At 25.2% G+C, this 283,337-nt stretch overlaps 1 protein-coding gene across 1 annotated transcript; it reads left to right on the top strand.

Moving 5' to 3' along the window:
• Positions 1-110,428: 110,428 nt before the first annotated feature.
• LOC129614143 (lachesin) lies at positions 110,429-261,712 on the top strand. Its single transcript, XM_055528559.1, has 8 exons — positions 110,429-110,528; positions 155,000-155,200; positions 174,667-174,807; positions 192,163-192,294; positions 201,494-201,591; positions 243,070-243,299; positions 248,786-249,112; positions 261,625-261,712. Exons 1-8 carry the CDS (start codon positions 110,429-110,431, stop codon positions 261,695-261,697), a joined length of 1,302 nt encoding a protein of 433 aa, XP_055384534.1. The 3' UTR covers positions 261,698-261,712.
• The last annotated feature ends 21,625 nt before the right edge of the window (positions 261,713-283,337 follow it).

Below are 283,337 nucleotides of genomic sequence, written 5' to 3'. Positions count from 1 at the left end.
CTTTCTCTAATGCTTGAAAGAGCGTTAATTTAAAGTCTTAATTTTGAAAATTACACAAAAATTCTTTCATAAATGCATAAAACATTGTCTTTTATATTCCCTAAATGTAAAACTTTCCTAAATTTTATAGACTTTATTAAACTTTTATTCTATATATACTATGTTGAACGAATTTTATAGTAGATTCATAAAATCTATACACACTCAACAAGTTTTTTTGGAAATACATTTTGATCTTCTCTGCCTTTTGTATATATACAATATAAAAACTTTTTTTTTTTTTAAATTATTTCCAAAAAATTCACTGAGTTTATAATTTAATCACGAATGTGTACATAGAAAAACATAGTAAATATTATGAAAAACAAGTACATAATATGTGTATATTATTTGTGTGTATAATATATAGGTATTACATACACATATTATAAAGTTTGCTGGTATATTTAATATTTTTTTTTTTAAATTCAGTACATGTTCAACTAACTTTCAAAGTTTACTACCATATCCGCTGGACAACAATTTTTATTTTTGGGGGGAACAAAATTATTCAATGAAGTTCATTTTAAAGAATTTCTTAAATTCAACATCAGTAGTTAATATTAAGATTTTAAAGAGTAAATAATATTTCAACAGCATGGCGGTCATATATAGGATCAAAGGATAATATTTTAGTAAAAAGTATTTTAAGTATGAGGAGGCATGGGAAAACAAAAAAGATTAAATTTTTAATTATTTCAAATTATTATTTAATTATTTTAGATTTTATGTTTATTTAATAATATTTCTGATTTTATTATCCAAAATTATTATAAAATTAAATAAAAATCTAATTTTAGAAAATATAGAATGATTCAATTAAAATTACTTTTTAAAATTTTAGGGTGTTCAAAATTAGTAGCAATTTATAAGTTCATCGATTTTCTAATAGTTGTTAATAGTTGTTTAGTTTTGTTTAAGTTCGAGTTCCCAAATGATGAAATGTATGAAAGGCAGAATGATTTTGCCAACAATAATATTCATGAAAAAAAAACAAATTGAGACAACATGGGCAACTCTTCATTTATGATCAATTCACTTGATGTCGCGAATTTCATGTTTCATTTTTCAACTTATAAAGCTGACATAGTCATTTCCGACATGTTTAATAGAATCATTGTTAATATTAATATTAGATCTTGTTCTCATAATATTTTTATTGTCTCTTTTCATAGAAATAAATATGGGAAATTTAAGCCTGTAAATGGAATGCTAAGTCTGTGTAGCTCAATTTTACACAAACAAAGGATACAATGAAAATTCTTAGATTTGCTTATAGGTTGTTAATTATTGTTATATTGTAGTTTTTTTTCCCACGGAGTCCTTCTCACGTCGACTCATTGGATCTTTTGTGATTCCCATCCCCCCTGCATTAGCTCTATACCTAGGCTCCTGACAAACCGCAGTATGGCAGCCACATCAAGCTGCGCGATCCTCCGCGGGATCACAAAGTTACCCCCGAAGCATCTCAAACGCAGGCGAGCAACCGTCTCGCATTCACACAGTAAGTGCTCCATTGTTTCGTCTTCCACCAGGCATAAACGGCAAACCTCATACGCCACCCTGCCCATTCTTTTCAGGTGGACTCTCCGTACATTGATTGTAAAATGTTTGAACTAAAAATTTTAACAAAATAAAATTCAATGCATTTAATAAAGGAAAATATTATTCTTCAATTTTTTAATTTACCTCCATTTTAATTTTATTACCGGAATTTTAATTTTATTTAACCGGAATATTTACAATTCCAATATGGAAAAAATAATAAAGTACAAAAAATATCCTTTCCATTCTTTTGTTCTATTGTTATTTTTTTTAAATATCCTTAAATAATTTGGTTTTATGCTAAAACACATCTGTTTTTTTTTGTATTTATAAATTTTTTCTTAAATGTCAATAAATTTATTTACGTGACGATAAAACTTATTTAAGAATAAGAAGATGGGAGAACCAAAGTATTTTACCAAAAAAAATTACTTTAATAGAAAATACCTAAATAAGTACTAAATTTACAGGATTGTTTTCCAGGATATCTAAAATAAAAACAGAGGGAAAAGCCTGTTTTTTGCTTTGTTTTCTTTTTTATATGTTGACATTCTGAGTGTATCTGAGTGTATAGGTAAATATCGATACTGTTATGAAAATCGTTACGATATGGCTAACTTTTATTGAACTTTTTTTTTCTCTGTAATATAATCGTCAAGATTTCCGGAATCCCTTATCAAAAAATGGACTCCAAAAAAAAAATAATAATAAAAATAAAATAAACACAAAATATAAATAAATAATCCTTAAAATGTCAATCTGTTATACAATTTTAATTTTTGTTTTTTGTGTTTTTTTTATATATACATACATACATATATGTATACATGTACATAGGCATGCGGATAATTCTGTGTTCAATCGCAAATACAAATGTATACACAATGAGATTTTTTTTTAACAGCAAGGTGGTATTTTTTTGCCATGTCAGTCAAACGACAAAATATTGATTTTCCAATTTTTGGTTTCTATGGCCAAATGATCTGAATTGAAATTAATTTGATTAAAAACAGAAAAAAAAATTTTTATTTATTTTTTTTTTTGTGAACCTACCTTTTTGTAAATGAATGCGTGATGTTTCACGTTACTCTGAATTTTTTTTTTATAAAGATGTTCTCTTGCTTTAATAAAATTGAAATTTAAATAAATTTTTAAGAGTTTTTTTATGTAGATATGTACATATGTGATAAAAGAATAGCATTTGTGATTCAGAGCAGATCTTATAATATTTTTTACCATTAAAAACTTTTGTGTAAAAAAACTGTAATGCTTATATTTCAAAATTTTAAAATAAAAGTGATATAGTGAGTATTTTAGTAATATAGTAATTTATTGCTTAATTTGGTCTCAAGGTATTTAAGACGAATTTCTGTAATAATTAAAGTAATCAGTTGTAAGCAAATAAATCAATAATTCATTTAGCTTCTGTCACATTATGTGACTTATTTTATTTAAAATTTTTTCTTTTAATGGTATTGTGATTAAAATAGTTTCAATTTAGTAACAGACATTTTCCATCATCATTCACCTTTATTTCATATAACCTGTGGATTTCAAATTAAAAGTTCAATTTACCTCAATACAAAGGAAAATTGATTTTCAACTATTTCAAAATACATGAATCGTAAAACTGTAAGAAATAAATTATTTTTAAAGAAAGAAGAAACCACAAAATTTAAGTGCATTTAATCGAAAAATTAATTAGCGATTTTTAAAATTTTATTTTGTATTATACCCGTAAGAAAATTAATTAGAAATGGGTGTTACAAATTTACCGTCCCATTTTTAACTTCAAACTAAGACCTATTAATTTAAACCATATTTAGGTCCTGTTAAATTAACACTTTTAAAATTTGGCATAAATTAATAGAAGAACCCGGTCGCAAATTAATAGAACAACATCTCCCATTCAAATCTTAAAATAATTTTTTCACATATCAGAAACTATAAAGCGTTATACTATTCAAATAAAATTTGGTAGTAGTTGAATAAATTCTTACAGGTTGCTACCATACAAATTCAGAAATACATAAGTTGTACACTAAACCCATTCAAATTTTAATATACATACATGCAAAGCTAGTATATCGCCGAGTTAAATCATAGAGGACCGCTATTAAAAAATATTAGTTTAGCAGCGAATTTTTTTATCGACTGTCACATAGTTTCTATACTTGAAACATTCAAATGGTATAACAGATTTGACACAGACATTCTATTTTCTTCTGGCTTTTTCAATTTTTCAAAAAAAAAACCCAAATCCTATTTTAAAAAATACTTCAAATTATTGATTTTATTTTACTTCATTCCTTTTTTTTAAAAATAAATTTCAATTTGAAATTGATTTTCCATTTAAATTCTTGACAATAATTTATTAAAAATAGAATTTTTATGTAAAAATATAACACCAACACATACACGCCTAATATTAAAAAAATATACCTAAACAAATATCATGTGGAAAAACGGAAATAATGTAGACAACTTCTTATATTTGGAGGAACACTAGGAAGACACATTTTACTACTAAATTCTTGTATTGCGAAAGCAAACTTTATCAACATCGCCTACTTCAATTATACTTTTCTTAAGGTCTATTGGCACATTTCTATCTTGGTACATTATATTAAAAGATAGACTATTTTTATACTTTTTTTAATGTTTTATTTTATTTTTAGCACACAAGTGGTAATCATTTCAAATATTTTTAAGAAATTTTCACATTTTAGGTTTATTTTAGGTGTAAAAATACTATACAAACACAGCAATATTGTGTGTGAGTCTTATATTTTATGTAACTCTGATACGACATTCAAATATTCAATGAAAATATGTAACTGTAATCGGATAACCTTATTACTTCCTTATAATAATAATAATAAAAGAAAGTAGATTTTTCGTCTTGTTATGTATAAATCGGTTACATGCAAATACCTACACATATGACCATGTATATAAGCGAATTAAACAATAATATTGTTCTTACACATTTCTTGAACATATTATTTGAATACACATAGATATAGAGCAATATATAACTATGTATATTACTATATAATATATTAATACGAAATTGGTACATACATACACATTCATGTTTGATTAAAGTTGTAAAATTGAATCTGTAATGATTAAACATCAGCTATAGGTTATAAAGTTAATTTTGTTATTTTAGTATTTTATTCTTATTATCATTATTTTTTTTTCACATTTAATTCTAGGTTATATTCAGCCCCAAGGTATATTTTCATTTGATCTAATGATTTTTATCTATGGTTGGTTCTTCAATGAAAAAATTACTCCTTCTCTTTTATTTCTCCTATCACTTTTACTTTTCTTATGGTTTTCTTCTATACATATGTATGTATATATATATATACGATATTAGTTAAGTATTATTCATGGAATTGGGGAAATTAAAGAATTTTTTTTTTCGTTTTTGCTTTCCTTTTCAAATAAACTCCTTTCCTGTACGTTTTCTGTTATTTTGTTTTTACTTTTTCTTTAATGAGTAAATATTATTGAAATGTAACGGGATTGTGGGTATGAACGTACGTACATAAAATATATTTATGGTTGATTTAAGATTTGAGATTTTGATAATACGGTCATGACAAGACGATATGCTACATAACATATTTTTTGTTTTTATTTTTCTAAATTCTTTTATTTTCTAAATAATTTTTAAGCCAATTTTTTCCAAAAGCATATGCGCACATCTTAAATTTAAACTTATTTGTTATAGAAAACTTTAAATCTTTAAACTCATCCCAGCATTATCATATATAAATAATTTCATATAATTAAAGATGTACGGACCATACGAATAATGATTACAAAAATTTTCAGTTTAGTCATGTAGAATGAATATTATTTTAATAAAATAATAATGATTCGATGAATCGATTCTAATATTATATAATAATTATAAAAATAAATAATCGAATAATGTTGGAAGAGAAAAATTAATATATAAAGAATATACGATAAAACATACATTATTACATAATTTAATCTAATTTTCACAATTTTGGCCGTATTCTAAAAAAGAGTATTCTAAAAAACACACTACTTCTATAAAGAAACTCAGCTCGGTTTGAATCAATTTATTATTAATATAAGCACTAATTTTTAGTAAATTTTCGTAAATTATTCACATTTGAATAATAGTTATTGTTATCCAATCAATTGAACATGACTCAATGTGTTTTATGTTAAAAATAGGTACTGGGATTTTCCTAATAAAGTTTTAGTTCATTTCAATTAACATCAAAATATCTTTGATTTCCCTCCTGCGGCAAACAATTTCAAACATTTGGCAACTTATTTCTTGAAAATGGTATAAACAATGTCTTCCTATTGAAAAGTGTAAATTATTAATTTTAGTAGACCTCTTAACATACCTTAGATTTTTACTTCATGAAGGTATGCAATAAATGGCCACATTACAAACCGGTAGTAGTTTCGTGTAATTAATATCCTTCCTGTCTCATACCATGTGTTATCTTTAAAAAAATCAATCAATTATTTTATTGAAGGGTTATTTATCATAATTTTTCATTTTATTTGTTTGTTTTCGTATATTGTACAAATTGTTTTACATTCTGATATTTCGTTGGAGATGAAAACTAAAAATTATTTCAAGGTATTTTTTAAAATCAATTTAAAAGAAATTTTTCAATATTAAATTAGGATTATCTTGGTATAATAGTCTTAAAATTTTGCTTCAAAATATTTATTATCAAAACAAGAGCCAAAACGAAAAAACAAAATACTTGTGTACTTATACATATATAGATTAAAAACAATTGGTTCGAATTCTAAAACAACAAATTCAGATAGAAGAAATAAAATTGTAAATTTTAAAGGATATTACAATCAAATAAAATATAAATTTATTGAAAAAATTATATACAATACATAACTATTATAAAATGTATAACAAATTTGTACATAAGTAAATAGAAAATACAAACAATTCAAAAGACCATTGATATCAAAAAAATCTTCGTCATACTGTTGAATTTCAATTCGCATCAGACCAAAAATTGTATGAGAAAAAAAAAACAACACGAAATAGAAGGAAGACGGGAATCATTTTACCAAATAAAGCAAAAATAAAAACAACAAATAAGAAAGGGCAAGAAAAATCTAAGTTGAATCTTAGAAGTAAATTTTATGAGAAAAATTTCCGATTTCAATGATAATGATATTTACTGCGCTAGCTCTAGTCTAGCTAGCCTCTGCGATACTATTTTTTATTATTCTGATCATGATTTTGTGGTTTTCCTATTTTTTTTATTATATTTTCTTTGTTTACAACATTTTTCATTTACTTTTAATTTTTTTGTTTTTTTTTTGTGTGATACTATAGCATCCTTGTTATTCCAACTACACATGTACATATACTATGTATAAGTAAAGATAAATTTTCATATTTCCAAAGTAAACCATATTGTATGTGACTAATATAATATTATCATTATATATTATTGTAAATATAAGAAGTGCACATATACATATACATATATGTTTAAGGCAAATATATCGAAAATAAAATATTAGAATCATCTTGCCCTCTAGCAAAATATGTTTTGCTACAAGATAAAAAAAAACATAAGATTGCTGCATTACATGGTTGAATTCTTGTTCTTATAATGTTTTTACATACATGTGCATAAATACATAAGTATATATTATTATATACATGTTATATAGGTATATTATAATAGTATAGTTTCTTATTTACTGGAAATTGATTATACAACGTGAATATAAGGATATTCACGTGAAGAACCAAAAAGGATATAATATTGTGACTATAAATAAAAAAAAAAACAAGTGAACTCTTGTTCTTCATGTTTATTATTATTTTTATACAATTCATTTTTTTTTTTGTAGGTATTTGTTGTGCCAAGACAGATTATTGAAGAGATTAAAGAAAAATTCGTGTTATCCGAAATAGAAATGAAAATATGCTCCTCTTTATTGAAAAAATATTTCATTTTTTTTTGGCTCAATTTTTATTGTACTTACAATTTGAGCTTATATTTTGTTTTTTTGCTTTGGTTGGTGTAAAAATCAATAATTTTTTTAAGAAAATGGAAAATTATCGTTCAATTATTTTTATTTTTTAATTTTAATTATTATTATTATTTTCAATTCAATTTCTATCATATTGCCGCCTAAATTAACTTAGTGTTCAACAAATTAAATCATTTTTAAAATTTTTTAGCAATCATAGTTTTTGCCTAGGTAACTTTAATAAGATAAGTGATACTGTGTCTAATACAAGCTCGCATGATTAAAATTGTGAAACAAAAGCTCATAAAAGCTTTCAAGCATTTTGCTCATAAAAAATGTAGAAGCATTGTTTCTGGATCAAAATTTGTTTTAGAATATCTTAGAGATGTATTTAAGACGTATTTTATGTATCGATTACATACAAAATATATTATATTAATGCAATATTAAAATTTTGAGACGTATGAATATTCAAAGTATCTATACACAGTTTTATATTTAAATGAAAACTAGAAATGGAAATATAAAATTTTCTCTATTTTGGTTCAAAATTCCTCAAACAATGAAAGCCTTCTTGTTTACATTGTATTCAAACAAGTGTTAAAGAAAGAAATCTGTTGTGACCAGCAAATAATCGACCGAAATCTGTATTATCTAGTTTGGCTTTCGCCAAATGTACAATTCGTGTTACAGAAGATTATTGAAATGCCTTTTAAATCATTATTCCCAATTAGTAATGAGTTCCTGAGACGGAGACAAATATATATTAAGACGCAATAATTTTATTTATAACTTCTTCATACCTTAAAGCCAATTAATATTGTTATAAGCTATAATTAAAAAACGAGTTTTATCTATACAAATAAGATTATTGGCAAAATATGTAAAGTTTATTTTCTAAAGCATTCCCATATCATAAAACTACAAACAGGATCCTCAACCTCAAATTGTCCTTTTTAAATTCAATATATAAATCTTTTTTTTATAAATTAAACTTTTATTTATTGTTGTCGTAATTTATGTTACATATAAGTAATTAAGTACACATGTATCACATTTTTGTCATTAAATTTTGCGTAAATTACAAAATATACTTAAATCATAAAAATTACTACTTATAATATGACATTATTTATAAAAGTATTTACTTTAAAGTTAAAAATAATTCCATGGAATTTGTGAATAATTAAAACACATACGCACACATAAGTGTCACATATCAGAAACATTAAACAGAGTTTATCAGAATTTACCAAATCCACCCACACATACATAAACGTATGGATATGACGTAAAAAAATTAAATGAATATAAAAGCCACTACTGTTTATACAAGTGTGTGACTATGTAAATACATTTATTTATTATACTATTAAGAATTTCAAAAAAAAAAAACAAAATAAAATTAATTTTTAATTAAAGTAATTTTAAATAAAATACGCCATATTTTTTTTGTTTTTATTCACCATATTATTATTTTTGGCATTTTATTTTGAATTATTATTGCTCATAAAATTCAATTCAAATAAAAAATATTCTTTCAATTTCATTTAATTTATATAAATAAATAAATATGGTAAAAACATACACGCAAGACGTGTTTGTTATTGTATAAGTGTGTGTTTTTATATTATTCATTCAAACTCAATAATATTATGTAAAAAGTATACATACTTTATATTTATAGAAAAAATTAAAAATAATTTTCCTCTTCTTTTTACTTTTCACACAAAATATTTCGTTTCATTGCTCCTATCGTAAAAACAGAAAAGCATTAATTTTAAGGATTTTTACTTTATTATGTAACATACATCACATATTATACAAATAATATGTAAATACCTATATTTATCATTATAATAATATTATATCTATGTATGTGCATTTATGTTAGTATTTTTAAATTATTATGTAAAATCTTATCGTCTACAATCTAGGTACAAAATATTATATGTGAAAACAAAATAAATTACATATGTGTGCATGGTAATGTATTTATATATGTATAGTATGTAGATGTGCGTCTTCACATATTAATAATCTAAATTTTAATCATAATATATACATACTTACTTATGTCTATGCACACACATTTATAATCAAATTTTTATTAAAAAGTAATATTAAAAATTTATAAAGAGCAACATTTAGCTACTTTTCCAGTAATTTAGATTGTGTAAAATTAATAAAATTTTAAAATTGTATTGCAATGTCATGAAATTCGACAATGATTGCAGGTGTCAAGAGCTTATTATTGTTATTATTGAAAATACCTCAGAGTTAATTACAGTAAGCTGAATTTAAAGTAAGCACATCTGTCTGTTAAACCTCACACCGTTCTACGGTTAATCAACCCCAAAAACGCTCTTCTTGCAGTCATCTGGATAAGTCTTATTGTCTTTTTCATACGCATAACATTATGTCCCCAAAATATCTTACTACCATATTCATTCCACATATCCCGGTTTTCCAATGTTATTTTCACAATTTTTAATGATGTTGTACCGTCCTACTTCTAAGTTGCATTATGGAACATTCTAAAGTTTCAAGCCCTTCAATTTTCACAATCTTGTTTAGGTGAGCACGAAAACGTTTTTATGATCCGAGAAAATTTACAATTATTGCTTGGTGTAATTGTCAATATCTCAATGCCTTCAATACATTTTAAATAATAAGTTACGTGTGTTTCAAAATATCTTGCAGACGTTTGCAAACTAATTAGAGATTTGAGCAATCAGTTGCTTACTTTTTTGGATCGTAGTGTTAAAATCGACGAAACAATAAAAATAATTTTTGAATATAGAATTCTAATAATTTATTTAAATCTATTTCTGAAATAACAGCCCTGTTTGTTCAAATGTAATGCTTTTCCTTTCATTTTTCTTACATATTCCGTGTATCAATAATTTTAACAAGTCAAAATTTACATACACGAATAAAAAAATAAACACACACAAAATTTATAAGACACGACTAAATGAAAAACAAGTGTATATATATATATTTGTTTTTTGATTTTGTTCTTTTTTTTTCATTTTTATTTATTATATTTCATTTTTATTCCATATAATTCATATAGCACAAATATGTAAGAATATTATTGTGAAAAACAAAAATAAATTTTCTTAAAATATTTTCCGACATTTTTGTTGTCTTCTTTCTCATTCCATAATTTTATTTTGAAACACAGGATGTAAATTCACCCACAATATTTTAATGATCGGCTTCAAAGAAATTTGAGATGAAAGAAGAGAAAATTTTAAATGTATATAAGTATGTATTTTGAAAATTTATGGATTAAGACATACAACGGAACCTATAATAAAAACCGAAATATCAAAAGTTAAAAGCAAAATAAACAGTTTCCATATTTATAAATAAAAATATGCACATTCATATATACTTACAATAATGATACAGAAGTATACATATGTATGTATGCATAAGTATTTGTAAATTAAACAAATACAATAAAAATAAAAACTCATAAAATCCGAAAAACTTTCGAAATAATAATAAAATAAAATATTTATATTTATTTATAAAAGAAAATGAGAGGAGGAGGAGGAGGAGGTGGAAAAACTTTAACCTAAAACGGAACAAAACACAAAAACAAAAACAAGAAAAAAAAGATAAAGAAAAAGGAAAACAACGTAAATCGGTTTATCATTTTTGACGTTAATTATGTGTTAATTGTCTTGTCCCATCGCATTTATTTTTATTTACGAGTTTTATTTTCACTTCTATACTATTATTATTCGCTTTTCCTCCTTCTCTGTTTCTATCGTCTTTACCAAAATCTATATATAGTGAAAAATGCTTGAATAATATGTTCAGTGGAAATGTAGTGGAATGTTTTTAAAAATAATTTATTATAAATTTTTATGTATGTACATAGTCAACCAATTTTCAATATTGATATTTTAATGGTGTAATTATTAAAGCGTTACGCCTTCTTTACAAGCGAACTAATAAAAGTTAAAATAATATTTATCAATAAAAAATTAAAGAACAAAAATGTGAATGGAACTTATACGAAAAATTTTCAAATTTTTAATAAAACTTAAATTGTTTACTTTATGTCCTTGCACGTTTTCCTTAAGAAAATGGAACAAAATTCTGATTGTAAGCTTGCGCCGCGTATAGCTTTAGTTAGAAAGTTGAAAATTTAGATTAGCAAATAAATCCTTGGGAGAAACGTACCTATTTCTCTAGAAGAAAATTATCACTTTTCCTGACTCAGTGCAAGCCCTGTTAATTCTTAAAAATGTCATTTTGTGTATTAAATATTTTTGAAATTCGCCGAATGTAGAAAGGTGACACCCTGTTGTTTTTTATCGCGAAAATAAATAGAACATAATCTCACTTAACTGAAATAACCGTTATACTTATCCCGGTTTTAGGTATTTATTAAGTTTTAACATAATTTTTTTAACGATGAATATTTTTCAAAAAAAATATTGTATGTTTTAATTCAACTAATAAGCTACCTTATTTGACCTTTCTTTCAATTTTTCTTCTCCTCCTACATGTATGCAATACGAGGATATGTAATGGCATTAAGAGAACGTTGAATAAATAGCCACAGTTCATTGATGGAGAACCACTGTTTTCAAGCGTTTTCAAAAAACTGAAACTGTTTAGGAGAAATGCGCTACTTTAATAAGTCATTGATTGAAAAAAGTTTTCCTGGTAATGATGTTATAAGTATATAATGAGCACGACAGCAAGAACAATATGTTTATCGCTCAAATCCCCAATTGGTTTTAAAATGTTTATTATAAAATAATAAAAATTAAGTGAATAACAACTTTAAATTAATTTTATTAAAAAATTATAAAAATAAAGAACACAATTTTTTTACAAAAAAATCTAAATGCAAACATTTTGCAAATATTATTCTTCCGAAAATCATTTCTCATTAAAATAGAATCTTATATGTTTGATTTCTAAAATCCAAATTTAGTAAAATACTAAAATCAGTGTACAATCAGAAATATAAGTATAATTGATTAAAATAGGCAAAAACAGTTTCAAAATTGATACATTGACTTTAATATTACATATACTAAAATTAAGACAAATAATTTAAAAATTATAGTTGCACCGCCAAATATTACCAAAAATAATCCATTTTTATGTTATAGGAACATCAAAATTATAAATGTAACAAGACTAACACTTTCAATATTTTAGCTACATTAAATATAAAATGATGAGGCAGAATTGATACCATGACGTGTAGAATGTTTTAATTTACCTCTACCTAATATTTAAAGAGAAAAAATGAATTATTATATTTTATTATAGTGGCAACAATTCAAAATTTAACAACATATTTTCTCACTTTTCCCTCAAAATTTTAGGTATACTTAGAAACGAAAAGTGTGTCATTGTATTTTCCGTCTATATTTTTTTTTTTATTTTAAAATTATTTTTAGAACTCACACTTTACTTTTTATATTTAAAAATTTTTGTAAACAAAAATTTCTTTTAGGCTTAAAAAATTTTTAAAGCTCTATATATAGAATAAGTTATTATTTTACATAGAAAATGCTAATTATCCATCAATTCACTTGTAAATTCGAAAATGGCTAGATTAAAATTTCCCTTTTTTAAGAAAATTATAAAAAAATTATTCCATTTATTCGCATTAATCCTATTCACCGTATTCGAATTCTTAAATATCACATAAATGTCAATTTAAAATTTAAAGTAGAAAAAAGTGTTTACACTTACATGCATAATAAAAAATTTATTATCCATAATAAACATAAAAATCTAAAGAAATTGATACTTTTAGCAATAATCAATTAACTTTTTTATTAAAAATACATTTTAAAATCAATTTATTAAAAGAAAATAACAGTTATTTCATACCGTTTTCTTTCTCATTCTCCGTTTAATTGTATTTTTTTTTTTCGAAGTAACATTAACATTTCACATAATCGTGTAACAAAAACCCTATACCAAACACCATTTTGTTATAAAAGTGAATAAAAAAATGTTACACACATTATTATTTTTTTCATTCTTCCGAGAACCGAGTAAATAAAACGCAACTTTATGTAGTACAAATATGTATATGTAGACATATTTTTATATAAAAACTTGAATCTGTTATATTATGTATTATATTGTGTGTAAGTGTTATATTAAAATACATAAATTATACATTCACATATGAATTTACAGATTCATTATTATAAATTTATGATATATTATCGCATCATTTTTCAAAAGATTTGACATTTAACTTAACACATTCTTTTACGAATGACATATAAACGTTCTCATGTCATTTAGGATTGTATTACGACGCCAATGAATTTTATTTTATAATTTTTTTTTATTATTTTCTCTTATTTTTTTTTTAAATAATTGAATGATATAAACAATGTACAATAACAAAATAAAAGAAAGAAGGAAAAAAAAAATTGAGGAATAAAAATAAAAATATTAAGAGGGCAATGAGATAAAAATTTTGGAGAGGCAAGCAAGCGGAATACGTTGATGTGGATTTAAAAGGGCATAATTTTTTGAGAACGTAAGTTTTTTTTTTATTTTTTTATTTTTTTCTTAACAAGAAAAGCAATACATAAATTTTAATAAAAGAATCAAGTACCACAATTGACGTTATATTTTTTTTCCCCCCCAAAAAAAAAAACCAAAAAAACAAATACGGTTGAAGATTGAATTTTTCATTTCGAATAAAAATAACAACAACGACAACACTATCAATTGAGTACGACGTTGCAACAAAAACAAACAAAAAACGAGACGAAAAAAAAAAAAGATTTCAAGCTCTTTTGTTTTCAAAAGACTTTTTTAAACGTTTTGAAACTCGAGTTGAGTAACAAACAAAAGAGAGAAAACAGAAAAAGGGGTAAAAATGTTTTTACATATTTTTAATAGCCCACATTTCTTCTCCTACTATTATACTTCCCATATTATTTTAAATACATTCATATACACACACACCAATTTATAATTTGAACGAATACAATTTCTCTTCATGCATACTTACCGTTATTTCGTATTTTTTTCGTATTTTTTCTTTTCTTGTTGTTCTTTTCGTTTTAATAAAATGTCGTTACGTTGATAAAGTACTTTTCATTTTTCTCAATTTTCATGTTTTCTTTCTCACATCCAAATATAATTATATATATAAAAGTAGTACAATGTTCATATTTTGTTAATTTTTTCTCTGCCTTTTTGTTTTTCTCTTTGGTTTCTACTTTTTTTTTGTTTTTCTGAAAATTTGTAACACCATCTGTTGTAATGCGTTAGCATCGTAAACTTAATATAGTGAAAATTTTTATTATTTTTTTTTTCTTTTTATAAAATTTTCTGAATTTTTACTTCTATACTATGTGGAAAAATAAAACAGATCAAAAAAAATTTTTTGTCATTTTTTGATTTTTATTACTTTTTCTTTTTTTTTGTTTTCTCTTTTTTTACGGTGCCGTTCATTTATACTTTTCGATAAAAGTTTCCTTTCAGTTCAGTGTTTAATGCTTGTTTAGTAAAGTCAATTTTAGGAAAATGTTGCAACTCTGAATTTTCGATTAGAATGTGATGAAAAATTAAGTGAAAATTCGGATTAAAAAACTAAACATCTGATTTACTCAACGAAATTTCTAAAACTTGTCTAATTTATGCCCCTTTTGTTGTTAAAGTTAGTCTAATGTCATGGTGTGCAATTTTAAAAATTATCACAATTAGGTGTTTAAAAAATTTTTAATTAATGGTAAATGTGTGTTCGAATGTATCTCACAAAAAATTGTTTAATTACGCTTCACAAACATAAAAAAGAGCGTTTCCACCAAAAATTCGACATCCGAAATTTAGTGCTGTAAACTCACTTACTGTATACAACGCGGTCGGTCAAAATAAGAAATTGATTTTTAAAGTACTTTGTTACGAAAAACAAAAAGTTATAAACTAATTCACAAGCTTCATCAAATTTAGTAACACATACGAATTTCAAAATTTTATTTTTTTTTTACGATACAAATAACGTAATGTAAATTATATTGTTACCACAGAAACACTTACAAATAGTTTGAAATTTTATTGACTTTTTAGAAAAAATTATGAAAAATTTAACAAATTTATTGTTTGTTCAATTATTGAAACTTAACATTTATAAATCAGTGTGTATCAAGAAATAATCCTATAGGGTTGAGAAAATACATGATATTTATTTTTTTTTTAACATTTCATCACCATTACTTTATTTTTCGTTTATGTCACATAGGTATGTATGAGTGTATGCAGTGTATATTACAACCTAATACACATACACAAATACAGTCAGTATGTTTATAATAATGTAGTATGGCAACTGTTGCTCCTTTATATAGTGAGTGTACCGCGATATATTTCATAAAAATATTTTATAGAAAAAAATAATAAATGAGGAAGAAATATTTCAAATTTGTTTTTGTTTTTGGTTTCCTTTTGTTTTTGTTTTTTTTTTTTTATATTCCAAATTCATTCATTTGTTCATTCATTTAGAAAAGCCCACAATAAAAATTTAATGAAATACATCAATATCAATGAGCTACTCTTAATTTTATGGTATAGTTAATGATTGTAAATGGATTTCTAGAAATTAATTGGCCATCAAAATATTAAAAGAGTGGAAAATTTTCGATATTAAATTAAATCTCAATTACTTAGAAAATCGTACTTTTAAAATAAAACTTAAAATTCAACCAAAATTTTATTAATAAAAGCTTGAAACAAAAGCAAAAACAATTCTAATTAGAAAAGTTCTTCACTTGACACTATTCGAAATTTTACTCTACTTCTTTGGAATTAATTACTGAAAATAAAGCCACAGTCGAAATAAATATTTTTAATCTAATTATATTAAAAAATATGTAAATGGTTTATTAATTTAAAAATTATTAATATTTGTCTTGGAAACAAATTTTTGAGATTTAATACACAAGACGTAAATATTTATGTTTATTTGTGGAAATTTATTTTCTATAAAGTTTACATAAATATGGTTCCAGCACATAATCTAGGTAAATCTAGCACGTGTAACAACAGCCCATATTTATATTGTTAACATGGCTTAAATTTGTACTTGAGAGTGCAGTTAACATTTTAAGAACGCAAAATAATTTTTTAATATTGAAAGTAAAGCTATTCGTTTAATTTAATACTAAGTTAACAATAATAATTTTCGACTAAGGAAATTTTTTGAATAAAATAATATAGTCCTGAAAAAAGATGATACAATAATGTTAAAGTGAAACATTTAATTTAAACTGTATGAAAAGAATTTCATTAGTAATATCAACAGTTTATAAATATCGTCCTAGCTTATTTACACATATTTATTTGAACTATATTTATTATTGAAAATTTCCGATTAATTTACGAACAAATTTAATGCGAAAAATGTGTGGCTGTAGCAGAACCGATTTGGAATATATCGTATCTCGGTAATTGGAGATTGGCTACGCGTCAATTTTATCTATTTGACTCTTTTTCACAATCGACTTTTTCAATTGACAAAATTTTCGGATATTACGTATATATGTAGAATTTTAACTTAAAAATATTTATATGTATTGTGGGAAATATAGGTCTCGGAGGAGTAAATTAGACGTTAAATTTTATCAATAGCACTTCTTGAAATTTAATATTTTTAAGTTTTGTTTTGTTCAGTCTTCTATATATAAAAATTTAATGCACATTTTGTTTAAAAATCTGTTAGAGTTAGAAAAACGCTTGTGGATAATTTTTTTATTTTGTTTAATTCATGTAGTGTACTGTCTGCGAGTAAGATTACAAGAGAACACAAAAAGTAAAAATTTATAATTAATAATCTTAAGTATATCGAATATTTGCAAATAATTATATTGAAAATATCATTTCAGGCCGGGTTGAACTTTTCAACAAAATCCAATACGAAATTTAAAGAATAAATTTTTAAATACAAAAAAATTTTAAACTTTAAACTTTAATATTTTGTTTTTATTTTGATCTAATTTTTTTTACCAAAAATTCTTGAATTTATAAATTAATTTATAATTCTGTTATAAAAATTATACTCGAAAAGAAATTGCATCACACCAACAAAATTACTTGAAAAATAAGAAATAAGATAAAAATCTTGAAGGTGAATTAAACATATGGCATAAATTTTATTCACAAATTTGTTCCAATTATTACGGAAAAAACGTAAATATAAAAAAAAAATTAGTTTTTTTGTCACAAGGACTCGACATATTGTGGAAAAAATACTTGAAACAAAAAATATATTTTATTTATTTAATTCACTAACTATTTATACCATCATGAGGGTACCCAAAAAAAAAAAAAATTTTTTTTATATACACTTGTATATAGATTAGGTCAGCCCACCCTCAAAAATATTGGGATGTTTAAAAAAATTTTCTATTTAAAAAACATCTTAATATTTTCTCATTTTGTCATATTTATCCCTGAACTTATTCATTTGCTCGTTCTTTTTATTCTTTTTTTTTATTAAAAGGAATAAAAAGGACATTAAAACGATCCGAGAAAATTACAAAAATATCATGTACAGATAGATATCAAGTAGTGTAAACGTAATATTTATTTATATAATTCATTTAGCTTTTTGACCTTTTAAATTATATAAAAACAAGTAAAAACGTTTCAGTCGGTATAAACCGATTGAATTATACCCTGCACCTTTCGTTGTTGTATAGCAATTACTCAAACCTGTGAAATCATTCTATAGAAACTTCACGGACATGTCTGACCTATACATCCGACTGCTAAGTTTCATGAATCTGACTTTATTTTTCCAAATATTTAAAATAAGCTTTTAGAGTTGTATGGCAAGTACCCGAACCTGTCAAGCAATTCCATCAAAACTTCAGAAATATGTCTGACCTATAATTGGACACACAACTGCCAAAGCTCATGAATCTGACTTTATTATTTTTCCAAATATTTAAAATAAGCTTTTGGAGTTGTATGGCAAGTACCCGAACCTGTCAAGCAATTCCATCAAAACTTCAGAAATATGTCTGACCTATAATTGGACACACGGCTGCCAAAGCTCATGAATCTGACTTTATTATTTTTCCAAATATTTAAAATAAGCTTTTAGACTTGTATGGGAGCTACTCGAACCTGTCAAGCAATGCCACTAAAACCTCAGAAATATATCTGGCCTATAACTCGACACACAACTGTCAAGTTTCATGTATCTGACTATATTATTTTTCCAAATATTTAAAATTAGCTTCTGGAGTTGTATGGCAGGTACCCGAACCTGTCAAGCAATTCCTCTAAAACTTCAGAAATATATTTGACCTATAATTGGACACATGACTGCCAAGTTTCATGAATCTGACTTTATTATTTTTCCGAATATAAAAAGTTTGCTGTTGGAGTTGTATGGCAGCTACCCGAACCGGTGCAGCTATCCCATTATAATTTTTAGAGCATATGTAGAATATAATTGGACACATGTATACAGAATTTTATATTTATAGTTTTATTAGTTTTTGAAATATTTAAAATAAACTCTTTGAGTTGTATGGCAGCTACCCGAACCCGTTGTCCGAATTAGTCCAATAACAATAGGGCTCGTCCTTGGCACAAAAGAAAAAACTTGTGAAAGTTTGGTGTCGATTGCATTATTCGTTTTTGAGTTATCGTGCGATCGGACGGACGGACGGACGGACGGACGGACGGACGGACAGACGGACATGTCTAAATCGACGCAGAATTTTACGCTGAGCAAGAATATATATATATGTCCATACCGCAGATCACTCCTTCAAGTAGTTACAAACTCCATACCAAAGTTAATATACCCTTCACGAAGTGCAGGGTATAAATAGGAAGAACAAAAAAATAACATTGTTACATGTTTTAATACACAACCTTTATGTACAAGAACAAAAGGTAAACAATCTTTTTTTTTCGTATATAATTTTACATTACAGGTATATGTGATCCTTTTTTATGGATTTATGCACATTTTACAAAATAATAATTTTGTCCTCGATTATTGTCATTTCATTTTAATTTTGTGTTTTCATTTTATTTTATTGTGTTTTTTTTTGCTTTTTGTGGTAAATTTTATATTTTTTAATGGAAAACAAGAAAAACTTGTAAAAATTTTTGGCCTATTTTCTAGTTAATAATTCTCCTGATCATATCAGAAGCAATCTTTTTATTTTTACTATATTATTTTTGTCTTGAAAATATTTTTTTTCTCGGATGAATTATCAGACGTCTAGAAGCTTTAGTAAAAAATTTTTATCCTATTTTCGTAAATCTTGACAAAAAACGAAAATATTTTCTAATGAAATTATTACAAAGTTGTGCTTTTTTTTGCAGGAAAATTGTAAGTACATTTACAATAGACTTGAATTTTGGAAATGTTCTAATTACATTTATCATTTATGTCATGCTACATGGCATATTGAAAACCTTTTTTTTATTTTTAGATTGCTTTTGAGATTTGGTTCTAACTTAAGCAAAAATTTTGCTTGTCAAATTTCTTGCAACGTGTTATACAAATATAATTATTATGAAACCGTCCTGTCATATTTTGAAAAAATATTATAAGAAATAAAATGTAGGTGCTTATCTGTTCTATTTACGTCTATTATATTTACAATGGCTAGAAATAAAATTAAAGAAAACTGATCCTATGTTAAATACGGAAAAGTCAAATTTTTTAAAAAATTTTCTTCAGAGCTTAAAAATCAATATTATTTAAAAAAGTTTTTAAAATTGAAAAGAACAATTTTCCTTTAAGAATCACATAATAAAACTAGGAGCTTCTTGGGAGTAATAATTCGAATATTATAACATTCATACGTTCAAATGAACGGCAATTAAATGACCGATAACATTTTAAAATACATAATTAATATTAATATACACGCATAAATATTATTGTACATAATACTGAATGAATTTATGACCATATTTAAAGTCCAAAAAGAAAAAATTTACAAAATATAGAATTAAAAAAAAATATCTTATATATAAGAGTAATCTTAGTATTATGATCCCATAATAATGTTTCCATTTTTAATATAGATTGAATAATATAAAAAGATGCAAAGCTATTAGAAGGCACAAAATCCTCATCCTTACTATAGTTGATAAAAAAACACGAATAAAGAAAACACGAAATTTACAAATTAAGAAAGTAAAAAAAAAATACGTATATAATTTTTATCTCCCACATATGCACAAAATAAAGGTACAAATGGACCTATACTCAAAATATTTTAGATAGAAACAAATGATGTGTGTGTGTATATGTACGCTTTCCATATTCAAAAGTAATAGAAAACAAATTCTCCCATCTTTCGAATAAAGATCAATTTGATACTGAAATTTTGCCTTTCTTTGCAAAAAAAAAAAATCGTATAGGACAAAATTTGAAAAATAAGAGCGACGAGGGGGCAAAAAATATCAAAAGGTAAACAGAAAACAAGGAAGGAAATAAAACGCATATATCGTTTTTATTCCGCCTCGTCTCTATGTGCTATACAAAACTGTTATCTTTCATCTACCTTTTTATTATGAATATAATCGTCCCATTTACCAACTACTGCTATATGATATAAAAACAACAACAAATTATCTGGCAGTCTTGTTCTTCTTCTTCTTCTAAATCTAAAACTTTTTGCTGTCCTAATTTTTTGTGTACATATTTTTTTTTTTTCATTTTTTTTACTTTTTGCCTTATCATCCTTAAAATTTTTTTTTTTTGCCTCGTATATGTTCTCGAACAAGTCTCAACAAATTCAAATTTATATGAGTCGAACTAAAGCTCAAAATACATTTTATATACGAGTACGTATGTATATTGTATTAATATTATGTTCGAGAATATAAAACAAATAAAGTAACTGTTCAAGGATCAGAGAGGCAAATAAAGTTGTTGAAAAAGATATCATTCCGTATACACACAAATATACTTACTGAATACATACACATTATATTTATTATTTTAGGCAATTTAGATTGCTATTGCGAACCTGAAAAGTAAAAGATAAAAATAAAATTTCTACACATAAAATATACACCAAGTAACTATAGTACAGTATGTCTATACAGCAGTAATATAGAGGAAACCAAAAGAAAAAATATTGAAGGGGCGAAAAAATTTAAACAAAAAAGAAAAAAAGTGAAAAGGATCCAAAAACAAAATATTCACAATAATAAATTAAAATATATGAAAAGGACTGTAGTTTGGGTTTCCAAAAAAAAAAAATGGAAGCGGATATGCAGAAAAATTCAACAAAATATAAAAGATAAAATAAAAGAAGGAATCAAACCGAAAAAACAATAAAGTTGGGTCAAACCAATGGTTTGTATTGTAGCACTTTTCCCTTCAACAAGTGAAAATACTGCTTTTAAAAACAATCTATGTATATCCACCACATTATTAAAATTATTTTTATTCATAAACGAAACTATTTCTAGGATTGCATATATTTAGGATGAACGACTTATGCTGTATTTGAAATAAAGCAAAAATAAATATAAAGTGGGGTTAACATAATGGTCGATTTTAAGGGTTAATTGTGTGAGTTAAGAAAAATAATTATATTTTTTAATGTCATGGAATTCACCGTTAGCTTTTTGCGTTTATAGAAATTTGAAAAAGCTTGCGGTTTCGGAAATATAAGGTGTCAAAAATTCAAATTTTACGAATTTCAAGAGGCGATAACTTGAGAGGGGGTGGAGATGGAAAAAAATTTTCTTCTAACCAAATGAACTATTTGTTAATGTCTAAAAGCCCCTAAAATTTCAAGCTTCTGCAGGCTGGGGTATAGGAGAAAAACGACATCAAAAATTTGGAAAAAAAGGACTTTAGATAACGGAAAATTTGAACGGCCATTTTGTTTTTCTAAAGTTTAGCTATAGTATACCGCGGTAGGGAAAGCAAGTCGCTGCCTTTCTGCGTTTGCAAAATTTCAAAAATGCTTATGGTTTCATTGCAACAAATAGTTAAAATGGGCCATTTTTGTGGCTTTGGGGGGGTATAACTTCTAGAGGGGGGGATATAGGTAAAAATTTTGTTCTACGAAAATAAGTTTCTATTAAAGATCTATGCACGTATTAAATTTCAGCTTTCTATCTTTAAGAATGTAGAAGTTTTGTAAACAAAAAAAGTGTCCACGGACGGACGGACGGACGGACGGACGGACAGAGTGAAACTAATAAGCACTTTTTTTCAAAAAATTTTTGGAAAAGTGCTAAAAACGAAACAAGGAGACACTAAAACTAAATAAAATCCAATTGTGGAAAATTATGAGGTTTTTGTTTTTTTTTTTTTTTTGACTCAGAGAGAATTAAGATCCTCTTTAGGTTAAAGAATATGTGTAGGAGGATACAAAAATTTTTGAAACAATATTGATATTTAATTTTTTCTTTAAACACTCTAATTAATTGTAGATTTCATACACAAACACAAAGATGGTGTGCAATTAATAAAGAGCCAATTTTAAAAATTGATTGAGTAAGAGGTGGGTACACTCGTGTTTTACCCACTGGTGCAAAGTTTCTATTGCAACAGTGGATAAAACACTAGTGAATTATACTTATAAAAAGAGTACTTTTTAAAAAGTAAAAACAAAAGTAAAAGTAAGTGATTCATACATTTGGGCTCAGGAAATTGATTTTGCACTACTTAATATGTAGTTGCTATAACGAATCAATAATGAATGACTTTTGACCATACCATTAAAAATTTAAAACAAGTTTCAAATTTTTAAAAATTAAAAAATTTGAGTCATAATTAAAAATTTAATTTTTACAATAATTATTGCGATGTCAAACTAATATTGAAAATTTATTGAATTGTAAAGGAAAAACTTAAAATAACAGTTCTCTTAAAAAATTGTTAATTGTTTCACTTAAATTTTAAATTAAAATATCTTTTTATTATGTATTTGAATAAAAAATTGCACTACATGAATAGTGTAAAATGAAAAATTGAGGCAGAAAGATTAATGTGAATTTAATTAAAACAAGAACAAATAGAGTTGGTCGTGTCAACTCTATGAAAACCTGTAACATGTATAATTTTTTGAATATTTTGAATAGGTTTGGAAAATATCTCATTCTCAACTTCAACAAATAATCTTACAAGTCTATATAACTGTTTAGATTTTAGCAATTTGTGATAGCTTAAAAACAATATCTCTTAGCTGTTACATTTTGCGAATAGTAAATTCGGAATAGTTTGTAAAATTAAAATTCCAATGTGAGGAAACAATAAAGATGTCATGTGAATTACTTGCCCAATATACAAATAAAGAATTAAAGAAAAAAATTGAAATCAAAATATAATAAAGTTGGGTCAAACCAATGGTTTGTATTGTAGCACTTTTCCCTTCAACAAGTGAAATTTCTGCTTTTAAATACAGTCTATGTATACCTATCACACTATAAAAATTATTTTCATTCATATACAAAACTATTACTAGGATTGCATATATTTAGGATGACGCATATATGCAGTCTTTGAAATAAAGCAAAAATTAACATAAAAAGGGGTTAACATAATGCTCGATTTTAAGGGTTAATTGTGTGAGTTAAGAAAAATAATTATATTTTTTAGTGTCACGAAATTTACCGTTAGCTTTTTGCGTTTATAAAAATTTGGAAAAGCTTGCGGTTTCGGAAATATAGGGTGTCAAAAATTCAAATTTTACGATTTTCAAGAGGTGATAACTTGAGAGGGGGTGGAGATGGAAAAAAAATTTCTTCTAACGAAATGAACTATTTGTTAATGTCTAAAAGCCCCTAAAATTTCAAAGTTCTAGAATATAGGATCTAGAAGAAAAACGACATCAAAAATTTGGCAAAAAAGGACTTTAGATAACGGTAAATTTCAACGGCCATTTTGTTTTTCTAAAGTTTAACTATAGTATACCGCGCTAGGGGAAGCAAGCCGCTGCCTTTCTGCGTTTGCAAAATTTCAAAAATACTTATGGTTTCATTGCAACAAATATTTAAAAAAGGCCATTTTTAGGGTTTTGGGGGGGTATAACTTCTAGAGGGGGGGAGATAGGTAAAAATTTTGTTCTACGGAAATAAGTTTCTAGTAAAGATCTATGTATATATAAAATTTCAGCTTTCTATCTTCAAGGGTGTAGAAGTTTTGTAAACAGACACACGGACGGACGGACGGACGGACGGACGGACGGACGGACGGACAGAGTGAAACTAATAAGCACTTTTTTCAAAAATTTTTTTGGAAAAGTGCTAAAAAACTAAAATTGTGATATCAAAACAATTGAATTCCAAAACTGAAAATATTGTACAACTTTTATGGCACTTAACAATCACAAAAAGAAAATTTTGTATAATATAGGTGAAGACGTAGGCTATGAAATATTGAATTTGTTTTAATATTGATGTTAGTAATTTATGTTGTGTAAAAATAGAAGATAGGCATAACCAGACTTAAATGTAACAAAAGATAAGAGCAGTATAAATTTTTTAGTATTCTAAATTGGTTTTGTTTTTGAAATTTTGAATTGATTTCTCTTGGACAATAAGAAGAATTTCGATTAGCATACATCTGCCAATTGTAAATGACTAGGGCAGGGATGATGTGTATAATTGTACATATGCGTCTTTATTAACAAATTCTAGCAAAGTAAATTTTCTTTTCTATTTTACGCTTTCTATCCAAAATTCATACATAATTTTTCAATTTTATTTTACAATTTCAATGTTATCCTTTGTACTTGTTACAACGCTATTGTAGCAATTTCAATTGATATTCATTGAATTCGTACATAGATAATCAGACTTAGAATCGTATTTGTGTCTTTCTTTTACATTCAGTTTTTTGTACAAATACAAATTTAAACCAGTAGTTACTTATACACACGGATATCGTCTTAAATATGTGGGCATACTATATGTCGGATAGCATATACAATTTTTTTCTCCTTTTTATTTTTATTAAATCGAAAATATATTGCAGTGGGTCATCGTTGTCAATAAAAACAAAAGAAATATGTACCATTTATGTCAACAGATGTCCTTTAAATGGAGCCACTAATCGCATATCCTTTTTTATTTCTATATACTATATTATAATATAGGATGTAAGTTTCACATAATAATATTGTATTATATATTATGTAAGGACAAAATATGTAAAAGGATATTTGAAACATATCCTTTAAAAGAGAAATAATAAAAAAAAAGAGAGAACAACAATTTTTATATATCGAATATTTTATGCTTTTTCATGTATTCCTTTGTACATAACGTATATACTTAGGCACTGTATACACTATATATTATATGAGTAGGGTCATTTAGGTCCTCATTAATTTTGATTTTAATACAAAATATCTTTAAATAAGTAGGTATATATTACATTATGTTTAATATTTTTGTTTTCTTTTAGTTTGTTACATAACATACGTGATTTTATAAAATATATAAACATACAAATATATTGTGTACATTGTTTTTTTTTGTGTATGTGTAATAGCCGTATATTAAATTGAGAATTGTTAATACGTTATATAAGAGACAATAAAATAAATTTAAATATAGCAAATGTCCTTTTTTATCTCGTGAATACTATATAATAGATATAATAGTATGTACCTTAGTACATAAATACAAATAAAAAACAAAAGAAAATTAAGTATTAAAAGGCCACTATTTTGTAAAATGTTCGCATAATATTATTTTTGTTGTAAATGACGGTATGTATGGGATGGTACCGGTTTTACCAGTTAATATTTATACAAATGTAGATAAGATGAATAAAATTTTTAATTACTTGTATACTGTAAGGTTTATTTTATTATATGTTTATTAAATGTATATTAAATGAAACAGGTCTCCAGACATATTTTAAATGATATTAAAAAGTGTTCTTTGTTTTTGAATTGAAATTTTTTTATGTCCACCTTATATTAAGAAATTTTTATTAAAAGTAGATTAAAAAGTTAATTTATATTTAACATTCTTAATTAAAAAGGTCAATATATGGATTTCAACTCGTATGTATATGGATTTCAACTTATTTGGCTTGCGTATTCTTGCATACTTACTTGCATAATAAGTCAACTATACTCACGATCCAAGATAATTTTCATTTACTTCAATCATCAGTTACCAATAATGACGAAGCTTATAGGTGATGTTTAATCACAAAATTGTATTCAGTGAGGAAAAACAACCTTCTAATGTATCGTTTACCCTATTATTCATTAACAGCCACATCAATACATGTAAGATCATACACTCTACATTGCATCTAGAAAAATGCTCAATTCTAAGTATGGGCGCATAGTACGCTATCACTGAAGATAAAATAATTAATGAAGCAACTTTGGTTCGAAAAAAATTTGTTTTCAACTGAATGTTGCTATGGAAATTTAATGTAAGTTGATTTTGAGAAATGAAGCAATCAAGGCAGTTGTTTTTGCTTTCGTTCATATTTCGTGCTATTTTTGATACAGGGCGAGTAATTCGTGAAAACTTGTCCAAGTTTGAAAGTAAAGGGAGGCTTTTCTTAGGAAAAGATATGGTGGTAATATGCTCAAAATCATTTTGATTTCAAAACAAAATTTTTAAAATTTCAACTTTTAAACGAAAAAGAACTAAAAAGTCGGCTTATGGAAATCTATACTCAAACTTTTTGAAATTGTAATGAAGTGAGTGATTTATCATTATGATTATGATTTTCAGAAACGGAAAAGAACTAGATATTGATTTCCGTATTATGAATCACGTTATTAACAGACACTTGAATAAACACAAACATATTGACAGAAAAATTAGAAATCAAACTGAGGAAATGAAAATTTGAAATTTTTTTATAATTTTCTCTGAATCGGTCACAAAAAAATGCCAGACAGATATAATGAAAATCTATTAAAGCAGCGGAACTTCTATATCTGCATTATTCCGAATTCTCATCTATAAAATTAAATTCATCTCGATATTCAAAGCATTCACTTTCAAATATTTAAAATAAAAGAAGTTCAACTGAAAAGTAAAAATTGTTATTGCTTGTTTCTTTCATTTTTTTTTTTTGTTCTTAATCATTTGGGTTCAGGTGTTTAATGTAGACCTGACCTAAATAATAATTTTTTTTTCTCAAATTGGTTTTATTCATTTAGATTTTTTTGTCCTTTTTATATTTTAATTCTCAAATAATATTTTTTTTAAAGAAAAAACCGACATTTTCCAAATTATAAGAATTAAAATTAAATTTTAATTTATTGAATATTTTGAGTTTTTGTTGCAAAATCTAATAATATTTTCTTTGCTTAAAGTATAAATTTCTTTTGTTACTTTGTTTGGCTTATGCTTCTAATTAATCCTTAGACCATACAACTTTGTGTTTTTGTTTCTCTGTTTTACCATCAGGGTTTTCTTTGTCTACAAAATTAATAATTCATTTGGGTTCTTAAATAAATTTAATTTTTGGTATCATTTGTTTGAAATGATTTTAAAATATTACGTAATAATATGTACATACTTATATTTTATATTATAATTAATGTACATAGAGTAAAGTAAATATTCTACTCGTATAATTTTTAAATAAATATAGATTTTTTTTTTGGTTTTCCTATCTTATACAATATAAATTTTAATAATTATAAAATAATCTCCATTTTATCATATAGAGAAAAAAAAACGAAAGGTAAATTTATTATATAAAAATTAAATGAAAAATTTCACTTAAAAATTATTTATTTTTTTACACCATACTTTTATAAAATTTAAAATGAATGATCAGCAGGAGGTTACTATAGAATTTTGGAATGAGAAAATAAAAAATGTTTTTGTCTAGACTAAATAAAAAAAATATTTATAAAATACGAAGCCATAATTCTGTTTTTGTTTAAATTCGAATATATAAAAATAAATATTGAAGCAGTTATTTTCATTTTCGTGGAATCCCCCAATATTATAGGTAAAATGAAAGTATAAAAAGTGCTAAAAAGAATGTTTTGTAATAATTTCTATAGAATTTTTTAACATTAAATCTATATTGTAGATATTAAGAAGTATATAAACGTAATTCAAATAAATAGACACATAAAAATTTTTATTGGAAAATATAAAGTGGAATTGAATTATGAAAAGGATTTTTTTTCAAGTATACAAACATGTATTAGTATATAAATAGGTATTTAAACCATATAATGCACTCATTATCGGGATCATTTACTTATTATAAGTTTTATTATTAAGATAAGAACCATCGGATATTAAAATTAATCATAATGGCTATATAAGACAGAATTTTATCATTTTTGATTTTTTAGGATTTCAGTTCGAATCGTTGTTATGATCGAGCTCTTTCAACATATGAAATGTTTTGTAGTTCACACAACTTTCCAAGAATGTTAAGCTGAGTTTCTTCAACGCCTGCATCAAGTCAATGATGTTGTACGGCAGTGAAACCTGACTCACGAACAAAAAAGATATTAACAGAATGCAATTCTTCACAAATAAGTGCCTGGCCAAATAAGAAACGAAAAATATAGATTGGTAGGTCATATACTTAGGAAGCCAGAGCAGACCATAGAATTAAATCCCCAGGATAGGTCTAAAATACGAAATATCGGTAGGCTAAAAATGCATTCAAATTATGGTAGCAAAAGAAATAACAGCTACAGGCAAGACTTGAGCACATATAAAGTCTATCGCCCAAAATAGAGAGAAATGGAGAGCTTTAATCGAGGCCTTATGCTCCTTAACAGGATTTTGAAATTAAAAAAAAACTTACTTAACAACTTACTATATTTCTAGACACAAAATGAATAATTTTCCATCAGTATTTTATAAATTAATTAAATAAATCAATTATTTGAAATATTTGTTAATCATCATTTTTCCTTAATTAAAAAATAATTATTATTTTTCTTTTAAATTCGGATCAAGTTTACATTTTTGAAAAGTTTTGAATTATTTCTAAAAAAATTTTAAATATCGAGTGTAAAATAAGGATTAATTTAATTTATGGAATTTTTTTATTTATTCGATTTCATTTAAAAATTTATTTACTATTAGATTCAGGCTTTTTTTATATACATAGAAACTAAATTCAATTTGAATGGAATCGAATTAATATTTTTAACACAAATAATTCAATTAAAATGAAAAATTTTATTAAAATTAGGAAACATTATTAATTTGTTAAAAATTAATTGTACATACCTATAAAATTAATTTTATTATATCTTAACAGCAATTTCAAGAAAAATCTTTGTAAATACTTGATCTTCAACTTGCTATACTGATTTTAAAGGTAAAAAATAATCTAGTATAAAGATTCGATAAAAATTGTGTTACTTAAAAATAAAATTTGGAAATACATGTTTTATGATTTAATTTTAACCGCATTTTATGCTTGTTCCTATAAAAATATTAATTTATTTTCAATTAATTGAAGATTAAATTTATTTTTCGAAATTAGTATGAGAATTGAACAAATTTAATGATGAAATATTTTTGAAGAAATTTGTATCAAATCAATATTTTATAAAATAGCAGATTTCCATATGACCAAATTTTTTTTACATTGTTCTTTCATTATAATAATAATTGCATAAATTTGGGATGACAGCGAAATTAAAGAAGCCAATTAATTTAAAAAAATTGGCGAAATTAAAAGAAGCCAATTAAAAGCCGATTAATCGAGAAGAAATCGAAGACACGGTAGAAAAAATTTTTTCTTATAACGAAATGAATTATTAATGTCTGCAAAATTTTTAGGCTCCTGCACCTCAACATCTATGTAAAAAATTGTTACAAAATTATGCCAAAACTTTATTCAACGTAACTATTAGATTTTGTCTAACGGATCTAACCATAATTCTGTCTAATTAAAATTTGCAATTTTACGAAAAATTTTGAATTTAAGAAAATTTAGCATAATAAATTTAGCAAAATTTGAGAAAACACAGTTAGCTGCCAAGCAGTTGCATTTTTTTTAAGAAGATATATACAACTCTTTTCCTAGAACTACACGTTTCCAAGCAAAATCTATTTATGCATAAAATTTCAGTTTATAAGTTTTTTATTTTAAATAATGTGCAAGTTTTGTAAACTAAAACACTGACGGGCGGCTACTCTTTAAATAAGCTATTTTTTTCCAATTTTGTTGAAAATATGCGAAAATGGAATACATTGAATTTATATAATATATGTATACATATGATTTATTATATGCACATATATATATATATGTATTATAATATGGTAAATAATACTATTGTTGATAAAAAATGTTTACCAAATTTGGGTTAATTTTCTCTTTCTTCTAATTTCAAAAATTAAAATTTTTTGCAGATATAAGAAAATTTTATACAAATTCAAGCTTTATATTTTAATTAAATTTGAGAATGAAAGACATATAAATTATAATTTATATAAATATATTATAAATATATTTAGTGTATGTATTAAATAATATTTGAATAATAATAATAGATTAATATATGGAAAGCTTTTAAAACAAATTAAAGAAAATTTGATAAAATTTTCATTAATCTTCAATGTTTTGGGATTATAGTTCAAGTAAATATTATATACATGGACATACTATGAATACACTTACTTACACATATAATTATATACTTTTATGTATATTTTATTCATTATAAATTTTCTTAAAAATCGATATATGTATTTGTACATAATATGCATATAAACATAGGTGCTTTATATTATTTAAATAAATCATAAAACAGAGCTATTTAGCTCTTAAATTTTCGGATGAAATGATTTTTTTCAAATTCAAAAACATTCTGTGTAACAGAAGCATAAGTTTGCATATTCGTCTGAAATTTATTAAGTACTATATTTGGCCTGTTTTGATGGCATATGAATAAAATTGAAGCTTTTGAAATGTGGATATATAGAAGATTATTGCGAACATCGTGGACAGACCAAGTATCAAATCAGAAAGTTTTGAGACGGATGCGTGCAGAAAGGCAATTTCTTCAAAACCTCAAATGCAGAAAGACGTCTTATTTCGGCCATGTAATGCGAGTTCCACAGTATGAGCACCTTCAGCTCATCATGCAAGGTAAAATTGAAGGCATTAATATCGAAAACTGGACTATTTCACACCGCTAATCCATATAAGGATTACTTGACAATTGACATGTGATCGCTTACATCCTGCCAAGCATAATGGCAGAAGAGAGAGAGAAAGTTTCTTTCTGTACATAAAAGAATTTCTGTACATAAGAATTAAATTGATGGCATTTTCAAAAGAAATAGTTGAATAAAATACAGTTAAAGAAATAGCAGTGAAAATTTGTGTCCGTGTGTCACTTTATTCCTAAACTCAGATAACTTGTTTACTAAATTTTTAAATATACTCGTAGTAGAAATTGCTATTATTCAAGGTTTGGTTTGCTAATTTAAGCCGAGAAATAATATATTTTCTTTCGAAATATAAAAACTCACTGACATTATTTGTGACTGCTACAATAAAATGAGTACTGTAATATGGCCCATAGTTTTAAAATAACATTCTCAATTACAAATTTATTATATGAATTAAATTATAATAAAATGAATTTTTGAATAGTAAACTTTAATTAAATTTTTACATAATTCTTTTACGAATAATCACAAATTAATTAAATGTATTTTTAAAGAAATATTTGACCACAAAAAGAAATCAATTAGTTTTCTACTTAATTTTTAATTATAATTCATCCAAAATTATTCTTTAAATAAAAATTAGCCTAATGCATTAATATAGAAATTAATTTGACACTTGATATGTTAATCGAAATGCATGTAAGTCTATTTTAATAAATATTTCAATTGAAACTCATTTCTGTAATTTCTATATCAATAGATAATTGAGTTTAAATCATTGTCAGAATAAATTGAGAAATCAATATAAATGAAGTGTTAAGGAAAATTGAATTGATTTTTCTAAATAAATTAATTTGTTTATGATTTCCTGAAAATTTACAAGCATTCTTAATACATATATCAATATAATATTGCAATTGACTTTATAAAAGTAATAAATTCATTCAAATATAATTTAATTAAAATATTGTTGTTAATCTCTTTTAGAAATTGGTAGAATTTAAATTTAGAATTTTGTTAATATAGAAATGATTAAAGCCAGCAAAGTGTTTTTGAAAATTTAGTAGGAAAAATTTATAATATGGCAAACCTATGAAAGCCATATAGAAAATGCTTATTTACCGCATTTTTTTTTTAAATTAATCTTTCTAAAATAAATAAATAAATAGCTCTATTTATTTATTTAGTTTCAATTCAAGCAAAATAGCTCGTACAGAGTGCGTTAAAAATAAAATGGTATTAATAAATTAATATGGTTATTTCAATTTTCTAAACACACAGTGCAAAAAATAATTCAAATTAATTTGTTTAATTAAATTCAGGTCAGACCAACAAGCTAAAATTATAACTACTTTTTAACGCAAAAAGTAGTTATGTAAGCTAAAGCAATCACAATTTTTAATTTCTGCAGGCACTTTTTTATAAATTTTATAGGCGATCATGTACCCTGTATCATAAGTATTAACATTTCTTGTCATACTTAGCTGTGTGAATATTTTTACAAAAATTTTATTTGATATTCGTGTTTCCATTGTTAGTTACCATTAAATGTACCTGAAACACAAGTAAATGTATGGGGAGTTTTTGGTTTGGTTTTCACAATGAATTAATTTCGTTGCCGGTCTGTTTTCGTAAAAATACAAATTTTTAATGGCCTTGTTTTTCTTTGAAGTAAATTGAAGTTTTGTATACCTTAAAAAAATGTAGTTCCCTAAATCAATATATTATTATTATGTGTAACTGCTGGATTATAATTTTATGAATGAAACATGCCTTAGCATAAACTCTTCTTTAAGTTTTGTAGAACATTTTTTCGTATTAATTTAAATATACTAATTATTTTTCTAGCCTTCTTCTCTTGTTCTAGTCTAATATTTGCATTTTACATATCAAATTTTTATCGATTATTCTCGGTAAACTTCTCTTTAAACTCAATGGAAAATTATTGTATTTTATATTTAGATTCTAAATAGTCATTTGGCTTTCCTTTAAATGAAATAAACTTTGTTTTATTGGCGTTAATATTTAATTTGTGTTGTTTAATTTAAGCATTGCCATATCGCAATTAATTACGTCTTCCAATCGTTCTACTATCACAGACTTCTCTTCATAAACTATTGCTAAATCGTCTGCATACATATAATATTATATACCTTTTTTAAATTCAGTAGGCTACTTATGTACATCGAAAAAAGAGCCAGGTCTAATGAAATTTCTTAAATTCTGAAACTTTGTGAAACATTTTCAATGAGAGACTAAAAGTACGAGTAACATAATCTAGATTTCTTTTAAATTTTTCTAAATTGTTAATCTTCATTTTATTCCAAATTTTTTTTTTATTTTTAAAATCATTTTTTCAAATTCTTTCTCTTAGTATCTTAGGTCTTATCTTATATTGCACTAAGTATACAATTACAATTAATTCAAATCAAAATCATAAAGTTATTCATAAAAATATTTAATCATCTTGTTTTACCCCTGCAATCACAATAATTTGACTTCTTCAGCTTGAACGTTTCAAATATTATTAATAGTGCACTTATTTAGATTTTTTTTCCAATATATAGATAGACAATTTTCGTTGAAACTCATACAATAATTATTCAACTGTACATTAACTAAATAGAGTACGGTTCATTCTCTTAATTTCATGAATTCAAATCACAAATCATATTATTTTTGCCCTTTCCAAAATATTGAAAAAATTTTTATAAGAAAATTTTTAAATAAAAAATAGAAAACAATTCAAGGTTTTTTTTACCCTTGATAACATTTTCAATCGTTAATTATTTTTCTATTTAAGCTATCAAATCTTAATTATAATTTCTAATGAAATTGTAAAATAAAACAAAAAAAAAAATAAATTTAAATAAAGATTTACCTTCATCTTCTATAATGAATCTTTACCGCGTTATTCCCGAACTTTTACGGTATTCAAATAAAAAAAAAATGATTTTATTTTTTTTATTTTATTTTAATTAAATCAATATACCAACCTACAATTTACAAGAATTACAAAATAAAATTTTGAAATTTTTTTATTATATTACACACATGCACATACAACATATACGTTATATATGAATAGAATAATATGTAAATAGAAATATATCCTTAAATCAGTATAATAGCAATTTATTTAAAATTCCAAAAGAAAAAAGTAAATAAAAGTATATATTTATGTAAATAGAAGGAGAAATTCCAAAACCAATTTAATAATTCTATTGTATTATAATGGGTACTCATATAATATACAATATCTATCATACACACTCAAATATGTACATATATTATAAATAATATAAATGTACTTACAAATATCTTATATTCATAAATTGATGAATTAAAAATAAAAGCATAGTATGAGAGATTCATATTTTAATTTTTTAAATATACAGTGCACATACAAGCATACATTTCTCTTCAAAGTTCATTAGATGATTTTCATATTCATATACAAGTACATTTCAATTTACATTTATCAGACTTCCGGAAATAATGTACTAAATGAAATAACGTCACAAATATATTTGTAATTCGAATAGGTTTGTATTACCTAATTTTTAACATATTTGGAGGAAGAAGTTTTGGATTGCAGATTTTCTTATTTTTTTATTGTTAAAACTATGAAAGATACATTATTAATATACATATTTAAAAAATTCCCTACTCCAAATACTCGAAAATTATTTCCTCCGAGGTGGGAATCAAAGATAAATACTCTCTTTTCTTTTAATTTCTATATTCCATATAATCTAATTTATGTCCTTTCTATATTCTTAAGTGAAAATAGAGTACTTACAATGTTAACATTATAAAATATTATGGGCTTGTTCATATTACAATCAGATAATTTTTTCCAATAATTTTTTTTTAAACTCGAAAATTAACTCTTTATTCGTTACATTTTGAAAATGCTAACTTTGTGCTTTTAGAAATTACCAATTAAATGTTGTTTTTCTTAAAGCGATTTGAATTTACTAACACTTATGTAGTCTAACTTAGGGAGAACGAACCATATACCAAATTTTAAATCAACTCCAATATTATCATTTTTTCATAGCATCACTTATATTTTTTTCAAAACCACTAATTTCAAATCACTTTGTGCTATCTTATTTTGTTAGTCCCACTTATTTGTACAGTCCCTTTAATAGAAAGTCCTAAAAAAAATCCTATTTTCGTGTATCTACTATTACAAATTTTTTTTTCTTGAGAAGATATAAGAGCAATAAAGTATTGTTAAAAATTTTTCTTAATATTAGCGGAAACTTGAGAAATAATTAATTTTATTGATTTTTTTTAGAAACTTTCTAAAATAGTTACAAATATACATAGTATAACATCATTTTTAATCTTAAGAAGAAAAAAAAAATTGTTATTTTTTCTTTACGTTTGGAAAATATCAGAAAGTCAATAACCCGATATATTTTTAAGAGACCTTAGGGTATATTAATCTCTGTCACCTACTCTTTCTGTATATATTCACATCTTATGTACATATACATTCGCAGCCTCATTAAAATAACAAATATCAGTATATATTCATTTCCTTATTAACAGCACTTTCATAAATATAAAAAAATCTGATGTGGTCAGCACATAACCGACCGCATTGTATATTGACTAGTTAAGTGAAAGTGTTACAGAATATATAAAAATGTCTGTTAAATACTTCTTTCCAATTTTTAGGACATTAGTAAGCTTATAGTTAACATACTTAGAAAAATGTAAATTTGGCTCTTAGTAGTGTTTCGCTTTGTGCTACCTGAATTCCCTGAAATGCTCGCCAGTTAGTTTCGGTAACAACCAGAACTCAAGTATCAAAATTCAAGAAATTCCATCAATTTGTACTGTGGATATGGTGAAAAATGTAAAATCGGCCCGCAAATCAGTTCTCGAGCCCTGATCTTTCCAAAAAATTTACATGTTCATTGTTTTAATACGGGGAATTCATATATTAAATTTCAATGAAATCGGTTGATTATTTCTCTTTATATACACAAAAATGTATATTTGGCCCGTAGTAAACGCCCAGTTGCTGATGCCTGATTTCTTCCAAAAGTTAGGAATTTTTGCGTATGATCGAGCAAAGCTTATATATGAAATTTCAAGTAAATCGGTTGAATACTTTCTTCAAAATGGTGAAAAATGTAAAATCGGCCCGCAAATCCGTTTTCGAGCCCTGATCTTTCCAAAAAAGTTATATGTTCATTGTTTTAATACGAGGAATTTATATATTAAATTTCAATGAAATCGGTTGATTATTTCTCTTTATATACACAAAAATGTATATTTGGCCCGTAGTAAACGTCTAGTTGCCGATGCCTGATTTCTTCCAAAACATACACATTTTTGCGGACGGTCGAGCTGAGCTTATATATAAAATTTCAAGTAAATCTGTTGAATATTTTCTTCAAAATGTTCAAAAATGTAAAACAGGCCCGCTAAAAAGTGCAGTTCCCGAGGCCTGATATATACCAAAAGTTGATCGATCCGTGCCATGGTGGAAACAAACTTACATATAAAATTTCATCAAAATCGGTTCAGCCGAACTTGAGATACACGCATGCACACACAGACCGACAGACGGACAGACCGACAGACCGACAGACCGACAGACCGACAGACCGACAGGTTGCTAAAAATAGTTTATTTACACTTCCCTACTATGGAGAAGTAAGTTTCCACCGAAAACTCGATATGCAAAATTTGTTGCCATCACATAACCTACCTATTGTTTACACAATACGGTCGGTAAATATATGTATATACATTTGTATGCATGTACGAATGAATATTTTAGTTTATTAAATCTCCCCTTGTAGCCTCCTTGAAAAGGGACTGATATATCTGTTATAATATAAACGTACATATACAAAATACGAAGGTATACAACTGTATGTATATTCGCCTTATGTAGAAGAAGAAAAATAATGCATAAGAAAAATAAAACCAAACCAATTTTCTCATTTTCCATCACATTCAATATTAGAAAAAATTTGTATATGATACACCAAAAAGAAAAGAAACAAATAAGGAAGAGCAAAAAGCCTGTTCAAAATATATTAAAGTTCCTTTTAACTTTTCAATCGTATGAAACCCAAATCCATTTCATTTACCTTACAAAATATTGGCATACGTACATCTATACACATTCATTCGTACATACATATACAAGCGAAAATATTTCGCGCTATAATGAATTAACGAATAAATTACAAAAACAAATAAAAAATAAATTCTTAACAGGAAAATAAAAAAAAAAACAAAGAAAATTATAAAAATAAAACTCGACATTTTTCCAGCAATTATTTTCTTCATCCTTTTCTTTAGCGATTCAATTTACCCCCTCGCTTTCCATTATTCATTATATGAACAAGTACATACAACCAAACCTTTCGTTTTATGCCAATGTTGCAGAGTGTTTTACCATTATTCTTCAACTGTAACAAAATAATAATAAAAAAAAAAACGTTATTAAACAAATCTATATACAAATGACTTTCGTTATTAATACCAAGAAAATTTATACAATTTCATATACATGCATGTATAACATTCGTATAGTTTGAAATATTGTACATACACAATGAACTATAAAGTTATAAAACAATAATTTAAAAAATCAACTACGAATAAGCAATATGTACACATGTATACAAGGTGGTTCAGAAAGGTAAAACACGATATATACCATTGGTTAGAGGGCCAAAATAGGAAAACTTTTGTTCCGTACTAGGTGCCAAATCTCAAATGTTTCCGAGTTACAGGAATTTTACCTAATTTTGACGAAATTTCTGTTTGTCCTTGTTTTTTTGCTCCGTTGTCTATGTTCTATTCTGAACAAGATAGGACTTCAAACAAAAGGACTAGTAAAGGCTTGAAATCAACATGTTACTTGGTTTTGTATTTCTACTCATTTTAGAGCCTCCAATCAATGATATATGTTGTTGTATATCTTTCTGAACCACCCTGTATAATATGTACCTACCAAAAAGTACAAATATTAAGCGGAAAATAAGATTATACAAAATTGAAATCTAAATTTAAAGGTCTGTTTTTTTTTTGTATTTGTTTCATTCTTTTAACCCCTTTAAAGCTCATAAAATTTTCTCGTTCTATACCCTTTCTTTCCCTTTCTCAAAAATCACCTCCGCCATAGCATATTATCGTAATCATTTGCTGTAACTCTTAAAAAAAAAAATATTGATGATGTTGATGTCAGGTGGGCTGTTACAATTACAATATTAACATAACGGAATTCTCTTGAGTAAAAAGAGTAAACAAATAAAGAGAAAACAAGAAATAAAACAACAAAAATATTGTAGGTATTTTGATAAGAAAATTTTTAAAACATGAAACGCGTTAAAGAATGAGTAAATTAGTGACGGATAAAAATAAAAAAAAGAGAAAAAATAAAGTAAGCAAAGTGTTGGGTGCAAAAGAGAAAGAAGAATATTATTTTTGTGGAATAAACTCATAAAAGATTTTGTAAAATATTTCTAATATTTGTTCACGGTTTTAAACAAAATTAAATTCAATGCAAGTGAAAATTAATTTTAAAGAAAAATAATGATTTTTTTGATTTTATTTTATGGTTTTTTTTTTTAATATATATTTTATATACTCATATAATCTTTGTTCCTTGGAATTTTAATATTAGATTTTCTTCCTTACGAATCAGACGAACTGTTATTATAGTACCATATAGACGAAGCAATTAAAAAAACGTAAGTAACAAAAATTAATGTTAGTTTACGCTCTAAATGAAATTAATTAAAATTATGTCATATTTGACATCTATATGATTAGTCTTTATAATTCATTTACAAAAATTACATTTAGAAATTTTTGTATAGCTTAAAAAGTCACTCAAATTAAATTTAGATTTAAAAAAAAAATGTGATCAGCTTATTCGGGAATTTTAGTATGGCGGAATCATTTGTTGTTTAATAATGGGAGTTTCGTAAAATATGTACTACAAAATTTAATTTCGATTAAATAAAATATTCGATTTTCATCAACGGCTCAGTAACTTTAATGTAATTAGTATTAAGATTTGAAATAAAACCGGATCTCTTCCAACGCTATATGCTTATATTCAATATAAGCAATATTTCTATTAAAATTCTAAAACCATACTCTTGTTTATAAACTCAAATTCCTTTTTTACAATTCATATACATACCATATACACATATTTAAAATAAACCGGAGAAAATTAACAAAAATTTAAAATATTTTAAATATTTTCTTATATTTTTCTAATTCATTATAAAAATATTTTAGTATAAACTCTGAGGTTGACAGATACACTTCAGTTTATAATATACCGTCGTCGTCGCCACCACCACCAGCACCACCATCATCAATAATAACCCCTTTCTCTCACGCCTTTAATTAATTTCACCAAACCAAAAATTTTTAATCAAAGTGAATTTAAATAAATACGAGTACCTTTGCTTTTCCCATTCTTACTATGAGTATATAAAAAAATTAAGTTTATTAACATTAAATAACATAAAAAAAAAACTCTTACAAGAAAATAAAATTAAAAAAAAAAAACAAAATATGGAAAAGAAATATATGAAAGGATATTGGCAAACTCTTAGGTACCAATGTGTGTAATAAATTTGAACAGCGAAATTGAACAGAGTTGAATGTACATATACATGTAAATATTTTAATTTTACTATATACATATCATATATGTAAATATATACAAATATATATATATATATTTCTCAGAAAATTGCCATTTCCATTGAATATAAAAAATTCAAGAAAAAATATTGAATTTTTCCACTTGATACTCGAGTGGGAATACAATATGGGAAGTAAAGGAGTACAAACATCAATTATACAAAATAAAAAAAAAAAATTTTTGCGACATACCTATTATGTATATGTATGTGTGTATGTTGATAGACATTATTATTGTATAGCAATTGAAGGTAGGCTTTTAATGATTTTGCGTTATCTGCGGAAATTATCTATATAGTGTTTGTATATTTACATATAATGTTTATGTTCATATCCTTATGTGATTATTATACGTTTCTCTGCAAAAAAAAAATAATGCTTCATAAATTGAGGCAAAAATCATAAATATTGGTGAGAAATTGTAATACGAAATAAATTGAAGATTAAAATTTCTTAGCAACCAACAAAATCAAAAAAGAAAAAAAAAAGAAACAAGAAAAAGCCTTTTTTGCTCATGTACTTGTGCATAGAATAATATTATAGGAGGTTATGTATAGGAGCTTTTGTAAATATAGATTTCTTATGTTACAGGATTTCATAATTAGATGAAAAAATAAAATCGCAGAAAAAAAAAAATAAAGAATGAAAAATAAAAACCAAAACCATAAAAATAATTTTCTTTTATTGCCGTTTCTAGTACCCATTAGTTTCCTTTTTTTTTTCTCCTTAATTTGTATACGGAAAATGAATGCTTTATTATTGGAAATTGAAATAAATTTCAATTAGAATTATGAAAATTGCTTTGATATAGATTTTCTTCTCAGGAAATTAATTACAATTAAGAAAGAGCAAAGAAAAAAAACAAGTGGGGTTGGATAAAGATAACTGATTCAGTTCCGGGTTTACTCATTGAAATAATAGGAAGTGATAAAATTTTTAGGTCCATTATATTCTAAAGGAATAATTGATGTCGTGAAAATATCGGGGATCAACATTTAAAATATGACTTGTACAAATCTTAAGTTTTGCCTTTAAGTTTAACATTTAACTTTATCCTGAATATTTGCTGCTGGAAATTCATTTGAATGCCACCGCATGCCAGGGTTATAATCTAATAAAAACAAAATTATGAAAAATTAATCGATTAGAACAAAATTTTCAGCTAAAATGATTGTTAAAAAAAAACCCTTTCTATTCAAAGGATAATAGTTCCTTTAAAAGTATTGACCATTTTAATTTTCTTATTACATTATTTGAGAATGCATAAATCGAAAGTGTAATATTGTAGTTGCAGGCAATTACTTATATTCTGACGAGTCATAAATTTTACATTATATCACAATTAACTATTCTTTGTTTTAAAAAAAATCCTTCTATAGCAGTTAGGCGCCCTGTAAAGCGAATTTGGCTGAAAGCTTCATATGAGATGCCTTAATTTGATTTACGAATTTGCATTCATCTATGCTTCGTACTAAATTTTTTGATATTACATTTTCCACCATTGAAATTTTTATTTGCATAATTTAAAGAGCAGATAAAGAAGAAAATTTTAAGCTGAAAATTCCAGCTATAAATTTATACATTACTTTAGATGATGCAACACTAATATTTGCAATTGATTTTTGTTTCAAGCCAATTTTCACTTCTTTCAATTTATTTTTCTTCTACGTTTACAATAATTTCAGAAAATCTTCAATAATTAAAATTAAAATAATATTAAATTTAGTTAAAATAATTATTTCCTCCAATATAAACTTATTGAAAGGTAGTATAGTCCACCAGTTGTGATTATATTCTGCAATCTTCCAAGCTTGTATGGAATTAAAAGTAAAAATTTAAAATATTATTCGAAAAATTCATTTAGTCTTCAAATTTTTAAAAAAATATGAATATTTCTGTATGAATTACGAGTATCAAATTATGAAAAAAAATAAAATAGTTCACAAAAAGTTTACAAGTTATGATCTTATCACTTAGGTACATTAACTTGTAAGAGAAGCAACACATCAAATAAAATAGTGAGTCAGACAAAGTTTATTTTTATTGCGTAAAATTTACGACATTTACATACACATTCTTTGAGATTGCCCGGTCTCGGGCAGGGTTTCCCAAGCGTTCGGCAACTGTTTTGTAATTCCTTTGGGGATATATATAGTGTTATACTTGGAACAGAGATGTTATAGGCAGGAACGTGAAACGACTACAATAAGTCGCGAATGGCTGCGGTGAGCCGGAGGATATCTCCTCTTATCCTACTGACTTCACTTGGAATCTACCAATCTACGTGCATTTGAAAGCTCTTTTATTAAAATTACATTTCTACGCACTTATTTTTTTTTTGGAAATATTTTTAATTTAAAAAACTATTTTCAAAATTAATTTTGCTTTTCAAAAACTTACCTATAAAAAAAGAGAAAACAGAAAAATAGAAAAAAAAGTTAAAACATCTGTTGCAAAAACTTTTACCAGAATCTTCTGTTTTCCTCGAGTTTTTTTTTAATCTAAAATAATCTTCTTTTCTTCCCACACTTTTGCATAAAAGCGACAAAAGGAAAATATTAAAATTAACATAAGAATAAAAAAAATTAAATATAAAAATTCTTTTTTTTTTAATAAAGTCGTGGTTCCTATTAAAACATGCAAGAATATTTTGCTTAAAACGAAAGCTTCATGCTAATATAAGTTTTCCTTAAAAAGAGAAATGTTTCTCTTAGTTTCCTTGAGAAATTTACCTGTTGGGTATTGTTAAATTGTATTTATCTTAAGATTTCTTTTAGAAATTTTATTCCTTATTTTAGCAGCGTCCAAAAGGTTCCTTTTATTTTGTAACTTATTTTCCTTAATTATTTTTCTTATTTGTGAAAGTGTTTTAACTTAATCTATTATATCCTGATGAAAAATTTCATATTCTGTACAAACACAAATGTATGTTGCATATCGTTAAATGGACCTATACCTAAATAATAAAGAGATACTGTTTTCAGTCACTTCCGGACTTATTGCACTAACATTTTTAGTTGGAAATAGATTCCTAATAGATGTCTTTACTAATTTCTATTAATTTTCTAACGAGTTCTTGGAAAATTTCAGAAAAAAATTGCTGGTATTTGAATTTGATTTTAAAATACATTTCCTTATTTTCGTTGTTATGGTAGTGATCTAGCGGCTGAAGCTTAATAATTATTAATATTATTTTTAAAGCTATGATAATCTAAGTGGTTTGATAAAATTTTCAATGTTACAATCTATTAGAATAAAAATCTTAAATTTTATGATTTAATTTCCTTAATTTTTCACGTAAAATTAATAAATTTCCTCAAAGTTTATGTGTACGTACGTGTTTTACTACAGTTATATTTTCTCTGGGCCCTTGAAAATATTTTTTACATAGGTTTCCTTTTATGCTTTGACGTAATTTTTCTTATATTTATACCATTATTTAATGTACATAAACATACTTTAATGTACTCCGTTAGTTCCATTCAGTTCCATGTTTCTCTATTCCTGTACAATATCACACACTCTCTCTTTTGTTTAAATTACACACCTCTTATTTTTTTTTTTTAATTTTATTTTTGCTCTTAAATTAGGTTTTTAATTGAGCAGAAAATTAATGTGTGTGTGTGATTTTTTCTCTATAAGAGGGGGAATTTTTTTTGTTCTTTAAGGACCTGTTTTCCTGTTTTTTGTTATTGTAATGACTTTCACACTTAAAGATCATTTTAAATTAGAAAAGGTGTAAATATTTTTTAAATTTTATAACGTTGCTGTAATTAGCACTAAATTTTTATGAAACACAAACAATCATGTAACGTGTAATGTAAGGAAATAAATCTTTTATAATAATTATAATAAAATATTCAACTACAATTTAAATAACATTTCAAAAATATTAATAATAATTAATTTTTACTTTTCTTTTCAGGTAAGTTGAAATATCCTTCCGTTGCTTTTTTCACCAAGAAATCAAATAAAACCGAGAAAAACTGGTAATTTGTAAGTTTTGCAAAAATTTTGTTTTTGATGATTTTTTCTTATTTTATTTTATTTATTACTAAATCAATCAATCAGTTTTAATCTGCTTAGAGGAATCACTTTACTAACTGCTATTTTGCCCCCAAATAGAAATTAATTTAAATTTGATGAACAGATGAGCAAAATAATGTATCTACAGTTTTATGCCATTTTCACCAATAAAATTTTCGTCCGTCATAAGTTTTTGGAGATTTAGTTTAACACTTTTGCCATTATTTTAATTTTTTATATTGCCCGTACTTAAAAATTATCATCTCGAACATAGGCTTGTCCTTTTTACTCTATTTTTTAATTTATCCGTTGAATTGTTAATTTCTTGTTTTCGAGAAATATTCAAGAGTTTACTAAAAAATTACGACATTATTATTGTATTTGAATATTTTGTATACCGCTTGAATACATTTCACATTTTCTTAATCTACATTATGTAAATATTACCTTTAAAATCACATTTAACAACAAATGTACAAAAGCTGAAACCATCACAGTATCTGAAGTAGAAATGTCTAGCAAGTTAATGCAGCAATCAACAAACATTAACATGAAATTTATTGACTCGCTAATGTTCACTAAATAATTAATCCGCACTTGCTATCAATTCACTAATTTTCCTGTTAACATTGTTTTCTGTTGTAAAATATAAAAAATAACACTTTTTTATTAATTTGTTTCTCTATTTGAAAATAGAAAAAAAATTAAATTCAATTTTAAAAAATTTATTTTACTAGTTTAAAAAAAATCACACAAAAATATTATATTTTGCTTTTGTTTTTCCAATTATCCTGTTGAATTTTAATGATCAGTCAGAAGACGAAAAGAAAAATCATTATTTTCCTCTCGATTTCATTTCTTAGAACACTTAAAAATAATTTTTCAGGATACTTTTCATTTTCTTTTTCTTCTTTCAAAATCATTGGGCTGTTTATTCTCTTTTTGCCAATAATAAAATATTTATTGTATAAAATGCAATTTTTGCTATTTTAAGTATTTACAGCGAAATAAAATTACAAAAATAGTCTAGAAATTCAATTGAAAAAGTTGTTTTTTTTTCTTCATAATTTATTTTTTATGATTTTTTCCAAATAAACAATAACAAAAAACAAGGATTATTTATTTATAAATTTATTTTCTCCATTTTTTTAAATTAATTTCATACTATTTTTCCCATCAGGATCCTAAAACAGAAAGAAAATTGGAGGAAAAAAAATTTTTTTTGCTTTCTTGCTGAAATTTCATCAGACTCAAAATAAAAAATTGTTACAAAATCGCCTTAACCATTTTCCTTTTTCATAATTTACTATCTCTTTCTTTCTTTCGTTTTGTTTTATTTTTCATTTTCACTGATTCAATTGTTGTTAAGAAATTTATTCGTTTCCGCTTTTTATATTGCAATTCTTCATCGTTTTGTAATTTTTTTCATTTTATTCTACTGTTAGAGAATTGTTAATTTTTTGTTGTTGTACCCGTACAGGAACTATTCAAAGAGTATTATTAATACTCTGGTCTTGTGATTCTAAAAATACATCAAAATTATCCAAAATTTGGATTCGAACTGTGAAAAGATTAATTTAGCTTCATAATCTGTAAAACCAATCTCCAAATTTACACAAGCCGAAATAATAAATTTGTCGAAATCATAAGAGTTTATTTACTCGCTCTAGTATATAACTTCCAATAACGCTATTTTTTATTGATATTGAAAAAAACTGCTATTAAAAAGCTCTCATCAATATAATATATAATTAAGTTTTTGAAATTAGTGAATTTTCATTCTACTTTCATTCATCCAATCAGTTCATTATGCTACTACAGATAATTTCCCTTTCGAAGTAAAGTGTGATGAGTGGTTTCTTTACATACTGCCAGATAAATTTTAATGTAAGCATTTTAAAATTCAGTGTATTCTCCATATAAATTCTTGACATTTGACATAAATTTTTTCTAAAAATATTTAAAAGTAAAAAGTTTTTCAAAGCATTTTTAATATTTCAAGCAATTTTAGCAGCTTGGCATCTTAATGGCAAAGACGAATCAAAAAATTTCAACCGTTTTTGAAATTGTACCGAAAATGCATAGCTTGGACATTACAACCACCTCATATTGCAATTTCTTTGCATTTGCAAATTTTTTATTCTATTTCAGTGTTCTTACAATTTCTTCTAGTTTTGGAATTCTTTCAATCTCCTGAACCATTAAAATGAATAATAAAAAGAAATTTATTTCGTATTCGACTGCAATATTTTTCCACTTTATATTTGATTTGTAATAAATTTCTTTTTTCATTCTAAATTTTCAAAAGCGGACATTTTTTTTTATAGTATTCTTTTTTGAAATCCCAACCTAAAATATAAGAGTCAGAAACCGAAATTTTCACAATAATTATTGTAAATTTAACTGTATAGCTATAGGTATACAAATATAAAAGCGTATGTATATACCTAGTAAATATTTTGTATAAGTTTTCCACCATTCTGTAAAAAAAGGAAGATTAAATAAACAAAAAAAAAATGAAAAATTTAAGAAATTCAGAGTAGAATGTCGCTCTCTAATATGAAAAATTACGTTGTTATTTTTTCTGAAATGTACCGAAAAACAAAAATATTATCTTTCATATGAAATAATTTTTCTGTTGAGAAGACATTCAGAATAAATGAAAAACTAACAAACAAAAATATATTTACGAGTATAACTATTCTTAATTTTAAATGAAAAAATTTCAACATAATAACCAAAATTGTTTTAAATTAGCTACATTATTTTTAAAAATTTTAATTACTTTTTTAACTAAAAACTAGAATTTGTTATATACGTAAACCCTATGACTCTAAGAGAATTTGTTTTTAATAATCTAATTGTTCAAAAAATTACAAGACAAAAATTATCTGAAATGGAAAATAGTTCGAAAATTGAAAGAATTGACTAACTCTTTTTCCTAGAATGAAAAGTAGTCATATTTTATGACTTACAATATTTGGACTACAATTTTCTCAAAATTTTTATTTATATATATGCAATATTTCTGAACTTCAGAGAGCAGTTCCGAAAATTTCATCTTAATTGGTATAAAAATAACTTCAATGTTACAATATTATATACATACATATCTACCTATATATCTAAATAAATAATATATTTGAAGCAAATTTTGCAAAAATTTTATTAATAAAATGAAAAACCAAAAAAAAAAAATAATTTGCAATACTAAAAACTAACAAGAATAGAATAAAAAAATAAAAAACAATAAACAATACCTAGACAATTTAAAGGATAAGCATGAAAAAAAAATACGAAAAACGCTTGTGAAAAAAATGAACATAAATCCATTTTTACATGTCAGAAATATTTTTCTCAAAGTCTTCAATTCTATTTAGTTTTTATTGTTGATTCAGCAAAACATGATGTTCATCAGTGAAAATAAAACGAAATCTAAAATGAAAATAAATGTAAGAATATGGAATTATATTTAATTTTTTTTTTTCTCGTTTTTCGTCTTTAAATCATATAATGTAATACAAATTGAATCGGGAAAAAAAAAACAATGTTACAGGATAAAACAAAAATGAATAAAATGTAATATGAAATATGAAAGAGATTAAATTGGGATCTTTAAGGAACAAACTATAGGGTACAAGCCATTCATTTAAGAATTTTCATCATTATTTTGTACAGTAAATTCGTTCGTGTCAAGGTAAAATTTTAAACATTATAAGAAATAGGTGTAAGATTAATGCTTATATTATATCAATAATAACAAAACTAAAGAATATTCATTGAAGTCCTACGGCTAATATCATTCTATACATATATTATTTTATATTACCGATAAAATATTTTTGATGAGCAACAAAAATATTGTACTATTATAATAGTATCCTAGTACAGTCAGAATGTAATTCTAACATAATATAATCCTTGTTGCCTCTTAGAAAGTAGTATGATACTCATATAATTGAAACTCCAGCTAGAGGGAGTCTTGTGCATTAAAAAGTGATTAAAATATTTAGATTTGAGCTAGTTGTAATGTAATTTTCTTATTTAATATTTTTTAATATTATCGGCAATTTTATTAAACGATTTGTTATTTCAAAAATGAAAATTTTTGAAACAAAGAAAATTTTTTTAATTTAAATGACGTTGCGCTTAATTAATAAAATAGAGCTGCAATAATATGAAAATTTTTTACTATATGATATTAAGTTTTACCAACCACAAACTTGTACAGCATACGTTATTTTGATGAACGTAATGAAATTCGCCTAAAATTCTGCAATTTTTTAAATTCATTATTAAATAATTTAATAATCAATTCAAAACGTTTTCTGAATGAATACATAGAGAAATGTAGTCATTTTCAATTGATTTTTTTGTTAAAAAAAAAATGAGAAAAAAAAATTGAAAAGGACAATTTTAGTCCCGTTCCCTTCTTCTTAAACTAAAATACATAACGGAAAGAGTTAAGCTTAAAGAAAAGAACATACGATTTTTATTAGTATATTTCATTTTTATTTTCTTTTGTTTAAATTCGAAATGTCAGAAGTATTTTTGTTCCTCTTAGGATTTGAGTAAATAACAAAAAACAAGAAATGTAAGAAAATAGAAAATTATAGAAAGACATGGGTTTCATAAAGGTATAAAAGAAAGGTGTACAACTTTATTTTTTATTTTTCTACTTATACATTTCCTTAATAGATAAGTAAGGGAATAAAACAGTAAAAATAAGAGTAAAATACATAGTGAATAACACAATGAACATAATAATAACAACATGTAACATAAAATTACACAAAGCTACGGAAAAAATGTGGAAATTCCTTAAAGAAGCAAAAGAAAAAAAAAGACGTAAAGTTCAAAATTCAATTTATATAAAATGATGAAGTGATGGAAATAAAAAATTAGAGAAAAAAAAAAAATAAAATTTCTTTCACTTTTTCAGAATAATTTCTTTTCCTTTTTTTTTGTTTTTTGCACCGAATATTTTGAATTTTTAAGTTTTTCGTCGAAATTTTCCTTAATGCGCACTTTGTATCCAAATTTTCACATAAAATATGCTCTAAACAAAGTAGTTGAATTATTTTTTCTAGGAATACTCACGAAATTCTAAAAATAAATTAAAAAATTCATGAAATTTTTAAAATTTTAAATTATTTTTTAATTTACAGTGCATTTTTGTGTACAATTTAAAGGCGAAACAAAGTAATTATCATTGATATTGTAACTAAATGTCTTTTATTAGGATACAATGAATTTTTTATCAATTATAAAATTATTCAACGGTTCACAAATATTTCTAACAGGCAAAGCATTTGGTAAAACTTAAGTTAAAATTTTTACTAAAAAAAATTTAATAAAATTTTGTTAACTTAACAAAACTTTGTTATTACACTTAACAAAACTTTGCTATTAATTTTCCCAAATTTATAACAAATTGAAAGATATCATTGAATTTTAAATATATTCGCCCAATTTTTATAGCAATCAATAAACCACTTATCCATTCCGTGTATAAAATTATAAATTTCCTCATTCCAAATCTGTTGATAATTTAATTAAAATTTGATCTAAATAAATACCAGCTTTAAAATATTCATCAAATCCGAAAAAGATCAGAGCATTTCATAAAATGTTTAAAGACTTTAAAAACAATAATCAAGAACAAATTTTCCCATAATACAAAGAAAAAATGAAAACTCACCTTGCACAAACCCTTTTAAATTTTAAAGTTTTCTCCTATTTTTTTTATACATACATCCCACTTCTACATTTGTGTATGAATTTTTAAGTCCTTTCACTTCTTTAACTCTTTATATTACCTTTTTTTTCATAAAATTACAAAAGTACTACTTACGTACATAGTTACGATTTTTTTTTTTAAACTTAATTTTTTTGCATACATTATGCAAAAGTCCTTAAATATACGGTATACATAACTATAATAATTATTACAAAGAAACCGAAAAAAATATAAAAAAAAAAATTAAGCATTAAAGTAGAAAAACAAAGAGCAAAAAAATATCTCTATAAATATTTTTATATTGCAGTAGAAGAAAACCTCATTTCATAATTAAACATTTCATATTTCATAAATTTTAATCTATTCTAACATTACAAATATTATTATCGAGGACTTGAACCGCACCATTACCATTACTATACCACCATCATTGCTCATTACGAGTAGTATTACTACCGTTTACCACCACAATACCACAAGTCATTCATTCATTTTTCATATCATAAAAAGAGTAAAAGAGAAACTTGAATACAAGAACTTCATTTTTTAAGAACATTTGGAAAAAAAATTAAATACTTTAAAAAAGTGGCGGACTAAGTCAAATAAATGCCTCGATGGCTTGTATTAAATTAATAGAAAACTTGTCACAACGAATACATTTCGTTACCCTTGTATATTTGAGTGTCGTATTGTATACACAAAATTCTCATTATTGGCAATTTTAAGTTTAAGGCTTAAAATGCAATTCATTTACTATTTCAATTTTACTGTTATCAATTAAAATATCGACATAATAATTACTGTTGAATAGCATAGATTTACTTTTATTGTTATTTATTTATGCTTATTCGTTTTGAACCGCTAATAAAGATTATAGGAGTCACTAATTATAATATTTAGACATTCCTCAATAGTATCACATCACGCAGACAGCAAAGCATTATTATCTGCAAATTATACCAATTTCTGCCGATGAACAATATTTTCCATATCATTAACATACATTAAGAACAAGAAAATGCCAAGAACACTACCTTGTGGTACTTCAACAGAAACATTTAAGGAATCAGATATTGAGTTATTTACTTTTGCTTTTTCAATTTTGTTGCTTAAATGGCATTTAAATTCTACTTCATGCATTCAAGTTTTTCTAATAGAATTTTTCTATTAACTGATTTTAAATGCCCTTTGCAAATCTAAAAATATAGCTAATGTTACTTAATTATCATACATTTCCATTTTCCAACTTGCAATTATGAAATTTAACAATGATTCACAACTATGGCTTGCTCTGAATCCAGATTGATTTACATATGTCTCGCCAAATTTGTCGAAATATTCGACCAGTTGCGTATTTACAATTTTTTCAATTAATTTTACCTCTGCGGGAATAGTATTAATTGAGCAGAATTTCAGTTTTTTGTATTTTTCATTTTTTCTACTGGAATCACTTCTGTCGTTTTCCAGATCTCTGGAAATATACCGGTTTCATTTAATCTACTTACGATTAAAAGTAGATTTTCTTGAATTAAATCAAAAGAACCCAGAGGATCTCAAAATTTTTATTATTTGTTCAAATTTACATTCATTTTTAATTTGATAAAACTACTAAATTAAAAGTAGTTAAGGATCTCTGAATAAAATGCGGCCCCTTTTGGTCCTTCCTTCATTTAAATCCGCCACTGTGTATCATAATGTACACATGCATTTACAGAATAAAATTATATATTTCAATATTTAAGCACTATTATAACATTAACTGTTACATTGCAATATGATATTAAAACGAATCATTACTTCTATTTATCATAAATTATTTTTCAAAAGAAAAATGAAAAACACACAAACATATTATACGTATGCATGCATGAAAGGAGTTTTCGCGGTACATAATATAAGAGAAAAAAAAAAGAAAACAAATTATTAATTTAGCATGCAGTTATTGCATAAAAAAGGGCAATATCATTTGAATATTGCAATCGAAATAAATTTATTCTAACATACTATGTTTTTAAGTGTATAGTATAGACGGTTAATCATTTTAATTTTTTCTTTAAAGTATTGTGAATTTTAATGAAATCTTTATTATACTTATATAACATGTACAGATATGCACTCATATTATTATAGAGAAATTGAAAAAATAAAAAAATTATTATCGTTTTGCGGTCAAATTAATGATTCATTTATTCACATTATAAATTTAAATATCATAAATGTATAATATTCTGATATGAAAGAAGGTTAATCTATGCTGTTCTAGATTGCTAATAAGAGTATCTGCATAAGATCGAAAAGTAAACAATTAAAATAAATTTTAATCATTCATTTAAGATTCATTTAATAATTATGATGGAACCAATAATCCATTTTAATGTTATAATAGGCAAACTTATGTCTTAAGATTAATTTGTTCAAATTATTTGAGAAATATTTGAGTAAGCTTTACTTATTCTTCCAGTTTTATTTTAATAAAGTCAAATATGTAAACCTATTGAATTTTATATTTTACTCAAATCCTGGAAATGTGCTCGCACATAATCGTTATTCTTTATAAGCATTTAAGCTTTAGCACACCTTATTAATCACTACAATGAAATCACTTCAATCACCTTGAATTCTAATCCAAATTTTTATAAAATAAATCTGCTTTTAATAAATGTAAGGATAAATTAATGTTAAATAATTAAAAAATTTCCAATTATACAAATCAAAGAACACTAATTTAAAATATAGATTTCTCACATAATTTCAAAATTTATTAAAAATTTTAATTTTTATACTGCTTTGGAAATTCAAACTTCTTTTCCTGTTAGATTATAAACATGCTAAAATATTTGAACACATAAGGTACAATCATAAATTTATATATGAATATAGCTATACCAATACACATTTATGATTGTAAGTAGTAACCTTTAAAATTATTAATGAAATATAGGAAAAATTTTCTTTACCAAAAAATGTAAAAAAATATAAAAGTTAATTTTATGATTTATTTCCTTTACAATTCATGATGAATCGTTTAAATTAAAAGAAAAAAATTAATAGTTATAGTAATAATAAAAATTATGTAAAAGTTGTGTATGTGTACAAACACAAAAGTGAACGAAATATTAAAGTTTTAGGTTTCCTTTCATTCTTTATACAGGTGTAGAGCTTCTACCATTCAATTCATTGCTCGCAAATCCTTTCTCTTTCCTTAAATTTTCTTTTATGCTTTACCATTTTGTTTTTATTATTTTCTTTTTCCTTTCCAATATCAAATGATATATGAAATTTTCTTTTATTTTTTTAAATTTTACGCTCTACCACTAATAAATTCTGATCACATAAGTGTGTGTGTTTGTGTATTATATTGCAGCTTTATTATAGTGCATATTATGAACACTCTATTAAATGTACAGGTATGTATATGGGGTGCATTTAAGTATTATAGAAAAACGAATTCAATGAGTTTTGAATTTTTTTCTTTTTTTTTATGTTTTCTACTCAGAAAAAAAGAAAAGAAAATGCAGTAAACATGGAAAAGATTATATTATTTTTCCATTTTCATTTCGCTTTGTTTTTCCTTTTTTTAAAATGATAAGCTAAAAATGAAAATATAATTTTAGATTAAAAAGTGGAAAATTGTTGAATCCCTTTAGCGGTAAAAAGATTAAAATATTCTTTTGAATTCAAAAAAAAAAAAAAAATCATTTTTTTTTCTCTTATATTCGTTCATTTTGTTTATGCTCATTTTCCGTTATTATTATATTGTTCTTTGATCCTTTATAATTTTGTTCTACCCCTACTATTTTTCTAATCTAAAGTATCTGCAAACATAATATAAATTATACATTTACATTATATACTTAAAATTTTATGGTATTATTTGCAAGTTAGATTAGTAATTTTTATATTTTAAGAGAGTGGGAGAGTAAACTACATATTTATTAGTAAATAACATAACAGTATATTGTTCAAATTATATTAGAAAGTGGTAGTTGTACACAAAAAAAAAGAAACAAACAATAAGGAGTAAAAAAAAAAACAGAAAAAAAATTGGAGTAAAAATAAATGAAATTCTATGGGTTCTTATCACGCGATCTATAAATAAAATAAGAAGAAGAGAAACCAAAAAACAGAAAAAAAAATCTAATAATTTTATTCTACTTTTAAAAATAAATAAATATTAAAAAATGAAAAATAAATAATAAAATACAAGAAGAAAATATGTAAAATATGAAACGTAAAAAAAAAGGGAGAAAAATGGGGCATAAAAAGTCAGATTTGTAATATTTACTAGCATTTCTTTTTTACATATATAAATGAAGTATGTCTGCGTGTGAAGATGAAAATAAAAATTAAAAATTACCAACATATAAAATTTAATCACTTCAAATGAAGTTCATAAAATTATAATTTTTGAAGTCTTATAAGAAAAAATATAAAAATTAAATTTTATTAAAAAAACGAAAACGAATGTTAATGTGAAAAATTCTGACGAATTACACCACTTGCGCATGAAGAATATTTTAGTTTTTTTTTTTGTTAGTAAAAGTTTCTTCAACCTAAGACAAATAAAAATAATTAAATTCTGCAGAAGTTATTATATATTTTTAGAGTTTGTATCCGAACTATCTACATTTTAATATTAGGAAATTAAGAGTAGGTGAGTAGTATGTCAACATTATTTTGCTGTGTTCTACGATAATCAAAGAAAATTTGCAATTTAAAAATAAATAGTTTCTATTTCATCAATATTAATGAATTATTTTAAGTTTATTTTAACTGAAATCAGGCCTGTAGTTAGAGTTGAACAATTATAATTAACAATTTCAATGTTTTTTTTTAACTAAAGGTACGTAAAATCAAATTTATTTAGTAAATTGAAAATATTTTGAATTTAAAAACTTTAGAATTATAACTAAATCAAATTTTGTCGAATCATACATTAATAATATTTTAAATATAAATATATTATATAAGTAGTTTACACCTTAATCTTTCTCTAAATCGATTTGGAAAACTTTATCTTATTATCACAGATCTTATAAGAGCATTTGTGTGTTTATAAGAAATATTAAAAATGATTAAATGCTTTTCAAGCGATATTTTTTTTTCATTTTTTATGGAAATCCTCGTAGCATAAAAATTATGCATTATGCGTACGGTTAGAAGAATAAAAAAAATATTAAGAATGACTGTTGGTATGTCCTTTTGAAATTTGGAATGATTTTTTTTTAAATTTAAATGAATCTGCAAGAACTCGAAGAAAAATCTTAAATTTTTTTTAAGAATTCGAAGAAAAATCTTAAATTTTTTCTGAAAATCCGCTTTACGTATATTTTTTTTCAAATACCTAGCTATTAAAAGGCAAAACAAATATTAAATTCAAATTAAATTCAATTGCATAGCTATGTTTTTTTGAAAATAAAATTTTGCTTCACTTTTTCCTTCACTTTTTTTTTTGAAAAATTCTTCCTGAACTGTTTACTATATCTGAAATATGAGAGGGTGGAGATGGGAAAAAATTTTCTTCTTACGAAATAAACTATTTATGAATGTCTAGGAGCTGCTAAAATTTTAGACTCCTGTAACGCACAGTGTAGAAGGAAATCGGTTTTAAAAATTTGAGAAAAACGGGGTTTAGATAACGGTAAATTTTAACGACCATTTTGTTTTTTTAAAGTTCAGAAACAGTAGGCCGCAATAGAAGAAGCCAGCTACCAATTTTCTGCCTTTAAGTGGTTAAAATATACTATTTTAGGCCTTAAGGGGGGTATAACTTTTAGAGAAGGAGAGATAGGTGAAAATTTTGTTCTACGGAAATCAGTTTTTAGTAAAGATCTATGTGCATATAAAATTTAATCTTCCTTCCTAACTTCAAGGATGTAGAAGTTTTGTAAACAGAGACACGGACAAGCGGACGGACGGACAGAGTGATCAAACTAATTAGCACTTTTTTTCAAAATTTTTTTGGAAAAGTGCTAAAAAGAATTTTTTTGTCTTTGATGTTCTAAAATTGTTTTCGACATTTTATCTTTACATTTTAAAAGACAACCACAATGCAAAAATGTTTTTTATAAAAATAGTCTGGAACTTATGAAGTAAGTGAACTACAAAAAAAAAATGGTGGAACTACTTATATTAGAAATATTTTGGAAATATTAATGGTAATCTCTTGATAACATTCCCAGGTTTCAGGAATTCCATAGGGACAATTTTCTTCCATAGTAAAATTAAATCAGGTACCATTACTATTTTTTATATTATTTTTAAATTAGACCTCTTCCTTTGCATAGCCACTATTTCTATATTTTCCTTTGTTTTGTGCCCACTACACTTAAAATTTAATACATAATGTACACATCTATAACTGAACAACAAGAATTATTTAAATTGCACTAAAACAAATACAAATAAAAAATTCTGTTAGATGTTGTTTATTTAATTCGATGTACGTATATGTGCCTTCAATGTCACAATTAAAGTGATTGAGTTTTTTTATTTAATTTTGTGCAGACGTGTGGATGTTATTTAAATTTTATTTTCAGACATACAATATATTATATGTGTCCTTGTCATCTGCACGGTACTTTTAGACTGAACTATGTACCTGCATTAAATTTTTAACAGATAACCACCAGGGATATCTACATTTTTATATTTTTATTCTACTTTTATATAGAATAAAATAAATAAAATTATCCTTGTTTTTACCACTACAAAAGTGTTAGAATATAAATAATATGAAAATAGATTTTACTATTAAAATTAACAAAAACAAAAAATACAAATAAAAAGTTATTTTAATTTTTATTTATTTTCTCCACACAAAAGAGCAAAATGGTGAGGTATAAACTTGAACAGTTTGTCCTTGCATACATTCATATTGTTTGCATTTTGACTACTCAAAATAATTTTATTTCTGACTCATAAATAAACTTTCATTTTTAGATTTTTTTTATAAGCCAACAATTTTCAATCAAAAATTAAAAAACGTGAAAAGAAATCAAAACTAGCAGACTAGATTACAATGTACTGATTTCCCTAAAGAAATTTATTCAGAATTCTATTTCTGTTTATAATCTAAAACCAATGAGTCAGACTAGTGATGAGTAGTGAAAAGTCCATGAATTCAACTCCAATTCATTATAGAAATATATTTAACAATTTTAAAGAATGAGCAATCGTATACAGTAGTTCTGTGCTCAAAGTCGGTCGTTCTAACAGAAAATTTATAACTTTAGGGGAAATGACTCAAAACCAGGTTCATACTTTATTTTTACAAGAAAAATTGAATTTCAATTTAGAATTATAAAAAATGACTTTTAGTGAGATTTAACGGCTTTAGAAGTGGAAATGGTATTAAAAAATTTTAGACCCTTATCAAATTGTCATTTATCGAGGTGATTTTATGCGAGGGTTTTACTGTTTTGTTGAAGATAAAAATAATATTTAAAGCTATGCAACTTTTGCTTCTGTTCCAAATTATAAGTTGCTTTTTAACATATAAAATGCCTGTAAATATTAAATTTTCATATTTAACTTGGTTGATTTTGATTTTAAAATTTAAAGTACAATTACAATATGTCTGCTTTGTTTACATTGGGTAAATAAAAGAAAAAGGTTGTTGAAGAGCCATGAAAAAATATTTTTCCGATTTACTTTTCGTGTTTTTGCAATTTTAACAATTTTATTTGCCAAAATTATTATACTGAAATTAAATATTAAAACCATAATATAACGAAAAACCTTACAATTTTACTTAACTTGATTATTTGAAAAAATTTTTCTCTTTATCCACATAATATTTAATTTTTCCAATATAAAATTTTAAAATAATCAAAATAAAGTGCTTCATTCTTGCGAACGAAATCGAGTGTGAAACAAATGGGTTTATTTGTATTACAGTCTTCTACAGACATACAGTCAAACTTTTCTGTCTCTTCTCTGCTCTCCATAAGTGAACATTTATCATTTAATTTTCGTTTTTCTAACTCGCATCCTTTTATATCTCGAACTTTTTTCTGACATTTAGAGAATATTCATTCGCACTTCTCAGTTTTGACTCAGTAAATCTCCAAATGCAATTTTTTGAGAACACACTTCACATTTTCTTTGTATTATAGTGAAAATGGTCTAAAATATTAGATTTTGCTATTTTGAGGATAAACCATTTACTATTAATGCCTGTCAATAATTAATTATTCAAAATGTTTGCGACAATAATATCGCTAGGCCTAATGGATCTGCCTCTGAAAATAGTCCCGAAATATTTTGAAAAAACATTTTTTTCAAGATATTTCTTAATTAATTTAATAGCTGTTAATAATATAATTTAAATCTGAAAATTTAACAAAATAATATCCTTAATAAATGAGTGGCGATATAATCAAATTGTTATTGTTCTCTTGTTAAAGCACATATTCTCCTTAAACGTTAATATTTTTTTTCCCTTTTTCAGTCTGGGGTAGGGCATGATATCATAGATAGTTATGCTCCAGTTTCATTACAGCATAGGGTTTTAACTAGGTAGGTGTCTAGCCAGGCTTAACACGTTAATAGAGTAACCTAAAGCAATAACATTTTCATTTTTCTAACTTATAATTTTCAATTACATAATTCTTATAACTATATAGAATTTAATTTGAAAAGAAACCATAATATCAATTATCTTACAAAATATAATTAAAAGAACATTAGACACTGGTTGTTAAAAGAAATCTTGCAAGTTAAAAAAAACAAAAACAATAATTACATTTAAAATGTATACTTAGACTCGTACATAATATCAGAACAGTGCCATCATTCAATTAAAACCAGTAATTTTCTCACGAATTAAATGGAAAAAATGGACTTGTTAATAATTAATTGTTTTCTCCAAGTTGCTTATTTGTCTCTTCAAGTCATTGGACTTTACTTTGATTTTCAGTATGTTTGTATTCATAAAAACCAGAAAATATATTGTATATAATATTGTACATTACTTACATTTTATATAATAAATTTTATATATGTATTTATTTTTAACCTCATGAATCATGAATGAATGATGAATGGATTGAAGAAAATTTTTCCAATTTAATTTTCCCTCTTTTAAATCAAATTATAAATACATGTGTATGTATGCAGGTGTACACAATATCCTGATATTAGTGAATGAAATAAATGTTATTTTGGAGTTATTAATTCACCTGCATTTTATAAATCGATCAAATTGCATGATAAAATTAACTGCAGGTTGCACGAATAAGAAAAAAAAAGAATGACAAATAGATAAAAACAAATGTAATCCGTTTTATCCGTCATTTTGTCTTTAGCAATAACAAACAATTAATTTTTTTTATTATTTATTGTTAAAATTCTTAAAACACTCACCCAAAAATAATAATTTTGTATATGCTTTTAAATTCGATATTTTACAGTTGATCTATAGAAAATTTTCCGAAAGTATTTATTATGGTAACAAATAAAAAAATTTTATTTTTGAAAATTATGGTGAAAATTGAAGGCCAATTGAACTGAGAAAATTTAAAATTAAAGTTATAAGCTTTCTATAAGAAATTATTGAGGTTTGATGTTTTTTTCAGATTTAAATACAGAGTAACTTATTTAAAATATGTTTTTGTATTGCAATAATATTTTGCATACTTTTAGGGAATACAATTTTTATAAAAATAATATTAAAATTCTGTGTTAAACCGACATTTTAAATATATAAGAATTGGTATAAATGGCAAAAGTTCTTTTTCATTTGAATTTGGAACTAATCAAAATCTATTAAGAATGCGAACTTATAAAAAATTGTTGAACAAGGGTACACAAGCTTTATAATTACAGGCTTTAGTAATTCTTAGAATTTCGAAAACATTATTTGGAAATGTATTTGCGGTTGCAAAAATTCAGTTAGTAATTACTTCCAAGCAAAATTATCGGAAAATATATTGAAACCAGTCTCGCGGATAAACTCAATTTTTTAATAAAAAAATATATTTATTCATAAAATTTCATTCATATTAAATTTAGATATTTGATTATGTTTCGATAGTTCTAGACATATCTAATTTTTTTAAAATAAATAAAAGAAATAGAAAACTTAATCAAGGATTTCCATAAAAATACAAAACAAAAATTAAATTGGCCAAGAAAAATCCAATTATTTTTTTGACACTTCTAATTTTTTCCTAAAAAAAAATTTACGTGAATGTTCCGAAAAAATTTAAAATCTTTACTTTGTTTTCATTCTCATTTGAAAAAAAAAAATTGAATTTATTGCAAAAACCTTTGAGACAATGAAAATTTCAAAAACAATTGAATTTCAGGTAAGCAGACGTAAAAAATACGACAATCAAAAATTTTGACAGAAAAATCATTGATTTGTTTCATCAAAGTGCGGTCGAGTTTTTCCAAACCTTTTATTAATGAAATTTAAAATTTGAAGAATAGACGACAGAATATGAAAACGAAAATATTCTTGAAAATATTGAATTAGAAGAGAAATTTCAAAGCATGGGCCATACAAGGTAAATTTTTCAATCTAACAAAAAGAAATCAATGTCGCAATGATAAAAATTGTCACAACACTCATGAAATGAAAAATTATTTGTCTCCAATATCTATAAGTCATCATATGATTTCAAATTTCTGAATAAGAATACCATTTAGAAAAAAAGTGTATATAAAGTGGGTATTCTTTCATAATATCATCAAATTTGAGAATTTAGTTTACAAATTCATTTCTGGTCTGTTAAGTAGCGGATAGAGGGTCATGTATAATTTTCTAAAAATATTTTATCTCATACGTATAGATATCTTCAATTTCAGTACCATCTAAACTCTTTTTTTCTAGAATAAGCATACTAAATTTTTTAAAAAAATCTGACTTTATCTGATGTTCACACAAAAATATTTAAAAAGGAATGCAAACTGAATAAATTTTTAACCAACTTTCATTTGGCACACCCCCATATTATATTCATATTTCCTTGAAAAAATCATAAATGTATTGTTTAAGTTTATCAAACAAATTAACAGGTTTACGAGAGAAATCATTAAGAAAAACGTAACCATACAAAAAATAAATAACTAAATTTTGAAATTACCAAAGAACTAATGATATTTGCGTATACAAAATATTGCAAGTCGGTATATTAAATAAAACGTGATCCTCTTTTATATAAAATATTAATAAACACCTTCAGTTACTCATCCAAACTATAGTATTTACCTTAAATACTTATCATAATATAAATTGCCCATATTTGAAAAGAAGTTTGAATAATTTTGAATTTATAAGTCCTTGAATTTACAGAACCTGATTTCAATTTATGCTCTTGAACCCTGCCCTGCTATCTGATTTGGAAAAATTTGAAATTGACGGGCTTATTAAACTAAATTTATACTTAAAAGCAATCTTAATAGTTCCTGTTTAAAAAATCTTAAACCTTCGTGTCAGTTCTAAATGGGTTAAGAGATACCAAAATAATATAGGAAAAATCTTAATACGCAAAAGAAAAATCCAATTCAAAATTATAAGACTTTATAAAACGCTAAGCAAAACCACGCAAATGGAAAGTCAAATTCATAACACGACTTACAAATTATTTTAATATCATGCAACTAAAAAAAAAAACTTTATTTGTCTGTTTAATTCTGTTTTTCATCAAAGAAAAATAAAAGTTTTCCACTTGGTGCACCCTTAAAATTTAGTCAGAAATTCATGTCTACACAAAAGTCTAACATAAAATAATCATAAGAGGTGGAATTCTCTCTATGGTTATAGCCATTTTATTAAATGAATAAGGAGTAAAATAACAACAATTTTAAAATTTATATATCGACAATATTTCACATAAACTTCTGATGATATGATAGATGTATGATTGACATTTGTACAATGCACGTGTATAATTCCAATCTGCTACGCATGGTGTTCGAATATTTCGATAGTGTACATACAACAAATCCTTTTTTAACAATCACATATCATATATCACGTTTATTTAGGTATGTACCATATTTAACCAGCGTGTCAGGCCCAAATGGGTTAAGGCCTGTATAATAATACCAACATTAATAAAAATTCAAATTTTTCAAATTAGCAAACTGTTTAATGAATGGAATGCTTAAATATGTTGAGAAATATCACAATTTTTCATCAATAATGTTGTGTATAAAGGCAGTAAAGCAACTACTTAAATAATAAATCGGAAACACTCAGTTCTTCCATAATTTTTTTCAAATGATATTGTCGAAAACTCTTTCCTTTTTAGATTTTTTTTTGTGCTTTTCTTATATTTTTTCTCTTTTCGTATAAAAGTGAGACAAGAAACAAAAAAAAATAAAGAAAAAGAAAACCAGAAAGGAAAAAGAAATCAGCCCACATACCGTGAATAAAATTTTCAAGGATTGTTTATTTAGTATGAAGAGGAGAGCTAAAGGAATGCTAAAAAGAGAAGAGAAATAATGATGGTAGGAGTAAAAGATCAAAACAAATGATGAAATTGAGATTATCTCTATTAGGTTTGGCTTTATTCCTCATGATTTCAAATATGTTTTTTTTTTATTTGATTTTTTTCCTTAATAACCGTATAAATAAACATAAAAGCAACATGCTTTCATTTTTCGCACGAAATTTATTTAAAAAAATTTTCAAAAAATTAAAGGTGTTTTTTTCGTACAATTTTACATGCACTTAGCGAATTAAGGTAAAAAGAAAATTAATTTCATGTGTGTTTCAACAGCTTTTATCATTATTATTTTCTAGAATTTTATATTATGCTTATTTAATTTCTAAGAGATTAAATGTAGTGCAGACTTTGAAGGGAAGGAATATTTTATTTTAGTCTAGAGTTAAAGCATCGTAGAAATTTTAAAATTCGTTAAAGCGTAAAAGTATAGAATATTTTTTAACTACAAGGTGCGCATAAATAAGTAGATAATGCACCATGTTTTTTTCGAAATGAAAAAAAAAATTTGAAAAAATGTTATCCGGAACTATTTAAAAAATTGCAGAAATGTATTAAGTTTGTGTAGTTTCTGTATTGGATTATGGAATTTCATACTATTAATAGTCAAAATTATTGATTGCAGATCTCGAGTGTCTTAAATTTTGTAATGCTACTCGTATCTAATAATACAGAATATTAAGATTGTATATTAAAAATAGGACCCCTTAAATTAACCATATTATTTTGACATATAATGTGTGTAGCTCAAATTATGTTAACCAATATTTCTAGGAAAGAGCTTTACTACTACTTTAATCCAAATAAAATAATAATATTAAGGTAGTTACGAGAATTCTGCTTCTTCATTCTTTATTATGATTGACTTCCTTACTATGCCCAGAAATTGTGAAAAATCTGACTTTTTCTGATAAGAAAAGATTTGTTTTTGATTTTATAAATAGTAAAGCAATTAATCTCGAAATCAAATCTTAGCACAAAGCTTCCAAATAGTCTTTTAATAATTCTGACTTTTAATTAACTTTTCTGTATCGTATTTGTGTGAAATTTATTTATAAGTGAAAGAGAAGAGCAAGACTTTCTAGAATCATTCAAATTTCCACACGTAATAAATCCATTTTTCTTTTTATTTTATTTAACAATTTTATGTTGTACTTTTTAAGACTTAAAGGTTTTCAACACAATTTAGAATAAAAAATTATGTTTGAAATGTAAATTAAAATTGTTTGGAAGGTGTAAAAGTGAGATTATTATAAAAAATTTTCGTTTTGTTTCTTTCAGTGAAATGAAATTTTTTTTCTTCTTTATCTTTCATATCAACTATGTTTTTTTTATGTCTAGACGATAAGGTGTGGAATTTTTCGGTTATTTTTCCTTTTTTTCTTATTTCAATTTTTAAATAATGTCACGTCAAATATAATCGTAAATTAAGTATAGACCCATTTTCAAATCTCCATTTTAAAAAAAAGCAAAAAAATATGAAAATCAGGAGCAAAGTAAAACTAATCTTTAAAATATCACACGGTAACTAAAATGTTAGGATATTTTACAACCAAAGGACAAATAAAACCAAAGAAAAAATGGAAACTAAGAGTTTACCTTTAATCCTCTATATAAGAATGTGTATTTAAGAATCTTTATGTCATGCACACGTTCACAATACAAGTATATAAACTGTGATTAAATTTTTTATTCAAAATTATATGTGTATTTCTAAGGAACCTAGTAAATTGGAGCAAACTGATTTTCAGTAATTTAATTTCAAAGGATAAAGAATAAATTTTTTTTAAGAGAAATTTAAATTCGTCTTATATTTTCATCCATAACTTAAAAATTGAGTTCCGGTTAAATTAATTAATGTTTCTCAAGAATATAGTATAAAATATGTCATGGTTTAATCAGACAGTATTGTGTATAATCTGGCTACTAATCAAAGATTATAATACTCCCAAACCTAATTGTTTATTGACTTACAATTAATATGATTCCAATAGCGGAAACGTTTTATGTCTTATTAAATTAAATATTTTAAACAAATTTCTGAAAATGGAAAATTTTTCGATCAATTTATTCAATTAACATCTGCAACTATATGCCAGCATTAGCTTTTAAAACTTTACTTTTAAATAATTAACTATTTTTGTTTTAAGGCATTAATGAGGCATAAAGGCACGTTATGAGCATCATTTTAAAATATTATTAAACATAATATCCTTGTTATATACACACTAAGATAAGCTAAACTCAATATTTCCACATATAAGAGAAAATTACTAATATTAAGTGAGAAATCACTTGACTCTAAAAAATCAACGTCCTAAATATCCTAAAAACCAAGTTACAAGGTGAATTTACAAAAGAAATAGTAGACACACTTATGTACATATAGAGCACCGCAAATTTTGAAGCTGCTTATACATACATAGTCATACATACTTGCCGTATAAAGATTATAAAAAAAAAAGATTTTATTATTATTACATAAGTTTATGAATTCTAGGTTCTATTACAAGTGAAAACTTAAGAAAGAGATCTATGACTCGGAATTGATTTTCTTAAAAAAAAATCCTTGAAAATTAACTTTTATCGTATGATTTTTGTTTTTGTGTTTTATGCTTTTGTGTAAAAGAATTTACTACATTATTTTCTAAAACTCTTAAAATCAGTTCAAGAAAGAACTCCGATATAGCTTTTATAGTGTGTGCCTACATATTTTTTTTTTCTTAAATCTTAAAAATATTACCTTAACAACAATAATCAATTGAATTACCGTCATCAAAAGTTTTTCGTCTTTTTTTTTTGTATACTTTCAATAAATTTTAATAAAAGAATAGCTTTAAGGAAGAGAAATGATTGTTAAAAGAAATTTTGACTCCATTAAATAATAAAAAAATATAAAATAAAAGAAAAAAAGAAAATCTTTTGAATTTATTTTTTAAAACATCTTGACATGAAGAGAGAGCCACCTAAAGCCAAAACATCAACCACATTTGTTTTTGTTATTTTTCTTTTTCCATACTTTTGTATTTTTGTATTTTTATTTGCAACACCTACTGTTCATCTTAATAAAAATTGTTAAAAAAAAAACACATATATTTTATTTATCTACAAATACATTAAAATTATTTTTCTTTTCTTAAGAAAGTAAAAATTTGTGGTGCCTTCTTGATTGTCTACTTTAAAATTCAAAGTGATCAAAGAAAATTCGAAGGTAATATCAAAGAACCTGCGGCTGACATTGACTCAATTGCGGCACTATTAGTTATTGTGTGCTATAAAGATTATGATAGTTAAGCTGAAACTGAGCGAGAAAACTGAGCGATGTTCATCTTATCCTAGAAAACACTGCGCAGAGCTCGTCTTTCTAATACAAAGTGTAAAAAAAAGTTACGTCAATCTTTTACTTTAAGAGCTAGAGCGTGCTATTTTCAAAAATTCGTTCTTATGTGGAATCAACACTTTCACCGTTAATATTGGTTCTTAGATTGGCATTTTGTTGCGTGAAGAAATACCGTAATGGATGCTAAAAACCCAAAATAGTGTTATACAACCATTTTTATTTATACCAAACCGATCTATTTTAAAGCCCATATTACTATTTCTTATTCTCTTTCAAAGTCTAATTCTGTGATTATTCTGAATATTTGGCTTAGCTATTTGTCAATAAAGCAAAAATTCTACAATACGAATGGAAAAAAAGGAAATATATTTTTTCTTACTGTGCTTACCTTAATATAGTGTTATACCAACACTTAAAAAAAAGACAAAGAAAAAAAGTAGAAAAAGATAAATTGGAATTTGAAAAGGTCCTTGCTCAATGTCAATCAAAATAAAAAAAACTTTCTTACGGATTGGGATTATTTCAAAAATTTTGTAATCATTAAATATATTTCGAAAATATCCTTAATTCTTAACCTAGGTTAATATAAGAAATCTGCCTTCCTTATTTTATATAAATCTAAATAACACTCATTGTATACGTACGTTGAATGAAAACAAAATTAAAATAAATAAAAAAAAAAATAAATTTTTCTCGCCTCAATTTCCTATTCTGTATTCATTCTTCATTTTTAAATAAATTTTTCTTAAACGACATAATGTGCTGTGCACCACAAAAGGGAAGTTGTTTTTTCTTTTCGTCAATTTTTCAATATTTGATTTCATCCTTAAGATATTTTAAATTAATATTTAAAAGATTTATAATATTAGAGTCTCTGATTTACATGTACATGTGTATGTACTTATGAAACAAAAACGTTAATAAAGCAACACGGTGTTTAAAGTATTGCAAGGAAAATAATTGGTACGTAAGAGAAACTGCCAATAAAACTACAGCTGTGATTTTGAAGCAACTCAAACCAGAACAGTAACTAAAATTAATAAATTTGGAAAAAGAATTGGTCGATTTGGCATTTTGAACACAAACGACTAACTGATATGGGTTATCACAGCCTGCATATTGTATTACTCATATTATATAAGTATAATAAAAATCTACTTCAGTTAGCCTGACATTTCGAATTAGTCTGACGAGTAAATTTATTTTAAATTCCAAGATTACGTATTTAATAATTTTGCTGATGTATTTAATAATAATCTTGTGAATTGCTTGATTTTCCTCAAAACTTTATATTAAAATTGCCGCAAATATCAGAGTCAAATATAAAATATCAAAGAATTAACTTTTTTTTAAAAAAACGGCCGAAAAAGCACTATTAGTATTGTGCAAACAAACAGACCCTTATTTTGGTAAAAAAAAATTCTTTACGTATTTCTAGTACTGATAACAATATTTCTGTTGGAATCTTTATATGTGAATTTTTTTTGCAATGGCAATATCTCCCACATTATGTGCCAGCCTATTGCTTCTATAACAAAAGCAAGTTGTAATATTTTATCTACTATTTCCATACACTTTTATTTACTTTTTCATTCCTCATTACAATTTTCTTCTTCCTTCAACGTAGTCTAAAATAAAGTTATATAACCTTGTTTCTATCCTTAAAACAGCATTAAAAATATAATGTTGAATAATTAGAAGTTTACTTTTCATATGAATTGTTTATTGCTAAATTAAATGGAAAATTATTTTTGGGCGTTACTAAAAATTTTCTAATTTTCCTAGAATTTATTTATACTTAAATACAATATTAAAAATTCATTAACCAGCAAATAATTTTCTACTTATGATTTAAAAATTAAAAAAAAAAATTTTAGAAAATTTTCACCTAAATTATGCATGTATAAAATAATTATTATAAAAATTTCATATATACTAAAAAACAGTGACAAAAACAAATTTCCATAAAATTAAATCCTATGAGAGCATTAGGAAAAATAAATTTTCAAATGAAAATTATTTTTAAATTCCTTTTTTCAAATTTAATATTGATTAATAATAATTGTACCATAATTATTATGCGTTTATATAGGTATATGTACATATGCATTAATTATAATTTATTTTTATAAAAAATAAAAACAATAAAAATAGGAAATTTCGACTTTATAAATTTTTAATATTTTCAAATCATTTTAAAATATTCATTCAATTGATGGGTTTTTAGTATTTAAATAAAGTTGGATCAAAGTAGTGGTTTGTAATGTGGCACTTTTCCCTTCAGCAAATGAAATCTAGCTATATATGTATACTACATTACAAAATTACTTTCATTAGGAATTATTTAAAAAATTGCATACATTTTGGATGTACACAATCTTTGCAAGAAAGCATAGAAAAATTTAAAAAGACGTTAACATAATACTCGAATTTAAGGGTTAATTGCGTGTATTGGGAAAAATAATTACATTATTTAATTGCATAGCATTTACCGTTAGTCTTCTGCATTTATAGAAATTTGGAAAAGCTTGCAGTTTAGGAAATATAAGAAGAGAGGCAATAACTTGAAGGCCGGTGGAATTGGAAAAAAAAAATTCTTTTTGCGAAATGAACTATTTATGAATATCTAAGAGCTACTAAAATTTCAGACTCCTACAGCCTGAGATCTAGAAGAAAAGCGGAAATTTTAACGTTTAATTTGTTTTTTTTTTTAAAGTCAAGCATTGTATACCGGCAAAAGACAGTCACTACTTTTCTGCGTTTACTTATTGAAAAATTTGAAAAATGCTTATGGTTTCGCTGCAATAAATAGTGAAAGAATGACACTGATACGGTTTCGGGGGGATATAACTTTTATAGGGAAAATTTTTTTCTATGGAAATAAGTTTTTGGTAAATATCAATCTACATTTAAAATTTCAGCTTTTCATCTTCAAGGGCGTGAATGTACAAAACTGTCCACGGACGGTCGGACGGACAGAGGGAAACTAGTAAGCACTTTTTTTTTTTCAAAAATTTTTGGGAAAAGAGTTAGAAATTAATTAATTTTTCAAATATTGAATTCAGTTTTTAATTTTTTTAAATATTTTTCAATCAAATCACTAAAAAAATCGATAATAATAATTTCAATACCCATTACGCGAGCGTTATGAAAAATATTATAAAACAAGAGTAAATTTTAATAAAACTAAAATAATTTTAATATAAAATTATTATATAAAATAATATTTAATCAACATTTAAAAAATATTTTAATTGAGTTTAACTGCTTACTGTTTATGTTGCGTTCCAACTCAATTGAATTTGCCTACTTGATTCTCATACTTTGTATAAAAGTGTGTACATTTTTTCTAATAGATCAAAATCATAGCAATAGCGAAAACTTTTATTTCAATTTAACAAACAAACTTGAAATTTTATATAACAGAATTGAACCGTACAACAAAAATCTCTCTGCAAAATTAAACGAATTATCTACCAAGATCTCAAGTAGAAAATTGGATTTTTAATTCAATGCAAGTAGTTAATCGATGTCAATCAGAGAAACTTTATTAAAATTGAGTCAAGGAATTCTTAAACACAATAATTATGAAATTTTTTTTTAAACAACATACAATATTTTCAATTAACAGCAACATTCTAAAATTTATGAAAGTTTTAGTCTAGTTTCGTTGTCAAAATTGAAAAATACTTTTAGTCACAATGTGAACTCATTTATTTTTATCTAATTTTAATTGCAAAGAAAATAATAAGAAAGTAAAAATCGGAATCGGAATAATTTTTCAAAATAAAAATCACATAATTATTATTATATGGCCCTAAAAGGATTTTTACATTCAATTAAATGGATATAGGCCATTTAAAAATTAAAATTTTTGGTCAATCTGGCAAAAATAAACGAATTTTAAAATAACAAAAAAAAAAAATCGCAAAAAAATTGTAAATTAAGTTTGAAATTTTATTATTAAATTTCATCTAAAAAGTAAGTCAGTATAATAAATACAATGGAATAATAATAAAGGAGAAAGCACAAAGTAAAAAATAATATAGAAATAGCAACTGACACTGGGATATTACAATTATTATCTTTGCATATGCGAGTACATATATACATAAATTTTTTATAACATTATTCCCTAATATAGAGCAACTATTTATTTTCTGTGGAAAAATATTATATACTGCTTGCACATACATTGCATATTATATAACATTCTGCAATTTTTCCTTCCAACTTTAAATTACCTCGTTTTATTATTCATTTAATTGATCCAGATATTGAGGCCGGCAATTTCATTTTAAAAAAAAAATAAAAACGCAAAAATGAAAAAAAAAACGAAAACTTTCATTTCATGTCAAACTAATTTGGAACATTTTTTTCGTTTTTAAAATTTCTGTTTCTTCTTCATTTTTATCACTATTATACTCTATCCTTTATCCACTTTATATATACGGGACTACAATGTTATAGCAAAACAGAAAAAAAAAACAATTCTTTTTAATTATTTAAAAGAAGTATGGACTCCAATTTTTCAATTTCATTCCGAATGAAAAAAAAAAAAATTTAATTTAAAAATGTAATTATCGTCTTTTTCCAATTCTGACGATACAAAATCGTCATATCTAACTTTAAGCTTCCTACGTACATGTATACTATATATAGTGTTTTCTCTATTTTTGGATTTTTGTCAAGGATTTTAGAAATTTAGCCTAATATTTGTGTATTTTATAAATGTACATAACCTCAAATAATTTAGTTGAAATTTTTTCTTTTTTCAACAATTTTGCCTAAGATTTTGTGTTTTCCTCCTTGCCTTTAACATTTTAAAATACAAAAAGAATAAAAGAAAATTTTTTTTATTTTTAGCCAAAAAATAATTTTATTTCGGAAAATATAAAAGAAAATTTTCTATATGCTTAAATTCTATATTATTTTTGTATGCAACCGTTTATAAAATACAAGATGAACCAAAAAGGTTGAGAATCCAAAGGTTATGTTTTAAGAAAAATCAGTTTTTTTAATCAAACTCAGAAATCTTGAAAAATTTGAATCTCCTTATAAATAAGTATTCAAAAATATTTGGCGATTATGAAATGTAAATTTAATAAAATTTTCATTTTAATTATGTATTTTGTAACAAGTAGGTGTTTAAGAGCTTACTTGAAGCTTCTTGTTAAAAAGTGCTGTCGATATTTTCAGTGATATAGCAGAATCTATGTCCTAATACATAATTTCTAAATTTAAACATGATTGCGCTACAAGATTTCTTTTAATTTCTAACATGGGTTAGAAATTACTAAAGAAAAAATAATAAAAGCAGATCACAATATATAAACCATAAAATACAAATTAATTTAAAAAATCAAACACCCTGTATCGTATAAACAAAATAATTGGGAATGCAATATTATAGGAGACTTTAATATCAGAAAACAATATACAAAGCAATAAAAATATACAAAGCTACACAAAAACTTGTTAACATAAAGGAATAAAAATTGTTCGCTTGTTCACGTCAACTTAACAATTTTAATCCTATATAAAAAAAAAAACAACATTGCTTTGCTGCACAATGAAAGCTTAAAATTTCTCTAAACATTGAATCCACTATAGTTACATAAACTTTTAACAAGAAAACAACATACAAAGAAAAAAGAGAAAAAAACTAAAAATCTCGTCCATCTCTTTTGGGAAATCTCTTTTGATATTCTTGTGATACACTATTCGATAGCAATTGTAAGAGTGGAAAACAAACTCCCATACCATTTTTCTCTTCAGACTTTCTGTTACATATATGAGAATTTCTGTCATACACTCATAGAAAATTCACTGTTTTTTTTTTTTTAAATATTATGGTTTGGCTCCAGAATTAAAGAATACAATTTTATTTCAGATAAAAAATTACAAAATTTAAATAAATTCCAGGCGGATCTAGTGAGTGTGTGGGTAGGAATTTTTCTTATCATTATTAAAGTGTACACGACCACTATAGTTTTGTAGTTTACATTATTTTCTAATACAAACCTATAAGGAGAGCAAACCCGAAAAAAAAAATATTAAATATATTATTCAACATATTAAAATTGTGATAAAACTAAAAGGAAAGAGGAAACTAATAGTAAAATGTGGGATAATTTAAAAGATTTTTTTGGTCGTCAACTCTAATTTTATTTTTTATTTTTGAATTCTTTGTTTATTTAAGCAAATTATAAAGTGCACAAATATAATGTGCATATTATACATACACACATATTCCAAAACATGTACGTCTAATATATACTATACAGTATACATATTTATTGTATACCATAATATACAAAGATAACTGTGTGTCAAGATATAAAGAATATGGGAACCTACTTGTGTTTTTTTTTTATTTTTGTGCAAGGAAAACGTTGTATTTGCATAAAATATTTTCTAAATAACCTGAAATTTACTTTAAACTTGATTCATGTGAATATTCAGAGCGCGAGAAATTTATTCATCGAATTGGAATATTGCAAAAAAAAAAAATTGCAATATGTATACATAAGTGTTATAATATAAATAGTTTTAAAATCCTATGTATAAAGAAAAGTAAGTATAACAGTAGGTATACTTGACATATAAACTGATTATATAATATACCATGTAAGTATATTATATAAAATTAAAGCAGAAACAAAATACTATTATATAAAAGAAATTTACTTTGTAGTTATCCACGTAGGATCTATATTATTAAAAAATCTATATTATTAATTTAGTACTAAAAATTAAGAGAATGGTTTACTCTATTCAGCTCAGATTATTTATTGTTCGAAAGTATAACAAGGGCTACCATTCTGGAAATTTTTGCAGCTGAAAAAGAAGGGGTGAGATGAAATGAAGAGAAAATAGCTTCCCATAAAAATTGTTGCCCTTCAGATACTATCGTTTCTATATTTAAGCTCAAAATTTTGTTTAATTAAAAAATTATTTTATGCAAAGAAAAAGGTGAGGAAACCAATTTATTATTCCATGGCAGAAAATCATATATGGTTATAAAAACAAAATGAAAGTATCAAGAAAAAAACCAGCACGCAGCGCAGAATAAAGTGCCTTCCTAATATCCAATTTCTTAAAATATTTAAGAAATTTGATATTCAGAAAATTATCAATTTATTTTATGAAAATCTTATCAAAAGAAGTAAAATATCACGCTTGCTGTGAGCCAACCCATATGCGCTCGCGAATTGTATGTTATCAATCTGTTTTATATTGTAAGTATTTTAAGTATTATAGGTACATAGCAAAAGATTTGTTTAATATTTTTGTATCTGCTGCATCGGATATATTTTAGTTATTTACTACTACTGTATATAAGTTTTCAAGCTTCATGAGAAAAAAAGAGTAAATAATATAGAACACAAAAAATTGAAAGGAAAGTAGGCTACTATTAAAATTTTCATGCATTTAAGCAAAGAGAATACAAAAAGAAAAAACGAGAAAATTAGATACGAAGGTACACATAGAATTTTCTTTAATATATAAAGCAAGCTATAAAACGATTTTATTTCATTGGTCCCCAATGTATTTAACAAAATTTTTCTTATTTAAAAAAAGAAAACAAAGAACTACATTCATATTATATTTTTATTAACTTTTTATTTTTACAGAATTAAATAAAATTTTTCTTTTTTTACATACATATGCACATATTTACAATTATTAAAATTACACGAATGATTGCGTAAATACAAAAGGTACAAAACTAAAGAAATATGTTTTAAATATTTTAATAAAAGTTTAATTTTAAATAAACAATATTATGTATATGTACTAAAATACTAGTATATACTAGAATAAACTCATAGTATTTAATTTGATTAATAGGTAAAAGTGAATGCTTTCCTTTGTGAATATTATGAGTTTTTCAGTTTTTGTTTTTCATTCATATACCAACATCATTTTATGCTTCAGTTGATTTAAAATTTATGGAGATGTTGGGTAAGTTCGAGTAAAAATATTCTTCCTAAATACATTTTAGTAGAGCAGAAAAAATCCCAAAAGTATCTTGTATTTCAATAATGTGGGACAAGAGTTTTCTTAATTTAATAAATATAAATAAGGAAATTAAGAAAAAAAAACACAAAAATGCCATTAACTTAGGAAAATCGTGAAATAGTACAAGGTCTTCTGAAAACTTTCGTGGCCGAAAACCTGGTGATGATTAATTTTTTCAAGATATTAAAAATTAACCCGGTCATTTGCTTAAATGACTTAATGCGTAAATTTTAATTATGAATTGTTAATTATTTCAACCCAAAATTATTCTTATTTATCTGTATAATATTAATCTATGCCACTAATAATCTACGTCACTAACAATCTACATGTGATCTGGCTGCATCAAAATATAAAAGAATATTCTGACAGAGTAGCAAAAACAAATTTCGTGATACGCATGAAAAAAGAACAACACACTTACAAACTCATTCAAAAATAAAAAGTAATTTTGAATTTGATTCAGTAATCGTTTGACATTCTTCTGTGGCATCAGTTCCAAATGCAAAAAATCTGCAAAAAAGTAATGCAAAAACATATTTCGCCTAGTTATTTAAATCCTTATATTTAACTTCTTATGTGTATGCAGTTACGCTCCCTTTGTTAACTTTTTCCAAAGTAATTTCAAATAACAAAAAAAAACTAAAAGAAGACAACAACCAAACACGTTTTACATGACTAAAATAAAACAACAGAAACGAAAAGTAACTCATGTATAGTTTAAAATTGCTTAAACACACACATACGCAGACTAAATGCAATTATTTTAGTAAATTTAAAACTAAAAGCCATCAGAGAAAACGAAAAAGCGTTAAAAAAAAATTTAAATTGCAATGAAGTTAATATTAAAAAAAAAGGATAATAAAGACTGGATAAAATTAAGTCTTTTAATTTATCAGTCGATGCAAAGTAATTGTGTTCATATACAGTGAAATTTCAAAAATGGAAACTTCTTCCAAATATACTGCAAATTATAGTGAAAAATTCAATTTTCTAGTATACTTTTATGTAGATACACAATTAATATTATACTAGTCCACTATATAGCATAAACTTGCAATATTATATAATCTCTAAGGGGGCAGAAAAGTTGGACAATTTTATGAAAATAATCGGCCCTTGGGGGGTTCAAATTCAATTTCAACCCCGAAAATCCCAATTGAAAATTTTTGGATTCAACAAAGAAATGTATCATCTTAAATGGTTATAGCTTCCACAATTATTATTCGATTAAAAAAAAAAAATAAAATGCAACGGAAAGCTGAAAAGTAGTTGTTTATTAAGTGCTACTTTGGACGTATCATTTGAGGCGCTATTTAAAACGTTATTGAGGAAATAAAAAAACAACGAAATAAAACATGTCAAATTTTTCACAAGGTGGCAAATTACAAAAAAATTTACCCTATTCAATTTGTTTCCCATAATTTAACAGATTTCGAGTTAGTCTTCAATTTATCGCTTAATAATTTCCGAGATAATTCGGTTGTAAACTGGATGGCATTGAGGAAAAATCATTAGTCAACTCTAGGTACAAATTATAAAAGCTAAATAAACTAAATCAAAAAAAAGTGTAACCTAAAATAACAATTTTTGCTGGACATCGTCATGCATAATTTCAATACAAACATTATTATTATTATATAGAAATTTTTGGACTATTGAAATTTATTTTTAACTTCACCAAAAATTTACTTTTAATAACAGTTAATCCAAAAAGTAAACCTATGTAAAAAATAAATAGAACTTTAATCAATAGAAATGTATAACATTTTGTATGATGACCTCAATATTCTTAGAAAATTTCTATATCTAAATGCTATAATTCAAACAAAATATAATAAAAAAGTAAAAATTTCATTAATGTGTAAATAAATTTAAATTATGGTTATTATTGCGGTTTCATCATCTTCATCTAACACAATTCTAGAATATAAATTAATTAAAAATAGAACAATTATGAAAATATTACCTAAAGTAAATGAACTAGTTTTACTTGTAAGTTGTAGGCATATTATCCTTATTATAATAGTTAAAAAAATTATATCTATTTTTATATTACAATTAAAATATTACAGGACAATATGGCACGTCAAACAAATTTGCGATAAAGCAATTTGGATATTTAATGTCACACTGAAAGAACTTATTAATATTAACTTAGCATAACGATAGTAAAAGAGTTCAAATTTTTATGATGACATAAAATTTATGATTATTATATTCACAATTAAAAATTTTGGACAGTGTTATTGTGCAGTAATTACAGTAATTTATGATTATTACCTCAAATTTTTCACTTGGAACCGAATATTTCTTATAAATGCTTATATACTTCCCATTAAAAAATTTAATTCACTTTTAAACATTGGACTTAATTGCAGAACAGTTTGATTTCAGTAAAATAATCAAACCTATATACTTATAAGAAATATGATTTACTTCTCAAATTCCCGTACATGTCCTATTTATAACTCCATTCAAAGTGCAATCATCCATTTTATTTGTAACTCAATTATTGTTAAGTTAATAAAGAACACTCTAAATTAAAATATAATAAAAAAAAAATATAACATTTTATTAGGACAAATTATGTAGCATTCCTGTAAGCAATAATTGTTCTCATTTTGTGGAAAAATAAGAAAAACAAAAACGAAAAAATAAAACTTTTCAAATCAAATTAATGCTTAAATTAAGAAAACTTCTTGCTAATCCAAGTATTTTTAAGATATCCTTAAAATACAGTTTAAAACAAACACAAAAGTATTTCCATTTTCTTTTTATTCTTTTTGCTAAAGTATGCAGAATTTTCTTATTCGTACTTGTTTATTTTTATAAGTTTTCTTCTCTTTAGTATTGTTTTAAGTTTTTCAAAAGGAGAAAAATTCAATTAAATGTTGGAGAAGAAAAAAAATTAGAAAGTTTAAAAAAAAAACTTCTACAAATTTTGGAGAAAAATTTACAAATTTCATTTTTTTTATATTTACCGATTGCATTGTATAAAAAAAGAGGGGTAATGCAATGGCACCAAATTTCGCCTGCCCTATTTTCAGCCTAAATGCATTTTTGCGCATAAATTTAATATTTGAGTTCTGCGATTACAACTGAGACTAACTGAGGGAATTCGAATGACATAAATTAACCATTTACTGAGAAATTGAAATAAGTGTTTAAAGAACTTTTTCATAATCTTATATAGAACAAATGCACCACCCCAGAATATTTTGTGTTCGGTACAATCCGACCACATCAGATTTCATTTTTATGTTTTAAATTTTTTTAATACTGGCATAATACTAAATTTTCGACTATTGAAATAATCTTATTTCAATTTTTTACTATAGAATTTAGAAAATTGTCGGACAGTGTTCATTTTTTAAATATTTGATAAATTTTGTGAGAATAGTTAGTATAGGAAAAAACTAAATCGAAAGCTTAATAAGTTTGTTCAACTAAATTATATTAGAACTCTTAATATAGGCGTGAAATATTTTTTGAAATAACTTCTAAAAAAAAACTCTAAATATTATAATTGCGAACTGTTGTAGTCCATAGCGATGTTGAATAGAAGTAAAGCTCTTTGTAGATAGTGATGAAAAGTCATTAAGGCTTCAATGGATTTTTGCATTCTAAAATTTTTTTTTGTTTTTCGTACTTAATACCTGAAATTAATAATGTATAGTGAACTATACTCAGAGTTCAATTTTAACGTCATAACCTCTACATAAATCTTACAGAATTACGATAATTTTTGAAAAGAAACGTTATTCCAATTATTGTTCCTGGATCAAATATTTAACACAAAAATTACTAAGTATAATGTTAATTCCTCTATGGCCCCTTATACATAATGGCAAAAAATTTGAAATATAAAATCATTTCATATATAAAAGTTCAGTTCAGATTTAAGAGAAGAACTATGACAGACTAATCGAATTTTATTTTATTCTCTTTTAACTTATTCTTGTACTCAATTTTCTAATATTCTGTTATTTCCATTTCCACATAAGAATTTTAGATTTTTTTTTAAGTTTTCAGTACAACAACAACAAAAAAAAGAGATAAATTGAGAAGTTTAAAGTTTAAAATGAGATAATGATAATTTAATGGGAGCAGATAACATTTAAAAAGGTTTTAGCTTAAATTGCAATGTTCACAACCTTAAAGCTCTTTATTCAGAAAACGAAAAAAAAAAATGCAAGAAAAACGAAATGATTCATTCTCTTTTTGTTGTTGGTGTCTTAAATTTAATTTCTATAGAAATACGATGACACAAGAATAGTAAAAGAAGAAAAAATTCACTTTGTCATCATTGCATTTTTATGCAATTTTCATATTGTAGCAGATGCTGTAAAATAAAATGCAACACATGATGATGACAATTATAAAATTTGAATTTTTTTCTTTTATTTTCTTTAAGTTGACAACTCCTAATTTTTTTTTCTTCAAATTCTTTCTATATTAAATTAAATAAGTAAAATATTTAAACTTTTGAAAAAGAAATTCATATTTACATTTCAATATAAAAAAATTTTTATAAAAAAATTTAAAGAAGAGTTCAGGGTTGTTTTCTTAAAATAACAATTTAATTGAGATTTTCTTTTTCTTATTTATTTTCTTTTTAATTAGAAAATTAGAAAAAAGTTTATAAGGAAAAATGTTACAAAAGATTTCCAAAATTTCATGTTTTTCTTAGCAATTTATTATTCTTCTTTTTAATTAATCTTGTAATCAGATTTATAAACTTAAACTTTGCCCCAAAAAAACATTTAAAATCTAAAATAAAAATTTTTTGAAAAAAATTGCAAGAAAATTAGTTTTAAGTTCCAATTAAACATAATTGCATAATTTTGTTAGAATAGAACAAGAAGAGACAAAAACTATTGCATAATTATTAAGTTGGTTAAAGAATTAGAAAAATTAGGTTTAACACACATGATTTAATTTTAAAAAATTTTCTTCTCTTGAAAATTGAGTGTTTTAGTGAAGAATTTAGTGAAGTTTTTGGTTGCCTAATTTTAATTTTTAAGATTTCAAATATGAAAATGAGTACATATTCTGAATATTATCGGTATTGAAATGCAATTGATGATTTACAGCCTTAATATTTTTATTGGGTTTGTTGTTGCACGATGATGTCTAAACAATCTAATCAAGAAATTGCAATTTATCTTTCGATTTTCGTACAAACTTTTGGTGTTTCTTCTATTTTAAACCAATTATTCAGAGAAAAATTAGTATTCTGAGTGAAAAAGTCAGAGCAGCTAGATTACGGTAATTGGCGTAATCAGCGCAAATAAAGAGAAATTTACGATTAACGGGATCTTAATCGAGAATGTCACAAAATTCCACTATAATTATACATCTGATTATATCATTATAATAAAAATGCTAATGATATCATTATTACAGATTACTAGTAATTATTATCATTGCTACAGATGGTGAGTCTTAAGTGGACATTACTGACAGAATTAAATTATGTAGAATAGTGTTTGGAATTTTTGGTGCTATTGAACAAATAACCATTAAATACACAAAAATAAAAAAAAATGGCATTGGTTGTGACATACTCTGCCGAAGATCACCAAGTAATTGCTTGGCAGGTACTCGAGCAATATAACAAAGAACAGTGGACAAAGAAATTACATCTAATGGCAAAACGTAGTCACTAATAAAAGTATATTGGCGAATAGCAGAGTTTGATGGACATGCAATCTTCATTTCGTATACTTCCAAAGAAATGCATAAAATTCTTGTATAAGTTTTGTATGTATAAACATGACTTTTGCAAGAACTTTAATTTAAATTTAAACAAAAATTAAATTTTTAGTGTACCTAGACTTATTGATTGTACTATATTATGTAGATATATGAAAAATTCATAATCATGAGTCTCGAAGTAAATAAAATTTTCTGTGTAGCTTAAAAAATATTTACTCATAATAATATCAACAATATCTTTTCATATTTTTAATACAAACATATAAGAATGTACAAATACATATGATACGTATTGTATATAACATTATGACCACCATATAAAACAAACACACGTAACTATACATAATAATTATATTAAGGTTCTTTTTCACTTTAATTCACTTAATTAAAGTGTAACATGCAAAGTCTATTTAAATTACTCATAATTTTTCTCCTTTATTTATTTTTATCTTTAATATTAACCTTAACCCCTTTTTTATGTAAACTTTAATATGGTATATATATATACCGTCCTATATACACTTAACACTACATATGTTATATAATATCGCAGCCCACCTTATATACAGTTTAATTTTTATTAACCATTAAGAAGAAAATTAAATATTTTTATAAATTTCATTTTTATATTTTCTGATTTAATATATTTATTTTTTTTGAAATTTTTATAACACTTTCAAATATAATAATTTTGTATTTTCAAATACGTCTACACATACATAGGTAATAAAATTTATAAAAAATTCTTTAAATAGAAAAATATTATACAAGAAAAATATATAAAATTGTAAGTTACGATAAGTACTAAAATTACACAAGAAAAAGACCAGCAATTTTTATGTTCTTAAGTCCTTACTTGAACAAAGGCAAACCAAAAAGTATTTAATAATAAACCACATAGGTTTCGTGTCCTTATAAAAGAGAATATTTCAGGAATATGAAAAAAAAAAAAACAATTTTCTAATCTAAATTCTTTTGGTATTTTTATTTTTTTTTTATTTTATTAAAGTTATAAAATATTAATGAAACTATACACCAAGTTTTTTTTTTTATTCAGTCACAATTTTCTACTTTTCCTTTTACGAAAATAAGGAGGAAAATATTCAAAAGTCATTAATTAGATTTCCTGTTTTTCTTTTAATTTAGCTGTGCGCTTTTTATTTACCAAAAATCTAAATCCAATGTCATAAAGAATAACCAAACATTCTTTAACTTCCGTGAATATAAAATATTTGAAATAGAAAAACGAAATATGTTTTCTGATATACACCATTGAAAAATCTGAGTTTATATGAAAATATACATGCAAATGTGTGTGTGTGTGTGTACATAAAAATAAAATTTTTTGATTTTTATTACTGGGTTACACTTGATTTTTCGAATTTCTTAATAACGATATTTTTAATGATTTTAGCACCATTTGGGATTGAATAATAAAAAAATTCCATAAGCACTGCAGTTGAACTTTAAAATTTCTTTTTCGTTCTAAGTTTAAGAAATTAGATCCTCTATTGGTGCCTTTTTAGATAAATTCATAGGATTTTTTGTAATTTCAATCTCTAATTGCAAAATATCTTATAATTTCAGTGTTGCATATGGTTAATGTGGCTGATGACAACGCAAGACAAAATCACTTCTGAAGTCTCTTACATTACACCAAAATTTCCACCAATATTCTCAATAGACGACAGTCGAATACAGTCTTACACCCCATCTCGATTTGTTAATCGGAATTGAAATTATGTTCAAACTTTAAGTACGTATTCCGCCGAATGAATTTTGGCGAACCACGAAATAAGTCTAAGAAGTGGGACTTGTTAAAATCTCTTGTTATTTTTGCTTATAACTGAATTTATGATTCTTTTTTCTCGAAATTTTTTTCTTACTTATTTTTATGTTTCAAAATGAAAAAAAGAACGAACGAAATCACTATATCGCAATTAGAATATTAGCTGACAAAATCATATAAATTTCAAAAATGAAAAAAACAAAAATCTAGAGAAAAACCAAAACAAAAACGAAAAGAATTTTCTTTAATTTTTACCGTGTGCTTTTTTTTATTTTTAGTGATAAAAGTGTTCACATAAATATGTCGTCGTGCTTGGGTACGTTTTATACAATTCTATGCGGCCTCCTTGCTTATTTAACTTTATTATTTTCATATTCATTTTAAGATATCATAGTTTTGTTAGAAAAATTTATTTTTGAATTTCCATTTCATTTTACTTTAATTACAAATTACAACGCAAAATTCAGGCTTTAAAGAATTTTACCAAACGCCATTTCATGTGATATAAGCGAAAAAATTAACCACATTCGTGTTATATAGCAACAAAATGTACCAAACGGTCTTCTCTATAATACCTATATCGTAAAAAAGTAGAATAATTCTAAGAATTTAAAAAATTCTGAATTCATAAATACAATAATTACACCTTAGACTTATGTATATACATAGTTATACTAAAATAATATAAATAATTTAATTTATATCTAAAATCCAGATTGTCAAATAGTTAATTTTACAATTAGGTAACGACGCCATCCAAAAATATGAACTAAACAACAATATTACATATACAAAAGTAACAAAATGAAAAATATTTCCATACATGTACGTGTAGAGAAAAGTAAAAATATTCATTAAATTGGAACGCTTTGCACGTAACCAAATAATTTCTGTAAAATTATTTTGGGTTTATTTTGTCATGAAAAAATATTTTATTATGTTTCTTTATTAAAATAAAACTGTTAAATTAAATGAACATACCGTTATATTTACACTTAATTATGCAATATATGTAAACTAACTTATTCTGCTTATATTATTTTAATAAAATATGTTTATTGACTTTACACAAATAAAATATTTTATTATTAAAATTAGTTAAATAAAATTCAAAAAACAATTTTAAGGAAACAAAATTAACCTTTCGTTACACTTAACTCGAAACTCGAAGACTAAAATATGAACAAAGGTGAAATATGTGTTCACATTTATATAAGTTGTTAAGGATTTTATTATACAGATCGTAATTATTTAATTTAAATTTTCCAATTTCAATTAAGTGCTTTCGAATTATAAACAATAAGGTTTTTAATAAATTCGCGACTGTAGAAAGAAAATTGTCGACGCAATTCTAGTAAAATGAAAGCTTATGTCTAAGACGTTTTGTAGGAGGACAAAAATTAACCAAGAAATTGGTTCAGTTATTTGTTTGGTTGACGTGACCGATGCGGCAGGTCCACTACACCCCAATTATTCACCATACCGTCATTGAGCATACGACTACATTTGCTCTATCTAAGCCACCCGATTCTCTTAAGGAATCTATCTATATCCACGATGCTAATCTTTGATATCTCGTCCAGCACCGTCGTCTCACAGAATTTGATATAACCGTCAATCGGAAAAATATAAATTAATTATGCTTAAACTTACACAAATATACAAAAAGGACAATAACAAATAGACAAAAGGGACCACAAACTTCACGAAAACGTGTAGGAATTTATTGTTAATGTTCACTGTTCGAATTACTGACCAGATATCAATATTTTTATAGAATCTAACTAGCGTACGGCGTGACGTTGCTAAACAATTTAAATGAAAGTACAAATAAAAAATTGCAGGAGTACATTACATTTGAGAACACTCAACACGATCTAGTTAACAATGTTTGTAGAATTATATTGATGTTTATTCTAACATTAGTTTACATATTGTATGAGAATAACTTTCCTTTGTAATTTTATCAAATCATTGACATTATGACGATTCTGATGTATGTATGTTAAATGTCAGATTATTTTTCGGGATTTCTAAATTATTTTATTGGATAATCAAGATTTATAAATTTACTTTGCCGAATTTAATCATTGCAACTATGCAAACGCCATTTTTAATAGATTTACGTATAACGGAATATTAATTTTTGTCCATTAATATAAGGTGACGAAACAAATTATATGCATGGTAAAGATTTATAGGACGGTGTTTATTGTGCATTTACAAAATCCTTTTTATATAGGAAATTTAAAATTTTTTATATTTTCTATTCAAAATTAGAGAATTTAATTAAAATATTACATAAAATTAAATTTCATTTCAATTTCATAGATTGCACTAAATTTCTCGAACCATATTAAATTAAATATAAATTTAAATTTTTATCCCTAAAATTCAATAATTAAATTTAAAGTTGATCAATCAAAATTTACAGTAGCCATGTTGCGTTATAAAGTCTTCATCCCCAACTAGTTTTTTTTTTGTTTTGTTAGTTCCAACCGTAAAGTTTGTCATAAATTCATTAAGAGCTCAATTAAGAACTAAAAATTTCTAAATAAAATGGCATATAAAAACGAAAACACAAAAAAAACAAACCAACTAACCATCTAAACTAACCAATTTAATTTTGTAACTTTACCATGTTTTGATAAGGAAAGCAAATAACCCAATTTAAGAACTTAATTTATATTTTATGAAAATAAATTTTGCGTATTAAACGGAAATAAAAAACAAAATACAAAGAAAGAAAAAACAAAAATTCAGTAGACTCTTATAAAACCTTGATATACCTGTACTGTGTATGTGTATATACATATATATACAATATACATACACATAAAAAATTTAAGAAATTCTGGTTATACAAATGTAATCAATTTACTTATGTGTGTATATTCATACTCACCCTTTGTCTATATAAATTATGTATAGCTTTGTGTAATATTAAAAGAGTATTTCACCTAACAAAAAGCTCAATTCAAATAAAATCAAAAGGTCTACACTTTATAGTGTACACGTAGGTTTTTGGAATTATATTTGTAAAGGCATTTCTGAATGTTAAGTAAAATAATTCTATGTGTCTCAAATTACGCAAGGATATGCAAAAGGAATATGAAATAGAAAGGAAATATGAAATTTCAATAAAAAGAAAAAGAAGAAAAGAGAAACGATGAGAACGAAGAGTATGAAATCAAAAACAAAAAGAATTTTTTTTTAAGACGTGTTTTTATTTCTGGAATATTTTAAATGTCATTTTATGAAAATTATGGAAGTCATGTTTATAAAATTTAGTTGTCCGTGGTTAATTTGTGTTTCACTAATTTTGGTTTTCCTTGATTTTATTTTTTATTTTTAAAACCTACAATGGGAAAAAATGAAATATGTAGCTAAATGTGGAACATAATTTTAAGTGTATTAAAAGTTCTTATTATTTTGAATTCTTAATTCATTTTTAAGTGATTAAGATAAAGGCTCAATATTTAACCAATAAAAGCAAATAGATAACACGACATAAAATGGTGTCTTGTGTAAAATCTGCTATATGCTGGTCTTTAATTATTAGTGTATGCATTTCGGAATAATATTTACGCAGTTTAATTTTAAAATATTACCTATTCTATTCAGGAAATTCAAAATATTGCAAATTTTAATTTATATTTCATAGCGCTATGTAAATAATTGTACACAATTCAGAAAACTTTTACGAAAAAATTATTAAAAAAAATAAGCAAAGTGAAGAAAAATTTTAAATTTCGAGAAAAAACATGAATTTCATTATTTGTCAAATTCGATTTATGAAAAAAATTCAAAATTTTAAAATTTTTATTTTAAAATTCAAAATTTGGTTTTATAGTCTGAGTGGAAAAATATTGAAAATTTTCAAAAATTGGAAAAGCAAAAAAGTGTGCTTAGTTTTTATTTTTTCAAAATGAGCAATTCACATAACAACTCAACAAAATTTTGACGCACTCAATTAACGTCATTGTCAAATATTCATTCAATTATAAACAATGAAATTAGAAAGTTACAAGCTGCCACGGCAATTTAAATGATATTCAGTCGGAATCCTAAAATTCTGATCAAAAATTATTGACTATATAAACAAAATTTAAACAACTTTACTCAATTAGCTTTTGCAACTTAACATTCTTATATGAACGAAGAAAATTTAATTGAAAAAACTTTAAATATAGGTAATTATGTATGTAGGAAAAATAATAATTTTTTTTTATGTTCCAACTTTCGACTTTACTTGGTAATTACCCAGCATTTACACGTACAAGTTACTTGCAAGAAAGTTGCAATACATACAAAAATTTTACTAACACATTGAAATATTTCTACTTGCTTGTTTACTTGCAGTTCAACTTGCAAGAAAATTTTGCTGCCAGTAATTTGAGCAAGTAATTTGACATATTGAGAAATTCACAAAAAAAAATTTGTTGTTTTGATTTTTTTTTTTTTTTTAATTTAAAATTTTTGAATTTTGTTTTGAAAAAATTAAAGTTAGCAAACTTATGGTTTCTAAAATTTATAAACAATTATATATATTGCTAGTTGTTTTCTTCTCAAAGACATTTTCAAAAATTAACTTGCTAAACGCCTACGTCATAATAGCAAGTAATTTGACATTTCGAAAAACTAATTGACAATTAATATTATACAAACTTGCTTGCAAGTAACTTGTATGTGTAAATGCTGGGTTAAAGACAATAAAAATGGTATTTTTCATAAATAAGAAATTTCGAATTATTGTTAGTCTATCTTCCTTACATCGTGTAGTTTATGTTAAAGAGACGATTGGTTCTAAAATTATCTAGATTTACAATGAATAAGTACAACATCTTATACCAAAATTTTACTAATAAAATTTTGCTGAAGACACTGTAAAATTTATGAAAAACAAAGTACTCCACTATTAAATTTAAAAACTGCACAGAATAAAAAAACACATTTCTCTTTTAATTGCACACATTTTTTTTTTACCAAATATTCAATGTATAATTGATTTATTTATTCCTCTTAAAGTAAAAACAATTGCCCCAAAAAATCAAACTACAACACTTTAGCCGAACACACAAAACACATACAATAAAATTCAATTTTATTGTGTTTTCATTTCGTAGCCTGGCTTTTTTATTAAAAAAAACAAATAGAGCAAAAAATAAATTTGTTTTTATTAAAAACATAAAATGAAAATTGAAATATCATGTATTGTGTACAATAAGAAAACCAAAATAAAAAAAGAAAAAATTGCAAAATCATTATGGTCTCTGGAAAAACAAAATAAAAAAATGGTAACAACATCAAAATTATATGGAAAATATTCGAAAAATTAAAAGTCAGCACAAACTTTTGGGAATCAATAAAATTCAACCTTTAAAACAAAAAAAAAAAGAAAATTTCAAATTAATTTTTGTATAAAACAAATAGCAGCAAGCTAGTTGTGTAAAAACAAAGTTATAAGTAAAAACTAAAAATGAAAACTAACCTCATGCTAGGATGAAAATTATTTCAATTTCCGTAGGCAATAGTTTTTTTTTTCTTTTCTGAATATTTTAACAACTTGTTGTAACTGAAATTAATGATATTTTTCATCATCTGCAGTGTAAACGTACAACAAAAGTTTAAGATATTATACACAATAAGAGCTAGTATAGGAAGTGAGAAGACTGGAGAAGAACAAGAAGAGAAGGATTTCATTTTAATTTTAGATTTGCAAATTAAGAATGATTGTGTCAAAAGTATTGTTATCCAAAATTTTAAGAGTAAAATCTTGTTGATTTTTTTTCACTGAAAATTCTTTATAAATCAGAGAATTCAGAATTGAAAAATATTTCTAATAATAATATTATTGGTTAGATTTTTTTTTTAGTTTTTTGGATTTCGATAGAAAATATTTATATTGAATTTTTAAGTTGTACCTTAATAGTTTTTACCGATGGTTCGGGTGTTGTGGCGACAACCCTTTAACCAAAAGATTTTGCGTTCAAACCCTGGCCAGGTCATTATAAAAATTGTATACTTAGTATCATACAGGGTGATTTAATCCACCTATAAGTTAGGAGTCATCTACAATGTAGTGGAGGGTCGAAATTTAGTAAAATTCTTGTTGTTAAATCGGATTGTAGTGTTAAATCGGAACTGTTTACAGCTTTTATAATCGATAAAAATCAAAAATAATTGTAATTTTTTTGAGATTCTAGGACATTGAAAAACTTGACATAGGAATGATTTTTTTTTGCTATATCTCCTGTAACATAAAAGATTTTTTACCGATAAATGACTTAAACTAAATTTTAGGTAGATGAACGAAATTCTATAAAAAGGATTTTGAAAAGTATGAAAAAAATTCATGAGAAATTGTCGGCTCAAAAAAATAGAAAAAATAAAAGATGCGGAAATTTGGAATTTTTCTAAAGTTCGAATACTTGTATTTCCAAAAAAAACATATAAAATTAAATAATCCACTAATTTTTATTTTAAACCCTCTAATAGCCCTTTCAAAAATTGTTTGTTTGAAGTTTTTACCTACTTCGAAACAGAAGTTATAATCAAAAAAACTTCACACAGATACAGGGACTTTTCAAAGTCTCGCATAATTTTCTTAAAATCCCTGTAGCTTAACAAAAATTTTACTGAATTTCGACTCTTACCAGATGGGTAATGCCTCCTAACTTTTTACTGAATCAAACTGTATACTGGCTAAGACACTTAAAAGCGGAAGGCTCTTATACTCTCAAGTAGAGTATGGAAAAAAATTTTCATAACAAATAAGAAATTTTAAAAATTTTTCAAATTCCTAGGGAAAGTTTCGTGAGTAAAACGATACATAATAAATGTGATATTCAAAATTGAAAAGCGATAAATACCATATTTTATTATACAATTAAATTTTAACATGCAATTTAAATTTAAAAAATTAACTCTAAAAATAAAAATTTTAAAATACTTTTGTTTCATTTACCACGTTAACCTATACCATTGGATATAATTGAAGATGCATAGTAAATTTTTACATGCTTAAAATAATTTAACTTGCTTTTCACTAATAATATATTTTTTATAACAAGCTCTACTTGTTTCCGATTAATATTAATCATGTTTTATTTACAAAAAATCTAAATTATTGCTATAATTAAAGTACAACAGTATATACGAGTACCTTATTGACTGCTTACGAATAATTTGATTATTGTTTTAATGAAAATACATGAGGTTTCCCCATTCTTTTACTTAAACCATTTTGTATAATCTTTACTTTAGACTTTGACAAAGAAAATTCTTTTAATATTTGAGTATTTTTGAATTTACAGCATTAAATTTTTCTTACATATACCAGCGAAATGGTGTTTTTTACTTTAATGTTCTTAGAAAATAATTTAAATTTTATGCAATAAAAACATAAAATTTATTTTATTCTTTATTTTTGCATGCAATAAATTAAACTAGATCTAGTGGAACAAATTGCTTTTCACATTTTATTATACAAACATGCTACACTTACATAGGTTTTATATAAATAATTTCATCGTCATTAAAAAAGAATACCTTTCTTCTGGAAGAGAGAGAAAAAAAAAAAACAAATCCAAACATTTAAAATTTATTTACTCAAACCATTTGAATTTTTTCTCTTTATCATTCAGAATTGGATTGTGTGCGTTTGTTTTATTTTTCAATTTGCACTCTTCATTATCCTTAATGCAAAAACGTATTTGTACTCCTATTACCCCATTATTTTAATACCAATATTAAATTTAACTGATTTCCTTTATTTCATAAATTTTAATTTTACCTCCACTTTTTTTTTTTTTTGTTGTTCTTTATGTGAACGCTCTTTTATCTATGTGTATGTACATACTTATATGAATTAAATTCATCAAGAGTACAAGGAAATATGAAATAAAAGAAAAAAACTAAAACTCTCTAATTCATCTGGTAGCTTGTCGTCTCCTTAAAAAAATATTCTTTTAAACCAATAAATAGCAGGAAAATATTATGGGGTTCATTTAATGTCGAACATTTTTGAAAAATATATTCTTAACGTTTTTCATTTTAATGCTTTTGAGACGAAAGAAAAATAATATAACTATGGAAAAACAAAAAAAAAATTTAAGATAAAAATTCACTTTTCGATTTGATTTCGAATTCAAATTGAACCCAATGGAATGGAAGAAATTGAACCCGATAAAATGTTTTTTTTCTTTTTTCCTATTTTATTTTTCTTTTTTGCTTAACGTAATATATTTACGTATAATTTTAGTAGCAAAAAAAAAAATCTTTTTCACCTTGGGCTAAAGATGAATATGCAAAAAAGGTGAAAGAAACAAAAAAAACTGAAAGAGAAAAGCCATGAATTTTCGTTCTTTTGCTAAATTCATTTATTTCAACAACAATTTTCTTTTTGTTCAATATTGTTGTTCGTTTGCCCCCATTTTTTCAATAACCCCGAAATTTTCAATAACGAAATTAAAGAATTTGTGACGTAATAAATTTTTTTCATCTCATGTACTAAAACATTTTCAATTCAAACATTATTTTAATAAATCAGAGTTTGGCAATACCACATTTCAGTGTACACAAAAGTCTTACAATACAAAAGCATTGTAGAAAATTATTTTTATAAAATAAATTTAAAATATGGCTCAGGTGGAAAATTACATAATAAATAGCGAATTTTTTAATTGAAAACTGTCATTTGAAAATGAAAGTGATTGACGTGATTGACATGATCGTCATATTGATGACATTCTGAGAGAGTGCCGTAAGCAAAAGAAATATGCCATTGTATGAGCACATTCTTAATTTAAAATAAATATTATATTAATAATTGTTCCTTGGGTCACATTTCTTTTTACGAATTACGGACATAGCGAATGTAAATGCCAGAGACTTAAACCGATTTATAAAGGACTCATGTTGGTTCAGTTAGGAGCAGGGACATCGAGATCCAGCAGCATCACAGCGGGCCTAAGTGGCCTAAGTGTATTCTCGGATGTCCGCGTTCACCTAAACTAACCTAACACAGGTAATATAATTTTTAGAATAATTGTTAATGTTTCAGATGTTCACTTCATACAAGCAAACAAATACAATGGAATTTTCCTGTTGCAATTTTTATTCAGTCATAGAAGAAATACAATTAAATCTTATATTAAAATACTTGTGCGAAAATAATAAAAAATCATTATAAAACTAAAAAATTTGAAACAAAAATCTAAATTTAACCAAGAACCTTACATACAAGTGAAATTTATTTTACTAAAGTAATTCCAATTTAAACGTATTATTAATAATAAAAATGCGAATTTGAACAGACAGGAAAACGCTAAAGCTATATTTTTATGGTACAGCGAGTATTTAGGGTTCACCTCCCTTCACAAATAAAACACATTCAAGGTTTTTGTAAATATTGTAAGTGATAACCTTTAAGAGTCTTGGTAATTTTTTTGTGACAAGTCTACTTGCACTAACAGGTTAAAATTTAATTCAAATTTTCAAAAATATATTTCAATTAGAACAATAATAATTATAAAAACATATTTTATTCTAGAAATGAACCAAATTTCAAAAAGTGGCCCCCGAAAAACTTACTTTCATAATTTACTCATTCGAATATCACTTCATTTGTATTATAAAAACGGTTATATAAAATTTAATGCAAATTATAATAATAAAAATAAACGGTTAAAGAAAATAATACTCGTATATATATATATATATAGTTGATAACAAAAAAGAAAATTTAAATCGATAACCAAGTCCTATCCGTTCCTTTGTATTACAAATAAAAGTTCATTTTCTTTATCTATATTATATAAGGGTGAGGGTATGTACGATTAGGTACGAATGCTTATATTGTATAAAATTTTGTTGGGTGAAAATGTATAAATATTCGAAATTCCCATGAAAATTGACTTGTATTTATTTCGGTATTCGCAATTTCACTTAAACATAAGTATTCCTCTAAGACAAAAGGGTACTACTACCTTCATTTTAAATATTCAAACATTCCCCATTATTATACGAGTTACAATAAAGTTTGAGAAAAATGTTTATAGCAAAGCGAGTTTATATGCAAATCTATGTATATGTATAAATAAGTGTACATATATATATATACATACACACATAAATATCAAAAAAATATAAAAGAATGTAAAGATTCTCGAGTGAATTCAGTGTTTTTCTTTTGTTTTGCATTTTTATTATTTTTTTCTTTTCTTTATTTCGGTACATTAAGATTTTCACCTTTTGAAAGATAATAACGGTGATGATGATACTTAAGATACTAAAAAATGGTATTCTTTCTCTTTAGTTTTGGTTTCCTATTTTTTTTTTTTTCTTATTTTTGCTTTTTTTTTGTTCTTTGTATATTCAGTTACTAACTGTACTTCTTACACTTTTATACTTCTGTTTTCTTGCATTTTACCTTTCTTTTTTTTTCTTGTTTCTCTTTATTTTATTATTAAAACAATCATTTAATGTTGAACTTGACTGCTATTGATGGTTAACTACTGCTTCTTCTGCTACACGTTTTTTTTTGTTTTTCTTGTTTTTACTGTTTTGTGTTTCTCAGGTTGGATTTTTGAATCTTTTCCAAGAGAGGATTCAATATGATTTTTTAAGAATAAGAATTCATCTACAGCTTCTTTTTTCTTGAATTTTGTATATAATGTTATATTGTATAACAGTTTTTATATATGAATTGTGTATACACATTAAACGTTTTATATATACACATGTTTGTAAGTGGTATGCATGTAATTTAGTTTTTCATCTTTTTTAAATTTCTTAAGGGTTACATAAACTCAGGAAACAACAAAACTAAGATAAATGAAGGAAAAAAGAAACGGAATAAAATAAAAGGGAACATAATTTAAGTTAATGGAGTGCTAAAAAAAAGAAAAAGAATACAAAAAAGAAAGAAAATTGCTAAAAGAATTGAAAAATAAAATAAAAAAAAAAATAAAAAAAGAAATATTAATATAAATGTAGTGGGGCAGTGGACTAAATTGTTATTGATATAGAAAGAAGGTGAAAATATCAAAGAAAAATAAAGAAAAAAAAATAATAGAAAAAAAAAGAAAAGAAAAATAGGAAAAGCAATGAAATTTGAAGAAAAAAAATTTTTACATAAAAAAAATATTCAAAGTCATTTTAATTTTTTTTTTTTTTTTGACAATTTTATTGATAGAAATCTAATTAACGAAAAAATATTCGGAATTTCCATTTTATATAAGTTAAATACAACAATGCAGTTTCAATATTAAAGTCTTCACGGAATAATTTCAGAAGAGGATTCCAGAGAAGAGATGTACTTCTTCGCGGAACAATTCCAGAATTACTGAGGAAAAATAATTTAAGATAACTATTAGAACCTTGTTGTTAGTCATACTTGTAAGAGCAATAATTACAAATTTTACGTGCGCTATAAACCTCTCGAAATTCTTAGTTTCGTAAAGTTTCTTTCGACATACTTTTTGTCATTTCAGGTATTTCTCAAAAATCACAACATACTCGTAGTGGAATCCATTTGAATTTTGAGTAAAACATAATATATGAAAAATAGTTTTGGCTCAATCAAATTAGATATAGATAAAATATAAATATTTCGAACTTTTAAATTAAATTAATTGTAGAAATATATTTTGAGTTCAAATTCATTAATAATTTATTTAAAACAATATTTAGCAATAGTAACAATATAAGAGTACATTTATTTAAAAAACTCACATAAGATTACTATGGATCATTAGTAAGTACATATATTATGTATATGCATATATGTATTTATTTATGAAAAACATAAATCATAAATATCTACATGTTTATATGTATGTTCAAAAAATCTAAAATGAAACACCTATATATTCATATTATAATAGAACATAGGAATATAATTTTATCCGGAAGATATTATTTGAATAAATGTGTACATGTATTTAGATAAAAATGCTTCCTCTTTAGTTTTGTTGATTTTAAATTGTGGCGGGTCATTTCCGCCATTAATTTTTTATATATGTAGAACATAGTATTCTGAATATATCTGAATAATTTTTTTTTTATGTTAATAAAATACTTTAAATATATTTTTTTTTCATGAAAAGGAAGAGTACGTGAAACCAGCAAATTTTCCTATTCGCTGAACTTAGATCTTCTGATTTAAGTAAGAAAGCTGTATGCAATTAAAACCATTTTCATATTCTGCATATCAATTGAACTAACATTTAATTTAAATATCCAGTATAAATCCTTTTTGTTGAATGCTTAAGTAAATAATAAATATTTTTAGAAAATACACTACATTGCACTAAAAATTTATCTGAAGTCTATATAGCTTAAAACGTTATATTGCAGAAAGAGAATTGCATAGTGTTAATAAATTTAATTGGGCAAGAGCTACTAATTTAAAACTCATTCATTTATTATGTTAGTCAACTTCATTTAGCGCTGGCTCTTTTTCGTTTCCACCATTACACCATTATCCTCAACTTTAGATTTAACGAGAAAGACAGACAATTGAAAAGGTGCTCCTTAAAATTTAAAATTATTTTATGTAAAAAAAAAAAAATATTTCGTGCTTCATAAATATTATGTAAAATCTCATTAAAATTCAACTCTCAGTTTAAAATATTCGCGTGTTCTACTTTTTGAATAAACAAAATTATGTATGCAAAGAATTAAATATGAAAAATAAACTTGACTATGCATAGTGTACTTTTAAAAAAAAAAAAAGAAAATTAATACTGCAAAACTAGAAACATCATAAGATTTTTTGTTTTTGCATCTCGAATGTTGAATTTTTATTGTAACATATGCTTCTTTTGCAACAATAGAAAATTTTTGTTCTGAGACTGCGAATTTACTAAATCACAACAACGTGATTTCAAAAATTTTCGGCACAAATATTTTATACCTCCTGTTTTTTAAATTTTAATTTTTTTTGTTTTTCAGAATTTTTTAACAACTAATTAAATTTGTTCTTGCTTAATATTAATAAATAATTTTTCTCTCATTGTACAAACCATAAATGTTTTTTGTTACTACATTTTGTGAAATTATAGCTAATTATATAGAACTTTATGGAAAATAATTACAAAATTGTAGATTTAAGCAATTTAATCACTAAAACAAATGTGTTGTAAAAGAAAAATTCCAGTTTTCCGAATAAAGTAAGCAAAACAAAAAATGTTGCTAGTTTATATTTGAAATAATGCAACAATGATTAATTTTGTTGAACATGTATGAGTAAAATTCAAGTGATAAACTCCAAATCTCTAGAAATTTTTGCTTTTATTCACTGCCAAAATTTTAAAGCCTTTCATATCGGGAAAATAATTGAAATTCCTTCACTTTGTTACTCTATTACACCCAATTCTTAATTGGAGAGAAAACAGATATGAGCTTTATTTGTAACATGCTCTAAATAATTAAATGTAAAATACAGCCCAGTTTCAATGCTCGTTTTCCTCTCTTTTTCTATCTTCCCTCAATTTTTCTATAAAACATTATAAACAGAAAAACAGATCTGTTATACCTTACAATTTCAATTCACTCGAGTGGAATTATGTTGAATTTTAATTTTATTAAAAATATTTAAGTATGTTGCAATTTGTTTAACTAATTTTGTAAATAACACCCAAATTTTATGACCATATTGTATGTTATTCTTGTTTTTTATTATTATTTTTGTTGTACTACATCAAATGTTGTACGTGTATATTTTTTAAATTTTTCCTTTTTCCATGGGTATAACTAATAAAAATTGCGTACAAATTATTAAATAAATAATATTTTTTGTAAAATGAACTGCACAAAAATATTAAAATCATTTATTAAATAATTTACAGTTCATTTTTTATGCAATTTATTTTAATTAGTTGTACATAATTTATTCGTGATAAAAGTAAAAGTTTTTAAATATTTCCTCTATTTTTTTTTTTTGCAAAAATTATTTTATTAATTATTTTGCTGATTATAATGTTACTTAAAATGAACTAGACTAGAAAATAATAAGAATAATTTAAAATACATGTAACATGAACAAAAAATCATGGTTACAATAGTAAAAATGTTGTAAAATGTAACCATTATTTTTAACTACTTTCCTGAACAAAAAGTAATGAATATTTAAAAATTAAATTTAAATATTAAATTTAATTTCAAAATAAATATTTAAATTAAAAAAAAATTTAGTGTAGTGCGAATTTGTTTACTCAACATTTTTGGTATACAAATATTAGAGTAAAAAATTTTTAAATGCTGCTTGTTTACTTGTATACATAACAGCTATTTTGATTCTAAATAGTAAAAAAACACATTTTGCCTAAATTAAATTTGAGTTTGGGTCAGCCTAGTCAAATATTTTTTTTTAATATTAAAGGGTATTATGTACTCACAATACAAAATACATTTTATGTTCTATTTAGAATACCCAAATATCGTCATATTTTGTATCACGTTTCAATTAAATCAATTAATTAAAACTTCCCTATTACATAATTTTCATAATTTTTATTTAATCCTAAATTTTCCTATATAATTTCATTTGGGGGTGTGTTTGCATAAATATTCACACTCCAATGCCCATAATTTTACCTAAGGCCTTTACAATATTTAATTTTTTTTTTTCAAATTAGATAGGAAATTTTAAATATTCCGAAATTTTAAATTTAATTAAATATATTTAAATCTTAATACACAGGAATTGTTACTATGTAAAAAGAGTAAAACTGTAAATAATTTAATATCTTATTTTTTTACTTAAATTTTTATACTTAATACTAATGTCCTTTGGCCATTTTATTCTTTAAACGCTAGAGGATGTACATATATCGTAAAAGTTATGGTTCATTAAGTTTTCAACCCTAAAATTTTGTCATTATATGTACTTAAAAACAAAAACACCATTTTGTTCAAAACAACCATTTTGAATATTAATTCCTTTGAAAGCGGCCTGGTGTTTAAAATGAAATTATATTAAACAATTTTATTACAATTAAATAAAACAGAGACTAAATAGAGTTGGGTCAAATCAATGGTTTGTAAAATAGCACTTTTCTCTGCAACAAGTGAAAATCCAATCTTGCTATTAGCTTTTATGTTATTGAAGTCAATTTTATTCTTACACTGAATTAATATTTCAGTTAAAAATTGCATACATTTCGGATGAGGTAAAAAACAAATTCAAAGAGTTGTTAACATAATACTGGAATTTTATAGGCATAATTTCGTAAATTAAGAAAAATAATTATACTTTGTTATGGCATGGAATTCACCGTTAGATTCCTGCATTTATAGAAATTTGAAAAAGCTTGCAGTTTCGGAAATATAACGAGTCAAAAACTTAGAGGGTGTGATGGTAGAAAAAAATTTTCTTCTAACGAAATTAACTATTTACTAATTTCTAATAACTGCTAAAACTTTAGGATCCAACAATCTTCACTCCAGAAAAAATACGATATCAAAACTTTGGAAAAGAACGAGTCTTAGATAGAGATTAATTTTAGCAGTCATTTTGCTTTTTTAATATGAAGTTAAACTAATAATCAATTGTTTTTAAAAATTTTTTTGGAAAAGTACTGAAAAGAACTTTGTTATTATTCTGTTTCATCATGTTTTCCTATAGATTGTGTGTCTGTATTGCCAATACATCGAATCAATCTCTATCCTAATTTTGATCACAAAGTTGAATCATTCTTTTACGAGATACATAGCTCAAAAGTTAGGTTCACGAATAAAGCGGAATGAATTTAATAAAATTTTAAAGATTATTTTTAAATGAAAGTAAGATTGTAAAAATTTAGAAAAATAAATATGCCTTAAATGTTATAATTCTGGTTACAAAATAAAGACCATACCTTATTTTCTCTACAAATTGCAATTCCTAAAATAACTATAACAATTTTCTTCCTTTTTAGCTGTAAACTTGTATCGACCTTCACACATTTTTTATAACACAATTATTATAAATGTATGTATATATATATTATATTGCAAAACGTATTTAATTACATAATTAAAATAGATATTTTTCGCCTATTATATTTTTCCATAGAATATTAAACCTATTTCAAAATAAATTAAAAAAGAAAAAAAAAATTCAAGAGAAAAATAAAATAATTGTATAAAAATTAAATAAGATTTAATTTAATTGAAACATTTTTTAATTACCATTAAAAATAACGTACATTCATACATATCTACGTTTATAAACACTTAAATAATAATTTACTGTTATTAGAACACTAAAGATTTTTTTTTTGTCTGTTTGGAGCAAAAATTTCCCAAAATATTAACAAGAACGTACCCTAGAGTTTTGACTTTGAAAATTAAATTTTAATCTTTTACACTTAAACTTACACTTCCCTAAACAATCTTATATTGTGTGTGTGTGTGTATGGATATACATACATATATACAATTTCACACACAAAATGTAATATTCTCTATATTAATATTGTATTTATATTTTTTTATATAAGAATCACTGAGCTGTAATCATAAATACTTAGAAATAGGCAAAAAGCAACAATAAACTGTAAAAATTTAATTTAATTAAAAGTATTACCTGTAATAATATCCTTATTAATTTTTAATAAATAAGGATAGAACGTTTTTTTAATTCTTACTTGTTTTGTTTTCTTTTTTTTTAAAGGAAATTGAGTTTTTTACTTTCAAATTTTTTTTTTAGTCTACCAAACATAAAATTTTCATAAGGATTTCATTAAGGATAGAAATATTCTAGGAAAGGATGAAAACAGTTTTTACAGTTTTTTGAATTTGATGAATTATAAAGACAAAAACAAAAAAGGTATGAAAAAACAAGTCAAAAGTTAAAAAATTAAGAATGTAGAGATATAAAGATAAAGGTAAAAACTCAAATTGGAAATTTAAGAGTGGGTATAAAAATAATAACAAAGTGTTTTCGACAAAACGTATGATAAGGTTTGACCGAACATTGAAAAATGACACATATAAAATTTTTGTGGTCGCAAACAAAATAAGTATGGAGTACGTTCCGCTATTTTAACGTTTAATAACGTAATTTTACAAAGTAAATAATTTTTCAGCCTGGATTTCGCCTTTAATTCGAATTTCTTTTAATTAACGAAATGGAGAAATAAAATTCCCCTGAATTTTTTATATACAATGAACTTTCTGATCGTCTGTCTCACTATTTTATTCGGCAAATGAGAGGAAAGTGAGTAAATATCATATATTTGTATAATGTGTACAAATTTGTAGAAATTTTCAACTGAGAAGAATTAATTTGTACTGCGTATCTCATTTTTCTAAAATGTATAAAAAATTTAAACACTTTTTTTTTTGAAAGTAAGTCGTTCAGTCGATAGTTTGCGAAAAACATTAAAAATCCAATTGAAAAAATGAAATATCTCTTAGAAAACACTGAAAATTCTGATTTGAAACTGAATAAAAAGTGAGTAAAAAAGAGAGATACACGATTAGACTTTACATATTATTAAAATTTTTTTTTAAATACCATATTGTTTTTTTTGAATTGGAAAATTATTTCTTCACAATATTACTCAACAAAATCTGGATTATAAAACAAAAATGCTATAACTACTACTATTTTCTCTATTACAGCTGCATAAAACTAATATAAACGCTAATAATCAATAAGCTATACTCTCTCTCTCTCATTAATATGTACGACATAAATTAAAAAAACATTGTTCTCTCTAAGCTCTCGAAACAAAAAGAAAAGCTTATTATAATTTCGAGAAATATCAAATTTTTCTCACTCATTCGTTGCGAAATTTCTGACTCGAAGAGACGCAAGCAGATTTTTTCTTCCTTTGTGGTGTGTTGTGGCATAACATGTGCATATATGTATGTATATATGTGATTTCAAAATGGCTTTACGATTTCTTTGAAATTTTACTTATTCTGTGTATTAACACTCATTTTCTTCAAAATATGATTTTATAAGCTCTATAAGATTTACTATAGTTAAGAAGGCATTCTAATAACGGTTACAAAAAAGAAGTGTTATAATTTCTCACAAACCATCGGTTTCTAAGAAATTTCACCTAAGATTTGCTTTAATTTAATATAAAAAGGAAAAAAGTTCTTTGTATCTAATTTTCTTTAATTCAATTTTTATTTTGTGCAGCTTAAAATAATCATGGTATTCATATAAATTTAATTAAAAAAGAAAAAAAATAAAAAAAAGAAGAAAAGCAAAAATATTTTCTATTTAATGAAAAAGAAAATTTTAAGGAGAAAAAAAAAAGTGTTATAGAAGAAAAGTTTTGTGGTAAAATTGGTCAAAAAATTTTTTGATTACTTTACTTCTTTTTAATAGACTCAAATGTTTCTCAACGGAACGATATAAACTATTTTTTGATTTAATTTTTTTAAATAAAGTAAAGAAAACCTTAATGTTTTGAAAATAATTTTTTTCTTCTTATTTTAATTTTTTTGTTTTTTTTTTTTTACTTAATAAATAACGTCTCATCTCATTTTTTATGCCATATGATCAAGGATCTAAAAGTGTTGATAAAAACCTAAAATTAGAATCCCAAATGTGGTTAGTTTTGTTGTTTTTGTTCAGTAAGAGAAAAAAATGTAAAATAAAGATTAAGGTTTAAAGGAGATAGGAAAAATTTTCCTGATTTATTTTTCTTTACTTAAATTTAAAGAGATTTTTAGTGAACAGTTGATAAACTACATTGCATACATGTATATGAAAAGTAAATTAAATACTAAAGAAGAGTCTGAAATTTAAAGTGGTAAAATTTGTTAAAAATACTAAAAAAAATGCATTTAAAATTTTTGATTTAGAATATTAGATTTTTATAACAAATTCATCTTTTATTTAATCTTATTAAATTTATTAATTTGTAACATTATACTCATAAGTGAATTTTGCAATAACATTTGCTTATAGAATGTTTAAATGTGGCCATTCTCTTACCAGCAGTGTTTCTAAAAGCATAATCGAATTGCATGAGAAATGAATTTATTTGGAAAGCCGAAAATTAATTTTTTATAATATAATTAATTATTAGCAGCATCCGAATGGAGTAAAGAAATTTTAACGACTTTTATCGAACAAAGCAGCCCCAATAACACATTTGGCTGTGCGAAGTTTCAATATTATATAGCTTCAATAACTTCTGAGATTCAGTCACATTCAATTTAAATAGGATCCCGGAATTAACTATTAAAATGTATATGTGAAAATTTGGTGAAATTAGCTCAATTAGTTTTTGCGTTATTGTTGGGATGGATGAACCGACAGACGGACAGACATGGTTAAATCGATTTAGAATTTGCTGCTGATAAAAAAAATGCACTTATCTCAGACCATTATTTCTTAAAGCTATAAACGGTAAAGCAAATTTAGCATACCTTTCGAATGTACGTTCGTACGGCTATAAGGAACCTTTAATTTGTTGTCACCTAATTGCTTAACTTAGAGTCATTTACCTGCACTTCATATGACTTCAAATAGCTTTACGCATGATAAAAAATAATGTTTCAAGCAAAAATTAACTATGACCTCAAGGGTTAAATTTAATTTATGTACTTTATAAGATATTATAATTGGTACACTTTTCATATGTACAAATTGTTTAAACAAGCATATTATTAAAGATCCATCCTTATATGAATAAAATGAAACCCTATAAATGTATTCCAAAAATAAAAAATTTTGAAATCCTTTTTGATGCACAATTCACTCATACCTCTGATAACTCTATAAATATACCAATTTATTGCTGTGATATTCAAAATGTAACACAGAAAATTTTATTAGTAACCAATAAACTTGGCCCTAATAAAATTATAATTTGTCATCAATCCGAAAAGTGTTTGCTTTACAAGTTACAAAACCTGAATTTCGTGCTAAACAAAATTTTCTGTTGAAATCGTAAACGAACCTTTACATTTTCATAATATTTAAAATTAATAAAAAATATTATTGATACGAGTATAAGGGCAGTAGCACCTATAGTAGTAAAACCGAAATTTTTTTTTTAGATCCTGTATAAATTTTTGATTTTTCACAAAAAATTAAAACGCAAAAAGTAAAAAAGTTCTGACCCTCGTCATGAAATTTGAAGAATTTATTTTAATAATGATGAATTTAACTTTTATTTTTCTCCACTATATACATACTTTATTTTATCCTTGTAATCAAAATAGGAATTTGTTTTTATTTTATTTTTATATATTTTGTATACAAATTTGAAGATTCTATCAGTTTAGAGGAAATCTCTTTTTTAAATCTTTAAAGAGATTTCCGACATAAACTTTAATTATTGTATACAAAATATATTTTTAGAAATAAATATTTTTTTTAGTACTTTCTATAATATTCCAAGAAATGAGGTCAAACGTACATAATTTTAATTGTACTATTATATACGGGTACTACATATGTGATTCTGTTGATAAAATCTTCCTGTATATTTTTAATTAATCATTAATATGCCATCATTTATACATATGTTATACTAATCGCGATTCAATTTAATTAAGTTGATCTGTCATTAAAATTTACTGATTATAATAATATTTTTGAAAATTAGTACCATAACTGTTATAAATATTATATTATATTGATTTGTAAGGGTTGTTATGAATAATATCTGGCCAGTTAAATGAATTTTGCTCTCAATTGAAAATTTTACGGGATTGGAATTAATTTTTCGTAGATTTTTGTAATATAAATTTTCAAATTCATATAAAGTTCAAGAATAAAGATGATATCAGCAGAAATATACTCCTTAATGGAGGAATTCCAAGCGAACTATAGGTTAAAAAAACTTATCTAACGTTTTCTTAGGTTGTGAAATTTTAATAAATGCATTTCAATATTCTATAATTAAAATGAATTGTGCTTATTGTAATCAGTGTCTGTCTGTTATGGCAACAAACAATTACAAAATTAAATTCAATATAAATTAAATTTATAGAAAATTCTTGTCATATCATTTTATTTTGTCATATTTGAATTAATTTGAATGTAGTCTACTAAAACTAAATAATTTGGTGCCGCAGTTTTATTCATTTCTGGACCTTATAAAACTTTTCTTTTTTAACGTAAAAATCGTCTACCATTCCAATCTTATTATTGAAACTCATATTACTACTTAAAGGTATATTCATGTAAATTAACTTCAATACTAAAATCTAGTTCCATTTTAATTTGAAAGTGTTTCAATTTTGAATAACCTTCCAATCATTATTAAAAAAGCAAATATAGCAAAAGAATACAGTGAATAACAAAAATAATGTTGACCTTTTCTTAAGAAAAAATAATAATATTAAATTGATTTTGGTAATCAAGAATAAAGAGAAACATAAGTAAAAAACAAAAAATGTATAACTTTAAATTTAAAGTAGAAAAAAAAAAAACACATTAAGTATTAAATCCCATTTCTAAAATATTCTTAAATCTAAAAACCTATTTACTACTCATCTCTTTTATTAATCTCTCAACAAAAAAGAAAACTTTCCACATCTTACCAGCATATTTAAATTATTATTGTTATATAAAATAATGACCATCCTGGTTTATTTTCCCTTAACAAGTTTCAATACACTAATACATTTGTACGATTTAATAACAGGATAAAATGTAAAAAAAAAAAAAAAAAACAACGAAAATATGCTGAATAAACATTTTCTTTTTTAATATGAAATTGAATTTTATACACGCAATATTTATTTATTTTGAAAAGAAAAGCAAAAAACAAGCAGAGAAAGAAGGATAATATTCTTTTAGTGTTAAAGAAACAAGTGATATTATAATATTTCATAGTTCTTATAATAATCAAAAAAGTGTATAAAATGTACACTAAATAAAGTTTTTCAAATATATGTATGTACTCGTATATGTATACAAAAATATATACATTCATACAAAAACATTAAAAGTCCTCTTCTCTTCCTTTTTGTTTTCTTTTTAATACTTTTATGATGATGACGACTTTCTTAAGGACAACATTTTCCTCTTAAACATTTTATACTTTTGCTTGTTTTCTTTTTCTCGCTTTTTGTTTTTCATCTCATTGAAAATAATCTACTCCATTCATAATAATAATACTAAAAATAATAAAAATAAAATATAATAATAATAATGTCCTTTTTTTTTCATTTTCGTGCTTCTATATAACTTAAATGTGCTTTTTTCATATTTCTTTTCATTTTTGTTTTTTTCTTTTTTGCCTAAATTATATCCCTTATATGCGATAAACATACACGACTTTTAATATAACACAATGAAAATATATTTAAAAAAAAAGTTGAACTTAACAGTAATAGCATAATAATAATATAAAAGAGAGAGAGAGAGAGAGAGCGAAGGAGTAAGAGATTGACACTCTAAAGGAAAATTAAAAAGAGTAAAGAATGAAGTAAAGTCCATTTATATTTACTGCAAACATATGGCAATTCTGAAATGTGACTAACTTACAGAAAAAAACAAAAATAACTTCTTTTTGTTATTTTTTGTTATTATAATGACATTTTAAATGTCCTACGGTACTTTACTTAACTATAAACTAACTGAGTGGTATACATACAAAAAAAAAAGAGCCTTGTTGCGTTCCCTACTCTGTTCTCCAGTTGTCTCAGTTGAAGTTGTTTTCAATTTTATTAAATTTTTTCGTAGAGACAAGAAACCGGTTAATCTTTTTTTTGTTCAAATTCTCCCTTTTTACTGAAAATTTTATTTGCCACCCAATTTTTTCAAAAAAAAAAAAAAAAGTTTTAATTTTTGAGCGGAAAACTTTTGTTTAAAAAAAAAAAAAGGACGACAGAAAATAATGAGCATCAGTGAATTTTTTTTAAATGGTTGAAGAATTTTTTTGTTTTTTTTGTTCCTCAACTTCAGTTGACCCGCGCCAGCATTTTCATCTCTTTGAAGAAAAATCCTGAAAAAATGTGTGTTTTTTTAAAAACTTGATTTTTTTTTTACACATGGTGAAAATCAGTAAAAATATTTTAATTTTTTCCTCTCTTCTTTTTATTTCTTTTTTTCTTTTTGTTCTGTTTTTAATAATAACCAAAAATTGAAATTCGTTTTTGGTTTTGTTTTTTTGTTCACTTAAAAGTTGAATATTTTTTGACAGGTGTACAATTACAAATTATTCTCAAGCAGTTTGATTAAAGTTGGAAAGAAACTAGAAGAAAAACTTTTGTTTTTTCCATTCAAAAAAACTAAAAAGGTAACAGGAGGAATGGGAGAGAGAGTAAAAATTATGAAGAGAAAAAATGCGATACGAGATATCAAAAATATGGCGTACCTTGTGTTTTTCAAATTATGTGACTACTATTTTCTTCCATTTTCTCCCAATTGGTATATACTTTGATACCGCAAAATACAGATAATTCTGAAAGATAAACTGGCAAGGCTTTACAAACAGAGGTATTTCGAAAGGGCCGAACTATACGACATTTATCATATTGGAGCTCCAAATAGCCGAAAACTTTTTAATTAAGAGATAAAAGGGTTTCAAAATTCTAAAATTTTTAATTACGCATGTTTTTGGGAAATTGGGTCAACGGAGGCTCAGCTTCCGGAAAATATTTTGTGAAGGGCTAGCAAAATGCCTAAAAATATCGAAACTTTTTAGCAATTAGTTATTAGACACATGCAGTAATTAAAAAATATTCTCAGATTTGTTACATTTATCAATATCTTTCCTGATCTGGAATTTTTATCATTAAAATTTTTCCATTTTTAAATTCATATTATGCACAAATTAATAAACGAAAATTTACGTAAAGGAAAAGCAAAACTAAATAAATAATATTGCTGACTAAGATAAATTTGATTTTCTATCTTGAAATCAAAAATATAAGATTTTACCATCATATATGATAAATGTATTGATATATATGAGAGAATGTGTAAAAAAATAACAAAAACTATGAAAGAACAAACAAAATTTTATACGGAAAATTTGTTTTCAGAAGAAAAACTTTTTTTTTCTTACCTTTTAAGAAAACAACTCTCAGAAGCTAGGGAACAAACACCTTGATAATTTGGAATAATATTTTAGATATTATTATAATATTTAATCATATATGTATTGTCTATGTAGATACAAAATAATGTATACATTGTATACATTGTATTGTTCCCTTGCTTATTACTTTATTCACTTACTATGTAAAATTGTTTCGTATACAGCACAACTTTCAATGTATCTATTCTTGTTCTTGGAACATAATTATTATGTTATAGATTTCTTTTTCTACACACTTTTCCAAAGTAAGCATTTTTATTTGTAGCATATTTGCTCAATTATGAGGACTAGATTATTTCAAAATGTAAGTATATATACTTTATTTGCATATACTTATGTGTTTGTATATTTTAAATAACATTATAATATATTCATTATATATTAGTGTAGGTATAAGAATAATATTTTGTTTCTTGTACATATTTCTCATAATTGAAAAATTGTTGCTTCTCTTTAATATTAAATAAGTTTGCTATATAAAAGAAAAACTATATTTGAATAACTTAAAATTTAAATACAAGTGAGATGAAAATTAAGAAATTATTTACATTTTACACTATAAAAAGAATATCAATATTGTAAGAAGCTTAGCTAAATAAAATTTAATTTTACTATACTACTGTGCGAGTGTATGTGTTTATAAAGTATTATACTTTCATTAGTATAATGATTAAAGAATAATATTGCTTATTTCGTTAAGTAATAAACAAAATCAGTGATGATTCACTTATGATGAGTAATTTAAGCAGTGCAATTTGTTATAGTGGAATTTTAGGACTGTAAGGCGTTAAAGTGTTTAAAGTTGTTAACAGCTCTCGTATGTTGTTATACAACTGCAACAAAATTTTATCACAATAGCCGCCGCAGTAAATTTATAATATTAAATTCTTTCGTTAAAAATTACTTAAAAATATGAACATAATCTAGAACATACAATTTATTTAACAAACGGAAATGTAACTGAAAAAGGTAGGGTATAAGGCTAAAAAAATATTGATATTATATATAAAGTCATTGCTACAATAATTACCTTCAATTCAGTGATGTGAAAAAAATTGTTCACACTACAAAGTTTCAAGTTTTATATTCTATATGAGAGGCTCAGAAGCAGAGTTGAGTAAGCCACAAAAGAACCGGATTCTTCAAGGTTAGAGTTTATTAGTAATAAACTAGCTTAAATACAAAAAAAACTGAGAAAAATAACATATTGCTTTAAAATTTCGTTTTTTTCAATTGCATTTTCTACAAAATAATATGAATGGGGGATATGGCACTCTGCTTCTGAGCCCCTCATATATGAAAGGCTTTCCAGATCTTCACATGTTTCAAATTATAAAAGTACAGTGTCGTAAAGCTTTATTTTTTAACTCTTGACACATGTAAAATTTACAATTTCAGTACAGTATTGAAATTTTCTTTTTACAAGCGCCTGCATATATGCAATATTTTCCTATAAAATTTTTGCAAAGTAAAATACATATGAAAAAAGCACAATGATTATAACATAAGAGTGTAAAAACAGGAATAATAAAATAAAAATAAAAATTTTTTTTATTTGAGTTCAAAGAATATCTATGTTGCCGTTGCCGTGCCACTGATATGCATTTTCTTTTTTTTACATATCAAAAATATAAAAATGTAGAAAAGAGAAAGAAAAGAAATTTTGTATCGGAATATGATGGCGTAAATTTCTTTTTGTGTTTTTTGTTGTTTCGAAACTTTTGTATAAATTTAAGATTTATGTTAAGTAAAAAGTTTACTTTTTCTATTATGATGATGGCAGATATTTTTCAACTTCATTATATTGTGTATGTAAACATTCTTTTATAAGAATATACTCTAACTATATGTGTGTGTATGCGTGTGTTTACATTTCTTTTTTTCTTAAGTATGTTTATTATTACTAACTTATAATATTTTCCTGCTATACAAACAATGTAATATGCATACGTTTACGAAAAAAAATAAATTTATATTTTATACTTTAATATTTTTTACTTAGTCAAACTTCAAAAACGTACAAAAAAAAACAAATAACTTTATAAAAAATACGAATCTAATTTTTTCTTGTGTTGTTAAAGTAACTGTATAACACAGAACTCTCTTTTTTCTCTCTGGTAGATCAAAATAAGTTTTTGTTTTTCTTTTCTTTTTGTTGTTTTTTAAGTATCATTATAAAAGAGAAACCAACAACATGTAAAAATGAGAAAAGTTTTCCTCTTATTTAAAATTTTTGTTTTTGTTGTTGCAGTTGTTGATGTTTTTATTCGTTAAGTAAAAATGACGAATAAAATTAAAAAATGAACATTTGTTTGTGGATTCTTTGTATTTTAAGATGCATGTTGCGGGTGTTTTCTTTTTTATTAATTTTGTATTTTTTTGATATTAAATTAAAAGAAATAAATTATGCACAGAAACATCCAATCTAGTCGAATTGCTTTATTAAAAGGCAAATTTTTTACGAAAATTTTGACTTTCGATAAGCTAATATCGCGCATATTCTCTTTTCTACGTAATATGTAAATTCTTGTAATTATAAACAAACTTAATACACTGCAGCTTTGAAAAACCCAGAGTCACAAATAGCGACTAAATTTAAGTTTCATTGTCTTAGTCCTTTATGTTTTTGATCTTCATACAGGGAAGATTAAAATGAATAGTCGAATAGCTGCACTATAAATTTGAAAGCAATTTTTTGATGTATAAAAAATTATTAAATTTATAATTAGTTTTTACTTTTATTAATTTTCTTGAAAATTTGGTACAGATACACTTTTTTCAAATTATATAAATCAAAATGAGTCCCAAATCGGTTTAAAAATGAAGGTGGATCAAAGTGACAACTGAATATCTATAAAACCAAATTAGATAGCAAAAACCGGATTACATATTCAGAAAGGTTATACTCGAAAACCTAAGAAAGTGTGTTTAAGTCAAAAATCACGAAATTGGCGTATGAATCAAAATAGCACTCAGGCGGCGAATTAATATTCAATAAAGTTTCTCAAATCTTATTATTTATCATTTCCAATGAGAACAAATAGGCTCTGAGTAAATTACAATGAATTCTAATTAAAATTCTTTGTTTTTTTATAAATGTTGAATAATTTTTCTATTATCGTTCTCATAACTTCTGTTTTCCGAACCCCCACCTGTAAATATTAATGTATAAGTATCAAGAAAATTTCAGGTAAGAAAAATTAGTTTGAATGAATAAAGAGTACAATTAGTAAGAGAATAATTAACAACCAAATGCTTGAATAGCAGCAACCTCAAAATAAATTTATATTTATTTTTCGGAATGTAAAAAAAAATTAACCCTTTTTCAATGAATTTGTTTTTTTACAACACATTAATAAACTGACCTAAAAGATGTGATTCTAAAATTATAGTTTAAACTCAATCGTATCAACCTTCAAGTGGAATAAAATTCTTGGATTCTTAATCTAAAAAGCAATTCAATTCAAATTTTAAAAATAAATTTCTTAAGAATGCTTTCTTGTCCTTTTAAAACCTGCCTCATAAATTGATTTCTTTAGGCTATTTGTTTTAAATTTAAGATTTTTAATTTATATTCGCAATCATTATCAATAATATGGGTTAAATAATAAGTTTAAGTATAAAAATTCAAATAATATGTATGAAATTTTATTCCAATTGAAATCAAAAACTATAACTACACCATTTGAAGATGAAAATTAAAAAAAAAGAAAGTTTTTGTTTTTATATAATAAAAATCTTTGTCTATACATAAAAATATTTTTATTTTTATTTACCACATTTCTAAGATTAAATCTTTAAAGACTTATAAAAACTTTAAAAACAAAATCGAGAGAAAAAAGAATCTTAGTAAACAAACCCTTGGCTCTTAAAAAGCTAATTTAAGTATTTTATGTAATATCCAAAGTCAATTATCCTTTCGTTTTTTAAGTTTCATTCTAGGATTTCTTGAAAATTTTCTTTCCACTTTGTAAGATTTTCATTTTTTTTTTTTCTGTTTTTCGTTTTGATTATTTCCTTTGCTAATGATTTCAATTAAAAATTTATTTAATATTTACATAAATTTTAATATTGTAAATTTTTATATAATCTAATGCCAAATACATACATATATATATACATATAATTGTTTATATAGAATTGTGTTAATCGGACATAAAAGGATATACAGTTTAACACCGATTTAAAAAATATTATAAGGATGCTTTAAGAAAAAACAACGTTACTTTTTATTTTCCTTTATAAATTTACATAACCTGTATTCATTCAATTATTCTTGAGCCCAAAAAAAAAATATATGTACATAATAACGAAAGAAAGAAGAGAAAACGGAAAAAATTTCATTTTTCACAAGGAAAACTTGAAAAAAGAAAGAAACAATTCAGTTTTATAATTGGTATACAGTATATGAATAAAAATTGCCTAAAGTTTTCTAAGCAGGTACTCTTTATATATTAATATACATATATATTTATTTTATAATTCAACAAATTTTATATATTATACATACATATATATAAAAGTCATTCATTCAAGTTCCCATTTAGGAAATGAAAATTTTTCCTACTTAACTTTTATAATAAAGTTAAAAGAATAACGCTTTTTATTTGATTTGAGGGTAGAAAAAGTACACATACAATTCAGAATCAAAAAGCAAATCATATACATACATAGGTATACATAAAAGAAACATGGCTCTTTTGTGTATTTAACCTAATAACCTTTATTTATAACTCTTATTTCTAAAATAAAATGAAATGAAAAACAAAAATATAACAAAAATGAAATTAATCTTCATATTTGAAATATTTGTATATGTTTGTATATACTCGTATAACTATAAATTTATATTTATTTTTCATTTGTTTTTTCTTCCTTTTTCTAATTGCAGGAGTTATGGCTTTACAACCTGAACCAATGTTTGTCTCAAGATCGGAAACATTTAAATTTGTAGCTGGTACTACAATTGAATTACCTTGTGAAGTGGCAAATACAGGTGAGTTTTAAGTCGCAATACAAAATATAATATTATATATTTACATATAATTAGAGTTTGTATATATACATTATACAAAGTAAGTACAAAAATATATACATGTATATATGAGAGCATAAGTATACCTAAAACATATTATAAATATAAAGGATCATATAAAATTGTTATATTGTATAAAAATAATAGAAAAATTTTTTTTCTTTTAAAGTCCCTCACATACATGTGATCTAGGTGTATTTGAACAAAATATATATAGCTTTTAACTTTAAAAACATTACGAAGGATTATTATTGTGGAGGTATTAAAATGGCTCCATGTTAGAGAGTGCTTTTATAACATGTATAATGTTTTAATGCATATACACATGTACATCTAGTATGTTCTTGGGTTTAAATGTTGAAATGAGAAGCCTATATATTAGAAGAAGAAGTTTTAATAACACTCTATTTTAATATAGACGCACAAACTTTTAAGAGAAATGTTTGAAAGCCTCTTTTTTATATAAAAGCTAAATAAAGAGAAATAGAATGAAGCATTCAAAATTAAAAAAAAATCCTTTGAATAAAAATAAAAGTTTTTTTTTTTGTATGGTTTTCTTTATGTTTGTTATTTGTATACATATTTTGTTTTTATATTATAAATCATAAATGGATTATTGTACTGTTAACAAGTCAGCTATAGAGAAAATATCTCATATTTTTCAATTCGATATATCGTACTTATTTTTGATAGATGCAGTAAATAAAAATTAGAGTAGCTAATGTGAATAACGGAAGCAAAATAGTCAATGACAATTATAAGAATTCTCTAGGCAGTTGATAAGAGTAGGTCGCTATTGTGCATGGGCAGCTTAAAAATGACTTGTAATTAAATTTGCTAAGCTTCATACAAGTAAGTTTTCTTTTGTTTTGTTACGGCCCAGTCGTCCATTTGCTGTACTCAATGCGTTGCAACAGAGTAAACAAAAAATTCACTCCCACTTCTATTTTGTAAAAGGAAGATAATTAGGTAATAATTTTGCAACAAACATGAAAACAAAAAAAAAATTTTTTTTTTCCTTGTACATTTTTCATTTTTCGTTACATTTAGGATTTTCTATTTAAAACTAAATGATCCTTTTGAAAAAAATTCAACAAAAGGAAAAGAATTCTTCTTTCTTTTTATAAAAATTAAAAAGCAGGAAGAAAAGTTTTGTTATTTTTTTCCTTTTTCTTTTTTTTTTTTGTAGTAAACGCTTCTCATTCATTTTGTTATTTATTTTACGGTTTTTACATCCGTATATGTTGTTGAATGTGTAAATGAAATAGGAGAGAGGCTGTAAAAGAATGGTTTTCACATAAAAAAAACGGGAAAACATTAAAACTGAAAATATTTTTCTTCTTTTATGTTTTGTAGCCTTCTAAAATCAAAAATATTTGAAATTATTTTAAATTTAAATAAACACAAGGAGATTAAAATTATTTTTAAATTTTTTTCTCTAATATTATTCCTTGTTTTCACTTTTCCCTAAACGGTCGTTAAAACATTGCAAATTAATATTTTTGCACAGTAATTTTAGTTTCTAAGTAATTAGAATTCCTTAGAACAGTTAAGGGTATGTAGATCCTTAATTTCTACTATTTTGTACTCCTAGTATAGTTTAAGGTTCAAAATTTCAATTTACTTATATTGCCAAATTTTAACCACAAATCAAGAACAAATTATATAACTACTTGAGTAAAAATCTTGACAATGGCTCTTTTTTGATAAAGACGTCGAAAATTTTCTTTAGAATTGCTATACCCATTAAAAATAGAAATTGTTTTTTATATTTCAAAAAATAAAATTTCATACTCTCTGCAATAAATCCAAGTACATACAATAAAATCCAAAACAAGGTAATCAGGTTGCATAAAAATATTATTGCCCTTCAATTTTGAAATAAAATTTCTTATTATTAATTGTAATATTTTTATTCGCCATATTTATAATACATGCATTAAGTAATATATTCACAACTTATGAATTTGTGAATAATTTTTTATTAAAAATATTCACAAGGATAAAAAACAATGCACTTGACTTTGACTTATTCCTATAATACGCTCATTATTTGTTAAAGGTATTTTGCAATAAAATTAAGGTCGAAAATAAATTGTGGCGTATTGTAATTATTTTTTTAGATTTTTTTTCTATTTATCTTCTGTCCGTGGTGAAATTTCGGATTATATTTAATGTATTCTAACTGTAATTTCCTACACAGTTTATTATTTTGCTAAATACAGACATATATTCTATATGTATAATTCTGTTTACATACTACAAAGTAATAATGGAATTCCTGTGAAATATCAACTAAAATTGGGCCTTTATGCCTATAAAATGAGCATTTATTATGGATGTACTCCTGTAAATATGCAACAGAAAAATTGAAAAAAAATGTTTTTTTGTGCGAATGTATGTTATGCACGAATGTAGAAATTGCTAGAATGAATATATTTCTAATTGATTTAAAATGAAATACTTAGATTACTAAATTAGATTTGTCAAGATGATCGATCGCCTCATAACTATACTGAAATTTTACATATTTTATATTAAGTAATCCCCCGCATAAAGCCCTCCCAATATAGAAAAATTTATATTACTTTCTGAAGTTTATAAAAATACATGTGCTGAATTTTCATTCTTTTTTTAAATATTTTACATTCGTAAATATTTTAACATTATATCTTTAATAATGAATATAAAATAAAAAATAAAAAACAAACAAGAAATTCAAATATTTCAATTATTGTAAAATTTTTTAAAGATTTCATTGAGGATAGTGATGTTTTTGACATGTAAGTGCAAATAAGATGTTTACAATCTGCATACACTTGCTTACATCATAAACACTAAAATCTTTTATATACCTATAATTATTATGGAGACACATACACATAAACCTAAACAAAGACAAAATTACATCATCTGTCATCAAAGTTACTCAAGTTCTCTTCATCTTATCATACTGTTATACTTAATATCAAGTGGGCTTATATGAAAGAGAATTTGTTGTAGTTTTCTTTTAATTTTATAAGAAATCAATAGCTTTCAAGGATATGTTTTTTACCGACCGCATTGCATACAATAAGACAAGTAATGTGATGGCACCAAATTTCTCATGTCGGCGGAAATGTGTTTTTTCCATGCTAGGGAAGCGTAATTAGACTATTTTTAAAGAGATATCTTTTGGTCTGTTTCTCTGTCTGTCAGTCAAATTTACTTGAAATTTTATATATAAGTTTAGTCTTACAGTACGATAAACAACCTAACTTTTGGAAGAAATCAGGTGCCATCAACTTAATGTTTACTACAAGCCAAATTTACATTTTTGCACATATAAAGAGATATAATTTACCGATTAAAGTTTAATATATGAATTTATGGTGTTAAAACAGTGAAATTAGAAAATATTTAGGAATATTACGGCAAGGAAACCGAATTTTTATAAATCTTAATTCATTTTTCGCTTAACTAGACAATGCACTTTGCGGTCGATTAGGCGCTGACCACATCAGATTTTTTTTGTTGTTATTAAATTAAGTATGCATATAATGATGCGTATATGGATACATACTCGACAATACATATTCATGTAATATTTATGATATATGAGCGTAAATCATTTATGAATATTTATCTTGATTATTATAATAATTAAAGGTTCACGAGAGTCTCTATATTTTTATGTTATATATTAAGTACAATTTACATTTTGATATGAAAAGGATTCAAACATAACATATCTATGTGAGTATCTATGTATAGGTACAATGTACTTTGGTACTCAATTATAAGTGAATTATTAATTGAAAAGTGTTTAAAATTTTATTTGTACACTTATACATGTCGCACACTGTAGTACTATTCATTTCAAGTTGGTATGAGGTTTATAAAAAATATTTTCAGAATACAAAGAAAATGTTTGAAGGTGTTTTTTAAGAAAGTCTATATCAATAATAAGTTTAAAAATATTATAACATTTAGATATTTTCAAAAAGTTTCTTAATATCTTTATTATTTTTCATATATGGTAAAAATATTAATTGCAAACCGTAAGATTTTATTAAAGATTTCTTAATATTCTGGTTTTTATATCACCTCTCTCCATTTCTTTGAATTCTCATAATTAAAAAGTTTTGTCAAATTTAAAAAAACCAAATTGATTTCCAATAAAATCTATTATTATTAATGCTTTCCTTCTATTAGGATATCTAGATTTGATCCGTTGTTGTCAATAAATTAAAATTCTAAAGCCTTACATTTAGGATCAAATTTAAAATTTAATCTAATTAAATTTTCTAAAATATGTACTATTATAATATATGTGTATTGAGGAGGCTAACGATTTCTTAGAAAGCTTATGCAAATGCGCTCCATTGTGCTACCCTTTTAACCAACCGCATTGCATACAATAAGAGAAATTATGTGATGACAACAAATTTTACATTCCGAGTTTTCGGTGGAAACACACTATGAACCGACTTTGATCAAATTTTATATGCAAATTTATTTCGGCGATGTCACAGATTAGTCAACTTTTGAAATATGTTAGGCCTCGCGAGTTGGACCTTAGGGGATAAATAACCAACCAATTTTTTTTCAAATTTAATATTGAAATTCAGAATGTTAAAACAAGGAGCTTATAAATTTTTTGGAAAAGTCATGGCTCGGAAACCGAACCAGAGGCTGATTTTATATTTTTTTCCATATCTACTGAACTTAAATGGAATTTCTTAAAATTAAATATTTATTAAGAGTACTGATTGTTACCACAACTAATTGGCGAAATTTTCATGGAATTCGGATGGCACAAAACGAAACTCCACAAAGAGCCAAATTTACACTTTTCTAGGTATGTTAACTAAAAACTTGCTAATCTCCTTAAAATTAAAAGGAAGGGTTTAAGACGATTTTTATAACTTTCTGTAACACTTGCACTAAGCGATAACACATACAATGCAGTGGGTTCGCTGATCACATCAGAATTTTTACTTAACTTTTGGCCTAATACTTTATATTACTTTATAATTTAACAAAAAAATACATCTGAAATACATTTATGTTTATGTTATTTATAATTAATTAAAAATAATTTGTTATAACAGTTAGATTTCATTGACATAACAGTAATTTTCTTTGAAACAAACATTTTTTTAAGATTTACTCTGTTAATTTTGTGTAATCTTTTAAGTTAAAGCAATTAATAGCAAGCATATATTTATTATATACATACATATTACTTCTTTTTTCCCCACAGTACCAATAATTTCAACCAATTGGTTTTTCCTTATTAATATTAATATTTCTATATGAATTATAATTTTTCAATTTTAATTATATAAATCATAAGTTGAATATAATTTCATACTTGTATATTCAAATTACATTGAGGTTAATAACAAAAATAGAAGATTTTCTTCTATATATACATACATATATGAAATACATAATTATGTTGAATAAAAAATTTAAAAACCTTGTAGTTATATCAGTTTCAATTATAATGTCAATTATTTTTCCAATAACAATAATAATAATAAAATATTTGAAATGATTTGCATAAATCATTTATTTTTGAAATTTTGAAATATATCAGTTCAGAAAATTTATGAATAAATTAATGAGATTTATGCAAAATTTAATATTGAATAATTAGAAAATCGTATAATACATCTTCAATTATTATTATTGAATAAATTGCCATGATATTTTTGAATTTAATGAATTTTTTTTTTCTTATTGTATAATTTCATTTATTAAAATGAGGGTAGTAGTCTTTGTGTACTACTATAATTATATAACAATAACAACTAATAGGTATAGAATTTGAATATAATTTGAACACATTTACATATAGATAAAATTATCGAAATATATATACATAAAATTAAAAATGTCCCAATTTTATAAGAATATTGCATTGGAATGAATGCGAGTTCTGGTCACAGTTATAATAATTTAGGAGTGTATTTTCATATTATACGGAAAGCTCAATTATTTATCACAATATTTATTCTCTCTACGTTTGATTGGGTCAAGAACTTACGACATAAAAAAACAACGCAATTGACGATTATTGAAACTGTATTGTAATAGTTTCATTTTAAAGCATAATGAAGATCTAGTGTACAGATTTTTGCCTAGTTTTGAAGTCTTAATAGAAAATACGTGTGCTACTTTTTTTCTGGTTGGAAAATTTGCCTCAGACAGAGTTTTTCTGTAGCACAATTATACACAAATATTGTTTTTTAATGTGTAATATAAAAAATTAAATACGTATTAACTACGTATTAAATACGTATAACACTTCAATCTAATTATTGACATTTAAATAAATTCTAATTATTGACATTTAATAATTATAAATTCTAATTATTGACATTTCAAAATAATTTGCTAGAAATTATAAAAATCAAAGTTCACTCTTCTAGTCCCAGTAAAGTTGATAAAAAAAATTCTGAAAAATGCCGTGGAGTGTACTTTATCTTTGTCAAAAATTTGGAACAAAATTGTAAAAATATGTCGTTTAAACACTTCCTTCAAACACCAAGCAAGCTAGTAGATTAATAAACCTGGAAAAATGTAAATTTGTTTCTTAATAGAGGGTTTCTTTTACGTCGTTCATTTTTCCTGAAAAGTTCAACAATTAATTCTGTTCCAAAGCAGTGCTTAAATAATATACTTCCTTTTAAAACAAAATACAAAATTTAGTTATGAAATTAAAAAAAATGCGAAAATTAAAGATTATAGAAAAATTAATTTTCAAAATAATTTCAAAAGTAATTATCTGCGTGACATTCAAACAACTTTCTTAAAGTACATCAGAATTTTTACCTTACAAAATACTTAATTTTTTTTTTTTGTAAATAATTAAAAAAAACGTGACCTTTGAAAAATTTTAAATCCAATATTACACTTCAACCAGCTTAGCATAAAAAAAAACAAAACAAAATAAATAAAAAACAAAAAACTTAAAACACAAAAACTCCGGATATTAAAAATGTTACATGTAATTTAATAAAATGGCTCTCCTATTCCGTTTCACATTAAGCAAAAAAATTCTTTTAATATTCTATCCTTGTCTTATATGTCCACTTACTTGTTAGTAAATCTTATAGGAACCGAGGAAAGAAAAAAAACCGTCTACAATAAAAATCACAAAAAAAAAAAAATTAAAATTTAAAACAAAGTTTACTTTGTGTGGTTGTTTTTTCCTCTAATACCCACGTTCCATGGCTTTACCATTACATACTGCCATCGACCAATGATTTTTACACCGAAATTCGTAACAATTTTTAATTGCCATTTTTATTTTGTTTGTTATCCTTTTCCTTTCAATTGATTTTTATGATGGAAAAACTGAGAAATCTTTCCCGGGTTTTTAATGCTTTTTACCTTAATTTCCAGGTTTTTTTTTTTCAATTGCTGCCTATTTCTAATTTTTTTTCTTCTGTTTTATTTTACAATTTAAACTGGTAAATGTTGTTTTTCTTTTTGGCTTCTAAATTTTATGAGATTTTCCATTTTTTCTATATAAAAATTGATTTTCGTTTTCTAAACGAACCTCTATAAAAGTCAAAAAGCATTTTACAAAATGGGTACAATTGTTTTTTTTTTGTTTTTTTTTTATTTCTTGTTTTTTATGCTTGAAGTACTTTTAAAATTGCGTTAAAATAAAATTTTATTTTACTTACCTTGAAAGCCCCCTATAATTTATTCATACACATATACTTGTGTACATACAGGATACGCACTCAATTTCAGATAATTTTTTACATGATGGATGTTAAAAGGAATTTCATTAAAAGGAAAAGAAGGAAACAGAAAATTTGATTATAGAATTTGAATAGAATTTTTATGATTAGATAAAAATTTAAAGATTAACATTTTATATAAGGACATGAGATAATTTTAATATTATTAGTAACAAAATTTTTGATCAAAGATGGAGGCAAATTTTATAATAAAATATTTGAAAATGTTAAATTGAAAAATTAAAAATAAATTATTTTATTGCCATAACAACGTTGAGTTAACAAAAAATTTAATTAAAACTTATGTTTGTTTATAGGACAATTAATTAATAAATTTATTTAAATTTCATTAGCGGACATTGTCTTGTTAAAGAAAAATTTTGGAAAATTTGTTTAAGCTAATTATTATTAAATTCTGCCTTCAGTTGTCTGGAATATTTTCATTGAAATCAGATTTAATTTTAGAATCTGAAGAATCGTGTAGGATTAGATTTTTAATATTAATATACAAGAATGAAATCAAATTTGACTCGATTTTCAAATTGGAATTGCTTTCGGCCAAGTAGGATTTATATTGAAGTACTCATTAAATTTTTAATGATTTTTCTGAAATTTTAAGGCCAAGCAGTATGAATTCTGTTTATTTCAATATGAAAGGCTCATTTTTCCTCATGCATAGAATTTTTAGAGGTAACATGAGTTAAATGCTCATTTTTCTATCCCAGTCAGAAAAATTAATTTAAAAATTTAGTTTAAGAATTAATGTTGAAAGTAATAAAAAGGTATAAAATGAACTCAACAGCTATGAAAAATTTTTTCTTCCATTCTTTTCTAAATTTTCAATAAAGAAATGTAAAAATTGACAAGAAAAGAAAAAAAAAATAAGGGAAAAAAATTTTCAATTAAAACTCCTGAACGTCATATTGTGGTCAAAGTGTAAGAATTTTTTTTTTTACTCCAATTTTTATGTTTTGAATTTTTGAAAGGACATTTTTTTTCCCCTTTGTATCCCAGAAATTCGTATAAAATTTAATAAAAATTTTTTTTTTCTTTATTATTTTATTAAACTTTTCATTATATTTGATTTTTAACGGTAATAAAAGTTGTATATTTTTATTAATTTTTATAACAGTCCGCCATTTTCCGTACACACACTCGCAATCTATATTTTATTGCTTATCTTATGAGAGAAAAATATGTCATTCAAAAAATTACCAATGAAAATTGAAACATCAAATAAATGAAATTTTTTTGTTTTGTTTAATATAAAGTGTGGTATTTTATGAGGAATAAAATAAGGATTACCACAAATTATTGCATTTTTTTTTATAGAATATTGTTCTATAAATTTTAAGAAACAAATTAGTCCATAATAATTTTATAAAACATTTGGCATCATGTAATAACAAATTTTATTAGAATCATAAGCACAAATTTGTAGTTATGCAGTTATATTATAGGAAAAATAATTTGGCACAGAATGCAATGCATTGGATTTGTGGTTGTAAGTATAAATAAATTCCTAAATGGTTGCATTTAATAAATTCCTAATGCCATCTTTGTGGTATTTAAAGATGATTAATTTGTTCAATAACAATTCGAAAGAAATTTTTGAACATTTTTGGAAGTGGAAAATTTTGTATTTGCAGAAATAAATGTTGACATTGGGCTAAACAATTGAAATTTTCATAAAATTTTTATAACACTAGCTTGTGTGCTACCGTTCTTCTTTCAAAATTGTTTCTAATCGCTTTACTTCTAACTTAAATTGAAATTTTTCAAAGAATTAAGAATATTAATACAAATTCTATTAAGAATGGTTAAGAATGGTAAAGACAAATTTTTCAATGTTAATCAAGTAATTTCCGAAACATATAAATTCTCTACAAAATGCTGTGTGAAACCCCTGACACTTGCAATTTCCCCCAAAAAAAAAAAGTTTTAACGTTCTTTTTTATAATTTTTTTAGAAAATATATTTTTTTTTTCATTTTCAATAAATATTAAAACAAGTTTGCTGATATTATATAGAAGAGATATTAAAAAAAAAGTGTATAATAAAAAAAAAGGCACACCTGCACTGATGTTTCTATTGAATTTCATAGCATCCATTAAGAAAATTTTAAAAGGATATTTTCTTACAAAATAATGTACAAAATACATACACATGTGTTTTAATGTATACGTATTATCAGTTTTGTTTTACTTACTTTTATTAAAGTTTAAATTACTGAATAAAAAGCGGTGGCACCCATAATAATTTTCAGTGTAATTTTTTTCTTTTTTATTCGTACCTTTTTTTTTCCTCTCTTACTTCTCTCTAAAATTATTATTACTACTATTGAGCTGATAAGGGTGAGCGACGTTGGAAGAGCATAATATTATTATATTGTGAATGAGTGGGTATGAGGGTATAAATAAATTGGAATATTTTGTTGTCTTTCATTTTCGTAAGTAATAAACTTTACTCTTATTTATCATTTCGGGGATTTTTTTTGTTCTTTTTGTTCTTTCTTACAATATATTAACATACATTATAAGTATTCGGAACTTGGAGGCTTTTTTTTTCAAAAATATTATGAAAAAAAAAACACGAACCTTAAATCAAAAGTCTTAAAAAGTTAAGAGATTTTTAAATATAAATATTACCCTGCTAAAATGTTTTTTCCTCATTTTGGGAAATATATTCTATATAGCTGAATGACTTTTATATGACCTCAAAAAAAAAAATGCAAGTAAAATAAAAAAATAAATATTTGTTTTTTTTTTTTACCTGTAAATTTAACCATTAATATATATATATATATATATATATATATTGTTAGAGAGATATTTGAAAATGTACACAAAAGTAATTAGAATTTTTTTAGTAATTTTTAGGCCATAAAAAATATTTGTAAATTTAATGTAGTAGAGTTGTCGCATTTGTATAAAATTCCAAGATTTGGGATGATTTTGAAAAGCGTACTTATTGAAGCAGTCTTAGTCATGCGATCTATTCAAAATTATTTATGTTAGACTCTGATCAAACAAATGACTTTATAATGTGGAAGATTTACTAGCAACTAAATTTTTTTGCAAACAATTGTTATAATAATGCATTATAGAAGCAGTGGAAATTTTAAACTTGCACATAAATTACAAACGGAGAGAGCATTAGAAAAAACGGAGAGAGCATTAGAAATTCGAAAACAAAATTCAGATTCAACGTAGAATTCAGGTCACTGATTTGAATATTGCTATTTTGTCAAAATTGCACTTTTTACGCTGTTTCACTTTCAAATCATAAAAAAATTTAATAAAATCAGAATTAAATTCTAAAATAAATTTCAAATTAAATAAGTATTGCGTTATTGAAAGCTGACACTTTTGCTATTTTTATAACTGTTATACAATTTTCTTTAATATTTAAGTGGTTATTGAAAACCATTTTTTATATATAACAAAACATTTAAATATTATTATTAATATTTTACAAATATTTATTATAAACCCTTGATTATCCTTTAATTTAAGAACCTTTAACATTTCTTTTAATATTTACATAATACATGTATGTCTTATGAGTAATGTAAGTCTCTTATGTCTTTTGAATTTTAAGATTTTTTATTGTCACATCGCTTCATTGAATAAAATAAAAGATTAATAATACACGCATCTATAATAAGGCTTGACTTTGATGTACTATCAAAAATATATAGAAAAAATAAAACAACAAAATAAAAATTATTACTTTGATCTTTCATCCAAAATTGATTGATGAAAACGACAAAAATTGAAACGAAAAAAAAAAAAAATATTTCGATCTGGTAACTTTTGATAAAATGAAAATCAAAAAACAAAAAAAAAAAATTTGTAAACATTTATGCAAAAATATGATGACGGTAAATATTCATATTTATATTTATAAATTTATCAATTTGTGTTACCCATATGCAAAAGTCTAAACACAATCAGGCATACCATATGTATGAACATTATAATATAGGTACATTCATAAATCGGGTATGAAAAGCAAGGGTAATAAAAATCAGCATAAAATGCCTGACAACGCGCAAAGAAAAAAAAAATTCTTTTATTTTTTGTCTTTTTTTTTTTTGTTGTGTTTGCGTCTCGGCTTTCATTTTATACAAAAACAAAACAAAAAAAATTTTTTAATGTAAGACTTTTGGGAGTGAGAGAAAATCTTTAAACATTATGAAAGAAAAAGAAAAGTGTTTATTTCTTTTTCTCTATCCTTTTCTCCCTTTTTGTATATTTTTCATTTTTGGTAGGTGAGAGATGTGATAATGCATGTTTTTCATCTTATTCTGACACACATTAATATCAATTTATTACCCTTATGCGAATTTTTGATTTATTTATTTTTCATCATCATATTACTCCATCATATAGTAATCATAATCATAATAATAATCATTATCATTATCATCAAAATAATGTTGTCATCATTATATAATCAAAAAAAATTATAACATAAAAGAGTATAAAGTCAAGTAAATTATTTTTGATTACAAGTGAAGCCAAAATAAAAAATAAAAACAAAACGTAACAGTAACAGTATAAATAAATAAATGTCAAAGTGATGACAAAAACAAAAAAAAAAAAATATGAAAATTATTTAAACCACTAAAAGAATTTGTTTTTACTCATTCATTCACTCAATTAATCTCACTTTTTAACAATATAGTTACATATGTGTGTATGTATAAAAAATGTTTTAAAAAGATTTTCTCTATGGATATGAAATAGATTTAAATTGAACATCAAAAGAAATTTTCAGGAAGAAAGTTTAAATTTTAATAAAATTCATTCTAAAAGAAAAATAATTTAGGATTTTTCTTAAATTTTTTTTTTATTTTTATCTAATTTTTATCCCATTTATTTGTTTATAATTTATAATTAATTGTTACTTAGAATTTGTACCATAGTCCTTATCAGTTAAACAGGAATAAGTTAAATATAAATTCACATTTTTTGTAAAATTAAGAAGACGACGGGATCGCAAGTATACATTGATTATAAAAGCATTTATTTATAGAAAAAATTCTGCATTCAATTTAAAATTTCTGTGACAATTTCAGGCATCATTTGATACTATCATTGTGAAAATTTAAAATTTTTACACATATTTTCAAAAGTTTAAAAAAATGTTGACTAAAAATAAAAATTTTAAGAGTTTAAAATGAATTTTTAAGGGCTATAATTTTCAGCTCCAATAAGTTTTACATAGTTATTATTGTATAAATCATATATGACCTCGTCTTCATATTTTAAATTCTGTAAAGACACATAATATATATACATTATTCTTCATTCACTTCGTTCTTATAATGCATTTAATCCTTTATATGTATTAATGATACGTAATAATTACGTTGAGCGCAATTTACACGCAACTTATTAAAGCTAATTTTATTTAAAGTTTTCTTCTATTAAGACAACAATAACTTCATTTACTAGCCATGATATATCTAAATATTCGCCCCCATATGTGTTTAGCAGATATGCACATCTGATATTCCCGTGAATTCCTTTGTTATATTTTCATTTTACCTCCTTTAAAATGTTTACATTCTCTTCTATTGTTCTATTTTAAGTGAACGTTTTTATAAGCGTTTTGTGACCGTTTGTTGAAATTTTTAATTTCTTAGGAATTTCTATGAATTCCTAGCTATTTTCTTTACAATTTTACTTCATTTAAATGCTTCTTCAACTCTGACTCTGGCTTGAAACTGCTCTTTTTTGATATACATATTATGTTTGTGAATGTAAAATACTTCGCAAATATTGCATACTATTTTACATATATTGGATTTTTCATTTTTCTTGGATTTTTCCTTAGTAGCCAATCATGATCAATGGTGCATTCGTTATGGGGCCGGTACTTAATTCGAAGGGTAAAACCCAATGACATACGAAACTGGGGCATGACTAAGGTATGATATCGTACACAAGTCCCATACTCCTCCTAGAGGTAAAGCAGAAAAAAAGGCTGCCATTGCACTTCAATGATTAGCGTTGTTGATTTCAATTTCCCTCACTATGAAATTCTACTCTGTTTTCAAGTCTTCCTTAACATCAGTGTTAAAGAAAAAGTTAGTCATTATCCCTGCTCGTTTTTCAAATTTATTAAATATTTCAGACATTTATGGTCGAAATTAGGTTTTATTCTTATAATTTGAACATATATTTACCAATTATATAAAAAGAACATGCCAAACACACCAAAGAATCTTACTTTATCAGTAAAATCGAGCAAAATTCTATATGTATTCAAAAATAAAAATCATAAATTTGGAATGCGATTGATCGTTCCATACTTAATTTCGAACTGATAATTTAAATATTTTCAATTTCTTTATTTATATAACAATGTTCTTAGTTTTTTTTATTAAAAATATTGTTTGTATTTGCACCTCCTTTAATCCACCAAAAAAAAAAGATATTTGTTTTTTATTTAGATTTCCTTTTGCCAAAATAATAAAGCCAAAATCTCATTAATAAAATTTAAAAATAATTCTGATTTTTTTTTTTTGTTTTTTATTTATTTAATCCTGTTTACTACCATAATAATAAATTATTTAAAATAAGGATAAAAAAACATTAAAGGATTTCAAATGATGACATAGTACAAATGGAAAAATAAATGAAGAAAAAAAATCAAAAACAAATTTATAAAATACCAGGAAAGAAAAAAAATAGTACACAAATAAAAGGAAACGATATTATTAAAAGTACAATCGTAAAAAAAAATTAAAGGATCATATTCGAAAAAAATTAAAGGCACAATTTCAGGATTTTTTTTTTTGTTCAAGTTAAAAAATAACATTTAGTATAACAACAAAATACATCGTACATGTTGTTATTTCGACCTCTATTTATAGATTATTTTAACATCAGTATAATTGGCAAAAATGAATTCGCCATTATTTTAATTTAAGGTTTATCGAAATAAAAAGTACAAGGTGGCTTAGAATGTAAGCGATTAATATTGTTTTCTTAAGAATTTTTAATAAATGCTCGTGAAAATAATGAACTTAATTTTTGGAAGGAATAACTAAACTGGCCAACTTAGTATTGCTCATTACTTATTAGATTATCCAATAAGTTCTGAAAATTCAGTTGATATTATTTCTAAAGAATTTGGTGAAATAAAAAATTCAATTAAAATAAAATACTGAATTAATATTGCTGAAAAGCCATTACAATATAGTAAATTCAATATCGAACCATTCGCAATGTTTAAAATATATAAAGTACAGCAGGTCCAACGCACCCCACCATTTAGCACAAATGTGCCGCTGGGGTGCGACCAGCCACGCGGCTATCTTGGAGAATCTGTCTAAACCGTCGATGCGAATCTTCGATATTTCGTTCAGTTCTGTTGCCGATGCTCTGCCCCACGTTACCAGTCTGCCCACTCCCCCCCCCCCCCCTTACAACCTAACACTAGCAGATATAGTGAACAATAGTCTCCTTCTTATCCATATCCCGGTAGCTGCAATACGTTGTGCTGAAGGACATACCAGAACTAGCCACATGCTTTTCAAACGGGCAGTGTTCCTTGAAGACTACCATCAGATAGGCAACTTCCCCCTAAGACATTGCAAGGAACCCTTACATTTGATTTTTTAATCTTATTTTGGCTATATTTTTCTTGTCGTCCCACAAGTGGATGTAGTGTTTTTTTAAAGTAAAAGGCACATAATATATAAAAGGAGGATTAACTTGTTTGTACAAGAACATATTGTTTATATTTTCAATTAATAGCGGGGAACGTTATTTCTTAGGAATATTAGCGGGGAACACTAAAACAAATTGAAAACAAATTGAACAGAGGGGACGATAAGTGTCCTAAGATCGATAAAATAAAATATTTAATAAAATGTTGCATATATTCTTAAAATCTAAAATATTTTATACAAACAATAAATACAAGAAATAAAAGATTTCCAGATACCACTTTTGAATCAAGCTATGAAAAATGAAAAAACGAAAAATTTTTAATATTATTCAATCATAAGTTCCTGTTAACTAATATTAAAATAGTTATCAATGTCCTTTGAAAGAAATTTCTATTATGTGTAGTCATCCTTTATTTTCTTTTTCACATGAGATTAATAAATTTTCAAAGAAAACAAAAATTTTCCAGTACATAATAATAATCAAAAAATAAAATAACAAAAAAAATATATACACAGCTAACAAAAAAAAAAACAAAAAAATTAGGCCAAATGAGTCCTTATTTAAAAGGATACTGTTACATATTTTATTATTTATATATTTTGTATGTACATCTATATGGAATTCGTATTAGTGGAGTAGCATCAAAGGTACTGATCAATATTGTTTATATATTCACTTGAATCTACGTTATCCTGATTCTCTAAAAAGCAAAGGAGGAAGTAAAATAAAGACTAACCAACAAAATGTACTAAAATTTTTTAAAATTTGGCTTGTGTTCTTGTCAAGAACACAAGCAGGTTCATTTAATTACAATAATTAAGAATATCAGTTTATGCGACACCGTCATCAATAATTGCAGGGGACTAAAAGATATTTTATTGTATGATTAAATAAAACTGAGGAAATTAATATGGAGTAAATTACGTAGTACATTTGCTTATGAAGTAAATTTAGTCCTCGAAACCTACAAAACATCCAAATTTTTCGAAAATCCAACCTACGGGACCCTATAATGAAGAGAAGAGTTAAAACCACATTTAACGGAATGTAATGTTCCAGTCAGTAAAGTTTTCTTGTACTTTAAAAACTTGAATGTTGCAGCTTTTAAATATCAAAAGCTTTTGGCTCCAAATCATGTTAAATTTTCTATTGCTGCACCTTCCAAAATGAAATTTTCAGAACCACTTGTTTAAATACACACTTGATTCGTTTTTTGTTTTGTTTTTCTTTTTTACTCCGTTAAAAACTTTGTTATAATGGTACTTGCTTTTCAATTCAAATAATCTACTATGAAAAAAGGACAAGAATAAAAAAAATTGGAACATAACATTTTATGTAGCCTTTTAAATTTTTACTTTTTATTCTTATTTTGATTTTTGAGAACGGAGCTTTTTTTTTTTTATTAACCTTTGTTATTGCTTGTATCATCTATATACATATACATGTACACACATATACGTAGTATATTTGTATATAATATATATTTCATATAACTGATATTGGTATATAAGATAGAGTCAAAAGAATCTGGGTTCTCCTTCATTTTTGTCTCTTCAATAAATTGGATAATATAGAAACAACATAGATACAACAAATTATACACACATATATGCCGGATGTTTTATTCAATTAGCAAAAAATACATATATATATATATATATGCAAAAAGTTAAAAAACAAATAAAAAATTTAACAAAAAATAAGATTTACAATAAAAGGGTTCTTTACGAAAATTGTTTTGCTTTTTTAGCACTTTTCCAAAAATTTTTTGAAAAAAAGTGCTTATTAGTTTCACTCTGTCCGTCCGTCCGTCCGTCCGTCCGTCCGTCCGTCCGTCCGTCCGTCCGTCTGTCCGTCCGTCCGTCCGTCCGTCCGTCTGTCCGTGTGTCTGTTTACAAAACTTCTACACCCTTGAAGATAGAAAGCTGAAATTTTATATGTACATAGATCTTTACTAGAAACTTATTTCTGTAGAACAAAATTTTTACCTATCTGCTCCCCTCTAGAAGTTATACCCCCCCAAAACCCTAAAAATGGCCTTTTTTAACTTTTTGTTGCAATGAAACCATAAGCATTTTTGAAATTTTGCAAACGCAAAAAGCAGCGGCTTGCTTCCCCTAGCGCGGCATACTATATTTGAACTTTAGAAAAACAAAATGGCCGTTCAAATTTACCGTTATCTAAAGTCCTTTTTTGCAAATTTTTGATGTCGTTTTTTTTCCAAACTACAGCCTGTAGAAGCTTGAAATTTTAGGAGCTTTTAGACATTATCAAATAGTTCATTTCGCTAGAAGAAAATTTTTTTCCATCTCCACCCCCTCTCAAGTTATCGCCTCTTGAAATTTGTAAAATTTGAATTTTTGACACCTTATATTTCCAAAACCGCAAGCTTTTTCAAATTTCTATTAACGCAAAAAGTTAACGGTAAATTCCATGAAATTAAAAAATATAATTATTTTTCTTAACTCACAAAATTAAACCTTAAAATCGAGCATTATGTTAACCCCACTTTATATTAATTTTTGCTTTATTTCAAAGACTGCATAAATCATTCATCCTAAATATATGCAACCCTAGAAATAGTTTTGTATATGAATGAAAATAATTTTAATAGTGTGATAGGTACATAGACTACATAGACTGTATTTAAAAGCAAAATTTTCATTTGTTGAAGGGAAAAGTGCTACAATACAAACCATTGGTTTGACCCAACTTTATTAAATGTACAAAGTAGCAAAGTGAATTTCGAAGTTAAAATGTGAAAGTTTGAAACCTTCGCGTATAATTATTTTTAATAATTGAAATTAAGATTTAAAATATTGAAAATAAGTTTAGGGTATGAAAAATCTTAATCAGATTTTTTATTGATATTTATATATAAACGTAACATAAAACCAAAAGGGCCCTGACAGTAAAAAAAATTATCAGTGGACAGTGGCAGAACTTTCTGTTCTGTAATGTGATTATGATAACGTATACTATTGAAATGGCTGTAATGTAAAAATTTGACGGTCGAACTTTAAGACGCAGCTGTTCGTGACGTGAAAATGACCTAATTGTGCCAGTGACATTTAAACCTTAACCTGACGTAAAGTATATTTTACACCTGCATTCAATAAGACATATTCACATAATAATTATTTAACTATATATTATACATTTTAGCAATAAGAAATATGTTTTCATGGAAACCTTAACGAAAATTGTTATTACTGAAGAAATTATTGCACAGAAAATCGAGACATGAATAGTGTGTTATCATTTTTCAGAATTCAAGGATCAGAATTCAGTAAAATTTGTTGACAATAAAAGTGTATTTTAAGATGAGTTTTAAACCCATAATATTGGAGTGGCGTTTGTACATACGCAATTCTTAATGGAGTTTTATACTTTTTAGCACTTTTCCAAAAAATTTTTTGAAAAAAGTGCTTATTAGTTTCACTCTGACCGTCCGTCCGTCCGTCCGTCCGTCCGTCCGTCCGTCTGTCCGTGTGTCTGTTTACAAAACTTCTACACCTTTGAAGATAGAAAGCTGAAATTTAATACGTACATAGATCTTCACTAGAAACTTATTTCCGTAGAACAAAATTTTTACCTATCTCCCCCCCTCTAGAAGTTATACCCCCCCAAAACCCTAAAAATGGCCTTTTTTAAATATTTGTTGCAATGAAACCATAAGCATTTTTGAAATTTTGCAAACGCAGAAAGGTAGTGGCTTGCTTCCCCTTGCGCGGTATACTATAGTTCAACTTAAGAAAAACAAAATGGCCGTTCAAATTTACCGTTATTTAAAGTCCTTTTTTTCCAAATTTTTGATGTCGTTTTTCCTCTAGACCCCAGACTGTAGAAGCTTGAAATTTTAGGAGCTTTTAGATATTAACAAATAGTTCATTTTGTTAGAAGAAAATTTTTTTCCATCTCCACCCCCTCTCAAGTTATCACCTCTTGAAATTCGTAAAATTTGAATTTTTGACACCTTATATTTCCGAAACCGCAAGCTTTTCCAAATTTTTATAAACGCAAAAAGCTAACGGTAAATTCCGTGAAATTAAAAAATATAATTATTTTTCTTAACTCACACAATTAACCCTTAAAATCGAGCATTATGTTAACCCCTTTTTATATTAATTTTTGCTTTATTTCAAAGACTGCATATATGCGTCATCCTAAATATATGCAATCCTAGAAATAGTTTTGTATATGAATGAAAATAATTTTAATAGTGTGATAGCTATACATAGACTGTATTTAAAAGCAGAATTTTCACTTGTTGAAGGGAAAAGTGCTACAATACAAACCATTGGTTTGACCCAACTTTATTTATTTAAAAAAAAGCCGGAAAATGCTTTTCAAACCAAATCAAACAGGTGGAGGAACTTAAAACTCCGAAGTTAGTTAATAATTTATTACCTTTATTACTCCTATACAAACCTTATTACCTTTATTACTCCTACAATTAAAATAAATTATCTAATTAAAGCTTTAAAAATTGTAAAATGTATAACATTGCATATAATTGAAGCTGAAATATAATTGAAAAAATCAAATTTACCAAATTGGATTAAAAATAAGCGCAAGCTGATAATTTAAAAATCAAATAAAAATGACTGTAAAATATGGAAAATCTGAAAAACATGAGATAAAAACGAATGAAAATAGAAACAATTTGGTATGTGCACAGTCTCTACCATGCTGCGTGAAAAATGAAACATGCAAATGAAAAATCAAGTATGAACGAAATCTCCTTACATGGTATAGGAATAACTGACTTGACAGAATATTCCGCCGATATCTTTGTCCAATTGGTATAAGAGGTTTACACCTTCGATCGAATATTAAATCGAATATCTTGACCTAAATATTTTCAAGTACTTAATGACATTTCTTATAGTTAAAATTTCTCTATATCGAATTTCGGATAAGGTAAAACCACTCTGATATTCAATCATGTATGAGAAGAGAAAACAAGATTAAAATAATATATAAAGCACTCGATACACCCTGCCCCAAGAGTACGTACACTTTAAAATATATGAGTTTTCCATAAAACTATGTATGAGTATATTTAAAGGTAAAAAAATTTCAAAAGATAATCGAATAAATCATACACATGTATGTAGATATGTGCCCATATAAATGATGAGCTCTTTAATGGTACACACATACAAACTTTCTTTCATTTTTGCCTGAATTCACACCAGAAATGAGTTTTAAACCCGTAATATTGGAATGGCGTTTGTACATACGCAATTCTTAATGGAGTTTTATACTTTTTATTTCTCTACTTCCAGAAAAAAAAAAAAAATAATACACATAACTGGCTGGCTAGCTGCATATAAAAATTGACTTAATGGAGTGCAAATCCTATTAAAAAGAAAATTTTAAAAAATTGACTGTATTTTAAATATTGAAACAGAATGCGAAAATAAAAAAACAAAATTAAATAACAATATTGAAGCGGAGATGGTTTGTTTTTTGTCCGTTTTATTTATAAATAGTAAAACACCTTAAAGTCAGTTGGTTCTCATATGCCATGAAATATTTCAATTTTTGCATAAAATTGCTTTTACTTTTAAAATTTAACTGCACAATAATATTGGAAAATTCTATCTAATTCGATAGAATTTGGAAGAAATATGGTGAATGTGAAATTTCTTTAATTATTTAATTATTTGTAATAAATGGAAAATACAATCTCTATAGAAAATACAATCTGTATGGATTGTGTTTATAGCACAAAAGTTTATTGGAATAACTTTTCATAAGAAACACCTCCATCACCACTGACGACTACGATTTATTGCCGGCAATTGACAAACGATTCATTTCCGTTCGCATCGCATACACTAAGGGAAGTTATGGGATGGCACCCAATTTTGCATTTGCTGTTATAGAGAAGCGCGTTTCCACCTTCAATTGTCGTTAGTACACTACTTTTAGAAAGATATTATGTTAGCCAGTCGAGTGTGACCGAATGAATTTTTACCAAAATTTATATCAGGGATTATATGGAAAGTGGGGCGATTTGATCAACTTTTGGGAAATATCAATACCCAGAAACTAGACCTTTACCATGGGTTATTTTTTTATATTTTATAAATTTTGAGAAAATATTTACCAAATTAACTTGAAATTTTATAGATAATGTTCGTCTGACAATACGAGAAACAACCTTACTTTTATAAGTTATTACCAAATTTACATTTTTGCTCATATATACAGAAAAATATTTAACCAGCTGAATTCAGGGTGTTAAAACAACGAATTAATAAATTTTATTGGGATATCAGTCCTCTGAAACCGAACTATGGATTAATGATAGAATATTGTGAACTATTCAAGAATGTTCAAAGATGTAATTAGCATTATTACGGTTTTGTTTATACTTTACAATTACGTTAACTACATCTGCAGCGCAAAAAGCAATTTGTTTGACATGATATTAGGCAAAATATGGGAAACTTGTTATCATATTCCCTACGTAAGTGATATAATTATGACTTAATATGGCTAATAACGGCAATCTTTCAACGCTTTGAAAGTTATCTTCTTGTTTCGAATATGGCAAGGATATTGTCTTTCATGATTGTCACAAATTAATCTGTTTACTTGTAAGTTTCAAAAAATTTCTATAATTTTAAGGCTTTAATAAGGTTTATATATTTGATAAGAACAATATTTTAAAAATTTAAGGTACAATATTCATAATCATTTGAATAATTCATAATAAATTAATTATGAACATTCACAATCATGATTAATATTCACAATCATTATAAAATTAGAAAACAAATTAGAATTTGAAAAATGCTTTCAATTATACTTACCATAGTAATTACCCCCCGTCTTTATAAATTAACTCTAATTTAACTGTCTAGTCAACGTTTAGCTCGTTCTCTTAATTGGTTCATTATTTTTGATTTTGGAGTTTTTTTTTTTTTTTTAACTAAAAATCACTGAATTCACCTAAATTAAAACCGATTCTCCTATTGAAGTCAATCATCTTTTTATAAATGGAAATTTTTCTTTGTACTGACATGCATTCGACTTTTAATTTCGAAAAAAAAACACTTGAATAGAGAAAATCATAATTATTATTTTTCTGGTTCACATAAAATTTGTGTTTGTATGTTTTTTAAATCCTTTCATTCATTATTCTCTTCATAACCTTTCCTTCTCTTAAAATTTTCTTTTTTAATAAAATTCCAATTACACGAAACTAAGACAACAAGAAAAGACAAAAATATAGAAAGAAACCTAAATGTTATGAAAATTATTTTCTTAATAATAAATAGAAAGTAAGCAACAAAAATCAAACCAACACCACTCAAACCTACATGCAAAATTTTAAGGATCAAAATTTTCATTAATGAAAATTCATTTTCATTTAGAAATTGCGTGTTTATATTGAAATTCATTCAAAAAATTGTAATTTTCTGAATATTTTACTAATATACTTATATTTTTTGGATATTGTGTGTATATGTGTGTATATATGATTTTACACAATATTCTCAATTATGCTATGGAAAAACTTTTGTTGTTTTTTCTCGATAGGAGAAAATAATTATGAATTTATTGCCCCACAGGATGATAAAAGATTAATTTTTTGTCAACACGATTTTTTTTTTCTTTTTTGGTAAACTCTCCAAGGCAGAGTTAAAATTTTACTCTATAAAACTACAATAATAACAACAAGCCTATAAAAAAATTTTCTAAAATTTCGAAATGAAATAAAAAATTTTAAAATTCTAGGGTTTAATAAAAGTTTTTCTAAATTTTCTTTTGTTTTTTTTCTTATTTATTATATACGTGTTTGTTTTTCTTCTTATTATCCTTATTCTTTAGTCCTTTATTAATGGGAAAGACTAATTAAGTCCTTAGGGATTCTGTTCCTTTTTCTTTTTTCTTTGAAAAGATTTTGGTGTTCTTGCTGATAATCCCTTGAACAAAAATTGAAAAAGAATCTATCGATAAACAATAAGGATGAGAAAAAAAAAGAATTAAATTATCGGATTAAAATTTTCTTCCACTTGTTTTTAAAACTCATTTAAATACGTTCATACAATTTTTGACACTATATTTTTAAGAAAAAGTCTTGTAAACCGATAAATTTTCCTTAACGTGTTAAAGATTAATTTCATTAAGAAGAGCTGACTGGTGCTCGTGTAAAGTTTTAATGTTGCTTTATACAATTTTACGTTAACAACGAAGGTCTGGTACCTGAAATTTTCATGCTATTTTTGTTAGATTTTTTGTTTGTTTGTTGCTCTTCAGGTAATATCCTTTAGAATCATCTTAATATTTATTTTGTCTCTTCTTCTTATATTATAGTATATTATATACGACAAAATTGAATAAATTAAATATTTTAATTTTGGGGGGCACAAATTATTTATTAAAAAAAAAAAAAAAAAACATGAAAAATTTTTTAATCGAAGGACAACTAGAACAAAATAAGAAAAATTTTTCACGGCTCTTGATTCTTAATTGAATATTTAATTAAAGAAAATTAAAAATCAAAATTTAAATTAAAATTAAACGAAGTAAACTGAGAAATTCGATTACAGAATTTGTGTTAGAAAAAGAATGCAAAGAACAACTTTTTAAATAAAGCATTCAATTTGACGTTTTCTTCTCTAAATTTTTTGAATTTTGAAAAGAAATAATAAATTGAAAAAAATTCAATCACATAATATTCCCCAAAATTTAATTTTCTAAGTCTTTTTAATATTATTATGTAAAAGATTTATAATGTTTAGCAGAATGATAGAATTAACTTAAGACGCTGTAAATCGGGGACACGTAGAAGGATTCCATTTGAAAAACATGAATTATTTTACTGAATGACATCATCTAACATAAAGAGTTCGTACACGATAATTAATTCAGTGACATACAAAGGGTTAAATAGAATTACAAAACCAATATTTTAAAACCAGAAATATGTACATAAAATTTTTGCGATCTAACGATCACTCTATGAGTCCCCAAGATTTGTTTCCAAAAAAACTTATTTTAAATTTTGACATTATTAATAAAATTCGACTGCAACATCTTCTAACTCATTTTCAACTCTCGGTCTTTAAATATTTATAAAAAATGTTTGCACTGAAATTTGCAATTCCGTTTATAGTTCCTTTTCCTTGCATTTTCTTATCTTCACGAAAGAAATCACATTTTATTCTCAAAACCCATGGTTATTTCTACTCCAAATGCATTTGTCATCCAGAAAACGTTTACGTAAACCTCTGCTATAACATTTCTTCTATTTTTTTTTTAATTTATTTAACAACACATCCTAAAATTAATAAATTTTTGTCTACCCAAAATAATTAACAATAAATTTTGTAATGGCAATTAAAACAAAACGTTTATTTTAAGTACAATTTTTATGCTAGAATAATAAAACAATATTTTTGTCGACTATTAAATTCTATTATTTTAATAAAGGACACCATTTTTAGTGAATTTACTTCCCTTAATATTATTATTAAATTTATACATATATTTTTTTTATTATAATATAAAACCTAAATTTTTTTAATAAAAGTTAAAAATGTCCAAAAAGTAATAAAACGATATTTTTTTTTCGTATTTTTCGCAACAACTTTTTTTTATTAACAATAATTTTAAATTTGACTTTTCTCCTCCTCCTACTCTTCTGCCTCCTCCTGCTTAAAATTAATAGTGTTGTAATGTTAAAATAGTGAAATATCTTTAATGAAAACTGGTTTTCCTATTTAATTTTATTTGTGTTTTTTTGTTTTTCTTTTCTTCTTTTTTTTTATTACTAATTTCTGTACATGTATAGTAAGATGAGAAGAAAATTAATAGTTACATAAATTTCACTTATTCCAAAGTTTGAGTTAAATTTAATTTCCTTGAGGCAATAAGGTTTTCTCACTTCTTTTTTTCTCAATTTTGGAGGATGAAAGAGAAAGAGAGATAGAGCTAAAGAGTGAAAATTAAAAACAAGTAGTATATAGATAGACTCTAAGTCAATGAATTAATAAAACACTTTAAAGGCTTGGTTTTAGGAGCTTGTTAAGTATTTCATGTAATAAAAGTTGTAAGAACAGAAACAAATGAAACATAATAAAGTTGGGTCAAACCAATGGTTTGTATTGTAGCACTTTTCCCTTCAACAAGTGAAAATTCTGCTTTTAAATACAATCTATGTGTACCACACTATTAAAATTATTTTCATTTATATATAAAACTATTTCTAAGATTGCCTATATTTAGGATGACGCTTATATGCAGTCTTTGAAATAAAGCAAAAATTAATATAAAAAGGGGTTAACATAATGCTCGATTTTAAGGGTTAATTGTGTGAGTTAAGAAAAATAATTATATTTTTTAATGTTACGGAATTTACCGTTAGCTTTTTGCGTTTATAGAAATTTGAAAAAACTTGCGGCTTCGGAAATATAAGGTGTCAAAAATTCAAATTTTACAAATTTCAAGAGGCGATAACTAGAGAGGGAGTGGAGATGGAAAAAAATTTTCTTCTAACGAAATGAACTATTTGCTAATGTCTAAAAGCCCCTAAAATTTCAAAGTTCTACATTATGGGGTCTAGAAGAAAAACGAGATCAAAAATTTGGAAAAAAAGAACTTTAGATAACGGTAAATTTGAACGGCCATTTTGTTTTTCTAAAGTTTAACTGTAGTATATCGCGCTAGGGGAAGCAAGTCGCTGCCTTTCTGCGTTTGAAAAATTTCAAAAATGCTTATGGTTTCATTGCAACAAATATTTAAAAAAGGCCATTTTTAGGCTTTTGGGGGGGTATAACTTCTAGAGGGGGGGAGATAGGTAAAAATTTTGTTCTACGGAAATAAGTTTCTAGTGAAGATCTATGTACGTATGAAATTTCAGCTTTCTATCTTCAAGTGTGTAGAAGTTTTGTAAACAAAAAAAGTGTCCACGGACGGACGGACGGACGGACGGACAGAGTGAAACTAATAAGCACTTTTTTCAAAAAATTTTTTGGAAAAGTGCTAAAAATGAGAAAAAAAAAGTTGTTTTTATAAAGGAATGAAAAAATTTTCTTTGGTAAAATTAAAAGAGCCTTGAAGAAAATGATGTGATAACAATGATATAGAGAGAGGGAGAGGGAGAGAGACAACATAAAGGAATTTTTATCGAAATGAATTAACCTCCAAAATATTGAGAATTTCATTAAAATTTATTAAAGCTAAACCTAAATGAATGTCTAAGTTAAATTAATATAATTTCAATTGAATTGTTGTTATATAAGACAGCTGAAAGTCTGCTGTTGAATTGACTTCAGAAAAAATCCGTACGTCAATTTTAAAATTAAAAATCTGAAATTCTTATTCAATTTACACAATTTATTTTTAGGTCCTCAAGGCATAATTAAATTAAAATCTTTCAACAAACTAATTGAAATTATTTTTAACTATTTTTATATTTATCAAATGTAGCCACTAACTTAAGCTAACTATCAAATAACTTTAATAGTCTTTAAAATTCCTCTTTGGTTTACAATAGTAAAAACAATCAATTCGAAATTAGCAAAAGCACTTTTAAAATAAATATAAAATTCATGTTTTACTTAGGTAAATTTCATAAAATATAGTAAAAATATTTTGTAGTCCGGAAATGATCTTCGCACTAACAAGTTTTGCGAATTTATTTGGATCACATCAAAACATGGAGACACCAAAATTTAAATTATCATATTCTGTTATATAAGTTCATTTAAATTCAAATAGTTCAAAGTGTGTAGTAATATAAAAGTAGAAACTTTATAAGAAAAAACTCCAAACCTAAATAATCATCTGCTGACCAAATATTAATTTGTACGATATTTCTTAGTTAATTTGTAGAAGCCAACCCAATAATAACAATATCACCAATCAAACCCAGAAACAAAACATAAAATAAGAAAAAAAACATAAAAAAAATAAACAAACAAAACAGTTATGTAGACTATTAAAATGGTTAACACAAATTGGAAATATCCTTTTTAATTTCTTCCTATACTCCAACATAAAAAAAAAATTAGAAAACAAAAAAAAAAACACCCATGATCCAAGGATACAATTTTATCACACATTCATTTATATTGCTGGTGTACGTCTAATATTATATTGTTTAATATCCTTTTATATCCTTTTTCCTATACTTCTGTTCTCTTTTCATTTTCATGATTTTATTCTTAATTTACTCTATTAAATTTACTTTGACTCATTACGATAAAAATAAAATGAAAACAGAAAAGTTAAAAGCAACTTGAATCTTCAGAACATAACAACCATCATAAAATCAAAAACAAGGCAAAAACAACCATGGAACCAAAAAAAAAAAAAATTATCCTAATTATCCTAGAAAAAATATCCGAAGAGAATGAAAATAACAAAAATATTAAAAAACAACAAGCACGGTTAAGTTTTCCAGATTCTCCCCCAAAATAATAATAAAAAAAAAAAAAAAAACCAAAAACAAAATAAAAAAAAATTAACCAAAATAAAATCAACTTGTAAATGAGCGTATCAAGTACGTGTGTATGTAATGTGCTTTCGTATCTGTATATGTGCATGTTGAGTTTATTGTATAAAATGCTTTTATAGTATATAGAGTAGAGCTTGAATTAATATAGTGGTAAAATGTTGTTAGCAATTTGGAAAGTTTTTTGGATTACCATTTTGCCAACGAATTTCATTCTTCTTTCAATCTCCCTAATTCCTCCCTTTCCACCCTTCTATCTCCATATATCTTTATTTTCTCGATCTCTTCCTCATACTCTGCACCTTTTATTGTTTTTTTTTTGTCTTTTGTTTTTTTGCTATACTTTAACTTGTTTTTTATTTACTCTGAAACAAAAATGCCTAAATGAACATGAAACTTTAAAAGCAGGACAACAAAAAGTAAAGAAAAAATAAAATAATAAAATTTTTGCACATAGAACAATAACAGTAATAAAAGGAAGAGAGCAGCTGCTCTGGTTGATTTCTGGTTTTATTTTGTTTTTTTTTTTATATTATTTTGTACCCAAAAATAAAACAAAAAAGAAAAATGTTAAAAGCACAAAATCAGAAATAATATGTTTGTATTATTTTACCATACATACACGCCTACTATTAGCCTTAAAAATCAAGTAACAACTGCCAGCAGTTAATTTACTTTTTGTGGAAAATAAATTAACTGTTCTATGGTTGGTTTTTTGTTTTTTTTTTTTTTTTAAGGAAATTATTTTGTCCGAAAGAAAAGTAAAATTTAAAAGCAAATTATCGAAAAATTTTTTTCATTTTTCGAAATTACAACAAATTTTAAATATGTTTGCAAAATATTTTAAGGAATTCGAAAGAAAATTTCTATATTAAACATTAATATAGAGAACTAGGGAAGAAAAAACAACAAAATTTGCAGGAGGCATTTTTGCATTGGTTTAGCAGGCATTTTTGGCTTAAATATGATTCATAAAAAACTGAATATTCTGATTAATTTAAAAAAAAATTAACTTTCTAAAGGATCTTTGACTCTCCCGTTTCTTTAATCACCTATAATTTTATTGATTTCTCCCTGTAGTTTTGAATACATACTATTGTATCAAACATTATCATATTTTACATATTGTATCAGGCACTATATTATAATATATTATAATAAATATACAAATTATTTTGTTGCAAACAGAAAAATTTAAATAAAACTAATCTGAATGTTTTAATTAATATTGAATACTTAAAAGCTGCTTAATTTAATTTGGAATTATTTGAAATATTATACAATAACTAGCAAGCATTTAATATTTTCAATAAAAGATTTTAATTCAAATTTAATTCATGACAATTTCCAAAAAGAGATTTACAATTTACAAAAATCATTCCTTCCTTTTGAACAAACAAAAAGCAAGAACATCCCTTATAGCTATCCCAATAATAATTTTAAACTTTTTATTTCATATTAACCAACATATTAGAATACTTGATCCCGTGTACGTATTTATTTTTAACATCCGGTCAATACAAAAAAATTATACAATTTCATACCAACCCAATACCCATTTTAATTATATATATTATGTATGTAACTTTACTATAGCTTAAAAATTTTCCACCAGCTCCAAAAAGAAAAACAAAAAAAAAATTCTCGAATACTAGAGGAGATGAGAGCATACAAATGAATATCCTTAGATGAGTAAATGAAAAAAAAAAACAAGAAGAATAACAGATTAAATAACCATATAAAATGGTATTTAAGAATAAGAAATTTAGATTTTAGGTCAGATTAGTAAATTTATCTAATAGAAACGTTTATACTATCAACAATTACATATATTTTATTTCCTATATACATTTAATATGAATGTGGGACCATCATATAAATTATCACAATATACAGTATTATTGTATATATGTATGTTCGTGTATTAAATTTGTATCGAAAAGAAATAAAAAAGTATGGGAAAAAAATACGAAAATTAACAAAAAAAAAAAAAAGAAAAAGGATTTTTTAGTCCCGTGTTCTTGTCAGTTTTTAATATTTTTTCTTCTTCTTCTTCTTGATTTTTTTTTTGTTCTCTTCCTTTTTATTTCATTACAAAAACATCTCTATTCAATCTTTTCACGAATGGATCCACGTTAAAGATTTAAAGGATATGCTTCTGTTGTTTATTATTATTGTGTTTTGAATTTTGTTCTTTTATACAGCGAAATTGATCTTAATTCTATATCCTTGAATTCTTAAAAAGGAAAAAATAATGAAAAAACGAAAAACATAAATAAAGGCAGGAAATTGCAGTAATAAATACACGTGTATAAGTTTATATCACATGTTCATTTACTGGAAAAAAAAAATTTAAGAAGGAAAACAAATAAGGAAAGCAGCAAAGAAACATTGCTGGAAAATATAAAAATCGAATTGAAATTTATGGTAAAAACTTTTTTGTTAATTATACTTGTACACATTATGTGCATGCAATATAAGTAAAAACAATATTATACATATAAAATGTACATGTGTGCGTACATCCTTTTTGTATACAACCATAATTTTCAATATAAATTTTTTTTATTATAAAATTTAGTATGTTTACATATGTTTTTGTAAAATATATGATATCCGAGACTTTAAGATATTCTTGAGGCAGTATGATAGTGTAAATTTAGCACACAAGAAAATAGTGAGATAGATTATTTCAATATGAGATAAAGCTTGCTGCAATATGAGATAAACAGACATCTTTTCACGCTATATTTTTTATAGCTCATGAAATATTAGAGGGTAAAGCCAATCGTATTTTAAAAAGCCATTAAAATTCTTTTTAACAAAATATTGTTATTAGGATTGAAAAATTTTAATTTTAAGAAATATTTAAGTAAAATTTAAAAATAAAAATTTTTAACGGCTTGGCATTCTACATAAAGTAAAAACTGCTACTCTTGCATTTAATGGAAGAAACAACACGTCAAGAGGCCAAATAACTTTAAGAACAAGCATTAATTAAAAAAAAATGTTGCTTGCAATTTTTTTTTGTTTTTTTGTCCCGCCTACATTCTTGCTTCGATAAAAAAATACCAATTTTCGAACACGCTGTAATATAATGCATATCCTGATATTTTAAATCTAAAACAATTGTTAAAAAAGCATATGAGAATAAAAGGTACACACGAAGAAAAACAAAAAGAGCGTAAACAAATCTTATTAATTTCATCATCCAAACCGTTCTATCTCTTTTAAGTCTACTCCACCCCCCCTCTGCTATAACATGTGCTTATAAAGGTATTGGCCTATAAATTTAAAAGAGCATATTATAATAGCAAACATATTAATATTAAATTTTGTATTTAACATAAAAATTTAAGAAAGAAAAACAAAAATGAAAAGATTTACGAAGAATTAAAAATAGTTTAACATTTAAGGATCAATATCGAGAGGATATAAATATGTATGTATAATGTATATTTTAAAAGATCCCATCAGCACATTCATATGAACATATATGTGAAAATATTATAACAATTTTATATTTTAATAAAGCATTAAATTGAATTTATTGTGAAAAAATTCTTTAAGGATAAGAAATAGATCATTTATAATAGAATAGACCTTAATATTATAGAGAAACATTACCAAATTTTTATATGTACATATATATAAAATGTATAGCCTCGAAAAATTCAAAATTGAGTAAATAAATAAATTTGTATAAATTTGCTTTGTTTTTACATATAAACATACATACTTACACACATAATATTTATGTATGCTCTTAAGAAACTATAAAAACAATTTTATTATTATCTAGCTATATAAAATAATTTTACAAAATTTTATTTAAAAGCCCATAAGTATGCAATATTAATTTTAAATCGATAAATAAAATATTCTTGTTTATGTTTTCTATTTTAAAAAGAAAACAAAAAAAAGGAATTTTCATGTCAAGAGAATTAAATTTTATTAAATTTTTCCATTATTTTATAATTTTATTAGATATTAAAAATTTTTTGTTACTAAATCTACAAAAGTTTTTAAAATCTATAATAATGCATTTAAGTATATGTTCATGTATTTTTAAAGTTTTCGATAACACTATAAGGTAAAATGATCTAAGTCAGGACATTAATAGTTCCAACAAATTAATATTGAGGTTTTTTTGATGAAAATTTGCAAGACTCTTAACTAAATTTTAAAAGATTAAGGTTAACAGTTTAATTAACATTTTTAATAAGCTTTTTCAAAAACTAGTTTTAATAACTTTTGACCGACCGCATTGTACACAATAAGGGAGGTTATACTCCGACACCAAATTTCGGATGTAGAGTTTTCAATGGGAACGCACTTTTTCATTGTAGGGACGCAAAAATTAGCCGATTTTAGAGAAATGTTGGGTTGTCTGTCTGTTGGTCTGTCTGCTTACGCGTTTATCTATAGTTCGGTTGAACCAATTTAAATGAAATTTTATATTTGAATTTATTTTGAATATGTCATGGAAGTTAGGTCAAGGGAGCTTTTTATTAAGTCAAGGAAGCTTTTTGCGGGCCGCGATTTTACATTTTCAGTTTATTGTCATATAAAGAGAAATAGTTAATCGATTTTATTCACATTTAACATATGAATTCGGGGTGTTAGAGCAGTAAACGCCTAAGTTTTTGGAAATATCCGCTTGCAGACACTGAACCAATTTAACATTTCTTACCATATCTACGGAATTAATTGACGGAATTTCTTAAAATTCAATATTTGAGTTTTGGCTTTTAAGGAAACTAACTAACAATTTTTTCAGAGAATTCGGACGGCACAAAGCGAATTCTAGAAATATTTTTTAGGAATATTCTCAATTATATTGTCAAATCTTAATTTTGTAAATATTGTCACTTAGGCTCTTTTATTTTATTGCCACAAATTTATAATTAAATTTATAACTAATTTAATTTTATAATCAAAAATAATTTTTTTCATAGAATCTATGTACATACATACCTATAAATTTTATTGCATACAAATTTAAAATCATATAATATAAAATGAATTGCAACAAAATGATGCTAGAAATTAACATAAATTGATTATTTTATAAACGTATATACATATATACATCCAAACATATACACACGCATTCATACATAACAAAATTTAAATATTTAACTCTTGTCAATATTAATTTTATAATATTTTTTTTTTGCTCATTTTAAATTTTTTTCTGGTTTTTAAATTTTAGGTGAAATTAAATTTTTTTTCAGCAGTTTTGTTCAGATTTTGTTCTAATGAAATTTTTTCCTGACGTAAGCAAAGCTGATATCATAAAATGCTTCTAATAAAACACAATTAATGATCAGCTCTTACGAATAATGACAGTAGATGCGGTATAATGATGCTTAATGAGTAAAACATTTCTGTCCAGAATGGAGTTACAGAGTTTTTTAAACTAGGTTTAGTTCTAGATCATGTATCTTAAGATTACAGACAAAACTGGTTCGGGTAACTGCCATACAACTTCAAAATTTATTTGGCTATATCTCAGAAACTATATTTCACACAACCAAATATATTAGTAGGGCCAATGCGTGTAAAATTGCTTGTCTCCTTCTGGTAGCTGCCATACAACTTCAAGTAGTTTGGCCATATCTTAGAAAATATTGAAAACACAGTAAAAAAATTTTGCATAAATTAATATGGTAACTTAAAGTCCATGTCCTGTCCCATAGTCACCTATGACGTATTTATTCGCACATAGGATAGCAAATTCGTACGGGTATTTTTCTCTCGTTATTGTTACTTATAGTGAAAAATAAAATATATGTTTTGAATATTTTAGTAATAGACCAAAGTCTACATATGTCTATCAGGCAACCAAACTATTATTGAACTGTTTTAAAAATTAATTTCCAAAATATTCTGGTGCAACAAAATTTATAAAAAAAATTTTAAATGTCTTATATACGAAATAGCCAACTAGATTAGGTTGACGCGACTATCAGAGGGTATACTTAGGCGATATATTACGATAATACTTGATCCCCATATCCAGATTCATTCAAACCAGTTGGAGTCTTTTACAAACAAGTTTAAATACTTTACATTTACAATCACCAAGTCAGAATCATCCAAATTTTTTGCCATAATAAAATTTTTGGTTTTTAATTGATTTTCTATTCACTCATTTAATGGAAAATCAAAAATAGTTTAAATGCAAAATTATTTTGTTGTCTCTCCTCTTCATTTTAGTTCCTTTTAATATGAAGAGTGAAAAAAGTCTTTCTTATGTCATTTTTTTTTTGTTTTTGCAAAATTCAAGGTCTGATTGAATTTTTGAATTGGAAATTCCAAAAAAACAAAGAAACAAAATTAAAAGTTTTTCAATCTTTTAAACAATTCAATTTTTTTAATAAATATTCATGTTCGATATAAATAAATAAATATTATTTCTGCATAAATAAATATTTAACAAAAATAATAAAAAAAAGAAAAAAAAAATCTATTAACTTTGCTTTTATTAAATTAAAACCAAACAAACAAACAAACAAAAAACAAGTAAAATTAAAAAATTTAAATTCTCAACAATTTTAATGTCATAAGGAAATTAAATAAAGGATTTTTTTTTATTTGTGTATTTTTAACAAAAAATTAAGGAAGAAATTAATAAATAACCTTAAGATTGAACCTCATATTTCTATTTTTAAACTATTTTCAACCTCATATCATAAACTTTCCATAAAAGTCATTTAAAAAAGGTTTACTACATGTGTACTACAAAAGAATGTTATTAATGGACACGATCAATGTTGCTTTATTCCTTAAAAATGTAAAATATATTTTAATATATTTCTTTTTCATTTTCTTCTTCTTTGAAATTGAAAACAGGTCAAAAAGTACACTAATGAAAAATTTCTCATTTATAACTATGTATCAATTATTACTTATAACATGGTTCTTACATTTGTACATTGCGGTGCACGTGTTTTTGTATACCATTAATAATATAGTATACTTGAACTTTCTTGGCATAATATTAGTATATTTTACTGTTATACCAACTCTAGAAGGTCAACAATTTAATGAAATTCATAGATTTTCTTGTGGGAATTTACTTAGAAATGATTTGAATTTTAAATTTTATGTCAATATTGAATTTTGTATATGTATAGGGAAAATGAAAGTTTCAATGGCTCGTTTTTTTTGTTCAAATTTGAATTTCTATAAAAATTGTAAAATTGGTTTTTCCCAATACTACTTTGTAAAAAGAAAATATAATAGCTATATAAGAGAGAAAAAAAAAAGAGAACTTAAAAAAACTTCTTTATTCTTACATTTTTAAAATTAATTTGAATTTATTAGCCAAAAAATGATTTTCATTTGAAAAAGGAAAATACTCCAAAATTATTTTTTTTTTATTTTGTTTTTATTTTGGAAAAAAAAAATAAATATACAAAATTAAAATTCATTGCCATGTCAATCATCCCAAATAGGAATTTATTTGAATAAGTTATTTTTAATTATTATTTTATTGTGGTATAGAAATGTAAATTACACGCTTTAAAAAACGAATACTTTAAGCTATAGCAAAATTTGGAAGTAGTATGTATAGAAAAAAGGATTTGCAAATGAAATATGATGCGTCACAGACTTGTACCCCCTGGAATCAATATTATTGTGATAAGAAGAGATTTTTGAATATCAGAATATTTTCATTTAAAATTTTTTCTGATGTAGGGTGACAAAAACGCGAAATTTCAAAGTGGAGACACCACAAGGAAAAGTAAATTTTCCAAAAGTTTATCAAAAAAGTGTAGCATGTAAAGAAAAGAAGAATAGAATTAGAAAACAAATATAGAGAAAACTATTGGCTCCTAGGCTGTAGACGGAAATTGGCAACTTACAACAAGGTGTTGATATGATATAATCAAATGTCAAAGCCTATATGGGGTTGTGCCAAGCAGACTTACATCAATCAAATACAAACTGCGCAGAACAAAGTCCTCAATATGGTGAGTGCCCCCGGTATGTGCGCATTCATAGAGATCTGCGTGTCCCTCAAGTAAGTGAGAAAATCAGGAACTGTGCATAGAGCGTGTTTTTGAACAGTATGTAAATGGCAAGGGGTTTCGACTTATAGGGTTGAGGATTTGGAGAAAAAGACTGAGACAGAAGTGATGGCTTGCCTTCTTTCACGACATGTAGACAAAAAAACGATAGAGCAAAACTAATGGTTAGTCAGTTTGATTCGTTCTGGGATTTAATGACCACCTAGTTAGGTTTTGGGTTGAGTTAAAGTCCTGCACTATTGATAGATCTTATGACAGTTTTTTTTGACAGATTTTTAACACATTAAAAAAAATATAAAGTCTAGCGAAAAAAGTCGTTTGGTATACAAGATGAAATAGTGGAAAATTTCTTCGTATACCATGAAAAATTATTGTTCGATACCCTTTGGATTACTGCAGCAAGTTCCAGACTTTCACAATTTTAGTTTTCATATAATATTTTCAAACACTTCAATTACATATCACATGAATTCATAAATTTTATAACTAAATTTCATATTTTTATGCATATTTTGCGATGTTCGAATCGGCTTGTAAATTTTCATCCATAACATTTCAAAAAAATATTATATACACATGTCACTTACATCTGTAAAATATGAGAACATTCGAAATTTTTTAAAAATCATATTGAAACTTGTTCTCTATTTTTAATTTTCTCAAATTCAATAATAATTTTATTTAATTAATTTTCACCTGATTTTACTTGCATTAAAAAATTGTTTCATTTTTTTAACAAGATTAAAAAAAAACGGAATATTTTTTTAACTGTTTTTATAATTTTAATCTACTAAAAGTCTTTAAATATCGTTTTTTTTTTCTTAATAATATTTTTAAAAGTACATCATAAGTGCGTTGTTTCATTTATTCAGAATTCTACACTGAAAGTAATCATTTAAATTGGAACTTATGTGTTTGTTTATAAAACGGTTTACGATATATTAAAATATTTTATCTCTCATACATAGCTATTACATGTATACATACAAACCATGATATAATATGTATATGTATACAGTAACCATCAAATTAAGCTTATTGCTACATCATTAAAAGTGGAAAAAACAAATCCCTTTAAGGATTTTATGGACACATTTTGAATTTTCATTTCATATTTTTTTTTGTATCCAATAAATAATAAAGAAAAAAATTAAATAATATTATAAAAAAAAAATTTTTTATGTAATATTATAAAATGTATTCTTCAATGGCATATTCAAATACACACATACATATTTGTGTGTGTTTTATAATATAATATTAAAATAACCAACATGTTTGCGACCTTTTAAAAGGACAATTTCATTTATTCATATATACATATAAATTTTAAAAGAATTAACCAGAAAATTTCGCAGGTGAAAAAAAACAGAAATTTATTACAATACGCGTTCATAATAAAAAACAGAAAATGGAGGAAAAAAAAAAATAAACCAAAACCCAATTGGAATGAAATCAAGTTAAATTATTATCTCAGGTGAAAATAAACAAAAAATGGAGGCACAAGTACCTGTATAAAATAAATATTTTTCTTATGTTTTCTCACTTTTTTTTTCGTTCTTTTATAAATTACATAAAATATATGGTGATATATTTTTATACAATTGGATTCACAGGTGCTAATGTAATCAAAATTCACTCTTTTTGCATATTCACAAAAATTTATTCTCATTTTTTTTTTGCACTTCCCGATTCCTTTTTCATATTTCCATTATTTATATTGATACATGTATAAATTTTAAAGTATATTGGTAATATAATATTTTTTGTATATTTTTTATATGTAAGTTAATAAAAAACCATAATTTTTATGATGCACATTCGAAAACGCCTTCAATATCTGCCGATAAAATATTATTATTGTTATTACTGCACATAATCCTGTTCTGTTGCAAATTCCAATCAATCATATAAGTGTATGCATCTAGGTATATATATCGTTTATTTTGAACTAATATTAGAAAATTATGACTTTCACATGAATTACATTTTTTTGTTTTGTATAACAAATTTATAATATAAATGTGTGATATTTTTGAGAAAAAAAATGCAATAAATTTTTTTCAAGTCGAATAATAACAATATACATAAATAAATTTTTATATTGTTCAAAGAAAACATGTAAGATGTTTCTAAATATTCTAATAAATATATTTTTTGGTATTAAAGATTCTGTTATTACTAGGTTAGATAAATTATGAATTTTTAATTCAAAAATGTACGTGTACGTATCTATATAAATTATTGTGTTTTGTTTCTGTTATTTGTTTTAAGATCCAAAAATTTTGCACCTCTAAATATGCGTAACAAGCCGGGAAAATTAAAAGCAACAATAGTTTAAAAAAAATAATCAATTATTAATTGTTTTCTTATAACGCAAATTAATGCCATAAGCTGAACAGTTAGTGTTAGTAGTAAATAATATCTTGTGGAGAAATTAATGCATACATATATAATTTTATTAAATTAAAATTGCACACATTTTTTGGTTACTCCTCCCTAAAAGTATGCAACAATATTTTTAACTGCTCAAATAAATGTTTCTTTGTTTTGAACCTAATTCTTATGATATTTTGAAAAACAAAAATGAAAAAGGCATAAAAAGGAACTAGCAAGCTTTAGCCGTACTATTAAGCCATGTACAGACACTATTGAAAAAATTTCTTAAAAATTTACAACAGAATACAGACAAATTTTAAATGTGTATCACCTCAGTATGCGAATTCGATAGCTAAATGCGAATTCGATGATTTTTGACTAATTCGATAGCTTAAAAAAATTAATTACATATAAGTTGTTTTTTAAACTCATCAATTAATTTTAAAGTACCGCACTTACACTTCTTAAATTTCGATATTATTAACAATTAGAAAATTGTAAATTGAAAAGTAGGTTCCAACCAAAGTACAATCCTCATTAACTAAATCAAATTTATTCGGGTGCTATATTTTTCATTAAATAGAATAAATGCCGAAATCTCATTCTTTTAATTGTTGTTGCATACTTTATACACGCATGCATGTCAGTACATACATACATATATGTATCTGTATATGTGGCACGTGTATAAAATTTACAATAATATAAAAATCATTAAATTATGTCGAAATAAAATAATGTATAACATTTGTTTTTTTTTTTTTTTGGTTCAACAACGATTTGTCAAAAAATAAACAAGAAAAGTAAACAATACAAAAAGTACCTGAGACCATAATATAAAAATCGTATGCATATTTTAAGACGACAGTTTCATTTACCGTTGTTGCTCATAAAAATGACGGAAGAAATATGATTTTTTTTTTTTTGTGTGTTTTTTTTCTCTACCCCACTAACAAACTTCCATGTATAACTGTTTTTATTACTTACTGCTGCTCTTGACGTATGTGTAATAATTTAAAAATTTAATTTTTTTCATCCTTATGGGAAATGTTCTCAAAGTACTTTTACGTATATGGTTACTCTTTCACATCATATATACACTTAAACAAACAAACATATATGTATGTAGATAAGTAAGTACAATTTTATTCGCAATTTTGTATTCTCGTGTATAAAAAAGGCAATATAAAAATATTTTTTTTCTTCAATAATTCTATGAATATGTTTTTTAAAATGTACATTTTTTTATTGAAGAACATAACCGTAAAACAACAAAAAAAAAAAAACAAATCTTATTTTGTGACATAATTTCGTTATATTGAAGTTCGTGTTTTTTTATTGTTTTTTATTTCAACTTAAAATAAAACTAACTGTCAATGCTGTTGGTATGTTAAACAACAAAAAGAAGGAAAACACTAACTACATTTCCTCTTATTTTAAACCTCTTTATTTAAAATGTAATTGATGTAAAAGCGAAGAATAAAAATAATTGCAAAGAAATTGTAGAATATTTTTTAAAAAAATGTTGTAAAGAACTTGTAGAACTTGTAATTTGTACTCGAATTTTATATTGAAATCTCTAATTTATAAGCTATACAGGGGTTGGAAACAATTTGATCAACACTATTTATAGGCTAGATTCTATTGCGAGCAAAATAGAACATAAACTCTTAAAATAATTAAATATTGCAATTTCACTAACTTTAACTTGATTTCAACCAAATTGCTATATTTCTATTTTCGAATTTTTTCGAACATAATCAAAGTAACTTTTCATTACAGTACATAATTTCCTTGAATTTTTTATCTTTCTTTTTGATTGTTTTCCCTGATCGAATTAGATACCGGAATTACAATAATGGGGGTATTGTTATCACACCAAAATTAACAATCTCGAATTTTTACCGGATTTCTCTCTGAAAAGGATACAAGTTATATATATATATTTAAGAAATGATAAAATTTTTTTGGGTTATTTCAGGTCTCAATAGAACAGATTTGAATTTTTAATCACTTTTAAGAAAATAATTGATAAACTTATGAAATTTATCTCCAAAAATGACGTAAACAACAAACTTTTCAGTAAAATCAGTTGCAATGCCAGTAACTGGGCTAAAGAAAATAACCAATGTCTTCCTGCAAATTTTATGCAACTTTCCTGGTTTTTAGTAAATTTTTACTTAAAATCAATTTTATATTTTGAACCATAACCAACAAAAAAAAAAAGAAAACAAATCATGAATTTCTTAAAATTTAATATTCGAATTTTATAGTTGATTATTGTAATTTTCCACTAAACTAACATTTTTTAATCTGTGTTTAGAAGGTTAACCAATTTTCTTAAAAGTTGAAATAAAATAATCAAGGACTTGTGAAAATTATTCAGACAACGTTCAATGAAATCAGTTATGTACTGAACACATCAGATTTTCTTTACGTTTGAAGTACAACCATCTTATACTTATTATACAATAAATTATTTTTTTACAGATTTTTTTCACGTACACCTCACACACAAATAAATATAATAAATTGTTATGAAATTTCTTAAGATTTCCACTCACTTTAATGTAACATATGACCATGAAAAACTAGGCCTCAGCAGAAAGGAAATTTGAAGTAAGCTGGGAAATGAGGAAAAAAATATGAAATTTCTTTTTAGTTGTAAAATTTTTTATGTGAACTTTTTTTCCCCTTCTCAACATTTTTTTCAATATTAGCAGATGGGGAAGAATATCCTTTTAGAAAATAAATTTTCTACATACATTCATACATAATATGTACATATATAATAATATTCATTTTTGCGCCTTTTATTAGCAATTAAAATTATTATTGCATAAGAATTATAAAAAAAGTTTAAAGAATATCAACACAATAAATAGAATGATAAAAAGTGGAAACTAAGTTACGATGAGAGGAGGAGATGTAATACAAGGTTTATTCTTATATATTTGTTGAAAAGAAGTGGAGGATATTATTTATGTCTCGTAACTTGTAAACAATATTTATTATTTATAATTCAGGTTAAGGTAATTTGAGTACAAGGAGATCGTTAGTGGCCTACTAACAAAAATATCATTTTGAGAAAATATTATTTTTGAACGAATGTAAGTACACGATTATATACGCAAAATGAGTCTGTAGTGTCTGTTTAAAAATATTCATGGAATTGTGATTTTCGAGTTTTGCAGAAAAATATTCGAAATTGAAGTGAACGGTTTTTAATTGAAAATAAGCTATTGCTTCAGTTTCTTGGGCTTAATAAATTTTACCTGAATCGTAATTTTGGCTCAAACCAACTATTTTATCAATAAGTATTTGTATACAATATTATGCTCCAATTACACTTAAAACGGTCCCTAAAAGCACATATCATCTTAAAATACAATTTGTTGCTATTAATGCTAAAATAATTTGAAAAAAAAAGTTTTATCAAATTACCAATAGTAATAAAATTTTCATTAAACAAGGAATGGAAAAAATCTAATAAATTTAAAAATATTTTTCCCAATAAATCGATATTATATTTATGCATTACATAAAATATACTCTAAATTTGATATAAAATACTAATTGAACTTTAAAAACAAAATTATTCTAGAGGAATTATTTTTATCATTATTTTTTTTAATAAATCTTATCACTTTATATAGAAGGGGGCTTCGAAAACTCAATTGTCATAATAGCAATTCTGCAAAACAATAACTGCAAATTGCATCACATTTGTGAATGAATATGCAATATATTTTTTGCTATTCTATGAAAAAAACAGCACAATTTCTATGATTTGACTGCGGTACTTCACTGTACAATTTCACTATTTTACTGTAATAACTTTGCAATTTTATGAACAAATAAGATTAGAAACATTTGTTTATAAACACAAATTTAATAAATATTTTTTGCTAAATGTCAAAAATATATTGCATTAAAAATGAAGTTATTATTTTGCTGCTGTATTGCGTTTATGAACATCTCTATATCTCTTAATATTTGCAATTCACTTCGAAATTAATATGATAAAAAAAATTTAAAACAATAATATGAGAAAAAAAAACACCCATATAAAAGAACTCATATTTTTTTAAGGCGTTAAAGTTGCCATCAGTACACACATAAAATGAGAGAAGTTGCTGACGATTATTAATATAGCAGAATTATAAATATTTTTCAATATTTTTATAGATTTTAATGGATTGTAATTCCATAATAACAAAATTTAATTTATATTTTTAATATTGATAATCGAAATTTTTATATTCATTCTTTTGAATGAACTTTTTTGTTTTATAATTTTTGTTACTCAACTTTTGTGGACACATGTGAATATAAGTATGAAATTGATGTTCATATGCTTTTAAAGGATAATGGATTTTAATGATTTATGATATTGAATATTGCATTATAAAAAAAAAAAAATAAAGAATTTTAGCTTTGTTTTATTTATTAATATTTTTTTTTGGTTTCACTCATAATTTGCAATCATAAAAATATTTTCCCTTTATGATTCATTTATAAATTTATTTCCTTTTATTGCTTTATGTTTGCACGCATCAAATGTGATATAAAAAAAGTTGATTGTTGCATAAATTTTAAATGAAAAATGCAAAAAATCGCAAATAATTAGATTTTTGTTCCTCTTTTTTGGTTAAGATTAAAAAATGAAAATTGGATTGGAAAATATATTTTATGGATTTCTTTCTTAAATATACGTAATATACGTCATTAATAAATAATTTTTTTCCTATTCCTCACTTATAATGTGGTTTAAAACATTACAACGTGAGATTATAACTACAAAATTCTTTTTAGAAAAATGTGCTGTAATCTATAGAGATCTCATGTTGCCGAGCATTAAATTTAAACATTGAAAATATTTTAATTACAAATTATATATGATTGGAATCGCCAGCGAATTTAAAAGTTGTTTTGTTGTTAAAGATATTTGACTGAACACAATTTGAACATAATCAATATTGTAATTGAGGCATTCAAATGTGAATCCAACTTATGAATTTCATCAAATCGAATATTGTCACTACAATATGTGAATATTGTGAATAATTGTTATGCATTTCTAATAATAATTTGACGTTAACGCAAACTAAACTTCTCAGAAATATTCTATTGGCAAAATTACTGCACATTTACTCCGCAGTTTAAAGGTCTTAATAAAGGTCAAAGTATTTCTGCTAACTAAATAATTGTTTTTGCAAGTACGATAACACCTCGCTTCAAATCGCTTTTGGAACCGAAAATTTACGACTTAATGCGAAATGACATAAGTAAGGCTCATACCTAATTTTTACATAAGAAAAATTAACTTTAAAATTCTGGGTGAGAGCGAGATATCAAGTGAAGAATATAATAGCCAAAGTATTTTTCATTTTGTTCGAATAAATTACATTAAATTCGAATGAATCTGTCAAAACCTATACACTATCAGTATTTACACAGTCTGCGGCAACCCTAAATTAAATAAAACTATTTTAATCCAAAATTTCCTCTTCGTTCACTTATAATATCAACAAAACAAGAAATAGTCAAATTCCGCCAACACTTTTATCATTAATTCAATAAAATAAAAAAATTTTCCAAATAACAATATGGAAATTTTAATATTTTTTTTTAATTATGAACTTGTATGTAGTACCTACTATATTCTGTATATAAAAACATTATAATTTATGTTCTATTTGATATAAAATTATGCAAAATTTTACCAACGAAATATTATCAACAAACAAATAAATTTAAATTCAAAACATATCCTTGTAAAATATTTACATAAATGAACTAATATGTTTTGTGTATATATTCGAGTACCTAACTTAACAATATGCAGAAAAAAAAATTAAATAAATCCCAAATAAAACTACATAAATTTTAACACTAAAAAAGATAAGAATAAATTTCATATTTTTGTTCTTTTTATTCACGTTATACACCGACCGACCGAAACAAAAATAGAAAAAATTTAAAATAATTGTTAAAAAAAAAATCCCAACCATATCAATAATGCTGTTATTTAAATTTGTTGTTTTTTTTTGTTGTATTTATTCAAATTAATATCCTTGTTTTATTTTTCTCTTTTATTTTTCAGCTGAATATGTTGTAGCCTGGAAACGTGGTATTGCAATTTTATCAGCTGGTTTAGTTAAAGTTACACCAGATCCTCGTGTCAAATTGGTTAATGGATTTAACTTGCAAATTAGGGATGCTGTACCACAAGATGCTGGCGATTATATATGTCAAATAGCGATGTTAGAACCGCGTGAAATAACGCATACAGTGGAAATTTTGGGTAAGTAAATTGCTTTGCATGTTGTACTAAGGAATTTACTATATTTATATTTCAGGTATAAAATTTCTTTTAATTTTGAAAATATTAATTTTCTGTTGTTCTAATATGTACAAAGAAAGGTCACTTTTTTGAATAGAACATGAAAAATCTCCGAAAAATTAAAAAGGGAATAAGAGAATAGGAATTTGCATTTGTTATGAATCATTATTAAAATTTGTAAAAATTTTTTATTGTTACAAATTCTAAAACTGTAATACAATATTGTATAAATTATTCTAAAATCTAAAACATTGATTTGAATTAGTTATTAAGATCAGAAATATCTTCAATTTTTCAAATATTTTTAAATACTAAATAAAATCTTACTAAATAAAATCTAAAATTCCTTTGCCGTAATACTATAGTATTATTAAAAATAATTACAGATTTTATTTAAAACTAACTGCGATTTAAGTTAGAAAACAAGGACGTCGCAGTCTCACAATCGGCTTCAAAGCTCTTTAACTTAGTATTTATTATACTAATTAATTATAGTTTTATTTTATTGATTCTTCACAAAAATTCGCCTTACAATATTAAGTTTCTATTTTTAACAGTGCTAAAATTGACCAAAGAATCTTTTTATATGTGAAATTTAGTTTTATAATATTATTAACGCTTAAATTACACTTTTGTTTTAGAGGAAGAAAACGGAGACAAAACCTTTTTTTGAATTTTTTTTAAATTGTTAAGTAAATTTTAAAAAGTAATTATTATGACTTTGTAATACCAGTATAGAATGTTATATAATCCTTTACAAACCTAATTTTACCAAAAAATATTTTAATTTCATTGAAATATTTCTGATATTCTGAGCAGATTATAATTGTCTGATTCAATAGCCACAAAATTTTTAATCAGAATTTTTATTAGATTCTTTTTCATGAATCGTGAAACACATTAACACTTAATTACTTCAACCTATTTATGGAAACTTACAAGGAAATCATCTATACAAACTCCACAAATTATAAATAATTTATACTATCATACTTTTTTTAAAAGTGCGTTCACTTGTACGTCATCTTGCGTATATTTGTACATCTGGAAAAAAGTTTCCATATTTCAAAATGCAATAGACAAAATTTACATATTATGATGTCAACCTAGCACATTTTTACTCTACATGCAAGTTCATTATAATATTACAATGATCATCATCACCTTCTTTAGTGTAATATGAAAAAAAAAAAAAAATATTTTCCACTCACATAATCTATATTTGTAACACTGAGTAGAATAATAAAAAGCACGCAAAACAAAAACAGATAGAAAGTTGTAAAAATGCTAAAAAAAACGGAAATGATAAAGGAAATCTGGAAAATAACAACACACATTATTATCATGTAATGAAACGGTCCATCTACATTACATAATTCGATATGTCTTTCATTCAACAGCTAAAAAATAATAATAAGCAACAAATATAATATGTATGTATGTATGTACCAACGCCATTTGCTATATTTGATTATGGATGTGACTTTGAGTGAATACGAAAACAAAAACAGGAAAAAAAAAACAAAAATGTTTTCATTACAGTTGCTAAATATGTACGTTAACAGCTTGTATTTTTGTGCCTCATATCCACAGAATATTATGACGTTAAAGTAACAGACTATATATGTGATGTTTCACTTCATGTAACATTTCCATATTATTTCATTTGCTTGAATTCCAAAAAAAATTATTGTTAAGTTCATAATAAAAAAACATACACACATTATCTTTATAAAAGGTTTAGTTTTAATATACAAATAAAAAAAAAAAACAATTTCAATATAACAGAATACAGGATGGAGTACAAATTCATTATTCGAAAAATTTAAATTGAATGCGATTAACTAAATGTTTGCGTCATTGAAAATCTTATTCATAAAGTTTTCATAATTGAATGTACTGGAACAATAATGTTTTCATACATTACGTGTATAGAAGTTTTTCGTTTCTTCTTTGGTCTTTTAATGTCCGCATCTGCTAGTCACTTCTAAACGAATGTTAGAAGTTTTTATTATCCTACAATAAAACCAAATTTTATTTTATAGGTTATTCCCCCAAAATCTTTAATTATGTGATCTGTTATGGTTTTACCACGAGAACTAATTTCAAATGTCTCACAATTTGTAGACGGCCAACTCTTAACTGAAAAAAAATCTCTAACCAGTTCTCATAAAATTTCCACATCTTTGTGTATTGCGTGACATAGTTTTAATAACCGTTTTAGTACTGTTTACACCATCATTTGGAGCGTCGAAAATGTGGATCAAAAATTGGAAAAAAAAATTATTTTGCACTTGCTATTATTTTCCGGTCTAAGAAAGACATGGCCTTCGAACATAGTTTTTTGTGGGCCTTAAGATAAGTTATTGTTTTATTAATTCTGACCACTTCAATTTTCGTAATAATAAGCTTCGAAGCACTCCTAAACAACTGCACATCTTAGTCTACTTATACAATCAAAACTGAGTCAGTATTTTGAATTTCACTGAAAAATTGTTAACAAAACTTTTCTTTGTTTTTGTTCAAAAAAACATCAAAGAATAAATTTTTGCTCCATCCTAGCAAACATGTTTATGCTCTCATATAAAAAAATTATATTTTTTTTTTATTCCTGCAAAATTTTTCTTCTCTCTTTTAATTTCCTTACCTACAATATTTTTGTTTTTGTTTTTTTTTTCGCCTTTCTTTCTTTTCTTTTTTGCTTTCTATGATGTGGTAAAAATTTTAACCAGAAAGGAAAAGTGATAACTTTTCATTGTTATTGTTTTTGTCCTGGTTCTCATCTAATTCTAACACTCTTACCAACAATTTTTTTTATCAAATCTCCACATTCTTATATTACGTATTTAGAAAATACCCCTGGAAAATGGTTTAATTTAAGCAAAGATCGAAAAAGTATAGAAAAAAAAAAAATAAAAAAAAAATTTATAAAATTTTCAAGTACCGTTAAAAGCATCCAACAGCATATTTGACTCTCGAAATGATGAGTGTTTTATAATAATGAATGAGTAAGTAGTGTAAGGTATATTTCTGTTTCATTTGATTTCATCCTTTTTTTCTTCCTCATTCTTTTGTCTTTTTCTATCATTTGTTTAAATTTCCTTTTATTTTTCTACACCACTATGTTGAGATTCATTTATATTTTCTTCACGACTACACATTTTTCTCAAAGATTTAATTACAAAAGGAAATGGAACACATTCCGTTATTTTTTTTGTTTTTTGTTTTTTGAACATTGTTTAGTACAATTTATTTCCGTTTTATTGTGAACACGACAGACCAAAAATAAAATAAAAACGCAAAAATCGGAAAGAATTTTTCTCTTCGTTAATGTGAACACTCTTTATGATACTTTTTGTTCTTGTTTAATTTGTTTCTTATTTTTTTTTTTGGAAAAAAGTAAGGCAATGTAAAATTAAGAAAGATTTGGAATGAGGTTTAAACTGTAAATGTATACGCATTTCTACTTATAATCATAAGAATTGTATGAAGAAATAAACTCAATGGAAACGCTATAATGGATTTTAATAGAAAATGAAGAAAAGAAATACATAATGTCCTTCTGCTGAATAGAAATAAAAAAAAAAGAAAAATGAAAAAAGTATAAACGATTGTTGAAATCCCGTTAGAAAATAATATCATTAATTCTTCTACTCATCTTACTATCTCTTTCTATCATCTTCTTTCGATTTATGATTTTATTTTTTCATTTCTTTTCATTTTATTTGCCTCTATGTTATTATTGTTCTGTTGCTCATTTTGCTCTTTTGTTTTTCTAATTTTTTGTTCTCATTTTCACTGTAATGATTTTTGTGTAGATTTTTTGTTCTTTTTTCTCTTTTATTTTATACGTAACAACGTACGACGTCGAAGTATGAAATGAAAATGTTGTTGCTTTTGTTAAAAATAATTTACGCGATGTCATTGTAGAGTTTTTCAGTATTGTTTTCAGAATATTCACAGTGTACTACCTATACCAACTTACTAAAGAAAAAGCAAAAAAAATAATAATAGGTAAGTGATGGGAGGGCTTTTCAAAAACAACCAAATAAACAAAAAAAAAGAAAGAATAAGAAGATAAGATTTAAGGACATTTTCGCATTTTGGTTTTTTGTTTAAGGGGAATAAATTTATGCAAATTGTGTCTAAATACAATTTTCTTACTTTCAATTTTCCTACTTATTTATTTACATTTTTCCTTTTTTTTTGTGGTAACTTTGGAATACTGGTGACAAGGGATTTAAATTTAGATTCATTAAGTTAAAATTGAGAAGCTTAAGAGTTTTTAAACAGTTGTCGTAATATTATAATGAAATTATTTAGCAATCATGAAGTAAAAAGAAAGAAAAGAAACTTAAAAGTCAAAACATACTCGTGATATTGTAAACTTTGATTTTTTTTTTTAACCAATATTGAAAAATCAAATACAATGTTTAGGAAAATTTTTAAAAAAATTTTAGATGAGAATGCGTAAAATGAGTTTTTGTAATGAAGAAAATTATTCAAGTCTGTTCAGTAGCGCCAAATAGCACCTAAAGTATAACTGATAAAACTGAGACAATGGAATCGCGATGTTATACATTGACTCCATTTTTTTCTCATGTTTTTGGAAATACTAGATTTATTCAAAATTCTTTTAATTCTATTTAAATTATCGTTTCATAGCTTAAAATAATAATTATAATTTAAGAAAATAATTCAATGAAAGAAATTAATTAAAAAAAAATAATTCTGGAAATACTGACGGAATTTTATTATTAATTAAAAATTGAATTATTATTTTGTTCCACTCTTATTGTACTTCCGATAAGGGAGATCGACTCGGTTACCTTATTTCACATGCCGAGTTTTCAAAGGAATATAATGACATTTTTCCGTCTTAGAGTGATGAACCAACATTTCTTTTAAAGATATAATGTAGCTTAAAATTTTATTTTTAACTAATTGGCTAGTACTCAGTTGAAAATTTTTTTTTGTTTAAAAATGCTGAACATTCAGAATACAAAAAAAACAAAATTGTTTCGTATAGATTTATTTCATAGATTGAGACTTTTTAAAATTGTTTTAATTTTTCTTTTCTGAAAATAGTACTCAGTTTCAATACTCAAGGTTTTTGTATTCGTACAGAGATGGCAGTAGTCACAGTAAAATATAATATTTTCTTTTATTGAAATATGGGTCGGGATATTTTGTTTCTTGAAGAAATTATGATGCAACCAAAAATCTGTGAGACAACAATAAAATCTAATATTAGCTCTAAGTCCACTTCAAGAAATATAAATAGTATACAAAAGTAATTTGACAGACTCTTCTTGTATTATTTCCCCGTAAATACTATGCTAAACTTAAAAAAATTTCCACCTTAACGATAATTATACTTTTTTTCAATTAAAATACATAAACATAATTAATTTATTTTATTTAATTACCCTAATTGAAATAGTAAAAGTTAATTAGTTAAATCAAATTCAAATATCTATCAAATCATTCCTCTTCCCCTCGGACTCATTCAAATAAAAAGTTTTTAAGAAATTCTACTCTATTTTCCTTCGGATAAAGATATAAAAAAACATCTAAAAATTAAAAGAGAAAAAAAAAATCATAAAATTTAAAAAGTTTACAACTTTCATTTTTTTTCTCTTCCATTTTTTGCTTTTTTCTCTTACAAAAAAAAGAAATTGTTTTTTTTTTTTCTGTTTTAAATTCTACAAACTCATAAAATTTTCGAATCAATCCAATCATTTTTATCCATTACTAACTTTAACTTTTCATTTTCAACCCCAAAATGATAGTAATTTAATCCCAAAATTTCTGTACGCCCATAAATTTGTTGGCAAATTTCTTTATAAAAACGAAAATGAAAAAGAAAAAACCAAAATGAAATCAAAAAGTCAAATAGAATGAAAATGACGCCATATTCCTACCACCGTTAGTATAGTCTTAAAAATAAAAACAAAAACAAAATAAGTAAAACATGAACAGGACGAAATACGATTAATTTGTTTTCAAAGTCATTTCAGTTTTAGTGTTTAATTTTTTGCTTTCTAAAACAGAACAAAAAAATTAATACAAAAACAGAAGAAAATTCAAATTTATGTTATTTTCGAGTATTGAAAATCACAAAACTTTACCCATAAAAATAAATGAAAAGTCCATCAGGAATTGACAAGTTTTCTGTTTCTGTTTCTTATATTTTTTTTTTAATTTTTCCATTTTGCCGTTTTTAATACAGTTTTTACAGTATACTTTTGAACATATAAAAGAAAATTGAAAAGGAAATCTCAAAGTATGTGTGTAAAGTTTTCACAAAAAAAATGTATATATATATATTTACCGAATTCAGAGACTGGAAAGTTAATGGGCTCTAATATTATTGGTTATACATGTATATGAAAGTTAAAATATCCTTACATTTTGAAGTTTCATCATTGTTCTTTTCCTATTTAAACTTCAATACTCAATATAAAGCAAAGCTCCATCCTTTCAAATTCCCTTCTTTTCCTTTATTAATAACAAGACAACGGTCGTCTCAGATTCATAAATTTAACAAATCAATACTAAATTACTTGAAAAATTGTTTTGAAGTTTTTGTGTGTAGAACTACATATGAACTCATTTAATTTCTATACAATACGTGTACATATACGTGGGATATCTATAGTTTTATTGTATATTTATGTATTTAATAGTTTATTTCTACTTCTCCTTAAGTTTTCTTCAATGTTAAAAAAAAAGAAAATATAATTTTTTTTTATTGATATACCGGCCATGTACAAGTTTCTGAATTAACTCTATTGAAATTTTTAATACTAAAAGAAAAACGGATGTGATAAGCACATAGCTGACCATAAATTCTATTTTGTAGTTTAAAGAAATCTTGTGAAACAGATTATGAAAATGTTCTTTAAATACTCCTTTCAAATTTTAAGGAGGCTATAGTAAACTTTTGATTGACTTACCTAGAATTATAAAATTTTGGCCATACCTTAAGAAATTGTTAACAATATTACTTAAAATTTAATATTTGAATTCATTTTCTTAAACCAAACTAACTGATATACTTTTCAGGAAATAAATGTATATTATTCCAGAATATGAACCACAATTTAGAATCAGGAGCACTGAATACAAAATATGGAACTGCTTTATTGGTTTTAATTGAATATTTCAAAATAATTGCTATTAAAGTCAATACACTTTATGTACAAACAAATTTAAATCTTATTCATTGTCTTATTTTTTCGAGTCTGTCCATAATCTTACGAAAGTCGCCAGTATAATTTATTTATTTTTTTGTCTAGCCAATCAAATGTTTCTTTTTAAAAAATAAATAGTAACGTAAATTTATTTTTATACACCCACACATGATCTCCATTAGTTTTGTATCTAAATCATACTTGAAATATTTTTACGTAAAATAAATTTATTATTGCACAATATTATCATTTAATTTATTAGAAGTTTTCCTGTAAAAAATTCATGATTATTTTTAAATAATGCTTTTTAAATCTAAAATATTAAATATTACCGAATGATGTCATATTTTACTGACCGAATTGCAATCAAGGGAGTTTATTTAAGATTATAAAGTGTACAGTAACCTATAATTCTAATTTTGATAATACAATAGTTATTCGAATAAGGGGTTAAAAGTTCAAACAAGCTTAAGGCAACAAATCAAAAATAAAACAAACGAACGCACTGATCAAAGCACTGACCAACGCTCACTATAAGAGTAAATTAATTTAAAGTAAACAATTATTATAAAAGTACCCCTTTCACATGGGTAATTCTATAATTCACTTAATTTTAATTAAAGAATAAAATTGAGAAAATAATTAATTTCGCAAAGGAAATCTTAAAATAATTAAAGGAACCGACAAAATAATATCATTTGAAAATTCCCGATTCACTTGAACGAAAAAATCTTTTAGCATATTCCATATAACTTGATCATTAAAATTGTAATCTTATTCGAAATTTGAAGATCTATTTGGCAACTCTCATATTGTGATTTGCGTTCAGTGAATTACACTAATTCTGTGTTCAAATTAACTCTGTATTTTTTTTATGAACTTGTTTTTTCCGATTTCGCATAAAATTTCCATTAATTTTTACGTTTATTTGTTTATAACTTAAATTTTAAATAAAATAAAAATTTAAATTGAATAAAATTATTTATTTGCACATAAAAAAATCATTTTAATAGTTAACCAATAAAAATGATGAAAAAAAAAAATAATAATAGTAAAGAATTTCTCTTATATTGTTATTTCCGTTAGCCCCAACTCCTTTTAACATCGCACTTTTTTATTTTGATTTTTGAAAAAAAAAAAAAATAAACAAGTTTGACATTAAAAAAGTTTAAAAATTCTTTTTATTTTTTTATTATTACATTTTGCGCGTTTTTTATTATGAATAAACTATTAAAAAAAAAAATAAATAAAAAGAGAAAAATTTATTGGCGACATAACAATAAATAATTGAGAAAGTTTTCTTTTTCATCATTATCGAAGAAAAAAGAAAAAAATTGAAAAATATTGTAAAGTTTTCAAAAAAGAAAAAAATCCGCGTTGAAAAGTAATAATGAAATGAAATTTATTTTTCAATAATAACGACCACAGAACGCCTACTTCAACATTAAAATGAATTTTCTTCTTCCTACTTCACATAAAGTTTTTAATGCTGTACTTCCATTGCATTGCAATTACAATTACAACAATGTGTATGTGTGTTGTATAAATGAATTTTGTATATATGTACGCTTATAATGTTGTACATAATTTAATTTAAGATGTGTTTGCATTCAAGAAAATTTAAAGTGCAGAAAAACAATTCCAAAATCATGTTTCGAAACGCTTGATTATACATTTTGTGTAAACAAGTCGGCTTGAAGGAAGCAATAAAAATAATTCATATTTTATCAATTAATTAAGCATACTATGACAACGCATTCCAAAAAATTTTGACATCAACTGGAGCAGCCGTCGGCAAAATGCGGTCCATTCCATTTCATATTGCGGCCCATCATTCTGCTTGCAAGAAAAAAATTTTCGATTGTGACAAAAAAAAAAACAATCAACAGAATCAGTTGAAAATGTCATTTCTTTTTATAAGTACTCGTATAAGTATTGTAAGAAAATCGAGTGGCGCATACTCATACATATTTTCCCATAACCCACAAATGTTCAATAATAATATAGTATTCAAGCGATAATTCAAAAAACTTTTGAGCGAATATAACCAGATGCATTACAGACGTGTAAATAGTTGAAAGCCAATCAGGATCTGTCGGTATTATCAAATTGAGTTTAAAAGGAAATAGCACATTTCGTTAGTGAAGGGGACCTAACTTCGATACATATTATTTTAGGTGACTTTGATTTACTAGAGTCAGATCATCGAAAAACTGAACCCCATAAGGTACTCGAATTTGTTGAAAAGAAGATGTCACTTAACACCTCGGCTTCCAATATTAAATTAATAAAGTGCATCTACATAAAATAATAATATATTTTTCACAGCTACCGAATCCAAATTAAATACAAAAAAAAATTTTATTGTGTTTGGAAACCCCTTCATCATATATGGTAGTAAAAAACTTTTACATTTCCTCAAAAGGAATTGTAAATCAATCTTAATTGAAATTATAATAACAAAGTTCAAAAATAAAAGAAATTGGGGAAAAAAAGAACCAAGAAACAAAATTTTCATTAGAAACTTTGCAATAATCATTAAAATTAAAATTTTTTCAAGTTCAAAATTACTTAAGCAATAAATAAATTAAATGGAATTGTAAAATAAATATTTTAACATTATAATATTACCCTTGAAACGTCTTTTTTTTTTCTCTCCATTTTGAAAATTTTAATAAACCCCTCCAAAAAACAAACTTACATTATTAAATTTGTAAGTAATAAAATTTGTTTTAACAAAATTAATAAAATTTTCTTTCTCTTTTTATAAAATTTATCTTAATTCCTTATTTTTTAAAATTTCGATAAGAAATCTTTAAAATTTTAAAAGAAATTAAGTCACAATTTCGACCTTTTCATAACTAAATCAACCGCTGCACTAGTGCACTTCAATAAACTTAAATTGAAAAACTTCTAAAATATTGCCTACATTTAAAAAACAAATATTTTAATTACCTGAAAGGAAATTGCCACTATTATAATACTTTTTTTGCATTGTGCCCACATTTCCCACGCATGTAGTAAGAAAATTGCTCTCTATTTCTATATCTAGTTTCTAGCACAATCATAAAAGTTTCTGTAATTCAAAATAAAATTTCATATTTTAACCTCTTTAAACGAAACTTCATTTTGATACAATTGCAACTATCGAAATGGCTTAGCAAATAAAGTATATTTTTAATTGAATAACATCACGTATAGGTTATGTATTAATCAGCTATGCAGTAAAAGTATTAATGAATACTAGCACAGTGTTGATATGATTTGTCCAATTACCGCTTCAATTGTAATATTGTTTTATAAAATTGAATTCGGGAGGAAATCAATTTCAGAAACTGCCAATATGCTGCGAATATGTTTTACAAATTTGGGATCAATTTCGGATATGATCCGGAATACTATACATACAAAATTTCTGAAAAAGCTATTTAAAGTTGAAATATACTAAGAATTCCTGTAATTTTCTGTAAATTTACAAATTTTCCGGATTTTTCTTTAAACACCAAACCCTTAATAAACCACCCTCTGTAATTTACAATTGTTGTGTTTTTACTTCAAATGCATTATTGTCTCTGTTGAAAATATTAATTTTTAAAAAGTCTTAAAATTGAATATTGAAAAATTTAATTTTTCATATTTAAATTAATTTCTTTTTTTTTTAATTCATTTAAAACTCAAACGTTATAAAAAAGAAATCATAATGCCCACTTATTTAATTGATTTCATTCACAGTTAAATTGATAGGATTGATTTTAATTCGTGGACATAAAAAAAAAAATTTTTTTTTTTAATTCAACTTTATTATTAATTTCATAATTTTTTTTTTTTTCTTTTTTTTAATTGTTCTACTCATTTTGTTCATTTAAACTATATTGTCCATCATCACATAAACATATACGATTTTTACACATATATTCATTATATTATTCATATGCATTACAAAAGTATCATACATAATGCATATTTAATTGCCTACTACATATAACAGTATTTGGAAAATTATTATTTATTTACATACGCATTGTGTTTCCATAGCAAATATAAATTCAACTCACATCTTTATACGGACACAACAATATTATATAACATGAATAATGATGTTGATTGATAATATTTTGTAATGTAATGATGGACATTATAGTAACCAACTTAACAACATTATTTTCAATGTTACATCCTTATAAATATAATATACTACTCACATATAATGTATATTTGATTCAATTTTAATTAAGGTTTCAATATTTAATTTATTTCAGGAATTCAGCTCATTTACCTTCCTATAAAGTAATTTACAGTTAATTAAGTTAACTTTAATTTTCTACAACGTTAAATTTATATTTTATTTTAATTTTCATACTGATATCGATAATATCCTGATTATTGATGAGATTATTGCCAATTTCAATTCACTTCATTGAATTTTATGATTATTGTGTGAATATATATATATACATACATAATATGTTGTAGGTGTACGTGTACAGGATATAAATATACATATAATAAATAATCATAATATTTTAGCACTGGATTTTGAATTGTTGTTTTTATGATATTAATTGTGTGCTGCCTTATTATGGAAATATTGTATAAATGTATGTACACACACACATTTTATGTTATGAAGAAGTAAAACAATTAAGTTATTGACTATGTAAAAATTTGTGATATGATTGGTAAATGATTAACTAAGATTTAGTTATGTATATGTACTGTGTATGCATGCAAGCTGTACTTTATACGTAAAATTAATAATTACGTAAATTTAAAGGAAATGAAAGACTGGCATGTTATTCATAAAAAAGGCATTCAAAAGTTATTACAATAGTAAGACATTTGCTTTCACTAAGTGTCTTATTATTATTTCCATATTCCTCATTTTCATTCTCGTACTTAAATAAATTATTGAAATCGAGTGAATTGAGATCATTCAGGTAGTTTTTTTTTCAACATTTATTACTAATTTCAGAGATTTCCTTAAAATTCTGAAATTTTTTTTTTAAAATACAATTATCGTAATTATGGAGAGAAACATTACTGATATTTTAACACAATTTTAATGACAAAAAAAAATTTAGTTTTTTTTTTAAGTTTTAAAGTTTTTCAAGTTTGGATTGAAATTTTTAAATTAGAAAAGTTCTTGCTTTTAAATTTGTGTACAATTGAAAACACCTAAATGAATTTTTCAGTTAAAGCGAAAAGGGTTGAATAGTTTAAAATAGGTGAGACTCTTAATTACACCCACACAGTTAGTCGGGGACCTAATCACTGTTCACATAATATTTTAAAAAATTTGGATTATGAAGGACTACATAAGATTTTTCGAAACATACTTTACAACTAATTTTTACATTTGAATTGTAAATTTAAAAAAAGAAAAATTTTGAAGATCCTGTTTTAGAAAGCTAATTACAAGAATTGCAAGTTACACTCAATTTTACAATTATTTTTTTTTGTTTTAAATAAGCAATTATTATTTTGGTAATAGCTATAACTATTTTCAATTATTCTCTAAAATTTGAATAAAATATAGATTCAAGTTGTTTATTTGAAAATTGATGTATAAAGTGGTTATTTACCAATTGAACTACATAAATACACACATATACCAATAATGTGAATAAATTCGTGAGAACATTGGTACATGTAAATGTAAAATATTTGTTTATTCGATAAACTCAATAAAATTTTTTTTTTGTGTTTAACTGAAGTACAATTACATTTATTTTTATAAGAGCTCTTAGTAAAACATACTTACATGTAATACGATGTTGAATAACACATAATAATTGCTAAATAATATTACCCAATCTACAATTTTCTGATAATTTCGTTTCCAAATTACAAATTTTTTATAATAATTATATAAGAGGTTGCTAATTTAAATATAAAATAATTTTGGGAAACATGATTGATAAATAAATGAAAACATTTTAGAAAGGCAGTCACCCTTATTTTTGATTTCGCAATGGAAGCAGAACCAATTCATGTAATTGAAAAATGCATCTTTATGAACCGCTTTCAGACACTATTTTATTTTAATAAGAATTACAGCGCAATCCAATATAATCACACTTAATTACATAATTTGTACGAATTCCTTAATTTATAAGAATTATACAAAAATTTTAATAGAAATACATACATTTTGTCTTATTAGAATATCTGTTAAAGCAATTAGTATCTCACTGACGCCTTGACCTTAGAATAATAATATGCATTTATATACAATGCAAGAAATTGCTTGCAAGATGCTAGTACTCTATAAATTTTATAAAATATTCATGAATGAATTCTCATTTACTTGTGTCGTACGAAAAACTTTTATTAATTTCTCGCGAAATTTGAATAAAAAGATTAGGCAAACTCTGAGGCAAATGAGAATTTATTAGAACAAGGATAAGGAGAAATGAATTTTTTTCTTCTGAAATTTAATTTTTCTAACTTATTTATTGTACAATAAGAAAGAGCTCAATTTAAAACGCAGTGCAAAAAATATTACAGCAAAAAAATTAAATCGCACTTAAATTTTGAAAATCATGTTATTCCTTTCAAATATTTTCGAAATCCGATTTTTATGCATTATTTATAATATTTATCATTATTTAAATTTAATTATGTTTCCTGTTTTTTTTTTTTTTAACGTATAACCACTTTTAGAGTGGAACATACCATTTTAAAATTGTACAGTAAAAATAGGTCACTATTTTTCTATTATAATTAAACACTGTCATTATTTTCACCTAAACCGCGTGATAATTATTCAAAAATTTAAATCTATATGTACATATGAAATGTTTATTGAAAAATTATAATTGCATACACATGGGTACATACGTACATACATGTATGAATTTTTCAAGTATATACACTTGTTTTTATAAAATTTAATAACCATTAATGCAAATATTTTTAAAATTAAATCACTGTTTATGACAATTTGTTTATTTCCTGATTTTTATTTTTTATTTTAAGCGTTTTTTTCCCCGATAATTTATTATATTATTGAGATTCCACAATATTGTTCAAAAAATGTAGATATATGGTATATGTACATTTGAAAGGAATGTCAGCTTTGTATGAATACAATATAAATTAAAAAATAATTCATTATTTATTTATAAACCGAATTTTACCCCCAAAAGCGAAAAGGAAAATAAATAAATAAAAATAAGGGGGAAAATAAAATTTTGATTTTATTTTTTTCTTTTAATTCCTAAATAAATACAAGTATGTACTCTCATTTTTAAAAATGAAATTTCGATATAATTAATTCTATGATTATACACCCGAGAATTAAATTTTCCCAATAATTTTAATGTTATTTTTTTTTTGATTCCCAAAAGAAATTCAATAATATAGCCGAAAGATATTAAAATCGTATAATATTTAGAGGCAAAAAAAAAGGGTTAAAAAAGTTTAGAAGAGAAAATAAAAAAGATTTTTAAAATTGGAAAATATTTTTCGAATATGTTAGAAATTTGAATAAATTTTTGTATATAATTCTGTAATCATCTGCATTTTCATTAATAAATACAATATATAAATTTGTATATGTATGTAAGAATGCAATTAAAATTTACTTATTTTAGAAATAATTATAAAATATGTTGTAAACAGCAATATTATTAAATTGAAAAAATAAAATAAATTTTTAACTGATCGGATCAGCATTGAGATAAACAGGAGTATTTAAAGGGTTAGAGTATTTATTATCCTTTAAATTCTGAAATATTTTAATTGAATAATATTTGCTTAAATAATTTTGTATTAAAATATTCCAGTAACAGAGGGAAAATTTCCTTTAATTTGTAATTGAATTTTTTCACAGAAAAGAAGTCTTTCATGAAATTTATTATTTGCCAGAAAGGGGTTAACAAATTTTTGGGCTAAGAGAAGAATACAGAATATTTCAAAAACGGTATTTCAGTGATTCGTACCCTTCTGGGGTGAAGAATGATATGCTCGTATACCTTAAATATATGAAACATTTATAATGACTACAATAAGCAATGAAAGTAATTAGTATTATAAAGCAATTAATTCACTCTTATGAAAAAAATTAATCAATAAATATGAAAGCTCCCAAAAACTTAATTATTAACTAATTCAAGTTTTGTTAATATTTTGGATTTAGTAAAATATCCATAAGAAGATGCATTGACAAACTCTATATAAATCAACTACTGCAATAAAAAATAAGAGCCCCGACTCCATTTATTGAAAGCAATCAACCTTCTTAACGAACCTCTTGAGCCGTGCCAAAAATTCATCCAACAATTCGTCCAAACCATCGGAAAGAAGACCCTCAAGAAGTATTTCTTCTTCCGTCTTTCACTTTTGCAATATTTTTGCATCAAAGAGACAGTGCCCTGTCAGCACTCCAAGACCGTTTCAATACTCCCATTAACACTGTTGTTACTTGGCTTGTTTTAATGACTCACTTAACTATTTTTTAAATGATTCATTAAATTGGATCATACATATTTAAGTATTTAAAAATTAATACTTAAAAATGAGGAAGATTTTCTTTATTAAATTCACTCTAACTCTAATTTAGTTAAGCATAATTGAAAGCATATAGAAATATTGCAAATTTTATATTAAATTTACAAAATTATTATATACATATATTTCCTATTCCATATAACCAAATTTCGTGAAAAATTTTAAATCCTTTAAAAAATTATATAAAAATCAAAAATATTTCTCAACAATTTCCTTTACGTTTCCGCTCTTATGTCGCTGGCAAAAAAAAACAAAAATATGGCAAAGAAATTTTCTTAAAACATTTTTGTAATAAAAACTTTCTTTAATTTTTCTACAATATATTGTAGATTGTATAAAAAATATTGTAGATAAATGCATACAATGTTTAAAGTGGAAAATTATATTCGGCTAAAATTGTATTGTATTATTATGATAGGGTGATTTAAACGTTAAATGGTACACTTAAAAGGAGTGAAGAAGATATCTGTGACGGAGTTTGCCTTTTCAATCTCAACGGCCAAGTCACCTATTGTGGATTCAACCAAATAAAATAAAGGACAACCATGCTTATTCATTATGAATAGCTACTGTTGGCGACCTTTGCATCGTCAAGTCAATGTGAATTAGGTTTCGGATTTATAAAATTCGGCTCTGCCATGAATATACAGGCTTCATAACACCATAGCACTATGCTTATAATTTTGTAGCGAAATTAAAAGCTTATTGTGAGTTTAACCAGGTCGTTGTGCCTCACAGTGAGCAATTGAGCAAATTATAAGCAAAATGTAAATTTTTTTGTTAATTAATAAATGCCATAAATTGATGTGTTGTGTTGGAGCTGCGCTATGTTAATATTATTTCAAATAGTCAACACTATTTTCATAGTGTTCACAAAAAATTCTTGTTTTTATTTTCAAAATCATCCTGTAAAAGCACTTACTAATATGATGATTGCTTCATTTTTTCTGGCCCATTCATTTTTATTAGTGTTGGACAATTATCATTAAATTGTCAAGTTACATATATATATATATATATATATATATATATGTAACATTAAAAATGGATGTCATGTAGTCACTTATTTAATGTTAATATCAATAAAATAACGTTCACATATTCACTTAAATATTACGATTTAGATATATAATTTATAATATACCGCATGCTTACATTATTGCATATAGCACTATATAGAAGGAACAACACACAAACAAACATTTTACTTGACATTATTAAAAAAAAGGACTCAACAAATTTATGACTTTTATTTTTTGATTTTGTGCCATTTTTTTTTCCTTGTGTGATTTTTATAACAATCTTTTTTTTTTTTGAGTAACAACAGTAAATATAATTGAAATTACGATGACATTTTCATATACTCTATTCGGTTGAGCTATAAGGGTTGACTTTTTAATAAAAATATCGTCTAGAATAAAAGTACATACATATACATGTTTAGGGACGTCATATATGTATGTATATGTGACAACTTAAATATTATGAAGAAATATAGAAAAGAAAAACTATAATATTTAATGTCATTGGTCGATAAATGCTAACATTTTAGAAAGAAATTTAATGTTGACATACCGAAAATAAGCAAAAAAATGAAAAGGTCATGCATAGTTTTCTTTTCTTCATATTCCAGAACAATAAAATACTGGGATAGCAAAAAAGATATATATACATATTGGAAAATTGCAAAATCTGATAATAACTTCCTATAATTTCATGTTAATGGCAATATAATTTAATTTTTAGCACTTGATTTTAGTTTTTCCAATGTATATAGCTACAAACATCAGTTTTTATTAAAACATTATAATAATCAGATTTCAGATTCAATTCGAATTGAATTTTTTATTTTTGGAATACCATTGCCCATCCCTACATAAAATTAGAACTATATTTTTACGAAAATTTTCAAGAAAAAATTATTGTCAATCGTCAAACGTATTAATAAAAGATTCTTAAACATAGAGTGGAACCATCATACGGTGACCACTTAAGGTCGAAAGAAAAATAGTCTACGTATAAGAGAATTGATCCACATAAAGAAAATTTTTTTGTTTTTCATATTTCCCCTTTTGTGTGTACTTGTTCTCTTGCTTATTAGCGATAGGAATTATGATATAATAAATGTTTTTTGAAATTTGTTTCGATATTCAAATGACGGGAAATGGTGACCAAAATAAGGGATATGGTTGTTGTCTTGTTAAAAAGGTATTTTCCTAATAAAAAGTGATTTAGTTCGAGAGTGATATATTTGGTCAGACAGTCTCGCTATAGAATAGAAACGGAATATATGGAAATTTCATTGTATAACTAGATTAAAATCTTTGAAAATTGACAAATAGCCGGCAGAACTATTTGGTTTACAGCCATTTGACTCTAACAATTACACAAATTACGCAAACTATATAAATAACTCAATATTTTGAACTACTAAATTTAAGAAGCGAATTACGAAGTAAAGTAATACCGAAAAATTCATTAACATGGTCATTACGACTTTCATGACTTGTGCTTGTAACAATAATATCTAATTTTTTACGATAAAATCTAACTATGATGTATAGTGCTTATGTCATCTGCATGCATTTGCTCCTTAGAATAAGACTGTTTATCTAAATAAGGATTAAAACACTCAGGTTTGAAACAGTTTCTTCTAAATTTTAATCAATCTTTCAACGATCGTTTCGAATTTGTAGTTTTCGATTTTAATTAGAACCATTTAGAATTAGAAGTTTTGAACTGCAATATAAAATATCACTTAGTTGTCACTTTTTTATAACATCAGACAAATTGCTGTTAAAAAACATTAACAGGATTTTAAAAGTACCAACGTTATATCCTCACCCATGTTTCAATTTTGATCACAGCCAATAACTATTAACTCTTAAAAGCCAATCAATTTAGATACTAGATATATATAGAAAAAGTATGGAATAGAAAAGTAGGAAACAAAAAAAAATGTCGTTTTATTACACTTTTATAAAAAAAATGTTCATTTTTCGTTTTTTATTGAATTTTTTTTTTTTTCTTTCTTTCATATTACAAGGGTTAGGATTGATAATAATGGGAATTGGTCAATGATTTTTCTATTATATTGAAAATATTTTCTATAGCTCTATTTTATTCTCTCCATTTTTTTATACACCAGTACAATATACTATGCTTCGTTCTTTGTCTTTTAACTATTTTATTTGGCCTCTTTTCTCTATTTTGTTTTTTATTTCAATTGAACTTCATCATAACTTTTTTATACTTTATTGTTTTGTTTTCTCTCTCTTTTCTATTTTTTTAATAAAAACCAATAAATAATAACAGAAAATGGCAAAAAAAAACAAAACTTTAACTAGGGTAAGAAAAAAGAAGTAAAAGAAGAGAAAAGAAAGTTTAGAAACCTAAAAGTCAAACTATAAAAACCCCAAATAGACAGAATCAATGATGTTAAGAGCGGAGACCCAACAAAAAAAGTATAAAAAATGCAATATAAAAGAAATTTTTTTTTTATTTTATTCAAAAAGTTTTCTTATTTCAAGATATTTTCCATATAAATAGGAAAAACAAAAAACTCCGTGAATATTATGAATAAAATTTTCTCTTTATTTCCGTTATAAGGGAAATTTTTTCCTATAATATATTTTATGTGTATACCATTGTGTTTGTGCGTTTATATTCAAAAATATTATAATATTTACTTATTTTATCTTTTATTTTATTATTTTACAGTTCCACCAAGAATACATCATATTAGTTCTGGAGGACATTTGCAAGTCAAAAAAGGAGCATCAGTGAGAATTGAATGTTCAGCATCAGGAAATCCCACGCCGAATGTTACTTGGAGCCGAAAGAATAATATTTTACCAAATGGTAATTTTTATTTTCTATATTATTTTTTTACATGTTACGTATATTATGTAGATATAGTAGATCTACTATTGTACATTGGAGTATTTAGAGTTGCTTATATATAATACGAAATGTAAAATTTTATTAGTTATTTATTTTTTATTTTGTTTATATTTTTGAATTTTAAAATAAATAAATAAATGAGGTTAAAAAAAATAAAGTTGTTATTGCGTATGGTTTATACCTAGGTACACTGGGAATATGTGTGTATATTACTGAACCAGAATGAAAAACAAAAAAAAAATTTTTTTTCATAATAAAAGAGAAAACGAATCGAAATTTAATTTAAAAATGTTTTCTCATTTAACTCGGTTTCAATAACATTATAGAAGAAATTTTATTTCCTTTTAAACTTCAGTCTCATTTTGAATAAGTTTCGGGGTTTTGCATTTTTTCTGAAGAATTTGAATCTTGCGACATTTAATAACAACTTTGTTTTTTGATTAATTTTTGAATAATTTCGTTTTATTGAATAATGGCGGAATTTAGTTTTTCTATCGCTTGAATTTCATTTCGATTTTTATTTTAACCTTCTCAATTTTCAATGTCAGGTAATTGTCCTTAATTACTGCATTAATTTAAATAGAATTTTTATTAATTTTTAAAAACATATTAATTTATTTATTCAAAAGCTTCAGCTTCTTTAGTCAAAAATGGTAAAACAAAAGTTTCTTGCCTCATTATGGAGTGGTTAATAGCGTCGCAAAGTATGAAATCTTTACCTCTAACCAACAATTCGCTACAATTCTCAAAACTTTTATTTAACAATCTTATTCATGATAAAATGTTAAAAGAAATTTTTTTTTGTCATGCAAGCAGAACAATCAAATGATTTTCTGCTACCCTTATCACATAGATATCTTTATGTTTGATATTCGGGTTATTTATAAAATGCCTTAAATATAAGAAAAGTCTATTACTTTTTAATTAATTTTTTATTCACTGAGCTGACCATTTCTTTCTCACTTAACTGAGCATTGTACTATAAATTTCGTTATGTGTGGTCAAAATAAAATTTTAAAATGTAGGAACTTTCGAATAATTAATTCATAAAACTTGTCTTTTTAAGTATTACCATTATTAAATTTATAGAATTCAATAAAATCGGAAGTTTAAACACCATTTTTTTGAATAAACAGCAAAATGTTGTTTAAAGAGCAATATTTCTTAAAAATATTCTTTTTGAAATTTTAAATAAACAAAAGTACTTTACTATATTATTATTTAATGTATAATAAAAAATATATTCAAAATACAAATCTAAAAAATGAAAATTTCAATTTAAAACTTAAATTGGAGGAGGCGCATTCACCAGCCTTTAAAATAGTTATATTCAAACAGCATATGAAACCATTCCAAGCAATTCAACCATTGTAAATTGAAAATGAAAAAAAAAAAAATATGCAGGTATAATAAATAAAAACTTCAATATATAAAAAATGCAAATTCACCATACAAAACAACAAAAGAGAAGATATTTTGAGAATAAAAAAAAAAAAACAAACAAAAAAGCCAACAGTGATGGACAGACATGAGAGAAATAAAAAAGTTTCGCGTTAGTGTCAAGCAGGATAAAGTTTTTCCTTTTTTTTTTTATGTTTTGTTTTTCTTTATACTCTCTCCTTTTATCTTGCTGTCATCCTGAAGTAAAATGATGTCACCGGTATCAAAATTGGTATAACAAACAAAGAAAAATAAAGCAAAACAAAACAGAAAATGATCAAAACAAGAAAGGGGAATAAAATTGACTTTAAAATAAAGAATACAAACACAATAAATAAATAAATAGAAAAATAATAGAGAATAAAAGAGAAATTTATTCGCCATTCCGTTATAATAATATTCATAAATATAATTTTAATATTATTCTTATTTTTTTCTATTTTTGTTTGCAGATTTTTAGGGGTAATGACCGAAAAATAATATTACAATAGCTAAGTAGAAGAAAAAAATTATTGGGGCTTGAATTTTTGTTTTTTTTTTTTTTAATTGAATGGGTGGAGTTGATTTTTTCTCTTTTTTCTTTATAATATTTTCTTCTCATCCCTTTAGAAATGACATAAATTTTAAGTAAATTGAATAATTCCAAGTAATATAGAAAATAATAAACAAACAAAATATTTATGGTAAAATCTTCTATATTCTCTTCTATAAAAACAAACTTTTTTATGAATAATGTTCTATAATAACAATACGCTTATGAATTTTAAGTTCATACTAGATCAAGAAATAAAAAAGAAGGATTTTTGTATTACTAAATCTTCGAAAAAGAAAAGCTATAAATTATAAAAAATTATTATAAATATTTTTGGGAACTCATTCAATTCAGTATTATAGAAATAATGGTTAAAAATACAAAAGCGATTGGTTCTACATAAATAATATTTTATTTTTAAAAGACAATTATTATAATTTAAGGGCAGACCATAACTAGAAGAAAATTTTCTATAATTCATAAAACACATTTTTCTTTTCTTTTTTTTCTTGAATTATTAAATTTAATGATTATTTAAAATTAATGTAGAAATTGTTTGTACAAAAACTAATAAAGTTTTCATATATACACGCGATTTATTTTAAAGTTTGGAAAAGATTTCAATTTATTCAGCTAAAACTTTGTGTATACTCGTATAATGTCAAAAATTTTTGTATTTATTTTGACAATTTGTATAGTACGAGTATATGTATATTACAGCCAATAAGTCTATTACATTAAAATTATAATTTATACCTAAAACTATACCATTACATACGTATGGGAAGTACAACTGATAACGTGTATTCACCTATAGGTGCAACGTAGAGCTATAGAAGTAATGTAATGCAATATTTACTGCTGTTTAGAGGTTAATCCATGAAGCTTAGCAACACACATATACTATTTAACCAACAATATCAAAGCTGAAACATTAGGAACATTTAATTATCTGTTACCATTTTAATTGCCTTATTTCTAGCAATTTCTATACATGTACATGAAAGTGTTTTTCCTAAACATCCAACACTAGCTTAGGGTCTTTTAAAAAAAACTTGCAAAAATTTAGATTTTTTAATTTTTCAATATTTTTATAATCTATTGAAAAGCCCACTACGTCATATACATAATTAAAATCTCTATCACCAGTAGGTCTACAAATTGCCTTACGAAAATAAAAATTTTCAAACACCTGCTTACGCATTATCGCATATGGAGTTGAGTAGAACAATTTTTTTCCGAATATTGGAAAATTAAGAAATATGAAATTTTCTTGTCTCAAAGTCCGTTTACACATACTGGCACCATTTGTAGACTTTGAAAATCTTACCCGAGTTGGACAAAATTTCTTCTCCTCGAAATATGAAATTGGACTATTTTAGTTTTCAAACTAAAAGTTGTAATTATGATAATTAAAGTTCAGCATTCAAAATTGTTCAAATTTTTAATTTATTAAAATCTAAAATTTTCTGCATGTCCTTAAATTTATTTTTACTTTATGTGGTCTCATTTTTTCGAATACATAAATAACGTTTGATGTACTAATTTTTTTAAATCAGGTTATAAATTTATTTTATAATTTCAATTAGCTCCAACATCTCTACGAAAAAATCTTATTATTTTATATAGTAACTACATTGCTTTTGTATTACCATGCTCAAAGCATACTATTGCGTGTCTTTTTAAAGTACAGCAGTTCATTTAACTTTATTCTTGTCTAAATTTTATATGAACAAAAACTTAAATTTTTAAATGACAAAATGAAATTCAGAAACGGCACATATTAAAAGCAAAGATCAATTGATCAAAATTTTTTTAAAGAAAACCCAATTATAATAAAGAGAACAAAATATTGTATAAAAAATAGAAGATTTTCAGAATTTTATTTACACTAAATTTAATCACATTAAAAAACGATAAGATTAAAATAATCGTAAAAATGATTAAAGCGTTCAGTTTTCTTTAAATTTTTTTTCAATAAAATGCTTTCTTTTATGGTTGTTCAATATTTTTTTTTTGTGTTATCCTTTAAAATACATATAAAAAGGAAAATTATAATGAATATTCGATTGCTAAAGAAAATTCATAATATTTGTAATAAAATTACTCAAATTTCAAGATTAAAAAAATTAATTTAGATTGGGATTTAATGAGTTATGCCGAAAACGTGCTGATAATAAGAAGCTTTGAGTCAGAAATAAATTTATTTAATAGCGGTTAAGTGGTAAAATATTCGTATACAATAAAATTGCAGTAAAACTACTATAAAGTAGGAAATCAGGTAACCCGTTTCAATAAAGCCTCATCTCGTTATGTTAAAATAGTTAATCAAAAATCAAATTCATTATTAAATGTTGTCTTAGAATTTCAACTATTCATTTTGCTAATTTATTTAATTTGATTTTTAATTCCAGTCTGGCCGTTTTCGTTCTTTTTTCCAATTTTTTTAAAAAGACATTAAGTCCTTTTTTATTTCTTCTTGTGGTTTTTGTTAAGGAGACGGGAATAAAATATTAAAATTGAAGCAATAAAAAATAAAACTTCCTAGAATCATTACGGTTTTATCGTTAAATTTGAGACGTTCCATTCAATGATTTTTGATTACTTTATATTTTCGCTTTTTTTTCTTCTTCCTTATTTATACTAACATTTTTTTTAAACACATTTCCTACGCCTATATAGCGTGTGTCTTAATATATTTTCAATTTTTCCTCTAAAAATTCAACATTTTTTTGGCAGATCATTCTTTATATTGTCCTTTAAATTTTCATTTATGTTTTATGTGTGTCCCAATAATACAAAAAATAAAATACATCCTTTTGAATACACAATGAGATCTTTTTCACTGTTGTTGTTGTCTTCTTTCTTTTTCTTGCTTAACACCATTAACATCAAGCTTAGATAAAATTTTTTCTTTATGTTGTGCTCCGATGCTCTTCGGGTTCCTTTATTAACTTAATCAGCTACACATTTAAATGAAAATTTCTGGTTTACAAGACTATAAAAAGCTTTTAATAGAAAAGTGACAGTATATTTTATGTAGATAAATTTGTGTAAATGTTAAGACGATTTTATTTTATTTTTTTTTTGATTTGCTTATCGTTTTCAGTATTTTTATGTAGGCATAAAATACAAAATTTTAACAAAAAATGAGAAAAATTTTTATTTTGTATCGGCAGCGTGTGATTCATCAGAGTATAAAAATAACCAAATCAATTTAAAATGTTAATAAAAATGGGAAATTTATTTTAAATTTTTTTTTTTGTTTTTTTTTTTTTGAATTTTTATTGGAAAATACATAAAATCACATTTACTTAAGTTCAGTGATTTGCAAAACAGAAAAAAAACGATTACCAAAATGGTGATATTGTTTTTTAGCAAAAAAGAAAAAAAAAAACAAAAAACAGGGAAGATGCAAATTTTTATGATAAAATAGGAATTTTATTATATTTTTTTTTTTTAAAGGAAATTTGTCATACAGGAAATTTTAATAAAAATTTGTGTTACTGTCAAAATTTTCAACAAAATATTAAGGATTTTTTTTGGAAAAATTATGGGTAAATTTGTAAAAATATTGCAGTTCAAGAGAAGAAAAATTTTCATATATTTTCCACCCTATTCAATTGACAAATGGAATACATGCATTTTTTAATTTCATCTCAATGATATTTCGTGGTTTTATTTATTAAATTACCTGTTATGTAATAGCACCTCAAACGCATATCCATTAGGTATTTTAAAACGAAACTTTCATTTATGAACGATGAACAGGAACAGCGCCTATTCCTTAAAAGTCTTAAGGAGCCTAGAAGCAATACACAAATATGTTTTGCTTGGTTGACGTGGTAGGTGTAGCAAGTGTACTGCATCCCAGTTGGCATAACTTGCTGTTTCGCTACAACTACACCGTGATCACCAGGACGTCATTATGTGTAACTTGAATCTTTCTCCACCTTTTTGAAAAAAGTTATTTGCCTTCCTATTCCAAATGTTGTTTTGCAAGAAGAAAAAACCTGAACAGTGTAATGAAACAATAATTAAATTTTATATCTAATTGTATTAATTTTAATTGCTACATGTTGCAAATTAAATTTTATTCTTAGAAAAACTCAAGTATGTGATTATTTTATAAACGTTCATCGCAAGTAAATTAATTCAAACAATCCGAATTTTTGTCCACAATAAATTAAATAAGTTCAACACAATCAGTTGAAGAAATTCATTTTAGGGAATAATAATAATGACACTTTATATGCCATACCATAACGAGTTATTCTTCAGCCAAAATAACTATTACAAAAATGACTTAACATTAAAATTAACATTATTCATTTTTATTCGATACAAAATGCAAAATTTGAATATTTTTCATTAAAACTTTTAGAACATTCAAATCATTTTTTGCATAATATGCAAAAAAAATGTTTTATATAGCATTCTAGCCAAACTACTCTTATATTTACTTTTATTTTACTCATTAACAATTTTAATTCAAATTACTTTCTTTATAAGTAAAATTCCAAATTTAAAATAAAAATTCGCAACTACATTCACGAGTGATTCAGGATTTTATATCTTTAGAGCAAACAAAATATAAAAACTGAATATAAATGGAATGAAACAAAAAGGAAAATTTAAACCTGAATATTCAATAAGATTTTCACTAAGAGACCTTAAAAAACTCTGAGGCGAAACAAACAAAAAAAAAAACTTAATTTTCCCTCTTCTTTCTTTCGTTTTTTACATATTACGTAATCTTTCACCTGTAGAAATTATCATCAAGGGAAGGAAAAAAAAAATTTCGGTTTTTTTTTGTTTTTTTTGTGCATTTAAAATCGAAAAATTAAATGCACCTGGAATCCTGCTATAAAATTGCAACGTTTTAATCTTTCAAACATTTTTAACTTTAGTTAATTAGATTGCTACTTAAAAACTAAAGATAATAACGGTTTTATATCATTTAAAGTAAAAGGAAAGAAAAAAGGATTGCTCATTTAAGTTTTTGTTGTTCCTCTTCTATTTTTATTTTTTTTTTTTTTGAAGTTTATCAAATTTTTTGAAGATATTCTCTTGATTAAGTTCTAAAATTTAACTGTGAAATATTAAGTTTAGCATATAAAAAAAAAAAGTTCTAAAAGTTGTTCATTTCAACCAACTTTATTACCCTTTTTTTTTTTGAAAAAAAAATAGTAGAAAAGGAAAAGAAACATGAAAATTTTTTTTATCCGTTTCTCAACCTCGCTATTATCTTTCTTCTTTTTTATTATCGCACAAGTCTCTATTTTTCGTTCTAAGAAATGCTCAGAAATTTCAGAAAGTTTTCGTGAAGAAACATCACTAGAGTACGAGTATAACGTTATCCTTTCAAAGTGAGGCAATCGAATTTTTTTCTTTCTTTTCTCTCTCTTTTCTTCTCCATATGTACATAAAATAATAGTAAATATTTAAGCATCCTTTTTTATCGCTCCAAAAAAAAAAAAGTTTATAAATAAAAAAATAGATTGGTTAATTCATATGGAACATGAGATGGAGGAAAAACAGAACCACTTAAATATGCTTAAGAATGCGATTACAAAAGTATAGAAATTAGAATTATGACTTTATTTTTGTATGATTAAACTTGTTTTATAGTGAAAGTATGTAGAATAAATTTTTTATAATTCGTACATTGTAAAATTCGGAATTTGATTTCGTTGTATGTATGGGAAATGCAGACAATATTTGAGTCTAAACAACACCACCATATTGTTCTACTACATAAAGTGAATTTGATATTGAATTGACATTGAATTATTTTTATATTGTAAAATTGATTCACATATGTGCGTATAAGAATATAGAGATGGCTAGAATTTTAATTTAATTTTTTAATAATACCCCAGTTTTCCGTAATTACAACTTGTGAGTTGACAATTTAAAAAAAATGGTATAATACGCAAGTAGAAAAACATACAACACAACCAGCAACACTTTATGGTAAGAGTAATGCATGCTGTCAAACGAAATCAGTCAAAATAGTTAATTTCTTAATTAGTAAGCGATTACTTCCATATAATGAGTAATTTAATATCTTTCCGACTTATTCAAACACGTATACAGCTGAAAATCAATTGAAACATAAAATTGTTTTAATTCGCATACAGTCTAGATAAGTCCCAAGCGATTATTATTAGCTGTACCCCAATTTTATTGACTGAATTTAAAAAAAATTTTTTTTTCAGTTTCTATTTTACATTTTTTTTACATACCAAAAACGTTATTAACCCACATAAATTATTTGTCTATATACAAAAGAATTTCCAACTTTTAAATGAAAGTTTTCAAAATTGGAGCAAAGCAATTTTTTGGTTCACTATTCATAATGGTAAAGAAAATAATAAAAAATTATAAGAAACAAAAAAATTGAATCACGTACACAAGTTCTTGTCGTCTCAGAGAAAACGTGAAATTTTCTTCTATACTGCTTTTTATTCCATTCTTCGTCCTTGTTCCTCATTTACTATACTTCTTTGCAATTTTAAGACAATATTTGTTTTTTTTTCTTTTTTCAGTTTTTTTTTTTTGCCTATATTAATTTCTTAACCTCATTAAAAGTAAATTTTAAAAAATTGAACAACTTAAAATGCAGGCAAAGTATGCAAAATTTAAAGTTAAATTAAAAAAATTTTCAATAAAAACTAATTACATTTTTTTTTGTTATCCTTTATAAGTTTTTTTTTTATTCAAAACCATATAATATAGGTGACTGAGAATTTTTTTTGAGAAGGTCTGCAAAACTTTGTAAAAAAATCCAGAAACTTTAAAAATTTTTTTTTTTATTTTTTTTTATCGGAACAATTGTTTCGATATTTTCGAGATATTTAAATAAGAGAAGAGAGGCTAATCTTATGAAAACAGAAATGGAAATGTAGAAGAATATAGATCATATGAATTTAAGAAAATCAAAAAAAAAAACAGTTATTCCTTGAAAAATGGAATCAGTATGTCCATAATAACACATTATTTTTATGCACGTGCTTAAACATAATAAAGTTGGGTCAAACCAATGGTTTGTATTGTAGCACTTTTCCCTTCAACAAATGAAAATTTTGCTTTTAAATACAGTCTATGTAGTCTATGTACCTATCACACTATTAAAATTATTTTCATTCATATACAAAACTATTTCTAGGGTTGCATATATTTAGGATGAATGATTTATGCAGTCTTTGAAATAAAGCAAAAATTAATATAAAGTGGGGTTAACATAATGCTCGATTTTAAGGTTTAATTTTGTGAGTTAAGAAAAATAATTATATTTTTTAATTTCATAGAATTTACCGTTAACTTTTTGCGTTAATAGAAATTTAAAAAAGCTTGCGGTTTCGGAAATATAAGGTGTCAAAAATTCAAATTTTACAAATTTCAAGAGGCGATAACTTGAGAGGGGGTGGAGATGGAAAAAAATTTTCTTCTAGCGAAATGAACTATTTGATAATGTCTAAAAGCTCCTAAAATTTCAAGCTTCTACAGGCTGTAGTTTGGAAAAAAAACGACATCAAAAATTTGCAAAAAAAGGACTTTAGATAACGGTAAATTTGAACGGCCATTTTGTTTTTCTAAAGTTCAAATATAGTATGCCGCGCTAGGGGAAGTAAGCCGCTGCTTTTCTGCGTTTGCAAAATTTCAAAAATGCTTATGGTTTCATTGCAACAAATAGTTAAAAAAGGCCATATTTAGGGTTTTGGGGGGGTATAACTTCTAGAGGGGAGGAGATAGGTAAAAATTTTGTTCTACAGAAATAAGTTTCTAGTAAAGATCTATGTACATATAAAATTTCAGCTTTCTATCTTCAAGGGTGTAGAAGTTTTGTAAACAGACACACGGACAGACGGACGGACGGACGGACGGACGGACGGACGGACGGACGGACGGACGGACGGACAGAGTGAAACTAATAAGCACTTTTTTTCAAAAAATTTTTGGAAAAGTGCTAAAAATGAATAAATAAATAAAGTTGGGTCAAACCAATGGTTTGTATTGTAGCACTTTTCCCTTCAACAAGTGAAAATTCTGTAACAGTCTACGAGTATGTATACCTATCACGCTATTAAAATTATTTTCATTCATATACAAAACTATTTCTAGAATTGCATATATTTAGGATGATGCATACATGCAGTCTTTGAAATAAAGCAAAAATTAATATAAAGTGGGGTTAACATAATGCTCGATTTTAAGGGTTAATTGCGTGAGTTAAGAAAAATAATTATATTTTTTAATGTCATGGAATTTACCTTTAGCTTCTAGTGTTTATAGAAATTTGAAAATGCTTGCGGTTTCGGAAATATAAGGTGTCAAAAACTCAAATTTTACAAAATTTCAAGGGGCTATAACTTGAGAGGGGGTGGAGATGGAAAAAAATTTTATTCTAACGAAACTACTTGTTAATGTCTAAAAGCCCCTAAAATTTCAAGCTTCTACAGACTGGGGTCTAGAAGAAAAGCGACATCAAAAATTTGGAAAAAAAGGACTTTAGATAACGGTAAATTTCAACGGCCATTTTGTTTTTCTAAAATTTAACTATAGTATACCGCGGTAGGGGAAGCAAGCCATTGCCTTTCTGCGTTTGAAAAATTTCAAAAATGCTTATGGTTTCATTGCAACAAATAGTTAAAATAGGCCATTTTTAGTGCTTTGGGGGGGTATAACTTCCAGAGGGGGGGAGATAGGTAAAAATTTTGTTCTACGAAAATAAGTTTCTAGTAAAGATCTATGTACGTATTAAATTTCAGCTTTCTATCTTTAAGAATGTAGAAGTTTTGTAAGCAGACACACGGACAGACGGACGGACGGACGGACGGACGGACGGATGGTCGGACGGACGGACGGACGGACAGAGTGAAACTAATAAGCACTTTTTTTCAAAATTTTTTTGGAAAAGTGCTAAAAATATTGAAAATCCTTACAAAAAGTATGAATTTTTCTATTAAAAATATTTTCTAAATATTGTAAATAAGGAAAAAATTTAATATTGTAATGCATATACACATGCATGCATATACATATACGTACATAAAATTCTCGTGTAAATTGCTAATAAAGGAACAATAAACTAATATAGAAAATTTATTTAAAGTTTTTCCAATAAAAACAAAGTTCATGAAATCTACTGAACTTGTATAATATTATCAATATAACAATATCCTACACATATTATTATATCCTCCTACATATCCTGCTTTATGTATAGTATGTATATACAAAATAATACCCACATTATGTAGAAACAATTTTGTGAAAAATATGGGTACTATTGAAATTTAACAATTACTTGTACGCATTTTCAAATTATATTTTTGTTATAAAAATTTATTCACATATACATGCTTATGTACAAATGTATATTATATAATTGATATGTATGTGGTACATATTATTTACATTTAGTATATTATAAAGATGTAAATTACATGACTTGTTTAACATGTGTACTTTTTACATGTTTAATATTATAAAAAAAAAATATTTTTGAAAATTATTGAAATAAAATTAAATTTTTAAAAAAAAATTTTTATTAAATTTAGAAAAAAAATTAAATTAAATTGCATATTTATAAAATAAAATTATGTAACTGATTTCTGAATTAAGCAAGAATGAGGAATTTCCTAACACGAACGAAGAAAACTAGAAATTTGAAATAAATTATTTGGAATTAATATGAACTCTGTTCCCTATAAAGCTTTGAATTAGAGCGATGACCTCGTGTAAGTTGTGGTGCAATTTTGGTCTTGTACGAAACTAGTAGAAAGATAAAAATAAAATATAATAAAATGAGGCTTATTAGAATCTAAAAAGTTGATAATTAATTAAAGCTCATAAATTTTTCTAAATTGTTGTTATTCAACATATTCGCATTTATGTCTTAATTTCTTTTAAAAAATTCATACAACATTTTCGAAAAAAGTAAGAAGACGAAGATCTGATTTTTTATTTAAATAAATTGTTTAGCACGATTTAAAATATTTAAAAAATACCTAATTTGTAAACGTTTTTACAAATAAGCCCACATCTAATAGTAAAATTGTAAATTTCAATGAAAGAAACGTCATCTAATGTATTAAATTTAAAGTTTATTCTTAAGGTCAATGTTTAGCACAACACACAAATTTCTGATGGTAATAATTCATAACTTGCAGGATAGTGCTTCGTTTAATACGCACATTTGTTTACAGAAAATTGTAATAGAATGTTGTATTACAAAATTAAATGCACGCTATTCCGATTGACTTGACTCATCTGGTACGACTGAACTTATATCTACATCTGGTACGACTAAACTTATGTACAATTAAAATTGAAGAATTCTGAAATATCTCTGATGCTTGCTTATAGGAACTCTCCCGTACAAGATATTAATAACGAAAATATTCATTTTTTAATATATTCATTAATAGACAAGTTTTCCTGCTTTAATATTAAAAATTAAATACTGGAGTGGAACTTTAGTTTTCCTTAAATGAAAATAAAAAAATTTTCATCATCACTTTAACAAATTACCGCAGATAAATTTTAAATTTATTTTAAAGTCTAGCCAATTTATGGTTTTTTATCATATAATGTCAATCAATTGTTCTTATATATAAATACATATATATATATAAAGAAAAGCATTTAAATATCCTATATATAAAGTGGGATAATTTTTGAAGTGATACAAAAGAAATCCTTTTCAAGCAATAACAATAACAACAACAACAAAAACTTAATCAGAAATTTATTCCAAAATATTGTCGCATAATTTTTCTTTTTTAACATTTTCTTGCTCATTCACATATAGGAAAGCAAGAACAATAAGAAGCAAAAGAATTCAACAAAATAGAAATACTTTTGTATCCTTTCTTAAAGCTTCTTTAAAAAAAAAAAACAAAAATAAAAATGGCAATAAAATATTGCGCCTTCTAAGCGTTTTTCTTTTTACCTTTATCTTTTTTTTTTAGCACTTCTTCTTGCATATAATTTTAAACCATCTGTCATCGCGCTCTGATATACTTTGTATAATATTATTATTCTACTCTATATAGATTTTCTTATCTAAAAACCAGAAATTTTATCACCTCACCACCGACCATTTTTATTGTAACCCCATTTTATTTAATTTTTTCTTTTCTTTTCGTTTTAATAGAACAAACAAACACACAACTTTTCAATTATACTACATAATATGATACATAAATAAGAAAAGCTATAAAACCTGAATCATAGCATTAAAAAAAATTTTCTTGCAGATATTTTCAATGTATAAAAATTATATTTTGCAAGCAACTTACAAAAATTCAACGCTTAAGGCAGTCACCGCCGCGCCGCGTTTTGTTAAAAAATCATAGATATAAAATGACAAAAAAAATAAAAAATAAAGAAACAAAAATAAACTAAAATAATCTCATTCGTTACATTCTATAATCTTTTGATGGTGCGGCAATATTGTTAACAGTTTGTAGATTCACAGGGGATTCACAATATTATATGCAAGATATTGTATTCTCCTTCCAATACGTATGTGTTTGTTTGAGCTGAATTTGCGACAAAAATAAGTAGTTTTGCATAACACTCTTTTTTATGTCCCTTTTTTTAAAACCAGAAAAATCTTTTCTATATATAATTTTCACATAAAAGGGAAAAAAAGTAATGCTTAAATATTACTTGTATGTTAGAAAAAAAAGGATATTTTCATTTTGTATTATCCTTTTACTGGTTTTGAGACAAGAGAGCTCGCGATATATTTTATGATATGCAATTTAAGTTGTTCTAACCCTTTTTTATAGTTCTTCATTTGCTATTTAAAGAACAAATTACAGAATGCTTGAATTTTATCCATTTTTATTTTATTTTATTTATGTTTAAAGGATATTATATACAGGATTGCCAGTTTAAAAAATTTTTTTGTTGGTCTTTTATTATTTGTTATTTTAAATTTGATTTTTATTTCATCAAATTTCATTATAAAATAGAATCTAAAATAATATTCTTAAATTCCGAAAAGTTAAAAAACGTTTCAAGGAGAATAATGGTGCCAAATAATCTGACTCTTTCTTAAAGAAATGTGATCGTGGTTTAATTATAAAAGCATTATATTAATTTACGGATTTGTGGAGAGCACATTTTAATTGGATTTGTGAGAGTATTGTTTCAAAAACCTCTCAGAAATGAAAAATTTTTGTTAATGATTTAATTTATGATTTTGTTCCATTGTCTTCTTTTTCTCCAATTACTCTTTCGTATATGAAAATTTGTAACTTTTTGAACTTGAAAATTTGCAACCCCTACATTTCCATTTCAACTTCATGCGTAAATTTATTAGTCAAAATTGCAAAAGTTTGTAATATCTAAAAATTTTTGATTTTAATTCTAACAAAATAACAATTTTTCAAATACACAAAGAAAAAATTTATTCATTCACAATAATGATTAAAATTATATACTTCTGCTCTCAGATTTCTGTATGATTCATAAACCGCATTTACAACTTATTTACATAAACCCTTAAATCATTAGGTGAAAAGAAAACTCAGGCTTGTTTTTCAAATTTCAAGTCAGGAAACCTTTAATATTCTATCATTATTCTTTGGTTGAAAATGCCAGTTTTAAGCAAGCCATAACACTTATGTAAAATTTCGTGCTCGGCATAGCTATGAAAAAATATCAGCTTCAACCCAATGATTTTAAATAACTTTTATCATATTAGCTGATAGTCTTATAAGGTGAAACTAATTTTTTTTTCATTAATTTAAGTTTCAATTATTCTTAAATATTTTATTAAGTTAATGAGGCTCAAGGCATTTAATACACGTACTTCTGATTATTTAAATTTCAAAATATTAAAAATTAAATAAAATTGCATTCAACCATCTCAGATTAGTTTAAGGATAATTAAATTCTTAATAAATTGTATGATTTCAAGTAGAAAAAAAAACACAGGATTTACGTATCGTATACCTTACATAATACGTGTGTATATGGATAAACGTATAATTAAATCTTAAAACGTAATCTTTTTTATGTTTAAGAATTTAAAAACTACTTTATCATTCTCTAGCACCGTCTGTATACCAACCTATATACAAGTATACTAAACCTATACGATGCGTGCAATCATAATAAATTTAGCGTTGTGAATATTTTATTATTAGTTTTTCAGTTTTTGAAAACTTTTATGTACAATAAAAAGTGAAAAAAAAACAAAAATTTTCCGGCTTTACTAACCAGGTAACAAGAATTTTTATTACATTTTCACAGAATGCTTTAACTCTTAATTGCGAAAAAAAAATTACAGAGTAGAAAACTTGTTCCGGTCCTTTTATTTCTGTTTTGTTATTTTTTCTCTCTCTCTCTTATTTTTACATTTGTTGCAACATATTATAAATTTATTTTTTATTTTTTCTTTTTTACATTTCACCTCTAAGGATTTATTTTTATTTACCCACTAAGTCAAGATGAAATATTTTAAAGCAAAAATTATAATATGAAAAAAAAAAAGAGAACACAGAGACTAATATGAGCATATTTTACAACAGAAATAAAAGGAGAAAGTTTTAAAAAAAAGTAAAAAAATTATTTACAACTTTCACTAAAAAAAAAAAAATTGTAAAATTCTGCCTCTAGTGGCAGAATAGCCGCTATATTTTATTTATACTATACCCAACTACTACAAATAAAATAACAAGAAAAGATAAATTATAGCACTGTTTCTCTATATCAAATTTCTCTTTCCTATTTTTACAACATCTCTGTAGATTTTTATACAATTACATATCTGAAATTTTTATTTAAATCCTAGTTTCTCTTTCTGTAATAATTATATTGTTTTTAACTCTGACATGGGAAATTAAAACGTTGAAAATAAAAAATTTATTAGGTTCCACTAATTTTTATTGAAAATTTTTTTATGTATGTAGGAATTCAAATTAAAATTATTGCCCGACATAAAGGATGATTTCGTTAAAAAACTGCTGGAGCTTAATTTATTCAATTCAATCGTATATGTTTTAACTGTTCAAGAATAAAAAGTTGAAATTTTAATAGCAAAAATAGATCTTGCTAAGAAATTCTTTTGCTGCAGAAGAAAATTTCTAAATACCTACCCCCCCTTAAAGTTTCGATCTCTAACTCAAACTCCTAAAAATGATGTTTTTTGAAAATACAAAAATTTTTCTAAATTCCGAGAATGCGTGAAGAACAGCGACTTCTTACCTGTGATTTCCTTCTTCAACAGCAAAGCCAATATTATAAGCACAAAATAAGCGTTGAAATCAGTCATCGCAAATTTTTTTTCCGAAAGCCCTATAGGGGAGGTTGTAGGGGAGGTATAGGGGAGGTTGTTTTATAGTAAGCTGTATAAACCTGAAATCTCAATATTTTAACTTTTTCTATCTCGAAAGTTACTTGCTTTTAAATTTAGTAAAATTTTACTTTTCACCCATTTGTTTCATTGTCATTGCATTGAAATAAATTGCTAGTGGAAATTTGTCACCAGCTTTACAGAACATGGTTTTGATCCGAATTCATTTGAAAGCGAACTTAATTTGCGTTGAAAGATGGAAAACCAATCAGATTGAAAAAGAGCATTTTTTTTTTTATTCTTTTCCTGGTTCTAAGAGTTTCAAAAAATCTTATATAGTCTTGTAAAAATTTTTAAATTGAAATGAATTTGAATTAAATATGGTCATCAATGGTAACAAGCACAATCAATGAAAATTTAAGTTACAAAATTAGATAAAATTATTAAAGCTTGTATATTTTGTCTGATTTTGTCATCTTTTCAAAATTAGCTGCTCAAATCATTAATAACATAAAAAAACAAATACGTCTTTGTGTATATACTAGAATTATATAATAATCTTAAGTCTCTTCGTATATACATTTCTCAGCTTCTTACAGATTACCTCTTTGTAATCCGTTCTGCTGTTTACCATTTACTGAATACTAAAAATTTGTAACTGCTGTCAATAACCTTAAAAAAATTGCTGTTTTTATTTTACAATTATAAAAACAATTTCCACAATAAATATCAAAAAAAAGAAAAAACTTGTGTCTCTTATAAAACTTGAAAATTTTATTACAAAACATATTTTTATTTCTTAAGTACTTCGATGCAAAAGTATAACAAGCATAGAGCAATAAGGTACCTTATATCTACACAAACTTAAACTCCGTAGCTACAGAAAATTTCCTTGTCCAAGATGAATTTTATCTTTTTTTTTTTGTTTTTCTTTTTTTTATTATTATTTTTAGAATATAAAAAAGAAAATCTTCCAATTTATAATAACAACCGTTTTTTTTGTATTTTCATTGCATATTTACAGGTGATGAAAGATTGCATTCATCAATTTTATCACTTGAAAACATGGACAGACATAAGGGTGGTGTTTACATTTGTACAGCAAATAATGGAGTTGGAAATCCAGCATCAAGTCAAGTTGTAATGCATGTTTTATGTAAGTAAAGCAATAATGATAATAATAAAAGTAACACACTATTACAACAACAATATATAAAAATGTTGACAAGTTTATTGGAAAAACAAAAAACAAAAAATTAAGAGAAAATTGTAAAAGACTAGAAAAGTTTGTTTTTTTCTAACAAGAGAGTTTATTGAAAACTTTTGTCTAAGAGTGAAAAAGTGTAAGGGGGCAAAAGAAAAAACGATAAAGAAAATTTCTCCCTAAGAAATTTACTCTCCTTTTTTGTCGTGGCTACAATGATATTTTCATTTCAATTTTATTGGAACTTTTTTAAACAATTTTTTAGCAATTTCGATATAAACATACATACGTACATAAAATTTTTTTTTCCATCAATTGATTTTTCTTTGTAACCAAGGAAATTGAAAGACTTGTGATCGTAATTTACAATCAAAATTCTTTTAATACTTTTTTTTTCAAAACTTATGCTCCCATGCATCTAGATCTTTGTATTCTATATTATTGATGTCTCAATCTTATCTTTACATGAATATATACATTCTGTTAAGCATTTAACTTCATTTGATATACGAAAAATCGATGTGAACCCATTGATTTTAAACAAATATTATAGCATTCATTTAGATATGCATGTATGTATGTATGTTTTATACAATTAAAGACTTTAAACCCAATTTTGAGGGGCTGAATATTCTTAACTAATCAGTTTCTGATTTCATAGTTTATGATTATCGAAAAATCATTTGTAAGAATTTTGTTACTCTAAAGCATATATGTAATTTTCAAAATAAAATTTTTTCAAGGTAATAGAATTTGCGTGAAGTACTTTTACGAAAGAAAATAATGTGTGACAGGAATAATTCTGGAGACAAGACAATTCGAACAACGAAATTATTAGTTACATACAATTTAAATTATTCACAACAATATTCTGACAAAATTTCCCATCGTCAATATTAGTTTTTTACTTTATCGTAAATTTTTAATAAAAGAAAGCTCTATTTTTAGTTTCCTACTTTAAGAACTTCATTTTTAGGAAACCGAATTTCATACGCTGTAGTAAATTTCGGGAAAAAATTGTATTTGACAAAATTTTAAAAAAAGTAGAAAGGCGGGAGAAGTTGATAGCCAAGAATTCATTCAAACAGAGTTTATTTCCAGTGACCATTCATTCATTATAAAATTCTACTGCAATAGTAGAGCACGCAAAACTTTTAAAAATCAAGTCGAAAATAAAAATGGGAAAAATTGTTATTAAATTCAATGCACATTTGAAAATGAATTATTTACAATTTAGATTTAAAACTAAATCTCAATTTAAAACAAATCGTAAGAAATGTTCCACCAATGAAAAGAAATTTAAGTAACTAATTTTAGAATCAAATTTTTTTCATTTTTAATCGTAAGTGCATTAATTTTCAGCTTAAATTAAACTAAAAAAGCTCTTTACAGTTAAATAAAATTATAAGATTTCAAAAAAATTTCAGTTGATTTAAAATTTCGGATTCAATTGATCTTCCAGACCCATATATAATTATTTCTGTGAATTTTTTCAATACGTTAATTAACATAATTATTGCATAAAAACTGATAAATTTTCTTCTCTTATATTAATGAGATCAAATAATATTCATTATGATGCATAAGTGATGCACAGATCTTATAGTATTTAAAGATATTTTTGGGTTAAAAAATTAAAAATTAAAATATAAATGATTATAGTATTCATTTTTTCTTCAGTTTTTCCCAATATGGTTCACATTTATTAATTAATTCCAATAATGATTTTAAGTATAGCCGTTCCAAAATTAAATTGAACGTTAAAACTCGTTATCTTATGCATTAAAATACCATAATAAATGCGTATAAAAGTCTCAAAGAATTTAATTTAACTATTTTTATGCGAAATATGTTTAAATCGAAAAATTATTTCAATTCCAAAGTAACAGAAAGAAAAAACAGGAAAACATGCCTTGCATTTTTATGCAAGTATAATTTTTAATTTTTTTTTCGATATTGTTTGTTCGGTAAGTGAAACTTCTGGAAATTGAAAAAATGTTAAAGGGAAAAAAAGTTGTCATTTAAATCAGGACGTAAATGAGACGTTATACTTTTACGAAATAAATGCCTGTGGCACAATTATCAATACAGCAATCCAGTAGAAATTTCAGTCCTCTGTTATTTTTTCACTTAATTTTTTTTTTCTATTCTTATTTTTAATATTTTTATTTATTATTGGTTTGTGTCTTCGGAAATTAAAATTTTCCCTTTTTACCCTACCGCATTGTGTATACAATAGGTAGATTAGTGATGGCAACAAATTTTGCATATCGAGTTTTCGGTGGGAACGCACTTCTCTATTGTAGGGAAGTGCAAATAAACTATTTTTAGCAACCTGTCGGTCTCTCAGTCACGGATTGATCAACTTTTGCGGTATATCAGGTCTGGGTAACTGTTTTAAATTTTTTGATCATTATGAAGAAAATATTCAACAGATTTACTTGAAGTTTCATATATAAGCTTCGCTCGACCGTCTGCGAAACCTCCTAACTTTTGGAAGAAATCAGGCATCAGGAATTGGAGGTTTACTACGGGTCAAATATACATTTTTGCGTATATAGAGAAATAACCAACCGATTTCACTGAAATTTAATATTCAAATCCGTATTAAAAAACTGAACATACAAATTTTTTGGAAAGATCAGGGCTCGGAGACTGATCTGAGATGCAGATTTTACATTTTTTACCATATCTACGGAACTAATTTATGGAATTTCTTGAAATTTGATTTTTGAGTTCTGGTTGTTACCGAAACTAGCGAGCATTTCATGGAATTCGAGGAGTACAAAGGGAAACTACTAAAGAGCCAAATTTACATTTTTCTACGTATGTTAACTATAAGCTTACTAATGCCCCAAAAATTTGAAAAGAAGTTTTTAACTGGCATTTTTATAATATTCTGTAACACTTTCACTTAACTAGACAATACAAGTTTCGGTCGGTTATGTGCTGAGCACATCAGATTTTTTATTTTCTCGCCTTTAAAACAGAAATATTTTTTATTTCATTTTTCTGCTCTCTCGGCTTTCTTTTTGTGTTTCTTTTAATTTTTATGTTTAAAAATTGAAATAAATTTCAATATAAATTAAATTTCTACATACAAACATACATACAAAGCAAATTTTTGTGAATAATTGCAATTTTTTTTTAAAGAATTGTGTATTTCCTTTGTTGAGATTTCCTTTGGGTACGGTGTACCCAGAAATGATAAAGATTAAAATATTTTAAAAAGACAAAAAATTTACGAATGAAGGGATTGAAAAAAATTCAGCAAAAAATAAAAACTTTATATATATATATATATAATTATATATATAATGTATATTTTTCAAGAATTTGAAAAGATTTTTTTAAAAAATCTCATTTTAAATTAAATTGTAAATTTTTTAAGAGATTTCTTTAATTTGGAATATTAATTAGTCAAAGAATTAATGTGAAAAATGAGGAAAACACAAAAGTCACAAATTAATTTTAATATCGAAATACTCACACACACTCTACGCAAATAAATACAGTTTATTATAATAATAAATTATAATTTAAGTTGAAATTTTTGTGCAGAACTGAAGTTTGGGAGCATCTCAAAATAAGGAAAAGAGTGAATACTGAAAAATATTTTGGAAATGCAACGTAAATCAAAATTAATAAGTTGTATGTCATAAATGTATATATATATTATGTGTACTTGCTGCATGCGTGTGTGAATCTATTTTACTATATTAATTCAGAAGAAATTGGCTTTGCATCAAAATATTTACTCGCTTATAACAATACGATTAAATGCAAAATTTTTATTTCAATATTTTAATTTTGTCGCAAAAGCATAAACTAAATTTAAACCGATGAAACCGAAGAGAGAGAGAAATAAAAGATTACTACATATAGGTTTTTTTTTGATATAAACAGGACATTACGTTTATTTTCAAACTAACTTTGTTAGTTTGAAAATAAACGTAATGTCCTGTTTATATCTTTGCGACATTACTACATTGACAGTTGCACGAAGTTTTATAAAAATATTATTCAATTCGCTGATTTAAATGTATATTCCTGTATGAAATGTTCAACTTTGAATCAAGAATCAGAGTTAAAAACCTAGCCTTCCAGCTAAAGTATAGGCGGATTCCGTTGAGTTTTGGCAGCGTTATGGTTGATTCCTTGTATCTCCTGCTGAAAATAACTGACTCTGTCTTTTGAGTGTTGATATATAGTAGACAGTCAGAATAGAGGAAGTGCTTCCCATATACCATAATCATCAAGTCATTAACGTAGTCGATCTTCTCCTCCAGAAGTACCAGTAATTGATTAATGACAGATTCCAGAGAAGGGGATCTCTTCAAAAACTCTGTAATTGATTAATTATAGGAAAAGGGGACCTAATTATACATGCGTCTATCAACTTTTTCAATATATTTAGTGGAAATGATTTTTAAACTGAAAGTTGTAAAATCCATTGGGCTTTTATAAGAGCTTCAGTTTTATAAATTAAGATCACCCTAGCATTCCATGTCCTTGGAATGTAATTTAAGTCTATCCAGCATCCGTAGATATTTCTCCACCAGATGGTCTCCACCTACATTGATAAAAAAGTACTTTTTTTTAAAATTTGAAAGGAAAACTAATTGGTACAATAGGGGTCATAGTTATATTATAAGAAATATGTTGAGATAAACTGCGGTCATTCGACACAACACATTTGTGTTCGACACTTCAGGAAAGCGAACGACTAAATATTTAAATCAAACTAGAAGAATTTGGTCGATAGTTAGTGTTATTTCAATATTATTTAGAGACAATATGAGAATTTTAACTTAGTAAGAGAGTACGTATAGCTCAGAACTGGAAATTACACTAATATTTTGTACACCAATACAATATTTTTTGCTTTCTAAGCGTCCCTTCAGCATGTAAAGGGATCAGACATAAAATTATAAACCGACTTAAGCAGTTGAATTCTATACACAGAATAACTTCGTAAGCATCACACAAAAATTTAAATTATTACTTAAATTTAATTTTAATTATAAAGTATAAATTTAATTTATATGCACACATACTTTTAAGTTATTGCTATGCTGCGATAATTTCGACTTAAGAGTTAAAATATAAATTTAATTAAATACATGAAAAGTTATTTTTTCCGCCGATCTGTAGAATTATTTTTATTTTAATATCTTTGTACCTTTACGGTAAACTAATTTCTCATTAAAATAAAAAACAACACAAAAAAGAGAAAAAAAATATGCATTCCTTTTAAAAGTTATAAAAATGTCAAAGAGTAAAACCTAACATTTCAGACGTTAAAAGCCATAGAAAATTCATTCTTAAGAAAAATTAAATTCTCAAAAGAAAATGTTCTCTTCTTAAATAACATTTCCTTTTTAATCCTTATTTAAAAATTAAAAATTAAAAATGAAAAAAAAAAAAAACTTGCTCTATTTCTTTAAAAAGGATCCTCTTTGAAAAACAAAATTTTTCACACTTGAACATCTTGTAGACATCTTAAAAAAATTATTTTTTATATTTCGCTTTTTTTTCTTTTTATTTTTGATGTTTCTCATTTTTAATAGTACAAAACAGAAGATTAAAATAAAAGTATAAAAAACTTTTATACAAGCCGACCTACGCCTTTATATATGCAAAATAATATTTTATTTTTAACACTTTCTCATTTCATAAATAAATTTTAAAAAATTAAAGAAGCCAAAAATAATTTTACGTTTTCTCGAATTTTTGATATTTTCATGAAAATAATTTTGTAAACGAATTGTGGAATTTATTTGAAACATTCTCTCACAAAACTCACAGAACCTCTCATTATTTAAGAATGTAAAACAAAAACAAAGCCAATACTCGTATTCAGCTTTAAATATTTTAGAATTGCATTCAAATGCTTTTATGTTTTAAATTGACATTGAAAAGAAGTTTTTTTTCTAAACTTAATTGATAGTTTATTAATAGAATAGCTCCAGGAGGCTTGATATAATTCAAATAAAGACTGAGTCTAATTTTGATCTAAAAATCTCTAAAATTCGATTTGTTAAAGACTTGCGTCGGTTCATAACAAAATTTTGAGAATTTTCCTGAAAATTGTTTTCCTGTAATCTGAAATTGTTAATAAATAAACAAAATATTAAAATTTTAGATTTTTAAAGTGATTTTTTTTTCACTATTTTAATATTTTTGTAGTTATACACTTAAGTGGTTTCGAAGAATAAATTATATAATACTGCAAAAGTAACTCTCGAACACAATTAATATAAAACCAATACATATTATTATAATTTATTTTATTAGAATTTCGGAAAATTTGTTAAAATTTGCCAAAATTTAATTTGAACATTAAGAGATCTGAATAATAACCGCTTAAATCACAATCTTAATATAAACAACATGTCATTCATTCATATAACACTTTATATCAGTAGTTTAATCGTAAAAAATTAAATACTTATATTTAAATTAAATTGTGTATTTTTTAATAACGTAAATGCACATAGAAGAATTTACGCCCATTACAGACATTAAAATCATATCGTAAATATTCACAAACATTTTCATCATTATAGCAATTTTTTGGTTTTATTTTGGTTTCGTTTTTTCTCTCTCTCATATATAATAGAAATATCCTTCTTGTATAAAATCATCCCATAGCATCAAAAAAGCATAATTTTGGCTTTTTAGTATTACATTAAAATTCTACTAGCAGCAGAATATTGTATATATCAACACTTATGATTCTTTAGAGAGAAACACAGGAACTAGCACCGTGCGGGGCAAACTAGAATATAACAAAAAAAAAACAAAAAAAAAAACAACATACACATATTTTTCATTCCTTGTTCCGAAACATACTTTTTTCTCCATCTTTAAACACAAGTGTTCTCACATTAACGTTTTGTAAATTTTTCCGAAAAAAAAAATGTTTAAAAAAATATTAAAAAAATGCCAGTGAGGAATCACTTAATATCTTTACAAGGATAATTTAAATAACATTATGTAGGTACGTATGTACTTATTTATGAAAAAAATTATAATGCTTAACATTATGTAAATAGTTTATTTTTTGAACGCTGAACTTTTCTATAAAATATGTGAAGAGAAAAAAAACATTTTTTTTTTTTTCATAAAAATTCCAAGGGATTTTTAATTTTTTGTGTTATGTTGGGGAAATTAACAAAAGTACCTAAAAAAAAAAACTGTTCATGTTTTGTGAAATGTATCTTATTACTATTATGTGTATGTATGTATTGATAAATTCATATATGTACAGATGTGGTCAAAATATATGCCGAAATATGTTATATAAATTGGTTGATACTTTGTTAAAAGTTATTTTTCTACACGGTTAACTTTTCATCTTTATTTAATAAAATTAAAACTTTTCATAATTTTTGGGTTTTTTTTTCCTTTAATTTATCATAAAAAGTAGATTTTAAATTGAGCATTTTTGTATAATAGAGAAGTGAATTTTCCATTTTTAATTTTAAACATTTTGTTATTGGCTCTTAAATATTAAACTATAAAAATTTTTATATTTAAATTGTTGCGAATTTTTTAAAATCGAAAGAAGTATTTGCATCTTAAGAGATGAAAATGTTAAGAGATTGAATGTGTAGTTAATAAAGAATTTAAAATAAGAATTTTGACAAGGCAATTAATATATAGCGCCTAATATTTAATAGATGATTCGAATTTGTTGGCTGAGTGCCATTTTGATCCATTTGAAGTTTAACAACATTTTATTTCAACTCTAATCGTTTAGATTTCATAAATTTTTATTAGTAGCTTTATTATTCAGTAGTTTTAAGGGTTTGAATATAAAGTTTCGTTCACTTTCGGTGAAGGGATCAAGAGTTATAGTAAATTAATGGAGGTGAACCAAAGTAACATCTGAATATTTATAAAACTAAATGAGATAGGAAAAAACGGATTACATGTTGTGAAAGGCCATCCTTGAAAACATATGAAAGTGTTCTTAAATGAAAAATTACAAAAGTGGCGTATAGATCAAAATAGCACTCGAGCAAGAATTTATCAAAAGAAATTTTTAGTAACAAAATTAAATATTTATTTTATATATTACTACGCATAACGGCTGAATTAAATTTAATTTTTTTTATGTGCATTAAATCATAAACTTTCTTTCAAAAATGAAAAACCCTCTCTTATAGAAAACATGCCCCAAAATATTAGAAATTATAAAAATTTTAATTTTATCCGTATTTTGTTAGGTAATAGAAATTCATCTTCTAATCAAATATCATGCTGTTACCTCGGAAACTAAATGGCGAATCTAAAACCGAAAACGGATTTGAAATATCCTAAAAATTTTGATTGCCCGCGTTTTTAATGTAAACAAAGTTCTGTCGTTCATCCAGCTTTAATATTTTGCAAGATGATCTTGGAACAAAATATCTTGGAAGGTGCTTCTGATTAACTTTCTTTTTACCAAAATTTTTTATTTATTTATATGACAAAGTCATTTTTTCTCTAAAAGTTTTTAGTATTTCATTTCACTAGAACTTATTAGAAAAAATTAAAATATTACAAAAGTCTTGCCAAGCAATTTCGTCCAATTAAATAAATTTTTTATCCATTAATATTTAAAAATATTCAAATAAATATTTCATTGAATTTCACCAAAAAAAATAGTAGTTTTCTAGGTCCCATCGCAGACCCTAGTCAATATTTCCATATTATTAATACATACCACAGCTTATAAATAAACTTAAAGAAAAACCGCATTATTTCGAGACATTTAATAAAAGTGTTCCGGAATAATTTTTTTTTTTCAAATACAAATACCAACACATGCATATATATGAGTGTGTAATAATATATTAATTGTGTTTTAAGCCCAACATACCGGAATATACTTACGAAATACAAACAGCATACCGATAAAAATCTTTATTCTTAAAATCATAAATTTAAAATCGGCATTCATACTTATCACACTATTTTTATACCCGCATATATGTACTAATATGTGAAATATGTGGTCTTTAAATATTGTTAAGAATAATTTTAGTCAAGGACTAAAATAAAAACAATTCCATATGAAATTTAAATTCAAAAAATAATGAAAAATAAAAATAAAACCAAACATATTTTTCTCATTCAATAATGTTCACAATTTAATTTTCAGATCCACCTGAAATCACCGTTGAAAGACCAGTTGTATTTTCTGGTGAAGGACATGAAGCAATGTTAGTATGTATTGTACATGGTGAAGCTCAACCAGAGGTAAGTGTTTTGTTCCTTTTTTTTTAAATATGTTTTTTTCTCTTCTAACGCTTTTGTTTGTATTTTTCTTGTTTTTTTGTTTAAAAACAATATATTCAAATCAATTTTCCGAATAAAAACAAGGAACTATTCAAAATATAAAAAAAAAAAGGATAATAGACATTCTATTGTTAAAACGTAATTCTATTGTATGCAAATTATTTTTACCCCGTTTTCACACAAAAAAGAAAATGTTTCTGAACGCAAAAAAAATATTTTTCTTTCCTTATTATTTTTTTTTTTTTTTGCTCTTTTGGAAAATGTGAAATGAATTTCATTCAAAGGTACAAAAATTTAAATGACACGTGAATTTCATTTCAAAGTGAAAATATTTTAGGATATTTGAAATATTTTTATATCTTTAAATATTGAATAAAATTTCAAAAGTTTTCATTTATTTTTGGCTATTGTTTCACAACATCGAGCAATTTTACTCAATTTACATATTGAATACTTTTATTATTTCACGTATATATATATTGTATTTCAAAAACAAATATAGATTCCTTGTATAGATTACTCGTATCTTCCGATACAATAGCACAGTACAATCTAACCCAAAAAAAAAAAAAAATTTTAAGGATCCCGCTAAATACGAACAGATATAGTCATAAAAATCATTAAACCATGAACACGGATCACAAACCATTTATAGCCTGCAATTTTTATGTACGCAAACTACGTGTGATAGGGTTACGACATGTAAAATAGAAAAGGTTCAATATACAGAAGGTACAAAAGTGGAAATAAAAAATATTTGTTTTTTTTATTCTTTAGAAAGAAATAAAAGAATTTTCAGGTCAAAAAATTTCTATTTAGGATCCAAAATGTTTTAAATATCAATAGTTTTCTAGTGTTTTCTTCTTGTTGGTAAAATTCATTTTACCAACAAATAATATGAAATTTTAAATAATTTCAAAAAATAAAATTCAATTGAATGAATAGAAGGACATCAGTTAAGTGCTTCTTCAATTGGATATTTAATGAAGTAATTTAATAAAATAAAGAACAAAGCGTATAAGATTATAATAATTACATAATATTGAGTTTCATAATATGCATGTTCTTGGTTATTCTTGAATATCCTATTAATGCCCTATACTTATATAATTTGATATCCTCTTTGTTCTTTTAATTAGTTGTAAATTGAGTAATAAAACACAGCATATATTTAGAATATATTTGAGTATAGCAATTGAGACTAATGAACAGATCCCAATCAAATTGCATATAAAAATTCTTTGTTTTACTTTTCTTATATTAGTTTTATATAACACTGATGTAATTTAATATTAATTGTTAGAAAACTGATCTCATTCCATAATAGATTGAGTATGAATATTCGCTCTTCAAATCTATTCCTAATTCTTTTGTTTAAAATTTTCTTAGAATAACTTTGAGATCTATGAATTAAAAGTGTTAATATGTTAAACTAAAACTGTATGAATGAAATTAATGGCCCGAAATCTAATATAACAACATTGTAAAATGAAATTAAATTTAAGTTTCTGGTTATTTGGCTTAAAATTCATCGAATAACTTCGAAAGTTTTCCATTTGTAAAACACTCTATACAAATGTGATTCGTTATTAATTCGATTTGGAATAATAATAATTTTGTAGTTATTTTAATTATTATTATAAAATAGCTTGTAACTAACATTCATTTCTGTCCAAGTAAAATAACAATTATTTCTATAAGGTTTGGGTTAGCAGTCCAACTTACAAATGCGGATTAAACTACATTATTTATTGTTATATTAAGAACCATGTAAGTAACGTTTTGTGCAGTCACCAATAATCAAAGCCAATGTAATTTACAGAACTAAGTCGGCATTTATATAATGAACATTGTTTGTAGATTTTATTTGATAATAATTGAATTGATGTCACAGATAAAACCAAATCTATGAACAATACTAAATTTGCCTACAAATCTGAATTTCAGAATAAGTTCTAAAATTATTTTTTACAAGAATACTGAACAATTTGAACTATATTTATCTAATATTATTGTAAGACCTTTAAACTCTTTAACAGCGAAGTAACTTACTGTAATTCCAAATTTCTTAAAAGACATTAGAAAGAGTTTTGTTAGAAGTACCTAGAATTATTTAGAATGTAAACGGCTTGTGTTTCATAAACTATTTTCGTATAAAAGCCACAATATTTTTTAACAAACCTATATTTCTACCTTAAATACCAATTTTAAATAGCAATCCATAATATTCCATGTTTGTTTGCTTAAATTATTTTTACTCAAAAGCAATTCACAGGCACAATAACATGCTTTAATACCAGAAAATTTTCATATAGGCATAAAGTTTTTTAGCAAAAAATAATTGCCGAAGGTGAAAATTCAACCCAAAAATATGCAATGAGTTTATATTTTTTTTTTTTGGTTTTGTTCAGAGAATAATCATAAGTATAAGAATTGTTGGAAAAACTTTAAAATATTCTTATATTTTTTGTGTGTTTCAAATTTTTTTTTATATTTTTCATACATTTAAAGATTATGCTCGCATCATACTTCTTATATGTTGTTCCAAAAAAGTCTATAGTGAAAATAGACACTGGTATGGACATTTTTTTTCTTCTAAAATTTTGAGATCATTTTAAGCTTTAAAAGAATTTTATTAAATGAGAATAATATGACATTTAATTTTAAAGGTAATTCTTATATCTAAGGTTCTGGATCCAAAAAACATGCCTTTAATGAATTGCTTTTTGTGGGCATTTATAGGATCAAACAAAATAACATGCTAATTGTTAAAAATATCATCAAAAATGCGCTCTGGTAACTTTCTTTAATCGTCTTCTTTACCTTACGTTTCGTTTACATTCTTCTAGAATGATTCCGTTTTTTCTCTGAATTTCATGCACAGCTCGATTTTCTTTTAAATTGTATTTATCAAATTCACATGTAAAAAATGTTTAAAATGAAATGGAATATCTTACGAAATTGCATTTTTGATTTATTGAGGGTCCGAGGAAACAACAATCGATGCTGGTATTAGGGACTCATTGACAATTTTGCCGAAAGCTTAATCAAGTTTTTTATTTACATAACACAAATATTCCAAGAACTTAAATCATAGGAATAAAATTTAAAAACCATTGCAAAAAATTTTTAGAAACCGTTTTAAAAAAAAAACTTGGCAAAAAAGCATTAGAACTGCGGTTTCCAAAAATTAAATAAAAAATTTTCAAATAAAAATTGTCATCTTAATATTAAAGATTTAGAAAATCATATTTTAATAGAAAAAATTTAAACAAAAATAAATATTTCATCTAAAACTTTAAGGGCAATAAAATTATAAAAATATTCTAAATTATTGCATGTCCTTATTTTCCTTAACAGATCAGCTATTATTCTTTCCTTCTGAACAAGCAAAGCAAAAAGAGAAAAAGTCCGATAAATTTAAAGATTTTTCTTGGAATCTGGAATTTTTTCGAATTTTTATTTTTATGTTTTTTTTCTTTTTTTTTTTTCTTTCCTAATTATTTTAAGAATAAAGAAGAAGAAAAACAAAGAATGAAAATTATGCCATCTGTATTGTTGTTTTAACATTGTAGATTTTATATTTTTGAGAAAAAATTGAGTAGGTGGTTGGTTGAACACCGGAGTGTGGGGAAGTCGACAACAGAATAACGTGAATTGGAATGAAAACATGACTAATTGGAATCTGTTGTAACATTGCTTCAAATCTGCTTGACAATTTTTATCATGAATTTTTATTTTTTTTATTTTTTCTCTCTCTTTTCTGTTTTCAGTTCATTAATTGTTTGACATAAAACAGACAGATGTTTTACGAATAACTGTAAATTTGATAAAACACACTTAAACGGTAAAAAAAAAATTCTAAAAAAATATAAAGGAAAGACGAAAATGACCAGAATTTCTTTATTTTTTTTCCTAAGTGTTGTTGCTATATACGAATTTATTTATTATTATGATAATAGGTGGCCATAAAAATTTATTTGCATTTTATATTTATTGTACAAGTCAGAGTGAATTATCCTGATGACATTGGAATAAATTTTTTGATAATTTTTGTTAAAGAAAATGGAAAATAAGTAAAAATTTATCATTTTTGCAAAAAAAAGAAAAAAATCCCTACGAAAATTTCTTATATTTTAAGATATTTCACAAGTATATAAGAATATTACTTGTATGTATGTGTATTATATTTTTATCCATGTTATATTTATATAAATAAAGAAGAAATTTAATGTGATATACAATGTAATTTAAAATTATATACAGACAATAATTGCCAATAAGTAGATTTTTATTCAAAAACAATCCTGGCAAAGAAAGAATATTTTGCCTTCAAATTTAAGAGTATTATAAGCGAAATGGAATTTATTAGAAATTATTTCGAATGAATTTAATACCAAAATAAATAACAGTTTTGATTTGATGGGTAATTAAAAACCAATATAGGATTAGATATTAATATTAAGCGGCGGTCTATTCAACTACACATAGAATTTTGACGGCAATATATTTGGCATTAAAATATTGTTACCAACTGTCGATAATACAATAAAGTTATTGAAATGCTCAAAAATGAAATGTGTTTGTTGTTTTCTATCTAATATCATACGCAAGATTCATTTGTACTCCTAAAAGTATGCAAATTTTTGTTTTTTGTGTGTTTTTGTTCTTATGGTAGCTTTTAAATTTTAAAATTAATATTTTCATTAAAATTATTTTAATAGTTTACACACATCAATAATTACTAAAAAGTGAACATTTTATTCTAAAATATTACCGACAAATCGCAAAAATTACTCATATTCTTTACATTTTCCGCATTATGATTAATATTTTATTTCACAAATCTAATGCTTCTAAAGTTGGATATAATAAAAAATTCTCTAATTGGTTTTTTAAATAAATAACAATGATTTTTAACAGGAAATGTGCTTTCTATTATTAACTATAAATTTTCAGTTAATTTTCTGTGAATTCATCAAAGTTAATTTCATAAAATACACGCACGCTTTTATAGCGAAAATTTTAAAATTAATTAGTTTTCAAAAAAAAAATTTATTTTGCACGAAAATTTCAAAACACATCTTGAAATTTTCATTAATATTTTTATAATAATATTATATGCAATATGATAATTAAAAAAACAAAATTCAAAGAAAATTCAATTTTCTATAAAAGAAAACACTCAGAAATTTTCTTTATACTAAAATTCAAAATATTTCGCAGCAATTAAAAATTTAATTTTAAGTATAATTAAGTTAAATGAAAATATTAAATAAAATTTCATCAAATCTTAATTGTATTCTTTAAATTTCCTTTAAAATTTAATTAACTTACCCACTTTTATTATAACAACAATATGTTCAACTAAAACAAAAATTGTACAAAAATACAAAAACATAATGATTTCCTCATCATAAAAAGAAAAACATAAGAAAAGAATCAATGAATCCCCAATGAAATTGATTTTCTATAACAAAGTATTACAGGAAAATGACAAAATAAAGTCTTAATGACAATTAATTGTGATAATTGAAGCTTTTTAAAAACTATATATAGATATAATATGTAGCTAAAATGCACTTACATATTATATATACACAAATGACATTAGTATTATTAAGTACTTAAAATCAAAACCATACATAAGGTAGAGAAAACTTTTATACAATTATATACATATAATTTTAGTATATTATATACTAAAACTAATTTTGTTATTGAAGTGGATCCTTAAAGTATAAAGATTGTGCATAAAATAATTACAGGAGTCCTTACATTTACATTCATGTAAAATATATTATACAGGAATATGTATGTACATGTTGAGATACATAAACATGTAAACTATTTTATATTTTCTATTACCACATACCAGCTAGATGCATAAAAATTCAATGTTATACTTTTTATCATCATGATTCTATTATTATAGAAGTCGAACATTTAACAATAAAAAAAAAATTTATTTTTTATTTTCATTTTTTATTACAAAAAAATTATGCCATGTCTCTTACATAACTCTACTAGTTTTATATGACTCCTTTTTTCAACAATATACATATATGTACATAATAATGACCTCATCTTTATATCACATACTTACTTACTAACATACACAAATACAGAAGTATAAAACTATTCAATTCCATGCCATACAATATTTTTAGAACTTTTATTTTACCTAATTTTTCAAAGTGAAAATTATAAAAGTATACATTTTATGTGTATAATATTGTAATTACGATAGTAAATTGTATAAATTTTATTATAAGTAGATGTATATTATACATTGTGGAAATTTACGTGCAAATACGTACATACATACATATGTGTATAATTAATAATAGATTTCAAAGTTTAAGGTAAAATTCTATAACCATCAAAATCATTTGTTTGTGGTTATTGATGTTAGAACGCAACATATTGTATACAAACAAATATATTTGTGGAGTATAGAATGCAATATTTAAAAGAAAAATTGTTATAAAATTACACTATCAACAGGCATTTTGATTATTCTGATGTAAAAGGATTCACATACTTATGCACATATCTTTATGAATGGATTTGAAAATTAAAATACTATAACATTGCATATGTATAGAAAAAAAAATGAAAGTTTTTCATACTGCAACAATTAATTAAAATTTTGAACATTATGTAATGTAATTTTCTAATATTTTCTATTTTAAGAATTTATAATTGAAACATTATTATTTGTAGATTAGAAATACAAAAAGTGATCATGAAAATTTGGTATAAACTTAGTCACATTGCAAAACAATAAGTTATGCCGGGACTGTGCTACTTTCAGAGGAAAAGAAAATTTTAAATCACACCTGTAACCAAGGTGTGATTCCACCACATTCTTGACAGACAGTAACTGCTTGACAAATCACAAAAAAAGTGCAAGCCCAATAAAATCTCCCTTTGCCTACTGGCTACCAAGAAAATTCATTCTTTTATTGCCATTCATTCCAATAATAGATTTATTTGCAAACCGCCATTCCGAAATTTATGTCCTAGTCCAGATATCTTATACATATAGTTAATTAAAAATTATTTTCTTCTACCCACAATATAATTTTGAGATGAAATTAGTCAAAATTTACTCGTATATTTATTGCAAATTTCAAAACCATTTAATTTTTTTTAACATTTCATCAAATGGCCAGTAATTATAATATAAACAGCGAGGCTTTAAGAAATCCTGTTATTACCAATGATTTAGTAATATATTTTTTATTTTGATAGTTCTCAAACTAACAACTTTTATACAAATATTTCCTAATCATCGTCTGTAGCGTATACTAATTTTAAATTTATTCTAACTTTAAATCATTGTTATGTTGGCAATGCATAGCATTGCATTTGTCAGACTTTATTTTCTGCTTCAAAAATTTTCCCGATAATATTTTTAATCAAAAATAAATGATAACTATTTGAGATTGTAACTAATTATTAATTTTTATGCATTCTAAGTAGGTAATTATGACCAAAATAAGAATTAAATTTTGATTGTTTGCAAACCCATTATTTCATCAAATTTCGTTTTCGCAATCACAAGAAATTATTCATTTTAATAAATTCCATTTCTCTTATTTGCTCAATAGCTATATGTATATATAGCTAATTTGAGCATAAAAAAAAATTTTAAATTGAGTATTACAAATATTTACTTTTCACAAAAAAAAAATTTGTTTTCATCGAGGAATTTAAATTTCAAATAAATTTCTTTGCACAGTAAATTCTACTACAACTGTGTAGTGTTTTTTCTTCCTAAAAGATTATAACAATCAATCTTATATTCTCATCTGAAACTATATCAGATAGCTTAACTCCCTCAGTTACAATAATATAAATAGAGTTGCCAATTCTTTTTGTTTATTTATTTAACTATCAATTTGTAAAGTTCACTACACAATGTTATTATTCATATTTTATAATCAAAATTTTAACAAAAACCCAATATTATCCATGCCAGTATTCAGCAATGCTGATGCCGAAAATATTATCAACGTGTTCTCTCCAATCAAGCTTAGAATCGATGATTACCCAATGTCAGTTCCATTTAGAGGGATCGAAGTAGTAATTAGCGATTTATTTTTGTTCGTCGATATGACATAGTTTGTTTTCTGTTCATTTATCGAAAGTTTACGGTCTGTCGCTCAACTAGAAAATTGGTAAAGGTTTCAGTTTACTGTATTTTCAAGCTCACTTACACTATTCGCACTGTAAAGAAATTAGGTATCGTCTGCAAATATATTATACTTGGCCACTATTCCTCATCTCGAAATATTATTAATATACAGTAGATATAGTGTCCATTCAATCTTAGAACCTTGCGGCACTCCATATTCCAAATAGTTGCTACTGCTCACATATTCATTAACTTTTTTTTTTGACTCTGTTTTGAAGGTATCTCTTTAACAAGTCGTTGGTATTTCCTCTAATTACCACATCTTCCCGTTTGTTTATCAGCCTAAAATGGTTGACTGTATCGAAGACTTTTTTCATATCGACGAAAATTGCTGTGAAATGCTGTTATTGTCATTCATGTTATTATCTTTATATTTTGCAACATTTCCACTAGGGCTGCCTGGATGTGGATAGAAGCCGATTGAAACCCATATTGGTACCTACCAAAACTTATTATATAACTTAAAAATAATAAAATATAAGTAAAAAATAAAAATTCGAAACGATTTTTAACGTATTCCACACAATTTGTTATTATGGTAATCCTAATTTAGAATATATTTTTAATAGTCGTCCAATTCCGAAGTATTTGAAAATTTTCCTTCGATATTCAAAATTTTATCAACATCCAAACATAAGGTTATTACTTCCTGTACCCTTTACCGACATTATTTTCCATACTTATTTAAAGACATACCTATACATTTATATTATATAGCAGACGAACATAATATTATACTTATGTATTTGGATGCATGCAATTTGATCGATCAATTTGGAAATATGTACATAAAGAACTAAAATTCAAATAAAATTTTACTATAAAATTTATTATCAGTTTTTCCAATAATTTTCCATTAAAAATCTTTCAATAAGAATAATCTTTATGTTTATATTATATATACATATGTATGTATGTATTTTACAATAACGACGATAATATGATAACGATGATGATATAATTTAAAGCATAAGTATGTATACAGTTAAAAGTGGGAGAATATTATTTGTCCAAGCTATTATTATATTATTTGCTCTTATGTACAGTTCAACAGCTCTTGTAATATTTACTCAAATACTTAAATGATTTTTGGTTTTATTTTATCAACATAATGTATATACATTTGTATATATACATATTGTATGTATTCGTATAGTATATTCTCATTCGTATATTATATTCGAGTACATTATATTATACACTCATATAGTCCCATTGGAATTTATCTTACTATATTTTTTGAAAAATTGTAATACTGTAGGTATGAACATACATAAATAAGTGTTAACTCTGTTATGCATTTTATCCCGAAAATAAAATTTTTATTTGAGATTTTTTTAAAATTAAAATATATACTCGTATTATGTGTGTATAGTAATTTAGATATTTAATAGTTATAAATAATAAATAATTCTAGCTTTGATTCACTTTTAAATTTATATTCGCACTTGAAATAGAAAAATAAATTTATCAAATTTTTGTTTTTAAAATTTATTAAATTTGTAGATTTAGATTTTATAGCTTATACTGATTGGCTAGATGGTTACAATTAATTTTAATTTGGTTGATTAATTTTTATTCGAAACGTGTTTGTTATTGAAATCAAATGATTTCTGCTTAACCACTTCCAAAAAGACCTCCGTGTAGTTGATCCGACGGTAAATTTAACGCAAATTAGAAACAAAAATAACAAAAAATTCTTCTAAACTTATGAAACGGCCTGTGGACGATTGGTGCTTATTTAGTTTTACATTTATATTAAAGAACATTTTAATGAAATATGCAATGTTAATTGGGTTGAATGTGAAAAAAAAATTTGCATCTTTAAAAACAAACAGAATTCGTAAATTTAAGCGGATCGCAATGCGAATTACAATCGAAAAAATTTTTTCATATAATTTTTCTGTTTAATTTTTCACAGAACCTTATATTTATACTTGAATCTTTGAAAGTACAATTAACAAAACTGTCACAATTGCTCTCTAATGCATTATAGAACACACAGTTTGACTTGCATATTAAGTAGGTGATGATATTTTAAAAATGAAAATAAGGTTTTCATAACCAAAATCACTTTATTGGAAATATCGTAATGTGCTAGAAGCTAGAGGAAAAATAATTAAAATAATTTTTCTATAAAACATACAAACATACGTTTAGGTAAAACGAGTAGTCTATAATACTGGATAATTGAGAAAATTTTAGCCAGCCTTATATGGCAAGCAAACGTATATTTATATAGTTGAAATTGAAGGGGCAATTAAAACTGTAAAATAGTTATTATAAATCATAAAATAACTGTTTCACAAAAATTTATTTTAATATAGAGGAAATTAAAAAATTATTATAAAGGAGTGATGAAAATAAATTCAGTGGAAAAATTTACTAATTTTGAAATTAAACGACAAAATATAAAATTAACTTCTACTTTTTCTAAGAAAATTTAATTGAATTTTCCTTTTTTTGACATTTTTTTTTGTGTTGTGATGTTTTCCTTTATTTTGATTTATTGAAACGAATGAATTTATAGGACAGATGAAAATTGAATTATAAATTTTTTAAATGTGTTAAATTTAATGTGTTGGAAGCATTCTACTGCCATAAAACTCTAGTCACAAATAAAAATTTTTCCAAATTTGATTTTAATTTCAATTGATTTTTGCCTCGAGAAATTTGCTTTAATTTTCTAATGTGTATTGAATAAGATTTTTGGAAAAACAAGAAATGTTGGTAAAAGATTTTGTTTTTAATTACTAAATTTTAAAATAATTAATTTAAATCCACTGACTAGGTTTATTGTGTCCGTTTGGATGTTAAACTTTACAAAATTTTTTAGGTTTTAAATTAAAAAAAATGTGGTTGAAATTTAAAATATTTGAACTTTTTAATTATCATTATCTTATGAAAATTAGGTCATACTTACTTGTTTATTGGATTTACTCAATTTCCTTTCTTCGTGATTTTCCTGAATTCCTTAATTCTGATATCAATTTTAAATACTCAACTCATTTGTGCGTTCCCGTACCTTGGTTAATCTAAAATTCTCTAGTATTTTTTTAAAATTTAATAGAGCAACTGAACCATTATGGATAAGTTCAAACAGTATAAGATTTTTGTTTTTGTTTTTTTTTTCTGCTTAAACAAATTAATTAACATGTCATATACATAATTCCTATATACATTCATATATAACTAAATTTTTATTCGTTCTCCTACAAAAATTCCTCTGTTAGATTCTAACTTCTGCTAAATAATAAAATATATGTTTGCATGTGCATGTATTTTCTAAAAAGAAATTCATATTTTCATATAAAAAAAAATTTAAAAACATGCTAGAGAAAAATTAATAAATTACCATTTTTCCGTTCTTTCTGTGTTCTCTCTTATGTAACATTGATCCATATTTTATATTCTCATCTATCATGACAAAAGCTTTTAAATCTAACTGCAATTTTTTTCAATTTATAATAAAATCATTAAAAAGTCATAAGAACGGAAAGAAAAAAATTTTGCAAAGCTTGCTTATGTCTTTAGACTGCTGACTTATAAAATTTGTCAAACGATTTAAGTGCATCCACATTACACAGAAAAAAAAACAATTCCAAATTTCTCATCTTCCTTCACTTTTCCGTTCCCTTTTTTAAAAAGTACCAAAGAGAGTGAAACAATTTTTAAGCATGTCGGAGAAAAAAAAAACTTCTATAAAGTTGTCATAAGGTTTTTCTTTTTATATTCCTGAGGCTGACGTTTACGATGACCAATTTGTTTCTTTTTCTCTCACCTCCCTCGTTTGTCTCTATTGTTCAAAAAACAGAAGAAAAAAAAAAAAGAACTCTTTTTATCCTGAAAGTTATGGCACAAAACGAACTTTCACAAAAATTTTCTATTCCTTTTTCTATCTTCAGTCTATAGACCAGACAGAAGGTCAGCATAGAAAATAATGAACAAAAAAAAAAAGAAAAATGAACGCAAAATAAAATATAATAAAAAAAAAACATTTTTTAAAAGGATTTTTTCATAAATAAATTAAAATTTTTGAGTTTTTCTTTCTCTTTCTCTCTTCAGAACTCTCCAGTTTTGTCCGAAAAACAAAAAACAGGAGGAAATTCATAACATTCTTCTTTTATACAATCCATAAAAATAATAAAAACGAAAAACTTATTTTAAAGGACTTTCACAATATGAGTAAATTTTTAAAATTCATTCATATTAAACTCGATGCTAAAATAACTAAAAAAACACAACAAAAAAAAAACTTTTGGTCCTTAAAAATAAAATGAAAATAGAATTTTTTTCTATGCACAATTCATAAAAAACAATTTTGTTTTATTTTAGAAAAGGTTTTTACAAAAAGTCTGTAGTAAATTATATGTGAAAGGATAATTGAAAAAGAAGGACACCAAAAAAATTTCTCTTAGAGGTGAAAACTTTTTTTTTTCTCTCTCTCTCTCTATATACACGTATAAGTAGAACTTTTTTTATCTTTTGAAAGTTATTTCAAGTAAACCGCGCATAATTCAATTTGAACAAAGAAAAAAAAAGGAAAAAATAAAAAAAAAAAAAATTCTTTATATAAATATGGGAAAAATTAGGTTAAAAGACTTTAAAAAAAAAATTCATAAATATTTTATGCATGCATACTTTGTAAATTTTTTAGTTCTTGTTATTTTTATATGTACCAGAAATTCAACCAAAATTATATACGAATTAAGAAGCATATTCAAATTTATTGAATTAAAAAATAAACACACAAACATAATAGCACTCTTGTGTATGGTCATGTGAAATTTTATTTTATACATAAATAAAATATTTTAAAAGGAAATTAAATATACAATTGATACGCACGTTTATTGCTTATGTGATTTTAGGCCCATATACGATTATTCATTAAAATTATTTATGTGTACCTAAATGCTCTACTTAAAATCAATGAATATAAAATTTTATTTAAGGTGATTAGAAAAAATTTCTTTCTCATTTTAATTTATTGAAAAATCGTTAATAGAACATGATCCTATAGATTTTAATTATATGCACGTATACAATTTGGTGGAAATTTCTTTCATTATGTTAATTCGTTAAATAAACCCCATACATTATTGTGTTTAGAAATATTATGAGCAAGTGTTTACAAGTCTCTGACTCTAAAGTATTATTAAACTTATTTATAAGCAAACTCACTTTCACTTTTATATTTAAAGAGAGTAATAAAATTTCTTTTAGTATATTAGTATTTATAATGCATTTCAATATTAATAAATAAATTGCAGTATTATTAAAATGTTAAAAGGTCTCTGAGTTCTCAGGTCCTGATAAAGCGATACGGAAAAAACTATGTTTCTTATTTTCTATATAGTATATATGTGTGTATAATAATGTGCATATAAAAATGAAAGTATGTGTCACTCTATACACTTTTACGCTAGCAATTCGATCACAATAAAACTTGCGAATCAGTCATATATGTTGGTCATACATATTGCTCATTTATATTGATGGCAATGCAAGTTTGTCCAACATGTTAGTCACACATGTTGATCATGCATGATGTTCAATTGTGTTGATCGAGCAAGTTGACCATGCTGGCGTCACAAGCACATATTGGACTTGCGAGTCGGTTATGGCATTTTGTCATACAAGTTGGTCATGCATGTGGATCATACATGTTGGTCATGTATGGTTAATCATGTTGTCTATGGAAGTTGGTCACATATGTTGTCGATGTATGCTCATACATGTTTGCCATGCATGCTAATCATGCAAGCTAGTCATGAATTATTAAATATCTGTGTGCCGATCAATCTAATCTATGCAATTCCAATCTATGATCGAAGGTTAGTTAGTATTTTGCCAAATTATAAATTTCGAGAGTTGATAGCTTTGTCCTTATGCACATACAGCATTTTCTAAAAAAACTTAACTAAAGAATTTTCTACATATATCAAAATATTTAATATAAATTATAAAAATTATAAATAAACAAATTTTGCTAAAACTTAATTTGAAAAGATTTGAATTTGTATGGAAAATCTATTTGAACTAAATATTAAAAAAATGCTTTTTATACCCGTACGAACGTATGTTCGAAGGGTATACTAAATTTGCCTTACCGTTTGTAACGTTAAGAAATAACGGCGTTAGATATAGACTCAAGTGTATGTTTTTGATCAGCGTCAAATTCAGTGTATGTTTTTGATCAGCGTCCGTCCGTCCGTCCGTCCGTCCGTCCGTCCGTCCCAACGATAACTCAAAAACTTATTGAGCTAAGTTCACCAAATTTTCACAAATGATTTATTGTAGTAAGTGCCAGAACCCTATTTAAATTGGACGTGATCGGGGTACCGGTTCGGGTAGCTGCCATACAACTTCAAAATTTATTTGGCTATATCTCAGAAACTATAAAAGTTGTGGTATTGAAATTTCACACAAACGAATATATTAGTAGGGCCAATGTGTGTCATAAAAGTCGTTGAAATTACTTGGCTCCTTCTGGTACCTGCCATACAACTTCAAAAGTTATTTGACTATATTTCAGAAACTATAAAAGCTGTGACATTGAGATTTCACTCAAGTGAATATATTAGTAGGGCCGATGTGCTTGATAAAATTCGCTAAAATTTCTTGGCTCTTTCTGGTACCTGCCATACAACTTCAATAGTAGTTTGGCACAACCAGTATTTTGAAAAACACATAGTACTGAAATTTTGCATAAATTAATATGGTAATACGGCAACTTAAAGTCATAGTCTGCCCCATAGTTAGTTATGGCACATTAGTTATTCGCACATAGGATAACAAATTCGTACGGGTATCACAGAGTTGACAAGGTCAACTCTATTTTTTTTCTCGTTTTTAATTATTATTTCCTGTATTTATTTAATATTTACATAAAATATATAATTATAATTAAAATAAAATTATTTCAAATTATTCAATGATAAAATTTCAATTAATCTTGACTTTAATCCGACTATATAATAGTATTCAATTTAAAAAAAAAATCATAATAATAAATTAATATGAACGAAAGAAAAAAAAAAATTATATAACAAATTTAAATACAAAAAACAATTAAAAAATGACTATTAAACACGCACATTTTAATTATAAGATTCGTTCACAATTTAATATACGAGAATTTTTACTTTATTATTTAAAATTGATTTTAAAATATTTTCATTTTTTTTTTCTTTATTTTCATTTTTTCTTTAAATTATAAATATAAATAACCGTCAATCAAAATAATTTGTACGATATTATAAAAAATGTATATAATTTTACAAAAAGCTGATATCCTTTTTATAAGTATGTGGAAAACGGTTGAAAGGGAATTATTAAAAAGTAGGTTGACAATATTTATTAATAAAAAATCGCTCACAAGTAATTTTAAATTAAAATGATAAAATATAAAATTATACGGTTTGGATACACTCTTTATATTTACATATGTATGTATGTATTTTGTACTTTGATATTTACATATGCAAATATTCAGGTGCATTATACAGTAAGTTATTTTGTAATAAACCTGATTATCCTTACACACGAAATATTTTTGTTTTGCTTGTTTTTTGTTTCTGGTAAAGTACTTTGTATTAACAAATTGAATCCTTTGTTAACATGTCATTTTGTAATATTGAAAATAAAAACTTTAATTTATGTCATTAATAAAATAAATATACACAAAAAAAAATGTATGCATTTCAACAAACTTTATGGATAAGTAATAAAATTAAAGATTTTATACAAAAAAAAATCTTTATTGAATTAAATTAAACACATTGTCATTGAATATTATATAGAAATATAAGGTGTGCCATAAACAGGAAATAATTGGAAATTTTGAAAAGGTTTAGAAAAAGTACAAACGAAAATAGTTCTAAGTTGGGTTATCAGTAAAGATTTAGAAAAAAATTCAGGAATTTTGAAATATTTTTGCATTCTGCGGTGAGAAGGATTAGACTACTCCTGAAGTATAGTATTTAATTCATTGGAAATAACTCCAGGTTCCTAGAGGGTTTCTAGGAACTCCAGGTTCCCAGATGGAGCAGAAATATTATAGAGGTTGTCTTTATGGATCAAGCTGGCCTTATAGTAGGATTTTGGTTTATTATTTTACAAATAATAATTATCACAAGATAAAGTGTGCATCGAGTCCGGATCTGAAAGAATCAATAATTATTTATTTTAACATTTGTTCTAGGTCTTTTGATATTTTTCGTAAAAAATTGCCTGGTGTTTTTTGGTCACACTTTATTAGTTTTCACTATTTGCATGACATTTACCATATGGAAAACCTTCTGTTAACCTCTAAATGGAATATATAGAAAAATGATTTAATAATAAAAAATTTTAAAATATTTCAAACGTTTTATTTGTTTTATAATTATTTCGAAAAAAATTATTAATATTAACATGCGAATTAAAACCGAATCTAAAGCGTAAATTAAGTACTGGAAATAATAAAATTCAGAATTGATTCGACTTTGAATCGTATGCTACAATTGATCATTTTTTTTAAATAGTAATTACTTTAAAGAATCGCCAAATATATGAATTGTAAGTTATTATAAAATATTCAACTGCCATAATATGTATTGAACAATCTATATAGTAAAAACATTTCGAATGGCACAATATAATTAAATACGCGGAAAATCCCAAATAATTCGTTGATTAATTAACATAAAAATGAATAAAGTGGTTCTTTTTTTAATAAATATAAGAATGAAAGTTTTTAATTTCATAAATCTGAAAGTACACAAAATTAGTATGATCATTGATTCAGAATGTAATTGTACCCACAGCAAATAAGCTCATACTATAAGCCCCTACTCTAAATGATATTATAATGTGTATACATTGAAATACGATAATAATAATTCGCACTGAAATTTTTTATTATCCTCAAAATACTATTCAAAAAAACTCGAATCATTATTCAACCATTCAATTTATTTTAACTTTATATTTTATTTTTCATCTTTATAATCCTTAAATGAATCAAATAGAAAAAAAAAATAATTTATATAATCAATTTAAAAGAGAGTTAAATAAAAAATAAAAACAAGTAAAAACGTTTCAGTCGGTATAAACCGATTGAATTATACCCTGCACCTTTCGTTATTGTGTAGCAATTACTTGAACCTCTAAAATCATTCTATAGAAACTTCACGGACATGTCTGACCTATAATTGGACATACGACTGTCAAGTTTCATGAATCTGACCTTATAATTTTTCCAAATATTTAAAATTAGCTTTTGGAGTTGTATGGTAAGTACCTGAACCTGCCAAGCAGTTCCACCAAACCTTCACAAATATATCTGATCTATAATCGGACAAACAACTGCCAAGTTTCATGAATCTGACTTTATTATTTTTCCAAATATTAAGAATAAGCTTTTAGACTTGTATGGGATCTACTCGAACCTGTAAAGCAATTCCACCAAAACTTCAGAAATATATGTGACCTATAACTCAACATACAACTGCCAAGTTTCATGAATCTGACTTTATTATTTTTCCAAATATGTAAAATAAGCTTTTGGAGTTGTATGGCAAGCACCCGAACCTGTCAAGCAATTTCACTAAAACTTCACAAATATATCTGATCTATTATCGGACACACAACTGCCAAGTTTCATGAATCTGACTTTATTATTTTTCCAAATATGTAAAATAAGCTTTTGGAGTTTTATGGCAAGTACCTGAACCTGTCAAGCAATTCCATCAAAACTTCACAAAAATATCTGATCTATAATCGGACACACAACTGCCAAGTTTCATGAATCTGACTTTATTATTTTTCCAAATATTAAGAATAAGCTTTTAGACTTGCATGGGAGCTACTCGAACCTGTCAAGCAATCGCACCAAAACTTTAGAAATATGTCGGACCTATAATTGGACACACGACTGCCAAGTCTAATGAATTTGACTTTATTATTTTTCCAAATATTTAAAATAAGCTTTTAGACTTGTATGGGAGCTACTCGAACCTGTCGAGCCATTCCACCAAAACTTCAGAAATGTATTTGAGCCATAATTGGACACATGATTGCCAAGTTTCATGAATCTGACTTTATTATTTTTCCAAATATTTAAAATTAGCTTCTGGAGTTGTATGGCAAGTACCCGAACCTGTCAAGCGATTCCTCTAAAACTTCAGAAATATATTTGACCTATAATTGGACACATGACTGCCAAGTTTCATGAATCTGACTTTATTATTTTGCCGAATATAAAAAATTTGCTGTTGAAGTTGTATGGCAGCCACCCGAACCAGTGCAGCTATCCCATTATAATTTTTATAGCATGTGTAGAATATAATTGGACACATGTATACAAAATTTTATATTTATACCTTTATTAGTTTTTGAAATATTTAAAATAAACTCTTTGAGTTGTATGGCAGCTACCCGAACCCGTTGTCCGAATTAGTCCAATAACAATAGGGCTCGTCCTTGGCACAAAAGAAAAAACTTGTGAAAGTTTGGTGTCGATTGCATTATTCGTTTTTGAGTTATCGTGCGATCGGACGGACGGACGGACGGACGGACGGACGGACGGACGGACGGACGGACGGACGGACGGACGGACGGACGGACGGACGGACAGACGGACATGTCTAAATCGACTCAGAATTTTACGCTGAGCAAGAATATATATATATGTCCATACCGCAGATGACTCCTTCAAGTAGTTACAAACTCCATACCAAAGTTAATATACCCTTCACGAAGTGCAGGGTATAATAATTTAACTGCAAATCGAAAACCAAAAAACCTATTTAAATGGACAAAAGTGTATAGTCACTCACATACACAATCGAAATTAAAATGTCAAAGGAATTAAATTGTATAATAAGCGAAGGAAATTTTGAATATTAAATGATATAGGAAAAATGTATTAATAGCTATACAAATACATAATGTATATATGTACAAAGAATACGTGTATTCAATGTCGTGTTAATTATGAAAAAATATTAACGTCACCGCAATAATACCCTTATAAATTGATGTATCACTAGCTATTTATTCTATATGCAGACGTACATATTATATTTAAGTACGCATCGAAGAAATTTCCCCAACGGGCATTGTATAAACATAAAACAAGAAATTACACAGTTTAAATAGAAGGGTTTTATAAGTTTGTTAGGTTTTTTTTCTATTTATTTTCAAAAAAAGCCAACAAGTTTTTACACAAAAAAAAAACGAAAACTTTTTCAATCTTCAATTCTTTTCGAGATCTTTTCCAGAAATTTAACTCATTAACATTTTTATAAATGTGTTGTTGAACGGAGCAGCGTGGAAACAATATCATACATTTAAATTTAGACTAGTTTTCTCGGTTAGTCAAAAAAATAATTATTACTAATGTTTCCAAAGATTACGATCAAAATCATCCTTGACTACTCGGAAGTCTATATAAAACAGGCACATCAATGCAATCCGCCAGTTCTAAAATCTATCAGCCAGTTGTTTGGAAGAAGACAAAATGACACATGTGATTGTGAGTCGACTTAGTTTGTAGCATTGCGCTTAATTTCAAGTGTCTTTTTTGTAGGAATCACAATAAATTCTGCATATTAAAGTGAAAGGGATCATACTCTACTTATATTTGCTTATTATATTATGTCGAATGACTTATAATGTGTTGCTCCGGTCTTGGATATTAAATTTTCACAATTTCTAGCAAGTAGATTTCTTAATTAAAATTGAAAATGTGCACTGCATGTTGAGTGATAAAATATATTGAATTGAACTCTAAATTCGTTTTGAAACTGAACGTATCATCAAAATCAAGTAAGGTATTAAAAAAATATAACTTAGAAATTACAAAAAAATTAGTTTTTTTTTCAAATGAAATAGAATCATTTACCAAAGAATTACTCAAATTACCAATATTTTAATTAAACTTAAATAACTCTTCTGTAAACATTTTTCTTAAATGCAGCTGCACAAAGGCTATTCTGACTATTTAACATGCGTTTCACCGCCTCTAAAATTTTATGGTTTTCAATCACGAAAATATTTTCTTATTATTTTATGAATTTTAATTCGATCACTACATTTTTCTCCATTGGTAAATCGGGAAAAATCTAAAAACGCAGTAAAACTAAAATTTTGTAAACTGAAACTAATTTGTACATTGTAGATATTTTTTTTGTTTTCCCTTTTTTTCTGATGTACTTTACTTTTTTGGAAAAAGTATCAAATTCTATCAGGAATTTCTAGTCTATGTTTTGATGATATAATTTAGAAATGTTCAGGATAAAGAAAGGATTTTCTTTTATTGTAGTGTAAATGTACAATGAAGATACACCTATCATTATTAAACAATACTTCTTTGATATGGGATTTATTTATTCCTCTTAAATTAGGTGTTTTAAGAGAAGCGACGAGAAAACAAGATCTCAGTTCAATTTTAACGAATTCCCTAAAGGATTTTCTGAAAGTTTTGTGTTTCTTTTTTTTTGCATTTTGTTTTCTATTGTAAAAAAGTTTTTCACTAAACTTTTTTAATTTTGTTGCTTATATAAAATTTTCTCTTTAATGTTTTATATTTGTATAGCGTATGTACGAATGTACATACAATGAATTGGGATTTAGGAATTCTCTCGTATAATCACTTTTTGGTTAATAGATTATTCACAATAAACAAGTTTATATACACACAGTGTTTTTTTGTATTAGAAACTATGCAATAAATGATTGTGTAAATATAGAGAATTTTTCTTAAAGAAAAATTCGTGTAATATAGAAAATTTCTTGTGTTTGAAAGAAAAGTGAAAACTTGCATTACAATGATATAGATAAAAACCAAAAAATATACAGCTAGCTAGTGTTGATTTAAAAAAATTTGTTAAAAGAAAAGTTATCTTTATTATATATCTTAAAGCGTAACAGTATAAGTAAGCGTAGTTTCACTTTAGAAACTTAATACATTAGTTAACTAAAATGGCAACTTTATAATCGTAGGGATTTAAAATTTAATCATTTATTTCAATATAAAATTTTTTAGCGCTGCAAACTTACAATATCTAAATAGATGTTAACTTTAAATATGTGCTATGTAAAATTTTTTAATAATAAAATGAGAATAAGGGTTTCTTTATTATGAATTAACTTTTCCGTATTTATAAAAATTTGATGCCAGAATATGGAAACCATTATTAAATATTTCAACATTAAATTAATTGAGTTACTCTCATTCATATTCTAAATTTCGGTGGAATTATATACATAAATAAACATTTAAAAAGAAAAAAATATTAACGAGAAAAAAATAGAGTTGACCTTGTCAACTCTGAGATACCCGTACGAATTTGTTATCCTATGTGCGAATAACTAATGTGCCATAACTAACTATGGGGCAGACTATGACTTTAAGTTGCCGTATTACCATATTAATTTATGCAAAATTTCAGTACTATGTGTTATTCAAAATACTGGTTGTGCCAAACTACTATTGATGTTGTTTGGCAGCTACCAGAAAGAGCCAAGAAATTTTAGCGAATTTTATCAAGCACATCGGCCCTACTAATATACTTACTTGTGTGAAATCTCAATATCACAGCTTTTATAGTTTCTGAGATATAGTCAAATAACTTTTGAAGTTGTATGGCAGGTACCAGAAGAAGCCAAGTAATTTCAACGACTTTTATGAGACACATTGGCCCTACTAATATATTCGTTTGTGTGAAATTTCAATACCATAGCTTTAATAGTTTCTGAAATATAGTCAAACAACTTTTGAAGCTGTATGGCAGGTACCAGAAGGAGCCAAGTAATTTCAACGACTTTTACCAGACACATCGGCCCTGCTAATATATTTACTTGTGTGAAATCTCAACATCACAGCTTTTATAGTTTCTGAGATATAGCCAAATAACTTTTGAAGTTGTATGGCAGGTACCAGAAGGAGCCAAGTAATTTCAACGACTTTTATGGGGCATATTGGCCCTACCAATATATTCGTTTGTGTAAAATTTCAATACCATAACTTTTATAGTTTCTGAGATATAGCCAAATAAATTTTGAAGTTGTATGGCAGCTACCCGAACCGGTACCCCGATCATGTCCAATTTAAATAGGGTTCTGGCACTTACTACAATAAATCATTTGTGAAAATTTGGTGAACTTAGCTCAATTAGTTTTTGAGTTATCGTTCGGACGGACGGACGTTCGGACGGACGGACGGACGGACGGACGGACGGACGGACGGACAGACAAAGCTAAATCAACTCAGAATTTGACGCTGATCAAAAACATACACTTGAGTCTATATCTAACACCGTTATTTCTTAGCGTTACAAACGGTAAGGCAAATTTAGTATACCCTTCGAACATACGTTCGTACGGGTATAAAAATCTACCATTTCTTTATACAAACTATTTGGTATAAAAAATATTAATTTTCATTTCAGCTCTGTGTTAATTGTGCTCCTATTATTTATCATGCAATGCAACGTAAAAATGACTATTTCCTAATTTCGAAAATTAAGAGAAATTCTCACATAAAAACCAAATGAAAAGTTTGATTTAATCTGAGTATTTTATTCAATAATCAGCAACTCAATTAAAATTTGAGTTTGAAAGAGGTGAGAGAGAAAGGTGTAGTGAGTTATTTTTATGTATTGTGTTGTGAGAAAATAATCAAAAATTTCTCACAGTCTCACAAAATTTTTATAATATTATAAATTTTGAAATTTTTTGTGATACCTTCGATTTGATAATTTTCGGTTTAAAAACGTCATTTTATTTATTTGTAACATTTCCAGTTGCAAAAATTATTAAAATTGTTATGTAAAAATAATTTCAATAATAAATCGTAAATGTTACTAAATGCATGCAAGGCAAGCCCTGTGAGTTACAATTGCAAACTACCAAGGTGTACAAGTATCTACAATTTTCTAAATACTTTCTAAAAATTAAAAATTCGAGTATAATTTTATCTGTTATTTATAATTAAGAAAAATCATATAATTTTTTTCAGTCTGGCAATACTTAATTAGAACAACATTTTCTAAATGTTTATTACAAAATAAAATTAGATTTCTCAACTTTTTAATGATGAGAATGAGAAAATCTGTATTGGGAATTTTCTTAAATTCATTATTCCCGATAACAATAATTCAATATTATCCAAGTTAAGTGCAAGTGGCACGAAAAGTGTAATGTTAATTTTTCTGTAAAGTGATAATGAAAGTTTGACACGATTACGGTGGTATGTAACATATTTGTAACGTTACAATTTAGTAGGTTTTGCAAAATTTCATAATAAATTAAATAATTTGTTTAATAAAAGTTTTATATATATTTTAGATAATAGATAGAAAAACTTTAGGAAAGAAACGTAAAAAATTTATATTTCAATATATTGCTACAAATAGAAAAGTTGTATAATATTTTACTTAAATAGTTTCAAAAGTTATACCGTTGTGGGAATTTGGCGGTTTTTGTAAGAAAATTTATGTTTTTTTTTTCGTGCTCTAATATTCACTAAAGGGAATTTAAACGATTAAAGTTGATTTTTCTTACACATCATTCTACCTATATGATAAAATGTTATATTTCAGTTATAGATTTAAACATCCTTGGAATATTGAAAACTTAATGGAAATTAAAGTGTTTGGAAGGAAAAGTATTAAAGAATAGAAAATTATTCACTTGAAATTATTATAAATTTTTAATGTAAATTAAATGTAAAGATTTTAGGATTAAATTTTTAATTTGACATTTTTATAAAATTCTGTTTTGACTAATTTTGGAAACTAACTTCAATAGTTTGACATAAAATATAATTAAAATTTTTCATAGTAGGTTTTCTATTTAAATTTGTTCATTAAAATTCTAATATTATGTATTTTTACATACATATGTCAGTGAATAATAAAGACACACAGCTCCTATTATATGGGATCTTCCATATATACATATATGAAAAATAAGCATATGGAATAGGCGTCATTGAAAACTTAAAACAAAAAATAAATTTTAAAAAATAAAAATTTATATTTTTGGGTAACTTACGAAGAATACACGAATTTAAATCTACGACTAATTTTGAACTCGACATGATGAACTTACGCGAAAGTGATTTATTATTCGCAATGTGAAATTCTTTATTATACATATTGTTTATTGCTATATGAAAGCGAGAAGGGGTGCATAATCTGAAAACCGATTATAGCAAATCAGAAACCGATGGCGCATAGCAAATCAGAACTGGGTCTGAGCATACATAGATTATATTAAGAGTTATGGGAATAATGCATATCCTCATTAGTTTAGATTTAGATCCTTACTCTTCCTTTATTTTTGGAGCTGTGATGAATCGATCATTTTTTAAAATGCGTTTTATAGGCCGATTATACATACATACATATTTTTGACAATTTCTAATAAAATAATATTCACTTTTAATAATGTTTAATGTTGATCATTGAATACTTTGAGTAATTCAAAGTGAAGTGTAATGATGATACATAAACACATAATATAACGAAACTTCTAGAAACTTTAAATTTTGTTTGTAAATAAAACTAACTACCAAAGATTTTCGTGTGAAATTGAATTTCAGAGAATAAACCTTCAAAAAAGAAATGAAACGAAAAACTGCATTTTAAATTAGTAAATTAATTAAATTTTCCTTGAAAACATTTTATTATTGTGGGCTGCTTTTTCCTCGAACAAATTTAATGGAACATATTTTAAAGAACAGATTTAATGGAACTATTCAGAAAACAAAATATTATGTATGACCGCTCGGTTATTCAATGATCACATCAGAGACATTTTTACTCCTTTTTTAGTCAAATAACGCACAAGCTTAAAGCAATTCAAAAAATAGGAATATTTTATTTCAATAAAAACATAAAAAAAAGTGTTTCAACACATTAAACCCAAAAAAAAATATCTTTGTTTCAAAATTTTCAATCCAATTTATTGGGCACAAGAATCACTCTACATAATACTGCAATTAAATAAATGGAAATATGAGCAAAATAAAGTAAAAGTAAGTTGAACGAACCATTATAGCAAAACTACCCAATACATATAATACACTATCTAAGTACGTATACATATATATGTATATACATACTAAATTTAGTGTACATTATGTAATTACAAAAATAATATTGTGTAAAATGAAACCAATTAAGCACAAAACAAAATAGCAACATGTTGTGGAAAACCTCAATTAATATTCAACATTATTAAAATGAAAAATTAACAAAATAAAAAAAAATATAGAAAATCAAATTCTTTAATGTACGAGTAGTAGAACATCAAGGATATTGTGTAGTATTAAATTTTTTACTGTTTTCTATATATAAAAATTTTAAGGAATTTCGAAACGTTTCTATAATAATTTAATTTATGTACTTATGTATGTATAACTGTACACATAAGAGCTTTTAAATTTTTTGGTTCTTCTTGTTCGAAGATAAAATTTTCTTTAATTAAAAATTTTAAAAAAGAAAACAATAACAACACAAAAATTTATTTTTCTTTCTTGTCATTTAAAAAAAAAAATTAGTAAATTTTTTCATAACGACGACATTTTTTAACCAAAAAAAAAAAAAGGGAATTTTTTTAGTGCCGATTATAAAAGCAAAAATATTAAGTAATCATTATTCTTATTTTATATTATAGAAATAGTAAGTAAAAAAAGAATAATGATATTGATCATAATTAGGATATGATAATCATCATTATAAAGGACATGTTTATAATATTTTTGATTAACATTTCCATATTTTTGCCTAGTATATCCTTAAATTTCAATATACGTAATACTCATTATAACCAGCTTTGTCCTTATCCCTATAATATTATATTAATCTCTCAAGAAGAAAAAAAAATAAAATTTGAATTATTCTTTTCTCTCTTTTTTTTCTCTGTAGTTATTTTATTATAAAGAATTTACATATTGTCATTAATACATACATATATAAAAAATAATGTATATATAAAAACTATCCAAGACCCTAATTAAATACGAAAAATTTCGTCCTTTCAAAATCGATATTATGAATAATATTATGATGAAACATTATTCAGAAAATAGACTCTATATATTCATACATACATTAAAGACGTATGTAGGGTGACAAGTAATGCAAGTGTTACCTCTATAAAATTTAGAATAATATAAATTTAAATTAATTAATGTTAGTTTAAAAAAAAAATTCATTGATACAAAAATAATATTGTTTATAATTTTTAAAAAGGAACCTTTATTTATAATTATTTCAGGATAATAGTGAAAAGGCGTAATTAATTAGTTTATTATAAATGATTTCTGTATCAAATTTAACATAAAGCAAGACACTCTATAAATGTATTTTGTTTCTGGTCCTCACAATTTTATAATTAATATATTATGCATATTATTTAAATTTTAAATTAATTTGAAACCTCTTGCCTAATATGAATAATAGTTGCTCTTAAGACCGACTCATAACCTTATTCTGAATTTTTCAAATAAAGAATTTTTTTTCACAATTGGCTTGATGGAAACAAACTGTTGGCCTCATCTACTTATGAAATCAGAAGATGAAAACACATTTGAAAGATTGGAACACTGTATTTTTTTCACTTACCAATTTTTTCCTCTGTATACCTCTTTCATTACAATAATAATTATATTCTTATCTTGACTATGCTCTCATATTTTCTAACATTATCTTGACTATGCTCTCATATTTTCTAAAATTAATAAAAATTTATATATAAACATTATCCTTTTTATTAATTATAATATATACTATTTTACTGTTACTTTCATACATACAATTCACCATAGGAAGAAACTTATAGAAAAGTTTTTTAAAATTTTACTCGTATATATCTACAATTTAATATTCAAAATTTTTAATAAATTTAAAACTTTAATATACAACAAATAACACTTTAGAATTTAAACTACTCAAAATCTAAAAAAGGATTTAGATATAAAAATATATATACTCACTTACTATATACCATCACTTTAAGTACATACCTAATAACAGTAAAATAAAAACAGAAGGAAACACTGTATTGCTGAACTGTATGTCTTTTAAAATCAACATTTCATTTATTTTTGGAATATCCTTATTTTACGTCGGAGAATATAATTAAATATTGGCTAGATATACATATATTGTCATTAAAATTCCCCTTAATAAATATATATACATAATAGGCTGGTTATCGTCTACGCATACCCACTATAAATTTAAATTACTATAAATAAAATATTTTGGCTATAAAATTTCACAAATAGCATTTAAAAATTAAAATATTTCTTTCTTAGTATTTTAATTTGATAAAAAAAAAAATACCCAATGATCTTCACTATCATTCATTGTCAACAAAATGTCATTACGAATTTGTGCGCATGAATTACTCATAACATCTTTTGAGCTAATGAACATTACAAAATGACTGAATGAACGTGAATAAATGAATGAATGATTTTAGAATGATTGTTAAGTAAATGAAAGCAAAGAAATGAACAAAAAAAACCAAACAAATTATAAATAAATGATGAGGTTTAAAACAGTTTTAGTTTTTTTTTTCTACATCGTCCTTCCCATTCTTCTGTATTTAGGATTAAAATTACTTTTTAGGAAAATTGTATACCTTCACAATATGTTAAAATAAAAATGAACAAATAAAATAAAATGCTAGATAAAATTTTTTGGGATATTATAGATGTCAAGCTGTTGACATAATGTTTATTCGTTTCTTAATTTCCGGTATGAAAAAAAAATCTTCTCTTTCTTCTACACAATTTTTTCTTTCTTTCCATTTTTCTTGTTGAACAAAAGAACAGAATTAAATCACGTCCAAAAAAAATAAAAATGAGACATTTATAAAAGATGAAAATAATGAAATTTTTGGCTTATAATTTTATTAATATGGGACAGAAAAAAACAAGAAAAAATAAAATTGTTTTGAAACAAAAAAAAAAAATAAACGGATATTCCTTCAAAGGACATTCAAAAATTTGATTGAAATATTAATATTGTTTAAAGTTTAGAAAATTTCTTTAAAATTATGATGAAAGGTAAAAAAAAATTATATATTAAATTTTTAATGTTTTGTTGATAAATTTTTTTACAGCATTTTAAAGTGAAATATTTAATTTAGGAAAATTTTCTTTTGAAAAATAACAATATTGTGAGTAAAAAATTTAATCTGACTAACATACATAGTCCCACTGCAAATTGTATTTCCTGGTTTGGTGAAAATTTAGATCAACTCTTTCCAATTTTAACAATGGTAGCTTGCTTTTATTTAACATACCTAGAAAAATTATGATTTGGTTTCTTGAAAAGTTCGTCAATTAGTTCTGTGATCTAGCAATGATTAGATTTTCAGTACTAATTCTTGATTTCCAATGCTCGATAATTAATATTATATGACCAACAAACTTTAATCAGCTATTAATGAACATCAACAAGGCTTTCGCATTGCAAACTTCTACTCAAATATTATAATCACGAGGACATAATATACATTAGTAATACCGTAAAGCTGATCAGATATAAGACACAAACCTTACCTTTTCTTAAAAAATTAAATTTTTTCTTAAACACTTTGAAAAAAAAAGAAAAATCACATGAACTTTGTTTTTATTTCGAATCACTCGGATTTATTTAAAACCCCCTAAGCCTAATAACATTCAAGTCCATTCAGGTTAGAAAAGAATTTTTATTTTCTTATTATATAATATGGTTAAAAATTATTTCACCTCATGTAAAAGTCTTATCATCTTTTAAATTTTAAGGATTAACCAGCTTAAAAAGTGTATTAAAGAAATTTTAAATAAAATTTAAAAATTCATTTAAAACTTTTAAGGATTTTGTTGCAATCCTTGCAAATTAAAATGACTATTTTTGAATTAAACTATTTCATGTTTTGCCTTATTAATTCTATTATTTAAGAGAAATATTGATGAAATTGAAAGATTCAGCCAATTAATTCTTTAATAATTAAATTTTGAATTTAATAAATTACAATATGTGTGAACAAAATCCAGAAATTAAATTATGTGCTCTTGTTTTCCATAATTTAAGAAAGAACAAATTTAGAATGCAGTATGTGCTCCAATTATTTATGCACAAGATGGGAGATGGTCGGTCATTATAATAAAAATTAATTATGGTGATTAATTTTTTTTTATATTTTTCTAATTTTATTATGATGCAGTAACATTAATCACAAAAATTCCTGATTATGGGGTCAAGTGAATTGTTTAAAAATAAAATTTTTATTCTAAAATCTTGTCAATTTTTCAATTATTTTAATTAAATTGAAAAATTAAATTCTTAAATTTTATTAATTCTAAATTCTGTCAATTCTTTAATTTGATTTTTTTAAGTTTGTTTTTTGATTCTAAAATTTTTTTGAATTTTCTAAAAAATTTAAATACGAGTATTCTTACAAATTTTAATCAAAATGAATTTTTCATTATTAAAGGACATTTTTATTCTAGAAATCGGTGACTACATTCATTCATCAAATACCCAATTGCAATTAGACTCCGTCTATTTCAACGTTATATGTGTAATTATTATAAATCAGAAGAACACTATTGCAAATATTACAATGACATTGCATAAAACCACTCAAGACTAATAAATACATTTGGTATCCGTCCCATTAAAAATAATAATAACCTAAATCGAAAAAAGAACCAAGAGCATTCTATCCACCATTTTCTTTTAATTTTGATTCCTTCTATTTTCATGTTGTTCAATTTGTGTTAAACAATAGATTGGTGATATTTTTATTCTACTCTCCCATTATTCTTTTTAGGTTATAAATAAATAAAAAGAAGAGAAAAAAACGCAACTATAAAGATTCTGGTTGTATAAAAATAAATTTAATATATTAAATGAAAAGCGTTTGTTTTTACTGTCATAAATTTTTGGGTCATTAAAATCTAAAAAAAAAAATATATAAAATGAAAATAAATAAATACATAAAAATACCAAATGAAAACAAATTCCGGACCAAGAATTTTCTAATGGCATTTCGTTTTTTTTTTTTTCTTTTTATTTTTTTTATTATTAAAATACATATAGCAATGAAATAAAATTTTTTATTGGAATTTATTACTTTTTAATTCCTATACTCCCTCCTAAAGTCTTGATTAATTAAGAGAATTATTATATCATAAGAAAAGGACATAACAGCGGCCTAACTTCCTTTTATGTAGACATAATAAAATGGTTACCAACGTTATACATATACACTGTTGACATTTTCAAATTATGAAAAACTTTCTGATAGCGGTGTTTCAATTAAAATCAAAATTAAAATTACAATTGATTTAAGGAGTTTAATCGACAGTTGAATTTGTCAGTTGATACTATCAGAATCGATTGATTTTGACATAAACAACTAGCAGTCAGTTGCGGCAAAATTGCCAAATTTCTCAAATTCCTAGCAATTAAAATTTAAATATTATAAAATTTCTAAAAATTTATTGATATCGTAAATTGACTACTATGTTGTAGAAGCACGGGGATTGTATTAAATCCCGAATTCTACTATATTGAAATTCCTTGCTTAAATATTTTAATTTTTCATATATTTAATTAAATTCCATGAATTCACCCTTAATTGCACAAAAATTTATAAATTATTCTTTATTTTATCAGATGGAAACTCTAATTATATTTGACATTAAAATGATACGTCTGTTATATTGTGGTAACTATAATAAAAAAAAATTCCAACATAAAAAGCTTGAGGGGTAATAAAAAATATATATATTTTTTTTTTTTGTCAAATCCATAAAGTCTTTTTGTCCAAACTGCTAAAAATTAAAAAAAAAAAAATAGAAAAACATGTTAAATTTTCACCCTCTTAAAGTTGCTTTTATTTGTTTTTGTTTTTCCTTAACTAATATATATCTGTCTTCCCCCCTATTCAACTTTTTCTCATTATTGTCATTTCTTTTATCTTAATGTATTGTTATTAATAAGGTTGAATATATAAATGCAAATTTTATGCAACTTAATTAGGGTTAATACTTAATATAACAACAGAAATTTCTTTTTTATTTTGCATTTATTTAAAATAAAACAATATTCGAGGGACAGTGTCGACGGCTTTTATATCAGTTGCTTTATATATTAGTTATGTATATATACACATATATAATGTAGATGAACGTATAATTATTTTAATTAATTGTAAAGTAAGAGTATAACACTTTAATACAGGGCAATTGTTTTATGTACAATATACATTATTGTATTGAATAAATGAGTTTGAAAAAAAAGTGTATGTAGTATGCAGGACATAAAAAGAAGAGCCATTAAATTTTTATTGCAATCATTTTAAACTATCGATATAAAAAGGTCAAAAGGTTAAAATGACATCAATTAAAGGTCAGTTTTATTTTAATAAATTTTAATGAGAACTACAAAGAAATTATTGAAATATAAAAATTTATGAAAGTAGAATAATTTCTAATTGTTGCTGCAATAAATATTTTATTGAAAATAATATTAAATAATATTAGAAATTTCGTTTTTAAAAATTTTCTTTACGCCCCAGGTAGGCGATTATCTACTCTTTTATGACTAATTTTTAATGTAAGAAAATTATAATTTTAGTATAAGATAGGAAAAGAAATTCTCCAAAAGTTGCCCTGCTTAACTAGAAAAATGTTATTTTTTGAGTTGTAACAGCTTTGCAAAAATTTAACAATACAATATCGTCTGTTCGCTGTTACACTTGTATAACTCAAAATTCGCATATATGAGAAAATCAAATTTAAAACTTTTTGAGTTTCTTACATTATAAGTTTGAATGAGAAATATGCCGTATTCTTTGTTTTTTTGAATAAGTGACCGAGTATGTTAATGATGTATATGAATATAATTGTGTACGTACACAATTTTTCCATCTTAAAATATGCAATATTTAAAAACTTTCAGTCAAAATTTGGTAATCATATTCGTATTATATGTTCGAAAATTTAAATTTTAGGATTAAAACATAGGCTGACAAATTATAATTCGATATTTTTAGTGAAAGTGCAATTATATTGTCCGTTTAATTCCAAAATAGGAATTCAAGAAACACGGACAAATACTTTAATATTATACACACATCGTTGATTATAGAAAACACAGAAGCACAGAAGAAGAATACTAAGCAGACATACAATCCAAGTTTGACCAGAAGATAACTGTATTGCATACTCGTTTTATTTCTACAAATTAATATTTTATTAATTAAATTAAGTTAATTATAAAATGAACAAAAATTTGTAGAAAAAAATTTGTTTTAACCTAATTTTAAAATCTAATCTCTGCAGATTCCTATACAGAAAGCATATTAAAAAAACAACCTTTTAAAACTGTTATATTATTATAGCGGAATGAAGTCTTACGTATACAAAAACAAAGTTATTTAATCTTTTTCTTTTCTTTTAATAAAATTCTAACAAAAAATTTTTATGGCAAACACTTTTAATTAAATTTATTTATTTTTATATTTTTTGCTTTCATCTTTTGTTCTAGGAAGGATTTTATAAAAATGTTAAAGATTTTAATGTATTTGGTACCTTTTTGATTTTTTGTTATAATTTTTATCTTTTTTTTTACTTTTTGCTTTTTTTTCCTTCTTTTATTGTATGTATCTACTGATATGCTACGAAATTTTTTAGAACTGACCTACTACTTCTTTAATATTATTAATAAATGAATTTATTGTTGAAATTTTTGAAATTTCACCATATGTGACAAAACCAATTGAACAAAATAATTTGAAAAGATTTTTTGGAAATAATATTAGATCAAAACTATGTTGTGTTAAATTCCCTCTGCGAGCATGAAATATTTTATTATTTTTATTAAAATATTTTATTATTTTATTTCATTTTTGTTAAAATATTTTATTATTTTATTTCATCAATTTGTGAAGAACAAAAAATTCTAGTCAAGAATATAGCCATTTCTTAAAATTAATGCATTCTAGCCTATACTTAACTTTATTTACATGCAGACTAGCACTAAATTGATCTATATTTTAACAATCTAACTAATAAATCAATTATACCCCTACATTTAAATTGAATTTTAAGTCTGACATACAATTTCTAGCTCTCCCTTTATATTTATACAATTTCGGTTTATTATTATAGCATACATAGCTAAACTAACAAAATTTGTTAGATATTCTTTTATTAAATTAAAAAAACATTTTTACTTGCTATTAAATTTTCAATGCTTACACGCTTTCGTAACAAGAACAGCAAAAATTAAAGAAATAAAGTAAATATGAATGCATTTCTCTATTTTCTAAGAATGATATTCAAATAATGTATGTGTGTATATGCTACATTGCAATCATATTATTATATTATATATGTGTACCTTTTATTATACAACTTCATTTCATTCTATTTTTAACAGGATAATAGCGCAAAACTTGTTAATATGAATTGAACATGCAAAAATATTTAAACAACATAAACTCAATTTCACATTTTTCTACCATTTCAAAAAGAAAAATTCTAAAAAAAAGGATCAAGAAATTTTTTAAATAATATTTTGTTTATAGTACTGTCTAAACTTTTGAAAATTTTACTTAATTATTTTAGTGATGTAGATCTAAAACTTTAAAATAACTTAATGTTTCACTTAAAACTATAAGTTATTTTACTTAAATTATAAATTTATTGTAAAATTTTTTAAAATGCAATTGGGTTTGCTGTAAATACTCTCTATTGAGAAACTATTTTCTTAGAAAAAATTCATAAAATGAACAGTTTATGTTAGATATGAAGAGCAGTCTAGATTAAATTTGTAACTTCAAAACCAAGAACTTTTAAAAATTAAAGACTTAAAGCATATTATTTTATAATTGTATAAATGAAAATTGCCTTTACATTTGAAAATTTCAAATCATGACTGAATTTTTTAAAAATTTTAATATTTTTTCATTCACAATGAAATTTTGCATGAATGAATATGTGAAATAATGACAGAAATTGCTTAATCACAATAATCTGAAACGCGAAATCTGTTATATTTTATTAAGTTAAAAAAAAAGTTTTTATTTTCCTCTTTAATGAAAAAAACTTTGGGGAAGTCTATTGTCTATAATTTATTTATTTTTTCAGCGAATTTATAGCGAATTTCAGCGAATTTTAGTCTTTTGTCTTAAAGTTTCAATTATGTGCCCTAAAAGAATAAAATAAAGGAAGGCAATTTGATATTTGCTTGTTATTTTAACATCAATTTTATTCGTTCTTAAAACATAAGAGTCCAGAATAGTTATACAACAAGTTAAAGAATGAACCAAAGAAATTTGCTGAAAAATAAAACCAATTTAGATTTTTGTGATTAAATTTCTTTATATGAAAAGAAAAGAGAAAATTTCCTGTAATTTTTCTTTTACTTCACATTTATAATTATATGCACAAACACATTACGTATCTACATATATATCTTAACTGTGTAATGCAAAATTTCTTAATAGTAGGTATATATGTGGTATATTTGTATTTTTGTAACGTTAACACTAATATTCATGTCCACGAAAACTTTCAACACTTTTCTTCACTTTTACTTCATTTGTTTTCTCTCTTTTTTTTTTAATTTCTTATTTTATTTCACAAAATTTATTGTTCTTTTTAATACATAAAGAAGTTTACTTTTGTGCATTCATTTAAGACTTTGTATATTTTTTACAATAATAATATAATAATATACGTATGTCCTTTGAATTTAGTATGTATATATGTATTTTGTACATATACAAGGATTTTCTTCTTCGAATATTTTATTATACATATATAGAAAATCTTTAGAAAATAAGAAAAACATAAAATTATTTTAATGTACATCAGTGTATTGTTAAGAATTTTGTTTTTTTTTTTTATATTATGTTGTGGAACCTTGTTAATATGCAGATTTCTAAAAGAAGATAAGACGGCATTAAGTAAAAGAAAGAAAATAAAAAAAAAAGAAATGACAACAAAATAAAAATTTTGCAATGCAGTTATGAAATTAATTTTATTAAAGACGAGCCTCTTTTAAAATGATTTGCGGTCAAAGTATATTCAAAGTTATATTTAATAAATAATCTGGTAGAAAGAAGTTACTAAACGAGTGTATACCCGTATGAACAAATTTTCAATAGATATTATAAATTAACCACTAACATATGGACACAAGTATGTGTGGAATTTTGAGTAAATCTAGTCATTTCTGTTCGTTCGTTTCGCAGTCACAGCGAATTCTCAAAAATCCCGTTAGACTATGCTAACGAAAGATTCAATAAGAGTTTTTTTTTTTGGCAAAAATCCTATTTAATTTGCATTCAATCATAACTGTATTTCGAATAGCTGCCATTCAAATCTAAAAATGATTTGATCATATCTCGGATATTAGAAACCGTATAGTATTAAAATTTTGTATAAAATGAATGAAATATCAGGCCAACAAAATTGGTTGTGATTATATTGCCATACAAATTCGAAAACAAAATTGCGTTAAACCAAATGTTTCGAGCTTGTATCATTCTACTATACTTCTTGTATATTAAAATTTATTCATTGTATATATAAAGAAAATTTAAAGAAAATCTATTTATAAACTAGAAAATCTCAATTTATATGTGTTGTATAATATTATTATTTTATTATTATTTTTGTTATTTTATTATGTATATTGTGTTGGCATGAAAATGATGATTATCCTTGCACAGAAATCGAGGTCATATAATAAAAAATAATATAATAAATACTTTTCTTCATTTTAATAAAATTTAATTACAAAATTTAATCTATTGTATTAATTACAGTATTATATTTGTATATACATATGTATATATATATACACAAATTCGTATTAGTATAAATGTATGTTTTTACAATCCAAGTATTATAATATTAAATTTTTTAATTATTAAAATATAACATGTTAATTTGTAATAAAAATGTACAAAATAAAAACAAAAACGAAACAATATTTTGATATTTTCGATTAACATGTAAAAGAAAAATTCTAAATATAGAAATGGCAAGCTGGTAGGGTTTCTAAAAAAAAAAAAAAAAAAAAATGAAGAAAATTAAAACAAACTGAAATTTATAAGGAATAAGGACATGGCAGGAGAAGGTACACTTTTTTTTCAACCCCTCATTTATTCAAAAATAAGTGGATTTTTTTTTTTTTGTTTTCCACAATTTTATATTTTTTAATTAACTATAAATTTTGCACGGATTATCGTTAAATTACATGCGAACGAACCAACCGGTATACTTTATTTAAAAATATACGAAAAGAACTTGTAGAAATTTTAACAGATAAGAAAATGACTTAATAATTATTATTATTATTATTATTATTACTGTTATTATGATTAATAAGGTTCTCAGTTTTTTCGTTTACTATTTTAAATACGGGTTTAATATTACATTTTAAAATTAAATTAAGTAAAATTTAATAACTTGATTTTCGCAGTAGCAATTAGTTTTTATAATTAAAACGCGTGGCGTCATTTTTCATTTATAATAAAATGCTTTTTTTAAATTGTAAATGGTAAGAAGAAAATGTTTTGCTTCTTTGTTTTAATTAAAAGGAAAATGCGTCTCTTATCAACACGCGTAACAACATAATACACAAATTAATTTTAAATATTATGAAAAAAAAAAAGCCGGAAATAATTTTTCAACTTAATTACTTTTTTCAATTATGGCACCCAATTAAAATTTTAGTTAAAAGCTTAATTAACTCTATTTTATTGAAATGGTTAATGCATATTTGTGGCTATAGAGTCTTAATGCAGCAAAGCAATTTCAATTATCAAATTAAATATTTAAGAAATAAATTTATTATACCAAGAAATCTTGCTTTTTTTTCGAGTCCTTAAACACGTCAACACCCTTTCAAGTTTATGATATTTTTAAAAATAGTATTATTAGTCGGTTTTATTATAATTTATGTTATAAGATTGTAAATCAAATATCAAATCGCTACCAACAAGGCTAAACATTTTAAGTCAATTTAACACTTAAAATGCTTTGCCTTGTGTGTAGCAAAATAATTTAAAAGAAAAGAGGTTAGTTCAAATATTTCTGTAGTTATGTTTCGAAATCCATTGTACAATAAAAGAACTATTTTATTTAATTTGTTGGCCAATATTTATTTTTATTTTATTTCTTCAATTTTGATAAGACTCCTGACCTGTAGAGAACGTTTTTAAATTGCAAAATTTGTATTACACTTTGGTTTACATTATTCAAAACTTAAACTGTTATCTGATAAAACTACACTTCTTTCGACTCAATGAACTGAAATTTTTTAAGAAGATTCTTTTGTTTATTAATTTTTATAAAATTTAAAAACGCATAACAAACGTGTTACGTACTGTTTTTATATACGAAAAAATCTGAGATTTAGTCTGATTCTGAGGAAAGCCATAACATATGTAATTTCTATTTAATATCAAATTTTGTCCGATGGCAAATAATAAAAATTACTCTACATTCTCAACAATATTGCTATCAAATTTTTAAAGTTAAAAATAATAGTGACAATTGATTTTATTTGAAAGTTTTGAACAGCGATCAACTGAGTCTGAGTCAAAATCTGAGTTGTATCAGATAATTTCAGCCTGATATGTAATATTCCAGTGATTTTTTCGTGAACTTAATCTTAAACAATTTTTAAAAAAGTATTTTATTTTATTGTTTAACTTTTTTACAAATTGTTTTTGTATTTTGCGTTCATTGTATTTCCAAAGTGATTTATCAATTTTTTTTAAACAGTTTTTCATCATTATAAGAAAATTAATTTTCTAATTCTAAAAATTATTTTCTTCTCATGATCACAAATTACAATGAAAAATACAGAACAAAAGTTCACGTTTCAATAACCTTTAATAAAAGACGATATAAATTTAATTGGATATATGGTTGTGTATTCTAGGTCTTGTATACTTCAAAAGTTCGAATTACAATGCTTTTTTACCCTTCTTATATCCTTCAAATATCATATACAAGTATCTTATTTATTAGCTCATTGTCTAATTATATTATTATTGTGTACTATAAAACGAAGAATATATATTTTTTATCCATTTATATCTATCTAAATATATAATATGCTTACGTACTCGAATAGCTACTCAATATAAATCCTCTCTATATCTTTAAGAAGAAATTTTATAAAAAAAAAAAAAATATACAATAAAATAATCAAGAAAAAACTTTCAGAACACGTCTAATTCTGGGAAAAAATTTTTTTTTTTAATATATTATGTGTATACAATTTTCTATAAAATTGAACATTGAATGTTCTTAAAACTTTAAAGACCACATATTAGATATATAAATGGTCAAATAGAAACCAACCAGTACAATGTGAGATCTTACAACTTTTGAAAGGAATGAAGTTTTACAAGGAACAAAGTGAAAAACCATAATGATATAAGGAATAAAAATGAAAATTCAAAAAGAATAGAGTTAATAAAAATCAATTTACTTTTTCACTTAAAATAAAAGAAGCAACGGAACACGTACTAAAATCGAACAATTCCTTAATATATTTTGTACTATAGACTTTCCCTCCTCCCCCCCTACTCCATTTTTTCATACACATATATGGAATTAACATTTTGTAGACGAAATATATTATTCTTACAGGCAGAGTTGGTTACAACACGATATGATTGACCAAAAATGCACATTGTTTGCGCACAACGAAATATCTGTAAAAGTAAGAAGAGAACGCCAAATATCTTCCTTTCAGAAACTTAAGCAATATTATTTAATTAATCACTAAATTCGAGCGTTATATTAATATTGATAGTTCCCTTGATTTTTTGTTTACCTCATAGAAGTAGGGAATAATATTACAAATAATAACTACATTTTCAATAAATCATTGTTTTCATTAAATAATTTATTTTCAGCACACATTAAAAATGTTTGATTTGATTCGCCAAATGAAAATTGCATACTTTTAGGTGCAGCATATTTCCGATTAAAGATTTTTTTCGTATTTCTCCTGTAAAAAACTCCCGTTAAATTTAAAATATTTGATTTTTAAATTTAAGAAAAAATATTCAATTTTTTCCTCGTAAGTCGGTAAAATCGACAATAAATTTTCTATTTTATTAATTTTATTTCTTTGAACATAAAAAAAACAAGGATTTGTAAAAGGATTTTCACTTAACTTTTCACTTGATTGAATTTGCAACCACCCCACCTCCCTCTATATTTAAGTATTTTTACTTTAAAATACGTACACAGATTACATTTAAATTCCACAATTCATTGTCACAAGATTTTTAGTGTAAAATTATTTATTTGTGTAAAAATAAAACAAAAACATAAAAAAAGGATAAAAATTCTAAAATCTTATATGTAAGTCCGATCGATTTTAATGTGATCAATGTAAAACTACTTTATCACATTACATACAAATGAACATACATACATATATAGTTTATATTATGTTAAAAAATAAATATACAATAAATAGTACATAAAACTGCACATACATATTACACATATACATACTATAAGGATTTTTTTACTGTATATCATATTAAATAATGTAGGACATGGTTGGCTAGACTTCAATAAAAAAAATATATGGAAACTGACAACAGAAAAAAAGTAATGAAAAAAAATCTTTTCGATCCCTCTATACTTTTTCAATGATGTCTTTGTTTTGTTTTTCTTACTTGCTCTCTTTCAATATTCTTGATTTACAGATTCTCGGATATTATATTGAGTCTAGAATATTCACTTTTCCTTGTCTAGAAACCTCTTCTATTTTTACATTATTATTAAATATATTGATTTTGTTTCTTATATACTATTCTTCTGGTTTTGATTAGTGTATAGAAGGAAACAACGTATGCTACAATATATTCAATCTCCTGTCACACTAAAACTACTACAATATATGCGAAAGAATAACTTACCTTGTTTTTACAATTTATTGTATTTCAGATTATTAGAAAAAAAAATTGTCAATTCATATAGAAAAAACTATAATAGCTACAAGAGATTCTAAAATTATTATATGAAGGATGTTATTATACTTTTGCGATTAGAATAAACGTTGTTGCACTTGTGAATCTCAAAATAGTTGCTCTGAATTCATTTTGAATCAATTTATCACAGCGATAGCGATATTTTAAGATTTTAAAAGCTTTGTCTTTTCATTTCATTTTTCATTGATTTTGCAAACTTCTTGTGTTTTTTTTAGTCCTTTTAGGTTTTGTTTTCTTTTCTGCGTTTTAAAAATATATACGGGTAAAATAAAAATGATAACGACCCCCGTATTGATAGAGGTTTCTTTTTTCTTTGCTATTTTCTATAAAACTAACGCTCTAATACTTCACTTAAGAAGATAAGAAAAAGGTTTATAGGTTGATCATAATGTAGTTTTTATTCTTTGAATAAAAACAAAGATTCACACAGCTAAAAGAAGCTTAAAATAAATTTTGAATATTTTAAGTGTTACCATACGCATATATGTAACTAAAAGACGGAACAATCGAAGCAACTAAATTTAAAATTGTACATAAAATTTCTGGTGTTCAATGAGTAGGTTTCTGAAAATGTTAACAAAAATTTTAATGAAAACAACCGATTAAAACACTTGTCTTACAACAAGCACATCCCCCGATATTTAAAATTTCAGTATTACTATATTGCTACTGGATTCAACTTATAAGTAGTAATTGCTGAATTCTCTAATATCACAGAAATAATGCAGTTAATTTCATGTTTAACTGCAATTAATTCAGCAGTCCTTAGATTTTGTAAAATTTCATATAGTCCAAGTTTTATGCTCATACGGTAACCCTAATACGATGAAATCAACGACATCTTTATGTTGTTTTGTTATGGTTTTTTTTTTCTCTTTATTTTGTGCTTTTTACTCGTATATTCTCATTTTTTACGTAAAATAATTTATAGGTTAAACCAAAATGACATTTAAAAGACAATGCACTTCTCTTTTAACGCGAATAGGATTTTTCATTTTGCGGGAATAAAATGACAAACAAATTTATTGGTATTTTAAACATATTTTAAGACGACATTTGATATCTTCAATTTAGTTTCATCCAATAATAAAATTAAATAATTTTTTTTATTTTAATTTGAAATTTTTATTTTACATTAAAAATATTTCAATATAGCTATAATTTATTTTTGTATATTCTTGTTCATTTCAAAATAGGTGATATGGTTTAAAGAGACAATGCAATTAGATACAACAGAACGTCACATTATGGAAAATCGTGGATCACGTCATACATTAATTATAAGAAAAGTTCATCCACAAGATTTTGGTAATTACTCATGTGTTGCAGAAAATCAACTTGGTAAATCAAGAAAAACATTACAATTAAGTGGAAAACCTAGCACAGCAATATTTAGTTCACCACCTATAAGCCAATATAAAGATAGGTAAGAATGTGATTAAAGTTTATAAAAATGTGCTTCTAAGTATGTTATAACCAATATCCAATATTAACAACAGATTTAAGTAATACGTAGTGTGTGTTAAATGGTAAAATTTTTTATAATATTTTAAAGATTTCAGTTCTTTATTATTTCAATTTAAATCTAATTTCATAATATTTTAGTAGGTAAATAAGTTTCGATTTATTTTCGTAGTTTACGATAAATATTGATTAACCGCTAAATAAATAATTGACGCGAGTTACATAATAAAATTTTTCTTTTACTTCTAAATTCAAAAATTTCCTTGGCTTGTCTTAAACATTAGCATAATTTTATTGATACAAATTATTCTACATATGTAATTTGAATTCGCTTAACTTGAAATAAAATTCGGTTCCAATAAAAGTAGTAAAAATCTATTTAATTCGAAAAATTTTCAAAATTTTTTAATTTTTAAAAAATATCAGTGAAAGTGGCATTCAACCAAATGTGAGTAAAACAATTCATTTGGCACTATCACCGATGCTTTTTCAGGAACATTTTTAGATTATCGGCTGAGTGCATTTTTGATTCAAACTCATATTTTTTAAATCGAGCAAATCGCATTTAAAACTTCGCAGCATCCAACTACGCGACGGGATTTTTTAAGTTTTATTAAGTAACTTTTTTATAATTATAAAGGTATAAAAATTTTTATAAATATAAAGGTTTTAAGTACAAAGTGTTATTATACTTCAACAGCAAGGTTAATATTACACTTCAACAACAATGTAATGTAAGAAAAGTTCAGTATGATTTTGATACATACATATCTAAGTTTTTGTTCTTAAATGTTTACTTTGTATGACATATGAATTAAAAACTCAATAGATAGAAAAAATATTTGTTCCCTGTTCTTCATCTACTTTTGTCATAAAATATATTATATGCCGAAACCAAGAAGTTTAAATTTAAAACATACATATGTATGTAAAATGTGCATATTAGTGTGTAACCACTTGAAGAACCTCTCCAGTGTCGAAATACATATATTGTATTTTGTTTTTCCAATTGTTAGTATTTTAAGTGTAAAAATAACGCTACTTGATTGTAGTGGAAAGCTCTCTCGCAAGAGAGCAATTTTGATATTATATAATATACATACACATATGTATAACAAAATGCAGCAAAATATATATGTACATAAAAAAAATCTTTAAAACAAAGCTCATATTTATTTCATTTGATTTTATATGCCTTTTTCCTTATTCTCTACAACTCGAAATGTTTTAGAGTCTCCGTGTGACTTCAAGTTCTATACAACTTGAGAGGGAGATCTGTGGAGATGGCGCTGCACGCGGTGGTCACTCAGGTGGAAGTGGCTCTGCAGTACAAGGAGTATAGATTGGACGCTTTCTTGGATGTGTAGGGTGCTTTCAATAGTGTGAAAGTTGAGGCTATCGTAGAGACTCTTGAGGTTGTAGGGGTATAGAAAGGCATAATCAGATGGATAGGGCAAATGCTTACTACTAGGGTGGCAGTGTTGTCGGTGACAGGTACTCCTCAGGGGAGGGTCCTGTCGCCATATTTGTGGGTCCTGCTTATGGAAGGTTATCTTAAGCTCATGGGGGATAGTAGGTGTAGAGTTACTGCCTATGCGGATGATGTGGCAATCCTGGTCTCAGGTAAATATCCGGAAGTAATGAGTTGATTACTTCCAGATGCGTTGTTTGTTTGCAATGGGGAGGCTGGTAGACGTTGGGCAGTTAGTCCTCGACTGGTCTACTGGTTGTATGAGTGTGTCGTTAGTCGTATCCTGACGTATAGGGCATTGGTCTGATGGCGAGCGGTGCTTCGGGATAGGGAGAGGAGGAAGTTAGAGAGGGTGCAACGTATGGCGTTTGTTGGGGTGACTGGTGCATTGCGTACTACACCCACTTTAGGTTTGGAGGTTATTCTCGTCTTGGATCTGGTGAGTGAGCAGGTGAAAGCGGCGGTAGACACACAGTAAGCTTCTGGGAGAATATGAAATGCAGCCTATGGGCATTAGGCTTGATTTTGTAGTGCCATATACCGACTGGAGGGTTGATTACGGGGTTGTGATTCCACAAAGAGAGGATTGGAGTGCGGAGAGGTTATGCATGCATAAGGGGTTGTCCATCTACACGGATGGTTCTAGAACCATGGATGGTACAGGGGTGGGCGTCTTCTCCGAGGAGTTGGGGATAGAGCTATCGATTAGGCTATCGATTAGGCTGCCTGATGGATGTGGGGTTTTCCAGGCAGAGATTTTTGGGGTGCTGAGGGTGGCGGAATTGGCTGCCATTAAACCGGTGGGGGGATGCGAGCTGGCAATTTTTGTGGATAGTTTGTACTAGTGGAGCCCCCTCTCTTACTACTTCTGCTACTGCTACTACTATATATAACTTCCACAAGTATGTACATAATTTACTATTTGCATAAACATTTTTGTTACACAATTAATTTCATTTAATATTGTATAATTGCAATTTTTTTCGAATTATCAACACGATTCAAGTCAATAAACTAAAAAAAAATAATTTTAATTCTAAAAATAAAAAATTGAATTTTCTAAAACGTCAACATTTTAATAAAATTAAATAAATTTTTTTTTTTCGATATTTTAAATTTTATATTACTTGAAATGTCATTTCAATAAAGTTATTCTAATAAATTGAAAAAGGAAAATAGTAGATAAAACTGTAAATAAAATATTTTCCTATTACAAATAAACATTCAAATACACACTCAACTACACTCGCATATTGTTATTGTGTCCATTTTATTTTGTACTCTAAAATTAATTTCAATTCAACTTTATAATCAATCAAGAATACACAAAATAAAATTTATTATTCAAATAGATTTCGTTTTTCTTTTTCCAACATTCAACCAAAATATTTGATTTTTTTCCTTAAAAATAATGTAAAAAAAAATTATGTATAATTTTTGTCCACTTCTAAAACTTTTTAAAAGTTTCAGAAAATAAAATCTTATTTCAAGTCAGGAAAAAAAAAAAATATTCTCGTATTTATTTGTTCGCATAAACTGTAATACGGGTTTACTTTTTTACTTGAAAGGAATTTCTCTCCATTCCACTTTTAACAAACGTGTGTATGTATATGAAATCTTGTATATGAACTCTTCAAAAATATTTCTAAAATTTTCCCCATTCTTTTTATTGAATTTTTTTTTTTTTGTTTTGCAGCATACATAATAGAGTCGTTCAGATTGAAGTTTTCCACTAGAATCTTAAAAAGTAACAAAAATTTGTTATATTTTTGTTTTTGCCTCCTTCGACCCCATCATTTTAAATCACAAACTTGCTTTGTATATCCATCAACTGCAAAACTTCAATTTGCATTTTTTTTTCTGTAAAAAATATTGAATGAATTTTATTTTTATTAAAGCCCGTTTCCAATTTTTTACAATTACAGTTGTTTTTTTTTTACTAAAACAAATTTATGTAACCTTTTAAAAAGTTCTTAACTTAATCTAAAACTTATCAAGATTTTTTAAATATCGTTCTCTTCATCATTTCTACTCTATTTTTTATTAACCTATTCTGCATAACTCTTCTCACATGAATAGATTTCATTATTCTTACATTCCTTTTTTTTATTTTGTAAAAGAACTAGAATAACCCATTTTCCTTTTTGAAATATTTTTATATTAAAATTTTCTGAAAAAATTTAACAAATGACTTTTATAACAAATACATATGAGTATATACTGGTATAATCAGATTAATATCATGCCCTCATACTGTATGGTATACCCATATAGTAATTTTATAAAAGAAGAAATGTTCAAGATTCTCTCTTCATAAATTGCATAAATTTAGTACCTATTAATAAGGTATAAATAAAATATTAAAAATTTTAGAAGCGTGTTATTAAAAATTATTTTATAATTAATCTATAAATTATTTTAAGTTTCGAGTTGGAAATTTAATGATATTACTCGGAATTATTTAATTCAAGAGTTTTAATAGGGGGAGTGGGCCATAGTAGTAACATTGTAAGACTAATATAGGAAAATTAAGAAATAAAGAGCCGAACTCAAACGTCTAATACACGGCGAGTTAATAGAAAGCGTCACACAAATTGAGAATAAAATAAAATTTATTTTATTAAACAAAATCAATGCTACCGTAAAGTCTGCCCTTAATCGCCCCCTTACTTACGTTCGTACAAAAAACAGACGAATACAAGTTAATTTCGCTCAATATACCGGATCGTCACCGGTTCATGCATCCCACAGTCCGTTCTATGACGCTGCATATTGAAAAACTTGTCCGACCTCAAAGCACTGGGATTCTCTGTGCAAAAAATCCGACCCAATTAAACCGGGGCAACCATGTTTCCCAACACAAGTTGATGAATAAAATTATTAGAAATAAGGAAACCAAAAAATCTGTTAATTTCTTTAATTTGACATAAATAACACACACAATAATAAATATCACCCATGAATATCACTCCGAATAAAACCTTTGTTACTTTTTATAACAAACCTAAAATGTACTAAAAGCGACACTATTGCATAATAGTATTAACTTTAAATTTTTCTTGAATCCGTTTAACCCACAAATTTTTGTTGACTTTTTAAAAACCTCAAAATAAACATCCAATTAACTTAGTGCTTTTTGGACTTTTTAATTAATATTTTTTTTTTTTCAAAAAGGAAAGAAAAAATGCATACACACACATATATATTTGATATTTGACATATGTATACTATTTTTTAAAACGAACCTTTCATGTCATTAATAATATACGTTCGATAAACAATAAAATAAAACTTTAATAAAAAAAAATGTTGTACCTACATACACAATTAAGGTGAATATTTTGACCCTTTTTTTTATAAAAAAAAAATTATACGAGTTCAAATAAGTTAAATAAGCTGTCCTTCAATCATTCTGAAATCACAATATGCATATTATTACGTGTATGTATGTAGATGGAAGGTGCTGTACAATATTTATATAAACGTTCCAGAAATTCAAATGAAAATATTTTCAATACAAAATTTTCACATGTAAAAGAAAAATTTATTCGATTTTCTATGAAAACTAACAAAATAATATAAAACAAGAAAAACAAAAATAAGAGAATAAGGTAAAAAATTTTCTCTTTTTCTCTTTGTACCACCTTCAGAAATATACTATAGTAGTGAAATTCACTCAAACCTCGTTCGATGCTCGTTCAATGTTTTACTATAAATGTTATTACTATGTTCAATGTTAACACTATAAAAAATATGCTGGTAAAATTTTCCAATTTTTTTTTCATTTAAAATTCGAATGCATTTTAATTTACGATATCGTCATTTATATATATACAGAATATTCTGTCTCTCTCTAATATTATTTCTTCTTCTTTACTTCAACATATTATATACAATAATTTTTAATTTATTTTTTTTTCTCTTTTAATTTTCATTTCTAATTTTGCTCTCTTTTTTTTTGTTTGTTTTTCTTACAGATACAATATTTCATGGACGGTTGATTCACATTCACCAGTTGAAGAATTTAAATTATTTTTCCGAAGGTTACCGCAAGGACATGAGGTTGATAACACAATTGAACAATCACAGCCATTACACTTATCATCATCATCATCTCAAATCTATAGTAATAGTAATAGTCATATGCATCGTGGTGGTTATATAAATATGCATTGGCCAAGAAATGATTGGAGAGATGTTGTATTACCAGCAGTACCATTATCACATCATTATACACAAGGGATGAGTTATATGATACGTGGCTTAGATCCTGATCAACATTATGAAGCAAGAGTTCAAGCAAGGTGAATATACATACCATTACATATATAAAAAATTTTATATGTAAATATAAAGCACTTTTATATTCGATTTTTTCCAACACACTCATTTATTTTTGTGTATGTATAGCTGTATAATTTTTTTTTTGTTATTGTTTTATAACATAAATTTTCTACAACACTATTTAAAGGTAGTATTAAAGAAAGGATAAAAAAAGGATAAATGCATATGATTAGTTCAAAATATATACATGAAATATTTAAAATATTTATCCTTGAGCAAAATTTCAAGGTCAAATATAATATGCAATTTTATAACAAAGTTGCATTTTTATTTCTCGCTTTGTTCTAGTTTTTTTGCTTTTTGCTTTTCTCGTTCAATCAGTGAAATCAAATTTTTTTATTAATTGATTTTCCAGAATTTTTTCGAATTTTACAACTAAAACAAAAGAATGAAAAGTTTTAATTGGAAATTTTTAAAAAAAATTTTTAATTTGTAAAAAAGAAAGAGAAGAGAATCGAATTGATAATTTTCTAGTTAGATGAACCAAAAAAAAAATAATGTTTTTTTTTTTTGAAAATTTTCAAAAGAGATTGACACATGTATATATATAAATGCGAGTAATAATAACGCAAGCTTGATATTAAAATTGAGAACAGAGTCAATGTAACACCAAAGGACACAATATAGATATTATTTAAGTGTAAGCGTGAATTTTCAAATCTCGAATTATAATCTTGAAATTATAACATTGAAGGTAATAAATAATTAGGGACTTATTTGTTACAGCTAATGAATACTTTAGCACTTATTTCTAATTGTTATCTTTATTTTACCAATGAACAACTGGCTGGATGTTAAAGTTTATGAAGAACATGCTTCCTACTTTACATTGTCATTAATTCATAATAATTTTTATACATTGTTTTGATTTTTATACATTGTCAATTCTTTAGAATATACAGAGAATTAAAACACAAAACTACTGGAACATTAAGAATTTATGAGCAAAGTTCTTCTGTAAATCCCAACGTCAGTAGAGTATTTTATAGGCATTAAAATGTAAGAAAACTTATCACCTTCATTCAATATCCCGTCATTTCAATAATTGTTAAACAACGAATTTTAAACAAAACAAATTTTGTTTAAATATCAAGAGCAAAATAAAATTTTAATTTTTAGTCTCGCAGAAAATTAATAGCCCTGATTTCAAAACAAAAATTTGGTTTATATTATTTCGGTTTAAAAATTTCAAAAGTTCAATAATAAATTTTTCCTAACCAAATTTAGGTATTGTGTTTTTAATATTTCAAAATATTTTTTACCAGCTAAATCTGTATCATAAATCTTGAAATCACAGTAGAAATATAATTATACCGAGAATTTCACCAAACAACTATCATAAAGGACACAAATAGGACACAAAGTGAAATATTTTTTAAATTTTAAAATTAGAAATAAAGAAATCATTATAATTTCAATATCAAAATTTAATTTAAATTTTATTAAAATTTATTTTAATAATTAAAAAGAAAAAATTAAAAAATATTTTTTTAATTATTTTCCATGAAGACAATATAATAAATTTTCTCTACATACACACTTACTTTTATCTTTTGCGTCTATTAAGCCAACATTCCATTTAGAGAGGGAAAAAATTTTGCATATAGATTCTAATTAGAGTTAAAATAAAATGAAATAACTGAGAGCACGACTATAAAAGTTTTCAAATAAAAAAAATCGTCATTCTTTTTTTTTTCTTATTTAATTTTACTCAACGCATTATAGGGAAAAAGGGAGATCTTGTGATCACATCACATAAATTTACAATGTAAATGCAATTCTCTGTATACGGGGAATGTTAAAAGAAAACTTGTTATAAAGAGACGCTCTTGAATAAAGCAATCATGTGTTAGTAAATTCTAAAAGCTTAAATTAGATTTTTTGGAATATTAGGATTTTTGCAGGATTTCAACTTTAATAGCTCAAAAACTTAAACAACGGATTTTTAATAAAAATTGGGGTTCAACTTCTTAAATTTGCTCGGAACCTTTTCTGGAAAATCTAACTTCAATTTGTGAACTAGTGCTAAGAAATTTTTGGGAGTATATTAACTAGAAATGCTTTCGTCGAACTATTACGAATAAATTTGTAAACAACATTCAGAAAATATGATTGACCACATCAGATTTTTTTTGTTTTTTAGCAAATTCTTAAAATTGTGAGACTGAATTCTCTTCCAGAAAGTGAGATTTCTATCTTCTTCTATTGTTGCTAATCTCTATACGTTTTTTCATTCCATTTATATTCCACATATAGAAAGAAAGTCAAAGTAACCGTGTGTCCTTATAATATCCTTTATAATTTAGTTTCTTAGTTCTATTTTATTCAATGTAAAGTTTTTAATACTGTATACATTTTTTCTATATTTGTTGTCAAATATATCTAAATGTTTTGTATATCAAAATCTTTTTAAATGGAAACCTTTAATTTAGTTCAAGGGCTAAAAGGCAATTGTAAAATATGAAAATTGTTATATACATAGATATTTATATGAACCTAACAACGTACATATAAAATTTATAAGAAAAAAACCAGCTTATTCTTAGTATTTCTATTAAACAGAAGGCCATTACACTATTATAAGGTCTGATGGTTAATATTTTTATAATTTAAGATGATTTTGAATAGAATTTTTTCATAGAATCGTTAGTTTGGCTTAATTTGAAATTTAATGAAATTTTTAGCTATTTAATATTTTTCAATTAACTGATTTTTCAAAGACTTTTCAAAAAATTTCAATTAACTTAAAATTCTCAGACAGTTTTCATTTTCTTTAAAGTATTTAAAATTTTTAAATGAATTGCGAAAAAAATCATGAAAGAAATTCAAAATGATATTTTTTATTTTATAAGGATATTTTTAAGAATAAGAAAAATTTTTAAATGTAAATTTAAATTGGAAAACCAATAACTTTTAATGAACTACTGTTACCTTTATGATTGAGCTGAAATTGTTATTACGTTTCTAATTTGAACTGAAGTAATCTTTAACTAAATCATGATGAATTTACTTAAAAATAATCAAATAAATGTAAGATTATTTGAATGGAATTTGCTTATAATCTAATCAGGATTTACATCACAGACTAATCCTTGTCTAAAGGTTCTAACTTGGATATCCTACAGACCTACAAATCCTAATCCTACAGACTAATCCTTGTCTAAACCTTCTAACTTGGAAATCCCTTGGATGAAATCGCACATAGTCAAATAGTAAGGCTTTGAAATAAAATCTGTTACCAATATTTCCCGAAACTAAATATAACTTAAGTTTAAATGAAAAATTAAACCGTCAAACGAAGTAGCAAATTTTATGACCGATTTTAAATTAAACGAACAATTTGAATTTTTTTCGATTGAGGTGCAGGATATAATTCAGTCGGTTTATTCCGGCTATCAGGGACATATCTGACCCGTACAAGTTTTACGAATCTGATTTTATTATTTTTCTAAATATTTAAAATTAGCTTTTGGAGTATGGCTGCTACTCAAACCCTGCTGACATTTGATGATTTATTTTGATGATTTGATTTTTATAATATATAAGGTAAGTGTAGCTAATACTGACAGTGGCGGTAATACTGACATATATGAGGTTTTTTATAATTATTAAGAGATTTTCTCTATACAACATATATATATATTTTTATTTCTAGATTAATTCAAATTATCGCAATACTTCCTTTTATTTAGTTTTGAAATAACTCCAAAATATTGGGCATAAATCAGTTTTGTTTCCATAGACATAGCAATGGTGGGTTGAATTGGAGAATTTCTTATACTTTTTGCTTAATTTTTCCGATTTTGTTTTTATTGCTTTTTGACTTATTTGAGGGTTAAAAATATATGTATTTATATTAAATTAAATATTTTGATTATTTTTTATCTTATTTTATAAGTAATTCGGAGTAAAAACATTAAATAAATAAGAATTTTAACAAATAATTTCTATCAGTATTAGAAACATCTAAAATTCGACCATGCTTCTATTACTGACATATGTGTCAGTAATACGTCAAAAATTCGTATTTTTATAAATTACGTCATTTTTAAAATATTTAAATTTTTATTTTCGTATTTATTTAATTAAAATCGAATTTGAATTTTCTTTTTAATGTCCGAATTCTGACACTAAGAATTTACTACAGGTTCGGAGTATTTTACCTTTAAAAACTGGTGTCAGTAATACGATCTAAAGAGGGTCAATATTATGTACAAAATTATGTCAGTATAAAGTTTTAATTTTGATATTCATTTTAATTAATTAAAATAATTTCTTTATACTTTAAAATTGTTTAAACTATTTCAGTCAAATGAAAATCGATTACATTTGTGAAAACCTATATCTGACTACGACCCTTTTACCTTTTTAATAGTGATATTCGTCTAATAAATTGTGTATCAATATTGTATACAATACTGTCAATAAAACAGTACAAATCGCTTTCTAAAAAAATGCTTTAAAATTACTGTAAACGTTAACGTCATAACAAATATCACAACGGAAATGGTTCTCTTTAAATAAGAAAAGTAGTCCTTTTTAATAACCCAAAATGTTGTTCTAAAAACTGAGAATGGGTTGCTTTCGTTACGTACTTAATACATAAATAGTCTTTGTTAAAGCAAAAAGCAGCTTTAGAATAGGCTTATTAGCAGCTTTAGAATATATTGATCTGATTTCTTATAATTTCGTGTGATATGGTACATCATATTTTAGGTATTATTTATAAGAATACATTTGTAGCAAATATTACTTATAATACTTTATAAAACATTATGTAATTTCGAATTAGATTTTCAAAAATATCTTTTAAAAATTTTTATTTATTCATTGTTGCATATTAAGACTACTAGCAAAAGTACATTCTAATAATAAATATAATAAATTCAAATCAGCTGAATTTCACATATTTTTACCTTTAATTCAATAAAAAATATGTTTTTTATTTTTGTTTGAATTATATTTTTATTTATTTTTAATTTTTTTTGAAATAAGATGAAATATCCGTAGAAATCTAAATTATTATTCCATTTTTATTTAATATTATCATTTTAACCATTTTAACCATTATTCATATATAGAATATAGATTACAGCATATGAAATTACATTGTCAGTATTAGGAACACAAACTGTCAGTAATAGACACAAACATTTGCGGTTATGTCAATATTAGGAACATTTTTGCTTTTCATTTTTAATCGAAAAATTATGAATTAAAAAATATTTTGATTAAATAATTTTATAAAAAACATTATTCTCAATTATCCAAATTATTCAAAAAATCGGAAACACGATCATTTATTGTATCCCACATATAAAATATCTCACGCCAAAGTTGAATTTGTTGCGAAGTATGTCAGTAATGGGGACACTTACATGACGTATGTGATTAGACACATTCTTATAAAATTGAATACTTTTATCTTTATTAGTTTTTGAAGTAATTGAAATAACCTCTTTGAATTGTATGCCAGCTGCGCGAACCGAAAATCCAAATTGATCCTATTATAGTAGCGGCTATCCTTGGCAAAAGTCAAACAATTTGTGAAAATTTTATGTCCATTGCATTATTCGTTTTTGAGTTATCGTGCGTTCAGACACTTGAACTGTCAGACTGATATTTCTAAATCAACGCAAAATTTTGCACGAAGTAAAAATAAATACATTCATGTTTAGACACCTTCTTCAAGTGGTTTCAAACTCAATACCAAAGTTAGCATACGTATACCCTTCACGAGCAGGTTTTAAAAAATATAAACTCTATAAAATATAAATGGTTGAGGTAATAAAAACAGTCAAAATTGAATTTTATCTCTTCAGTACCTCTAAGCCAGATTATTTTTTAAATTATATTTTTTATATTATTATTTTTATATTATTAATTGACAACTAGTCAATTTATCTTGGTTGCTTTAATATTAGAAGGTATATTTTTTGTAATTAATTGACGTCATTATAAATGAGCCACGTTCAGCGTGTGGGGCTCTCCAGCACTGGTTATATAGTATAACTTTTAAGTTAATTTATACCACTGAAATTGAACATATAATTGCTGCCAACAACACCGCACATAATTTTTTTATTAAATTCTTTACTAAATTTAAATTCTTATGAAATGAAACTAATATTTGCCTTCCTAACATCATATTTATGGCATATACTCATTATAAATTTTTGAACATCTTCCAAAAATCTTAAATAAATTAAGACTTTAACAAAAATACAATAAATTTAACTAAAGTAATTAAAAAATTTTATACAATATTATAAAATCTATTTAAAATAACTTTAATAAAATAAAAATTTTTCTACCAAGACCCCCATGATTTTAAAGCATTTCTTTAATAAATAACAATAGCAAATGATTTTATATAAAAAGCACAATATTGCAACCTATTTAAGTTTTTTATTTAAAAAAAAAATCTGTTATTAACTTCTCATTTTTGGCACATTTTATATATCTGAAATTTTGAGTTCAATGGGAAAAAATGATGATGTTCTTTATAAGGATAATACCAAAATAATGCATTGCAATGCAATCTATCCATAAATAAATCTATATATTGTACGAGATATATATATGTTTGTATCTATACATTAAAATAAAGGGAATAAAAATATTATATAGAAAGGATGAAAAATTATATTTTCGCAAAATAAAAAATAAAACAAACAAACAAAGATGAAAAGTTACGATATAAAACCCAAAACACAAGAATTTAAGAAGATTTTCATGTCATTTGTTTTAATCATTTTTCTGTTTTGTCTTAAAAAATTTAGCTCTACTCCATTTTATTTATTATTTGTGTTCTTTTTAATTTAGTTTTTTTTTTATTTTGTATTTTTTGTAAGGACAGTATGAAACAAAATTTTCATTCTCATTTCATTTTTATTCTAATCATTTCACTTTTTCCTATATAAATATTTTAGATCCTTCAACTTATGTTACTACTCATTCTCTATATAATACAGAGAAGTTTTATATTACATTTTGACTGTTTTTAGTATTTATATTAAAACAAAAAGAGAAAAATAAAGTTTCATATTCCAATTTAGTGAAATTGCAAACAAAAAACAAAACAAAAAGGATATTTTAAAAAATTTTAAAATCATAAAAGGATACAAAAAAAATTAAGGGAGTGTAGGGAAAATTAAAGAGAGTTTTTTGTTTAGTAAAAATTAAAAAAAAAATTTTAAAATAAATGCTGAAAAATTTATCAAAATTTAATTTTTTTTTAAGAGAGAGGGGAGGGAGAGGACAAATTTATAGGATGTTAAACATTTAAACAAGAATCGGTTCCCAACTTTTATTTTAAAGGGACCTAAAGTAATATTAAATTTTTTTTTACTCATTTGTATTTAAAAATATTTTCGTATAAAACGAGAATAAGTAGAGCTGACCGCATGTTGATTTTGTGATACCTGAACGAATTTTATTTTAATTACCACACTATTTGTAGTATTTGTACACTATACATATAAAAACACCTTATATTTTTATATGTATAGTGCTATTTTATACAAAATTTCGGTAGTTTCCAAATACTATTGAAATTGTATGGCAGTCAAGAAAATTCAACAACTTTTATCACATATAACATTTGCGAAATTTCGATATTAGATTTTCGACAATTTCTAAATATAGCCAAATAGCTTTACCTCGATCACATCATCATATGTGCCTCGATCATATCCAATTTAAATAGGATTCCAGCATTTACTACTATAAATAATTTGTGAAAATTAAGTTAGCTTACCTCAATTAATTTTTAAGTTATCGCTGGGACGGGCGGTCAAACAAGGTTATTAATCGCATCAAAATTTGTACTTGATCAAAATTATGTACTTATGTCTATAAGACCATTATTTCTTAAAGCAAACCTATAAAAGCCTTTAAACACAAATTTGTACGGGTCTAAAGAGAAAATTAATCTCGCAAAAATAAATTTGCCTAGTAACGAAAATCAAAAACCTTTTTTTTTTCAAATTAGAATTGATTGCCTAAATCCAAAATATTTTTAGCGTTTTCCGACTTAAAAATAGCATTAATGACAGACCTCTAGAAATAATCTCCGAATATATTATCTTGAATAACTACATCCAATCAATTTAATTCCAATACCTTAACAATCATTAACGTAACGAACGTTTGATTAACTTAAACTCTATCGTAGTTGATCTATGCGAATAATAATTGTTATTAAATTTCAATAGAATTTTAATTGTAAGTATCATTAAAATAAAAACAAATTTAATTATTTAAAGCAGATGAAATTTCTGTCATTAAAGACAATCAAGTTTACAAATTACAGCGGTTTAATCCAAATAAATTTTTTTATTTTTCAAGGGTATTATACCGCACAGCTCTAAAATACTCTTAAAATACTGTGAATTACAGTCTTATTAAAAACCTTTCCTTAGTTATGTTGGGAAATTATTTTTTCTGTTTTCCACAAATTTTATGTTAAGAAATTTCTTAAATTTTTAAAGAAAATTTAAATAACTTCATAATACTAAATATACAATGTATTATAAACCATATTCTCTTAATGGATTCTTTTAATTTTATTAAAATATCATTCATTTTCACATTTTTTTCCTCATGCATTGTAATTTTACAAAAAGATAATGGAAAACCTATTAATTAATAAAATTATAAATAATATTGAAATATTCAATTAATTCTTATTTTAAATTAAAATTCATCTTCCTTTTATACACCATATACACAATAAGGATTTTTATTAAACATACATACAAATACATAATTCACATATTATATACAAAATTATTGATTTTGTATTTATGCTATCCATCTTTATCAATATAACACATTATTTAATAACTAAATATAGACATTCATTTATAAGACAATTTATGATTTTAAATAATTACTATTTATATAAACATTTTTCAAAAAAAAAAAAAATGATTACTTACCATTTCCTTGGAATTAATGCCAATTTCCTATATAGAATCTCAAAATAATAATAGATATTTTATAAATGAAGACAAATATGTGTTTTCTAGTCTTCTATAATGTGTGTATGTGTGTTCGTACTAAATATTTTTAATGGATATGAAATGTTCATATTATTTATTTTAATATTGTACTGGAAGAATGCATATAAGAGATATATGAATGTACAAATATATATTAATGTACATATGTATGTACATTAATACAATGATACAATATTTGTCAATAATATTATTTGTAAATTATAACCAATAATTTGCCTTTTTATGTACACATAACATTTATATTTTGTTTTTTATCATATAGGAAAAGGCAAAAATATAAAGATATTACTATTATACAGTAGAATCTTTATATATAGAACACTCAAAATTAGAATTAATTTCATTTGTATAATGAGGAGATTTTGTTATAAAATCGAGATTTTTTAATATTACGGAAAAAGTACGTATAACATAGGCACTCTTTTATAGAGCTAACATACTGACGATTTATACACTATACTTCTAAGAACATCATAATTGCTTTTGTTAAAAATCTTTATTACCCAGAAAGGACTTAGATAATTTATAGAAATTAGAAGGATAGAATTTAAATAAACTTACTAAGATTATAAAGCAACCCTCTAAATTTTTAAATTAGTTTCAATTATCCAAACTGTAATTCAATACGTGCTTGCTAAATAGATGATAGTAAAAATAATAATAGAAAGCAATTGTAAGGTATTGTGAAAAAATCCTGAAGTTATCAATTTTAATATCAGTTTATTATAAACAGACTGTTAAACGGAAAGAGTATCGGAATCGGACACACAAAGTCGATTAATTTCTAAAACTGGCATTCAATTTTATTTTTTTTCCTTGCACTTTTATAAGATGCAGAGTGAATTTACTAAAAAAATGTCAAAAAATCTATCTACATTTAAAAAATTCTATTCATTGAAATGTTTAATATAAACTCTAAAAAAATTTATTAAAATTTAAGAATTTCTTTTTGGAAAGCTTAGCAAACATATTGTATTCTTTGCACTTTCGATAAGCTCAACAAAATAATCTACATTAATAATGGGTATACTTTAAAAAAATATGTCCAGCATACCGTTCACTGTATAGAATCAAAATTAAATTTCCACATCAAAGAAAAATTGCCTTACATTACTTAGAGTTCATAACATACAGAATTCACTGTTTCTACTCATATTTTTATATTGATGTTATTTAAATAATATTATAATAGTAGAAAGTTTCAAACTGTAGACATATACAAGGTAATATTAAAATAAAGTAATTCCACCCAAATGTGTCATAAAGAATTAAATATTAATCGTGTCATATGTCAAATGAACTTTTATGTATAGAATATAAAAATCTTTTTAAATACAGACTTATGTACATATTTATATGCCACGAGAATATAAAATATAGTCTAATTAAACAATAATGCTCATTCTTCTTATAATAGTTTTCCATTTACAAATATTAAATAAATGAGATTTATTTTAATATTTTGGTTTTAAATTTCATTCAAAAAAAGAATAGGTTTAAAAATGAGATTAAGGAAACTAAAGAAAAATTTAAATATTATATTTTATAGGTATTTTAATAAGGTATGAGCATGTGTATGTATAGAAGGTATTGGTTAATTTTTTTCTAATTAAACGAGCTTATATTTTATAATTAAACTTATCATTTTTATTTTGATTCTTAGCAATGAAAATAAGTACGTTAATTAACTACAATTTCATTTATAAAACAAAATATCATAGATCATACCCTAAGGAAAAAAATTAAATTTAAACAAAAATTTTTACGATATTTAAGAGCTTTAAATTATGAAAGAAGTCACTTAAAATCATTTAAAACTCTTGTACTTCTTGTTACTTAAAATTGTTCCATTGATAAAAGTATATGATTTGTAAGACACGTTGTTAAAAAAATATTCTTAGTTTAATATTGAAAATTATTTTTATTTTTGTTTTTAAGTAAAAGCTTTGGAATTAATTTGAAATTTAAGAAAATCAGACAAAATTTTTTTAATTTTAAGAATAATGTTGTGCAAATCAAGCTTCAAAAATAATTTAAGAAAATTTTTAACAAAATTTAACAAAAAAATTGATTAATTGAATGAATTGAATGAATAATAATAGATAAATTTAAAAAATTTATTTAAAATGAAAAAAATTATTTTGTGAAGCGCAACTTAAAGGCCGTACACGCTTCGAGAAAAATAACTTTTTCCATACAAAATATTTCCTGGTTGAAAATATTGAAAAATCATGAAAATATTTTTCTAAAATTATAGGGTATTTTTTCTCACTAGTTACATATAGATCTAAATAGTTAGATCTGAAGAGAAAAAAATTGTATTCGCAGAAATTTCGAATGAAAAGAAAAAATCGAACAAAAATTTGTTTTGTTGTTTTCGAATTTTTCCACATCTGTAAATTACCTCTTTATATAGTATTTCTTCTTAAATTACTTTAATAGTTTTAAATTTCTTTTAAAATTAAATTCGTTGAATTGTTATTATAGCTATTGAATCAGACCAGAAACCTTACAAGTAAACAATTGATCGTCATTATACGAAATTATATGTCGTAATTGAAAACTAAGATCTCTGATATCATCAAAACCATCTAAAAAATTCTCCTAAAGTAATAATATAATATTGGTACGAGCTCAAAACCTTCTACAAAGTAATTTTCATTTAAGAATACGAAAATGCTTTGGTGGAATAAATCAGGTTCTCCTTAGTTCGTATAAAACGATCATCGATAGTTTAATATAATTAAAAATTTTTTATATGCGGACACTCTCCTTTATGGTAAATGTCCACTCCCTCAGCTGTTAAAAATCATTGTACATTTTAACTCTAATTAAAACCCTTGAATTTCTTTTAAATTTTTTAAAGAAAAAAAAAATCATATATAAGTATTTCATAAATTTCGGTCACTGATTACTTTTAACTGCGGCAAATAAAATGTCCATAAATGATTGTCATGCGACTATTATTTTAACTTGTTATAAAACTACAAAGAAGAGGAAAATTAAAAAATAATATGAAGTAAATATTGAAAGAGAAAGTTGGTTGTAAAAATACACTTTTTGTGCACATACATTACATCATGTATTACATATGACAGTGTTTGCACACGTATAAAATATAGAATTTTAGATTGGCCAACCTTAGGGTTCAGTTCTTTTAAAAGCGTAATATTTTCTCATTAACTTTTTACTACATATAAGCACTAAAGTAAAAAAAAAAATCCTAATCTGAAGATCATGTTTAACTTTCTTTACATTTATTATCCTTTATAAAATGCAGTTATTTTTTTTTTTTTTGCTTTGTGTTTTGTCTCCTTGTTAGCGTAGTTTTTTCTCCCCAACATTTTGTTTATTTTTTTATATCCTTGCTTGCAATTCTTGTTTCATGTTTTTTTTTTTCTTGCTTTAATATGACGTTAATGATGAAATATTTTCTCTTGTTACAGAAATCGATATGGTTGGGGTGATATGACAGAAAGTTTTCTATTTTCAACATCATCAAATGGTAAGTTTAAGTAAAAGCATAAATAATAAACAAAAACAATATGAGAACTGAATAAAAAAACAAAAAAAAAATAAAACAATTGCAAAAGTTTGCAAAAAAAAAAAAAGTAAACGAGTAAAAAAATGGAGCATTACACGAAAATTTTGCCATCACTCGTTCAGTTTATTTTTTACTTGAAATTTAATTTTAAAGAAGAAAAAATAGAATATTTTTTTTCCTGTGTTTTGCAAAAAACAGAGAAAAAAAAATTAAATTTTTTTATTATTTTAACTTTTTCAAGTCGACTCGTTAACTTTTGTTTTTAGTTTTTTTTTCTCTCTCCAACTTTTAATTATCTACGTGGTTTCGTCCTTTTCATGTATGACTGATTCAAAAGTTAACTTTTAGTTTTTAAAATAAATGAAAAAATTGTTATTTTAAAGGTTAATTTGAAGACTTTCTATAGATGTTTTAAAGAGAATTCAAATCATAAGGTATACGAAATGATATTTGAATATTTTAAATATAAATGAGTAATTGATTTATGAATTTTTGAAAGTTATCCCGAAGAATTGGAAAATTTTTGGATAACAAATGTTCTTTCCAATTAATTATTGACTTAGTATATTCTGAATTGAAATTGCAATAAAATAAATTCCCTGGTACTATGCCACAAAACGTAAACAAAAAACTGGACTCAAATCAATTTTTTTAAAAATAGCATACTTTCAGGCGTAAATTATTTTTATTAAAAAAAATATATAATTGGGATATGTAAAATTGGGAAATGTAAGAAATATGTAAAATGTGTGTAATATTTAAATTATTCAAAAATATTAGACATCTAAGGCTAACTATCTTACTAGGCTTCATTATAATGTTTGCCGGTGTTTGTTTACCGTTGAAGCGGAAGTTGCTTTTTTTGCTTTTTTTTTTGGATTTGGAAAATATTGTTGACATTTTCTTCGGTCATAACATTTCTCAATGATTTCTGCTCTTGACTTTGCTTAGATGAACATGTTAAATATTTTAAATCTTAGAGCCTATTGTTAAGTATCCCCTTAATTTATCAGGCTTAATCCCCTTAATTTTATCAGGCTATCAGACATTGTTTTAACAGTATGTTGATGATTTGTAAGTTGAATTTTCGCCCTCATTTTGAATAAAATTATGCAATTTTCAATAAACTTATAAATTTTTTTCATTGAAAGTAAAAATTAAACGTTTTCAAAGTAATTGTTTAAATCGTTCAAACCGTAATTTCCTGTTTTATTTTTACTTATGATGAAGTCTAAACAGGAATTACTACTTAAAAAAAATTGCTCCGATATTCAACTGTCTCGAAACATCCAGTATTATAGAATAAGCATAATTAAGAAAAATAACTTTTACATGACGACAAACATTACGACCAAGTTAATGCGGCTTTTTCTGAATACCGAATCATTAAATAGTAGTAATTCGATACTCGGTAATTATTGTAAAACGTTCGATATTATTATTGTAAACACAAATCAGGTCATACAAGTAATTCGTGTCTATAATAAAGTTTTTAAAACTTTTACGAAATAGTATCATAATCACTTATTGATTTGTCACTATCACTAAATGATACACAGAATATTCGATACTCAGAATAAGCCTCAATATTATCATTAAATGAAATATTGAAACGATTAACACAATCATAATAACCTCTGCGACTCTAAAAATTTGAAATGGAAAAATTATATACTCTTTACTTTTAAAGTAAAAATAAAATACTAAGCGTATATTTTAGTACTCGTATTGTCATTGTAGTATATCAAAGTATTAATAGAATTCATGAGAAATAAGGATAGCTTTAAGGCCAATGAACGATTCAAAATTAATTTATTTTCAGATTTATTTTTTGAATACTCAGAAATCATCCAATTAAAAAAGGTTTTTTTTTTTAAATTATTGAATTTAATTCAAAATACATACACACGTATAATAGTTTATTATTTTATGATTTGCCCACCCCCACTCATTTCTATGAAAATTTTAAAAATAACTTGTTTTCGTAAATATATCAATAAAATCGTGTAAATTTTAATGATTTTCTAGAATTTTATTAATTTAAAAATTTTTTAATTTATTTCTACGAAAGGCTTAAATTTTTATTTTTTCGATTTTAAAGGTTTTTTATAAATATTTTTCTCTAAGAATTTTTGACGAAATACATAATTACTGTATATATATGTAATTCCCTTCATTTTGCTTATAAACTTATTTTAACAAGTGAATATTTCAAATTCTGCTTGTCGTATTATTATATAGCTCTTAAATTTTATATGCCAAATTAAAAGCACTAGATAATAATTATTTTTTGCTTGTTCAACAAAAAAGTTTTGTTGGAATTATTAACCATACAATTTATTCTTCTATCAATTTATTTTTATTTTAAAAACGTTGTTCTACGCTAAAAAACACAATTTTAAATGTTAATAAGTCAAAAAAGACCATATAAGTACGAAGTCGAGCAATTGCAGTAAACAAACATTCAAAATAATTTTTTAAGAACGAATTTTTAATATGCTTGGGATTTTAATTTAATTTTAAATGGAATTTGAAGAAGGTTTTTTAAATTTCATTTTTAAATAATAAAACATGCCTTTTTGTTAGAATCACAATTTTTAGCTCATTCGGAAATTGTCACTGAAAACACTAATAAAAGTTATTATGTAAATAATTCACTGAATTGAATCTAGAAATTACGAGATGTTCCTTCGAAAATTCTTACATAAGAGTCAATAGAATACCTCTCATAGTTTACAGCGGTGGAGACTTTTGTGTAAAATTTTAAAAAATTTTCAATTTTTTGCCAAGGTAGGGGGTTGTGTAAAATTTTAAAAAATTTTCAATTTTTTTCCAAGGTAGGGGGTCGTGCAAAATTTTAAAAAATTTCAATTTTTTGCCAAGGTAGGGGGTCGTGCAAAACTTTAAAAAATTTTCAATTTTTTGGGGGTCGTGCAAAATTTTAAAAAAATTTCAATTTTTTGCCAAGGTAGGGGGGTCGTGCAAAATTTTAAAAAATTTTTAATTTTTTCCCAAGGTGGGGGGTAGTGCAAAATTTTAAAAAATTTTCAATTTTTTGCCAAGGTAGGGGGTCGTGCAAAATTTTAAAAAATTTCAATTTTTTGCCAAGGTAGGGGGTCGTGCAAAACTTTAAAAAATTTTCAATTTTTTGGGGGTCGTGCAAAATTTTAAAAAATTTCAATTTTTTGACAAGGTAGGGGGTCGTGCAAAATTTTAAAAAATTTTCAATTTTTTGACAAGGTATGGGTCGTGCAAAATTTTAAAAAATTTTCAATTTTTTGACAAGGTAGGGGGTCGTGCAAAACTTTAAAAAATTTTCAATTTTTTGGGGGTTGTGCAAAATTTTAAAAAATTTCAATTTTTTGCCAAGGTAGGGGGTCGTGCAAAATTTTAAAAAATTTTTAATTTTTTCCCAATGTAGGGGGTCGTGCAAAATTTTAAAAAATTTCAATTTTTTTCCAAGGTAGGGGATCGTGCAAAATTTTAAAAAATTTTCAATTTTTTGACAAGGTAGGGGGTCGTGCAAAATTTTAAAAAATTTTTAATTTTTTCCCAATGTAGGGGGTCGTGCAAAATTTTAAAAAATTTCAATTTTTTGACAAGGTAGGGGGTCGTGCAAAATTTTAAAAAATTTTCAATTTTTTGACAAGGTAGGGGGTCGTGCAAAACTTTAAAAAATTTTCAATTTTTTGGGGGTCGTGCAAAATTTTAAAAAATTTCAATTTTTTGCCAAGGTAGGGGGTCGTGCAAAATTTTAAAAAATTTTTAATTTTTTCCCAATGTAGGGGGTCGTGCAAAATTTTAAAAAATTTCAATTTTTTTCCAAGGTAGGGGATCGTGCAAAATTTTAAAAAATTTTCAATTTTTTGACAAGGTAGGGGGTCGTGCAAAACTTTAAAAAATTTTCAATTTTTTGGGGGTCGTGCAAAATTTTAAAAAATTTCAATTTTTTGCCAAGGTAGGGGGTCGTGCAAAATTTTAAAAAATTTTTAATTTTTTCCCAATGTAGGGGGTCGTGCAAAATTTTAAAAAATTTCAATTTTTTTCCAAGGTAGGGGGTCGTGCAAAATTTTAAAAAATTTTCAATTTTTTGACAAGGTAGGGGGTCGTGCAAAATTTTAAAAAATTTTTAATTTTTTCCCAATGTAGGGGGTCGTGCAAAATTTTAAAAAATTTCAATTTTTTGACAAGGTAGGGGGTCGTGCAAAATTTTAAAAAATTTTCAATTTTTTGACAAGGTATGGGTCGTGCAAAATTTTAAAAAATTTTCAATTTTTTGACAAGGTAGGGGGTCGTGCAAAACTTTAAAAAATTTTCAATTTTTTGGGGGTCGTGCAAAATTTTAAAAAATTTCAATTTTTTGCCAAGGTAGGGGGTCGTGCAAAATTTTAAAAAATTTTTAATTTTTTCCCAATGTAGGGGGTCGTGCAAAATTTTAAAAAATTTCAATTTTTTTCCAAGGTAGGGGGTCGTGCAAAATTTTAAAAAATTTTCAATTTTTTGACAAGGTAGGGGGTCGTGCAAAATTTTAAAAAATTTTTAATTTTTTCCCAATGTAGGGGGTCGTGCAAAATTTTAAAAAATTTCAATTTTTTGACAAGGTAGGGGGTCGTGCAAAATTTTAAAAAATTTTCAATTTTTTGACAAGGTATGGGTCGTGCAAAATTTTAAAAAATTTTCAATTTTTTGACAAGGTAGGGGGTCGTGCAAAACTTTAAAAAATTTTCAATTTTTTGGGGGTCGTGCAAAATTTTAAAAAATTTCAATTTTTTGCCAAGGTAGGGGGTCGTGCAAAATTTTAAAAAATTTTTAATTTTTTCCCAATGTAGGGGGTCGTGCAAAATTTTAAAAAATTTCAATTTTTTTCCAAGGTAGGGGGTCGTGCAAAATTTTAAAAAATTTTCAATTTTTTGACAAGGTAGGGGGTCGTGCAAAATTTTAAAAAATTTTTAATTTTTTCCCAATGTAGGGGGTCGTGCAAAATTTTAAAAAATTTCAATTTTTTTCCAAGGTAGGGGGTCGTGCAAAATTTTAAAAAATTTCAATTTTTTGACAAGGTAGGGGGTCGTGCAAAATTTTAAAAAATTTTCAATTTTTTGACAAGGTATGGGTCGTGCAAAATTTTAAAAAATTTTCAATTTTTTGACAAGGTAGGGGGTCGTGCAAAATTTTAAAAAATTTTCAATTTGTTGCCAAGGTAGGGGGTCGTGCAAAATTTTAAAAAATTTCAATTTTTTGCCAAGGTAGGGGGTCGTGCAAAATTTTAAAAAATTTTCAATTTTTTGCCAAGGTATGGGTCGTGCAAAATTTTAAAAAATTTTCAATTTTTTGACAAGGTAGGGGGTCGTGCAAAATTTTAAAAAATTTTCAATTTTTTGCCAAGGTAGGGGGTCGTGCAAAATTTTAAAAAATTTCAATTTTTTGCCAAGGTAGGGGGTCGTGCAAAACTTTAAAAAATTTTCAATTTTTTGGGGGTCGTGCAAAATTTTAAAAAATTTCAATTTTTTGCCAAGGTAGGGGGTCGTGCAAAATTTTAAAAAATTTTTAATTTTTTCCCAAGGTAGGGGGTCGTGCAAAATTTTAAAAAATTTTCAATTTTTTGCCAAGGTAGGGGGTCGTGCAAAACTTTAAAAAATTTTCAATTTTTTGGGGGTCGTGCAAAATTTTAAAAAATTTCAATTTTTTGCCAAGGTCGTGCAAAATTTTAAAAAATTTTTAATTTTTTCCCAATGTAGGGGGTCGTGCAAAATTTTAAAAAATTTCAATTTTTTTCCAAGGTAGGGGGTCGTGCAAAATTTTAAAAAATTTTTAATTTTTTCCCAATGTAGGGGGTCGTGCAAAATTTTAAAAAATTTCAATTTTTTTCCAAGGTAGGGGGTCGTGCAAAATTTTAAAAAATTTTCAATTTTTTGACAAGGTAGGGGGTCGTGCAAAATTTTAAAAAATTTTTAATTTTTTCCCAATGTAGGGGGTCGTGCAAAATTTTAAAAAATTTCAATTTTTTGACAAGGTAGGGGGTCGTGCAAAATTTTAAAAAATTTTCAATTTTTTGACAAGGTATGGGTCGTGCAAAATTTTAAAAAATTTTCAATTTTTTGACAAGGTAGGGGGTCGTGCAAAACTTTAAAAAATTTTCAATTTTTTGACAAGGTAGGGGGTCGTGCAAAATTTTAAAAAATTTTCAATTTTTTGCCATGGTAGGGGGGTCGTGCAAAATTTTAAAAAATTTTTTATTTTTTCCCAAGGTAGGGGGTCGTGCAAAATTTTAAAAAATTTTCAATTTTTTGCCAAGGTAGGGGGTCGTGCAAAATTTTAAAAAATTTCAATTTTTTGCCAAGGTAGGGGGTCGTGCAAAACTTTAAAAAATTTTCAATTTTTTGGGGGTCGTGCAAAATTTTAAAAAATTTCAATTTTTTGCCAAGGTAGGGGGGTCGTGCAAAATTTTAAAAAATTTTTAATTTTTTCCCAAGGTAGGGGGTCGTGCAAAATTTTAAAAAATTTTCAATTTTTTGCCAAGGTAGGGGGTCGTGCAAAATTTTAAAAAATTTCAAGTTTTTGCCAAGGTAGGGGGTCGTGCAAAACTTTAAAAAATTTTCAATTTTTTGGAGGTCGTGCAAAATTTTAAAAAATTTCAATTTTTTGCCAAGGTAGGGGGTCGTGCAAAATTTTAAAAAATTTCAATTTTTTTCCAAGGTAGGGGGTCGTGCAAAATTTTAAAAAATTTTCAATTTTTTGACAAGGTAGGGGGTCGTGCAAAATTTTAAAAAATTTTCAATTTTTTGCCAAGGTATGGGTCGTGCAAAATTTTAAAAAATTTTCAATTTTTTGACAAGGTAGGGGGTCGTGCAAAATTTTAAAAAATTTTCAATTTTTTGCCAAGGTAGGGGGGTCGTGCAAAATTTTAAAAAATTTTTAATTTTTTCCCAAGGTAGGGGGTCGTGCAAAATTTTAAAAAATTTTAAATTTTTTGCCAAGGTAGGGGGTCGTGCAAAATTTTAAAAAATTTCAATTTTTTGCCAAGGTAGGGGGTCGTGCAAAACTTTAAAAAATTTTCAATTTTTTGGGGGTCGTGCAAAATTTTAAAAAATTTCAATTTTTTGCCAAGGTAGGGGGGTCGTGCAAAATTTTAAAAAATTTTTAATTTTTTCCCAAGGTGGGGGGTAGTGCAAAATTTTAAAAAATTTTCAATTTTTTGCCAAGGTAGGGGGTCGTGCAAAATTTTAAAAAATTTCAATTTTTTGCCAAGGTAGGGGGTCGTGCAAAACTTTAAAAAATTTTCAATTTTTTGGGGGTCGTGCAAAATTTTAAAAAATTTTTAATTTTTTCCCAAGGTAGGGGGTCGTGCAAAATTTTAAAAAATTTTCAATTTTTTGACAAGGTAGGGGGTCGTGCAAAATTTTAAAAAATTTTCAATTTTTTGCCAAGGTATGGGTCGTGCAAAATTTTAAAAAATTTTCAATTTTTTGACAAGGTAGGGGGTCGTGCAAAATTTTAAAAAATTTTCAATTTTTTGCCAAGGTAGGGGGGTCGTGCAAAATTTTAAAAAATTTTTAATTTTTTCCCAAGGTAGGGGGTCGTGCAAAATTTTAAAAAATTTTAAATTTTTTGCCAAGGTAGGGGGTCGTGCAAAATTTTAAAAAATTTCAATTTTTTGCCAAGGTAGGGGGTCGTGCAAAACTTTAAAAAATTTTCAATTTTTTGGGGGTCGTGCAAAATTTTAAAAAATTTCAATTTTTTGCCAAGGTAGGGGGTCGTGCAAAACTTTAAAAAATTTTCAATTTTTTGGGGGTCGTGCAAAATTTTAAAAAATTTCAATTTTTTGCCAAGGTAGGGGGGTCGTGCAAAACTTTAAAAAATTTTCAATTTTTTGGGGGTCGTGCAAAATTTTAAAAAATTTCAATTTTTTGCCAAGGTAGGGGGGTCGTGCAAAATTTTAAAAAATTTTTAATTTTTTCCCAATGTAGGGGGTCGTGCAAAATTTTAAAAAATTTCAATTTTTTTCCAAGGTAGGGGGTCGTGCAAAATTTTAAAAAATTTTCAATTTTTTGACAAGGTAGGGGGTCGTGCAAAATTTTAAAAAATTTTCAATTTTTTGCCAAGGTATGGGTCGTGCAAAATTTTAAAAAATTTTCAATTTCTTGCCAAGGTAGGGGGTCGTGCAAAATTTTAAAAAATTTTTAATTTTTTCCCAATGTAGGGGGTCGTGCAAAATTTTAAAAAATTTCAATTTTTTGCCAAGGTAGGGGGGTCGTGCAAAATTTTAAAAAATTTTTAATTTTTTCCCAATGTAGGGGGTCGTGCAAAATTTTAAAAAATTTCAATTTTTTGACAAGGTAGGGGGTCGTGCAAAATTTTAAAAAATTTTCAATTTTTTGACAAGGTATGGGTCGTGCAAAATTTTAAAAAATTTTCAATTTTTTGACAATGTAGGGGGTCGTGCAAAACTTTAAAAAATTTTCAATTTTTTGGGGGTCGTGCAAAATTTTAAAAAATTTCAATTTTTTGCCAAGGTAGGGGGTCGTGCAAAATTTTAAAAAATTTTTAATTTTTTCCCAATGTAGGGGGTCGTGCAAAATTTTAAAAAATTTCAATTTTTTTCCAAGGTAGGGGGTCGTGCAAAATTTTAAAAAATTTTCAATTTTTTGACAAGGTAGGGGGTCGTGCAAAACTTTAAAAAATTTGCAATTTTTTGGGGGTCGTGCAAAATTTTAAAAAATTTCAATTTTTTGCCATGGTAGGGGGGTCGTGCAAAATTTTAAAAAATTTTTTATTTTTTCCCAAGGTAGGGGGTCGTGCAAAATTTTAAAAAATTTTCAATTTTTTGCCAAGGTAGGGGGTCGTGCAAAATTTTAAAAAATTTCAATTTTTTGCCAAGGTAGGGGGTCGTGCAAAACTTTAAAAAATTTTCAATTTTTTGGGGGTCGTGCAAAATTTTAAAAAATTTCAATTTTTTGCCAAGGTAGGGGGGGTCGTGCAAAATTTTAAAAAATTTTTAATTTTTTCCCAAGGTAGGGGGTCGTGCAAAATTTTAAAAAATTTTCAATTTTTTGCCAAGGTAGGGGGTCGTGCAAAATTTTAAAAAATTTCAAGTTTTTGCCAAGGTAGGGGGTCGTGCAAAACTTTAAAAAATTTTCAATTTTTTGGAGGTCGTGCAAAATTTTAAAAAATTTCAATTTTTTGCCAAGGTAGGGGGTCGTGCAAAATTTTAAAAAATTTCAATTTTTTTCCAAGGTAGGGGGTCGTGCAAAATTTTAAAAAATTTTCAATTTTTTGACAAGGTAGGGGGTCGTGCAAAATTTTAAAAAATTTTCAATTTTTTGCCAAGGTATGGGTCGTGCAAAATTTTAAAAAATTTTCAATTTTTTGACAAGGTAGGGGGTCGTGCAAAATTTTAAAAAATTTTCAATTTTTTGCCAAGGTAGGGGGGTCGTGCAAAATTTTAAAAAATTTTTAATTTTTTCCCAAGGTAGGGGGTCGTGCAAAATTTTAAAAAATTTTAAATTTTTTGCCAAGGTAGGGGGTCGTGCAAAATTTTAAAAAATTTCAATTTTTTGCCAAGGTAGGGGGTCGTGCAAAACTTTAAAAAATTTTCAATTTTTTGGGGGTCGTGCAAAATTTTAAAAAATTTCAATTTTTTGCCAAGGTAGGGGGGTCGTGCAAAATTTTAAAAAATTTTTAATTTTTTCCCAAGGTGGGGGGTAGTGCAAAATTTTAAAAAATTTTCAATTTTTTGCCAAGGTAGGGGGTCGTGCAAAATTTTAAAAAATTTCAATTTTTTGCCAAGGTAGGGGGTCGTGCAAAACTTTAAAAAATTTTCAATTTTTTGGGGGTCGTGCAAAATTTTAAAAAATTTTTAATTTTTTCCCAAGGTAGGGGGTCGTGCAAAATTTTAAAAAATTTTCAATTTTTTGACAAGGTAGGGGGTCGTGCAAAATTTTAAAAAATTTTCAATTTTTTGCCAAGGTATGGGTCGTGCAAAATTTTAAAAAATTTTCAATTTTTTGACAAGGTAGGGGGTCGTGCAAAATTTTAAAAAATTTTCAATTTTTTGCCAAGGTAGGGGGGTCGTGCAAAATTTTAAAAAATTTTTAATTTTTTCCCAAGGTAGGGGGTCGTGCAAAATTTTAAAAAATTTTAAATTTTTTGCCAAGGTAGGGGGTCGTGCAAAATTTTAAAAAATTTCAATTTTTTGCCAAGGTAGGGGGTCGTGCAAAACTTTAAAAAATTTTCAATTTTTTGGGGGTCGTGCAAAATTTTAAAAAATTTCAATTTTTTGCCAAGGTAGGGGGTCGTGCAAAACTTTAAAAAATTTTCAATTTTTTGGGGGTCGTGCAAAATTTTAAAAAATTTCAATTTTTTGCCAAGGTAGGGGGGTCGTGCAAAACTTTAAAAAATTTTCAATTTTTTGGGGGTCGTGCAAAATTTTAAAAAATTTCAATTTTTTGCCAAGGTAGGGGGGTCGTGCAAAATTTTAAAAAATTTTTAATTTTTTCCCAATGTAGGGGGTCGTGCAAAATTTTAAAAAATTTCAATTTTTTTCCAAGGTAGGGGGTCGTGCAAAATTTTAAAAAATTTTCAATTTTTTGACAAGGTAGGGGGTCGTGCAAAATTTTAAAAAATTTTCAATTTTTTGCCAAGGTATGGGTCGTGCAAAATTTTAAAAAATTTTCAATTTCTTGCCAAGGTAGGGGGTCGTGCAAAATTTTAAAAAATTTTTAATTTTTTCCCAATGTAGGGGGTCGTGCAAAATTTTAAAAAATTTCAATTTTTTGCCAAGGTAGGGGGGTCGTGCAAAATTTTAAAAAATTTTTAATTTTTTCCCAATGTAGGGGGTCGTGCAAAATTTTAAAAAATTTCAATTTTTTGACAAGGTAGGGGGTCGTGCAAAATTTTAAAAAATTTTCAATTTTTTGACAAGGTATGGGTCGTGCAAAATTTTAAAAAATTTTCAATTTTTTGACAATGTAGGGGGTCGTGCAAAACTTTAAAAAATTTTCAATTTTTTGGGGGTCGTGCAAAATTTTAAAAAATTTCAATTTTTTGCCAAGGTAGGGGGTCGTGCAAAATTTTAAAAAATTTTTAATTTTTTCCCAATGTAGGGGGTCGTGCAAAATTTTAAAAAATTTCAATTTTTTTCCAAGGTAGGGGGTCGTGCAAAATTTTAAAAAATTTTCAATTTTTTGACAAGATAGGGGGTCGTGCAAAATTTTAAAAATTTTCAATTTTTTGCCAAGGTAGGGGGTCGTGCAAAATTTTAAAAAATTTTCAGTTTTTTGCCAAGGTAGGGGGTCGTGCATAATTTTAAAAAATTTTGAATTTTTTGCCAAGGTAGGGTCGTGCAAAATTTTAAAAAATTTTCTATTTGTTGCCAAGGCAGGGGGTCGTGCAAAATTTTAAAAAATTTTCAATTTTTTGACAAGGTATGGGTCGTGCAAAATTTTAAAAAATTTTCAATTTTTTGACAAGGTAGGGGGTCGTGCAAAACTATAAAAAATTTTCAATTTTTTGGGGGTCGTGCAAAATTTCAATTTTTTGCCAAGGTAGGGGGTCGTGCAAAATTTTAAAAAATTTTTAATTTTTTCCCAATGTAGGGGGTCGTGCAAAATTTTAAAAAATTTCAATTTTTTTCCAAGGTAGGGGGTCGTGCAAAATTTTAAAAAATTTTCAATTTTTTGACAAGGTAGGGGGTCGTGCAAAACTATAAAAAATTTTCAATTTTTTGGGGGTCGTGCAAAATTTCAATTTTTTGCCAAGGTAGGGGGTCGTGCAAAATTTTAAAAAATTTTCAATTTTTTGCCAAGGTAGGGGGTCGTGCAAAATTTAAAAAAATTCTCAATTTTTTGACAAGGTAGGGGGTCGTGCAAAATTTTAAAAAATTTTCAATTTTTTGACAAGGTGGGGGGTCGTGCAAAATTTTAAAAAATTTTCAATTTTTTGCCAAGGTAGGGGGTCGTGCAAAATTTAAAAAAATTCTCAATTTTTTGACAAGGTTTAAAAAATTTTCAATTTTTTGACAAAGTAGGGGGTCGTGCAAAATTTTAAAAAATTTTCAATTTTTTGACAAGGTATGGGTCGTGCAAAATTTTAAAAAATTTTCAATTTTTTGACAAGGTAGGGGGTCGTGCAAAACTTTAAAAAATTTTCAATTTTTTGGGGGTCGTGCAAAATTTTAAAAAATTTCAATTTTTTGCCAAGGTAGGGGGTCGTGCAAAATTTAAAAAAATTCTCAATTTTTTGACAAGGTAGGGGGTCGTGCAAAATTTTAAAAAATTTTCAATTTTTTGCCAAGGTAGGGGGTCGTGCAAAATTTTAAAAAATTTTCAGTTTTTTGCCAAGGTAGGGGGTCGTGCCAAATTTTAAAAAATTTTGAATTTTTTGCCAAGGTAGGGTCGTGCAAAATTTTAAAAAATTTTCTATTTGTTGCCAATGTAGGGGGTCGTGCAAAATTTTAAAAAATTTCAATTTTTTTCCAAGGTAGGGGGTCGTGCAAAATTTTAAAAAATTTTCAATTTTTTGACAAGGTAGGGGGTCGTGCAAAATTTTAAAAAATTTTCAATTTTTTGCCAAGGTATGGGTCGTGCAAAATTTTAAAAAATTTTCAATTTTTTGCCAAGGTAGGGGGTCGTGCAAAATTTTAAAAAATTTTTAATTTTTTCCCAATGTAGGGGGTCGTGCAAAATTTTAAAAAATTTCAATTTTTTGCCAAGGTAGGGGGGTCGTGCAAAATTTTAAAAAATTTTTAATTTTTTCCCAATGTAGGGGGTCGTGCAAAATTTTAAAAAATTTCAATTTTTTGACAAGGTAGGGGGTCGTGCAAAATTTTAAAAAATTTTCAATTTTTTGACAAGGTATGGGTCGTGCAAAATTTTAAAAAATTTTCAATTTTTTGACAATGTAGGGGGTCGTGCAAAACTTTAAAAAATTTTCAATTTTTTGGGGGTCGTGCAAAATTTTAAAAAATTTCAATTTTTTGCCAAGGTAGGGGGTCGTGCAAAATTTTAAAAAATTTTTAATTTTTTCCCAATGTAGGGGGTCGTGCAAAATTTTAAAAAATTTCAATTTTTTTCCAAGGTAGGGGGTCGTGCAAAATTTTAAAAAATTTTCAATTTTTTGACAAGGTAGGGGGTCGTGCAAAATTTTAAAAAATTTTCAATTTTTTGACAAGGTGGGGGGTCGTGCAAAATTTTAAAAAATTTTCAATTTTTTGCCAAGGTAGGGGGTCGTGCAAAATTTAAAAAAATTCTCAATTTTTTGACAAGGTAGGGGGTCGTGCAAAATTTTAAAAAATTTTCAATTTTTTGACAAGGTAGGGGGTCGTGCAAAATTTTAAAAAATTTTCAATTTTTTGCCAAGGTAGGGGGTCGTGCAAAATTTTAAAAAATTTCAATTTTTTTCCAAGGTAGGGGGTCGTGCAAAATTTTAAAAAATTTTCAATTTTTTGACAAGGTGGGGGGTCGTGCAAAATTTTAAAAAATTTTCAATTTTTTGCCAAGGTAGGGGGTCGTGCAAAATTTAAAAAAATTCTCAATTTTTTGACAAGGTAGGGGGTCGTGCAAAATTTTAAAAAATTTTCAATTTTTTGACAAGGTAGGGGGTCGTGCAAAATTTTAAAAAATTTCAATTTTTTGCCAAGGTAGGGGGTCGTGCAAAATTTTAAAAAATTTTTAATTTTTTCCCAATGTAGGGGGTCGTGCAAAATTTTAAAAAATTTCAATTTTTTTCCAAGGTAGGGGGTCGTGCAAAATTTTAAAAAATTTTCAATTTTTTGACAAGGTAGGGGGTCGTGCAAAATTTTAAAAAATTTTCAATTTTTTGACAAGGTGGGGGGTCGTGCAAAATTTTAAAAAATTTTCAATTTTTTGCCAAGGTAGGGGGTCGTGCAAAATTTAAAAAAATTCTCAATTTTTTGACAAGGTAGGGGGTCGTGCAAAATTTAAAAAAATTCTCAATTTTTTGACAAGGTAGGGGGTCGTGCAAAATTTTAAAAAATTTTCAATTTTTTGACAAGGTAGGGGGTCGTGCAAAATTTTAAAAAATTTCAATTTTTTTCCAAGGTAGGGGGTCGTGCAAAATTTTAAAAAATTTTCAATTTTTTGACAAGGTAGGGGGTCGTGCAAAATTTTAAAAAATTTTCAATTTTTTGACAAGGTGGGGGGTCGTGCAAAATTTTAAAAAATTTTCAATTTTTTGACAAGGTGGGGGGTCGTGCAAAATTTTAAAAAATTTTCAATTTTTTGCCAAGGTAGGGGGTCGTGCAAAATTTAAAAAAATTCTCAATTTTTTGACAAGGTAGGGGGTCGTGCAAAATTTTAAAAAATTTTCAATTTTTTGACAAGGTAGGGGGTCGTGCAAAATTTTAAAAAATTTCAATTTTTTGCCAAGGTAGGGGGTCGTGCAAAATTTTAAAAAATTTTTAATTTTTTCCCAATGTAGGGGGTCGTGCAAAATTTTAAAAAATTTCAATTTTTTTCCAAGGTAGGGGGTCGTGCAAAATTTTAAAAAATTTTCAATTTTTTGACAAGGTAGGGGGTCGTGCAAAATTTTAAAAAATTTTCAATTTTTTGACAAGGTGGGGGGTCGTGCAAAATTTTAAAAAATTTTCAATTTTTTGCCAAGGTAGGGGGTCGTGCAAAATTTAAAAAAATTCTCAATTTTTTGACAAGGTAGGGGGTCGTGCAAAATTTTAAAAAATTTTCAATTTTTTGACAAGGTAGGGGGTCGTGCAAAATTTTAAAAAATTTTCAATTTTTTGACAAGGTAGGGGGTCGTGCAAAATTTTAAAAAATTTTCAATTTTTTGACAAGGTAGGGGGTCGTGCAAAATTTTAAAAAATTTTCAATTTTTTGACAAGGTAGGGGGTCGTGCAAAATTTTAAAAAATTTTCAATTTTTTGACAAGGTGGGGGGTCGTGCAAAATTTTAAAAATTTTCAATTCTTTGCCAAGGTAGGGGGTCGTGCAAAATTTTAAAAAATTTTCAGTTTTTTGCCAAGGTAGGGGGTCGTGCATAATTTTAAAAAATTTTGAATTTTTTGCCAAGGTAGGGTCGTGCAAAATTTTAAAAAATTTTCTATTTGTTGCCAAGGCAGGGGGTCGTGCAAAATTTTAAAAAATTTTCAATTTTTTGACAAGGTATGGGTCGTGCAAAATTTTAAAAAATTTTCAATTTTTTGACAAGGTAGGGGGTCGTGCAAAACTATAAAAAATTTTCAATTTTTTGGGGGTCGTGCAAAATTTCAATTTTTTGCCAAGGTAGGGGGTCGTGCAAAATTTTAAAAAATTTTTAATTTTTTCCCAATGTAGGGGGTCGTGCAAAATTTTAAAAAATTTCAATTTTTTTCCAAGGTAGGGGGTCGTGCAAAATTTTAGAAAATTTTCAATTTTTTGACAAGGTAGGGGGTCGTGCAAAATTTTAAAAAATTTTCAATTTTTTGCCAAGGTAGGGGGTCGTGCAAAATTTTAAAAAATTTTCAATTTTTTGACAAGGTATGGGTCGTGCAAAATTTTAAAAAATTCTCAATTTTTTGACAAGGTAGGGGGTCGTGCAAAATTTTAAAAAATTTTCAATTTTTTGACAAGGTGGGGGGTCGTGCAAAATTTTAAAAAATTTTCAATTTTTTGCCAAGGTAGGGGGTCGTGCAAAATTTAAAAAAATTCTCAATTTTTTGACAAGGTTTAAAAAATTTTCAATTTTTTGACAAGGTAGGGGGTCGTGCAAAATTTTAAAAAATTTTCAATTTTTTGACAAGGTATGGGTCGTGCAAAATTTTAAAAAATTTTCAATTTTTTGACAAGGTAGGGGGTCGTGCAAAACTTTAAAAAATTTTCAATTTTTTGGGGGTCGTGCAAAATTTTAAAAAATTTCAATTTTTTGCCAAGGTAGGGGGTCGTGCAAAATTTAAAAAAATTCTCAATTTTTTGACAAGGTAGGGGGTCGTGCAAAATTTTAAAAAATTTTCAATTTTTTGCCAAGGTAGGGGGTCGTGCAAAATTTTAAAAAATTTTCAATTTTTTGACAAGGTAGGGGGTCGTGCAAAATTTTAAAAAATTTTCAATTTTTTGACAAGGTGGGGGGTCGTGCAAAATTTTAAAAAATTTTCAATTTTTTGCCAAGGTATGGGTCGTGCAAAATTTTAAAAAATTTTCAATTTTTTGCCAAGGTAGGGGGTCGTGCAAAATTTTAAAAAATTTTTAATTTTTTCCCAATGTAGGGGGTCGTGCAAAATTTTAAAAAATTTCAATTTTTTGCCAAGGTAGGGGGGTCGTGCAAAATTTTAAAAAATTTTTAATTTTTTCCCAATGTAGGGGGTCGTGCAAAATTTTAAAAAATTTCAATTTTTTGACAAGGTAGGGGGTCGTGCAAAATTTTAAAAAATTTTCAATTTTTTGACAAGGTATGGGTCGTGCAAAATTTTAAAAAATTTTCAATTTTTTGACAATGTAGGGGGTCGTGCAAAACTTTAAAAAATTTTCAATTTTTTGGGGGTCGTGCAAAATTTTAAAAAATTTCAATTTTTTGCCAAGGTAGGGGGTCGTGCAAAATTTTAAAAAATTTTTAATTTTTTCCCAATGTAGGGGGTCGTGCAAAATTTTAAAAAATTTCAATTTTTTTCCAAGGTAGGGGGTCGTGCAAAATTTTAAAAAATTTTCAATTTTTTGACAAGGTAGGGGGGTCGTGCAAAATTTTAAAAAATTTTCAATTTTTTGACAAGGTGGGGGGTCGTGCAAAATTTTAAAAAATTTTCAATTTTTTGCCAAGGTAGGGGGTCGTGCAAAATTTAAAAAAATTCTCAATTTTTTGACAAGGTAGGGGGTCGTGCAAAATTTTAAAAAATTTTCAATTTTTTGACAAGGTAGGGGGTCGTGCAAAATTTTAAAAAATTTTCAATTTTTTGCCAAGGTAGGGGGTCGTGCAAAATTTTAAAAAATTTCAATTTTTTTCCAAGGTAGGGGGTCGTGCAAAATTTTAAAAAATTTTCAATTTTTTGACAAGGTGGGGGGTCGTGCAAAATTTTAAAAAATTTTCAATTTTTTGCCAAGGTAGGGGGTCGTGCAAAATTTAAAAAAATTCTCAATTTTTTGACAAGGTAGGGGGTCGTGCAAAATTTTAAAAAATTTTCAATTTTTTGACAAGGTAGGGGGTCGTGCAAAATTTTAAAAAATTTCAATTTTTTGCCAAGGTAGGGGGTCGTGCAAAATTTTAAAAAATTTTTAATTTTTTCCCAATGTAGGGGGTCGTGCAAAATTTTAAAAAATTTCAATTTTTTTCCAAGGTAGGGGGTCGTGCAAAATTTTAAAAAATTTTCAATTTTTTGACAAGGTAGGGGGTCGTGCAAAATTTTAAAAAATTTTCAATTTTTTGACAAGGTGGGGGGTCGTGCAAAATTTTAAAAAATTTTCAATTTTTTGCCAAGGTAGGGGGTCGTGCAAAATTTAAAAAAATTCTCAATTTTTTGACAAGGTAGGGGGTCGTGCAAAATTTAAAAAAATTCTCAATTTTTTGACAAGGTAGGGGGTCGTGCAAAATTTTAAAAAATTTTCAATTTTTTGACAAGGTAGGGGGTCGTGCAAAATTTTAAAAAATTTCAATTTTTTTCCAAGGTAGGGGGTCGTGCAAAATTTTAAAAAATTTTCAATTTTTTGACAAGGTAGGGGGTCGTGCAAAATTTTAAAAAATTTTCAATTTTTTGACAAGGTGGGGGGTCGTGCAAAATTTTAAAAAATTTTCAATTTTTTGACAAGGTGGGGGGTCCTGCAAAATTTTAAAAAATTTTCAATTTTTTGCCAAGGTAGGGGGTCGTGCAAAATTTAAAAAAATTCTCAATTTTTTGACAAGGTAGGGGGTCGTGCAAAATTTTAAAAAATTTTCAATTTTTTGACAAGGTAGGGGGTCGTGCAAAATTTTAAAAAATTTCAATTTTTTGCCAAGGTAGGGGGTCGTGCAAAATTTTAAAAAATTTTTAATTTTTTCCCAATGTAGGGGGTCGTGCAAAATTTTAAAAAATTTCAATTTTTTTCCAAGGTAGGGGGTCGTGCAAAATTTTAAAAAATTTTCAATTTTTTGACAAGGTAGGGGGTCGTGCAAAATTTTAAAAAATTTTCAATTTTTTGACAAGGTGGGGGGTCGTGCAAAATTTTAAAAAATTTTCAATTTTTTGCCAAGGTAGGGGGTCGTGCAAAATTTAAAAAAATTCTCAATTTTTTGACAAGGTAGGGGGTCGTGCAAAATTTTAAAAAATTTTCAATTTTTTGACAAGGTAGGGGGTCGTGCAAAATTTTAAAAAATTTTCAATTTTTTGACAAGGTAGGGGGTCGTGCAAAATTTTAAAAAATTTTCAATTTTTTGACAAGGTAGGGGGTCGTGCAAAATTTTAAAAAATTTTCAATTTTTTGACAAGGTAGGGGGTCGTGCAAAATTTTAAAAAATTTTCAATTTTTTGACAAGGTGGGGGGTCGTGCAAAATTTTAAAAATTTTCAATTCTTTGCCAAGGTAGGGGGTCGTGCAAAATTTTAAAAAATTTTCAGTTTTTTGCCAAGGTAGGGGGTCGTGCATAATTTTAAAAAATTTTGAATTTTTTGCCAAGGTAGGGTCGTGCAAAATTTTAAAAAATTTTCTATTTGTTGCCAAGGCAGGGGGTCGTGCAAAATTTTAAAAAATTTTCAATTTTTTGACAAGGTATGGGTCGTGCAAAATTTTAAAAAATTTTCAATTTTTTGACAAGGTAGGGGGTCGTGCAAAACTATAAAAAATTTTCAATTTTTTGGGGGTCGTGCAAAATTTCAATTTTTTGCCAAGGTAGGGGGTCGTGCAAAATTTTAAAAAATTTTTAATTTTTTCCCAATGTAGGGGGTCGTGCAAAATTTTAAAAAATTTCAATTTTTTTCCAAGGTAGGGGGTCGTGCAAAATTTTAAAAAATTTTCAATTTTTTGACAAGGTAGGGGGTCGTGCAAAATTTTAAAAAATTTTCAATTTTTTGACAAGGTATGGGTCGTGCAAAATTTTAAAAAATTCTCAATTTTTTGACAAGGTAGGGGGTCGTGCAAAATTTTAAAAAATTTTCAATTTTTTGACAAGGTGGGGGGTCGTGCAAAATTTTAAAAAATTTTCAATTTTTTGCCAAGGTAGGGGGTCGTGCAAAATTTAAAAAAATTCTCAATTTTTTGACAAGGTTTAAAAAATTTTCAATTTTTTGACAAGGTAGGGGGTCGTGCAAAATTTTAAAAAATTTTCAATTTTTTGACAAGGTATGGGTCGTGCAAAATTTTAAAAAATTTTCAATTTTTTGACAAGGTAGGGGGTCGTGCAAAACTTTAAAAAATTTTCAATTTTTTGGGGGTCGTGCAAAATTTTAAAAAATTTCAATTTTTTGCCAAGGTAGGGGGTCGTGCAAAATTTAAAAAAATTCTCAATTTTTTGACAAGGTAGGGGGTCGTGCAAAATTTTAAAAAATTTTCAATTTTTTGCCAAGGTAGGGGGTCGTGCAAAATTTTAAAAAATTTTCAATTTTTTGACAAGGTAGGGGGTCGTGCAAAATTTTAAAAAATTTTCAATTTTTTGACAAGGTGGGGGGTCGTGCAAAATTTTAAAAAATTTTCAATTTTTTGCCAAGGTAGGGGGTCGTGCAAAATTTAAAAAAATTCTCAATTTTTTGACAAGGTAGGGGGTCGTGCAAAATTTTAAAAAATTTTCAATTTTTTGACAAGGTAGGGGGTCGTGCAAAATTTTAAAAAATTTTCAATTTTTTGCCAAGGTAGGGTCGTGCACATTTTAAAAAGTTTTCAATTTTTTTCCAAGATAGGGGGTCGTGCAAAACTATAAAAAATTTTCAATTTTTTGGGGGTCGTGCAAAATTTCAATTTTTTGCCAAGGTAGGGGGTCGTGCAAAATTTTAAAAAATTTTCAATTTTTTGCCAAGGTAGGGGGTCGTGCAAAATTTAAAAAAATTCTCAATTTTTTGACAAGGTAGGGGGTCGTGCAAAATTTTAAAAAATTTTCAATTTTTTGACAAGGTGGGGGGTCGTGCAAAATTTTAAAAAATTTTCAATTTTTTGCCAAGGTAGGGGGTCGTGCAAAATTTAAAAAAATTCTCAATTTTTTGACAAGGTTTAAAAAATTTTCAATTTTTTGACAAGGTAGGGGGTCGTGCAAAATTTTAAAAAATTTTCAATTTTTTGACAAGGTATGGGTCGTGCAAAATTTTAAAAAATTTTCAATTTTTTGACAAGGTAGGGGGTCGTGCAAAACTTTAAAAAATTTTCAATTTTTTGGGGGTCGTGCAAAATTTTAAAAAATTTCAATTTTTTGCCAAGGTAGGGGGTCGTGCAAAATTTAAAAAAATTCTCAATTTTTTGACAAGGTAGGGGGTCGTGCAAAATTTTAAAAAATTTTCAATTTTTTGCCAAGGTAGGGGGGTCGTGCAAAATTTTAAAAAATTTTCAGTTTTTTGCCAAGGTAGGGGGTCGTGCCAAATTTTAAAAAATTTTGAATTTTTTGCCAAGGTAGGGTCGTGCAAAATTTTAAAAAATTTTCTATTTGTTGCCAAGGCAGGGGGTCGTGCAAAATTTTAAAAAATTTTCAATTTTTTGCCAAGGTAGGGGGTCGTGCAAAATTTTAAAAAATTTTCAATTTTTTGCCAAGGTAGGGGGTCGTGCAAAATTTTAAAAAATTTTCAATTTTTTGACAAGGTATGGGTCGTGCAAAATTTTAAAAAATTTTCAATTTTTTGCCAAGGTAAGGGGTCGTGCAAAACTTTAAAAAATTTTCAATTTTTTGGGGGTCGTGCAAAATTTCAATTTTTTGCCAAGGTAGGGGGTCGTGCAAAATTTTAAAAAATTTTCAATTTTTTGCCAAGGTAGGGGGTCGTGCAAAATTTAAAAAAATTCTCAATTTTTTGACAAGGTAGGGGGTCGTGCAAAATTTAAAAAAATTCTCAATTTTTTGACAAGGTAGGGGGTCGTGCAAAATTTTAAAAAATTTTCAATTTTTTGCCAAGGTAGGGGGTCGTGCAAAATTTTAAAAAATTTTCAGTTTTTTGCCAAGGTAGGGGGTCGTGCCAAATTTTAAAAAATTTTGAATTTTTTGCCAAGGTAGGGTCGTGCAAAATTTTAAAAAATTTTCTATTTGTTGCCAAGGCAGGGGGTCGTGCAAAATTTTAAAAAATTTTCAATTTTTTGCCAAGGTAGGGGGTCGTGCAAAATTTTAAAAAATTTTCAATTTTTTGCCAAGGTAGGGGGTCGTGCAAAATTTTAAAAAATTTTCAATTTTTGCCAAGGAAGGGGGTCGTGCAAAATTTTAAAAAATTTTCAATTTTTTGCCAATGTAGGTGGTCGTGCAAAATTTTAAAAAATTTTCAATTTTTTGCCAAGGTAGGGGGTCGTGCAAAATTTTAAAAAATTTTCAATTTTTTGCCAAGGTAGGGGGTCGTGCAAAATTTTAAAAAATTTTCAGTTTTTTGCCAAGGTAGGGGGTCGTGCAATAATTTAAAAAATTTTCAGTTTTTTGCCAAGGTAGGGGGTTGTGTAAAATTTTAAAAAATTTTCACTTTTTTGCCAAGGTAGGGGGTCGTGCAAAATTTTAAAAAATTTTCAGTTTTTTGCCAAGGTAGGGGGTCGTGC

The sequence above is a fragment of the Condylostylus longicornis genome, unplaced genomic scaffold (genome assembly GCF_029603195.1).
Source record: "Condylostylus longicornis isolate FDR11 unplaced genomic scaffold, ASM2960319v2 ptg000104l, whole genome shotgun sequence".
In the NCBI taxonomy this organism is placed as follows: Eukaryota; Metazoa; Arthropoda; class Insecta; order Diptera; family Dolichopodidae; genus Condylostylus; species Condylostylus longicornis.
Note: the sequence above shows the minus strand (reverse complement) of the source record. Positions and strands in the feature narration are given on the sequence as shown.

What these genes read in the sequence shown, in the direction of transcription:
- LOC129614143 (XM_055528559.1), top strand. Translation starts at nt 110,429, where the DNA reads ATGGCTTTACAACCTGAACCAATGTTTGTCTCAAGATCGGAAACATTT. An exon ending in GAATAATATTTTACCAAATG is followed by an intron (nt 174,808 to 192,162) that starts GTAATTTTTATT and finishes GCATATTTACAG; the next exon opens with GTGATGAAAGATTGCATTCA. An exon ending in GAAGCAAGAGTTCAAGCAAG is followed by an intron (nt 249,113 to 261,624) that starts GTGAATATACAT and finishes CTCTTGTTACAG; the next exon opens with AAATCGATATGGTTGGGGTG.